The sequence below is a fragment of the Gobio gobio genome (assembly GCF_949357685.1).
Source record: "Gobio gobio genome assembly, chromosome: 16".
In the NCBI taxonomy this organism is placed as follows: Eukaryota; Metazoa; Chordata; class Actinopteri; order Cypriniformes; family Gobionidae; genus Gobio; species Gobio gobio.
Window position 1 is genome coordinate 23620980 of NC_137109.1, and position 212841 is coordinate 23833820.

General features: G+C 38.6%; 8 protein-coding genes across 11 annotated transcripts; 1 reads left to right on the top strand and 7 right to left on the bottom strand.

The window, feature by feature from the left end:
• Positions 1 to 5144: 5144 nt before the first annotated feature.
• On the top strand, positions 5145 to 53479 carry ppargc1b (peroxisome proliferator-activated receptor gamma, coactivator 1 beta). The gene is made up of 12 exons (XM_079839755.1): positions 5145 to 5535; positions 36418 to 36603; positions 38064 to 38258; positions 41216 to 41338; positions 44707 to 45634; positions 46322 to 46367; positions 46754 to 46818; positions 47183 to 47717; positions 48645 to 48720; positions 48858 to 48976; positions 49078 to 49208; positions 52059 to 53479. The coding sequence occupies exons 1-12, from the start codon at positions 5455 to 5457 to the stop codon at positions 52148 to 52150; spliced, it is 2577 nt and encodes an 858-aa protein (XP_079695881.1). The 5' UTR covers positions 5145 to 5454; the 3' UTR covers positions 52151 to 53479.
• Positions 53480 to 55416: 1937 nt separating this feature from the next.
• pde6a (phosphodiesterase 6A, cGMP-specific, rod, alpha) lies at positions 55417 to 81637 on the bottom strand. Its single transcript, XM_079839754.1, has 22 exons — positions 81035 to 81637; positions 76809 to 76961; positions 76433 to 76522; positions 76196 to 76336; positions 74653 to 74727; positions 74444 to 74508; positions 73202 to 73268; positions 72927 to 72974; positions 72616 to 72765; positions 71902 to 72045; positions 71615 to 71680; positions 71388 to 71534; positions 68514 to 68621; positions 66990 to 67099; positions 64766 to 64853; positions 64490 to 64590; positions 64040 to 64147; positions 63800 to 63863; positions 63123 to 63197; positions 62682 to 62765; positions 60135 to 60303; positions 55417 to 57122 (listed from the first exon to the last, which is right to left on the bottom strand). The coding sequence occupies exons 1-22, from the start codon at positions 81509 to 81511 to the stop codon at positions 57073 to 57075; spliced, it is 2580 nt and encodes an 859-aa protein (XP_079695880.1). The 5' UTR covers positions 81512 to 81637; the 3' UTR covers positions 55417 to 57072.
• Positions 81638 to 83513: 1876 nt separating this feature from the next.
• Positions 83514 to 88517, bottom strand: tmem216 (transmembrane protein 216). Its single transcript, XM_079839756.1, has 6 exons — positions 88506 to 88517; positions 87591 to 87604; positions 87417 to 87510; positions 86198 to 86290; positions 83833 to 84034; positions 83514 to 83632 (listed from the first exon to the last, which is right to left on the bottom strand). The coding sequence occupies exons 3-6, from the start codon at positions 87430 to 87432 to the stop codon at positions 83617 to 83619; spliced, it is 327 nt and encodes a 108-aa protein (XP_079695882.1). The 5' UTR covers positions 87433 to 87510; positions 87591 to 87604; positions 88506 to 88517; the 3' UTR covers positions 83514 to 83616.
• Positions 88518 to 88605: 88 nt separating this feature from the next.
• On the bottom strand, positions 88606 to 115523 carry LOC307140320 (uncharacterized protein). 2 transcript variants are annotated; one of them, XM_079839757.1, is made up of 29 exons: positions 115445 to 115523; positions 108714 to 110123; positions 106260 to 106321; positions 105777 to 105815; positions 105640 to 105689; positions 105447 to 105556; positions 105250 to 105360; positions 105002 to 105127; positions 103745 to 103861; positions 103525 to 103649; positions 101966 to 103349; positions 98631 to 98692; positions 98165 to 98203; positions 98023 to 98072; positions 97819 to 97931; positions 97622 to 97732; positions 97372 to 97497; positions 96418 to 97095; positions 94504 to 94582; positions 94328 to 94362; positions 94077 to 94208; positions 93847 to 93986; positions 93534 to 93720; positions 93277 to 93408; positions 93057 to 93187; positions 92388 to 92445; positions 90592 to 90730; positions 89364 to 89485; positions 88606 to 89242 (listed from the first exon to the last, which is right to left on the bottom strand). In XM_079839757.1, exons 2-29 carry the CDS (start codon positions 110028 to 110030, stop codon positions 89216 to 89218), a joined length of 5802 nt encoding a protein of 1933 aa, XP_079695883.1. In that variant the 5' UTR covers positions 110031 to 110123; positions 115445 to 115523; the 3' UTR covers positions 88606 to 89215. The 2 variants fall into 2 exon arrangements, with proteins under 2 accessions (XP_079695883.1, XP_079695884.1); XM_079839758.1 differs by lacking the exon at positions 108714 to 110123 and having other exon boundaries at positions 115445 to 115509.
• Positions 115524 to 118927: 3404 nt separating this feature from the next.
• Positions 118928 to 138453, bottom strand: matr3l1.1 (matrin 3-like 1.1). The gene is made up of 22 exons (XM_079839759.1): positions 138348 to 138453; positions 136241 to 137719; positions 134710 to 134771; positions 134245 to 134283; positions 134103 to 134152; positions 133910 to 134019; positions 133713 to 133823; positions 133407 to 133532; positions 128547 to 128663; positions 128310 to 128434; positions 127091 to 128168; positions 124193 to 124271; positions 123997 to 124031; positions 123771 to 123902; positions 123498 to 123637; positions 123185 to 123371; positions 122928 to 123059; positions 122708 to 122838; positions 122433 to 122490; positions 120930 to 121068; positions 119704 to 119825; positions 118928 to 119582 (listed from the first exon to the last, which is right to left on the bottom strand). Exons 2-22 carry the CDS (start codon positions 137501 to 137503, stop codon positions 119556 to 119558), a joined length of 4263 nt encoding a protein of 1420 aa, XP_079695885.1. The 5' UTR covers positions 137504 to 137719; positions 138348 to 138453; the 3' UTR covers positions 118928 to 119555.
• Positions 138454 to 141072: 2619 nt separating this feature from the next.
• On the bottom strand, positions 141073 to 163380 carry matr3l1.2 (matrin 3-like 1.2). 3 transcript variants are annotated; one of them, XM_079839081.1, is made up of 21 exons: positions 163283 to 163380; positions 157316 to 158212; positions 156810 to 156871; positions 156258 to 156296; positions 156047 to 156150; positions 155375 to 155433; positions 155116 to 155232; positions 154828 to 154953; positions 154588 to 154749; positions 154228 to 154352; positions 153577 to 154141; positions 152358 to 152478; positions 152145 to 152164; positions 150769 to 150891; positions 150399 to 150527; positions 149883 to 150005; positions 146856 to 146986; positions 146457 to 146754; positions 145404 to 145557; positions 144320 to 144435; positions 141073 to 141399 (listed from the first exon to the last, which is right to left on the bottom strand). In XM_079839081.1, exons 2-21 carry the CDS (start codon positions 158081 to 158083, stop codon positions 141346 to 141348), a joined length of 3396 nt encoding a protein of 1131 aa, XP_079695207.1. In that variant the 5' UTR covers positions 158084 to 158212; positions 163283 to 163380; the 3' UTR covers positions 141073 to 141345. The 3 variants fall into 3 exon arrangements, with proteins under 3 accessions (XP_079695207.1, XP_079695208.1, XP_079695209.1); XM_079839082.1 differs by having other exon boundaries at positions 145404 to 145554; positions 163283 to 163377; XM_079839083.1 differs by lacking the exon at positions 150769 to 150891.
• A 2204-nt stretch (positions 163381 to 165584) lies between these two features.
• LOC307139918 (uncharacterized protein) lies at positions 165585 to 187855 on the bottom strand. Its single transcript, XM_079839084.1, has 21 exons — positions 187727 to 187855; positions 180671 to 181483; positions 180135 to 180196; positions 179273 to 179311; positions 179083 to 179165; positions 178639 to 178697; positions 178368 to 178484; positions 178118 to 178243; positions 177865 to 178029; positions 175375 to 175499; positions 174574 to 175288; positions 172181 to 172301; positions 171029 to 171048; positions 170796 to 170918; positions 170387 to 170515; positions 170178 to 170300; positions 169959 to 170089; positions 169598 to 169862; positions 166511 to 166664; positions 166091 to 166206; positions 165585 to 165933 (listed from the first exon to the last, which is right to left on the bottom strand). The coding sequence occupies exons 2-21, from the start codon at positions 181352 to 181354 to the stop codon at positions 165880 to 165882; spliced, it is 3411 nt and encodes a 1136-aa protein (XP_079695210.1). The 5' UTR covers positions 181355 to 181483; positions 187727 to 187855; the 3' UTR covers positions 165585 to 165879.
• A 40-nt stretch (positions 187856 to 187895) lies between these two features.
• Positions 187896 to 199866, bottom strand: LOC307139919 (uncharacterized protein). Its single transcript, XM_079839085.1, has 3 exons — positions 199799 to 199866; positions 197078 to 197698; positions 187896 to 189945 (listed from the first exon to the last, which is right to left on the bottom strand). Exons 2-3 carry the CDS (start codon positions 197692 to 197694, stop codon positions 188289 to 188291), a joined length of 2274 nt encoding a protein of 757 aa, XP_079695211.1. The 5' UTR covers positions 197695 to 197698; positions 199799 to 199866; the 3' UTR covers positions 187896 to 188288.
• Between the last annotated feature and the right edge of the window lie 12975 nt (positions 199867 to 212841).

The following is a 212841-nucleotide window of genomic DNA, read 5'->3' on the forward strand; positions in this document are numbered from 1 at the left end:
TAGCTATCTGTTGTCAGGCTAAATGTCAGTGTCATTAGGCTACTCTAACGTTATTTTCATAAGGAAATAAAGTCTCTCACCTCAGAAAAATGAATCCTGTCCTGTCAGATGTTACTGTGCTTGCAGAGCACACTCTTCAATTCAAAATACCTCTTTATTGTCACTTCTTTTGTTATTTTCTATATTATTGATGACTGTGGTGGCTCATACCAACTTACTAAATGTATTGTATTAACAAATACTAGTTGGAACTATCATTTAATAGCCTGACCTTATACGGTTTATTCATCAGTGATATTCTTACATATGTTAAAGAGAGACAGTATTTGTGTACCTGCTATGACATCCATTTTTGAGAAATACATGATATGATGATGATATGATACATGATACATGATACATGATCAAACATGCTGCGTAACACAAGAATGAACCTCATTGGTTCTTGCTGAAGCTCAAACGTGCTGTGTAACACGAGAATGAATCTCATTGGTTCTTGCAGAAGCTCAAACATGCTGTGTAACACGAGAATGAACCTCATTGGTTCTTGCTGAAGCTCAAACGTGCTGTGTAACACGAGAATGAACCTCATTGGTTCTTGCTGAAGCTCAAACGTGCTGTGTAACACGAGAATGAACCTCATTGGTTGTTGTGGAAGCTCAAATGTGCTGCGTAACACGAGAATGAACCTCATTGGTTCTTGCTGAAGCTCAAACGTGCTGTGTAACACGAGAATGAACCTCATTGGTTGTTGTGGAAGCTCAAATGTGCTGCGTAACACACGAGAATGAACTACAAAAATCCGGCAGTGCGTGTTCAGTGCGTGCGTAGCCTACTCTTCTGATGACGAAATTTGCATCACGTACACTGTACGCGTGGGTCAGCGTAAAAAGTGAAGTACACAACTTCACTTCACAACTTCCTTAACACAAAAGAATAAAGTCTCATTGTTTCTTGAACGTCAAACAAAGATACATGGCAAAACAAATATTTTTACTGGTTGGTAAGTAGGATATAATTCTACACATTAAAATAATTCTCTATTTTTTGGTCTCTATATCACTGTACATGCAGTTGCGCACAAAGTATTTGACACTTTATATTAGCATGCATTCTCTATTCCTTATGTTTAAAATTAACTTTTAGGAGGAGGGGGGGGGGGGTGTTTGTGTAAGATCTGACAATTTTCCTTTCCACTTTCACCTGTCCAATCATCCTTGTCTTTGCATCTAACCAACATGGCAAGAGTAAGCATTATGCATAGTCAGGCGCCGGCAATGGAAAAAGGAGTCATGTGACAAGCATGCACGTGTTTGCTCTTGGAAGCAAGTCTCTGATGCAGCCTGCTTTACTCTACTCACCCTTCTCCTACTATGCACAGAGACAGGAGGAGCCCCAGCCAATCACAGCGTGTTCTGCCTTGCATGCTTTGCATATCTGTAGTGTCCCGGGTATTTCCTCCAATCACGACTTGGCTTTTTTTGAACTATGCCTTGTAGTTCAGATTGCTTGTAACCCTGCATAGAAAGTGGGGCACATTGTGATTTGGTTGTTCTGCGAGTTAGACTTCACCCTTCAGGATATAATGAAGTCCCATATTTATGTAGTTAAATGCTCCAGTAGTTTTAAAGCAGGATCATGCTCTACTGAGGTGCTGATAGCATAGCAATGCTCAAGGTTAGAGTGAACATTCCTCAGCAAAAGAAAAGAGAACATGCATAAGTAATATACAAAATCAACTGTGTAATATATATATATGATTATATAATTGGAGATTAAATTTCAAAAAGTTGAGGAACATTTTTTTTCCAGTATCTTATTGAAAAAATTGTAATAATTCAGTGCCAAATACAAGTTGCACCTTTTTTATTTTTTACTTTTAACGAAAAAGTCAATTGTATAGTATTGTTTGTCAACTCTGTTGACAAGTTAGACAATGTGTAGAAATAACATTGGTAACAGAGTTTGACAGTAACAGGATTGACAATTAAAAGATAAATAAAAACAAAAAACTTAGCATAAATGCTAAGAGCAAATGGCAAATCCTGATTAAAGGTGCGATAAATCAGTGATTAATTCGGTTTTCCTTTTGATATTGTGATAACAATTTTGACGTTTTACAAAATAATTCTTAGTGTAAGAACTTTTTAGATTCAAATATTTTCTTAGAGAGAGCACATACATTTCAGATCTTATCAGTGAGGGAAAGTGACACAATTTCCTGTATCTTACATGTGGGAGATAATTCCCCCATTTAAAGGCAAAGTATGGTATGGTATGGTAACATAATTTACACAAGATTTATGTACACACATTTTTATAAGATTAAAGTTATTTTTAAACAATTTAATGTTGTAGAATTCAGAAAATGTCTATGCTTTTATGAAAAAAAGAAATAGAGAGATAAGAAATATTACCAAAAGAAAAGTCAAATTAAATATTTTGATTACACAATGATACATGATGTAACAATAATTCGGACAACAATAAATCATGATTTTCAGCTATATAAGACACTTTTTACAGGAAAAAGTGGCCTGTATCATCTTGTGATCCATGACAATGCAAAATAATAACCATTTGAAAAAAGCTGAATTAAATTATGACTTTGGACAACAAATGTACATATATATGTACAATATAATATATATATGACATTATATAATATATGATTAAGTCATTTGAGTTCTATAGTTATATGTTGCCAAATATGTAAGGAAAAATCCAAGGCTAGCTGTGTATTAAATTATTTTAATGCACAACATGGAGGCAAAGAACCACCCGACGTGAAGTAGGGTGCTTCAATGAAAGCAGACCATTAATATAGAACGGTAATTAAATGGACTGGAATTAAATGGCTTTGATGCACTTCTTCCAGCCAATCCGAATCGAGTGTTCAGATAGACCATGGTATAATTTGAATATATTTCATATAAATAAATGGATAATGCATTGGATCTTCTGTAGCTGACACTAGTATGGAATTGATTCTATTGACAAGACTGGATAAACACTGCATTTTTTGTCTCTTTGCAGTGGTGTTTGGAGTGCAACATCATTTCAGCAGGATGTTTGCTGTGACACGTCTGACCAGCTGATGATCGTTCTCCACATAAGGTGTGAGTATGGCCTATTTGTTTACGAGGACACAACTGTTGAGATACTAAAATAGCTCAGTCGGAACAGAATTAAGAGAGTTTGATGTGTTGTCTTCAGAAATTACATGCTGTCGGGAAACATACTGACTTCAGTTGCCAGCATTTTCTTTTTCAAGGGTTTTCAAAGTATTTATTTGGATGAAAAAAAACGAACTTATCCCTGAAATGCAGATTTCAAGTAAATATGAATGGCATACGAAGGCCACTAAACACCGATGCAGCTAAAATTGAGTGTACAGTGTACAGAATATACTTCACAACGAACATCTAGTGCACGTATTAAGTAAATCAGTCTAATCTGGATTCCCCAGCAGGGCATTTCACAACTTTAGGACTCTGAAAGTGTTATTCTGAAATTGAACTCAAAGCTCCAATATGACGATCTTCATAAATTTGTTGCAACAGCCCTTGGTGTGCTCTTTGATTTATCTCCTCTCAGTACCCTGTCCATCCACACGGAAGCCCCCATTAAATCACCTTCCAGTCATAAAGCACAGTGAGAGATGTCTGCAGTATATGCATAGACTCTAACACCAGCACCTGCAACATAATGTCCCATTGAAACATGAAAAAATATTGTCATGCAAGCTTCAGCGTCGGAAAACAATGTGTGAATTCTATTGATTGCTGTCCTTGGACAACTACAGCTGAAGGCACAATGTAGTTGACCTCCATACATCAGGGCATAATCAATGAAATGATATGAGTGATGAAATGGACTCTTCTCTTGAATGATAACTCCAGCAGACAACAAACTCCTCCAGCCTGACAGCTGTCAGAGACCCCTTCCAGACGCTCAGGGCTGTCAAATCCCTCCCGTGACCTTTCACACTCTTCTGGAAGGTGGGCTTGTTGGCTTAAGTAACCATCTTGAAGGTCCACTCTAAATCCAGCCTTAAATGTCACTGAACGTTTGGTTTTTGTTGCATCTATTGCCTCATTTGTCACTGTTGCATTTGTTTGCTTTTTGGAAGAATTAGCACAACCTACGTTTTATCGATTTCTTTTTTATATATACACAGTGTGTTTTCAAACAGGCATGGTCGGAATCAAACTTTTGCTCTGACCTCAAACATTCAAAACAACATGTGTTTGGTCGATATAGCCGGCTAGTCAGCACACAGTTCAATAGACTGAAGGGGCCTTGGGGTAATTTCTGATTTGATTGAGAAGTTGTAATAGTCCTTCGAGGGCTTGTCAATTCAGATTTATTGGATTGCATGCCTTGTAAACAGTTTGTCTTAATATCTATAAGATTTATGTTAGATGTGAATCGTGTATATATATATATGGCAGTTGACTATATTCTAAGAGTGAAGATTTTCGATTCATGATAAAGTATTAAGGTTACTTGAAGCTACCAAAATCCAAATCATAGAGAAAGCCTGTGAGTGATTGTAGGATAACTGCACTTGACAAGAGCAGCCAATCAATGAGTCTACTGATTATGGGGTAATTACCCTAATTGTTTACATAGATTTGAATGCGTTACTCGGATATCAAACTTTATCACCATAAGCGTTGATTTGGGACCAAGTTTGCAGTTCATCTTCTTTTTATCTATAATATTCATTTCATTATTTTATTTATTGTAGTACCAGGGTCAAAGATAAGTGTCTCAGCATAAAAAGTCCAAAGACTTGTGCAGTTAAATAATAATAATAATAATAAATCATATATTTGCCAATATTTGCAGTGGACCCTGGCCAATTATATAATGCTAGTGTATGTAATGATTAATTCAATTTTAATGGTTAATGATGTAATTGTTAAATCAAACAAGCACTCTAAATACACCAAACAATTCAAATATTAAATATCTGTCTTTAGAATTTGGAGCTGATACAAATAGTTTTTCTGTTAACAGACCAACCAAGCATGACTATTGGCTGATGCTGAGGATTACATGAGGTCGTGGGATGCAACCACATTCTTTGGTGGGTTGTGATCGCTATATATGATATGCACAAAGCTGACATGGACTTTAGACAAAACAAACTAGCATCATAAATGAGTCATATACACTCTAATGTAGGCAGCAAAAACAGCTTGAGTTGCAGTTAGGAAAATGCATCCTGCTCCCAGTCCCTGCATCCTTCTTCAGACACCATCCTGTGTGTAACCCGCCTGCACCTTCAAATAATTCAAGTTTCAGCTGTTTTATTTAATCCAGCAATGATTAGGAAGCACTGAGGGACTTCAGCACACTGCCCTCAGTCGGTTAGAGATCCTCACTGCATGCGGGAAGAGCAGTATAGCAGCGCTCTCTGGCTCCTCTCATCTCATTCTCTAGAAGATGGCGGACTGCGCTTCACTGTTAGATGAGGAGCTCTCTTCATTCGTCTTCAATTACTTGACTGAAAACTCCGGAAGCCAGGTACGCCATGCACAATTTCTGATAGAACGGAATCGTGGCTCTTATTCCCCGGGTGATTTTTTGCATGTTACTGTCTGTGGCGCGATATACTTCCGTCATTTCATCGATGCTGTCAGAGCGTCTCAGCCGGCGTCTGGAGTCCCTGACGTCTGCGCTTCACGTGGAGTTCACAGGAAATATTCCTATATGCGAAAAGTGTCTTATAAGCGAATAATGTACAAATAATCGTTCTTTTCAAGTCTACTTTCGAGGATTAGCGATTAGGGGGAGGTTAAGACTTCATAAGTGTAATAGAACAAGTTCAAATGTGTTCGTCAGTTTGCCAAAAATCACACCAATTTCCCGGTATGTGTGTGTGAGTGTGTGACACGTGGGAGCTCTGGTGAACTAACTTACTAGACTTTAAAGTTTCTTGATGTGATCTCGTAGTTTTAATAACGAAAGCGCGTTGATTTGATTCCATAAGAGTTCATTGTAAGAGATGAAAAGTAGGCTAAACTGATCAGGATTGTTTATTTTCAGTCTTTTCTTTTGTCTATAATGCATCACATGCAATTTTGAGTCTATAGCTACTGCTAATATTAATACAGTTATTACAGGATAAAATTGGATAATTGCATGGTATGCACATCTGACCTGTTTAGCTTGAGCTGATTGTATAAAATCTATTATGCAGTAGCTTATGCAAGTATAAAGTTGAGAAACTAAAACGCAGCACTGTTATACAACATGTTTCCAAACAGCTGTGATATATAGGAGTATAGCTACTTGTATAATGTAGTGTAGAGATCGGAACTCTTTGCTTATTTGACAAACGTATTGTTTTCGTAAGCGTTTGCGTAACTGTTACAAAACAGGGCTTGATGCCATTTAGGTAAGCGCTAGTCAAACGATCCGTGCATCACGTGCCAGTAGCCTATGTGCTGTCGATATTAATAAATAAACGCTGTGCATTTTGCACTTTCGTGCTTGCCATGTCAAACAGGCTGTTGTCGCACTGCAAAGTGTTTATTTATATATACAATACACGTAGAATAGGGAGTTAGAATACAACGAATAGAATGCTTACTTTGATACTTTTACGTTATGTCACGGACATTATAGGCTACGCATGTTTAGACATGCATGATGCGCAGAATACATTCATTAATGCATCTTAAATTATGAACCTGAAAGTGGCACGTGCTGTTAACGTAGGCTGTGATATTCGTGTCGTGAATTAAATCGACTTGTGCCTGTTTACAAATCGAGATACTGTGTGTGTCAGGTGTTACTGAAAGGCGACGATCCCTTAAAACATTTGAACGCTGAGAGGAAGCGCTCGGTGGTGTTGTCCTTTGTCCTTGTGTCAGCGGGAATAGTGTAAGCGCTGTAAATGTGCTCATTTCGGATTATTGGGTTGAGCTCGCAGTCTGGTCAGTGTAATAGTACTCCATCCTCGTGACTGGAGTTACAGAACACAGTTACTGCAGTCATGTGCTCGCCGTCGTTAGACGTAGTAGAACGAGAGAGGGGCGGGACCACTGACGCGCGTCCACGACAGCCACACACTCCCTCCTCCGGGCGTGCATGTGACTGACTGACTTGACTGCTGCTGCTGCCGCTGCGCAAAGTGGAGCAGTTCAGATCACGACTAATAATTCACCATCCACTCTAGGAGGATCTGAGAAGAAGCGTTGGCTTGGCGCCTTTTTGATTTATAAACAGTATTTGTATTCATGCAGATATGTGATTTCATGCTGGAACGTCTAACTAAATTGGATTTAGGCTTTATTTTTAATCTTCAAAATTCTCTGTCCACTAGCCTACAATTTATTCCATCTTTTGAACTATGTGAAATACCTACTCCCATTGCTTCAAGTATGATTTATTTTGACATAAATTATTATAGGCTACATGCAATTTAGCTATCATCGAGTATTCCTCAGAGCCACATATTCATTTGCAATAATGACCAGTTGACCGTATGTTGTCATGCATATTACATAGCTCCTTAAAATATTGATTTGAAAATATTTATCATGTGATTTAAGATGAATATAAGATTAATATGAACCTATAAGTGAGGTTGCCGGCGACAACATTCAAATATGCACCCATATAGGCCTACAGTATATTGTAATAATATCACACAATATTGATAGTGTACTTTAAATGAATCCAAAAAAGTGCATTATCCAAGATTGAACATTATGATGATGCTGCTGCTGAAAATGGCCCAATATCAGCCGATTTATCGGCCTGGTAGATATGTAGGTCTATCATTGATGCTATGGGAAAAAAAAGACCTTCAGTGCATTCCAGTTTGTTTCTCCGCCTCACTGCATCTTTATGTTCTGCTGTTGACATTTACACATTCACTGCATAAAATCGGAACATTTTAAGGTTTTGAAATACATTATACTGCATCAGTTCTCAGGCAAGCTCGCAGTTGTCGTGATGTGCGGCACTGCAGTACTATGTGTTCAGCTTCCGTGATATGGGCTGAGTCACCTAACTTGACAGAGTCAGGCAAATGTATTTACACCATGAAATGACTACCCCCACTCACCAGCTTGTGTCAGTCAGCTGTGCCTCCCCTCATTTCCACTCATAATTATATGCTCATTTGAAATCATAAATATGCAGGGGTTGACATGGTCTTTACAGTGAGTTTAGACAATTGGCTCTTTGTCTGCTTGTTTACTGAAGAATTTTCTCTATCATTTGCCTTATCGCTGTGAAGTAGAACCATAAAATCAAATCAACGGCAATGCAATGATGTTTCAGATGTTCTGGTTGGAGTTTGCTGGTTCGAATTCACTTGACATCTGATTTGAAGAAACTGCACATTTTTAGTCTATTCATTTGAAATCCACTGAGAGAGAGTACAATGAGATACCATAAAACATCACATGAATATAATTTGATTTGGTTTTCACAGAAAGGCTTTAGCTCTGAATGTGGCTCAATAAATTGGCTGCAGTCTCTAGATCGTCAGTTTATGTTTTGCTCTTTTCAATTACTTTACAGAGCTGTCTGTTGCCTTGCTCAGGGCACACTTGTATTTATTAGTAGGGCTGTTTCCTCTCTTGAAGCCCCAGAGGTCCTTCATCTGACTCCTCCATCTCTCTTTGGGGACGTGAGGAAGTCTGGGAATGCTCTGTAACAGATCAATGTCAATTTTGGACTGAAAGGGTATAGACTGTGGAAACACGGGTCCTTGATATCAATGATGTACCCATACTACTAATCCATCATCAGCTAAGAGCTCAACTGGCATCAAAGGTTAAAAACCCTTTCATTGAGTTGTCTGGTAATATGGGACCAAGGATAGGATGTATTGAGAATGCTATTTTCCGGAACTATAGGCCTCAGTCTGCTGTAACATTAACTCTCTTTTATAGATTATCCGGAGGACGATCTATAGATGTACAATCACTTTAGTGTGTTCTGTAAATAACGCTTGTGTCCATTACGTTAGCATTTATTTACACCGTGCGTTCTGCTGTAATGCTTGTTTAAAGTGCCCCTATTATGCACCTGATTTTGTTTTGAAGGTCTCCAACAACAGGTTTACATGCATTAAAGGTCAAAAAACTGTTTAATTGTCTCATAATATACATTACGCATCACCACATTTCTCAAACGACTTTACGGATGGATCAGTCTCTCTAAATCCCTTTTTTCCATGAGCCTACTCTGCTCTGATTTGCCAGACGGCCCAGTCTGTTGCAATTGGTCTACCGCGTACAGCGCATGCCCATTATCATAACTGAACTTCAGCTCGGGAGGCTTCTTCAGTCCTCAGCGATTGTACATACTGTAAAGACAGTAACGATGACGTCGATTTTACCATATCCATCCAAGCGCGAAGAACTAGTTATTCAACCCGAACCTCCATCACAAGGACGATATGAGCAGGACATTTCTCAGTGATACGCTACTCATTATGAGCTAAATTATGAGATGTTGCAACTGTAAATCCTCACCATCAGGATTAACAAGTGTACGTCCATCAACAAACGCATGTTTATATTTCTAATTTATTGCGGTGCACATGCAGGAACTGTTTAAATAATGGTGCATATGTTAGCCGAGCACTAATTTGATCTAAATTGTGTCCTAATTTGATTCTGACAGTAATAACATGGGTTAGCCAGAAACGTAAATAATATAAAACACAAAACTACGTATTTTGAACATCCGGTAGAAAATATGTACATCAGTAATTATTCATACTTACAGGTTGTGATTCTGAGAAGCAAGTTGGTCCAAATAAACTGGGTACTGACCCATCTTTCCAGAGCAAGCGTTTTGCGAATTCCATGTTTATCTCCGATATTTGAGACCAGTCATCAGTAAAATGATGTTTGAGGGCGGGTCAAGTTGACAACGTACAACAAAGGCGGACATTATGCAAATGTATTTTCTAGTGATGTAGAACCGTCACGCATTAGGATTCGAAATACAAATGACTCGATTTGGCGGTTCAGAGTCGATTCTTTCTTTTGGGAGACAATAACTTTATTTATCATGCACTTTCGACTTTACAGCTTTGCAGACCATTTACATTCACAAACAGCTACATTACACACTGCATGAAAGGGAGTAGGGACTATTAGAAAAAACATAATAGGGGCACTTTAAAGGGTTAGTTCTCTCAGAAAATCCCCCATGTTGTTCCAAACCTTGGGTGCGCTTCCCAAAAACACTGTTAGCCAACTATGGTAGCAAGTTCCGTCGTTATCAACATAGTTACATTTACATTTATGCATTTTGCAGACGCTTTTATCCAAATCGACTTGCATTGCATTCAAGGTACACATTTTTTTACATTTAGTCATTTCTTGCTTTCCCTGGGAATCGAACCCACGACCTTAGCTAGCACCACGCTCTACTGTTTGAGCTACAGGAAAGCTAGTTTAATGAATCTGTGTTTCCCGAAACCATAGTTCCAACAAACATTGCAACAGCATTGCAAAGTTGTATGGTCTGAAAAGTCGTCTTAATGGCATAGTTTCATGTTTGCATGACTTGTGGGCTCAATAAATCCTTAGCTTGAGCAAAATAAGCAAGCTGACATTCATTACAATCTCTATATTTTATTTCAAATATATACATTGTCATTTACGTCTTTTAGTTTGTGAAGAGATTGCAGTTTTTGAATAGTGTGCATGTGTGTACATACTCTAGTACATAAGAACGAGCCTATGATTGAATCTGGAAAAAAGCAAAATAACTGAGAAAAAAATGAGAATTAGTCCTCAGATGCAATGTCCGGCAATTTAGCAAAAAAATCTGGCATTCATTAAAGGGGTGGTAAACCACGATTTCACTATTCTAACTTTAGCTAGCGTGTAATGTTGCTGCTTGAGCATAAACAACATCTGCAAAGTTACAACATTCAAAGTTTAAAGCAAAGGGAGATATTTGCTTTTAAAGAAATCCATTTCTAAGAACTACAGCAAACGGCCAGTAGGCGACTACACACATTCCTCCAGGGTTGGTGACATCACCAGGCTCAATATTTACATAAACCCCTCCTCCGAGAATATTAAATAGGGGGGTTGGGGGCGCCATTTTGTATCACGGCGCTGTTGTGGTATAGTTAGACTGGAGTGTTGTTGCCGCGATGCCGAGGAAACGCTGTTATATTCATCCGGATTGCAGGTCTGGGGTACTTGCTTTGTTCAGCCTTCATAGGGACAGGGGTGCGTTGCAGAGCGTTTAACATACAGCATGTTATATGCACGTGTGTATGAGACAGAAGGGAACAGGCGCGTGCGGTGCTCCCGCAGCACATCTCACGGAGGAAAACTTCCATCTTCGCGAGTTCAATGCCGGATTTGCACAACGTCAGCTGCATAAGACAAACACTGCCAGTGTGTGAATGCACGACGCGCGCGGGGCTCCCTCCCGCAGCACATTTCACGGAGGAAAACTTTCACAATGTTCGCGAGTTCAATACAGGATATGCACAACGGCTTGTCCTGAAAGCTGGATTTACAAACAGAAGCTGTTTACGGGCCACAACCTGTAAGTCTGATTTATTTTTCATCGATGTGTTTTCCTGTAATAGGTTAATTGTACGTTGTAGCAAGGAAGTAAACAGATGACAACACTGTTCTGCAAACCAGTCTGTTAAATGCTCATTCATACTTAACGTTATCTGACGAACACCTAACGTTACAAACACTAACGTTAAAATCTCAACAGCGAACTTGGCATTAGTGTAAATTATTCTTTGATTAGAGCTTTTATGTGTTGTTTATCTACAGGCTTGCTAAACATGGTTCTGTGTGTGATTTGGCTAACTTACTAGTAAAGCCAGTGTTTAGTGTGTTGGGTTAATAGTTCTTGTGACAGATATTTGGCTATAATCGTTCTAAAAATACAAAAGTAACAGTGCCATTCAGTAGCGATCACTATAGATCCGCAGTCTTTACTCTTGAGGACTGAACAGGTTCTGCTCGATCATCTTCACTAAAATGTTCTGGGTCTGATTCGGGCTCAGATTGGTGTGGTTTTATTGATGCCATCGTTTCTAATACTGACCAAAGCACAGTCTACCGGTGAAGGGAAGGGGCGTGACGTTTCCGACAAACGTGCACTGCGGTTAGCGAATCACAACACACTGGGCCAGCTAACCAATCTGAGCCCACTGCGTATTTTTGAGGGACTGGCTTCATGCAACCCGGAAAGCATCAGACCGTTTTACAAGGAGGGACAGAGCAGTGTAGAATAAAGGTCAAATATATGAAAAATAATGATTTTTTTTTTTTTAAACGAAGCATGAACACGTTACAGTGCACCCCACAAACACAATCAAGCCTTCAAAAGAATGTGTTTTACCACCCCTTTAAATTAGTTACAATAAATCATTACTACACCACCTTCCTGACATTATTAATCAACGTGGTTGAACTACAAATTTGCGAAAATACAGTTTCGGGAACAGTCGTGACTAGCAAGTTCATGTTTTTTCAACAATGCATCATACTTTGGTTGTTAAGCTGTGAGTTAAGTCGTTGTACGGTTTCTTCTGTGTAACACAAAAGGAGAAATTTTGAACAATGTGCTGGTAACTCATTTCCATGTATGGGTCCTGGAGTTTTCATTACACATCATTGACCCAGTTCCTGGTCTTTTAGATGTGATGATTGAGTAACTGCCTGAGTTAAGAGGTTTTTGTTGTGTCATAACGAAGTTGCATGTTGGAATGATAAATGTTAGTTCTAGAAGAGAATGCTGTGCAACAGGACTTTAAGGGTGCGTTCACACTCGTCATGTTTGGTTTGATTAAAACAAACCCTGGTGCGATTGCTCGGTTAGTGCGGTTAATTTGAACATATGTGAACGCTGCCATACGAACCCTGGTGCGCACCAAACAAGCGGACCAAGACCGCTAAAAAGATGGGTCTTGGTCCGCTTCCAAACGAACTCCGGTGCGGTTCGATTGATATATGAACGCAACACGACCCAAAGACATGTAAACGAACCAAAAACAGGACGTGCTGTCACAAGATGCCGCTACAAGTCATCCTATTTGACGACGCGGAAAGATAGGTGTAACCAAAATGAGTAGAGGGCGGGGAGCAACGAGGAGGTAACGTAAAGTGCCTCATCAATATATGCAGATCTTCGTTTCTACATACAACGAAGGAAATCCTGGTGCTGTTTTGAAAGTTTTGAACATTTTATGAGCTCTTCGTGAGTTCTCAGCTGGTAAAAATAAAACCATATGTACACGCATAAAATGATCGCGTTTAATCCAGCACACAGCATTGTTTTGAATGTTCGGGTAAGCAAGCTCCGTCGCGAAATATACGTCATAAAAGCCAACCAATCAGGTTGTGACCGTATCCCTATGCCTTTGGTTTGGTAACTTTAGGTTCGCTGTTAAAAATGCCAGTGTGAACGCTAAGCGGACCAGGACTATATGTTTTGTTTTAGTTTTTTGGTCTGGACTAAACGAACCGAACTACAAGTGTGAACGCACCGCACCCTAAGACAAACTCATTGTGATTGGCAGTGTTGCGTGAATGAGCATTTGACAACAGTGTTTAAAGAGTCTCACATGGCTTTTAAAAGATTAAAAGCCATGTTTGTTATTACAAAAAAAATATTTCCTTCAGTTATAAGATAGTAAAACTCATTCACACCACGAACAGCAACTGTAAAGATAACTATAGCGATAACTGTTTTAGCGTTTACGCCAAGGGACAATATTATTTTGCTTATTGTAAGCACACTGCAGTTAAACTTATTTGCTGTCATTGTTTTTATAAATCATCAGGTAGAAAAATTATCCTGAAATCGATTCCAACTCTGTGTTATCGTTATAACTGTGGTGTGGACTTCTCAATTCCTGGAATAGAGAAATTTAGGTTTGAAACAACTTAGGCGAACTGTCCTTTTTGTTATGGAGGCGGCCATTTAGTTTTATGCTGTGGTTTCTGAGTCCACTGTTATTGGATATGGTATCCTGGAGAAATGCTTCATGCCAGCATTATCATTTTGCTGTTGTTTTATATTAAGGCATTAATGTTGCACACCCGTATTAAAGCTCAGGTGTCCTAAATCAACCTCAGCTGAAAAAATAAGTGGATGCAACCTTTGTATTCTGGGACATAAGGTTATATCTTAATCTCTGAATCACTCACGTGGCACAGTAGAACTTGATATGGTTGTTTGGTCTCAATTAAAGTGGTATAAATCAATGCATGAGTTTAGTAGGGCAACTGCAGGAACCATTTGCATGGTTGCAGGTTAACCTGTATTTGCAAGCTAAACAAAGTTGCAGGTGTGTTATTCTAATATCGAATCACCCCCCACCTGAACACTGTGAAAATAAAAGCGCAGAAAGCTCTTTGTGTTAGATTCAGCCTCTCCTCTGGCGAGTACATTTGAGGATTATATAACGCACACAGTGTACTTTAGATCAAATGTGCCTGACTATAAAATTCTGGAAGTTCTTTATTATATGGTCCTTGTAGATGATCGTGTAGATGATACACACATCCTAATTGGGAGTGATTTGGCAAAAAAATGACATTTTTCAGCCTTTCGACGATATTTGATAACTCCATTTTTATGTATTCTCGGAAAATGCTCTGAAATTGCTTTAATTTTTTTTTCGTTTTTTTTTAGGGTGATCAAATGAGTTTTGAATCAGTTCATAGTTTGATCCACTAAAATAATTAATCCTGAACTAATTTCTGAAATTTCAGATTATGCAAGAAGAGAGTTTCTTGTCATTTTCAGCCACATTATTGTTCTCTTAAGTGCTTTGTCTTATATCAGACACAGCAGTGAAAGCAGGTGAGGGTAAGGAAATTTCCGCATGTTTTGAATGAGAAGGGAGCGTACCAGGCTTACCATAGCAACATTACATCAGGGGAGGGCAAGCTCAGACTGGCAGGGACTCAGAGTGGGCAAATGAGAACATGTAAAGCATCTTAAAATGCAAGTCTATGGCGTAACAACAGGTACATTGATCATACAAACATAGACCTGCTATAGGTGTGTCCTAGCTTCCTCCAACCTATGTATTTTAAATATGACATATACTCTGTTTCTTCATGTAATTTTTCAAAGTACATTTTTTGACTTATTATTGTTTGACTTATTTGGTGTACACTAATTGGTGTTCCTGTTAATTAAAATATGATAATAAATAAGACCTGTTACTAAGCAGCACCTAATGACAAGTAAACAAAAGAATAAGCTGGATTATAGTAAGCCAGAAGAAAACTAGTGCTCAACCTATATATTTTAAAGGTTAAAGGCTATTTTCAGTTTAGATGCTCATATTGTAGATTTTGCAGGGCTTGAAACACCTTAAAAGTATCATAAACATGGTCCATACTGTATATGACTTGTGTTATATAGTCAAACCAACATTTTCATTTACACTTCAAAAATAGACCCAAGAATTTTACAAGCAGAACTGATCCATTTCCTGGTCGGTTAAGTGTTACTGTGCTGATTGAGCAACTGAGTTGTGAGACTGTCTGAGTTTAGGTGATTTTGCTTTGTCATACTGTAGTTACATGTTTCAGGGAATGTTACAGCAGTTTTTTTTTTTTTCAAGAAGAGAATCTTGCACAACAGGACTGTAAGACAAACTCGTCATGAATTGCAGTGTTTCTGTGTTGTGCGTGAATAAGTACGGTAGGCTATTTGACATAACAGCAATTCAAAAATAACTATGTTTGGTATAACAAGATGTTTCATTACGCTGTACGAGATGTCTGAGGAGACTATTGGCTCCTATGACAACAGCGACGATACACAGTGTTCCTCCACAGAATGTTCTGGCTCGGGACAGTAACCAAACCAAAAGAGGCCGTTCATCGACTCTCTGACTCTCTTCTTATTTCAGCGAGCACCTGACTCTCTTACCCTCTTGAAAACCCCATCAGAAAACCAGAGTTTCTCCAGCATATCCAAGCGTGCACTCTGTGAATATGACCTAATTCGATAATGAACCTTTGATTTGGCAAGCTTTGCCGACATTTGACTGCTGTTCTGGATATTGTCAGTCTTGGGCAATTTCAGCTGGCTGTGTTAGTAGTTTGCTCTTGGATGGAATGACCTTTATACACTGTCCATTTCATTCACCTTTCCATTCTTGCTCTGCAAACTGAACTGGATCTTGAACCGTCTCTTGAAACATCTCTAAATCTTGTTCTGATGGCGCAGTAATTTTTAGCACTCCTCCCTGTTGTTTCATTGTAGTAAAAGAACCTGTACTCAGCCTCCGCCACATTCCAGTTCGTATTGAACGTGTCAAACGTGTGTACAACGACTGTTTTGAAACACTAGCATTCCTTTCACTAGTGAAGACCTGCAAATGACTGGGTTGTAGACACTCCCAAATAGGTGTCCAAAATGTCTAAATAAGGAAGGAGTGTTATGATGTAATCTGGGAAATATATGTGGAAGTAGGATTATTTTTGTCTTATATTCCAGTTATATAAATATCAAAAAATTCTTAAAACAAGACAAATTTACTTGAGAAATAACTGTGCATGAGATATTAAAACTTTTCAGAGAATGTATCTTTAATACGAGTGTATTACTGTCTTTTTTTTTCATTTATTTTAAGTGAAAAATATGGCAGATATGTGATGATGTCTTAATATTTGATACAGTGTTGCTTCTCAAGTAAAGTTAACTTATTATAATTTTTCAAACAATTTTTACTGGGAAACAAATCAATACTTTGGTATAATGTTACTAAATGATTACCCCATTTACATTTATATTGTACTTTAAGGAAGTTAGTATTACTATAGTACTGTCTAAAACATATTGTCAATTAGATTAGTGATAGAATGGCTGATTTTTAGAGGCCTTAAATATTGACTTGCAGCATGGATCTCTGATATGAATTATAAATTCACTCACTATATCCACAGTAATACTGTGATTGTCTAAGCAAAAGTGCAGTATCCATCTGTGGCTTAGGCAACCTGTCTCATACAGAGTGAGCTAAACTGTCTAAGACAAGCTCTGGATACAGTAGTTGTTTATTGCCACAGGACAAATTTCAGCAATCACTAGAGAAAATTCCAGAGTCAGTTTTATTCTATGTCAAGCACTTGAATTCTACCCACTATACAGAATGTGTTTTCTCCCTCTTCCATTAGCCCTTTCATGTACTTTTGCAGAACTCTATGTGCTTTTCAGAGTCTCCCCTGATGCGGCGCAGCTGTGTGTGACCCTATTTCTAGACTCTATGCCTGGACGAAAGCAGGAGTAATCTCAATGGGTTACATTAGCATTTTCATTACAGTCATTTGAATATTTGCTTTGACTTTATGATATCACTGCACCAGATGTATCTGTAGGATTTGTTTGGAAGACATCTAGCAGGATCTAGCCTCTACAGGAGATCAAACCCATGTTCGGGGTGTGCAATATTGACAAAAAAATTATATCTCAATATTTTCAAGAATTTTTATATCGATAATGATAATTTGACAATATTTTGTTGAGTGTTATTGTGCAGGTTTAGGACTGCCGTGGACGGCTGACTCCTAAAGTTTTGATATTCTTCATATTCTGTGCAGAGGTCAGTTCTCAACAGTGACAGTGGAATTTTCTTTTCCAATAAATTGATCAAAGTCTGTTTAATGCAGCTCAGAAGCGACATGAATGCATTTAACCTACAGTTACATAAATGTTTTGATGTTTAAACATAAAACGTTGAATATTGATATTTGAAATTATTTGAGTCATTGAATCATTCATTCAACCGATTTGTTTAAAAAGTTGATTCATTCAGTAACGAAACAACACTGTGGTTTGCTTCGAGACGCAAAACAGTCAATGTGTTATTTTGTTTTGAACTATTTACGTTGCGAGTGAGGGATATTCTCGATAATGTCAGATCGCATACCCTTAAACCCATGTCATTTTAGGCCCTAGGTGTGAAATATCAGGTGTAAACCAGACCTAAATCCATAAATATGAAGTTTACATGTCATATTTTCACATTATGGATGAAGTAGAAGTCTCAGTTCTTCTCAGAAAGAATCCCTCAAGGGGAAGACAAACATTGCTGGAGGTTCATTGAGGAAGTTAACCTGCCCGTGATGGGTTATTGATTTCTTTGAATGTATTTCCCTCAGGTTATTTCACCCAAAGAAAACAGTTCACCAGACAGTCTTTTTGTGACAGATCTCTAGAAATGCGTTTTCTTCTTCTCTTATGTACTTTAAGTCTTCTATGGAAGCTTGTTTCCACCACGGAATAAAACATTTTTAAAGATAATTGTGACTTTTTATCTCGCAATTTTGACTTTTTTCTTGCGAGTTATAGGCCCGGTTTCACAGACAGGGCTTAGACTAAGCCAGGATTAGGCCTTAGTTCAATTAGGACATTTAAGTAACTTTTATAAACGTGCCCAAGAAAAAAACATTACTGGTGTGCATCTTTAGACAAAACAATGCCACTGACACATTTTAAGATTTGTCAGTGCAAGATTCTTTCAGTTAAAATAGCTCAAACATGCATTTTAGTCTAGGATTAGTTTAAGCATTGTCTGTGAAACCGGGGGAAAAAGTCAGAATTCCTTCTACTATTATGTACGTTCAGTCTTCTAGGGAAGCTTGTTAAAAACAGCTAAGCTGTTGAAAACTTTCTGCGGATTTCAGTCACATTCATGTTTTTCTCATAATCAAACTACATTACATCTCAGATTTTAAAGAAAAACTTCCAGTCAAATTCCCAGCTTAAAAGCGGAAATCCGAGTTCTTAAATGCCCACTGTTTCTGGCTGCCAACATGATGGCGTACAAAAGGCCAGTCACATGACACGGGACAGTTGCCAACTGGTGGTAGCTCATGTAATACTGCCTACTTAGAAGTCAGGTCATGGAGGGGTTGTAGTGATGGTCTTTCATGTGAAGTGTATGGCTTTATTTTGCTAGCGTCACAACAGAATTCTTTTGTCTTTTGCTCTTGGAGTGAACAGAATGTTTTTTGGGGGCGTCTCTTATGGAAGAGTCATTAACGATGGGTGAGGCACACTAGAGTGTTTGTTTCTTCAAGTTTGGACAAAGCTTTAATAAAGCTCGGATTGTTGGGGACCTGGAGTTGTTTTCGTTCTTGCCTTTACAGAGCTGTCAAACGTCAGGCCCACACATCAACACTGGATGTCTTTACAGGCTTAAAGACAATACTAAAATAATTCTAATGAGTTTCTGTTTAAAACATGCAAGTATAAAAGTGTAGGTCTAATTGCATAGGCAGGAAGTGTCTGTGTGCAAATGAATGCTAAAAATGCCACACAATTTTTTTTTTTTCAATTGCAGAGCTCCTGACATGTATAAGTGCATCCTACAATTCCCGACGCCCACTAATTCACAATGACAGAAAGCCTAAAGATATAAACTCCCACTCGCTTCCACAAATACATCAAGTTGCTCTTAAGGTGACACAGAGCCTTCCCGATTTAAGCGGCACCTTTCGGTGGAGCATCCGTGGCGCTGGAGGGGCTGTTTTGCTTTCATTACAGTGTATAATATGTATTAATATGTAAAGCCTTATGCAGGGGTTTGGTGTCAGACAATGCTTTTCTTGCATTAAGAGCACATAGGGATCAGAGAATAGACATATAGAGTTCACTGCTATCAGTGGAAGGTGCCTGAGGGAGCCATTAGTAGAATGGCTTGGCTGTTAGTGCCAGAGAATATGCGCCCCAGAGGTCCACCTCGGTTGGGCCCAACCAGAACGTGGGTTATAAACAGAGGACGACTAGTCTGTGTGGTGATGATAGGATCTACGTCTGGGTGTGGTAATCTGCTGATGAGTGGGGTGATATAGTAAAGAGGTCTTGGAGATGAATTACTCACAGGCCATTCCTACTAGCATGGCACAAAGTCCCATAGGGCTTTCACAACACGGCACTGCTTTGCAACCGCTCTTATCTCTTATATGGACACGGAAAAGAGTTAATATTGTTACTACATATTCAAACACTAGCTGTGAGCAGTAAACAGAGTAGAATAGATGCTAGGTGAGACTTTATATAAAGAAAGAAACACGGTTATGGAAGTTGGAAAATTCTATTTTCTTGGGTCATTTAGACGATGACGCTCACTGGTGCTCTAATTACCCCAGTGTAAGCAGGCGACAGATGATTTAGGCTTGTGTGGGGGGAAAAAAACACCCACTGGATGTCCGGTCAGGTGAACATGAGGACAGTCAGTCATTAGATGGAAGGGATGCACCTCACAGCCATCTTGTATTATTTACTGCGAGCTTTAGGGGCGTCTGCAGCTTTCGTTGCAAAGCCTGATCCAGTTTTAACCTGCCTGTCAGAGATTTACTGCTGAGCTCTTCAAAATGACAGAGTTTTACACAGTTTAATGGTTATAAGAAGTGGGTGATGGACATTTCCCTTTCTCTCCAGGGTCAGGTTTTTTCAAGGCCAAATTATCATCATTTTTCAGATGCGAGCTTGGAATAAAAAAGGGACGTCACTGAATGAGGGGGGCAGATCCATCAAAAAGAACAGGTGTTTCATAGCCCTTAGACTTTTGTCTGGCAGATTATATTTACATGTGTTATGGCTCCCTATAGCAGAATGTAATCTGTCGTGATTGAATTTGAAGGCGCGGATTGGGACAACAGAGCAGGGAATTGGTTGTTTGTGGAAACTCAAAAGACCGTCCCCTTTGATCAGACAGCTGTGAAGTTCAAAGTACCCCTGCTCGTACGGAAGAGCACATGTGCTTTTGCACACGATTAGATAGCAGATGCATCGATAGAACATAACGCTTATCGTCAGCATCTGTTTTTCAAGCCCATTGACGCAATGTTTCTTAGATTTCACCTTGTCCCGTGAGACAAATGCTCTTTGTCTCTATTTGAGCACTTATTCCTAATATGGTACTGTGTGAACTCCAAAGTCATGTGCACAGCGACCACACAAATCAGTGACATTGCTGTTTCAACAGGACTGTTTGACTGTATAAACAAGTTTTCAGGACTGATCTCTTCCCCTCAGGCATTTTCCCCTACTTCTAACACTAACTTAATAGATAGTTTGCTTTTGCAGACAGAAGTGTATTTTTACTAGATTCATGATTGTACTTAACCTTTAGCCTCTTGTAGTAATGGCTTAATAGGAATTTAAAAAAACTATTTGTGAGTCATTTTGCACCTGTTCAGAGAGGATAACGACACTGAAGAGGCCAAGTTAGGCAAAGACTAGTGTAATACCTAGTGCTTCTAACCCTGTGAACTGCCAGAGCTTAACCACTAAGCACTGGTTATCTCCTCATATTTGGTTAATCTTCCTTTACAACATCTATTTTAGTTGATTCTTCTTGACCCCTTGCCCACTTTGCAAAGTAAGCCAAATAAGCATGCTTATATCCATCTGCTTTGTTTTTATACATTGCATTGCATTCTATGCTGCGTTCACTTTGCTACTCTGAAAATACTCCTTGGTGGAAGTGTCGTCTGAGGTAAACATGGGTTAGGCAGCCCTCCTCCCCATCCCTTCACCCAGGCGTCTGTGGTGCTGCAAGCCTTAGGGAGCGCATCTCTCGGCATCTCTTGGTAATGAAAAGCACCCAAATGTCAGTCGCAGCCACTGAAAATAAACGAATGCGGGTCGATCGCCATCGAGAATGGCACAACGGCCACCTGAAACAGGCAGATTGTCAACCGCCGTGCTTCATTTCATCCGTTATCACTTAGATACAGACACCACAAGCTGTGGCCAGGAATCATTGTGGCTGGGCTGGGTCTTAGGGTTGTAAATCAAGCCTTGAGTGTGTAAATTATGTGTGAATTTGTTTACATGTTGACCACATCCCCTGACCATTGAGGGTCTTACGGCGAGCAGGCTGAGGGCTGTAAGTGTGGGCTGTATTGTGGGCAGGTGGTGATTTACCAGGTTGAGATGATGAGTGCAGTACTAGCAGAGGTGAGTAATGACCTGGCGTCTCGGTGATGATGTGTCACAGAGGCATTCCTCAAGTTGTGTTTGGCTCCCAAGGACATCTCTGCTGATTGTGCTGGCAGAAGCCCAACTAGACGTCGGCAAGTAGAGGGGGGCTTGTGTTTGAGGGCTTGTCATTTGAGCACATTTTCAATTGAAACTGTGCGCAGTTTCAAGCTCAAATGACACAACAACACATTGTGACTCATGTTTGTGCCCAGCTCGCATTTAAATAAAGTAAAATAGTGAAAAGATTCAACATTGTTGTTTATAGAAAACTCTGAGAAGTTCCCACACAGTGTAGCTCCAGATAAAAAAAAAAAAAAAACTGGTTCAAAGGTGCTAGAATCTCCCAAAATGGCAGTTACAGGTTGTGAAGGATTAGCTATGAGTCTACCATAGTGTGTGAGTGACAGGATTCATTGAGTACAGGGAGTGTGAGTGTGGGGCTGTGGGCAGCGTCATAGTTTCTGTTGCGTGTCAACGGACTAGACCTTGACAGGCATAAATAGCATATGCTCAGGAGGAAAGAACAGCATATGTTATGACCTCGTGGCATTCATTAAACATTGTAGCCTCTGGATTTATTGCACACAAAGTATTTAACGCTTTTGCTTTTTGTCTGTTTATATGTGCAAGTCTTACATCTAGGGTTTGGAAACTATTATTCTTATGCAAAGTTTAACATAAAAAGATACAATGCATTTGTCCTCTGAGTCTGATGTGAATGGAACACACTGTGAGATTACGTGCAGTTACTAACGTGTTCATATAACAATGTGTTCTTAAGGATACACATTATGCGTTTTGTTAGCAGTGTTTTATAAAAAAATTTTTTAAATTAAATTTAAAAAAAGTTTCACACATTTTTTTTGTATAGCATTGTTGTAATAAATAATTTAGGCCAGTTATTGGATTGTATTTAAAAAGACTTTATTAAACAAACTTTTACATTTCACAGAATAGTTAATGGAACCGTGAAGGAACTGAAATAATTAAGAGGAATCTAAACCGGTTCCTATCCCTACTTTTGTGTCTTGTGTTACAGTCTGTGTTATCTGCATCATGAGCCTAAAAGCCAGCCTTGTATTGTTAAAAAAAACTGCTGACTTGTTTCAGAATTATTGCTTCCTGAGTTTGAAGATATGGATACGATAGTGGCCAAAGGTCCTTGAGATAACAGGAACAAGGGTTAGAAAGTGAAAGCAAATGAATACTCTGTGCTAACTATGCTGATATTTTGCAATTTTAAAAGTTGTGAATCTCCTGAGATGACTGTTGACAGGGCCATCACTTAACTGAGTGGGAACTGATGAAGTAATGAAGATCACCAGTGGCTTTGTAAAGGAAGGGGTCGTATGGCTGCAAGGGGATAGCGGCAGGCCTCAGATGTCTGGAAGCGCACTTTGTTTAATTAAATGCGTCTATAATGAAATGACCATTCAGCATTACAACTGTGATGGGTGTTCAAACCAACACAGAGGATATATTGAGTAATTTGATCATAGCTTAATGTTTTATGCAGTTCATATTTCTACATTTCAGTCATTTATGGTTACGGTAATTATAGAGTCATTTGGTACATTACCAGCTGCTCTAAGGCATATTCTGGCCTTATGTTCTGTTTTCTTCTATTAAGGGCTCTCCATCCATTTCATTGTCCAATTAACATCATTTTTCAGGTGTAACAATGTGTTAATATTCATTAAGCGACTTCCAATGGTGTAATTGAAAATCATGATAGAGGGCGAGATTAAAGAATGGCATCAACAATGGATTTGTTTTGGCTTATATCCAGAGAAACTACAAGTAGAAGAGGAGATGACGTGTTTGTGAGATCCTCATAAAAGGAATCTGGGCCATACATGTGTAATAGGTCTTGGTAGACTTGGTAGAAGAGAAACACTTTCTGAAGGCCTTATACCAGATGGCGGAAGTACAGGTAATGCAGATCTGGCTGCCGCAAGACAGAGCACATAGTGTCCTTGCACAGAGTTTGACCGCGTTGCTTTGCGAGCATCAGCAGAATTTTGGTAGGTGATGTCCCGCTTTGGGCTAGGTGCCCAAAAGGGAATCTGGAGTCACTTCAGGTGACAGCTGTCAGACTGCTATATCAGCTCACAGACTACTGTTGTGATGCAGAAGAATGAAAAGGGTTGGAGATGCTGGGGGGAGAGCAAGAGCAGTGAGCTGTGAAAGAACAAACGTGATGCACCTTGTAATGGTGCCGAGATATAGTGAGAGGCTGAGAAGTCGAGGAGAAAATTGTCCATAGAAAGCATACAGCTTTTGCTTTGGCCTACTTGCTTCGCTGTTTGCTGATGCTCTGATCTCTGTTTCCTTTTAGCATTTGCTCTTTTACCAATTCCCTATGCCCCTCACTCCCTTGTACCTCTGCTTCACGCAGCTCTCACTTCAGTCACGTGTACGTGGGTCGGCTAAGGACATGAGCGCCTCTAGTCTTTCATTCTCTTACACTGAGACCAAAGCAGCTGAATTGAGGGGTCTGGTAATGCAAAGGCAGGAACTGACCACTAAAGGAATTAATCAGTCATTCTACAAATCAGTTGGTCAGATGGCAGTGGAAGGACTTGTATGCCTGTAGTCACGTCCTCCATCTGTGACAGAAAAGCTGCAGATAAATGGCCCGAACCTTGACGAATAGAGTTTCACTTAGTCAGCATGTACTCGACAGCACTCAAATGATGTGAAGTGTGAACCTGTGTGACATAACCTTTATTTTTCATGAAACAGACCTTGCACTTTTGAAATAGGTAGGAAGACTATTTTCATATGTAAAAGCCAATTCCAATGTCTGTTGTGAATTGAATGCTGAAGGACTGAATGGATTGAGATTAATCACCTTCAAGAACCATTGTGGATTTGTTTGTAAATCTGTTACCAGGCTTGGCCTTGTCCCACTTCAGTTTCTCAGCAACAAGTTTAGGCATCAGTAGTTAAACACACCAAACCTCATTGAATTACTTTGAGACAATGAATGGGTCAGAGCATTTTGGCACGATCAACAAATCTCATAGTCAGTCCCTTATCACACTACAACACGGCAAATCCATCCAAACTGAAAAGCTACCAAGGAAGTTCAAAGACTACAGTCAAAGCCAATTAAACGTTTTTCCTTTTTCACTTGGTGGCCTTTGAGTGCTTGCTCCCTGACTTCACTGATGTTAGATCCTCAAAGAAGAACAAGTTCCCTGTGTGCTTTCATGTTCCTTATCACAGCAGCACAACAAAAGCTATGGAGGATTCTGGGGGAGAAAGTGAGGCCATGGATTACACAGTACAAACTAGCCTGTGCTGAATTAAAGCTCTTTGTTTTCCATTTGAGAGCCCAGTCGGAGATCAGCTGAGCATTAGGAGCTATTAAAGGCTTTTATTATGTGGCTCAAGTGGTGCACAATACATTGAAGACTGTGCTGTTTGAAATAAAACTTGCATTCAGTGGCTGCTCTTCTAGTCTTTATTATTAATGGGTACTGCTAGAGGAGGAAATCACATTAATCTGATACTGCCAAGGCTGGACTTTAAGATGTGGTTGGTGGGGTTTTGCGCTTGAAGTCAGGTATTGTTACTCTAATACTGGATTTTTTCTCCATTCCATGCCAACAGATTTGGAGAGATCTTTTACTCATGTAGTCCCAAGCTAGAGATCCTGATATTTGCACCAATAAGTCCTGACCTTATCCAGGAGGAATGCTGAGACTAACACTGCGGGTTGTCAAGGGATATGGAGTACAAATCCGATGTACTCACACTCACACTGAGGAAAGAGTGCAGGTGGCAGACCGGCAGTCTGGCTTCAGAATGATACCTGGCAGCTTTTGATAGACTAACAAACACCTAAAGCACGTAACACATAAATCAGAGACTACTCATTAACTGTGTTGTTGATATGTCTACCCAAAAGATTTGGGTTTTCTGATTTGAAACAAATCTGGTCACTAAAGGATCGGATTGGAAACAAGGAAGATAATATAAACTACATGATGCTACATAAATGTCCCTAGAAATGTGGTGGAAGGGTTTGTCTTGGTGGGCTGCCAAAATGAGAATTAAAAACAATTTGTCAAAAGGAACAATTTATTCACTTGGAATTAGTGTGGCTTTGAACAGTCAGGGTTGAGTGCACATAGTGTAAATGCAATGAGGGGGCCTCAGACCTTGTGCTACTCACATAGCCGCTCTTCTAAATAATGAGTTTCAAGGAAGGAAAGGAAACAATATTGATACACTTCATATACAGGACACACGATCGACAAAAAAACAAAAAAAACTTATTTTTTTAGGAACGTCATAGTATATTGCGTCATAGTATATTGCTATAGGCTTGCCTGCAGTTATAGAGGAAGAAATTTTTTGGAATTTTAGCTGTCACAAACATTCCATACCCGTTTAGAAATGCTTCCGTAACTCAGGACAGAAAACAATGAAGGAGATGAAATGTCTCCCTTGAACCTCTCCAGGTCAGAACTGTCAGGTAAAGAGGCTTAATTGTAAATTAATGGTTCTTTGTGTCCTGGGTTCAGAAAGCCTTTGGGAAACCGATTAACCTTGCACCACCAAAAGGGGTGTGGATAGGGAAATTGCACTGCAGCCAATCTTTCACAACCTTGAGTACCCCTCTGTTTGGGGGATGAGCCTAGCACATGTTATGCTGGTGTAATGTCCTTGACATGAAATATCCTTCACATTATCACAGAGGGAAATTGAAGTGGAAGAATCATCCAACAATAATTATCCTTTATAACCTTAATACATAAAGGTCCAAATGCAGCATGTTGTGACTGACAAACTTTTCCACCAGTTAAAAGCCAGGAATGCTGTGAGCATCACTATCGGTTAGTGGGCTAGTGGTAAGCTCTGTTAATCTTTTTCATCACTATTTAATATTTGCTCAGATTCTGAGACAACCAGCACATAAAGGCCGGGAGACAACACTTAGCTTACAATTCATGTCGGAACATCGCACAGTAACAAACTCTGCTTGCTGCTAAAGCAATGGCTTAAAGATGAGGGCTAGCAGATGGCTTTGCCTTCTGTTTGAGCATTAGAAATTCAGGGTGAGTCATCTTCCCGCTTCAGAGCTCACCCAGAAAGCCAGCGCAGAGATGTCCTGTGGACCACTCAAGATTTGCCTGAAGACCACATGCAGCAGTGCTGACTCAAGTCAGCGGCGAGTGCTTGGGGAGAAGGTTAAGCAAGCTAAACTGCCTCATTGGATCGAAAAGTAAGAGCATACATGCAGTTGCCAGACAGGTTGATGAACAGTATGGATTAACTTTTCTCAAAGGTCTCTTGTTGATGGCACAGCAGTTATATTTTGCCTGTCTACGGCAAGGGTAGCCATATCATCCATAAGAATTTAGCTAATCAAGTTGTTCAGGATTACTTGAAAATAACAGGCATGTGTGTTGGAGCAGATTTGGAACTGACGTTTACAGGAAGGTAGCCCTCCAGCAATTGTCTACGTCCTGTTTTGCAAAGCTCCATCTTTTTCCTATTTAAAGTCTAGATGCAGATGAAAATATGAATTACAGCATGGTATCTTGTTCAGGCAGTTGTGTTTGTTTATTTACATTCTCATCAAGACATGACCATCTTTTTGACTTGAATAGCCAAAACATAGTTTTCCATCATTTAAAGGTCATAAGTTGACTATATAACTAGATCTGTTTGAATTTTGTATGACCACTCACATCAGGGCAGTGCCGCATAGATGTGTGTGCAACTTGAACAGTTGTCTGAGAACTGTCCTTTCAACCATTGGATGCAAGAAGCAAAGGTCATCTCTGCATTTCGGTCTATTATTGGATTTCAAAACAAACCCTGTGCTTGCTGAGTGACCCCCTAAAATAGAGATGGGAATATTCTTTACCTTGATTTCTTGGCCAGAGGCAAGAGAAACTGGAGAACAAGATTAATAGTGGTAGCCATGACATTCTGCACGATAGTGTTTTTAGTACCAATGTTCTTAGCCTTGTTCTTTTGTCCCCTTTGAATAACCACCATGCTGTGCTTAGCCTGGTGGAATTCAGAAACTAATGTTTAACTCTCTTGCCTTTTTTCACTTCACTACATTGGAACATTCTCCTTAGGGACAGCTGGAGAGCAACCACTGGACCACTGCAGTGGGAATGTTTTTCCCATATTTAGTCTTGGAGATGCACACTCAGTTATTGGTGCAGTCGAAGGAAGAATTGGTGGTCCTTTATTTGAGGCAAAGTCCTACAGCAGAGTGGCACTTACTATGAGCCATGGTTCTCTCCTTGACACTGCATGCAGGTTTATGTGCAAGCTCTGAAATAGATACCAGGCAACTAAATAAAACTGCTATAAAGTGTTCCCCATCATGTCAAGGCACATGTTGTCTACATGGTTATGTGGAGGGACTGTTTACAAAGGACTTAGGTGTTTTGACTGGCCCCTAGTGGTGGCTGTGAGCTGTTACTGTTTGACCCAGACTCATGACCTTCGCAACAGATGGAAACAAGGGACTTGTAATCCTATTACGCCAATCTCACTGCAAAACACCTATCAATGCAGGATGCATTATCTATATTGTGTACGGTCACTGCATAACTGCATGAAATGCTGCAGTAGTGTGTGCAATAAGGCTTTTCCACTGTGATTCCCAAATAAGGGTTGGTGTTTTCTGGAGCAAACCTGTCTAGGAACACAGTGGAATATGAAACATGCATCACGGAGAATAATGCCAAGGACATCACAGCCTCAGGTTAACCTCATTCCAGGCTTGCAGGGAATGGTCACTCTACCTGCCCTCATGCTCAAGCAGAGTGAGCAAGAAAAGCATTTTGATTTAATTACAGCCATGCACGTCTACTAAGAGCTCAGACACTGACTGCTCCCAGTGAATTAGAAACAAGTTGGGTTGATGCCATCTTCCTCAGGCATCATGATCTGTCTGTGGCCACCCAAGTCTGAAAAGACTAATTTTGCATTTCCGTCTCCCTGCATCTTATTCTTCCCTCTTTTAACTTTCTCTCTCAGGTGTAATTGAACATATTCCCTTCATCTCGTCTGTGTCAGCTGGACAGATTGAACACATTAGACACAATGAGAGCGGCTCTACCCGTAATCCAATGAGAGCATTTTGCCTTGTTTTACTTTCACATCTTTATCAAACTCAGCTGGTAATTTGTAATCAAGGTGAGTCTGATATTTCTCTCTGGCTGTTTAAATTACCTAAGATACTGCTGCCTGGTTTCTGCCTGGAAACAGTGCTTGTATTGTCCTGCAGCCCCCCTCACCCACAGTCGTGACTGCAGGTAAAATTACCTCAGTCTGAGGAGCGGCGGACCCCCGTTGGAGATAATAAGGGGTTGCTCACCTACAGTCTTGTGACAAAGTCTCTGCATTGCGTTGTGCAGGAAAATGTGACACCCCCAGTCAACAACCTTATACAAGGCTCTGAAACCCGAGACTAGTGCTCTCATTGTGTCAGTGAAATGGATCCAGGTTAGAAGCAGAGGAGAGAATTGCTGACTACCTTTTGGATCTCCTGATAATTTCTCAGTTATGTTTTTTTTTTGTACTGCAGGCATGCATTGACTTCTAATGTATGCGCTGGTGCCTATATTTACATCAGTGCTGGGTATACTTTCATGTTTGCTGTGGTATGCATATTGAACTGTGGGTGACCTTGAGAGCTTTGGTTTCACAGTGACTGAACGTCAGATATTTAAGCTGGAGATTATGTCCTTATTAGCAGCCGTAGTTAAGACAATAATATTATGTGTATGTATGCAGTTTAATGTAAAATTATTATATGTATAATTCTATAACATGAATAAAGGCTGAGATGTGGATTTTAAGGCATGTGTTACAGTATATTAGCAGTACAAGAGTTTTTGGTAGCGCATTATAAATAGTTTGTATAATATAAGCAATACCTGTAAAACTTACTTTTGCCTTTCTCAGTGTTCACCACAGCTATAAACAAGCATGCATTTTGGATATCATTTTGGAGTTTTGGGATTTTGTTTCTGCATCTTGGCCTAAGGTTAAGACTTGACAATTACTCAACTACTTTTTTTTTTATTTATAAATATGTACTTTTGCACATCCCTAATCTATTTTTTGATTACAGGACTAGAGAACAGATTCATTACTTGAACACTGACAGACACTGAGACACAACGATGATCTGACATGATAAGAATAGCAAATTTCCGGAGCATGAGAGTAGCTGCAAATGAATAACAGTTGCTGTGATTTTCTATTAAGTGCTCAAGCATCCCTGTACCCCCTCCCCATGGTCGCCCACTCTCTGAGATGACTTTATGGAAGAACGAATGCTGGCAGCAGCCTGTCCTATTAGGATCGTCTTCTAACCAAAACACCTATTTTTAGATCAGTGGGCTTGAATGAATTAGACATCAGCGCTGATATTAAGGCAGAAAATGCCAATAAGTTATGCACTTATGACCCCTTTACCAACAAGCAAACACATTCTTTCTCACCATTTCCCCACATACATAAATGTAGTGCCATTTTCCAGCCATATGATTGGTCTGGTGCAGCATTACCATATTTAATGTCTTAAAAGAGGCATATAAAGAGTGCTATGAATATTATGTTATCCCTCACGGACCGAACTCTTAAGATCACTGCTGTAGTTTCTGTCTGGAAATATTCCTTAGAAAGATGAAACACACGTTACATTTCAGACTTACAGAGGTAACACTGATCTTGACCAACTTTATAAACTGTGTGCCAGTGACCCTATGAAATATTTCTAAAGAATGGGGGGGGGATTCGTACTGCAGCCAAAAATCCCTCTTTCTTGTGGCATTTTTTATTTTAAATTAATGCGATGTTTAGCCTCTCCTAACTTTTAACTTCTAACTAGGTCCCTTATTACACCTCTAAATCTTATTAAGGACTTACAAACATGCCTTTAGTGTCTATGGATTATCAAGTGATGTCAGTTAAGAATAATCAGGCTGAAATAATGACCGTCATGCTTTAGACATCACATGTGACCGAAAATGAAGAACGTAAAAAGATCAAAGGATATAAACTTTTTCCATTTCCCATGAGAATCTAAAGTCACAACTCAACTGGCAGTCTATCAAAGTCCTGTTTCTAAGCACAGAATCCACTTTCTAATCAGATCTCATTACTGTTCTACCTGGCTGAAGGTGGGGTTGTATTCGAGGGCACCAGCTCTCAGACATTTTACATAATAGCATCTCACTCGGACCAGTACAATGTCCTTGGTTTGCGCTTGATACCTGTCTCAGCCTAGAAGATGTAGACTGAGTTTGACGGCTAATCTGAAAACAATTAAGTAGGATTAAAATTGGGCTCAATGGCTGTTGAGTTGCCTCTCAGAAAACTTCCAGTACACAGCTTCAGACTTGTCAAAGTTAATGTTGAAATTTTTTTTAGAGAATAACAGCTCAAGTTGAAAGATATACAGCGAGTGTTGATGCATATGTCCTGCGGATGTCTCCTATGAAAGTAGGCAGTTAATATTTAGGAGCTGGATTTGAGAATATCTGATCATTCAGAAGGGGAAATTAGAAGTAGAATCTAAACGGCCATAAATTGTCTAAATCCAAATCTAATACTGTCAGTCCAATTGACTCAATGAGTTTAAGAGTGATAACATGGTGAAATGGTGGTAAAATGAGGCGTAAATTGAATTTTTGTCATTTTTGATTACATCGAGCAATGTCTCAACATTTGGTTACAAAACTTTGACTATAGGAAGCCTTGAGAGAGAGTGTGAGGAAATTTACTACATGGGAAATGTTAGCAAAGGTCTGAAGGATGTATGGGTTCAATAAGCACTAAATTTAAAGGGTTAGGCTGGTTTCAGAACAGACAAGATAAAGGTTGCCTGGTGGGATAGCAAGGTTGTGTACACTGCAGACAGTTAATTCCTAGATGGATAGAAAAGAAAGGTTCCAGCCAGACCTGAGACTTGGCCAATGAGGTGTCATGAATCTGCCTTTTATCGGTCTCATTCAACTGTACACGAGTGGCCCAGATCTTCCTTTAACTGCCCTACTTCTATCGGTCCGCTGTTAATTTGGTTTTGCAGTAAGGGCCTTGGCGGAAATCTCCTCTAAAGACTATATGTGAGGAGCTAATTTAATCGCTCCTGTTTCAGTTTAGCCACCAATTTGGGGTTTCGTTTAGGAGAGTTGTGGTCTAACATCTTTATTTAATTTACCGTCATGTGAGCGAAGGTCAAACAGTCAGTGAGGATGTTTAAGGCGACAAGATGTATTGTGCACCTCGTGAACCCTTTGCTTCTGGAGAAATGGTGCTGCAAAATCCTTCCTGTTTGAGGCCGGCCAGCTACTACACCCAAGTTTTTTATGGATTGAGTCTTGAAGGAATCCATTTAACAGCCCAAGCAGGATGTGTCTCAAAGGGCCGCATGTGTGCATGTCTGTGTCTTTGTTTCTGGGGAGGAAGGCTTAGGAGAGAGCCACTAGTTCCATCTGCATTTGGCATGGGCAGCATTTAAAGCCTGGCCCGTCACAAGCAGCTTGTGTAAGAGCCAGTCATGAGACTGAGGATAACAGCTATATATAACACATCTTAGATAGCAGTCGGCTCAGAGGGGACAGGGCACCCAGATAAGAGCCTATTAGCTCGTAAATGCAAGGAATGAATGAGTAACCTGCAGCTTTACTAGAATAGCGGTGTAACTGAATTGAGCTCGGATCAATCAGTCAATCAGTCTGTTTATCTATCCATCCATAACCGAAATCCCAGATAACCAGTTCGGTCTCAGATGCTGTATGTGATTGCCCTGCAAGAGGAAATGACAAACAAACTAAAGGTCACACTTTGTGTCTTTTCTTTTTTCTTACATACTTTGCCTCTAATTATCCTTAAATGTATTCATAAAATTCCCCAGATACCTTGAGAAGATGCCCAGGGACTGACAGTACACTGTCAACAGTGGGTCAACCTTGTATGGTTGTGTTTTGAAGATCAAGTACTCCTGCACCACATGGCTAGAGTCGCTTTTTGTAACATGCAGGGGGTTGCAGTCAACCTATATGCTGGTACGTGCTTGTTTTCGAGTGTGTGCCCTTGGACTCGGGCTTGCTATGCATACTCTTATACGTCAGATATATACGCAAATCTCCCCTCGCTGCCTGATTTTTATGTGTAATGACCTTTCTTGTTATTAGAGATTTTTTAAAAGGAAAATGAATGGAAAGGTCATTCTTGACTACACAGTTCACTGATTAGTCCTTACCGCTTTTGCCTTGAGTAGGTCAGCTACGCTCATTAACTTTTGCTCATTTAATAGCATCAGTCCAGCACTAACTGGTGGTACATATCTTTTTTTTGTGCATTGAAAATTTGACTGCATTTTGTCGCCTCATAATAGCATGATCATGCAGAGAGGTCTGGGTACAGCCGACTCTGTTAATGGGGTGAACTGGTGGTTTTATCAGCGTGTGAGTTATGCAGACGATTCCAGCACGTGTGAACAGCACCTCTGCTGCTCTTTTTCATGGAACATGTGCATCCGATAAGAAGTCACATATGCTGCTTCTCTGGATCTTCAGCAGCCGTGGCTCTGTTTGCATTTGCATAGGGATGGGAAATATGACCCAGATTTTTCTGGTATAAATATCACAATATGTGTAATTTTATATCACTGTAACACTACATACAATATAGTTTGCATACTTGAAATCGAAATATATATATATATTGATATGTAATGTATATATTGATGGTCACATGGATATACTGACAGTATAACCGGAATAGCAAAGTCACTTCTGTTTAATGGTATATAAGCCATACCGTTGCAGCATTCACACTCGCGTTTGTGACCTTAAACCTTCAGAGCCCAAGGTGGTTTTTATTGATTGATATTGAGACTCTCCATAACACAGAAAAAGAGAGCAAGAGAGAATAAAAAGGTTGGGGAAAAAAGATTGATTAGCTGGAGCTCTCGTGCTTCTGGGGAGGGGGTCTCAAAGGACGGAGATGAGTCAGTGGCATGTGAGGGGGATGCGAAGAGAGTGCTAAGTGTGTGTGTGTGTGTGTGTGTGTGTTTGCATATTCTGTGTGCGTGTTGGATGATGGGCGAACACCTTCATCATTACACTTGCATTCATACACACATGCGTGCACATGCACAACACCTTCAGGGCATCTCAAGTAGTCCCTTTAAAATGCTGCAGGTAGGAAGGGATTTCCTGTCTTTTCATTCGTCGCATTTGCAGAAGCCTTACTGCTGTGATTCATTTTGACATTGATTCAAACATGCATTAGTTTCATAACCGCATCTCACTGTATTATTAGAGACAGACTAATAATAGGCTTGATGATATTCAAACTTTTCTGCTAATCCAATCAGGTTTCTAAATACAAAAATTAAAATAAATGTGTGACCATTTAGATTGCTAAACAACTTATAATAGCCTATTATTATTATTATTATTATTATTATACACAATCAAAAGTTTGCGCTCAGACAGATTGAATTATTACTTTTGTTCAGCAAGGACACATTAAATTGCTTGAAAGTGAAGGTAAAGACATTTATAGTGTTACAAAAGATTTATATTTTAAATGCATGCTGTTATTTAGTAAGAAATGCAAGAGGTCCTTTTAAAAAAAGGGTTATAAAAGGGTTATCAGCGCATTAGAATGAATTCTGAAGGATCATGTGACACTGAAGACTGGAGTAATGATGCTGAAAATTGAGGTTTACTATCACAGGAATAAATTACATTTTAAAATATATTCAAATAGAAAGCAGTTATTTAAAATTTTAATAATATTTCACAATATTACTGTTTTTACTGTATTTTTGATCACATCAATGCAGATTTTGTGAGCGTAAGAGTCTATTATCCATATTTTATAAATTGAATACAATTAAAATAAAATGCTATTAAAATAAAAAAGATTAAAATCAATTTAGCATACGATTTATAAATCGCTTAAACTCATAACTCATCGGTGTATGTATTGGTATCATTCTCTTGTCTCATTGTTTTCAACCAGATTTCATCTGAAGAATTTTTCAACAATAGCTTAGTGAAGCAGATTAAAATGCTGCAGATATAATAAGATTGGGCTAAAACGGTGCAGATGTATGTGCTACAGTATGTGACCTCATTTCATCAGCGCTCAGCAGCTGGTAATAGGTGCTTTAGAGAAATCTTTGCTGTTTGATTCCATTTGATTTACTGCATTTTAAAACAACATTTTGGCGAACAGTCATAAATGGTGCCCTGTAAGTTGCCTGTGTATTGTGCATTGCACCCGCTTGACCAGGCCTAGTGTAAGAAAATAAAAGGGAACTGAATAAGTGCATTAGTGCAATCATCAGCTTTGTGAAACAGAGAGGGGAGAATTTGTGCAAGCGGTCATCAAAAATGCATCGCAGCGGCCCTGTAGAATATTCATGCTACGGCCTCCTGTAAACCGAGGCTGCATCACACCAGGTGTCCTCCAGGTATCCTCTCTACAAACAGACAGAAACTAGCCAAATGATCCGGGTGCAAAATGCAAAGCTCCATCGCTCGCATGGAGATATTAAGGCATGTGTGGTTTTCTGCTGTACCCCTGGGGTTTAGACCACTTCCCTTCTCACAGTACTTATTGACACAGACACACACATACACACGCACAGTTTTTTCTCACTCACACACACATTTTCTCTCTCTTCGCACATGTTGAGAATGTGAAAAACTGCATATATATTTAAAATCAACTAGCCTGTACGTTGCCTGAACAACTGGTCAACTAATCTGTTTTAAATAAGCCCTATAATTAAACTGGTTTGGGTTCACCTGACCCCAGTCTGAAGCATGTTCAAAAGCGATTCGACGGAGCGCAGCATCATGGAACAGAAAGCAGGGGTCTTGAGAAAAGTGATTTCTAAACTATTTTTAGCATGAAACACTCACAAAACCGTGCCTGGCTATAGCAGCTCTGCTTTAAAGGCACAACTCCTGCGAGAGGGTTTTTACCGTGAAAGCGTTTTGACAGCTAAAGTCAGCTGGTTAAATAAAGCGAATCAAAACTAAAACCGACAAATACCCCATCTAAAACCAGTCTGTTGTTGGGTGACCATTGTGACATTCCTAACCTATGCACCATATATCTTAGCAGTTCCCTCTCACAGCAAACCCAAAAACCCATAGCTGTGGTTTTTAAATCAAGAATGTGCAACCATTACTAAACCAAGGGTCAGCTTTTCGTCTACTTTCAACTCTCAGTTCATTAGTCGTGATGAAGTTGTGCTGAGGGTTAGTACTAATTCAGATGACTGTTACGAGCTGGATCTCCACAGTCACGGCATGTCTATTGATTTCCCAGTGTTTACAGCAGAGTGCATTCTTTTTAGATGTCCTCTGATGTTGGCCTTTTGACATATAATTTTTTCATTTTTTTCATTCTCAGTATGGGGAAGAGGAGGTCTGCTCAGACCGCCTGGATGCTGACTTCCCTGACTTTGACCTCTCACAGCTGGACGCCAGTGATTTTGACTCAGTGAACTGCCTCAGTGAGCTGCATTGGTGCAACGAGCACTCAGATCACTCCCCTGCATCCATACAGTACAGTGCTGGAGACCCAGAGCTATTTGAGGTGGGAGCCATCATCTGTACTTCGTTTACTGTGCACATATAGATTGTTCTGATATAGTTGATTATACATAAAGTCAGGGGTTATTAAAAATCCAGTTCGCTCTATGTATTTCTGTCCTCTGATTGGTTTTAGATCCTCAGTAGGTCCCTGTCCCAAATGGTGCACTTGATGTTGCAGTCTCATGGACTTTGTGTGTTCAATACCCAACAAACCATTCAGAATTTCAAGTTTGGACTTGAAGGATTGAGGGTGCAATTTGGGAAAGGTCCTAAATGTTTAATTCACCCAAAAATGAAAATTCATCTCATCATATACTCACCCTCATGTTGTTCCAAATTGAGAAGACTTTTGTTCATCTTCAAAACACAAATCAATATATTTGAGATATTTTCTCATCATTTTTGTCCATCAAAGTCCACACAACCAAAACCTTCTTGCTTCAAAAAGTTCAAAAAGACATCGTTCAAGTAATCCATTAAATTGAGCAATTAAATCCAAGGCTTCAGAAGAGACACAGTTGCTTTATATGGAGGCTTTTATTCACATATAAACATCTAGGATCTAGGTACATGCATAGATCAGAGTTAGACATGTTCCTGGGTTATCATATTTTGTTGATCCTGGAACAAATGTAATCCAAACCCCTAAATCTTATCCCTAAAATCAGAGGGAAATGATAGGTCAATAACACTGGTGTAGAAGCACCTAACCCGGATTGTAAGCCTAAACTTAACATAAAATGTAAACTTGTCCCTCAAATCTGATTGGTTTATTAAAATGTTGTTTCAGTAACATGTTGCAATTGGTGAAGTCAGCCAACTCGCCTTGCTAGACACGAGAACATACCTCATTGCTTCTCAGGTGTCAAGCAAGCAGGTTGAGCTTCTATTTGCCATATTTAATGTGCTCCGTGTACAGTTTGCCTTTTACTTTTACAATGTCTTGTTGATATGTACCCCCAATGTACTTTTTGATATGTGAGAGTTTTGTTTGCATAGAACTTCAATTAATGTAAAAAAAAAAAAAGAGAATATTTAAAATATCTTCATTTGTGTTTCGAAGATCAAGGATGAGTAAATTATGACAGAATCATATTTTTTTGGGGGTGAATTAATCCTTTAAAGCCTAGTTTAGTCAACTTTTTACTGAATGACAATGTTGTAAGATTAAAACTCACTGCTAGTCATAACCACAGCATAGTGGTTAATGCAAATATACATTGTGATGATATTTTGAGCAATGGTGCTCATGTCGGTGTTGCAGGTTCGAGTCTAGCCTGCAACGTGTCCCAATCCTGAGTTTCCCCTATTTTATGAATAAACTCTACTGTTTCTGTCTTATACATAGGTTTTAAAAAAGACATGCACTAGACATGTTGCAAGTTTTATACATGTAGGTTCTCCTTATCTATGCTATGCTTATGCTATGCATTTGCCTTAATTTCTTTCTTCTTGTTTCAGGAAGAAAATGCGGCACTGCTTGCTGCCCTCACAGACAGCCTGGACGGCATTGTTGAGGACGGAGTCGGGGGTCTGTCTGTGTTCCCTTCCCTAGGGGACGACCCCGAGGAGGGCGAGGAGGAGGAAGATGACCTCCCTTTGGACAGTGAGCACCTCCCTGGCTCACTGAGCCCAGAGACAGAAGAACCATCTCTAGTAAGAACCCTTCCTTCCTGTTTAAGGTGGATTTGGATGGGCCTCTGACTACCCCACAGCATGGGTATGATAGGCAACACAGGTCTGAATTTTTCTCATTTTGGGCTTTTTGTTTCTTTTTAAGCAACCAATCTAACAAAGAATCCTCTTCACAGGCAGGGATGTGGAATGTGGACACAGTTTATATAGACTTTTTGGCTTTGACTTTTTTCTGGCCTTTCATTTTCCCACACATCCCACTCCTCTTATCTTCCTATCAGCCTTATAAGAAAGTACTGTGGTGGTACCATGGTACAGTGATGGTATCAGGTGGCACTATTTATATATACACACACACACACAAACCAAGGATGCATTAAATTGATCTAAGGTGATAGTAGACATTTATAATGTAACAAAAGATTTCTATTTTAAATAGTCCTGAAAAAGATGTAAAATGTATCACAGTTTCTACAAAAATATTGTGTTCTGTTTTCAACATTGATAATAATAATAAATGTTTCTTGAGCATCAAATCAGCAAATTAGAATGATTTCTGAAGGATCATGTGACAATGACGATTGGAGTAACGGAGTAAGGATTAATGATGATTCTTCTTTCACGATATCAAGTCTTGGTGAGCATAAGAGATCTTTTAAAAACATGATTTGTTTTTTTTTTACCAAAACTGTTATTAACAGTAGTGTACTTCAGCGAATCCCATGGCATTACCATCATGATAGTGTACAAAAAACATGGCAATACCATGGTACTTTTTTAGAGGAATGCTTATATCTACTTCCCAGATCTTGGAATCCTTCAGGAGACAAAATGGACCTCTACAGCAGCACTCTTTCCTCCATTTTCCCACCTTTCGTGAGAGGACCCTTCTCTCTCTCTCTCTCTCTCTCTCTCTCTCTCTCTCTCTCTCTCTCTCTCTCTCTCTCTCTCTCTCTCTCTCTCTCTCTCTCTCTCTCTCTCTCGAGGACCCTTCTCTCTCTCTCTCTCTCTCTCTCTCTCTCTCTCTCTCTCTCTCTCTCTCTCTCTCTCTCTCTCTCTCTCTCTCTCTCTCTCTCTCTCTCTCTCTCTCTCATCTCTTTCTTAAGACACCACTTCCTGGAATAAGATGCTATGTTGTTATCTGTCCCTCTCAGCTCACAAACCCCAACTATTTAATCTGTGTACGTTGTGAAACCAGTTATAACAGTTATTACCCGTTGGACTGCTTTTCTTTTCTTTTCTATTCTATTCTATTCTCTCTCTCCCCCTCCCTCTCTTTTCCCTGCTTTTCCTGTAATACTGAACAGTTGGTTGGCATGGCTTGTATTGTAATGTAGCTGTTTTTCCAGTTTGTCATGTGCGTTTTGTGATTTTTACCATAGAGATTGGTAATACTTACAGTAATGACTGTCTTATATTTCACTCAATGCCTTTCACAATCCACATTGTTCTAGGATCACTTTGTTTGGCGCCCACGAAAGGGCACCATCTGATTACTGAGATAATCATTGCCTCTTTTTGGACTTGTTATAGAGTTACCAAATAAGGCTGTGTAGGACCAAATTATATAAGAGATGTCTGAAGGAGGGACAAATTGTTCCTAAATTGAGGGAAATTATGTACATTTATCTGGGAATAAGACTAGTACTTTTATTGTGCTGCTAGAACGAAAAATATCACAAGCCTAATACAACCTGCTGCTTAAAAGTTTGAGGTCATTAAGATTTTTATCTATTTAAAAAAAAAAATCAAGACTTATTTAGCAAGGGTGCATGAAATTTATCAAACTTTTATTTCAAATATTATTATAAAATAAAAAATAAAAAAAAATATACATTTCTTGAGCAGAAAATCATATTAGAATGATTTCTGAAGGATCATGTGACACTGAAGACTGGGGTAACGATGCTGAAAATACAGCTTTGACATAACATGAATAAATAACATTTTAAAATATATTCAAATAGAAAACAGTGGTTTTAATTTTTAATAATATTTGACAGTAATACTGATGTGTTTTTGATCACATAAATGCAACCTTGTTGAGCATAAGATTCTTTTTTTTTTAAAAACATAAAAAAAGCTTATCGACGATAATGATTTTTAACGATATAAAAAAATATAATTAAACCAAGAGGTATTGGTATGTTAACTAATGTATTACAACAAGGTTCAATTTGCTAACATTATTTAAAGTTACAAAATATTGTAAAGTTCTTGTCTTTTTTACAACCTTTCCAGACCTTTCTAGCATTCTCATTTAAAAAGTGCCTGAAATTTGCAAGTCTAGACAGATGCATTTCCATGTTAGATGATTTGGAAACAATGGAATTGTTCCAGTGTAGTTTAGCTTCCTCCTGAAAGTCTCAAAGTTTAGTCTGGGTAATAGTGTCTTACCCAAGAGCTGATAGCCCCCTCTGCTGGCAATGGTCACAGTTACACCTCAACCCCTAAATGAGGCCAGTCTGTGTGCGAAACAAGGGGTGCATTGAAGCACCAGGAACAGGGACAGTGGAGCACATGTTTTCATGGCATAGATGGCCGTTGCATGCCAAAACGGTTTGGTGCACAGAAGCTGAAACCCTCAGCGCCCCTTCGGTTTCCTCAATGGACACTGAGAGGCATGGACAGACCTGCCAAGTTGGCACATTAACAATCGCTTAAGGGACTCAACCACACAGTGCTGCTTCTTCTTACTTTGCTTTCTCTGGTTGTGCTGGTCATTTAGGTCTGGCAGACTTCCATGTCAGATTTTCTTAAATATCCAGTATTGTCTTGTTCTTTCAGTGGCTAGAGCACAGAACTGCTTTAAATGTTATGCGTGAGCTTTCGGTGTTGTGTTTGAGCACTGAAAGACAAAATGCAAACCTTTCTTGATAAGCAGACACATCAGAGATTGATTCTATTTGTAGTAGCTGTGTTTTAAATGCATCGTGTGCCATCAAATTGTAATCCCTCACCTCTCATTCCCTCCACAGCTCAAAAAGCTCCTGTTGTCGCCCCCTAATGTGCCTGCGGGCCTCGAGTCGCACAAAGACGGCAGCGTGCATCGCCATAGCAGCAGGAACCAGCACGTCAAGCCCGTGAGGCCTGTGCTGAAGGTAAGAGGAAGTTCCTGCCACTGTGATTGCAGCATAAACTCAAAACATGTAGAAAAAAAAGAATACCACTCACTACCTGGTTACGCTGTGGCGTATTCCCACCGCAATGCTAATACCTAATTAGCTCATGCTAGCCTTTAGAAAACACACTGAGGATTTGCGCTTCAAAGTTCTAAAGCATGTGAAGCCTGTGGTTCCTCATTCACTCCCTCCGCGTTGGCACATTGCACCATGGCTAAGGCCGCTGTCGCATTTGAGTTGAGTGCAGCCATCTGTCATGCCAAAGCCACAGCCTCTACTCAGCCTAAAGGGCAATGTTCACTGAGTTTGAGATTACTTAAAAAGAACAGGCAGTAGTTCCTCAGATACCAAGAGAATATCTTGCAACTAACCTTGGCACATTTGTCACAGTAACCTTAGAGCAAAATACACTCTGAAATAGTCTCTAGGGGTTTCAGCTGCCCTGCGTGGCTTGCATGTTTGGTGCTTTCATAAGGGTGTTACAAAAGATAGCTTGCTACATTCCACATAGATGAGCAAATGCCTATCACTATAATGGTTTTGATTTAGTACTTCTGTCATTACAGTGCTAAAACTGTTTTGGTACATGTGGCTTATTTAATTTAAGCTTATTTTATTTTATAACTGCAAAATAAATAAATGTAAATGTGTAAAACAAATTAAATTTGTTGTTGTTTTAACTCTTTCCCCGCTAGCATTTTTGGCCTTTTTTTTTTACACAAAAATGGTCATGGCCCCCAGAATATTTTGTTGTATGAGTATCTAAACATGTAATATATCAAAAGAAAGAACAGAGCCTCTGCTTTTAAACAAAAGTTTTAATTTAGCTTCATTGATTCTTTTTTTATCAACTCATTAAATGTGAAGTTTCATTTAAAAAAGCAACATTTTGGGCAAAAAGCTGAGAAAATGGCGTTATTGTGAAGACTACATCAAGATTGGATTTAAAAACGATGAACAAACCATAGATGGAGTGGATTGAGTCCATCAACACCCTCAAAGCTTCACAGTCCTATAACATTTAATTCAGTGACGTTAGGCAGTTTTATGCTGTTTAATGTTGATGATTGCGTTATTTTATATGCATCTGCTTACATATGCTATTACTTGTTTCTGCTTCTTTGTATGTGTTTTGAATCTTTGGAGATTCTATAATCTTTCAGAAGATGTGTAATAACGCCCTACCATATAACAGTGAAAACACGGAAAGCCGGAAATTCAGTGGTGGGGAAAGAGTTATTAATTGATACCGTGGTGAAAAGTATTGGCAGTGACATGAATTTTGTGTTTTGCAAAGTTTACTGCTTCAGTATTTGTAGAATATTTTTTCATGTTTCTATGGTATACTGGAAGGCAATGATAAGCGTTTCATAAATTTAAAGGCTTTTATTGGCAAAAACATGCAATATATGCAAAGAGTCTTAATATTTACAGTGTTGAGCCGCCTTCTTCATAACCTCTGCAATTTGCTCTGGCTTGCTGGATAACTGCTTGTTGGCCAAATCCTGACTTATAGCGATCCATTATTGCTTTATTAGTGCTCGGATCACAATTTGTGGGCTTCTGTTCGTCCACTCGCAATCCTCAAATTTCTTTTGAGGATTGACCACAGCTTCTCTATGGGATTAAGATCCAGGGTGTTGCCTGGCCACAGATCCAAAATTTCAATGTAATGATCTCCAAGCCACTTCATTGTCTCTCTTGCCTTGTGACATGGTGCTCCATCATGCTGCACGGATAATCACCAAATTGCTCCTGGATCGTTGGGAGAAGTTTCTCCTGCAGGACGTTTTGATACCATTTTTTATTCATGGCAGTGTTTCTGGGCAGAATTGAAAGTTGAAATTGTTGGATGAAAAGCAACCCCAAACATGGATGGTCTTTACATGATTTGGATACTTGGACTTGATTTGGACTCATGGTAGCGTTCACCCTTTATTCTCCAGACAATCGAATTTCCAGATGTCCCAAACAGTTGGAAGGGGGCTTCATCAGAAAATAACTTTGCACCAGTCATCTGCTGTCCAATCCTTGTTCTTCCTTCAGAATTTAATGATGTTTTTCTTGGAAAGAAATAGCTTATTTGCTGTCCTTCTGTACACTAGGCCACTGTCCAAAAGTCTTCTCCTCACTGTGCATGCAGATGCACTCACACCCTTCTGCTGCCAATATTGAGCAAGCTCTGCACTGGTGGCAACATGATTCCATAGACGACTCCTCAGGAGGATACTGTCCTGACGCTTGCTGGACAATTCCTCACTACAGTTGAACCGCTTTCCTTGTAGTTCTTGATGATCCTGTGATGATCAGGTGCAATATTCTTTGTAGCAATTTCCTTGTATGTGAGGCCATTTTGATGTAAAGCAATGATGGCTGCACGTCTTTGGAGTTAACCATTGCTAACACAAGAACACAATGATTGTTTTTATAGCAGTCTGCTCTTATTATCCAATCAGAATGAAAGAGGGATTTCACCTGACTAGTACTTGTCCACACTTTCCCCAAGGATTTCAGATAATGCCATCTGTGTGGGTATAACATGGGGTATACCTGAACCAAACATACCGTGCACACACACAAAATAAAATATAAATAGTACAAAATTATAATGTATGTAAAAAAAAAAAAAAGATTTATATACTGACGGTCAAAAGTTTGGGGTCAGTAAGATGGTAATTAAGTTTTTGCAAAGAAATCTCTTGTGCTCACCAAGGCTGCATTTATTTGATTAAAAATACAGTAAAACAGTAATATTGTGAAATATTATGATCATTTAAAAGAAACGTTTCCTATTTTGATATATTTTAAAATATAATTTATTACTGTGAATTCAAAGCTGAATTTTCAGCTGAATGAAAAGTGTCACATGATCCTTCAGAGATCATTGTAACATGATGATTTGCTGCTTAACCTGTTAGCAACAAAAAAAAAAATCTTATTATTATCATTGTAGAAAACAGTTGTGCTGCTTAATATATTTGTGGAAACCATGATACATTTTTCTTTGAATTTTTGATGAATATAAAGTTCAAAAGAACAGCATTTATTTCATATATCAATCTTCTGTAATATCAAAAATGTCTTTAGTCTTAATTTTAATCAATGTAATTTCTTTATTGAAGAATATTATCCTTTATTGCTGTCGATGGCCTTTCATAAAAGTAGTAATCCCCTGAGGCTGTGTATAAAAGTGATTTTACCACTCTGCATCACACAGTTCAAAACAGAATCTCTCAAGCATAATAAAATCCTGTAATGGACATCCTCTTGAGGCTTTTTGCTTTATTATATTTCTTTTGTATTTGATATTAAACGGTTAAATTAAATGTCTCCTTCTCTCTCCACAGAAGGACAAATCAAGCACACAGGAGCGTAAGCCACGACCAGTGAGGCCCACCGGTCGTCTTTGCACTGAACTGCACCGCCACCTCACCACCGAACGGGATGCAGAGGACACGCCTTCCGCTGACACTGAGGAAGAGGAAGAGGAGGATGAAGAGGACAGTGACTCGGAGGAGGAAGAAGAGGAGTCATCCAGCAGCGAGGGTGAGAGCATGGTGTGCGTCGAGCCAGCAAAGCCTCAGTTCTCCTCAGAGAAGGAATTGCACTCTGTAGTGGAGCTCATCAAATACATGCACACGTACTGCCTGCCGATACGCAAACAGGCCAGCTGGGATCGCAAAGAGCGCGAGGCTTTGGCGCGAAAGACCAAGCCTGAGAGCTCGCAGGTCCCCCGTGGCCTTCCTCAGAACTCTCAGAAACCGGCCCCCCAGACCAGCAGCGGGACCCGGCCGAGGGTGCCCTTCGCTCGCCGCAGGGAAATCAAAGCCCACTCCCTGCTCAAGGAGCTGTTAGTGGCAGTCAGTTCCTTTGACGTAAGCAAGCCTTACAGAATGCACAGCCCCCCTTACATCCACTGCAGAGGGGCTGCGACTCGGCCCGGCGCTGGCGTTTCTTCCTCCCCTGCACGTCTGCCCAAAGCGGAAGCTAAAGACTCAGACTTTGAGAGCTTGCAAAAGGCCGTAAAACGCCCCAAAAGCCCAGAGCCAGAGGAAGGCTCCTTTTCAGTTAGGCGTTCTCGCCGGCTAGCCTCCTTTCCCAGCCGATTCGCTAAGAAAATCCGTGAGAACTGTGGGCGGATGGAGCCCATTGCCGGGCAATCCAGGGAAGAGGAGAATGTGGTCAAACATCCTCCCACTGAGCCTCCTTCTGATAGCAACCAGAAGACCAACTCCCACAAGGCCTCTGAAGCCCACAACCCATGCTACAGGGACGGTAAGACATTAGTCACCATCAAACATACATGGGAAAAATACTCCTTAAACTATAGGTTCACATGAAAAGTCACTTTTTGCCTCTGAATCTTTTAATCAATTTAAAAAAAAATCTACTTTTTTATAAACTTGCTGAATTAAAATGTTATAAAATATCAATTTAAATTCGATATTTATCTGTCTTGAGAATGAAATTAAAAAAAAGTGACTAAATGGCTGAGAAAAGAAAATATTTAAATATACATAAATATTACAATGTTAATATATTTTGTCACTTGCTTGAAAAATAATAAAATCAAATATATATATATATATATATATATATATATATATATATATATATATATATATATATATATATATATATATATATATATATATATATATATATATATATAATGTTAGTTAAGTCAGTATAACACCCTAAAAACCTTGATATATTTGAAAAGAAAAATATGGTATGATTTTTCCTTTATCTTTTTTAAGTCCTCAAAGAATGTTTTTGATCTGTAGTTCTTTAGAAAACTATCTATTTACTTGTGCTTTAAAGAACCCAGAAACCAAACACTTATCTGAAAAACCTATAATGTACCATCAAGCACGTTTTTAATCTTCAGAGAGCCAGTTCAGGAACTCTTCTGTGTGTGCTGATCTCTTACAATGACACTGTCTGTTGTTCTGATTGCAGAGAAACGATCCTGCCTCTGTCTGCCGCTGGCATCCAAATCCAATGGGTATGTGTTCCATTCATACCTAATCTATTCTAGAGCCCTGGAACACGTCCAGGCCTAAAGTTTAAGACCACCATTGGACTCCGTCCATCTTTAAAATTGCCTAGAGGAGGCTTGTAGAGTCGCTGTTTTTACATAACAAAACACTCAGTCTCTCGCAGTAAAACTTTTATATAAATAGCCCAGAGGTTCTTCTACCAATTACAGTCATTTGTTGTTCTATGCATATACATAGCTCAGACGCGGTGTGAAGTAAAACAACCCAGATCAATCAAACCCTGCTACAAATATAAACCTCTAAAGCAGTAAATCTGATGCATTGTCCTTTTTCTTGTCCATGTACGAGTTTAATAGATTCTGTATTCTCTTTTGCATATTTTCCTGATCAGAGACATGCAGTATGCCCACAAGCCCTTTGAGCAGACTCTGTGTGTGGAACTGTGTGGCACAGCAGGTAATATTACGCACTTAGTCAGGGGTATTTTTATAAGTTTGCCATTTTTGGCATTGTGTGAGCAATTAGCACTTGATTCACTTCATATGTTCTCACACATGCAAGTAGCTTGCCAGTATTTGCACAGGATTTTGGACGTGTCTAAATTAGGCTAGTGGATGTCCACTGCAAATAATTATTGATTCAAGTTCATTTGTCATTATTATATATCACACATTTAATATTATGTATGACTCTTTTTGTAAGGTTCATTAATTATGTTCATTGTGCACTGTGACTAATAACAGAATGTTTGATATTCTAGTGCATTCGGTTGTGGCGCTCACGTGCGTGTTACAGTGATTAATGAGCGTGTGTTTTCCAGGCCTGACTCCCCCCACCACACCCCCTCATAAACCAGTGGAGGATGAGCTCTTCAAACCAGACGGAAAAGCTGAGCTCACCACCAAGAGCTCGTGCCTGGCGCGGGCACACATACGCAAGGTCCCAGAGCAGACAGAACTGTACGCCCATCTGCGCAAGATGGGCCAAACGGGCGACACAGACTCTATGGGTGGGACGCAACGTGCGTACGGGGACCACGATTACTGCCTATTGGGCCTGGGAGAGAGTCGCAAGAGAACGGTGGCGGCACTCAGCTCTCAGTGCCATGTGGAATTGGCGGAGGAGGATGATGAGATGGATGTGAAGAACGGGGAGATTGAGGGACAGGAGGAGAGGCTCCTAACGAAGGTCCTTGAGTACCAGCAAAGGACTGAGGACGATTTGACCACTTTGTCCATGTCCAGTCCAGAGCAGACCGGTGAGCCCTCACCTGTCCGTTCTCCCACCCCAGAGCTGGACGCCCAGTCCCCAGTTTCCTGTTCACCCCCCTCACCCAGCTGCAAACTTCCCTTCAGGTACTGAATTGATACGTTTTTCTATTGCTGTGTTTTGTTGAACTCGGAAATTTCTGACTTCCCGATTTCGAAAAGTACAAAGTTTAAATGCGCGTGTCACACAAACATGGCAGCACTCAGGGAAATAAAATGCCTTGCTGAAGGTGCGTTCATGCTATGTCAGATTTATAATAATTATCAGATTACAATTTCTAAAAAGCACTAACATCCATGTAGAACTCATAATTTTCTGAGAGTTTCGACTTCTGTTGCAACGTCATGAAACACTCAAAATGGCAGAGACTTCATCAGTAAAATGTAAGCTGTTATGTAGTAATAATTTAATAATTCCCATAATCGACTTTTGTAAGTGTATTAATAATGCAAGATTTATCTGAAAATAACCAAAAGACACAATACAGTTGAATGTAGCTAGCACAGTGTTGGATAACTGATGACTAATGTTAAATCAACTTTTATCAATAAGCATTTATTTATTAATAAGATATTTGCATAAAGGCGGCTACTTGTTTCAAGGTCCGTTCACAGCAAGGACGATAACAATAACTATAACGTTTTTAATAATTATAATTTCTAAATTGAGAAAAGGCAACTCCACATCACAGCCATAGCGATGACAACACAGTGGAACAATATCGAAAATCACTTTCAGTTGCAGAACATTATTTATCCTTAGCCAAGACTATTTGTTGACTGTCGTACAACTGCTATGCTAATGTTAGCATTTGCATTTGTTTCTTTATATGCCATAATTTGAGTGTCAGGGAATGAAACACCTTTATGTTTGGAAGTCATGGGGGAGGAATATCCTACTGTACATCAAATGGAGCACAAATCCCAGTGCCGCTCTGCTATTAGCAAGATGCTAACTTTTTTTCCCATTTATTAGCCATTTTGAATAACTCAGCCCTGTTATTCCTCTTTCAGCGATGAGAGCTCAGAGACATGCCACGAAGCAACTGAAAAAAGGAGCAAGACAAAGTGTGGACAAGAGAATGATGTGGTAGGTTGTGTTTACAAACCGATTTTAGTAGTTGCAGCACTAACCTTATTATCAAAGGCATAGATGCATTTGATGTCTTGTTCGTTTTCTTTTAAGTGGTGTGGAGCGTATTTGTTCTAATCACTGTGCATTTTCAGAACAAGTGCCAAGTGATCTACATTCACAACCTTCCAAGCAGTGTCACTCAGTCCATGCTGCGTAAGCGCTTCGAGGCCTTCGGCCGTCCAGAGGACTGTAAAGTGGTCATCAAAAACGAGTAGGTTCCATTTCCATCTAGTTGCCTGACCTTATCATGCCCTCAGCAGTGAGTGGGAGAATAGAGTACTGAAGTTTGTCTGTGTTTGTGTGCCTGTGTAGGGAGCGTTGTGGAGTGATCACACTGAGGCCCACTCAGAATGGCCAGACCTCACGGCACAGGTGGGACTCGCTTGGTCCGAGCGGAGGGAACAGCAGCCGGCGGTTCGGCAGGAAGCGTTACATAGATCTGGGTAAGAGAACAGAGAGCTTTCTGTCTCTTTGATGTTTTCTTTGCATCAGATGTCTGGTGCTCTGTTCTGAATCAGAGGAAGGTGTCTTCTCATTTCTAAGCTAATAAACGGCCTAATTCAACTTCATTTGCATTTAAATAGGAAAAAAAGACTTTGTGATTCTTGGTTGACCCACTTGAAAAAGCAGGGTGCCGTTTTAATTATAGTCAGGCCAGTACACTGCAGTGCTTTGCTATTAAATCAAGTTGAGGGACTAAACAATGTGTGAAGTCAGTTCTAGACAATGATAATGAAAAAGCAGCTTGCTTTAAGCATTTTAAATTGAACTCATTGTCCAATCTAATGTGCTGAGTCATATTATACCTAGCCTATATCAATGTTTGGTAGATAGATAGATAGATAGATAGATAGATAGATAGATAGATAGATAGATAGATAGATAGATAGATAGATAGATAGATAGATAGATAGATAGATAGATAGATAGATAGATAGATAGATAGATAGATAGATAGATAGATAGATAGATCAATCTGTCACTTTAAGGGTATATTAGGCTGCTCTCACTTTAAGGGTATATTAGGCTGTTGTCACTTGTCACTTTAAAGGTATATTAGGCTGCTGTCACTTCAAGGGTATATTAGGCTGCTGTCACTTTTCACTTTAAAGCTACACTGTGTAACTTTTTTAGTTTATTCTTAGCTAAAAACACTTAGTTCTTTCAAAAATATATGTGCTCATTAATATATATTTACTTCTTTCAAGTAATAAAGTATTCTCGTAAGTTTATAATATGCCATTGAAAATACATACGGGTGAGGGGTTCGAATGCCGGTCGCCATGTTGCCCCTCCATCTTGAAAGTACATTAGCCAAAGAGGGACATACCCGTAAAATTCAAGCTTCGCGTTTTAACACTCGATGGCACCGTGTCGAATGTGGACGAGGTCGAACTGGAAGCCATGTTAATCTTGGACTAAATCGGCCACCGTAGGAGTTAAAAACGAAATCGGAATTGAGAGGAACAGAAACTAATATTCACTGGATGGTCATATACCTTTTCACCGCTAGATGGGGGAAAATATCACACAGTGTAGCTTTAAGGGCATATTAGGCTGCTGTCACTTGTCACTTTAAAGGTATATTAGGCTGCTGTCACTTTAAGGGTATATTTGGCTGCTGTCACTTTAAGAGTATATTAGGCAGCTGTCACTTTAAGGGTATATTAGGCTGATGTCACTTTAAGGGTATATTTGGCTGCTGTCACTTTAAGGGTATATTTGGCTGCTGTCACTTTAAGGGTATATTAGGCAGTAAGGGTATATTAGGCTGCTGTCACTTTAATGCTGCGTTCACACCAAACGCGAATAGAGCGTCAAAATCTAGTTTCACGCATGAACATTTTGAATGCATTCGCGCGTCCACAGCGAGTTGGAAATCGAAGTGCTGGAAGCGAAATTGACGCGCATTCAAAGCACTCCAGGAGAAATATGTCATAAAACACCACTCTGCCTCTTTTCATTTTCATTAAACATATATATTAAGCATTAATAGCCACACAAATGTGGTCCAGGCAACTCCTACATTATCTTCACTGCATGTATATTTAAATATCCTTAAAATCTAAAGTTATGAAACTTCTCTTTACCCTCAGTCAAATCGATTTGGCAGACAACAAATTATAGATTCATGAGAGCAAAGATCGCCCGTTAGATCTACACAAGACGAACCACTACAGAGACATCAGAGCCAGCGGCAGACGCCAGAAGGACTGGCCGAGGAAAGGCTGTTCTCGGCGGGGTTATTAGCGGTGATTGCCCGGTGATTGCCTGGATCTCACAACTCCAAAAACACAAAATAATTTTTTTAAATAGGCGCTCTCTTTATAAATAAACCACAGATTTGAGCTTTAAACAACTACATTCTCACCTGAAAAAGTCTTAAAACTAAATTTTTGTGACACAATAGTTCTATTTTTAAATGATGCAGGGTTTCTCATCACGTCACTTTACCACGTGACCGCAGCGAGCAGGCTCCTGATTGGTTAACGCGGCGCGAATTGACGCCAACGTTCAACTTTTTCAACTCGGGCGTCAGACGCGAATTCGCGAACTGGACGCGCGAATGAGGTGGATTCGCGTCCTTCGCGCCGAGCGAAACGCGCCATTCCGTGCCGCGGGACCTCCAGACGCGCGTCAACGCGCCTTTACATTGACTTAACATTGAAATCACTCACGCCAGATGCTCTATTCGCGTTTGGTGTGAACGCAGCATAAGGGTATATTAGGCTGCTGTCACTTTAAGGGTATATTAGGCTGCTGTCACTTTAAGTGTATATTAGGCTGCTGTCACTTTAAGGGTAGATTAGGCTGCTGTCACTTTAAGTGTATATTAGGCTGCTGTCACTTTAAGGGTAGATTAGGCTTCTATCACTTTAAGTGTATATTAGGATGCTATCACTTTAAGGGTAGATTAGGCTGCTGTCACTTTAAGGGTATATTAGGCTGCTGTCACTTTAAGGGTATATTAGGCTGCTGTCACTTTAAGTGTATATTAGGCTGCTGTCACTTTAAGGGTAGATTAGGCTTCTATCACTTTAAGTGTATATTAGGATGCTATCACTTTAAGGGTAGATTAGGCTGCTGTCACTTTAAGGGTATATTAGGCTGCTGTCACTTACTAATATATTATATTATATAATATTACTGTCAATTACTACACTGGTATATATACTAAACTACACTATATATATATATAGTATATATTTTTTATTTGACCAAATATAATTTTAATTGAATATTAGCCGTTTTCTTGAGGATTTCAAACTAACTGCAAGTGTTTTGCTGTTCAGATGAGGCGGGTCCAGGTCCGGTGAAGAGCAAGTATGACGCACTGGACTTTGACGCTCTGCTGAAAGAGGCCCAGAGAAGCCTGCATCGCTGACACGCCTTACCACGCCTCCAGCGTCATGCCCTGTCCGAGACTCACCTCAGAACCTCAACCAAGGCACTTCTTCATGTTTACATTTTGAACATTGGAATAAAAAAATAGACCTTGTCACTTCTAACTGAGGATCGGAGGACATTGGGGTGGGAGGATTACAAATGAACAGAAACAGCTCTGAGACACCGTGTGTGTTTGATGCCATTCATGACGTCGCGAGCGGCTCGAGCTTCGTAGCAAACCGCACTCTTTTCCATTGGTTGTTGTGACGTGTGTGTGCTTTTTTTTTTTTTTTGTACCCCTTTTGTCCTCTCTTCATAGACCTGCAAGGTGCTTTCACCATTTTGTCGTACAAATATATAAACAATAACTGCTTTGTATTAGCAAAACTTTGTGGATGTTCAACTCTCTGTGTGTGTGTGCGTGCGTGCGTGCGTGTTACGATGAAAAGTGGATTGAAAAAAATGACAAACAAAAAAAATCCTACAAGGTAGAGTTTACAAATCAAAAAGTCAAGAAAAAAGTAGTCTTTTTGTAATTTTAGTGCTTCCTTGATTTCATCTATGCACTCAAACGAGGTAGTGCTTCTTTAGTCTGGCCTCTACCCTCCTCTGATGTGGAAGGGGCTTTTGCTGCTGGAGTCCAAACCCCACCTTGTCCTTTTTTTTATGTTAAAATACGTTCAATCCTGGCTTAAAATGAAGAGAATCAAGTAAACACAAAAAAAGTGTATCAAAATATCGCTCTGTTTGTTTGAGCAGCCAATGGTGTGAGTTTGGGGGGGGGGCAATCGATTTGACAGACCAATTGGAAACCGGTTATTACTCTTCTTACCAGTTTCTATTGCTGATTTAGTCGCTAGAATGCGGCACAATTTGGTTTTTGAATACACAAAACTCCAAATCTGACAGAGAGGTTTTGATTGTTTTTCGAGAAATGGAATGTACCCATCACAAATGCGATTGTAACGCCCATCTTTAAAAGTACAAAAGTTATGTGCTTGGACTCTCCCAGTAGCATAGCCCTGACCGGCATCCAGGCGGTTGGCTCATAGGAGCGCTCCTGTCATCAGTTGAGAGAAGGGTGGCGGTAAACGAGGAAGATCTTTCCAGAGCTCAATCTCATTAGAGATACGGTCGTATCTCTGCTTTGTTTACATGTCACTCTCTCATACTCTTTCTCTCTCTAAGCTCAAACACTCTTTTTTTACTCTCTCCTTTCTGACAGGGGAAGATCTGCGGGTTTTTTCTAGCTCTTACCTTGTGGCTACTTCTCTATTTGTCCTTTGTGTGTGTGTGTTTTTTGAAGTCTAAATGTGTACCGGTGTATATCTGCGTGTTGTCCGTGTCTTTTATGGGGTCTAGGGATGGGTCTGTCCCTTATTATATGCTGGGACCCGTTGCTTTTATTCTGCAGGGTCTCCTCGAACCCTCGGCCTGTGGATCTAGTGCAGTTGTGAGCCAGTGCGCGCATGTACAGTATGTGCGTGCTGGTTTAGGGAGGGCCGTCTGCCTCTCCCCTTTATCCCGAAACACACCCCCCAAACCTGAATGTTTACATGACTGAATTCTCTTTCGACTTTTACTAGAGCGCACACTAAGTACAGAACGCCTTATTCAGTGTTAAAGTACCCTATCAGGACGTTCCCTTTTACGGTACTGAGCTGTTACTCGGACACGGCCTCTGAATATTACAGACCAGTTTGCCCAATAAGATCTTGAGAAAACAAACTGAATGAGTGTTTGTGCTTAGTATGTATACTACTAAACAAGTGAGAGATGTGCTGGTTTACATGATTATATATATAAATAGAAAACAAGTATATAATGTGTGTATATAGCACTGTGTCTTGTGTAAACATGAGATGTATAGTTACGTGCTGTACAGCGATGTGATAACGTGGTGGGTCTGATTGGTTGTTGGGAAACCCGATGATGCAGCGTTAAGCAATACAGGGAGATCCAGAAGGGAATGGCTTCATAAGTCAGTTGTATAAAGTGTCCCTTTAGAAATGGTTCTTTTGAATTACTTTCATATGTTTTTCTTTTTATGCAATCGAGATGCAATATCGCTAAGAGAGCCTTTCTCATTGAAGAGTTTGGTTGTTTTAGGGTTATAGGGGAAATCGGATCTTGTACTGTATGTTGTAGACGGCTCAGATTGTTCAAAAAGAAGGTCGACGTTTAGGGACTTATATTGAGGAAAATACACAGACAGCCCAATCTCACAAGGAGAGCCTTAAACCTTAGGGGAAAACAAAGCTATCAGTCCTGTCTGATCTCCTTTACAATCCAGTGTGTTTTCTTTACTCAAGTAAGTAAACTTTTTCAATACAGCCATATTATAAAAGGTATATACATATATATAATTATATATACATATATATATATTTGTGTGTTTGTGTAGATAAATATATAGATGATATAATTTGTTATAGACCATTTTATTCAGTGTTTCAGAACACTTCAATACATTTCAGCACTGTCAATCTAGAATGTACAGATCCAAATAAAAAATAATAATAAAAAATATAAAAAATTAAATAAAAAAAAAAAACTTCCAAAGGGAACCTTCTTCAATGCAATACATTTTTCCAGCCCTCATTTTAGCAATCGCTAGACAAGTTGACCAAAAAGTACATTTGATGTTTGGATACAGGAGGTGCTGTATCACATCAAATCCATTTCATGAATGTCATGATCGTTTGACTTGGCCCTGTGAGAGAGAGAGAGTGTGTGTGTGTGTGTGTGTGTGTGTGTGTGTATGTGTGTGCGCGCATGTGATTTCTTCCTTTACTTTGTTTTTTTTTAATCCAAACAAAACGTCACTTTTAATTCACTACATCTATGGCCCTGTAATTTGTTGTTCACATAGTACACGCTCTTGCGAGATTGGAGAGAATTTTCCAATTGACTCGACAGTGACTATATTCGGGGAAAGTTTATATTGTCTGTGTTAAATTTTGGACATTTTTCTTTTAATCAAGAAGTGGATCTAGCGTTTGTGTCATTAGCATCGGTTAATGAATCACACATCCATGTCGCAATGTTTTGCTGCTTCAAGACTTCTGTCTTTTGTGGAAAATAAATTTGAGTCAAAAGGGCATATATTTTTTTTTCATTGTATTGTTTTTTTGTGACTATTTACATCTAATGACTATCAAATTCGCTCTGATTTTCCTTTTTTAACGTAGTTTTTGGTAAATACTGCTAGTAAGATTTTATATTTTTACATATATTTGTTTCTTTTTGAGTTTTTTTTTATTTATATTGGATGTCTTGAAATGGTGTTGGTATTTTCAACTTTTTTTTTTTCTCTCGGTATTGTGTGATTTTCATTCATCTTGAGAATGTGGAGACAAATGCATTTCAGTATTTTTAAATTGTTAAAATCTAGTTTCCTAGATCAAATCTATATAGTGGAATTATTTGATGTCATAAATTATATTTTAATTCATGTAAATAGTTTTAAAAAAGCAGATGATGGCTTCCTTTTAAACTGAACACATTTCTCTTCCGAGATTGTTTACATTATTAAACTGTAGAAAGAAACTGATCCTCATATACTGTAAAAAATAGTACATATATTCATTGTTTTGCCTCCAAAAAAATAAAATCCATAATGAACAACATTCAACTTTGTAATTCATTCATGTACTGCATTAATATCCGTGTAGTATTTAAGCCAGAAAATAAACATTGGCTGCTGCAGTAAACCGCAATAATACCTTCCACAGAAACGAACACTATTCCTAAAACGAGTGCTGAATAGCAACTTGAAAAAGCAGCAGCACCCCCCCCCCCCCCCATGTTCCAATGACATTACGCATTGTACAAACAGAACAGCTCAGCTGGAAACAGTCTCGATTGGTTACTGCATTGAAATGGCAGCCAATGGCAAACGGCTTTCTGTGTTGTATCCATGCAGACTGCCTAGAATTTTGGATTGTGAAGCTAATTGTGTCGCTTCCTTTCACTGAGGGTATGTAGCAGAACATGCTGAATGAGACCACTGTTAATGCAGCCATTCGCAGAGCTGGTGGCAATTTGCCGCTCTGCTGGTTTGTGATTCAGATGTCAGAATAATCATTCCCTACGGCATTGTGTGTGCGTGTATGAGGGGGATGCATATCTATCTGAAAAGGCGTGTGTATTTGCTGTCACGTCAGAGTTTATTTTTGGCTTTTGCAGCAGTTGCAGATTTTCTTGACTCCACCTCTTTGCCGTGGGAGTGAGGTAAATGTAGCAGAAGACGTGACATCATAGTCATTGACGTGCGTCTGTGACATGACGTAAATGCTAGCATTGAGTCCGCCTCTATTTGCTGTCCTGCCAATGGGCTCTCAGCCTTCCCAGTCAGTTAGGCCAACGCCCCCTAGGTGTTATCCAATGCTTTTGTAAGACTGTTATGTATGTCCCAGTGGGACAGTTAGTACTAGCGTGCACACACACACACACACACACACACACAAGTGCAACCAAGCATACTGCATCCTAGGGGCAGAAGTCTTATTTTGCACAGCAACACAGTTACAAAGCTTTTAAAAAAAAAAAAACGAGGCTAGGCTCAATTCCTAATTTGGTCTTTTATTTATACAGTTCTACATATAAATAGGCCTATTGACAATTAAAATACAAATTTAATGTCTTTCCAAGTGTATTCACAATTCACATCGTACTCTCTAAAATGTTATTTAGTACGTAAGAATTCTGTTCTGTACAGTTTCAGCCAATATTCACTAAAGACTTAAGAAATATTGCAATATTCTGTTGCTTACACTAAAGGGTTTTCTTTACCTTTAAGCTCAAGACTAGTGTAAATAATTGACAAAGGACATCCTGCAGAGAGAAACAATAAAAGAGGCCCAAATTATGGGTACATTGTCATACATTCTTATTGTCTGTTTTTGCGCAGTTTGACGTCTAGGAAATTACACAGGTCTTGGACTGAGATGAGGATTGGCCTGCGCTTCCTGTGAGGAAAGAGAATGTGGATATGGAAAAGCAGAAAAATAACAATTGGCAGTTGTTTGTAAAAATGAATCCTTAAGTGAACAGTTTGCACTTCTTTTTTTTTTTCAAAAAGGTTACATCAAACCCATATAAAGTGTTTTTTTAATACAAAAGGAGAAATTTGGAAGAATGTTCATGTTGGGTTTTTTCCTTACGTTAAAAGCAAAAAGACAACAAAAGCAACAAAAAAGTAGTCCATATAAAGTCATATGATATCTTTGTGGGAAAAATAAATAAAAAACTACCTTCAAAATTAAAATTTCCTGATAATTTACTCACCCCCACCATATAGTGGATTTCAATGGGGTACAATGCTGCTTCAAAGAGCTCTACATGATCCCAGCCGAGGAATAAGGGTCTTATCTTGCGAAACAATTGGTCATTTTCTTAAAAAATATACAAAATATATATACTTTTTGACCACAAATGCTCTTCTTGCTCTGCGATGGGCCATGCATTACATCATCACATTGCAAAGGTCACGTGGAAGTAACGCGGTAGGGCAAAAAGCTCCATCTCATTTTCTCCTCCAACTTCAAAATCATTCGACGTCGTTGCTTTTTTGTGAAGGGTGTTTGACTTACAGTCCCAATTCGCATACTATCCGTCCTAAATAGTATGTCCCAAATCATATGTTGAAAAGGATAGTCTACTATTTCCGGTTAGAATTCAAAGTGCACATCGACACAAGTCTGATGGCTAATATTGCCCACAACCCATTGCGAGTTGGACAAGGATTCGATTAGAACTACAAACGTGGATAAAAAGTGTTAAAAAACTACAAACATGACAGATGTGCGAGTCTGATGGTTAAATGTGCACTATGTAAAAAAAATTCAGTAAAATATCCAAAAGAACACTAGGCCAGTGTTATATATTTTGTTCAGTTGAGTACTTACAATATCCCAAATGTTTCCAACAATTTGTATTTAATCAAGGAACCGGACGTGTGAGGGAGTCGCCTGTCGATTGTGTCATATCTGTTTTAGAGCCCTGCACGGGCCTCAAAACTAGGCCCTAGCCCGGCCCTGGCCCGAGACGCTGAGGCCCTAGCCCGGCCCGTGTCCGACAGCTCATCAAAATTATCAGCCCGAGTCCGACTGGAGCCCGTGTTTTTTTTATCCTCCCTATTACACATTAGTTGCAGCCATTAAAACAGTTTTGTTTTTAATGTCAAAGTAGTTATATTTCGTTTTGTTTCTTTATTAAGTTAATTTAGACAAATGTTTGAAGCATTTTGTTGCTTGTTAAATTAAAGTTTTTGTTCTTTAAAGTGACGACCAAGCGGCCAGCGGCCGACAGTGAGTTAACCCAACGCTTTAGCCTCTCAAATCAACACTTGACTTGTCTTGCTTATAAAATCCATATAAAACACTTAAAGCATCGTTTAAACGTTTAGCCTACAATCACCACCATCACAGTAAATAGGCATTTTTGACAAGATGAGGCAGGCAGATCGCAACGGCGCGCTAACGAAGCGGGCTACACAATCTAAACAAATAATACATTTTAAAAAAACATGCTGGTTGTCTTACCTACCTACCGAAATTAATATAAATCTGATCTTCAATTCCCGTGCTATATGCACATTTAACGGAGTTCATGTCAACGAAAGCAACCGATATGAGCATTTTATTCATCAGCTCATTTCAACATCAAAGACCGCATTATGAGAACGAGCGACCTAAACACTGGTAAGAGCCTTTAGTCTAATTAGTTTTAATGAAGATTGTTGTGTTTTTGAGCATCTAAGACTTAGCTTATTTTCAGTTTCACTTGCGGCAGTTTGCGTGTTGGCTTGTTTTACTCATTTGCGGCGATGCGTGTTGCGTAGCGCTGTCCTCTAAACACTGTGCGAGTCGGTCTTGACAGTTGCGGACTCGCGATATCATGGTCATGTTGTTTCCACCAGCGCAGCATATCTCATTGTTTCTTTTAATTATTGAATATCTAAAATATAAAATGAAGGAGAAGCCTAAAAAGGCCAGAAGCCCGGCCCGCGTTTGAGGTATGACGGGAAAATTGGCCCGAAGCCCGGCCCTAGGGGTGTAAAAAAAGTCGGGGCCCGTCGGGCTCGGGCAGATATGCAGGGCTCTAATCTGTTTAACCCTCGGTTTCCGGTTTTATTTTGCAGAAACGCTTTACTCTCACTGCAGTGTGCAACAAGTGTCATAGCAGCTGCCAAGCAAACGCACAGAGTAACGTCATAACATCATTTTCAACACACTCAAATGTATCTAATATGATAAACAGAGCAGCGTTACCTCATACTCATGACCGGAATAGCGGAAGTGGCGCTGGCGACTGTGTCATAATAAAAGTTTCACTGCTCGCGAGGCATGTGTTGCCTTCATCTTATTAACAATCGCTCCAGTGGCCTTTTTCAGCTCCCACAACACTCTGTCCTGCTCTGCTTCATACTACAGTATCGTTAATAATTGCATCCATGAACGTGATTTCTGCCCGATTCTTATTGGGGCAATCCAACGCTTCACACAATACAAAGTCAATGGAGACGGTTTGATTGTTTCCCCCCCCGGTGGGCGTGGTCTTCAGATTATGACGCGTGTCGCTCTTTATGTGGAGAAAAATCCTGGAATGTTTCCTCAAAAACCTTCATTTCTTTTTGACATGACATGAACATCTTGAATGATGTGGGGGTGAGTACATTATCAGGAAATTTTAATTCTGAAGTCAAGTGAACTAATCCTTTAAGTCATTATTCACTAAAAATCTTGCATTCCGCAGTAGACGTATGGACTTTTCTGATTCTATTGCATCCTTTTGTGCTCACTTTATGTAACCGATCAGTGTAGACATTTTTTAAAACATCATCTTTTATGTTCCACAGAAGGAACAAAAAAATACCGGGTTGAAAATTAGCTAATTTACATAATGCATTTAAATGAGCAAAAAGGAAAAGTTCATCCCAAAATGACTAACTGTGAGACACGGTTTGAGTCACTATTTACCTTGTTTGGCAGCTGATGCGGCAGCAGCTTCTTCCTCTTTAGCTTTCTTGGCCTCTTCCAGCTTTGCTATCTTGGCCTCGTGTATTTCCTTCAGAGCGTTCCACTCCTTCCTGTTGTTCAGCAGACGATCTAGCATGGGCGTGATCTGCACGTGGAAGCGAGAGAACTCCTGCAACCGGGATGAGACATGAGTAAAGGGGGAATATTGGAGGTGGGTAGAAATGCCGATTAATAAAGAAACTTCTAGGTCATACAAGATCTTGTTATCCTAACAATCCATTTCATAAAAAAAACTTTAAATGCACATTTTATGATATGGATAGTTAGGAATGTTTATTTTTAGGTGAATTATCCATTTAACTTCCTTTCACACACCAACAATAACATGGTAATGAAGCACTGTCATATGTAGATGAGATGTTTTGGATATATATTGATCATTGCAAAATATCTGTCTAACAGGTAGAAAAAATACAGAAATTGAATAAAGTTATAAAACAGTCTTCACTGCATAAATGATAAATTAAATATAGAATATCTCCTTATTAAAGCTACAATTTTCTCTATTACCTTTGTTCTGTGATTAACATTATTGACATCATTAGTGGCTGCTGTTCCTTTAAGATCAGCCGCTGCCGATCATTATTTGGATCAGAGCCTCTCATTTTCTCCACAACTCTTTTAAGTTCATTTAAGACGTTATTTAACTCATTTAGAATACTCGATTTAGAATACTCGACAAAATGGGCATTCTGGCATAATTCTGTGTGTTATTGTTCGTTCAAATGCGAAAGAGAACTCGATTCTGGAACGCGTCTTTCAGTCAGGGCACTGATCAGGGAGTCGGCCACATTCATGTACAAGTCACGATATACTGGAATGGTTTAAAAGCATTTGCATGAAGAGCGTGAATGTAATGCAAGCCAGGGGATGATAGAAAAAACGGATGCTGCGTTAATTGCATTAAATATTTTTAACGCGTTAAACTAAAAAAATATATTATTTTGACAGCACTATATATATATATATATATATATATATATATATATATATATATATATATATATATATATATATATATATATATATATATATATATATATATATATATATATACACACACACTAAATTAAAACTGCCAGTAGGGGGCAACACGTCCTTGTCTTAAACATTTGAGTGAATGATTCAATGACTCATTCATTTTCAAAAACGCAGACTGATTCAGTAACAAAATCCCGCTGTGTGCTGCTCAAAGATGGTCAACGGTTATGCAGTGGCTTTGTCTGGAACTATTTTCATTGGCATCCTTGATGACGGGCAGTTTAATTATTAGAAAAATAATGCAAAAATAAGGTGGCTGCACCTCGGGTGTGCATTATTTTTAGAATAATTCAACCGGCCATAGTAAATTATTTTGCTTATACTATGGTTACCACGCCTCAAAACACTGTTCAGATGATTTATTTCAAGACATTTGTCAGGTTTTGTCCTTAAAACGCTCTTGTGTGCAGGAATAATTTCTTGCGTATCTAAACCCAAGCCTCAGTTGCTAATTCCAAAACCTCATTTTAGAACTAGTAACGGAGGCTTGAGCCGTAGCAGACCAATGCAGTTATAAATGCAGTGAGTTATTAGAGCGAGAGAGAGAGCGAATGTGAATTACCTCAGTCTGTGCGTCTCTCTCAACAGTGTTCGGCAGCAGCGTCTACCAATACGAAACTGTAAGAACAGCGCCTTTATTACCTCGCTAGTGAGAAATGACGCTTTTAAGTTGCTAAACTATTTTACTGATAAAATCGTCAGAGCAGTGTTGACAGCACGTTTCAGCAGTGTGTGTCCGGAGCGTATGTGTGTGACATCGAGTGGGAGATCAGAGAGAGCAGGAGAAAGAGTATGTGCTTTCCGTACACAACTAAACGTAATTTTGTGGCGAAAGTTTTTAGTTTTTATCCTATTTTTTTACTATATTTATTTGCTTGTTCAGTGTTATTGTGGGTTTTGGTTCTTTTGCTGTTGTCGGCTCTCGACCGTAAGGACCATTAAAATAACTGAAAACATTTGGTGGAGTGATATGGAACTGTAATGCGGTCAAGGCCTGCCTGGAACTACTTTTGCCATGCGTTTCCCTGAAAATAATTGCACACCTTAGAAACTTCTAACCAATCAGATTCAAGCATTCAACTGCCTGTAGTATAAAATAAGCTATATCACACAGTGAAACACTGTCAAGACACATTTTTGTTATTAACTAACATTTATAAAGGATTTGAATCTGTAGAAGATATGTAAAGCAACCCCCCCCCCCCCATACTTCTGTGACTCTTTACTTTACAATCTCTAATTCCAGCAGGCCTGCATTCTGACGCTCACAGTCAATAATAGTCAAGTTTACAGACATCTGATCAAGACCATCACTGTGCATTTATGCTGATGATTATGTATCTGTTTCCTGATGGACTCTCGTCTGGATCCTGTGAACATTTAGAAGTGTAGATCAATGAATTCCCATATGTCGTTTTGTTTACTAATCGAAATGGAGGACCTCACCTTATAAACGAAAGCACAGACGAAATCAATAAAACCACACTGCAGTTTGGGAAGATCTTCCGCTTTGTTCCGGTCCATCATGGGCTGTAGATAAAACAGCATGTGCTTAATTCTATATCAAAATGAAACCCCACAAAATATCGATGCAAACTGAATACATAGCGGTGGTGAAGAGCCATTCGACTAAAGTAGAAAGTTCAACTGCACTTTTTCAAAAGTTGACATTAAATTCCTACATTTCCAATCACAGCTAAAGAAAACGGGGAGTTTGGGAGCGGTCTGTTTGACTGGGCCATTGTGACCGCTCTTTCTGATTCACTGCACCGCATAATAGGCAGTACATCACGACATAACCCATGGGAACTTTTCATTCTTATTCCTTTTCTCTCAGACCCCCCCCCCCCCAACACCTCCCCCCCTTCATTCCAGGCGCTCTCTCACAATGGGCTGCTGCTCCAGCACTGTCCTCTCCAGATCACCCTGCTCCCAGAATTCTGCAGCAACAGACAACGCCACCTGGAGGACAGAGTGCAAGTAGCCACGGTCAAAATTAAGCTTAGATTTATGGTCATTGTAGATGCATTTGGAGAGAAGCAAATATGGATTTTATGTGTAAAATATATTAACTGTGCATTAGAGACCATTAATGACTTGAAGAAGAAGTAGAAATCGCTCCATAACCATTTCCACTGAGACAGACCTGGCACACGTCCCATTTGCAACTATGAAATCTGGCTTTATCATCATTGTTTTTGGATCTACTTCATGAATATAATAATGGCATTACCAAAACAAAAAAAAAAACATCTAAAAGAAGCAATGTTCATTTTTAAAAAATGCATGACATCCAGCACAATATAATCTCACGCATGTGAGATGATCTACAGTGCCGTCAGCTACGAAATGCATATAATAATGTGTTAAACAATGAATGTAAACAACCCATCCATGGATACATTATCATATGAATGGGGTTTCAGACTCATTATGCCGGCTGAGAGCCCAGCGATTTCATTTTCCAATGCAGTCACACCCTTGGCTGCCCTACATGTTTGAATACATTGCTGTAGTATCAGGCCTTGCATGTGACATTGCATTATGCATTAGGAATATCTAACCTTGCTCTGAATCTCCCATGGCTTGGCAATGGCTGACAAATCACAGGCAGTCATCATCATAGCCCTGCGGTGAGGAAAACCAAAATACCACGCTGTGAAGTCATATTTATGAACCCTAAATGGCACCAAATTCAAGCTGCTGCATATTTTCTTTTGCAAGTATATAAATCAGCTTTTTTGCCAAACAGATATTACGGCTGATATTAGTGTTTTAACACGTTATTTTCTTACAGCACTTACATGACAATCTCTTTCCGAGTCGTTTCTAACATCATGTATTGGGTCCAATCGTTCCAGCTCTCGTAGGTCTTGGACTGATCCACAATCTTCTGAAACATGGTCCTTTTCCTGTGGAGGCGTATCATGATTAAATTCATGTTAATCTCTGCTCTGACAGCCTCTAACTGCAAGACAAAAGGCGCGTTCACACAAAGGACGATAACTATATCAGTGTCCACACCAACGCACGATATCGTTCTGTTTATTCTAAGCGCAGGCTACAGTTATGGCGTCTGTCACTTTAAATGCTCAAGCTCTTTAAAGCAGGATGGATTCTGATCGGCTGTCAATGTTTTTATTTTTGGAACTATATATTTATCGTAATAATTAAAGTCATTGGTGTGAACAGGCCTTAACCCTGAATAAATAATCCCAAGTATATCCCACAGGGCTGAAAAATACATTTCCTACTTGAAATACAAGGCCAAGTCAGTTGCGATGATAGCTATGTCCATCAAATGGATGACGGTTTCGTGCTGTCTTCGGCTCAGATTCTGGTAGATATTCAAGGCCTTGGAAAACAAATGATTTCAGTGAAGAAACTGCTGGCTGTGAGTGAGGAGGCAGTTATTTATGGGGCTCATAAACTACATGTACATTCTCAATGGTCTGTAGAGTTCAAAATTGTAATGATAACTGAAGCATTCTGAAAAAATGCATAGTAATGTAATTAATTTTGAGCATTACCTCATCTCTAAGCAGAGTTTTTCCAAAGTCCAGATGGTGTCTCTCGAGAATGGAGGAACCATGCAGCTTTGCCAGTGGATTCCCAGACCTGGCAAAATCATCACAGAAAATGATTCTCAAAACACAGAGGGTCACAGACTTCCAATAAAACTGAATGTAAAGAAGCATAATGCCATCTGATATATCAGTATGCAAAATTTAACATGTTCAATTTAAATGTTGCCTTTTGACAAAAATTTATTTTTTATTGCATTAAAAATGTATCTTTGACCACTGAATTACATGATTATTGTAGGTATTAGGGATGCACCAAAATGAAAATTCTTGGCTGACATCGAAAATTCAGGATTTTTTTTTAAATTAATTTCTTATTTTAAATGAGTTTTTTCTGTATAATTGTATTTATATTAGGCCACATCCACACAAAGCAAGAATCTTCCCTATCCAATCTTTTTTTTTTCTTCGTCTCGAAAAAGATCTACGTACACACGAAACCACTGAAACCGACTCAAAACGATGTAGTATACAAGCCAGACCAGTATGTGGCGCTGTAATTCTGCCACAGAGATACGCTAAAAACAGAGAAGAAGACTTGGAGCATGCGCATGCGGTGTCTGACTAGGGTCAAGACCATAGACTGTCAAAAAAATATGGACGTAGTGTCCGTGACGTCACCCGTAGGTTTCCGAAGAGCAGTTTTGAAGCCTAAAAGTCCGCCGTTGCCATCTTGGCAGCGTGTCATCGCGCGTCACTCCCAGATAACTGAAAATGGGCAAAGAGGCGGGACTGGTTGGAGCTTAGGTGACCACCATGCCCACCTAGCTCGATCATAGCGGCAAGCCATCTGTCACTCAGATGGCCACGCCTTTAATTAAACAGATTAATATAATATAACCTTAATATAATTAATATAACCTTAATATAATTTAAACAGATGAGTTATAAAAAAATTAATCCCCCCTCACAGTTGTCATGAAGGGCAAAATTAGCTATATAGACCAAAAGCACAATTTGTAACAGGCTGAAAACATGTTTTTTTCTGCTGTAGGGGCATTTTAACATGGGGCTCAATGAGATTCTGCTCTCTTTTGGAGCCTGTCTCTAGCGGCCAGTCGATGAACTGCAGTTTAAGTCACTTCCGTATTGGTTTCAAGAGAGACCGCGGGAGGTTGCCGCTTGGTTGAGATGTGGGGTCATGACATCATCGTTTCACAAAGTAAAAACGAAAACGCAAGGATGCCATTTTGAGATTTATCCACTCTGGGACCCGGTTTCAAAATATAACAGTTTCAGCCTCCCAAAACACAGAATCAGTCTGGACGAAATACTTATACGATACAAATTATTTTTTGTATACAGCTAAACACGTCTCTGTGTGTACAGGGCCTTAAATTCAATCATTTTATTGAATCTGAATTTAAAAATGTATGGCAATAAAATAAAATAACCACACTTTTATTTAAAGTAACAAAAATTGGACAGAAAATATATTAAAATAATATTAAATAACAATATATTATTCTCCTTTCAGTTTTATCCAACAGAATCAGATTTAACAGATTTATTTGACCAATTATCAAAATAAAGTAGGCTATAGTCCTACAAAGCTATTATTATCAGAGCATGTGAGCAGACCTTAGGTTGGAGTGGATGATTGGAGGGTAGTGTCATTTTACCAGCGCTATCCAGCACGGCTATACCACTCCATGTTACATCACAGTAGGGCTATAGCAAACAGAAACAAGTCTACTAGAGAAATTTCATGTCGGAAAATTATTTGAGCAGATTTTGCTCTTCCAGTGAGCGTGAGTCACCGTGAGCGCACACACACGGAGTGGAACATTGAGCAGAGCAAACTGGGTGCCGGTACAGACGTACCTCTTAGTCGCTTCAAAGTTATGCAACTTCAGAAGCGGTGCTGGTTGCAAAGTTACAAAAATTGCTGCGAGAAAGTGAAACCTGAGCGCTGAACACTGAGGGGTGGGCGGCTTTTATTTTCGGCTTATAATTTGGCCTTTTCTGTCTAGCAGACGTTGTTAAGTCTTTTTTTAAATGTAGTCATGTCTTATCCTGCATAGATACACCATGTGACCCATGAGTCATGACTGCCACTGGTGTCCCCTCAAAAAATAGGTGATTTAAAAGAGAGCATTTCTGAACATTGTAATACATACACATTATCTTTGATAAGAGCAGTGGTACGTTGACAGTAATGAGTACATACTTCATCTGGTAGAGATTGTTAGTGCCGCGGTGGTCAATATCATGACAGAGCCCAGCGGTCACCATCGCCATCGCCTCCAGGTCCGTATAGTAGCGCTTCAGGTCACCTGTCTGAGAAACATGAGAACCAGTTTAATGGGCTTGAAGGTGGAGCCTCCATAAGACACATCCCCTACTCTTGTAGAGCAAGAAGCTGACTAGTGAGGGCTCATTAGGCTCAGTGAAGCATGGGAGTAGTGCTGAGAAAGGCTCATTAGCAGCCTGGCCTGCGTTTCTTCCAGCGCTCCAACACTCCATCCTTCCTGACTTGCGGCCAGCTCACTGTGATTACACATGACTTAACCAGGAGCAGGTTTACACTTGGATGATTAATTAGATGGGGCCGTCTGTCATTTCAGTGGTAATGGTTTCGAGGTGGGCCGTATCATTAAACATATTGCCACGATTCCAGCACCCACCAAACAGAGGGGCAAATTTATCAAATGCTTAGGTACAAGTATAACAGGACTGGTTTGTTGGTTGAGAAAAGTACATGTATTCATAGCTAGCCTTTATTAAGCAAGATGAACCCTTATAACTGAGGTGAGCACAGATTTTTTTGGGGACTGAGATGAGATTTTTAGGGCCCTCTTAGCTCACTTTAAAATAAAAAATTCCTGATAATTTACTCACCACCATCTCATCCAAGATGTTCATGTCTTTCTTTCTTCAGTCAAAAAGAAATTAAGTTTTTTGAGGAAAACATTCCAGGATTTTTCTCCTCGTTATGGTTTTCATTTGCAACCAATGGGTTGAAGATCCAAATCAATGCAGTTTCAAAGGGCTTCAGAGGCTCTATATGATCCCAGCTGAGGAACAGGGTCTTATCTAGCGAAACCATCGGTCATTTTCCAAAAAAATAAAAATGTATATACTTTTTTACCTCAGATGCGGGACTTCGGTGTTCTGCTTTTGCATGACGTATGACGCCATCACGGCGGAAAGGTCACACACGGGACGTACGTGGAAGTACCGACCCAGTGTTAAAACGAACGTGCAAAGTCAAACGCCTTTTACAAAAATAAAGGTAAAACAACAATGTCGGACAATTTTAAAGTTGGAGGAGAACATGAGATGGAGTTTTTTGGCACTGGATTGGTACTTCCATTTACACCATGATTGAGCTTTCTGACGTGGCGACGTCATACGCCGTGAAGAAGAACAACACAGAAGTCGCGTGTTTGATGTTAAAAAGTATATAAATTATACATTTTTTTAGGAAAGATAAGATATTCCTCGGCTGGGATCGTGCAGAGCCCTCTGAAGCCCTTTGAAACGGCATTGATTTGGACCTTCAACCCGTTGGTTGCAATTGAAAGGAGAAAAATCCTGGAATGTTTTCCTCAAAAAACTTAATTTGTTTTCGACTAAAGAAAGAAAGACATCTTGGATGAGATGGGGGTGAGTAAATTATCAGGAATTTTTCATTTTTAAGTGAGCTAATCCTTTAATAAGAAATTTTGATTCTGTGAGAGTTTTCTCTTACCATGAGCAGTGTAAACATGGTCTGGCCAACATTGAAGCCATGCCTCCAGTTGTGGTAGGTGATCTTCCTGTAACCTTTACTGACTGAGTACACAAAGCGCACCAGGGTCTAGAGAGAAAGCATTGTCAGCGTTCAGTCACAAGGCACTGGAAATATTGTATTTACAATTTGTAATGAGGTATCGTAAAGACAGCGCATTGGAACTCAGTATCTCTTCAACGACTTGTAGCAGCAATAGTTGGGTACTCTCTTGGGTCTACATACAAGACAATGATGATAACATTAAATATTAAACTTTGGTGCATATCTCGCCCTGCAACATTTGTGTTGTGGACATAATATCTCGTTTTGCAAATGATACAAATCTGTCGAAGGAGAGACCCAAGCCATATCTAGAGACCAGGGGCTTGATTCACAAAAATCTTCTTAAATAAGAAGTTACAACAATTCTAAAGATAAATTCTGAGAAGTTCGTAAGTACAATTCTTGAAATATTTCTAAGAAGTTCTCAAATATTTTATTATCTGGTTTGTTTTTCTTAGAAAATAGAAAATGACAAGACTTTAGTAGTGTTACCTGTTATACGGTGGTTCTTACTATGTAAAAACACCTCAAAGGCCATCTTTTTGCGCTGCCTGCAGATTAGTGTAAAACCATACCAATAAGCTGGCACAATATTTTCGTTGTGACTAGCCACTAGACTTACTTGATGGGAGTTCAGCACTCGGGAAACACTTTGTTTTAATGTGGAATGTATTTCAAAGTTATTTTCGGTCTTTAAATGGAGTTATCCATTGCATTTTTGGTGACACTTTACAATAAGGTTTCATTAGTTAACATTATTTAATGTATTAACTAACATGAACTAACCATGAGCAATACATTCGTTACTGTATTTGTTCATCTTTGTTAATGTTAGTTAAAATGCAGCTGTTCATGGTTTGTTCATGTTAGTTCACAGTGCATTAACTAATGTTAACAAGATTTTAATAATGTATTAGTAAATGCTGAAATTAACATTAACAAAGATAAATAAATGCTTTATAAGTGCAGTTCATTATTAGTTCATATTAACTAATGTAATTAGCTAATGTTAACTAATGAAACCTTATTGTAAAGTGTTACCGCGTTTATTTGTGCCTCAGAGTTGTTACTGAGTTTCGAAGTGAATAATAATTTTTTACATTATCGATCATTCGTGACACTTCAGATTACTTGTGCACATCCCTAGTAATTATTATATTAAATGTAGCTAACGTTATGTTGCAATGCTTAACCCTAAAATGTTTTTTGTATCCTGGGGGAAACAAACATTTGAGAGGCTGTGGGGAGAGGCAGTGAACGTATAGGAAAATGTTGAAAGGGTGTTTGTTGTGAATATTTATATTTGGTGACTTTGTTCATACATTCTTTGTTTCGGTCATGCTTTATGCATTGAACTTTTGAAGCATTTAAAAACAACATGGCCACCTGTAGTGGGAAATCTACTCTCCTTCAGATAAAAGTTGATATATTTCACATTTACAATATTTGGAGGGGACTTACATGTTTAAAAAGTTTTTGTTAACTGTTAGTTTATTACGTTGAAACTTGATAAATTACATTTTTGCATTTTTCATAATCTGTCTGTAAATTTTTGTATCTCAGGGGATACGTCACCCTTTTAGGGGTATACAAAAATAGACTGTGGTCTATAGATTGTATATTTTGTGACCTTTTTTAGTAAATCAATTCAATACTTAATACTCTTAAATGAAAGTTTATATTCAGTCATTTATACATTTATCTAGCTACATTGAACAGTTTTATCCAACAATACATGGATTTTATATTTTTCAGGCAATTTGTGTCAACACTTTCTATGGCAGAACGAAGGGACTATGTCAGGCATTAGTTTTTCCACATGGGTCTTTGGGCCCCCCTCCTCAGACCCCCCTCCAATGAAGCTATGGGCCCTCCAACTTAAAAAAAAAAAAAAAAATTGTATATGATGGTGTATAAATAAACTTGTATGTGTGTGTGTGTGTGTGTGTGTGTGTGTGTGTATATATATGCATATGTTTTTTGTGGAGTATCATATTTCATACATCAGGCTTTTATAGCTCATATATGCAATTCAATGATAATGGAGAGATGGAAAATAAATGCTGCCCAAAAGCCTGTTGTGTAATATGTACATTAACATGAAATAATAATAAAAAAAAAATATATATATATATTTATTATAAATATATATATAAATATTTTATATTTTTAAATGTTATATGAATAATCAAATAAACCCAAGCTGCTTCAGTCCAGTAAATATTAATCTTACATTAATTTGACAAAAATCATTAAAGATTTCACAGCGAAAAAGACTTCACTTATGTACAAAAAAAGTATGTACTATCAATCAGAGAATTTTGTACAACTTTTTTCAGCAAAGTTTTGGTCGTGTTGATAATTTTTTAGGCCCTAGAAATTTGAATAATAAATATGATACAGTAGGCTAATATATTCATAAATAGGCATTATTTTACTTTAATTTATGGGAGAATAAATGTTTTAAAAATGTGTCTAAAATCTTTTAACAAGTATTGCCAAACAAGCATTCTGTTTTCAATTAATTTATACCCACAAAGGGGTGACATATCCTGGGAGATAAAAACATTAAAATAAAAAATAATAGTCATGTTTTTAAAATTTTGTATTATATGTATCCTGATGTAAAAATGCAATAAATACATTTTCTGATGTCTATGTTTATGGTCTTGCCCTTTTTAGGGTTAATATTGAAACAACCCAATGAATTTGTTAAACATTTTACCTTTGGGGATTAAGACAGCTGGAAATTATTCTAACTTTAATATGTTGCCTGACACCATCACTCACCTCACGTGGAATATGAAACTTGTCTACCACACCCAGCTCATAGTACATCTTGATGCCACACTTCACTAGGTCCAGCTCAGTGAACTCAAAGTCACAGAAGTGAAACTCAAAGATCTCCGTCTTCGCTGAGTCTAGTAGCTTTTCACCCTGTAGAAAACAACAGCATGAAGACGCACAGCTATAAAACAACAAGACTTTAAACCAAGTATGATTGCTTTGTGTTTTACCAGAATTTCCTCCAGCTCATCCTCTTCACATTCATCAGGCTCTTTCCCGTACACCTCACGTGTGTTCTGAACAAAAAAGTTTCACACTGCTGATATTCCAAGATTCTTCTTCTATGTTCATAAAACCATTTTTTATCAATCAGTGTCATCCATGACAGCACTGATCCTCCACATGTTCATAGTGTACAAATAGGATGTCCTGCTATTACCAGCATTATCAATGTATTGTAATTTATTTTGATGAGTGCATACTAGGGACTTAGCCCTTACAAGTTGGAGAAACCCACCAAGACATTCTGAATCTCATCCTTTCTGCACTTGACATGGTACATGACCATGTCCTGAAAGATGTCCTTGCGATTTTCCAGCTTGTTCATCTTGTCGTAAGTGTCTGTATTCAGCACTGACCAGCCCAGGAACTGAGTGAGTGACTGAAATAGATACAGGGTTTAGATTAACATTTACATTCAGGCTCACGTTTAGGTTCAGATTCACATTCAGGTTTAGACTCAAATTTACATTCAGGCTCACATTTACCATAGGCTGAGATTCAGGTTCAGATTCATATTTACATTCAGGTTCACATTTAGCATATGTTGAAATTCTGGTTCAGATTCAAATTCCGTTTTGGATTCACATTGAGATAAAGTTACAAGAGTCTGAATCAGAGTGAAATCTGACAAGACGTTTAGAAGCATAATCATTAATCTGAAAACTACACATGCCCACAAAGAATGGTTCAATATAACTAATATAAAATGTTTTCTGCAAACTGTAGTTCTAAGATAAAACAGAGACATGAAGTAATTTTTGTAGTCTTTAGAGCTCTGGTTTAACAATTTAGTTGAATCCAACCAACCTGAACATAACAGACTGAGAATGTGGTAAACTTTCAAAAGGGCAAAACACACTGTGAATGAATAATGCAGAGTCTGCTGATTCATCCATTACTGTATATTTAGCTATGACACACTACTGGTCTATACTGTGGCCTCAAATACCTCCATTAGTGTTTCGTCCTGTTCATCAAAAGGCTTTCCATCTTTCCTGTTATAGAATGTGGCCACGCCAACAATTTCCTCTTTCTTGTTCACGATGGGCAAAGAGAGCACATTCTTTATTGTCCATCCAGAGTCATCCAGAGGTTCTTTCTGGCAGGACAAAAGTAAACTTTAATCCAAAAATATTTCAGGAACATTTTTAGTTTAGTAGATATACAAAAAGGCAAGATATACAGCTTTTGGAACATTGTTCATTTAATTTAATTGATTATGTAGGGCTTTCACAGAAGCATAAGTTAAGGTGAGCTCACTTGAAATTCAAAGAACTCGTCTTGAGCGGCGTTCATGATATTACAGATCTGTAAGACAGAGTGAAGGGAAAGCAGCAGTCACGCTCACTGAGAAGGGGTATTGCTTGCTGATTAATTACTGTTCACAAAATTACAATTATCCATCATTTCAGTGTGGGAGCACATTCTATTCCCCCTCACTGTGCACATGACAGGAGCATTATAAACCATAATAGCTTTCAACTTGTCTGACTACTGTGGCGTCAGTGGAGGAGGATGGAGGTCTAGACTCTCACCAGGCCGTTCTCTGCAACGTAGGTGGGAAGCCCACTTACTAATGCCCAGTGGTCAGGAGTAGGGTTACTGTAACGACAATGAATATGCATCTGACCAGAACAACACAGAGCTTTACTTTAATAAACCCCATCTTTTATTTTCTAGGTAGTCAAGAGAAATCAAAAATATACACCACTGTTCAAAGGTTTGGGGTCTGTAAGATTTTGAAAGATGATAATTCTATTGTGAAATATTATTACAATTTAAAATAAGTGTTTTCTATTTGAATATTTTTTTAAATGTAATCTATTTTTGTGATGACAAAGCTGAATTTTCGTCACCAGTCTTCGGTGTCACTAGCCTGGCTCCGCCCTCCTACGTACTTATGCTCAATTTTCATTTTCCTTCAGTACTCCGTCTGGGAATGCGGTATATTCTCTGGTTTTCTCCGGTCAAATTTTAACCGGTCCAATCAGCGAACAGAGGGAGTGGCTGGAAACGATGACACTGATGTCGTGCGTTAGCTTGAGACGGTTTAAGATGACATGCGTCACGACCAAACGTTAGCGATTGGTTATGGCGGATCCAGAGTGGCTCTGGGCAGACCCAAAAGTTTTAAACTTCAACAGAGTACCCGCCTTCAAGGAAGTTAACGCTTGTCAATGGAGAGTGGCCAGACTCTCTGTACAAATGAAATGTACGAGAGTCTGGTAGCACCAGGCTACAGTCTCACATGATCCTTCAGAAATCATTCCAATATGCTGATTTGTCTGTGTTAAAAACAGTTTTGCTGCTTAGAAACCGTGATACTTTTTTACAGGCTTCTTTGATGAAATGTAGTTCAAAAGAACAATTTATTTGAAATAGATGTTTTTGTAATATTATAAATGTTTTTAGTGTCACTTTTGATCAATTGAATGCATCCTAACTGAATTGAAGTATTAACTTCTTTTTCGTCAAAAAAAAAAAATATATATTTTTTTTAATGGTAGTGTATATGTGCTAAAAAAATATAACAATGAGTTCTCTCAAAAAACATGAATTGCTTAGACCTGGCAACCTTGCAAACACCCATAACTCTCTGGCCCACCTTGCATTATGGAGCTGGAGCCAGGCATGCTATTTCTTGATATGTTTATAAGGTACAACATTTACAATGCATGTAATGTGGAATGATGCATGATAAAGCATGCAGGCTTAATTAAATGCCAAGAGGTAGCACATCCTCAAATTTAACAGGCAATAAAAATTTATTAACTTACGGAATTACTTTGATGTCCTCCTTTCCATGCAATATGTAATCAATCAATTTGTAGAAAATCACTTCCTGAAGGAGAATTAATAACATAAGTCAAACACAACAGACGTGACAGCAAGTAAGAACTTGTGACGATTCATTCAGGGAAGTTTTGTGTTTCTCTGACATGATTAACTAAATACACGTTTCCTGTTTATGCAGTGTATCACTCACTCTGCCATCAGGTGTCTTTGGTCCGCTATATGGGGGCACCTCTCCCATTAGTACGGGCCAAAGATCAAAGAACTCCTACAAGCAAAAGAAATAACAAAAATGTAATATTTCAATACACTTCAACTGGCAAATATAAATGCAATTAAATACTCAAATTTACAGTCCCACTTTATATTAAGTGTCTTTAACTACAATGTATTAACATGTAAATTAATAATTTGATACATGCACTTCATGCGTACATGTATGTTTTTACATTGTACATACATACATACATACACACACATATATATATATATATATATATATATATATATATATATATATATATATATATATATATATATCATTTTTATTTTATTTTTTTTAAATACCGGCATGTAATTACATCTATAATTACACTGTTGACCCTTCCCTTGCCCCTTAACCCATCCTTAAACCTAACCATACCACTAAACCTGTCGCTATCCTTACCCGATAAGTGGTAACACTTAATTTTAGTCATTGTTTCATGTGTTACATGCAGTTCAGGGCTTGACATTAATGCCTTGTCCGCTTGTCCGGGACAAGTGGATTTTTTGAAGGGGCAAGTGAAAGACAATTTTACTTGCCCGACCGGACAAGTAGCCTGATTAAAATTTCAATAACAAAAAATAACTAGAGAGTCACCAAAACGCGAGAATGATTCTGCATTCATTTAGTGTAAGTGGCGATTAATAATGAATAATAATATAATATTTAATGTACTGACAGTAACAAAGTTGCGTTGTAGAGGCTTGCGCAGCCTCATGAGGAGAAATCGCAACAAATGAGCGCAGCTCATACAAAGAAACTCAGTTAACTTACTGTGGTAAAAATATTCAAAGCAATCTCATAACATTTTTTAATGCAGTTTTAATGATAATTTTTCAGTGTAAATTGTTTAATTTGATTGGTAACAGCCCTTTAGTGTCTAATTATTCTAATTGAATTTATTGATCAAATTTAAGAATTTAATGAAAGATTAAGCATATACAGTAGTTAAAAAAAATATATATTTTATATTTCATTTAATTTTATTATACCTTTATAAAGGTAAATAAATATGCAGATTTAAATATGTCAAAACTGACTGAACACTGATGCATCAGAATAAATTAACTTGTGCATGTCTGGAAAAAAAATAGGATTTTTTTGTTGTAAACAATTTATTCTGAAGCATCAGTGTTCAGTCAGCTTTGACATTTAAATCTACATTTTTTTGTACCTTTATAAAGCACATGAAAAGGCGAACCCTGCAGTTACTATAGTAATAACTATAAATTATGCATAATTACATGCAACTAACCCTAAACCAAAGCCTAATGCTAACCCTATAGTAAGTGCATGAAGTTACTTAATATATTACTATTTAAATGTATAATTACAGTGACACCATATATGTCAGTGACAACTAATATAAAGTGTGACCCAAACTATTAACAAATAGTTGCACATTCAAGTGACAAATCCAGCTGCAGAGTTCATGCAAGATAAGTAAATAAATAGATAAATAAACAATCACTTTAGTTTTGGTCATGTCGAGGAGGCCCACAGAGTAGCGGTCACAGTTGAGGAAGGCTCGGACTGTATAGAGGGCCTTGTGAAACTGTCTCTCAATGTCAGTCAACTCCTCAAACACTTTGCTGGCAGACCAGAGCAACACCTTCAATGAAGATATGAGGGAAAATGACAAAAGATCTTGGCAGTGTTTATTGGTAATTGACTTACATTTCAAAGCTCAATCTCATAGAAATCCTACCTGTCCCCTTCTGGTTTCACAGTTGTGCAGGTAGCTCAGGTGAAACACTCGAAGCACAAGATTGGCAAAGTTGAGATATTTCTTCAGCGTCTACGAGACACAGAGTTCGATTTACTTCAATAGAGCATATAATCTGTTCTGTAGAAGTCAGTTTAATTAAAGTGCTTTTACTGTATTAATATTCACTGAAACTTCTCATATTACATTCACTGGGGATTTGAAATTAAAAATATGTGTGGCGAGAACGATGCATGTAATTAATCTTTTCTGCATTGTTTACATTTCAAATTGGCATCCTGACCAAGACTCTGGCTTATTGTCGAGTATAAACACAAAGCTCTGTAGTATTACGGAGGATGATATAAGTGAATACTACCTCTTCATCCTGAGTAGTGAAATGGGGCGCACCAATCTTGTTGACCGCCATCATGACAGCCACCATGTCTTTGCCGTTCATTATGGGAGTCGCGAGCACATTCTTGGTCTCGTACTCTGTCAGGACGTCTACAAAGTCACTGAAGTGGCTGTCCTGGAGAGTGAAGCACATTTATTTATGGTGAGAATAGTGTTAAGCTAAAACATCACTTATGCACACAATTCAATAATTGCATTTAGCTTTGAATAAAAGTTTTGAGGATTTATTGCTGAGTTACAATGTAAAATGGTAAAACACTTTACAATAATACAAATGCATTAACATTGATTACATATCAATATGAAACATATTTGTTACAGTATTTTAAATGTTAATAAAACTACAACTGTTCATTGTTAGTTTAACCTCAGGTGCATTCAATAATATTAACAGATACAACTTTTGTATTAGTAAATGTTGAAATTAACATTAACTAAATGGGTAACACTTTACAATAAGGTTTCATTACTTAACATTAGTTAACTATTTCAGTTAACATGAAGATTAACACTTTAGATTAGCATCCAATTCTCACTATTAACTATGACTTTTGCCTCAATAAACCCATAATCACTGTTTATCAATAGTTAGTAAGGTCGTTTTTGTAGCATTTAGGTTTAGGAATTAAGGATATAGAATAAGGTCATGCATTAATATGTGCTATTAAAAGTACTAATAGTCAGCAAACGTCCTAGTAATATGCATAGTTAATAGTGAGAATTGGACCCTAAATTAAAGTGTTATCGAATTTTCAAAACTTAATTTCAACATTTTCAAATAAATTATGAAGGTCAAATGTTGTATTTGTTAACATTAGATAATGCACTGTGAACAAACATGAACAAACAATGAACATCTGGAATTATATTAACTAACATTAACAAAGATTCACAAATAATGTAAGAAATATCCTGCTCATTGTTAGTTTGTTAGTTAACAAATGAGACCTTATTGTAAAGTGCTACAACTAAAGGTTTTAGAAGTATTTTTCAATGTTAGTTCAAGTTAACAATATAGTTAACTGATGTTAACAAATGGAACCTTATTGTGATTTTTAAAAAAAAAAGTTTTTTTACTCAGTATTTTTGTCTTGGTTTCCAATAAAAATTATCTACACATTCTTAAGTCAAGATAACACTACTTAAGAAGCAGTTTGACTAATATTAAGTTTTATTAAATTAAGTGATCTTATGCTTAAAACAAGAAAAAAATACACAGATCAGGCATAACATTATGACCAATGAATAACAGATTATCTCTTCATCACAGCACCTGTTAGTGGGTGGGATATATTAGGCAGCAAGTGAACATTCTGCCCTCAAAGTTGATGTGTTAGAAGCTGGAAAAAATTATCAAGCGTAAGGATTTGAGCAAGTTTGACAAGGGCCAAATTGTGATGGTTAGACGACTGGGTCAGAGCATCTCCAAAACTGCGGCTCTTGTGGGGTGTTCCCAGGTCTACAGTGGTCAGTATCTATCAAAAGTGATCCAAGGAAGGAACAGTGGTGAACCGGCGACAGGGTCATTGGCGGCCAAGGCTCATTGATGCACGTGGAGAGCGAAGGCTGGCCCGTGTGGTCCGATCAAATAGATGAGCTACTGTAGCTCAAATTGTTCAAGAAGTTAATGCTGGTTCTGATAGAAAGGTGTCAGAATACACAGTGCATCGTAGCAACCAGACCAGTCAGGGTGCCCATGCTGACCCCTGTCCATCGGCGAAAGCGCCAACAGTGGGCATGTGAGCATCAGAACTGGACCACGGACCAATGGAAGAAGGTGGCCTGGTCTGATGAATCATGTTTTCTTTTAAATCACGTGGATGGCTGGGTACGTGCGTGTCGATTACCTGGGTAACACATGGCACCAGGATGCACTATGGGAAAAAGGCAAGTCGGCAGAGGTAGTGTGATGCTTTGGACAATGTTCTGCAGGGAAACCTTGGGTCCTGCCATCCATGTGGATGTTACTTTGACACGTACCACCTACCTAAGCATTGTTGCAGACCATGTGCACCCTTTCATGGAAACGGTATTCCCTGGTGGCTGTGGCCTCTTTCAGCAGGATAATGCGCCCTGCCACGAAGCAAAAATGGTTCAGGAATGGTTTGAGGAGCACAACAACCAGTTTGAGGTGATGACTTTGCCTCCAAATTCCCCAGATCTCAATCCAATCGAGCATCTGTGGGATGTGCTGAACAAACAAGTCCGATCCAAGGAGGCCCTACCTCGCAACTTACAGGACTTAAAGGATCTGCCGCTAACATCTTGGTGCCAGATACCTCAGCACACCTTCTAGTGGAGTCCATGCCTCGATGGGTCAGACTCAGGGCTGTTTTGGCAGCAAAAGGGAGACCAACACAATATTAGGAAGGTGGTCATAATGCTACGCCTGATCAGTGTATATACAATGTGGTCAGATTATATATACCGGTATAAACACACAACATATACAATGTGGTCAGAAAAATAATCTTAATTAACAGGGAAAAAAGATTATTTTTCTGACCATAGTGGCAGATATTTGTTTTTGTAGTAAGCAATATATATATATATATATATATATATATATATATATATATATAAGAAAAAAGAATAAGAACAATTTAGATATTTGTACTGGAAAACAAGACAAAAATAATAGATACGAAATATTTGCTGTATATTTAATGAAATGTATTTAAATATTTGGTAACACTTTTAAACTAACCCTAAACTATACCCTAATCCTATAGTAAGTACGTAATGTTAATTAATATTGCTCAGTTTTTGCATGCATATTTACACACCTAACATAAAGTGAAACCATTTTTACCACTATGGGCCAATATCAGACAAAAAATATAATTCTGGATAATATTTGAATAACTGATATTAATAACTGAAAGCATATGGTGTTCATTTGCTTTCAGGTTCCTTTGAAACATAAAATTCTCAAAAATTCGGTTCAACATAAACAATAGAAAGGGAATGTAAAATGTAGAGTCCAGGTAAGCAGTGATATTCTGCTGACTTGTGGAACATGGCGTTAGGCACTGACCTTTAGATTTAATCCAGGATCGCTCTAATTCAACTCAGATTAAAGACTTTTATCCCCTCCAGACCCGGTAACACAACACACAGGGGAAGAGCGCTGACTTGCTCTAATCTACCAGCACTAGCCTTGCATATTAATAACTGAGCAACAGTGCCATTCTCAAAATGTACAAAATCACACAGTCCAATTTGTTTTGTTTATAAAGAGGGCAACACTTTTCGCATATGTGCTTGCTTACAAATATCAGCACATCTGTGGACGTTTGTGGTTGCTCATCAGTCTGGCAGACATCTTAAAACTGAGATAGGATGCTGTCGCCACCTTGAGGGTTTCAAATAGGCTCACTTGGTATTTCAGTCACATAACACCTTTGTCAAAGACTGAGAAACCCAATTTTTTTAAGCGATTATGAGCAGCACAGAGGAAAGTATATTGCTGTCTGAGAAGCAGTGAAGCACACTGTGTGTGCCAAAGAAAAATGGTTAGTAATTTATAATCAAAGAGAGAGGGAGATTTCATGGCTGTCTCTGCACAACACATTCAGCCATACATATCTGTCTGAGCAACATCATCTCCTGCACATTTCTCAAGTTTATCAGTCAAAACAGCAATGGGCCCTTGTAATTAGCATAAAATCCTATTTTAGAGATAGAGAATGTTTGTTAGCCCGTTAAAAAAAAAAAATCCTTTTAATGCCAGAAATCCATTTTATTTGAACTGTCGGTTCTAACATAATTCAATAAAAACAGGTAGGACGAAACTATAATTGATTCTGCTAATAAAAATCAATTTTTGAATAGTCACACAGTCATTAACTTATATTATGGTCTGTCTGACCATAATGATTTTGAATCAAGTATGACTATAAAATTTTAGCGTTGCACTGCTCTCTACAGGTGATAATGTGAAATGCACTTTCATATCAATAACTCACAGAACCAAGATCAGTTAACAATGGTATCTTTGTTTCTCATTATGGCTAGTTATCTGCCACAAAATAAAAAGATAATTGACTCTTTTTCCTCAATTCTGTTATTGTGAGTTCAAATATCGCAGTTCTGACATTTTTTTCCCTCAGAATTGTGAGTTTGTATCTCACAAATCTGAGAAAAACAGTCGTAATTGTGAGATAAAACAAGCTTCCATAATCCTACCTGTTTGACATCAGGTATATTGACGGTCTTCTTGGCAGTGGCCACATGGCCCACAATGCCTGTGTCCAGCGGGTACACAATCTCACTGTCCGGTGGCACCAGACACTCCTCCATTGTGGCATCTTTATGGACATTGAAGATTCGCGTGGCCAGTTCAGCTATGCCGTTCCTCTGGCGGTACATGAAGAGACTCATGCGGTCTGCTCGTATTATGAAGGTGAGATGCCGCATGAGGTTGAACACGGCCCTCTCCATCTGCAGGTTTTCCTGCATGTCCCGCACCATATCGAAAATGATCTCGCACTCCTCAATAGAGCTCAGCTCATGGTAAGAGCTGACGTCCACTTGTGTTTTCTTGGTGGTCGATAGAAGGTCGGAGATGACCTTCGCCCGGAACCTGGTGTCATAGTACTGCTTGGCAAATGTTGGATTGCTGTCCAAAAACTTCTCAGCCACATCTTTGTCCACTGCAGCCATTTTATTTTAGCTGTCAGTGAAGTATTACCCTTTTCTATATAGCGTTATGGTTGTCCTATGAACCCTGGCAGCAGGACGCTGAGAAACCCTCGGGATTACTGGAGATTGTTTTAAAGAAGCATCTACGTGCGCTCATAATCCTGTCCAATTGTAATTAGGATTATGACATTCACCTGACAGCAGTCAGAGCCAGTATGCATAAACATTTGTTGACATTTAGAGCATCTGGAAAACGAGTACCTTATTTTTTTATATTGAGGTTGTATAGAGACACCAAGACTGTCTTTCAGTAAAGTACAAGAGGGTCTACATAAGTTGTATCTATAAATTCCCTTGTTTGAGGTGTACCAAAAAGCTTACATGAATAAATGTTGGTAATACGCATGTAAAAATGAGCTGTTATTGCCAGATCTCGATCAACGAAAATCACATTCGATACAAAACTAACTAGACTAAGTCAAATGACAAAAAGAGTCAGAAAACTATTTTCTTAGTATTTTCTTTTCTACTTAAACTATTTTCCTAGTATTTCATTTTCTCCACAGGGAAATTAATTTTTTACAAAAACTTAAAATCTGTTAAAGACAGACCTGCTGTAAGCAGAATGTATGTGTATACATTTCTAATCAATTTGCATGATTTCAACTTGCTTATACAAAAGTTTTTGATCAGTAAGATTTTTAATGTTTTTAGAAGAAGTCTCTTCTGCTCACCAAGGCTGCATTTATTTAATTAAAAATACAAAAATATATATATATTGTGAAATATTATTAAAATGTAAAATAACTGTTTTCTATTTGAATATATTTTAAAAAGTCATTTATCCCTGTGATCAAAGCTGAATTTTCAGCATCATTACTCCAGTCTTCATTGTCACGTGATCCTTCAGAAATCATTCTAATATTCTGATTTGCTGCTCAAGAAACATTTATGATTATTATCACTGTTGAAAACAGTTGTGTAAAACATTTTTTTTAGGATTCTTTGACGAATAGAAAGTAATGATGCTGAAAATAAGCTTTGCATCACAGGAATAAATGACATTTTAAAATATATTCTAATAGAAAACAGTTATTTTACATTTTAAGAATATTTCACAATATTGCTGTTTTTTTGTTTTGTTTGTTGTTGTATTTTTAATAAAAGAAATGTAGCCTTGGTGAGCATAAGAGACTTCTTCTAAAAACATTAGAAATCTTACCGATCAAAAACTTTTGAATGGCAGTGTATTTACTTATGATACTTTTATTATCTATTTATAATTATATTATACTTAGGCCTATATTTTATTTATAATTGGCTACTAAAATGTATTATATTATACTTATTTTTAATTCTTAATTTAAAAAATACTTTCAGCATACATTGAAATTGACGTCTGCCATGGTGTTTTTTATTTGTCCTCTCTGATCTGAGTATTTTAGTGTGTCCTAAGCCGCTGCGCTGTACGGTATAAAGGTGAAGCATGCAGTTTCTGCCACACTAGTGGCACCTAGCGGAATTACAAATATACAGCACATTTCGCAAACGGCCATTTCGCACGTCACACCTCCCTCAACATCACAAATACACCTCATACGGGTGCTTGTGAAGGCATGTCTCAACAGGTAAAGGTAGGCTACTTTCAATAAAAGGTCAAATATATTAGGAATACTTTTAGCTGTGTTGGTATGTGTCATGAGAGTAAGCAACTGAGTAGCTAACTAACATTGTCTAGGGTGAACGCGAGCGTCTCGCTTATTATAAACCCATCCTGGCACATTTTTTGACATGACGCGCATACCCAGTTACTACATATATATATATATATATATATGTATGTGTGTGTGTGTGTGCAGTAAATGTAAATGTATGACGACAATTGTTTCTCTCTACCATTTAATAATGCAATTTACATTTACATAAAAATTTCAGTGAACTGAAATTTGTTTTTATAACATCTCAAGTTCTACATAATTAAGGTGCTTCATATAAATTTTTAGAAAAAGTGTATATATGAAATGTCTTATGAAACATACATGTTTTGACATCTGTCAGCCTGAAAGACTGCATCCTATTCTCTTCAGTGTTTTCATTTCATCCTGACATCAAAAAAGCAGATGGACTTAATAAATGTTGGCCCTGAAAGAGAGTGAAAAAATTAAGTATAAATATCTAGTATTTAAAAAAAACATGTCAGTTACCGAATACCTTGAGAATTATGTTCCAAAAAAATTGCATATCTATTATATTCCACATATATGTCTCTTTATAATGTGTATGTCTCTTGACAACTATGGGATAAATATGATGTAAAATATACAAAATACAAAAACAGTCACCTTGAAAAAACAGAGATCGTCATCACTCCCAGAACCAGCTCAAAGCCGTAAAAGCAGAGCAGTACAGCATTGAGTACAAACTCAAGCCGTAAAACAAAGGTCTGAAGTAGCAGGTAGTAGACGCTCAGCACTGCACAGGGCACCAGAACACCAACACTCACACACAGAGCCAGAGAGCGCTGACACAGGTTCCCCTTCCAGCCTGAAAGTCATATTTCACACACCATTATTTCATTTGCTACATGGATCAATGCACTTTCACCAATACAAAGTGTACACAGCAAAAAGGGTAATCAATCTTTGTTATCAAGCTGTTATGACAATCATCCACTCATCGCCAAAGCAAGGATTGTGCTCCATTCAGAGCTGAGCAGAGAATGTCTTCAAAAATGAATTTAAGCTGATGCTGCAAACAGAATGTAGTTTTAAAATAATTCCCATTTTCATATGAATTCTTACTGTATTGCTGTTATTTGTATTTCATTCATATGTTTCATTACAGTTAATGTACATTTATTTTGATGGAAAAACACTTTTACAATTTTCCAGAATCCAATCATTTACCCCAATGTCTTCAAAATAATAGTATAAATCTGAACTAACTGAACTGAACTGAATTTAGTTTTCACTCCCACTTTTTACTTGTTGGATTTGAGATTTGAATTTAAATGCCAGGAAGAGGACTTTATTGTAATATAATAGTCACACAACAGAGGAATTAGTCTTACAAAAGTTTTGCAAAATAATAAGTTATATTACTATTTTTAACTAATTATTGCTATGTATGCCTTGACTAATTAGAAATACACAACCATTCAAAAGTTTGTATATGTAAATATATATTATTATTATTAATTAATTTTTATGCCATCTTATCTTTGGCCTATTATGCCCACAGGTATCATAATCAAATCACTGAGGGTGCTCTATTAAAGTGCAGATGGAGGCTAAGCAACGGCTCCACCACAGCAGTGAGTGTAAAGTGAGACATTTAAGATTATTCAGAATTTCAAAAATATTTTGCAACAAATATATTTTTCTATTAATCTATTAGTCTGCCTTTACATTGCTTTAATGCAGTACTATATTACTATGTCACTTCCGAAACTTTGCAGCGTGCAATTGCCATTAATCCTTTTTGCAACATGAAAAACAATAGTTTTATTCAATGGATTATCCTTAGACTGTATACTCGAAAGCGAGCCAAGACCGCGCCATTTACGATCAATAAATGCTGTTGCTAAGTCAGTTCATCGCGATCTCACAAAGTTCAATGAAGCTGCTAACAATGCACAATAAATATCTTACTTACATCGATTCGCATCTACACTTTGTTTGTTTATGAGAGGTTTTGCGAGCCTGTCACCGCTGCAGAAACACGGTGTAAATGGATACATTTGACGTTCTACAGACACAAATGTGTGCTGGAGCATTTGCCAATATATAATTACAGTATCAACTGAGGGTGCTCTTGCTTGCATTTGAGGGTGCTTAGACAGTGTCTGCAAACGGCCATTTTTGCGTCTTTCTTGGACACTTTAATGCTTCCACGTGTTTCCTCTCTCACACGCGCTGGTTGCTACATTTTATCACGTCATCAAAAACGTCTTTGTTCGGTTAAATTTATTATTCTAAATTATAATTTCAGTTGTCGAACATTCGATGCATACATCCCTAGTCTTTTATGCTCACCAAAGCGATTTTTTTTTTTACATTTTTAAATATAGTAAAAACAGTAATTTGTGAAATATTATTACAATTCAAAATAACCTCTATTAATATATTTTATTTAAAAATGAATGAATTTTTTAAAATATATTTGCATTGAAAACAGTTGTTCTGCTCAATATATTTGTGATACTTTTTTCAGTTCAAAAGAACAGCACTTATTTGAAAAATAAATGTTTTGTAACAATGTAAACATCTTTACTGTCACCTTTTATCAATTTAATGCATCCTTACTGAATAAAAGTATTAATTTATTTCCTCAAAACTTTTGAACAGTAGTGTGTCTAATCAGTTAATTAGAGTAAAACTGTATTGTACATATAAAGGAATAAACAAACAATTAGTGAAAATGAATAGTGCAATTATTAATATTATTATTTTGCAAAACTTTTATAAGACCTCTGTTGTGTGACTGTACTTTATTTCTTTGAATGGCAATACACTAAATTGCTCTTCATGGCATTTCAATTCAAATCTCAACTCCAATGAATAAAACGGGAGGCAACTGTTAAATTCATTTGCCCAACCCTGCTCCCCAAGGAGGATAATTTCAGTCTTCTGTTTGAGATAAGAGTCAATTCTACACCTGCTACTTGTAGAACGCACAGAACATTAAATAGCATTGTATCACGCTGACCATAGAAGAGTCTGAGGGTTTCAAGGCCCAAGAAGAGGAGCAGCAGGACAACATCCAATATCAGGTTGGCTGGGGAGTAAGGAAGTATCACCCCTACAAAAGCCAGAGCAAACAGTGATTACATGGCATATACACACGCACGCACGCACGCACGCACGCACGCACACACACACACACACACACACACACACACACACACACACACAAACACTACCAGTCAAAAGTTTGGAATCATTAAGATTTTTTTTAAATGTTTTTCTTCAAGGCTGCATTTATGTTATTAGAAATATAAAAAATAAACAAAATACTTCTTCAGTGTCATGTGATCCATCAGAAATCATTCTAATATTCTGATTTGCTGCTCAGAAACATTTATGATTATTATCAATGTTGAAAACAGTTGTGTAAAAAATTTTTTTGGGATTCTTTGATGAATAGAAAGTTCAAAATAACTGTATTTATCTAAAATAGAAAAAAATTGTTCACAAATGATTTCAACATTGATAATAATAATAGGCCTACATTTTTCTTGAGCAGCAAATGACACTGAAGACTGGAGTAATGATGCTGAAGATTCAGCTTTGAATAACATAAATAATTAAAATATATTCAAATAGAAAAAAAGTTTTTAAATTGTACAAATATTTCACAATAATACTGTTTTTGCTGTATTTTTAATCAAATAAATGCAGCCTTGGTGAGCAGAAGAGACTTCTTCCCATTAAAAAATCTTAATTATCCCAGACTTTTGACTTATATATATATATATATATATTAGGGCTGTCAAAAGATTAATCGCGATTAATCGCATCCAAAATAAAAGTTTGTGTTTACATAATATATGTGTGTGTACTCTGTTAATTATTATTTATATATAAATACACACACAAGCATGTATATATTTAAGAAAAAAATATTATTTTTATATATAAAACATTTATATTTATATATATTATAGATTATATACATGTATATACAGTATATACATGCAAATATTTCTTAAATATATACATGAATGTGTGTGTATTTATATATAAATAATTAACAGAGTAGACACACATATATTATGTAAACACAACATTTTTTGGATGCGATTAATCTTTTGACAGCCCTAATATATATATATATATATATATATATATATATATATATATATATATATATATATATATATATATATATATAGATCTTTAGACACTTTAATGACTTCATACACCACCTTTATAGATAAACATAAGAATCTCAGCGACGAAGAATGCTGAAAAATACCAGCCGTTCAAATGAAACAGGATCTGCAGTGGTGTGGAGCACAACTGAGAGACTTTGTTAAGAAGCAATATAAACAGAATACACAAAGATAGATATGTAAACTGTGAAAGACCTGAAAGGATACAACAGGTTGTCTTCCTGCAAAAGTAAAAATGACTGAATTAATGAACACTGTAGGTCTTAAAATAGAGGAGGGAATGGAGATGGTTGTAACTTTTTCTATCTGGGTGTTTTGGTCCTAAATCTCACAAATATGATCACTATAAATATTTAAAGATCTGTGTCATTAGTAAACTTTAAGAAATTACGTTGAAATACCTGAACATACGTTTAATCTATAACACCCTTAAAAAGTTGGTTATTAATATTTTTACGATTTTAAAATTTGGTTACACTTTATTTTAAGGTGTCATTGCTACAGTGTAATTATATTTAAGTACTGAGTAATATTAATTGTCCACATGTACTTACTATAGGTTTAGGGTAGGACTGGTTGAGTTAGTTGCATGTAATCATGCCTATTTTACTGTTATTAGTATGGTAAGTAACGTTACATGTAACAAGGACACTGTATAATAAAGCGTAACCAAAATGTTTTATGTTTGTCAATATTTTTTACTAGCGAAAAGACGATGCCTTTGAAATGCTGCTCAGACAGCAATCTTTTAATGCAACTTCTAGTGTCTATCAGACAGTAGCGATACAAATACCTAAAGAACAAAGTCGATATGTGTACTAACGACGAGCTTGACCGTTTTGTGCCTCAAGCGGCAACAACTAGCAACCGATGTAACAATCATCCCCGATCTAGCATATCTATTAGATTAAATGTTCAGTTTATAAGAAATGTGAATGGCTAACATTAGCTAGACGATGTCTCCTCTCCATCCTAATCAAATGGTGATTATTAGACTGCTTATTACAAAATGTTATTTGGTTTCACTAAAGACACATGCTCAATTCACAATAAAACGTAAATACGTGACATTGAGCTAAAATCAACTCGATACAATCAAATCCCACATCAGCTCCTGCTTACCGTGTGCGGCCATGTTGGATCGCCATGGAAACGGCTTACTGTGGGCGGAGACGAACCCCATCCGTCCAATCAAAACCCGCATCAAGAAAACAAGCGCGCGTGACAGCTGGACATGTCTTTATTTGAGCAGAATCGATTTGACTGTTTTACTTATAAGTTTATCATAAGTGTATACAGTACACGTCAATAAAGTACATGCCTTTTAATAACAACATGGCTGTTTTTTTGTATCTTACTAGATAAAACCATTAATGAAACAAAACAAAAAAACAACACAGACAGTGAAATAAAAAAATTGTATTGGAACTCAATCATTTACCACATATAGGGAAAATTATGTTATTTAAAGGGATAGTTCTCCCAAAAATAAAAATGATGTCATCTTTTACTCACCCCCAATTTGTTCCAATTGAGTTTCTATCTTCTGTTGGTAACCAGAGAGTTGACGGCATCCATTGAATTCCATAGTATGTTTTTTATTCCTATATGGAAGTCAATGGCTACCGTCAACTGTCTGGTTACCAACATTCTTCACAATATTTAGTTTTAGTTCAACAGAAGAAACTCACACAGGTTTGTAAAAAAACATAAGGGTTTGTAAATGACATAATTTAATTTTTTTGGGTGAACTATCCCTTTAACTGGAGTATATCATCATCATGAATGTCTATGAAGGATTTCTGGATTGGCTTGATTCTTGACATGGTTTATTATGAACCGTTTCGCTCCTTGTGCTCCTAAGAGAAAGAGAATAAGAACATTTGTAAGTCCTGAAGGTTTCGTTTCACCACATTACAGATAAAATATAAAATCTGATACACATGCAAACAGACATATAGATATGCAAAATAATTATGCCTTCAGCTTTTGATGATGCAAGGGGGTCCTGCAGTGGTCATTCTTGGCCTCTTCCTCACTGGCATAGATGGCATTACATAAGCTACAGAAGTAACCCACCACAGGTCGGACAAACTCGGCCCCTGTTGGTAAAGTGCAATAGATTAGTTGTGCAGAGGCAGAGCTGGATTGAGCATATAATAAAAGCAGCAAGGCATTCATGGCTGTGCAATATGAAGGACACACATTTCATTTAAAGGAATGGTTTACCCCAAAAATTAAATTATCCCATAATTTACTCACTCTCAAGCCATACTAGGCCTGTATGACTTTCTTCTTTCAGCCAAACACAATCGGAGTTATATTAAATATCCTGGCTCTTCCCAGCTTTGTAATGGCAATGAATAGTGCTTGAGTTTGTGAAGCTCAAAAAATAATAACACATATGACTACAGTGTGCTAATGAATGCATTATGAAGCGAAGCAATGGGTTTTTGTAAGAAAAAGATCCACATTTAAAACTTTAAAACTATAATCACTGTCTTCAGGCAACAGCCATACGCACTTTCACAAGAGAGTCAAGTTCTGGTGGGGAAGGGTGACCTCTGACCTAACGTATGATCATGTGTTCATGTGGTTTGGCAATTTTCTTTAAAACTTCTCGTTTTAGACTTCAAATTCATGAGCGTTTTGCTCTTTTCTCTGCGTTCATCAATTCTCACCTAAGCTTACGCTACTCCTACATCAGGCATTGGGTCAGAGGTCACTCCTCCACCGGAACTCGACTCACGTCCGGCCGTTGATTATAGTTTAAGCCAGTGATTATAGTTTATTAAGTTATAAGAAGGCCTTTATCAATACCGTGGAGTCGTATGGATTAATTTTATGATGGATGCACTTTTTGGAGCTTTAAAAACTCAATGGCAAAGCTTGGAAGAGCCAGGATATTTTTAAATATAACTCTGATTGTGCTCGGCTGAAATAAGAAAGTCATATACACAGAGGATGGCGTGAGGGTGAGTAAATTACAGGATCATTTTCATTTTTTGGTGATCTATTCCTTTAAATGTGTTGAAGCTCTATAAATACTTCCATGAGCATGCATTTCCATGAGCAGAACAGCTTCAGGTCTGGAAATCACAATTTTAAGATGTAAAATTCCAGGTTTTCAATAAGCATTGGAACACTCTTTCAGGGTTGGGCTTGAAACAGCAGCTTCTAAAGAGTGTGCTGTGAAACATGCTCTTACCCACTGGATCCATCATCGGTGTTTGTGCCTCTAACACACTGTCAGAATTTTCCACCTCCATTCCATTTCCACCATCAACGTCAGAAACCTGCTTCTCATCTTCCTTTGAGTCGACATCCTGATTATCACTCCAGAACTCCTAAAAGCAGCATAATTCATCATTAAACACACAGTATCAGCAGGTATACTGCAGAGCAGCAGCTGAAAGCTTACAAAACAGAGATTTGACAATTTTCAAAGCCAGGTGTTTAAATTGTACAATAATACAGTGACAATAATTGACCTCCACATTCACTGATCAGAGAAACTTTTTTTGAGGTAAGGTTTACAAGACAGCAATGTACTAAAAATGGAAAAGTTTTTTCTTTGCTTTTTTCACGTACAGACAACATTGTCAAAATTATTCCAGTTGGCTTTGTTGGTACCAAGATGCTGATCATCAGCTTTCTCTGTCAACTCAGGCTTTGATCCTGAGTGGAGCGCATGCACATGAAAGTGTGACATCAGCAGTAAACAGCCAATCACATGCCTTTCAACACAGAGAAAGTGTGAGTCACTTCTCGCGAGAGAGCCAAAGCTAGAGACTCGAAGGTCACATTTTTAAAGCTTTATTATTCTACAGTTTACTATTTCTACATATTATCTGTATATATTAATATTCATTTAAACTAAATGCTTAATCATTTATAAACTAAAATTGCTTATGTGTAATGGATTAAGGGTATATATATACACAGTGGGGAGAACAAGTATTTGATACACTGCCGATTTTGCAGGTTTGCCCACTTACAAAGCATGTAGAAGTCTGTAATTTTTATCATTGGTCTTGGCCATTGTGGAGAGGTTGGAGTCTGTTTGATTGAGTGTGTAGACAGCTGTCTTTTATACAGGAAACGAGTTCAAACAGGTGCAGTTAATACAGGTAATAAGTGGAGAACAGGATGGCTTCTTAAAGAAAAACGAACAGGTCTGTGAGAACCGGAATTCTTACTGGTTAGTAGGTGATCAAATACTTATGTCATGCAATAAAATGCAAATTAATTATTTAAAAATCATACAATGTGATTTTCTGGATTTTTGATTCCGTCTCTCACAGTTCAAGTGTACCTATGATAAAAATTACAGACCTCTACATGCTTTGTAAGTAGGGAAACCTGCAAAAACGGCAGTGTATCAAATACTTGTTCTCCCCGCTGTGTATATATATATCATTATATAAATCAATGAAAAATCATATAAAAATATTATATTAAGTAATAATCATTAAAGTCAGACAATATATATTTATCATATAATGACCTTTAATTTGGAGTAGAAACAAGGGAAGTGACTTTATTGCATCAGAGGTGTGTCACTTTGCTCACAGCTGATTGGTCCAATTTCAGTTTGAGAGCTCTTATGCAGAACATAACCTGCTCCGGAGCAGATTAGCTGTGGAGCTTAAGTTAACTATGATGAGGAACACAGCTAAAAGCCAAGCCACTTTCATGGTAGCTAAAACCCAAGATTGGTGCAATATAAACTGAAATTGACCTGGCTTGCCAGCAAAACTGGCTTCATGGTACAGGCCCATGATGTCACTGTTTTATCAAATTCGTGTTTTTGTAGTTTATACAGAGACAATAACAGTAATGGTTTTCAAAAACTTGCACTTTAAAACCCAATTTCAAAAGCTTGGTTTTTCAGACCACCAAAATGCTGTTGGTGTGCAGATGAATGGCCGAAGCGCATAAAAGCGTTTCCGTTTTTAGTTGAAAACAGTGTTGTGTAAACGGCCCCTTGGATTCATTCTTTACCTTCTCCAAGTCAGTAGATGTTTGTATAGAACCATCACTAGGTCCATGTAGAAAGTACCTAGCAAACAACACAAAACAGAAAGAAGCAAATTCAGTGTAGCAAGGCAATGATTGTTTTCAGAATTTTACACGTCTTTTTAATGGAAAAAACAGAAATGTTTAAAAACAGAATGTAATAGAATATAATAGCATCAAATCAAGCGTTTTTCCAGTTTTCAATCAGAAGAACAGTAACATGTGACTTAATTTTTCCTGTGATTGTAAGAGACTTTTACATCACATTACAAATTATAATTCAAATAATATCCCATTACAGTTACCGTCATAAAAAAAATCATTACCCAAATACCCGTTAGGTGTAGGATTTAATTAAACATGGTGATTTTAAAATCTAAATTTAACATCCAACAAATATTTAATTAGAATAAATATTTTTAGTTACTGAACTTTCTTTTTCTGTTGCACTCCAACAGTTTTTTTCCAAGTGTTTTTCATTGTTGTAAAGTGACATGACTTGACTAATTGATAATTTAATTAATTGCTGACTATAATAATTTTTTGCAACCCTGACTCTTGGGAAACGATTCTCCATATGGGCTCAAAGTTCTGAATGTGCAGTTTTAGTAACAAACTAATGTACATAAATTCAATTCAATTCGATACCAATACCTTTTATTTAAATGGGCATGTTTGGTAGACACTGAAACCTTGGGATGTTTTCCAGCGACTGTAATTTTATTCATATTGGCCGCAGATACAACCTTCTCGGCATCACAGGCATTTTTCATTTCAATCAGTCCCTGGGGAAAAAAAAGACAGAATTGTAAGATTTCATTGATGAAACCACTAAATATGTCTGAAATATATATGGCAGTTATTATTTACTAACTGTTCGATGGAGGCGAAACACCCAATGACGTTTTACTTCCCCATATGGCTCTGCGATGCTCAGAAAATCTGTATCAGTATATTCATCAGGCATTGGAAGATTTCTGATCCGGAGAACTCTGCCATACACTTCCTGAAGTATTGGAAAAACAATGATAATGCAATGCTTACACATGTTTTGTGGCCTCCAGAAAAAGACAATTATATTATATTAGAGATTTATTTTGGACCCCATGTTAAATTATTTCTTAATTTTACCTCCTCATCACTAGACAGTTGCATGATTGCATCTGTGTTGGTTTCCTTCTGAGCCTCAGCAGCTTCTTCAGAGGTCTCCATCTCGGCCATCACTACTGTACTCTCCTCACTAGACCCCAATGAGCATGACGGCTCCTCAATTTTCTCTTCAACATGTTCCTGACCTTCCGCTCTCCCAGAGTCAACACTTTTCCCGAAACAGAATCAAACATCGTCTGTTGTGTTTCTCATATGACTGGGCACATCAAAACACCCAAGCACAATATAGCAATAGGAAAAGGATTTTATTTGAGAAATTTCAAATGAGTTTTACCCTTCATTCACTCGGCTGTACGTCTTTGACACAGTTATCCTCAAGATTTTGCCACCTAGTCTAATGCGCTGCCTTTTAGACTCAGCCTCAAGTTTTGCAGCAGCATCAGCATCCACCATCTCAATTAATGCCTTCTCCACCTGTTATGAAAACATTATTAAAACACTATACTCATGAACACTGTATATTATTTTTAATTTGGCAAGACTTCAAAGATTGTATAATTTTACCTTTCGATTGGAGCGAACCAAACAGCAGTCTGCCACATCTCCGTATTTTTCCCCAATTTTCAGCAAATCTTTTTCACTGTATTTTTTTGCCACTGGAAAACCTGCCACCTCAAGAACTTTGCCATACTTTTCCTAAAGAAATTAAGTAAATTATATAATACTCAAAATCAATTTGGGTAATTAATGGAAGACATCATAATTTTTGTTCCATACACAAATCACAAACACTTTTGAAGGGAAAACAGACTAACCTCAGTGATTGAAGCGGAGATCTCCATTTCATCACCTAAAACAGAATGAGCACACTTAATAAAGTGAATAAAGAAAAATGATACACAATTCTTTTGTAAAGCTGATTTAGGTAAACATACAGCAAAAGTGTATTGCTTTTATGATTGAATTTTGAATAACTGTGCAACATAAATACCTTGTTCTGTTAACACTTTCTCCTTAAATTCATCTGAGGTGGGCAAGTTTTCTAGATTCCCTGGGAAATCTGTTGCCTTCTACACAAACAGAAAAAGACAGATTTGTTTCTTTATATTTTTAAATATAGAATGCAACATTAATGAGTGTATGACCGGGGTCGGCACCAGAGAGCACAAAGTGAGAGGGCATGTAGAATTTTTTTTTGGGGGAGGCGCATCTTGGGGGTGACCGTTGGGGGGCTTGGGTGGTATTTATATTGAAAAAGAATAACGGCCAGTTTCTGAATATTGATTGATCTGAATTATGTAGACTACTAGTGTAGATAATGCAAGTTTCAAAAACGGGTGCAACGAATAAAATGGGATAAAAACAAACACGAAACTTGTAGTTTTGTACACTGGTAATTTTATATATACAATTTAATAACATAGTTTTTTTATATATGAATGGGGTGTCCGTCAACACCGTCGAAAGCTCCGTAAAAAAAGCCCATTAGAAGCGCTGTATTATATAGGTTACTAAAAAAATACAATACACAAATAACATTTTAAGTTCCATTTCTGAACAAATTAAGTAGTAATTGATGCCATATACACAAGCCTGATTTTTGTTTTAGCCTAATTGTCAGAAAAAGAAATTCACAAACATGATGCTTAGCTTACATTTATAATTTAATGAAAACATAATTCAATAATAAATAATAATACCTATATGCAGTTTATGTAATGTAATTTAATTTTAAATGAGGAAAATAAAGTGGATTGAATCCAAGGAGCTCTAAAATCATTTTTTAATAGTTGTTAAAAGACGGCATCAGCAACTGAAGACACGCCGCACACACTCCTGCTGACGGCTCTGTTGCTGTAGCCCAGTGGTTTTCAAACTTTTTAAGCGCAAATTTTTTTTTCCTTTTTAAATTGACGACCCAAAGGCCTACAGTATATGCAACCATTTAGCCTACATGCAATCAAGTCAAGCCAAGCATAAGAATACTAATATATAACCGTTAACCAACAGTAAGAATTTTTAACAGATTAATAGCCTACTATCACTTGCTGCAAGATTAAAAAACACTCTAGACATAGGCTATTTTGAGTTTTTGAGAGAGAGAAAAAACCCCACATTTTATTCATAAATGTTATAATGCACAGACATTAGGCTATAAACACTATTTACCTAGCTATTTTAGTTCCCCTTCACCCCAAAACAAATCCTTTAAATTGATGTGTATTCAGAACAGAACAAGAATGAAGAAATTAAAGTATCTAAACAGGCAAAAACAAATGCATTTAAACCGAACCTTAAAGTAACGGCACAATTCGGCACAAATCCAAATGTTTCCATATTCGCTATGTATTTGAATGCTAAACTATTATTTATTATGTAAACTAGGTGTTGTACTTCACACGCTTTCCAATATCGATGGGAAAAAAATCATCATGAAGAAAAATGTGCCACAGTGGGCTGTCGCTCACGCTGAATGGCACGGATTGTACTACGGACTATTTAAATTGAGCAGTGTAACTTTTTATATGTAGGGTTGACTGTATATTTTATTTTGATAATGAATAGGCTGCAATGTCAAGTTTGCAATGCTAGAATATGTTGTGTGTGCTTGAGGCGCCAGTGCGATCATCGATCAGAGGTGAGGGGGCACACAGACAAGGTGGCCAGGCCGGGCTCCCCCATGGCACCGACGCTGTGTCTCTCAGCCAACCGAAATACTTCAACTGTCTACATCTCTATTCACTCAAAAGGGAGATCAGGAAATGATGCAAGCAAAACTTTTGTTGCCTGAATGAGCTTCACAGCTGCTAGGCCATGACAATTTTATGATGTCTCCCTAGCTGCTAACATTCAATCATAACTTCAAAATGTACTGTATGTAACTGTTACTCTCAGTTGTGTTTACCTCTTCCATTTCCACGGTTTCATCTTTCTGCTCTCCTTGTTGAAGCTCTTTTTGCTCTCCTTGTTGAAGGTCTTTCTGCTCTGCTTGTTGAAGCTCCTTCTGCTCTACTCGTTGAAGGTCTTTTTGCTCTCCACGTTGAAGGTCTTTTTGCTCTCCAAATTGAAGGTCTTTCTGCTCTCCTTGGTGAAGGTCTTTTTGCTCTCCACGTTGAACGTCTTTTTGCTCTGCTTGTTGAAGCTCTTTCTGCTCTCCTTGTTGAAGCTCCTTCTGCTCTACTCGTTGAAGGTCTTTTTGCTCTCCACGTTGAATATCTTTTTGCTCTCCTTGTTGAAGCTCTTTTTGCTCTCCTTGTTGAAGGTCTTTCTGCTCTCCTTGTTGAAGCTCCTTCTGCTCTACTCGTTGAAGATCTTTTTGCTCTCCACGTTGAAGCTTTTTCTGCTCTGCTTGTTGAAGCTTTTTCTGCTCTGCTTGTTGAAGCTCTTTCTGCTCTGCTTGTTGAAGCTCTTTCTGCTCTGCTTGAAGCTCTTTCTTCTCTCCTTGTTGAAGCTCTTTCTGCTCTCCTTGTTGAAGCTCCTGTGCTTCCCTACAATCACTTGATCTATCTGAAGTTGTAGCAGTTGGTACAGACTCTGATGTCTCTGACTGTACTTTTGATGTGTCCATGTCTGAAGGTTTAGTCTGATCATTTGATATTAGCATATTAAAAAAAAATCAACATTAGCAATATAACAGCCAATTGCTTAAATTAGGAAACAACAAGTTGTCTTTCTAACATCACATTTAATATTTTCTCATACTGTATGAATGGGTTTTACAAAATATGTATCTGTATTTATTTTTTAGGAAGAGGGTACTCATATTTGGTGGCCCTGACATCAAAAGTCCTGGTCTACAGCACCTTCAGTCTTTCCCCAGATAAGCATTTAACATAAAATTAAAATGATAATTTCTCACCTGTAAGAAACTGAATGCTGCAGACAAAGAAAATTGTATAGTTTCTCCTCTGATCGACAAGGGGTTGTGTACAAAATATTTTACTATATCCTCTGCCTGGCCTGCTGTTCCCATCTCCACAAAAGCCTACAAATATATTTATTGACAAAAAATTACAAGCACAGTTATTAAAGCCCATTTATGCATTAAACAGTCTCATATACATTTGTTAAAGGCGTTAAATATAAATGTAAAAAAAAAAATGCCATACCAATTTAGTAAACATGATAACTTTGACAATCGCCCCAAACTGGCCAAGCAATTTTTTCAGGTAAGCTTCGTCCACTTCATCCACTTCGAATATTACACACACCACTTTGCACTGTATTCAAATATTGTCAAATTATGTCTGAACATTATAACATTTACAGCAGCATGTGAAACAGAACATCAAAAACAAAAACCCACCTTTGTTGTGGCTTGAGTTTGATTCAGGTTTTTAATGCTTGATGATTCACTTTTACTACTCGATGCTATAATTTTGCTGCCAGACGATCCATTTCTACTGCTTGAGGTTCCACCTGAATTTTTTTTTTAAAAATTAAGCATAATCCAAATAAAAGATCATATCTGAAAGATGATCAAATGTCTATGGAGGGGAAAAGGCTTTACCTTGTTCCTGTGTTGTTCTGGACTTTGAACTCTCAGAAGCGGGCTCATTTCTGTTAAGGTGTATACGTTTAGCATGTAAACCATCAAAAATCTGTAAATGTGCATTGTTTATGAAAGATATAATGGGGGAATAATGAACTACCTTCGAGCAGATTGGATTGTCTGATCCCACTCTGGATATCTAATGGAAAATTATAATTGTGTAAAACATTTATTTACATTTGAACATTTTGGCAGTTTCTTTTATCCAAAGGTTTTAATACATTCAAAGTTTGCATTATTTCAGTTTGTAAAAGGAACTGAACCAATGACATTGCAGTTGTTACCATCATGCTCTACTAGTGGAGCTACAGGAACTTTAACTTGGTATACAAAGATACCACATTATAAAACAAGATATAAATACAAAATATTATTACTCCTTTATAAAATGTTGCAAAGAATTGCACATCCTTTGTTTGTACATCGACATGTTTCATGTTAAATTGTAACCGTCCTCACTCCACATATGGTTTCTTAAAACACTTGATATTTTGTGTTGGCCAAAAATTAATATCTAGTGACAACATGACTGCACAAGAATTTTTGAACAAAGTTTAAGAACTTACTTTTCCACAAGACTGAGTTGACTATTAGCATGTTGGGGTCCATTTACATGCACAGACCAGTCCTAAAACACAAGTAACATCTCTCAATATTCAATCAAATGCACCATAATTTATAATATGACAATCAAAGTAAATGTATAGTCTGTCCATACAGATTATGGATATCAATTTTAAATGAAAGCATTTACAAAAGTCATGCATACTGTTGAGCTGATTTCACAATGATAAATCACAAGCCCTCCAACTGAATATTCGATCAAATTCAATTTCAGATTTTACATTTTGTAAAAATTATTCATTATTCATTATATTTAATAAATAATCCAGCCAACTCACTCTCCCAACAAAGGTTTGTGAACCATCCCCAAAACTACAACTTAACATCACTACTGCAGCTAACACCAGGGCTGCGTTCCACTCCACTTTTAGACACGCACTTGCAAACTTCCCAAAGCACTTCCCCTCGGGGGAATCCCCACCGCCATTTTGAAGTGTGTTCCACTTTGTGAAGTGGATGAGGGAAGTTTATATGGACAGACCCTCGCTCCCTCTGTCAAAATCTTCCCAGAGGAAGATCTACTTCATATGTACACTTCAGGCAGCTTCATATACCACAATGCAACACAAATGTGACGTCACCGCATATCACGTTTAATTTACCCCACCACAAACAACTCTATGATATTTTAATTATTTTTAAAAACATTTAAAACAACCAAAACACACCTATATACAAATAGGATGCTGCATTAAACAATTTCGTAAAGGAAAAAATAAATCAATCAATCAACTCCATAGTGGATTCCAAGTGATCAAGGGCTTAGGACGTTCCAGTTCAATCCCTTGCAAAGTTTCCGCCAGTAGTGGGCACTCATGCAACGTAAGCAATGACACACATCCGAGTAAACGAGATGGAGGGAAGTTAGAAAGTGAAGGGCATAATAAAAACAAACTGGAATGCTGTACAGGCCTCTGGTTACAGGACACATGGAGACTGATAAGGTTTATGACCAAAAGGAATTTGCAGAAAGTTGACACTCAATTAATTATTTTTGAAAAGGACAAAAAAAAACATTTTAAACCCATATAGCCTATATATAAGCACTTAAGAAATAGACACTGAACAAAATTATAAACGCAACACTTTCGTTTTTACCCCCATTTTAAATGAGCTGAACTCAAAGATCTAAGACTTTTTCTATGTACACAAAAGGCCTATTTCTCTCAAATATTGTTCACAAATCTGTCTAAATCTGTGTTAGTGAGCACTTCTCCTTTGCCGAGATAATCCATCCACCTCACAGATGTGGCATATTAAGATGCTGATTAGACAGCATGATTAGTGCACAGGTGTGCCTTAGGCTGGCCACAATAAAAGGCCACTCTAAAATGTGCAGTTTTATTACACAGCACAATGCCACAGACGTCGCAAGTTTTGAGGGAGCGTGCAATTGGCATGCTGACTGCAGGAATGTCCACCAGAGCTGTTGCCCGTGAATTGAATGTTCATTTCTATACCATAAGCCGTCTCCAAAGGCGTTTCAGAGAATTTGGCAATACATCCAACTGGCCTCACAACCGCAGACCACGTGTAACCAAACCAGCCCAGGACCTCCACATCCAGCATCTTCACCTCCAAGATCGTCTGAGACCAGCCACCCGGACAGCTGCTGCAACATTCGGTTTGCATAATCAAACAATTTCTGCACAAACGGTCAGAAACCATCTCAGGGAAGCTCATCTGCATGCTCGTCGTCCTCATCGGGGTCTCGACCTCACTGCAGTTCTTCTTCGTAAACAACTTGAGTGGGCAAATGATCACATTTGATGGCGTCTGGCACTTTGGAGAGGTGTTCTCTTCACCGATGAATCCCGGTTTTCAATGTAGAGGGCAGATGGCAGACAGCGTATATGGCGTCATGTGGGTGAGTGGTTTGCTCATGTCAACGTTGTGGATTGAGTGGCCCATGGTGCCGGTGGGGTTATGGTATGGGCAGGCGTATATTATGGACAAAACAAACACAGGTGCATTTTATTGATGGCATTTTGAATGCACAGAGATACCGTGGCGAGATCATGAGGCCCATTGTTGTGCCATTCTTTCACGACCATCACCTCATGTTGCAGCATGATAATGCACGGACCCATGTTGCAAGGATCTGTACACAATTCCTTGAAGCTGAAAACATCCCAGTTCTTGCATGGCCAGCATACTCACCGGACACGTCACCCATTGAGTATGTTTGGGATGCTCTGGAATGGCGTATGCGAAAGCGTGTTCCAGTTCCTGCCAGAATCCAACAACTTCGCACATCAATGAATGGACCAACATTCCACAGGCCACAATCAACAACCAACAACCTGATCAACTCTATGTGAAGGAGATGTGTTGCACTGCGTGAGGCAAATGGTGGTCACACCAGATACTGACTGGTTTTCGGACCCCTCGGACCGCGTTTATAATTTTGTTCAGTGTATAAACATATCCATCTCATGATTTTTCTTTTATAGGGTTTGGTCTATGTATTAATTCAATCTTGGTTGGATTTATGTTTCAGAATTGCATACTATGGTTAACTAAAATCATGTGTATGGCATGTTTAGTCTCTACTAACTCCAAATGTTGTTCCCCATTTGTTAATTTACATTACATTTTGCTAACTCAGTGCCATATTAGTATTATAAGATTCTTGAAGTTTCTTCTCTTTAGCACCCAATCAAATTACATATTCAAATGCCCTTCTAGAAGACAAAGGATCGTAAAACTTTCCCTCCGAAAGCCTAAGTACAATTGGCTCACTGACCCCTAGGAGGAGAGGCTATCCTCAGAGGTAAAAAAGGCCCCCTGCACAGATCTAGTTCTTCTCTCTTGCACTTACGACCGACACACAGCATCTGCAGGCTGCAACCTGGCCAATCCTAACCATTCAAGTTCATCATATCTTCTTCAGTAAAAGCAGAAGTAATCGATTGCAACTTCAATACCATCGGACCGAACTATCAATACTTTCTCTTGCAACTGTATATCCAGACACTTTTCAACCGCTCAGGCAAATGCAAGTAATGTACGATATACAAAATTGCTGTAAAGTTAGTTAAAGCTGTGAACCTCTTTGTTCAAACAAAGGAGCTTGCAGTCATAACTGATGGCGGTGCCGCCGCTCCCACCACGTGCTGCGCATAGGGCACAAAGTGCTAAGTGGGGCACCACAAGAAAAAGCTCTCTCTACAAGAAGTAGAGAGAAAGCGATGGCAATGACAATTTTATGATTTGTCTCCCTAGCTGCTAAAATTCAAATGTTTTGTATGTTACTGTTACTCTCAGTTGTGTTTACCTCTTCCATTTCCACGGTTTCATCTTTTTGCTCTCCTTGATGAAGCTCTTTCTGCTTTCTTTGTTGAAGGTCTTTTTGCTCTCCATGTTGAAGTTCCTTTTGCTCTCCTTCTTGAAGCTCTTTCTGCTCTCCTTCTTGAAGCTCTTTCTGCTCTCCTTCTTGAAGCTCTTTCTGCTCTCCTTCTAGAAGCGCTTTCTGCTCTCCTTCTTGAAGCTCTTTCTGCTCTCCTTCTTGAAGCTCTTTCTGCTCTCCTTGTTGAAGCTCTTTCTGCTCTCCCTGTTGAAGCTCTTTCTGCTCTCCCTGTTGAAGCTCTTTCTGCTCTCCTTGTTGAAGCTCTTTCTGCTCTCCCAGTTGAAGCTCTTTCTGCTCTCCTTGTTGAAGCTCTTTCTGCTCTCCTTGTTGAAGCTCTTTCTGCTCTCCCTGTTGAAGCTCTTTCTGCTCTCCCTGTTGAAGCTCTTTCTGCTCTCCTTGTTGAAGCTCTTTCTGCTCTCCTTGTTGAAGGTCTTTCTGCTCTGCTTGTTGAAGCTCTTTCTGCTCTCCTTGTTGAAGCTCTTTCTGCTCTCCTTGTTGAAGGTCTTTCTGCTCTGCTTGTTGAAGGTCTTTCTGCTCTGCTTGTTGAAGGTCTTTCTGCTCTGCTTGATGAAGCTCTTTCTGCTCTCCTTGTTGAAGCTCTTTCTGTTCTCCTTGTTGAAGCTCTTTCTGCTCTACTTGTTGAAGCTCTTTCTGCTCTCTTTGTTGAAGCTCTTTCTGCTCTCCTTGTTGAAGCTCCTGTGCTTCCCTACAATCACTTGATCTATCTGAAGTTGTAGCAGTTGGTACACACTCTGATGTCTCTGACTGTACTTTCGATGTGTCCATGTCTGAAAGTTTAGTCTGATCACTTGACTCTTTCACAGTCTGAACATCTTCAAGTGTGTCCTTTTCTGTCGGAGCATCTGCGATTTCATATTCCTCATCATCTAGCTCCTCATCTACTGTGAACTCATCTTCCGAATTCAGTTCTTCACCATCATCTGCTATAACTGCCACTCCTTCAAGATCACTATCATCCCCCATGATGTCAGATTGATTCTGGTCTTCTTCAATCATCTCCTCCACACTCTCTTCTATTTTTGTTTTCTGGTCTTTTAAAGGAGAGGTTCTTTTGGAATGGGATTTAGATGAGCTGTCCTGTCTAGAGTTCTCCTTGGTTTTCTCCCGAGAGCGTCGACTTTCTTCTCGATTCTTTGAGTCTTGACTCCTGCGAGACCTGGACCTCTCTTCAGAGGCTCTTCGCTTTGGGCTGGGAGAGTCTCTTCGGGAACTACGGGATCTCCTTTTGGGGCTGCTATTTCTCCTCCTCCTGCTACTATAAGGTACTGGTGATTTTTCTTTGTCAACATCACTGGACCATGAAGTGAAATATCAACATGTTTTCGTCATTTTAGAAGCAGAATGGAAAATAATTTTAGAAGCAGAATGGAAAATAAATTACATCAAAAGAAGTGTATAATATCACTACTGTCCAAATGCAAAAAAAAGAAAGAAAAGGTGTCTACAAGTCAGCAAAACGGGTTTACCTAAGCATCTGGTACTCAGGTGAGAAGCAAACGTTAATGGTTTTTCCTTTTAATTTGAGAGAATTGGTTGAATAGTGCTCCACCAATTTGTTGGCCTCTTCCACATTGGCCATCTCCACATATCCCTGTACAAATACACGATACACAGTCTTTACACAATATAGATAACTGAAGACACAGAACAAGTTAATAGAAATAGTTGCACAATGAGTTTGGCTACCCGGCTTGGCAGAAACAGTGAATGTTTTACTGATCCGAAACGCTTAGCAATGGCCGTCAACTCAGAGCTTATGCCATCTCCAGAAGGTAATGGTGAAAAGCTCACAAAAAGAGAACTCTGTGAAACATAAAGGAAATAATTCAATCAGCATTAATGGCAAATCTCTAAACTAACACAAACCAAATGGATGCAAGTCACATGGAAAAATCCCTGATACCTTCCAGATATAACTGAATTAAGGCCCGGGTATACTTCGGCCGTCCGCGTTCGTGCACCGCCCGCATGACGTAATTTTCGTCACTCGGAGGGCTCGCGGCCGCCCGCACACCCCGTCCGCGCGCAGCCCAAATTTTGTGACCGCGCGGACGGTCCGCGTGCAACAGCGCATGCGCCAGCAGTACAGAAAAGTCCACTAGGTGGCAATAAACACAGTATTGAGGACAGTGTTCAGCCGTCGAAGAAGAGTGTGCAAAGACCGGTTTAAAAACAACACGCTTGAGAAAAAAAAGAGAGAATTTTTGATTCTTCAGTGTTTCTTCCAAACTATGTAGCAATGGTGGATGCACTACAGTTCTTCTCCGATCATGCCCAGCGAATGTCCCGTTGATGACAGGACTCAGTGCTGCCCTCCGATGTCTGGTGGAGCATAGACCCTTTTTTACTGCGCATGTGTCGAACGCGATCCTCGCGCGCATCCGTTGTGTAGTATACTTTGAAAGACGCGCGGACAGGGCTGCGCGCGTGACGCGTCCGGGCGCGGTAAGTTAAGTATACCCGGGCCTTTAGGTGTCCTAGACTGGGCAGTAAAAAGCTGAATGCATTAAGTGGATAAATCAACTTAAAATCACCATATTCAGCTTCATATGCAGTTAAAATTGTCATGTGCTATTTTGCTTATGAAGCCTTTGACAGCACAGGGGAATCATCGTTGCACTCCTGCTCTATCTCAAACTACAACAGTATTTTTATACGATGGAGTTTTTGGTAAATGAGGCCGTGTTTAACTCAGTGGCTAGCCTGGTGGAATTTCTAAATGGCTCAAAATGTGATGAAACTTAATGCCAATTATTTTATTCTTTAATAAATTATTTTAGTATTTGTACAATTACAATATGATATGTAGCTGTATTTATATTTTAGGAAGAAGAGGGTACTCTTTGGTGGCCCTGACATCAAAAGTCTTGGTCTACAGTACCTTCAATCTTTCACCAGATAAGCATTTAACATAAAATTATATACCTGTAAGAAATTTCTCACCTGTAAGAAACTGAATGCTGCAGACAGAGAAAAATGTATAATTTCTCCTCTGACCCGCAAGGGGTTGTGTACGAAATATTTTACTATATCCTCTGCCTGGCCTTCGGTTCCCATGTCCACAAAAGCCTACAAAAATATTTATTGACAAAAAAATTACAAGCACAATTATTAAAGCCCATTTAAGCATTAAACAGATTCATATACATTTGTTAAATGAATTAAATATTAATGTAAAAAAAAAGCCATACCAATTTAGGAAACATGATAATTCGGACGATCACCCCAAACTGGCCAAGCAATTTTTTCAGGTAAGCTTCGTCCACTTCATCCACTTCGAACTTTACACACACCACTTTGCACTGTATTCAAATATTGTCAAATTGTGTCTGAACATTATAACATTTACAGCAGCATGTGAAACAGAACATCAAAAACAAAAACCCACCTTAGTTGTGGCTTGAGTTTGATTCAGGTTTTTACTGCTTGCTTTAATTTTACTGCTCGATGCTCCCATTTTGTTGCCAGACGATACATTTCTACTGCTTGAGGTTCCACCTGAAAAAATGTCAAAACACAAACTAAATATGAGAACTTATCTTAAAGATGATAAAGTGTCTATGGAGGGGAAAAGGCTTTACCTCGTTCCTGTGTTGTTCTGGACTTTGAACTCTCAGAAGCGGGCTCATTTCTGTTAAAGCGTATACGTTTAGCATGTAAACCATCAAAAATCTTTAAATGTGCATACGAAATATATAATGGGGGAATAATGAACTACCTTCGAGCAGATTGGATTGTCTGATCCCACTCTGGATATCTAATGGAAAAGGATAATTGTGTAAAACATTTATTTACATATGAACATTTTGGCAGTTTCTTTTATCCAAAGGTTTCAATACATTCAAAGTTTGCATTATTTCAGTTTGTAAGTGGAACTGAACCAATGACATTGCAGTTTTTACCATCATGCTCTACTAGTGGAGCTACAGGAACATTAACTTGGTACACAAAGAAGTTATACCACGTTATAAAACAAGATATAAATACAAAATACAAAATATTATTACTCCTTTATAAAATGTTGCAAATAATTGCACATCCTTTGTTTGTACATTGACTTATGTTTCATGTTAAATTGTTACCGTCCTAACTCCACATATGTGTTTCTTAAACCACTCAACATTTTGTGTTGGTCAGAAATGAGTATCTATCGACAACATGACTGTACAAGAGTTTCGGAACAGATTTGAAGATAACTTACTTTTCCACAAGACTAAGTTGACTATTAGCATGTTGGGGTCCTTTTACATGCACAGACCAGTCCTAAAACACAAGTAACATCTCTCAATATTCAATCATACTCACCATAATTTATAATGTCAATTTATAATTTTATAGTAAATTTATAGTCTGTGTCCATACGGATTATAGATATCAATTCTAAATGAAAGCATTTACAAAAGTCATGCATACTGTTGTGCTGATTTCACTGTGATAAATCACAAGCCATCCAACTCAATATTCTATCAAATTCAATCACAGATTTTAAATTTTGGATGTTCAATTTTGGATGTTCTATTTCTAAACAGAATAAGTCAAACAAAAGCATAATGACCAGTAAATCAATTATCTATGCTGCGTCCCAATTCACCTATTTATTCTATGACCTAAAAGTATGTACTCTTTTTTTGAAGAAAAAGTACATACTTTTGAGTCTGTAGCAAAAGAGTAGACAGGCTTTGGGACACACTATCATGTCACTCAATTGCGTCTTTTCTCTCTGTCGCATCCTGTCACCGTAAGCTGGCCTGTCAATCATCTTGTCACAGTTAAAATCCTCCACATTACCATTTTATTTAATTTCCTACCGTATCAAAGAGAAATGCAGTAGCACATTTATCTGCATCCACTGGTCTTTCATGCGAAGACCAGTGGCGGAGTCAGAGGGGTGGTCCAGGGTGGCACTGACATCTGACTGGCGACCCTGGGTGCCACCCCAAAATTTTGATCGCTATTTCCATTTCACATCCTATTGAAAGAAGCATGTAGCCTATTTTGACGTGCGGCGGCGCAGCACATTGTTCATGTAGTAACGTTGAATATTAAGATAATATTAACGTTAGTTTCCAACCAGATGATTAATAGGCCTAATAAAAGGGGTTGCGCATAAGCACAGAGTTGTTCATAATCCTGCACCGCCATTCATAGTTTTCTATTAAACAACAATTTGTTTAAAACGTTGTTAATGTGTAATGACTTCACCCTAGGCTGGAAGAGTGTGTATAGACTTTTTGAAGTATTTTTCTTTCTGTGTAAAGTCTGTGTTTATGGAAAGATATATAGTTTGCGCTTTTTTGTTTTACAGCAAAACACATCGATATCACTTTTCTCATTCTTTAAGTGAACCTTTTTGCCTGTATGGTTAGATTTACTGTTTTGCATTGCCACCATGAACATGAGAACGCAACACGTCTGGTGCGCAGCATATGGCACTTCATCAATAGCGCGAACACAGAGAGCAGGTCTTGCACTTGAATGGATAAATGAGCATAAAGGTATGCCTTTAGCAAAAATGTAGCAAAAATATGTTTATCATAGTAAACACAGTCAGCTATGTATTAACCTAATTTAAGCAGTTGACATGTGAAATTGGATGCATGTCTATTTCTTTTTTGGCCTTAAAGTGACCGCACCTTCAGTCTGTCAAGTTAATCAAAGAACAAAAGAAAAAAATAACACCCACTGATCTTTACTGAATAACTTTTGTAGCTAGTTTTAACATGCATTAAACTATATTTAATTCATACAGCAAAGATTATGCAATGTTATTTTATTTTATTTTAAATGCATGTACTAGCCTACTTGTAGTTTTTGCTGTGGAATATCCGTTGGAATCAAGTAGTTAAATTTCTACAATTTTAGTTGCTTTTTTATTAGAATACAATGTTACATTGGTCAAAACAACGAAAACAAATAAGTATTACACATGATATTCTTTCACGCTCTATGGACCCCCTTAAGTAGCCTTGGCCACCCCATGTATAAAAGTCTAGTTCTGCCACTGGCGGAGACTCTCCTCATAGTAATGCTATATGTAAAGATTTTATTTAAAAATAAATATTTTCCTGGATCTGACCCAGGCCCACTCGTAGCTACGCTATAGTGTTTGGGAAACACATTCTAATCTCACATACTATTTAGGATGGATAGTATGGACATTGGGACGCAGGGCTAGTCCTTATTCTGTGAAGATTTTCCATTCCACCAGATTTCTAAAATCTAAATCCTGCAGGTGCATACAAGTATCAAGATGCGTCACACCCAGTGACATCAAACTCCATTGGTTCTTGCATGTCTCGTGACCAGTCGTGATACAGCAAATTCGCATATATGTGAAGCGGAAATGAGATTTGAGGACAATGGCAGAGGGCAATTTTAGTCTAGGTATCAAAAGGCTTCTGAAGATTTGGCATACAGCGTGCTAGGTGACTGTTTTTATATTACTTTTGTCTTCTTGTTTGGTACAACATGAGGTTGAATAAATGACAATTTTCATTTTGGATTAAACTATGCCTTTAATGCATTACTACCTAAATGGATAATAAACATGCTACTTGCACTTACCTCATATGCCCTGGTACGCTCGTGTATTTTGCCTGAAATTGTCAGGTAAATAGCTGGTAATGTAGAATCTGAGAACAAAAAGACTACTTACCTTGTTAGAGAGGACAGTGATTTCGCAGAGTACGCATGCATAGGGAAACACTGGTGGAGTTTTTCCATGGAAATCTGATGCCTCCTTCCTTGTAGGAACTATATGAATCACCGGTTTCCTCCGTTGACCGGCATCTCTGTTGGACAGGCGTGAGGGTGGAGCAAGGTCTCTGATGGACAGTAGCGAGGGTAGACCAACGTCTCTGCTGGACAAGAACGAAGGTGGGCCGATGTCTCTGCTGGACAGGTTTGAGGGTGGAACGATGTCTCTTCTGGACATGAGTGAGTGTGAACCGATGCCTTGGCTGGACAAAACTGAAGGTGAGCCGACATCTCTGCTGGACAGGAGTGACGGAAGACCAACGTCCCTGCTTGACAGGTGTGAGGACTGACTGAAGCCTCTACTGAATAGGTATGAGGACTGACTGACGTCTCTGCTAGAGTGATGTGAGGATTGACTGATGTCTCTACTGGACAGATGTGAAGATTGAATGATGTCTCTGCTGGACAGATGTGAGGACTGACTGATATCTCTGCCAGGGTGATGTAAGGATTGACTGATGCCCCTACCGGACAGATGTGAGGATTGACTGTTGCCCCTACTGGATATATTTGAGGATTGACTGATGCCCCTACTGGACAGATGTAAGGATTGACTGATGCCCCTACTGGACATATTTGAGTCTCTGCTGTAGTTACCATAAGACTGTGGGACAACTGACGTTTTCGACACATTATCAAAATAAGACTTTTTGTCTTTCAGATGGTTGTACTCAACCACATAGTTTGGCTCTGAATTGGTGTACGTGCGTGTTTGAAAGCTTGTTTGTTGGACATTTCCCCAGCGGTCATCCCAGGTTGGAGCTTGCTCTCGATTAAGGGAATCCGACTGATGCACGGGCAAATCCAATGGATACTCAACCGACTGAGTGTGGCTCCTATCACCCAAGGAACAAGTTGATGTACTTGCTTGGAGTGAACTGGACCTAGACGAAGAAGTTCTAGACATTTTCTTCTTTTTGATCTCTGCAAGAAGTTCAGGAAGAGCATCGGCTGTGATGAGATGCTCAGGAAGCTCGGCCAGAGTTTTAAGGTCTTCAGTATCCAGTCCACAGCTATGCAGAAAGGACAAAGCCTTACCAGGTTGGAAGATCGACATTTCTGATGAGGATAGAGATGTCTGCTCTGAAGATGTGTTCCTAATTCTTGACATGTAAGCATTAGAATCCCGGGGATTAATTCGTTCCGAGTCTTTGTACTTGTCATTGTTTGCGCTGAAATCATCTGGTGGGTTTCGATATGGATGATTGTAAGACATGTCTTAAAGTCAAAGTTCCAAGTGGTCAAACGAGTGTAGGACCTTTCAGGCACTGCCAAAAAAGCAGCTCTTGCGGTGCTGGCTGCTGCTCACCTGTTAAAAAGATGTTAATAAGGAGAATTTCCTTACATTGATATTAAAATATTGTAGAGGTCAGCTTCAGGTGGAATATCTGCCGGTAAATCCAATGAGGTGAGTGACTTTTATCAGTCTTACCTTGATCATCAATCATTCACTTTGCGGATGTCACTGGCTTTGCTTTATAAAACGATACTCGGGAACGAGTATTGCTTCGCTAGACGCAATGAGGAAACTCGTTTTCTCTGAAGTATTGAAGCCTTTTATTAAAAATGAAGTGCAACTGCACGGCCATCACAAAGCAGAGCTCTGCACGTGCTGATTGGCTAGGCTGTGGGAACTGCATGAACCTATGGCGATGCGGTGTATCTGTGCGAACCTGAGAACCGTGGATAGGTCCGAGGGTATGGTAGGGGTACGAGGCGGGTTGAGCCTCCTGGCCCCTTTGAAGAAGCGAACAACCAGGTTGTTCCTGCCTAGTGACTGGCCATTCACAGGAGCGTGATGTGCTGCTATGGACACCACGTAAACCTTGAGCGTGGAAGGGGTGCAAACCGTGTCCATTAGCTCTTGTAGGAAGGAAAGCACCAGTGGTACTTCACATGAAGTAGGGTCTTGGTTCCAAACTGAGCACCAGTTGGAGAACACAGACCACTAAAGGGCATAGAGGCATCTCGTGGACGGACTGAATGGGAGGATGGTATACTGGTAAGCCACCCCCTCAAACACGAAACTCAAGAACGGTCTTGATGGGGGGCTATTTGGATATGAAAACAATCCCCTGGGCGTATTTGCGAGAGGATTTGTTTGTAAGTTAGCCTCTTGAAAGGCTGTTTCATAAGCGCCTTGTTCAGATGTCTAAGATCCAGGATGGGCCTGAGACCGCCATTATTCTTGTGCATGAGGAAGTAGCAGCTGTAGAAGCCTGACTCGCTGTAGGAAGGGAGAACTGTTGCGACAGCTCCTTTTTCCAATAAGCTCATTACTTTGGTGCAGAGGACGCGTGCCATGGTGCTCCTTACCGATGTATTGACCACACCATTGAGCTGCGTGGACCATTTATCAGCTTGGAGCAATATTATAGCGAGCTCATACACGGGCCGATCTCGATCATGCAACAACGTTACTACACAGCGCTGGGAGATCCAGTGAGAAAGCGTTTGAATTCACCACAGAATTAATAACATCGCTACTGCCAGATCTAGTGGAAGCGTTCGGTGCAGAATTCTCTGTTACAAGCCACAGATAGATGTTTCAGGAGAAACATTGTTGCATGAACGAAGTCCAGGGGTTTCAGTCCACAAATCATAAACAGTCACCATGGATTTAATGCAGTAACACCACATGGTATTGTGGAAGAGATAGCTGTGATTGTGACTAAATTGTGACTAAATTACCTAGAAAACAAGTAAAGAGCGCTCCTTTTATCATCACTGAAGCTGTCGGTCAGTTCAGTGTGATACTAAGAACAATGGTAACCTATATTCAATAAGAGCAGAATATTTACATTTTCCCTATAAAAAATAGTTTTTTTGCACCTATTTTAATTATTACTGTTGTTAATAAAAGTAAAATGTATCTGCATATCAATTCATAAACCTTTGAATAGTTCTGAACCGCTCATCAAGCACCGCGCTGAGCCACTCCACCCTGCCCACCCCCACAAGTAAATTCTCAACCTATGGGAAACAATGTTTACAAACAGTATGTATCTGGATTCCGATATGATAAGAATTGGGCCCGGTGGAAAGCGATCACGGATGCAGTGGCAATATATATTGCAAAAGATATGGTGCCCATATATACTGTGGAATAGCCGGGATTTATTAACATGCTGAAAGTTTTGGACCCCAGTAGGGCTGTGCGATATTGAAGAAAAATGCGATATGCAATACCTTGTTAAATAATACGATATTCGATATGCTATACGATATTGCTTTAAGTGTGTAAAATCCATTTAAATTATATTTAAAAAAAATTTTTTTTTTTTTTTTTTTTTTTTTAAGAATGATACCATTTATGTTTTTGGGAAAAAACATTCATCATAGTAAAAGAAAGCATCGCTACAACTTCTGAAAGTGACCAGCAGTGTTTTAGCAAAAATGAATGTCACAAATCTTACAATATAATTTTAACATCAATGTAAACAAACAAAAAATGTAATGCCAATATTTAAATACCAAAAATGTTTGACTTGGTAATATATAATTATGTCAACCTAAAACTTAACATCAAGAACATCCAGGTAAAAAAAGACCTGAACTAGGGGTGGACGATTATTTTTATTTATCTTTATTAAAAATAAGAACTAAAAACAGTAGCCTTCACATTAAATAAATATACACTGATACATAATAAAGCTACAAAGGTTATTCAGCCAAGAGCACCGAGTGATTTTCTCTTTTTCTTTTGTTGTTTGACAGACAGCGGCAGGCTTACTGTATTGGCAGGCTGTCACATTAAGACCTAATGCACAGATCCTATTGACACGCATTTGGTTTCTTTCCCCAACTGATATCGTTCACTTAAAGCATAACTGACTGTGTTTACAATACTCATTAAGACAGCCATTTTGACATAACTGTGTGTGTATTTGACAGTTTGAGTGTGTAACAAGACAAGAAACAGAACTGAAGGGATCACACACTCAGAGAGGCGGCTTGTGCGCACATTTCGGTGTGTGTGTGTGTCAGACAGCAGACAGCGCGAGACTACAAGGAGTTGTTTTTGCAAGTTATTGTTTAATTACTCTTTTTAATGTCAAGCAAGTCACATAAGTAACAGTCGTGTGCCCAGTTTATTCTCTGCTATATGCGTCAACCTAAAACGTACACTTTTCACAATGTTGAAGTAGCCTGTGTTCATTCAGATATTTCGTGCCGTTGCTATATGCACATCGTGCTATGTACATTTGCAATATTTCAATATATTGCCCAATGTGGGAAGAGGAAAAGTGCTCTTTTGTTGAGTGTTTTTGCGTTTTATTTTGTTCGCTACAACAGCGGATGACTGCAAGTGTGCATGAACTTGAATGGGCCCATTGTTTGCAATCAGAACATTTTCTAACAGCCAGAACTGAAAATAGTGTTGGGAGAGACACACGCCTCTTTGGAAGGGTGGTCCAGCCGCAGCGGGACTTAACCCTCTCCTCTTCGTTTCTGGCAGATCAGGAAGGCTACCGAAGCTCAGGGCTGAGTGATCGTTGGCGCTGGTTTGGCTGGCTGCTGAGTCGACGTGGCTTTTGGGCGACTTGGAGCAGCAGCACTGAAACGTTTAGGCAGGAAATGGCACATTGCTTGCAAGGACTTCTGTGCCTCAATGAAGTGCAACGCGAAGCCATTAACCACGGGGCCAAAGAGACCAGTGGTGGAGACTGGGGAGTCGAGGAAGGCAGTCTTGTCTACGCCCTTAATATCCATAAGATTGAGGCACAATTGGCACTCAAGCACCACTAGGCTGGCCATGGCTTTCCCTATAGCCTGAACGGGGGTTTTCGTGGAGCGCAGGGCGAGGTCGGTGGCGCTGCATAGGTCACGAAAGGCGGCTGGGTCTGGTCTAGACTCATCCATGGACCGGAGAAGTTTGGCCTGAAACACCTGAAGAACTACCATGGTGTAAAAGGCGGAGACAGCTGGGCCAGCGGAGGCGTAGACTCAGATGGTGAGAGCTGAAGTGGCCCTGCATGGTTTGGATGGGTGGACCACTTTGACCTTCCATCCAATGGTGGTGGGCAAAGGTCTGCAGCCACAGCTTCCTCCAGAGGGGGCAGATTTTCAACCTTTTTCCTCTGCGCCATCGATGGTAGTGAGGGCGGCAGAGGCGGAAGTGCGGAGGCAGGCCGAGTAGGGGGCGTGCCGTGACTTTGTTAGCTCGTCGTGCACCGCTTGAAAAAATGACACGGGTCGCTGGCGAGCCTGACAAGAACCACTCATCAAAAAGGCTTTGTGTGGGATCTTCTGGTGGAGAGTGGAGACCAGTCGAGGCAGAGCTCTTCGACAGAAAGGACAGAACAGTTTTTTGCTCGTAGACAGCAAATGACATACTGTTATCATGAAGGTCCTCTTTGGATCCTCCGAACGAGACAAAGCCGCTCGCTTCACACGAGGGGCGCTGGTCTGCGTGGGCGAAGAGCACCGGAGAAATCTCTCTGCGTGGAGAGAGTAAGGGACATGGGGTCTGCGTCTGCAGACCTGCTCAATCATATCCGATCACTCAGTCCTTGCCATTTCATCCTCCAAGGTTGCTTGGAGAAGAGAAACGGGAGGGCGTGAGGGGCGGAGTCGCTCTGAAAAGAAAGCTATCTGCGAGCGGAGAGAAGAGAGCGGCATAATCTCGCAGTGAGAGCAGCTGGTCTCGGTGAGCGCGGATTCTGCATGGGATTCCCCAGACAGGAAACGCGCTCACGTCCTCATCAGAAGGATGCAGAGGGGCCCTACATGCACAATCGTGGCACGAACGAGCCGCCTATATAGGCAGAGCTCTGTTCCCATTCCCAGCTCTGTGCTCTATTTGGCAGGACGCACCACGATTGGTTCGCGCAGATAACCTGCATCACCATAGGTTCATGCAGTTCCCACATCCAGCCAATCAGCGCGTGCAGAGCTCTGTACTGTGACGGCTGTGCAGTTGCACTACATTTTTAATAAAAGGCTTCAATATAACAGAGAAAAGGAGTTTCCCCATAACGTCTAGCAATGCAATACCAGTGAACCATTTTCAAAAGGGAACCTCAGCTGTATCAAGCCAGTAATATTATGACAAATAGTAGTGGTACATCAACAAATTGATAGCAGACATATGTCCATAAACTTTTCTTAGTTTATTAATATTTTAGGTTAAATTGTATACATATAAGGGAAAGCAACTTTATTTTAACACACACACAACTTTTAATCACGTTTGCTTTCATTTCAACGTGATTTTTAGTTTACAAAGTATCCTACTTTTCTGTAGTCTCCCCACAGTTTTTGATCACTTCTGCTTTCATTTCAACAGGATCTTTACAAAGCACTTTCAAGTCTCCTAATTAATATGAAGTCACAATAAAAGGTTTTAAAACAGCGTTTATTAAAATGGTAAATTATTAAATAACAAGTAAATGATTGCATGTCACAGCTGGAGATTTTAAACTACCCTGTGATGGAATCTGTTTTTCCAACATAAAGGTAAAGCACAATTTGGGATTGTTGGGAATTAATGGTGAATCGTTTGCGTTTGGGCCTGATCGATGCTAATCGCCATATTTCCGCTAATGCAATGGCAATATATGAAGCATCATCACATTACAGATATTACGTAGGAACTTATACTTTAGTTTTAGCCATTATTAAACTCACCTACACAAGCAGGAATGAAGGATCACTGAAGATCTGTAAAGCAGCAGTTCTTCTTCTTCTTTTTCGAAATTGGCAGCTTATTGGTGCATTACCGCCACCTTCTGCTCCGTAGTCTTTCCACACTAACAACACTCACATTTTCCCATTCACTCATAAACACACATGCAACCAAAAAAAACCTTTTCCTTAAATTATATTTAATTATCCAAAATACTTATCTTAACACAGATGTTGTTTATTACATTTTATTCAGAAATAACATGTAAACAATTGCTTTAAAAAAACAAAGCTGTGATAACTTGGCATTCAGCACTAATGTAATGAAATGTCTGACAATATTTACCTATTTAAATTGGTTATGTTGCAGTAAAAATAACTGTACAAGCTAAAGTAATGCAGAGAAAATTGTGGCTGCCATGGTAAAAGTAGATAATGTCCATTGTTTTTTTATTTACTTTCTCAAATTCCCTGTAAATATTTGAGGTTTTCCATATAGACAGAGATAATGATTGATATACATGGAGAACCAAGTCCAGAAACGACTATTTTCTGGACATTTAGTGTTGCTGTTTTACAAAACCTTGAAGTATAGCCTACCATTATTGTCAAATGGTGGCAAATAAAATGTACAGACACATTTCTTTTTTGTTTACAAAATTATTTGATTGCTTTAAGTTACCCACGTGTTCTGGACAAGACTTAAGTTCAGGATTAAGTAATTAGGCCACTTGTTTCAAGCTTTAGGTGGTGTTGGTGAAGTGTCCTTTTCTCCAGTCTTGACAATAATCTTCAGTCTCTTCATCTTCAGCTTCCTGGTCAAAGGAAAGCAAAGTCAAGTAGTGGATAAATCTTTGTCTACTGCTTGAGGAACCTGTCTGGGCTAAATTCACCCTCAGTCTCCTAAAACAAACCATATGCCGTTTGACAAAATAATATATAGTGCATACTGTCATACTCCGTCACCGCAGTGTAATAGTTTCTGTAAATAGTTGTGGGATAATTTAGGTAGCCTATCAAAATTAATTCCGAACTTCCCAGTGGTAAACACGACATGCGTTCATATGCAATTTTTTCAGAGTAAACTCGTATTTACGATAAAACTGTTGGGGTAACCCAGGACCCAGGACCAGTAGTGAAAAATGAAGACGAAGAGAGAGGAGTTAAATTAATTAAAGAGAAATTTACTGAAGAATAGTTTGCAGTTTCATCAGCAGAAGCCAGCTTCGTCTCACAAGGAGTTCGTAGGCCACGCTCCCTCTACCAGCCTACCCGACTCCGTCTATCGTATATACAATTTCTGAACAGTTATACTGTTTTCAAGGTCTAGCCACGTCATTACTGCAAGTTGAATGATTCTGATTGGCTCAGAGAAAATGCACAGCCACTGTAAATTTCCACACAAGGATAGATAGCAGAGCATATCACTAAACTAGGTAGACTAGTTGTCGCCCCATCACTAGAATTAGATCATTGTTGACCTCGGAGGTTGCAGAAAGGCGTCTTCAGGTCTGGTGTTGTGTGCAGAAAATGTCCATCTTCAATATTGGGCCTGCACAGATCATGCAACGCACACACACAAAAGCACCCTAGCATAACAGTTCTCCCAAGGTTGGAGAGTCTTAACTATCAACAAAACACTTCACCAAAACATGCTGATACTATGTGCTTCTCTCTCAGTGAGAGGTACAGACAGGCCAATTCTTTAGTGTTTCAGTAAAAGGAAATATAAAATAAAAGTCCATATTTCATCTCTGGAAGCAGTCACCACTCAGAGACCAAATACTAACTTTAGAAAATATAAAGGAATAAACAATCATTGGTCCTCTTGATTTAAGCAAACTCATAACTGTAAAGAATCATTAAAATCATAATAATTACATTGGGGGATGAATATTGATTGAGGCTTTGATTATGAATTTAAGTAGGATATATATATATATATATATATATATATATATATATATATATATATATATATATATATATATACACACTCACCTAAAGGATTATTAGGAACACCTGTTCAATTTCTCATTAATGCAATTATCTAATCAACCAATCACATGGCAGTTGCTTCAATGCATTTAGGGGTGTGGTCCTGGTCAAGACAATCTCCTGAACTCCAAACTGAATGTCAGAATGGGAAAGAAAGGTGATTTAAGCAATTTTGAGCGTGGCATGGTTGTTGGTGCCAGACGGGCCGGTCTGAGTATTTCACAATCTGCTCAGTTACTGGGATTTTCACGCACAACCATTTCTAGGGTTTACAAAGTATGGTGTGAAAAGGGAAAAACATCCAGTATGCGGCAGTCCTGTGGGCGAAAATGCCTTGTTGATGCTAGAGGTCAGAGGAGAATGGGCCGACTGATTCAAGCTGATAGAAGAGCAACTTTGACTGAAATAACCACTCGTTACAACCGAGGTATGCAGCAAAGCATTTGTGAAGCCACAACATGCACAACCTTGAGGCGGATGGGCTACAACAGCAGAAGACCCCACCGGGTACCAATCATCTCCACTACAAATAGGAAAAAGAGGCTACAATTTGCACAAGCTCACCAAAATTGGACAGTTGAAGACTGGAAAAATGTTGCCTGGTCTGATGAGTCTCGATTTCTGTTGAGACATTCAGATGGTAGAGTCAGAATTTGGCATAAACAGAATGAGAACATGGATCCATCATGCCTTGTTACCACTAAGCAGGCTGCTGGTGGTGGTGTAATGGTGTGGGGGATGTTTTCTTGGCACACTTTAGGCCCCTTAGTGCCAATTGGGCATCGTTTAAATGCCACGGCCTACCTGAGCATTGTTTCTGACCATGTCCATCCCTTTATGACCACCATGTACCCATCCTCTGATGGCTACTTCCGGCAGGATAATGCACCATGTCACAAAGCTCGAATCATTTCAAATTGGTTTCTTGAACATGACAATGAGTTCACTGAACTAAAATGGCCCCCACAGTCACCAGATCTCAACCCAATAGAGCATCTTTGGGATGTGGTGGAACGGGAGCTTCGTGCCCTGGATGTGCATCCCACAAATCTCCATCAACTGCAAGATGCTATCCTATCAATATGGGCCAACATTTCTAAAGAATGCTTTCAGCACCTTGTTGAATTAATGCCACGTAGAATTAAGGCAGTTCTGAAGATGAAAGGGGGTCAAACACAGTATTTGTATAGTGTTCCTAATAATCCTTTAGGTGTGTATGTATGTATGTATGTATGTATGTGTGTATACACACATACATTATATATATATATATATATATATATATATACACACACACATACATACATAATTATATTGAAGCGGCGGTAGATTCCCGAATCTTTCTATATATCTATATATATATATAATCATAGTTTGTGGTTGTGGTAAAAAAATTTTTTTAAACAACCCAACACACCTATATGCATATAGAATGCAGCATTAAACAATTTCGTAAGGGAAAATAAATAAATAAATAATCAACTCAATAGAAAACAAGCACGTGTGACAGCTGGACATGTCTTTATTTGAGCAGAATCGATTTTACTGTTTTACTTATAAGTTTATCATAAGTGTATACAGTACACTGCAATAAAGTACATGCCTTTTAATAACATGAGGACTGTTTTTTGTAGATTACTAGATAAAATCATCAATGAAAGAAAAACACAAAACAGTTAAATAAAAAAATTTTTGTATTGGAACTCTAAATCATTTAACACATATAAAGAAAATTATGTGATTTAAAGGGATAGTTCCCCCAAAAATAAAAATGATGTCTTTTACTCACCCCCAATTTGTTCCAGCCCTGTATGAGTTTCTTTCTTCTTCTGTTGGTAACCAGACAGTTGACGGCATCCATTGAATTATATAGTATGTTTTTTATTCCTATATGGAAGTCAATGGCTACCGTCAACTGTCTGGTTACCAACATTCTTCACAATATTTATTTTTAGTTCAACAGAAGAAAAACTCATACAGATTTGAAACAACATAAGGGTTTGTAAATGACAGAATTTTCATTTATTTGGGTGAACTATCCCTTTAACTGGAGTATGATATCATCATGAATGTCTATGAAGGATTTCTGGATTGGCTTGATTCTTGACATGGTTTATTATGAACCGTTTCGCTCCTTGTGCTCCTAAGAGAAAGAGAATAAGAACATATGTAAGTCCTGATGGTTTCGTTTCACCACATTACAGATAAAATATAAAATCTGATACACATGCAAACAGACATATAGATATGCAAAATAATTATGCCTTCAGCTTTTGATGGTGCAAGGGGGTCCTGCAGTGGTCATTCTTGGCCTCTTCCTCACTGGCATAGATGGCATTGCATAAGCTACAGAAGTAACCCACCACAGGTCGGACAAACTCGGCCCCTGTTGGTAAAGTGCAATAGATTAGTTGTGCAGAGGCAGAGCTGGATTGAGCATATAATAAAAGCAGCAAGGCATTCATGGCTGTGCAATATGAAGGACACACATTTCATTCAAAAGAGTAGTTCACCCAAAAATAAAATCATCCCATAATTTACTCACTCTCAAGCCATACTAGGCCTGTATGACTTTCTTCTTTCAGCCAAACACAATCGGAGTTATATTAAATATCCTGGCTCTTCCCAGCTTTGTAATGGCAATGAATAGTGCTCGAGTTTGTGAAGCTCAAAAAATAATAACACTATAACTACAGTGTGCTAATGAATGCATTATGAAGCGAAGCAATGGGTTTTTGTAAGAAAAAGATCCACATTTAAAACTTTAAAACTATAATCACTGTCTTCAGGCAACAGCCATACGCGCTTTCACAAGAGAGTCAAGTTCTGGTGGGGAAGGGTGACCTCTGACCTAACGTATGATCATGTGTTCATGTGGTTTAGCAATTTTCTTTAAAACTTCTCGTTTTAGACTTCAAATTCATGAGCGTTTTGCTCTTTTCTCTGCGTTCATCAATTCTCACCTAAGCTTACGCTACTCCTACATCAGGCATTGGGTCAGAGGTCACTCCTCCACCGGAACTCGACTCACGTCCGGCCGTTGATTATAGTTTAAGCCAGTGATTATAGTTTATTAAGTTATAAGAAGGCCTTTATCAATACCGTGGAGTCGTATGGATTAATTTTATGATGGATGCACTTTTTGGAGCTTTAAAAACTCAATGGCAAAGCTTGGAAGAGCCAGGATATTTTTAAATATAACTCTGATTGTGCTCGGCTGAAATAAGAAAGTCATATACACAGAGGATGGCGTGAGGGTGAGTAAATTACAGGATCATTTTCATTTTTTGGTGATCTATTCCTTTAAATGTGTTGAAGCTCTATAAATACTTCCATGAGCATGCATTTCCATGAGCAGAACAGCTTCAGGTCTGGAAATCACAATTTTAAGATGTAAAATTCCAGGTTTTCAATAACCATTGGAACACTCTTTCAGGGTTGGGCCTGTAACAGCAGCTTCTAAAGAGTGTGCTGTGAAACATGCTCTTACCCACTGGATCCATCATCGGTGTTTGTGCCTCTAACACACTGTCAGAATTTTCCACCTCCATTCCATTTCCACCATCAACGTCAGAAACCTGCTTCTCATCTTCCTTTGAGTCGACATCCTGATTATCACTCCAGAACTCCTAAAAGCAGCATAATTCATCATTAAACACACAGTATCAGCAGGTATACTGCAGAGCAGCAGCTGAAAGCTTACAAAACAGATTTGACCATTTTCAAAGCCAGGTGTTTAAATTGTACAATAATACAGTGACAATAATCGACCTCCACATTCACTAATCAGAAAACCTGACTTGAGGTAAGGTTTACAAAACAGCAATGTACTAAAAATAGAAAAGGCTTTCCTTTGCTTTTTCACGTACAGACAACATTGTCAAAATGATTCCCATTCACACGGATCTGTAGCCTGGATGCCAGCCGAACTTAGCCCCGCCCACAACATTTTTACTCGGGCAGTTCGATCTGGACTTGATCGGTAGAGAAGTAATTATGCCCGAACAGAAACTGTTCGGACCAATGAAATTGTCAGGGCGGGCTTTAGACGATGATTAACCATTCACGCCATCAAAGGCCCTTGGATTGGATTTGTTCTAATCCTAAACGGAGAACTTGTTCGTATGCGCATTCACCTTTACTATTTCTCTCAGAAATGATGATCGTGTTGGTAAGTACTCTGTGTATCCTTAAATTCAGTTTTTACAACACCGGCAAAGATCGTTTACACTCATCTTTTTCTTCTAACGTAACTTATTCCAGCGTGCGTCACCGGGTTGCCAAGTTTTTACAACAAAACTCGCCCAATTGCTAACTATCCTCAAAACAAGCCCAATAAGCTTTCCTGGGGGGGGTTCTCCGGAAAAAAAGGCATTTGGGGGGTAAAATGTGTATTATTTTGGCAGCTAAAAATCGCATTCCTGGGTCTGTATATCACATAATTGGGGTCGCTTCAACCCCGCGGAGTTGGCAACACAGTGCAGTTGAGTTCTGTTGACATTTGACAACTAACGTTATGCGTCGCTCCGTTGCTCTGATTGGTTGTAGGTCTATTCAATTGAGGTCTTTCCTGGTTCGGTTGAAACACGCCGCATAATCACAGCCCAACGGAGCAGTATCAGACTCATATTCTGACTAGAATTGAGTATGACGACGTCAGGCTAACTGATCTGTGAAAACGACTAGAAACGTTGTATTGTGCTGCAAATCAAGTAGTTGGCGAAGTCACTTTGCAAAGAAACACAATGTGCCTATCGACTGAACGTGTAATACAATTGACATCACTGTTTTATTACTTCGTGTTTTTGTAGTTTACGCAGTCACAGTAACGGTTTTCAAAAAAGTGCACTTTAAACCCCAATTTCAAACGCTTGCATTTTCAGGCCACCAAAACGCTGTTGGTGTGCAGATGAATGGCCGAAGCGCATAAAAGCGTTTACGTTTTTAGTTGAAAACAGTGTTGTGTAAACGGCCCCTTGGATTCATCCTTTACCTTCTCCAAGTCAGTAGATGTTTGTATAGAACCATCACTAGGTCCATGTAGAAAGTACCTAGCAAACAACACAAAACAGAAAGAAGCAAATTCAGTGTAGCAAGGCAATGATAGTTTTCAGAATTTTACACATCTTTTTAATGGAAAAAAACTGAAATGTTTAAAAACAGAATGTAATAGTATATAATAGCATCAAATCAGGGCTCAAAGTTCTGAATGTGCAGTTTTAGTAACAAACTAATGTACATAAATTAAATTCTATTCGATACCAATACCTTTTATTTAAATGGGCATGTTTGGTAGACACTGAAACCTTGGGATGTTTTCCAGCGACTGTAATTTTATTCATATTGGCCGCAGATACAACCTTCTCGGCATCACAGGCATTTTTCATTTCAATCAGTCCCTGGGGAATAAAAATACAGAATTGTAAGATTTCATTGATGAAACCACTAAATATGTCTGAAATATATATGGCAGTTATTATTTACTAACTGTTCGATGGAGGCGAAACATCCAATGACGTTTTACTTCCCCATATGGCTCTGCGATGCTCAGAAAATCTGTATCAGTATATTCATCAGCCATTGGAAGATTTCTGATCCGGAGAACTCTGCCATACACTTCCTGAAGTATTGGAAAAACAAGGATAATGCAATGCTTACACATGTTTTGTGGCCTCCAGAAAAAGACAATTATATTATATTAGTGATTTATTTTGGACCCCATGTTAAATTATTTATTGATTTTACCTCCTCATCACTAGACAGTTGCATGATTGCATCTGTGTTGGTTTCCTTCTGAGCCTCAGCAGCTTCTTCAGAGGTCTCCATCTCGGCCATCACTACTGTACTCTCCTCACTGCATGCCAATGAGCATGACGGCTCCTCAATTTTCTCTTCAACATGTTCCTGACCTTCCACTCTCCCAGAGTCAACACTTTTCCCGAAACAGAATCAAACATTGTCTGTTGTGTTTCTCATATGACTGGGCACATCAAAACACCCAAGCAGAATATAGCAATAGGAAAAGGATTTTATTTGAGAAATTTCAAATGAGTTTTACCCTTCATTCACTCGGCTGTACGTCTTTGACACAGTTATCCTCAAGATTTTGCCACCTAGTCTAATGCGCTGCCTTTTAGACTCAGCTTCAAGTTTTGCAGCAGCATCAGCATCCACCATCTCAATTAATGCCTTCTCCACCTGTAATGAAAACATTATTAAAACCGCTGAATTTCTACATATATCATGCAGACAAATCATACAATCACATATCATGAACACTTGAGTATATTATTTTTAATTTGGCAATACTTCAAAGATTGTATAATTTTACCTTTCGATTGGAGCGAACCAAACAGCAGTCTGCCACATCTCCGTATTTTTCCCCAATTTTCAGCAAATCTTTTTTACTGAATTTTTTAGCCACTGGAAAACCTGCCACCTCAAGAACTTTGCCATACTTTCCCTAAAGAAATGAAGTAAATTATACAAAACTCAAAATCATAATTTTTGTTCCATACACACAATCACAAACACTTTTGAAGGGAAAACAGACTAACCTCAGTGATTGAAGCGGAGATCTCCATTTCATCACCTAAAACAGAATGAGCACACTTCCTCAATTATCTATGAAATCTCCAAAATGAATAAAGAAAAATGACACAAAATTCTTTTGTAAAGCTGATTTAGGTAAACATACAGCAAAAGTGTATTGCTTTTATGATTGAATTTTGAATAACTGTGCAATATAAATACCTTGTTCTGTCAACACTTCCTCCTTAAATTCATCTGAGGTGGGCAAGTTTTCTAGATTCTCAGGGAAATCTGTTGTCTTCTACACAAACAGAAACATGTTTCTTTATATTTTTAAATATACTTTAGAATGCAACCGTGTATCACCAGGGTCGGCGCCAGATCACACATTGAAGACAAAAAAAAAAAACAACGGACGTTTTCTGAATATTGATTGATCTAAATTATGTAGACTCTGTAGATAATGCAAGTTTCAGAAATGGGTGCAAGAAATGAAACGGGAAAAAACAAACACAAAACTTAAACTAATAAAATAATATAGCCTATATAAAGTTTTTTATGTACAACCCCAAATCAGAAAAAGTTGGGACAGTATGGAAAACGCAAATAAAGTAAATTAAGAAATCACTTCTTTTTTTTGACTTGCATTTCATTGCAGACAATATGAACACAAAATATTTCATGTTTTGTCTGGTCAACTTCATGTCATTTGTAGATATGCATCCTTTCCTGTCATTCAGACCTGCAACACATTTAAAAAAAAGTTGGGACAGGAGCAATTTAGGGCTAGTAATGAGTTAAAATGGTTAAATAATGATGTGATTTGAAACAGGTGATGTCAACAGGTGATTGTAATTATGATTTGGTACAAAAGCAGCATCCAAGAAAGGTCTAATCCTTTAGGAGCAAAGATGGGCAGAGGATCGCCAGTTTGCCAACAAATACGTGAGAAAATTATTGAAATGTTTAAAAACAATGTTCCTCAAAGAAAGATAGGAAGAGATTTGGATATTTCACATTCAACAGTGCATAACATAATTAAAAGATTCAAGGAATCTGGAGGAATTTCAGTGCGTAAAGGACAAGGGTGCAAGCCTAAGCTGAACAACCGTAATCTCCGATCCCTCAGGTGGCACTGCATCAAGAATCATCATCTATAAGTGATATCACCACATGGGCTCAGGACTACTTTGGAAAACCTTTGTTAAGTACCAGAATACGTAGTTACATCCACAAATGCCAGTTAAAACTGTACTGTGCCAAAAGGAAGCCCTATGTTAACAGTGTCCAGAAGCGCAGTCGACTTCTCTGGGCTCGGAGGCATCTGGGATGGACCATCACACAGTGGAAAAGTGTACTGTGGTCAGTATTTCAGTATATCAGTATTTCAGGTATTTTTTGGGAGGAATGGACGCCGTGTGCTCCGGACCAAAGAAGAAAAGGATCATCCAGACTGTTACCAGCAACAAGTCCAAAAGCCAGGGTCTGTCATGGTATGGGGTTGTGTCAGTGCCCTTGGCAAAGGTAACTTGCACTTCTGTGAAGGCACCATTAATGCTGAAAAGTACATAGAGATTTTGGAGCATAATATGCTGCCTTCAAGGAGACATCTTTTCCAGGGACGTCCATGCATATTTCAACAAGACAATGCAAAACCACATTCTGCACACATTACAAAGTCCTGGCTGCGGAGGAAGAGGGTACAGGTACTTGACTGGCCTGCCTGCAGTCCCGACCTGTCTCCAATAGAGAATGTGTGGCGCATTTTGAAGCGCAAAATGCGACAACGAAGACCCCGTACTGTTGCCCACCTTAAGACTTGTTTGCAGGAAGAATGGGACAAAATTACACCTGAAACACTTCATCACTTGGTCTCTTCAGTCCCTAAATGTCTTTTAAGTGTTGTGAAAAGGAATGGCAACATTACAAAGTGGTAAAAGCTTTACTGTCCCAACTTTTTTTGAAATGTGTTGCAGGTCTGAATGACAGGAAAGGATGCATATTTACAAATTACATGAAGTTGACCAGACAAAACATGAAATATTTTGTGTTCATCTTGTCTTCAATGAAATACAAGTCAAAGTAAATTTAGAAATCACTTCTTTTTTTTTTATTTGTGTTTTCCATACTGTCCCAACTTTTTCTGATTTGAGGTTGTAATGTATAAAGTGGATTGAATGCAATGAGCTCTAAAAGATTTTAGATTTTTAAGTTATTAGAATTTATTGTTAAAGTTAGTCAAGTTAAAGGCGGCATCCTCAATTGAAGGAACACCGCCCACACTCCTGCTGACGGCTCTGTTGCTGTAGCCCAGTGGTTTTCAAACTTTAAGCGCAACCCTTTTTTTCTTTTTAAATTGACGTGACCCAAAGGCCTACAGTATATACAACCATTTAGCCTACATGTAATCAAGTCAAGCCAAGCATAAGAATACTAATATACAAATATATAAGTCACGTATAAGTCGCATTTTATTACATCTAGAAATAATACCGGCTACATAAAGCGAAATGTTATAATGCACAAACATTAGGCTATAAACACTATTTATCCATCTATTTTAGTTCCCCTTCACCACAAAATAAATCCTTTAAATTTAACCGTATTCAGAACAGGACAAGAATGAAGTATTCCATATTCGTTATGCATTTCAATGCTAAACTATTATTTATTATGTAAACTAGGCTTTGTACTTCACGCACGTTCCAATTTCGACGTGGGGGGGAACGAGCAAAAATGTGCCACAGTGGGCCGTTTCTCACGCTGAATGGCACAGATTGTACTATGGACTATTTAAATTGAGCAGTGTAACTTTTTATATGTTGGGTTGACAGTATATTTTATTTTGATAATGAATAATTGTGCCTGAGGCGCCGGCGCGATCATTGATTGGCGCCGACGCTGTGTCTCTCAGCCAACCGAAATTCTTCCAGCTGTCTACATTTCTATTCACTCAAAAGGGAGATCAGGAAATGCTGCAAGCAGAACTTGTGTCGCCTGAATGAGCTTCACAGCTGCAAGGCCATGACAATTTTATGATTTGTCTCCCTAGCTGCTAACATTCAATCATAACTTCAAAATGTATTGTATGCAACTTTAACTCTTAGTTGTGTTGTTTACCTCTTCCATTTCCACAGTTTCATCTTTTTGCTCTCCTTGTTGAAGCTCTTCTTGCTTAAACTCTTTCTGCGTTCCTTGCTGAATCTCATTCTGCTCTCCAAGTTGAAGCTCTTTTTTCTCTCCATGTTGAAGCTCTTTTTTCTCTCCATGTTGAAGCTCTTTCTGCTCTCCTTGAAGCTCTTCTTGCTGAATTTCTTTCTGCTCTCCACGTTGAAGGTCTTTTTTCTCTCCAAGTTGAAGCTCTTTCAGCTCTCCTTGTTGAAGCTCTTTCTGCTCTCCTTGTTGAAGCTCTTTCTGCTCTCCTTGTTGAAGCTCTTTCTGCTCTCCTTGTTGAAGCTCTTTCTGCTCTCCTTGTTGAAGCTCTTTCTGCTCTCCTTGTTGAAGCTCTTTCTGTTCTCCTTGTTGAAGCTCTTTCTGCTCTCCTTGTTGAAGCTCTTTCTGCTCTCCTTGTTGAAGCTCTTTCTGCTCTCCTTGTTGAAGCTCCTGTGCTTCCCTACAATCACTTGATCTATCTGAAGTTGTAGCAGTTGGTACACACTCTGATGTCTCTGACTGTACTTTCGATGTGTCCATGTCTGAAGGTTTAGTCTGATCAGTCTGGACATCTTCGAGTGTGTCTTCTGTCGGAGCATCTGCAATTTCATATTCCTCATCATCTACCTCCTCATCTACTGTGAGCTCATCTTCCGAATTCAGTTCTTCACCATCATCTGCTATAACTTCCACTCCTTCAAGATCACTATCATCCCCCATGATGTCAGATTGATTCTGGTCTTCTTCAACCATCTCCTCCACACTCTCTTCTGTTTTTATTTTCTGGTCTTTTAAAGGAGAGGTTCTTTTGGAATGGGATTTGGAACGGTCCCGTCTAGAGCTCTCCTTGTTTTTCTCCCGAGAGCGTCGACTTTCTTCTCGATTCTTTGAGTCTTGACTCCTGCGAGACCTGGACCTCTCTTCAGAGGCTCTTCGCTTGGGGCTGGGAGAGTGTCTTCGGGAACTACGGGATCTCCTTTTGGGGCTGCTATTTCTCCTCCTCCTGCTGCTATAAGGTACTGGTGATTTTTCTTTGTCAACATCACTGGACCATGAAGTGAAATATCAAACATGTTATCATTTTAGAAGCAGAATGGGAAAATAAATTACATTTAATGAAGTGTATATCACCACTACTGTAGCAATGTCCAAATGCAAAAAGTCCAAGTCAGCAAAACGGGTTTACCTAAGTGTCTGGTACTCAGCTGAGAAGCAAACGTTAATGGTTTTTCCTTTTAATTTGAGAGAATTGGTTGAATAGTGCTCCACCAATTTGTTGGCCTCTTCCACATTGGTCATCTCCACATATCCCTGTACAAATACACGATACACAGTCTTTACACGATATAGATAACTGAAGACACAGAACATGGCATAAGAATAAGTGAATAAAAAATATTTCCATAATAATGAGTTTGGCTACCCGGCTTGGCAGAAACAGTGAATGTTTTACTGTTCCGAAACGCTTGGCAATGGCCGTCAACTCAGAGCTTATGCCATCTCCAGAAGGTAATGGTGAAAAGCTCACAACAAGAGAACTCTGTGAAACAAAGTAAATCATTCAATCAGCATTAATGGCAAATCTCTAAAATAACAAACCAAATGGATGCAAGTCACATGGAAAAATCCCTGATACCTTCCAGATATAACTGAATCAGGTGCTCTAGACTGGGAAGCAAAAAGCTGAATGTATTAAGTGGAGTTTTTTTCCTAGAACGTTCGATTTTGACATCTTAATTTCAAAAGGCTATATCTTAAAAGTGATAAAAGATAGAGACTTTCTGTAAATTAGAGAAATATTAAGGATGACCCAAAGTTTATGTAGGGATTACATTTTCCCATCTAACTAGCATATTATGACCTCATATGGTGGTGGTCACCTTGGATTATAGAATTTTCATGAAAAGTCACATGTTTAAATGATAAAATGCAGCACTTCTTTCCCCCCAAAATGTCCCTCACCTCCTGTATGCTATATTCCACAATACTGAATGCTCAGGTAAATAGTAAACAAACTGTGTAAATCATTACTAATAAATGGTAGAAACAAACCAAATGCATGTAACGGTTGGCCTTTTGCTGTAGAGACTTTCCATTTACTACATACAGTAGGCACTCTGATTCCATGTATGGGGCACATATATATTATTCATATGACACACAAACACAAGTAGACAAGACCTGTTTAGCTCAAAAGCTTACTCGCCACGGCAAGGCAGAGATCATGAGTGAGATGAGACAAGACGAGAGACAGACGTGCGCGCGCAGAGTGTGCACAGTTCGGACTACTGTCATTGTCATTGCGACTCCCCATCCTGCCTCCACGTTGCCCCCTAACTGTATTTGCAATACACGAGCCGTGGTTCAGGTGCGCGAGACAAACGCTGCAGTGTGAATGCACAACGCGCGGCTCCTGCTCTCCATACACACCACTCCTGCCCTGCCTGCCTGTGCGGTGTGAAGCCGGCGTAACACGCCTGCTAACTTCGCGATGAACACTCCGACCCTGGGAAACACCACTGTGTTCCCACCACTGACATTGGGCAAAGGACCATCTACATTGGGCAAAGGATTCACCGTTTGTGCTTGGTGTAGGGCTACAGTTTCACTTTCAGAATCACGTCATCTTCTGAAGGCAGATATTCCCCTTCAGAATCAGGGTCCGCGAATAAAAGACCCAACACTCCATTGCGGGTAAGCTTTATTGATGCCATTAGAAAATAATAATCTACTGCAAATACTCGCTGACTAGGGTTGGGCGATGTCCCCTAAATTGGCAGTTGACGATGTTTACAGTAAAACATTGTGATGGTCGATGATATCGTCGTTTGGGGGGGGGGGGGGTAATTATGTAAATAGGTAGATAATATACTATATCTCTTTACATAAATACTATTTTCTACTTAAAACTATAATTTCGTTATTTTTACTAACCCAAATAATGAATCATCCGTTAGGTTGCACGTGAGGGGAAAAAAATAGGTTTCTTCCACTTAAGAGTTGAGCTCTTTTTAAAAAAAAAATATATATCTCTTTACATAAATACTATTTTCTACTCTTAAAAAAATAATTTCGTTATTTTACTAACCCAGTGTTTTGTATGTGAATGCTGTTGCAACTTGCACGTGAATATTACCACAGGAGTGAAGCACAAAGCTTTTAGCCTAGAAAGGAAATAATGGTCAGATAGCACTTTTTCATTCTGCTTTGCAATCTGGATCTGGGGCCTCATTTATAAACGTTGCGTACGCACAAAAGAAGGCGTACGCCGCTCTCTACGCAATAATTGGTATTTATAAAAAGCAAACTTGACGGGAAAATGTGCGGTCTTTCACGCAAGCTCTGACCCAGGCGTACGCACAAAAACGGGTGAAATGAGAAATGGCGACACCGTCGGCAGATGGAAGAAACACGTGAAAGTGTGTGAAACTGTAGACCGTTGTGTAAAAGAAATGGCTATGCCTCTCATAAATAACATGAAGACTTCACAAAGCAAGTCTTACAATGAACAGCCTACACGAACACCCGTTTGATCGATCTGCAGTGTAAAACAAACAAAATCAAACGAAAATTACAACATAAATGCAAATTAACACATATTTGCAAAAAGAAAAGTGAAATATGTTCTGCAATAATATTGGCATGTTATGCATTGCAATTCATCCTCATAAATATGGTAAACAACGAAATAGCTAATGTACAAAACTGATATTCTCGTCAAGTGTCCGTCTGGCAGATCAGATAGATGCAATTAGACAGATAGATAGATAATTAGGGAGATATATAGATAAATAGATAGATGTATTAATTGTCCACTGGGGAAAGTTGTTTTCATAGTAAAATTTCTTCATCAGCTACGTTCATGGTATTCATGCATATGCCTTTAGTTTTATTTTTGATAAAATGACGTATGTCTCAACCATTCAGAAAGCTGCAAGACATTACATTTGCACGGAACTATTTCCCATTTCCACGTAGATTATAACCGACATCTGTAGCTTGTCAGATTCAATTAAATGGATGGAAATAAAATGCCCATCTCAATGCGTAATGACGCACAATGGCTGATCTTGTGCTCTAGAAGATGTGGCGAATGGAAGGATTCGGAGTGAAGGCATCTTCAGACAGCAAGAGGACACACTCTGGCGATGGAGCACTAGACGCTTTTTTGCCTCGACTTTGATGTCCGACCATTTCTTTTTTATTTCGGCGATAGTCCGAGGTTGTGAGGCTACAGCATTTACGGCGTCTGCAACCTTTTGCCACTCAAGTGTCTTTTTGGCATTAGTAATGCCCACACTGTGCCCTCCAAACAACACTTTTCTTCTCTTTTCAACCTCGCCAACGATAACTTCTACCTCACATTGAGTGAAGTTACGTTTTTTTTTTTATTTCCTCTCTGTGTTTGCCATGATTTCGCAACATATGAATATTAACTTTTGGGCGTTTCACGGACTATTTATGGGCAACTATGGGCGTGACATGAAGCCGCAAAAGCTGCGCTACATTTAGAATTGATTGTGATTTATTAAGGGAAAACTGCGTAGGATGTGCGTGCGCACGGTTTTATAAATCCGAATATTTCTGTGCGTACGCACGTCCTATGTTTCATCCGTACGCCAATTCTGACGCAAATCCTACGCAAAGTTTTATAAATGAGGCCCCTGGTCACTCGATTTTCCGTGAATTTTAACAATAGGCCCAGTCCATTTTATCCCAATGGACATGGACATCTCGTTTCTTTTCATAAATCTTCACTCACGTCGCCATTTTCGCAGGGGATTATATCGTTTCTTCCTTTCGTTTGCTTATAATTAAGTCTATTAACTATTCACATCCTTTACTGTGGTAAAGTATAAAAAACACTCTAGGACGAATACCTGTTTACTTCAAATTGTATTTAACACAGTTTGTTCTTGTTATTAAACTTGGTTAGGCGCGTCAAGAATAGCGGTCTATTTGAATAGCACATTTCACACACACGCCGCGGTGATTTTAGTTTTGTTTTCTCTGGCAGTGAATAAATCAAACATTGCCTAAATGTCTTGCCCTTGTGGAAGATAAAATCCACTCTTCAGATCTTTTATAACAAGTGTTGCCTTGCAACATCAGGAGAACACATGAAGAAGAAGATATTCGAGAAGTTGTCTATCCAGCTTGTGTCCCACATTCCTCTCAAAGCGCAGAGTGGTATATGACGCATCGAAATAGTATGAATAAAATATTTGTCTAACTAATATTTAATTTTCTTATATTCTTGAGGTAACGATTATTTACTGAAAATCGTTTAAATGTTTTATAGGCTGTGTTGTTTCACTGACGGAAGTGCTAAAATAAACACGCATACATATGGATGTTTCAGCCTCAAATTATTTCAAAATGTAGGCTATATATCTGGCATAGACTACAGTATTTAAAATAGCATATATGCAGTAGTTACATTCTCAATTTAATTTACAGAGCAATTCCTGCTAAGTTTTTAGTTTAACTAATACTATAGAAGAGGATTAGTGTGTGTCGCACTCGCAACGGGGGCGTGGCATCACGATGGTCGCGCTCCATCATGATGTCGGTCAGCCATCACGATGGACGATGATATCGTCCATCGGCACAACCCTATCGCTGACGTTGACAATATTGCTCTGATAATATGGCTCACTTGCACACTAGCTCCGCATTTGTTCGCACTGATTCAATGCGCTCTTGCTCATCATTTTGTATAGAAGCATGACGTTTTTGACGAAGTATGACATGTCTGCCATCTAGTGGAGGGGAGATCGAACGAAATTTGACACCCTATTTGACAAAATCGGCCGTTTTATTCAGTGCCGCATCTTGTCGCGTAAACTCGACCATGGCGCCTAGAGGGTTAAAATTGTCATGTGCTATTTTGCTTATGAAGCCTTTGGCACCAATCATCTTTGCACTCCTGCTCCATCTCAAACTACAACAGTATTTTTATATGATGGGGTTTTTGGAAAATAAGGCCGTGTTGAACTCAGTGGCTAGCCTGGTGGAATTTCCAAATGGCTCAAAATGTGATGAAACTTAATGACAATTCTTTAGTAAATGATTTTAGGATTTGTAAAATGACAATATAACAGCTAAATTAATTTAGGGAAAACCAATCATACTGTATGAATGGGTTTATTTATTGTAGCTGTATTTATATTTTAGGAAGAGGGAACTCATATTTAGTGGCCCTATCAAAAGTCCTGGTCTACAGCACCTTCAGTCTTTCACCAGATAAGCATTTAACAAAATTTAAATGATAATTTCTCACCTGTAAGAAACTGAATGCTGCAGACAAAGAAATTTGTATATTTTCTCCTCTGATCGACAAGGGGTTGTGTAGGAAATATTTTACTATATCCTCTGCCTGGCCTGCTGTTCCCATCTCCACAAAAGCCTACAAAAATATGCATTGACAAAAAAATTACAAGAACAGTTATTAAAGCCCATTTAATTATTAAACAGTTTCATATAAATTTGTTAAATGAGATGTATATATATATATATATATATATATATATATATATATATATATATATATATATATATATAAATGTAAAAAAAAAAAATGCCATACCAATTTAGGAAACATGATAATTTTGACAATCGCCCCAAACTGGCCAAGCAATTTTTTCAGGTAAGCTTCGTCCACTTCATCCACTTCGAACTTTACACACACCACTTTGCACTGTATTCAAATATTGTCAAATGATGTCTGAATATTATAACATTTACAGCAGCATGTGAAACAGAACACCAAAAACAAAAACCCACCTTCGTTGTGGCTTGAGTTTGATTCAGGTTTTTACTGCTTGCTTTAATTTTACTGCTCGATGCTCCCATTTTGTTGCCAGACGATACATTTCTACTGCTTGAGGTTCCACCTGAAAAAATGTCAAAACACAAACTAAATATGAGAACTTATCTTAAAGATGATAAAGTGTCTATGGAGGGGAAAAGGCTTTACCTCGTTCCTGTGTTGTTCTGGACTTTGAACTCTCAGAAGCGGGCTCATTTCTGTTAAAGTGTATACGTTTAGCATGTAAACCATCAAAAATCTGTAAATGTGCATTGTTTACGAAATATATAATGGGGGAATAATGAACTACCTTCGAGCAGATTGAATTGTCTGATCCCACTCTGGATATCTAATGGAAAAGGATAATTGTGTAAAACATTTATTTACATGTGAACATTTTGGCAGTTTCTTTGATCCAAAGGTTTCAATACATTCAAAGTTTGCATTATTTCAGTTTGTAAGTGGAACTGAACCAATGACATTGCAGTTTTTACCATCATGCTCTACTAGTGGAGCTACAGGAACTTTAACTTGTTTTATAATGTGGTATAACCTATTTGTGTACCAAGATATACATACAAAATTGTATTACTCCTTTATAAAATGTTGCAAAGAATTGCACCTCCTTTGTTTGAACATTGACTTATGTTTCATGTTAAATTGTTATCGTCCGAACTCCAAAATATGTGTGTCTTAAACCACTCAACACTTTGTGTTGGTCAGAAATGAATATCTAGTGACAACATGACTTTCAGAACAAAGTTGAAGAACTTACTTTTCCACAAGACTGAGTTGACTATTAGCATGTTGGGGTCCTTTTACATGCACAGACCAGTCCTAAAACACAAGTAACATCTCTCAATATTCAATCAAACTCACCATAATTTATAATGTGACAATCAAAGTAAATTTATAGTCGGTGTCCATACGGATTATGGATATTAATTCTAAATTAAAGCATTTACAAAGTCATGGATACTGTTGTGTTGATTTCACCGTGATAAATCACAAGCCCTCCAACTGAATATTCGATCAAATTCAATCACAGATTTTACATTTTGGATGTTCTATTTCTTAACAGAATAAGTCAAACAAAAGCATAACGACCAGTCAATCAATTATCTATGCTGCCTCCCAATTCACAAACTTATACTACACCCTAAAAATATGTACTCTTTTTGTGAAGAAAAAGTACATACTTTTGAGTGTGTAGCAAAAGAGTATACACGGTTTGGGACACACTATCATGTCATACAATTGCATCTTTGCTCTCTGTCACATCCTGTCACCGTAAACCGCCAATCATCTTGTCACAGTTAAAATCCTCCACATTTAATTTAATTTCCTACCATATCAGAGAGGAATACAGTAGCACGTTGATCTGCATTCACGCAGAGACTCTCCTCATATTAATGCACAATGAAGCATTTAAAAGTTAACGGCCAAACAGATCTTTATAGAAGTCCACATTGTTATTGGAGATGAAATATAACATGGAAAACATTACATAAATATTTTTTATCAGGTTAAACTGATTATAGGCCTCTCCCTGTTGGTTGTGCATATCTGCCATGTTTTGTAGTTTTTAAACACTTTTTACTCGTTTGTAGTTCTGAACTGAATCCTCCTCCAAAGCGCAATGTGTTGTGGGCAATATTAGCCTTTATAGTGTGCACAGACCCACACTTTGAAAATCTACCAGAAATAGTAGACCATCCAGGGACTTTTGACATACTCTTTTCAACATACTACACTTTGGGTCACACTTATTCTAATCTCACATACATTTAGGATGGATAGTATGGACGTTGGGACGCAGGGCTAGTCCTTATTCAGTGAAAATGTTCCATTCCACCATATTTCTAAAATCTCATTCCTGCAGGTGCATACAAGTATCAAGATGCGTCACACCCAGTGACATCAAACTCCATTGGTTCTTGCATGTCTCGTGACCAGTCGAGATTCACATATATGCGAATTTGCTGTAAGCGGACATGAGATTTGAGGACAATGGCAGAGGGCGATTTTAGTCTAGGTATCAAAAGGCTTCTGAAGATTTGGCATACAGCGTGCGAGGTGACTGTTTTTATATTTTTTTTGTCTTCATGTTTGGTACAACATGAGGTTGAATAAATGACAATTTTCATTTTGGATTAAACTATGCCTTTAATGCATTACTACCTAAATGGATAATAAACATGCTACTTGGACTTACCTCATATGCCCTGGTACGCTCGTGTATTTTGCCTGAAATTGTCAGGTAAATAGCTGGTAATGTAGAATCTGAGAACAAAAAGACTACTTACCTTGTTAGAGAGGACAGTGATTTCGCAGAGTACGCATGCATAGGGAAACACTGGTGGAGTTTTCCCATGGAAATCTGACGCCTCCTTCCTTGTAGGAACTATATGAATCACCGGTTTCCTCCGTTGACCGGCATCTCTGCTGGACAGGCGTGAGGGTGGAGCAAGGTCTCTGATGGACAGTAGCGAGGGTAGACCAACGTCTCTGCTGGACAAGAACGAAGGTGGGCCGATGTCTCTGCTGGACAGGTTTGAGGGTGGAACGATGTCTCTTCTGGACATGAGTGAGTGTGAACCGATGCCTCGGCTGGACAAAACTGAGGGTGGGCCGACATCTCTGCTGGACAGGAGTGACGGAAGACCAACGTCCCTGCTTGACAGGTGTGAGGACTGACTGAAGTCTCTACTCGACAGATGTGAGGACTGACTGACGTCTCTGCCAGAGCGATGTGAGGATTGACTGATGCCCCTACTGGACAGATGTGAGGATTGACTGATGTCTCTACTGGACAGATGTGAGGATTGACTGATGTCTCTACTGGACAGATGTGAGGACTGACTGACATCTCTGCCAGAGCGATGTGAGGATTGACTGATGTCTCTGCTGTAGTTACCATAAGACTGTGGGACAACTGACGTTTTCTGCCTTGATGGTTCTGTGGCCAAAGAAGACGGATTATCAAAATAAGACTTTTTGTCTTTCAGATGGTTGTACTCAACCACATAGTTTGGCTCTGAATTGGTGTACGTGCGTGTTTGAGAGCTTGTTTGTTGAACATTTCCCCAGCGGTCATCCCAGGTTGGAGCTTGCTCTCGATTAAGGGAATACGACTGATGCACGGGCAAATCCAATGGATACTCAACCGACTGAGTGTGGCTCCTATCACCCCAGGAACGAGTTGATGTACTGGCTTGGAGTGCACTGGACCTAGACGAAGAAGTTCTAGACATTTTCTTCTTTTTGATCTCTGCAAGAAGTTCAGGAAGCGCATCGGCTGTGATGAGATGCTCAGGAAGCTCGGCCAGAGTTTTAAGGTCTTCAGTATCCAGTCCACAGCTATGCAGAAAGGACAAAGCATTACCAGGTGGGAATGTCGACATTTCTGATGAGGATATCTGACGAGATGTCTGCTCTGAAGATGTGTTCCTAATTCTTGACATGTAAGCATTAGAATCCCGGGGATGAATTCGTTCCGAGTCTTTGTACTTGTCATTGTTTGCGCTGAAATCATCTGGTGGGTTTCGATATGGATGATTGTAAGACATGTCTCAAAGTCAAAGTTTCAAGCGGTCAAATGAGAGTAGGACCTTTCAGGCACTGCCAAAAAAGCAGCTCTTGCGGTGCTGGCTGCTGCTCACCTGTTAAAAAGATGTTAATAAGGAGAATCTCCTTACGTTGATATTAAAATATTGTAGAGGTCAGCTCCAGGTGGAAGATCTGCCGGTCAATCCAGTGAGGTGCGTCACCTGTATCAGCCTTACCTTGAGATGAAAAATCAAATCATTCACTGGATGTCACTGGATTTGCTTTATAAAACTTCAGATGTACCAAGCCAGTAATATATATGACAACTAGTAAAGTAAATAAACTTGGTACATCAATAAACTGATAGCTGGAATGTCCATGAACTTTTCTTAGATCATCAATATTTAGGTTAAACTGTATAAATGTATAAGGGAAAGCAACTTTACTGGATATTGTTACGTTTCCCCACACCCACAACTTTTAATCACTTCTGCTTTCGTTTCAACATGATTTTTACAAAGCACTTTCATGTAGTCTCCTTATTAATATGAAGTCACAATAAAGGTATTAAACGGCGTTTATGAAAATTGTAAATTTTTGAACAAGAAGAAAAAGATTGCATGTTACAGCTGGAGATTTTATATAAACTACTTCATCCGGGGATGGAATTTGTTATTCCAACATAAAAGTAAAGAACAATTTGGGATTGTTTTGCATGAATGGTGAATCGTTTGCGTTTGGGCCTGATCGATGCTAAGCGCCATATTTCCGCTAATGCAATGGCAATATATGACGCATCACCAAATTACAGATAGTATTACGTAGAAACTAATAATTTAGTTTTAGCCATTAATATGAACTCACCTACACAAGCAGTAATAAAGGATCACTGAAGATATGTAAAGCAGCAGTTCTGATGAAGGCTGTTCTCTTTCTTGTCTCGGTTTTTTTTATTTTAGACCGGAAACGCGATATTTTAAAATAAAAGTCACCACAGACGCGTTTATTACATTTTATTATATATCTGTAATACAATTGCTTCAATTGCTCATTCAGCATGAATGAAATTTTTGACATTATTTACCTATTTTAATTGATGTTGCAGTAGTAAAAATAACTGTACTAACTAAAGAAATTCAGAAAAAACTGTGGCTGCCATGGTAAAATTATATACCCCATTGTTTTTTTACTTTCCCAAAATCCAAAAAGCCCTGTTTATATTTCAGGTCTTATATATCGACCAGAGACAGAGATACTGACATACATGGAGAACCATAACTGACTATTTTCTGGATATTAAGTATTTATATTTAGTGCTGCTTTTTTTTTTTTTTTTTAAAGCCTTGGAGTATACCATTATTGTCAAATGGTAAAGTAAAAATTAAAAAATCTACAAAAACTTTTCTTTTTTTCCCCAATTATTTGATTCCTTTAAGTTACCCTTATGTTCTGGACAAGACTGATTAATTACATTATAACAATGAAGTAATTAGGCCACATGTAACTCCTTTCACAAAATACAAAAAAGACAGAAAAAGATTGTAAACAGAGCTGCAAGTTCAATAAAAGAAGAGAATAACAGTAGCAGCAATTAAGGCGTAAAATGTGCGAAACTTTACATTTAAATCGCTATGACATAGCTAGAAGTTGCTTATGAATGCACCAGACTTTATTAGTACATTCAAATAAGCAATACCTCAGTCTAATCATGTTTTAGAAGGAAAAGAAGAAGAAAAAAACAGCATAATGGACATATGAAGAGAAGATCCAGCATTAGTGGTTTCTTTGTCCCATTGCTCTGTGATTTGGCTTCCTCCCTTTCCAAATATTCAGATGAAAGAAAAACAGAACATTTGTTCCAGAAACATACTGTACAATAACAGTCACTGTTAGTGACGCAAATCCTCTCATTATAACAACAAAGTGTAGACGTCATGTTAATATTCATTGTGAAATGTAATCACAGTTTTGATCTAGTTTTGAGAGCACAGAACTCAGTGAGCTTTTGCTAAATGACGTGATTCACACGTGATTATAAAGGGAGTATTTGCTTGATTATTTTTTTACTGAATTGTTTGAACAATATTAATGGCATGTCTTTTTTTCAATCAAGTAGAGGAAGAAAGTATGGAATCACTCAATGTTGAAGAAAAAAATATGGAATCATCTTGTAATTTCCATTTCTAAAACAAATACCAGGACAAGTCTAAATAATTTGTCAGCAGTTAAAAGGGACACCTTACCGAGCTGTTGGACTTGGCTAATTGAAAGGAAACATGGCCCCAACAAGAGAGTTGTCAGTTGAAACAATGGAAAGGATTATCAAGGATTATCAGCAAGAAATTTCAACGCAGAGTGTGGCCAAAGAAGTTGGTTGCTCCCAGTCAGCTGTGTCTAAAATTTGGTGAAAGTATAAAATAAATGGGAAGGTTTTAAAAGGGAAACTAACATACTTTTAGACCAAGGAAGACGTCAAAGCGCAAGGATAGAAAAACAAATGGGCGGAAACAGGAGTCAATGTTTGTGACAGAACTTAAGAAACCGGCTGAATGAAATGGGATTTACCTATAGAAAAGCCAAACGAAAACCAGCACTAGCACCAAAACAGAAGAAAACAAGGTTACAGTGGGCTAAGGAGAAGCAATCATGGAGTGTGGATGATTGGATGAAAGTGATATTCAGTGATGAATCACGAATCTGCATTGGTCAAAGAGATGATGCTGGAACTTTTGTCTGGCGCCGTTTTAATGAAACATATAAAGATGACTGCCTGAAGAAAACAACATTTCCAAACTCATTTATGATATGGGGTTGCATGACTGGTAAAGGACCAGGGGAGATGGCAATCATTACCTCAACAGTCAATGCACAGGTGTACATTGAAATGTTGGACACTTTTCTCATTCCATCCATAGAAAATGGCTTTGGTGATGGTGAAGTCATTTTTCAGGATGACAATGCATCTTGTCTCAGAGCAAGAGTGTTAAAGCTTTTCTTCAGGAACGGCATATCAACTCAATGACATGTCCAGCAAACAGTCCGGATTTCAATTCAATTGAAAATGTATGGTGAAAAAAAAAAAAAACCTGGTCCATGAGGCTCCATCATGCAAAGCTGATCTGTCAACTGCTATTTGAGAAAGTTGGAACCAGATTGATGGGGAATATTATTTTTCATAAGTGAGGTCCATGCCTCAAAGGATTCAGGCTGTCATAAAAGCCAGAGGAGGAGCAACAAAGTACTAATTGTGATTTTATTTCCTCAACATTGAGTGATTCCATACTTTTTTCAGGATAATTTAGAGGGAATCTGTGAAAAGGTAGCCTCTCTCCAGGACCAACTTTTGCGACCCCTGGTCTATAGAACAGTACATATAACCAATTCTTTAGAAAAAACCCCCTCCATGGTGGGTCGCAAGTTATCAAGGGTTTAGGGCATTTCAATTTAAACCCAATGTACGATGTCATATGCAGTTTGACTAAAACTCTGGGTAAGGCTGATAAAGTACATCAAGCAAAGGGGGCAATAATAAACCAATTTCACAGAACACAAATTAAATATACAAATGATTAAAAACAGTCAGGCGGAGTATGAGGAATGCTGAAAGTTTAATAAAACAAAAAAACAAAAACAGTAATAGAAGCAATTAAAGCATAAAATGCGTTAAACTTCACACCTAAATCGCTATGGATGTGCTTATGAATGCACCAGCTTTCATTACTATATTAAAAGATGCAATACCTCAGTCTAACAATTTTTTAGAAAATGTTTTTTTAACATACTGAAAAAAAGAGCTGAACACAAGAAAACACAAACACAGGGACATTATGATCATATTAACAGATGTTCCAGCGTCAATGGTTCATTTCTTTGACCCGTTATTCTGTGCTTTGGCTTTCTCCTTTTCCAAATGTTTCTGTTAAGAAATAAAGAACATTTGTTTCAAGAACATATTGAACAACAAAAATGGCAAAGAAATAATGCTAATATTTGCTAATAAAAAAAGTTCTAAGTGAATATGCCCCAATACAAAACATGGTAACGCTTTACTTGAAGGGGTGTGCATAAGACTGACATGACACGTCATGAATATGAAGGAGTTTGTATGCATGTTTATGACAACTGTCATTAAGTGTCATTCGCTCAGTTATGTCATTTTTAATGCAAAGATGACATTATTTGAGAGATCTTCGTTATGACAACATGACAAACCAATACATCATAACCTGACAGTGTCTTTGTCATGACAACTTGACATTACCAAGACAACATAACCCGTCATAAATCTGTCAGCAGATTAATTAACAAACACTCAGATACGACTTAGCTTTATGGGTTAACATTACATTAAACTGTCATGTGGCTGGTTTTGACGTTGGCAGTCATGAGGCCATTATAATGTCATAAAAAAAAATTGGACATTGAATTTGTCATTAAAATGTCATTAAGTGTCAATACTCTGTCAAATTATTTTATAATAGTGTCATGAATATTTTTCTTTCCTTGTCATTGAAAACTCACCTCAAAATTATAGAGTGGCACCACTGGTAAGGTGTACGCCATTATGGTGGTGTCTAAGCTAGACTTATCCATGATGTAAAAAAGCATTTCAAGAAAATATAAATGTGTGGGATGCTGTAATTAACTGTTTTTGCAGTGATATGGACCAAATGCTGCATGGCTTAACCCACCATTGTGCTGTTTTCATTTAATTTTGGGTGAATCAGTCTCCAAATGCAATTAAATATAATTTTATCCATTTTAATTATTATTGGATGATTGATTTTATTTCTCGAACACCTATTCATATTTTTAAGACATTTGAAATGGTCTATTTTCTGACCTTCTGTTGGAGCTGGTGGAGGAAACCTTTTTTTTAAAAACATGAACTGAAAAATATTCATGACGCTATTATAAAATAATTTGACAGAGTATTAACACTTAATGATAAATTCAACTTGTACCACTGAAAAAAAAAATCACCACATTATAATGGCCTCAGTCAACATCAAAACCAACTTCATGACAGTTTAATGTTAACCCTATAAAGCCAAGTAGTTTCTTAAATTTGATAATTAATCTGCTATGTCATGTTTATGAAAGATTTATGACAGGTTATGTTGTCTTGGTAATGTCAAGTTGTCATGACAAAGACACTGACAGGTTATGATGTCATTATGACAACATAACAAACCAATACATTTCAAATAATGTCATCTTTGCATTAAAAATGACATAATTGAGCGAATGACACTTGTCATAAACATGCATACAAACTCCTTCATATTCATGACGTGTCATGTCATGATTATGAAAGCGTCATGTCAGTCTAATGCACACCCCTCCAAGTAAAGTGTTACCCAAAACTTAAACCTGGGGCCGTATGTATAAAGCCGCTCAAAGAAAAATTCAAGTCTTAAGTTTGTCAAAATTCTAAGAATGAGGTAATTTTACTCTTATTCCTAGACTTAAGAATAAGTGTGATTCATAAAGGGTCCTAAGTGTTAAGACTAGGCCTCAGCTCCTACATTATTTAAGAGAGCTGGAGAGGTATCCTAACCTAGTTAGGAGTAACAAGATGGCAGCAGAGAGGGGGAGACACGCACTTTCCAACAAAGATATGTATTGGAGTTAAATGATGACCGGGATTTGACAAAATGATAAAAGTTTGATCAAGATTTTCTTTTGTAACTGACCTGGCAAGAAATTGTACTTCTCCCACTGTAATTCTGCCACAGAAAAACACTAAAAACGGAGAAGACTTGGAGCATACGCACGCAGTGTCTGACTAGGGTCAAGACGTGGGGTGATGACATTTCACAAAATATACAGATTGGCTCTACACATGAAAACGCAAAGGTGTCATTTTCAGGCTCCCAAAACACAGGATCTGTCTGGATGAAACAGCAATACGATACATTTTTATGTATACAGCTAAACACCTCTCTGTGTCTAAGTGAAGGTATATCTGACCAAATTGTTTCGCAAAAAAGGCAAATGCAGCTACAGGTTTTTAGAAAACTCAAAATATACATTTACTGCAATTAGTTATTAATATTTCATTGGTCCTCTTGTTTTTGAATGCGTTCATAATTTCTTTGTATGACAGCCTGGCCAGAAATGATGTCCGCACAATTTGGCATGTTTCATTGTGTCATCACAAATAAAACTATTGACTTCAGTCATCACTACGCAATATTCTTGCAAAATCTTCCGACACATTTTTAATAATATTAGAATAAATGGTCAATAAGTCAAATATCCTATGTCAGAAATCCCTTTTGGCCACTACTGTATGGCAGATTGTTGACTTTACAACTGATCTTCAAATCATGCTGCAAAATCAAGCCACATTTATGAGGATTTCAGGCTTCCCTGGAGTAGTTGGAGCCATTGATGGAACTTGCATCATTGCTCCAACTGTAAATGATGATCAATAGAAAAGGATTCAACAGCATTAATACTAATTTGAGATCATTTTGCACATTGTAAAGCAATTAAAAAAAAAAAAAGTTAATATTAAAGTCAATCTTAATGAAATTGTTTTATTATAATTACATTAAATGATTGGTGTCACGCTGCTCTGACTTAACCCTTGCAGGCTCACTGGGTTGACATCACTGTAGTATTTAGTTTGCAACACTTATAAATGTAAATGTCGCCTACTCTTAGACAAGTCCTGCTTTTTACTAAGATTTTTTTGACACTTAAGTCAAAGATTAAGATTATTATTAAGAGCATTTCTGAGAAGTTTTATACATACGGCCCCAGATCTCAATCCTGTTCTGACAATGTGATCAAGGACAGACGAGATGTGGGGGGTGGGGAGAAATCACCTTAAGTTTATCGTAGTGTGCTTGACTACTGCAGTGAATTTTCTTAGCAGTGTCCTCATTAGAGTAAAACAGGAAGCAGATTCTGCAGTAGTACCCCATCTTCACAAACTCCACACCTGAAACAGGACAAATGGGATTCATTGATGAGACTTCTTACACGCAATCTATCATGATTATATTGCAGTAGTGACAATGCAGTATTTTCTACAGTGCATAATTTTTTTTATAACACATTTATGGTTTGATTTAAAAGCATTTTACAGCAAGCCAAAGTGATTTAGTGCCGTATCTGTCCAAGAAGCTACAAAACAACAACAACAACAAAAAAAGGTAAAAGGTCCTTGCACACCAAGTCTGAATTTTTAGAATGCATTTTTTATTCGCCATCCTAAAAATGTGTCACGCACAGAAACCTTGCACACGGAGTCCGACGCGTATTAATTCATCCATTGAGAAAAAATTTGCTAAATACAAAATGGAGTCCTCAAGCAGTGAGGATGATATAGTTGTCCTCTCTCTTCTTAAAAAGAGAAAAAGAAAGGAAATATTGGGGCCATCCAATCCTAAAATTGCGTAGAGAGGAAGGAGAGTTCCACCTCCTTATCAAGGAGCTGCGGGATTATCCAGAGCGATTCAAAGTTTACTTCAGGTTGTCAGTGGCTCAAGTTTGATGCTTTGCTAGCAATACTGGAGCCACATATTAAAAAAGACGACCATCAATTTCCACAAACCAGTTGATCCTGAACAGAGACTGGCAGTATGTCTAAGGTATGGACACAACCAAACTGTGGCATCGGAAAGGTGCGTGCCATTCTGGATTTTGGCATTCGCTTGTACGGTGGCTCTGAAATCGTCAAAACACCTCTCAAAATGCTTGCTACGGATTTGGAAAATTTAGAAAATTGACGGACGAATATTTCGGAGGCAGCGTGTAAACGTGATTGACAACGTGAGGTCGTATTTATTTTTTAACATGCGAAAATGTCAGACTCTGTGCAAGGACCTTAAGCTGTGAAGCAGACCAAAATAATAGCTTGGTTATGTCAAACTTCTTATTTCTTGTCAAAAAACAAAGCCATCTTACCCACTGGGACATTAGGATCATATGGCTCTAGAGTAGAATGGCTAGTTTCAGGCTTTATTTCAGACGGTGCTGCATTGGTTTTCTCCTCAGTCGTCTTCACACTCTTCTCCGATTCAACAGGGGGAGAAGCAACAGTTTCTTCATCTTCTGCCTCCTGGTCAAAGGAAAGCAGTGGTTAAATTAAGTAGATCCTTTTAGCAGTGAGAATTTTTTTTTACAATCTTTGTCTCTAATATATTTTTTCATATCCTTGTCTTTGTTTTTTATATTGCCCGTGCATGAATTTCCTGGCTTCCGCGGCAGATCAGACTATAAATAAACGTGTAATCGCTTACTTTAATGTCCTCTGTGTTTAATTCCGTATGCTGCATGACATCTTTTCAGCGTTCTTATGCACATGCGGGTCAGTACAGGACCATGATCTGTTCGTACTAGAATCTGATATTGGCCACATTTAAAACAATGTGAACAGCTATACGGATCTGAGCAATAAATTAAGCACTAAGGCTCGCAGTGTGAACGTAGCCTCCTAAAAACAACCTAATATGTCGTTTGGCAAGTTGTAAACAGATATAATGCACAACGTCATAATGTAACAAGTGACAGTTCTAAAACACTCTAAAACACTAGATTCTATAGAATATCTAATTAATTTATAAGTTTCTCCCATGAAGTTTCTCCAACACGTTCCTCTCGATCTGTGGTAGTGCAAACATTTGTGGCAGAGATCACTGGAGCAGCCAACTTTTCATGCCCTTATACCTGTATCTAGACAACTTTCTTTTCTACTGAAGATAAAGAAGACTAAATATTATTTTGTGTTTGGAAAAACATAAGGGTGAGTAAATGATGATAGACTTTCATATTTCAGGGAATGGGAATTTTTTTTTTTTTTCAAACTAATTCTTAGAATCATCAGTCGTTTCGCAAGATACTGATGATATTTAGGGAATAGTGTTGTTTTGAAACAAACCAATGTTGCTAAAAACACTACTGTAAGCATGCTACCCATATCAAATTCATTATATGAACAAAAATAATGAAGTCACTCACAGGTTCAGTCTCCACATTCTGGAGCTCTGATGTGGCTTTGCTTTGTTCCACCTCTGGCTCTATATTTTCCTCAGGAACAGTTTCTCCTGAAACATTTTGGCTTTCCTTCTCTTCCTGACTCTCCATCTCCTTAGCTTTATCAGTGACAGGCTCTTCCACTTTGATCTTCTTGACAGAAGGTTCTTCCTCTTTTTTGTCCTTACTTCTTCCAGAGGAGTTCCTCTGGGCCTCATCCTCTCCAGATCGTTCTCTCTTGAGTGGCCGTTTATCCTCGGTCTCTGGGTTTGGAGGTCTTTGTCTGTAAGATTATCTTGGTCAAACAGATGTCATGTAACATTCTTTGGAATGTCTTTTTTTTTTTTCCTATACAAAAAAAAATAATTGGTATGTCCAACTGACCCACGTTTGAGCTGCTTATATTTCCTGCTCACGTAGACAACCAGTCGTTTGCCTTCAAATTTAGGTCGATTTTCTTTGTAGGCCTCTGCCATTCTCTCAGCATCTTCCCCTCTTTCCATCTCAATGAAGCACTGAACAAACACAAATACAATTTATTTTGTCCTTGTAAATGCAATAGAAACTGTTTTTATTAGGGACACACCAATACCAGTTTCGGGGCCGCTGCTGCACTTGTGTACTCATACTCATTAAAATGCTCCGATACCAACAGCCGACACCACAAAGCGTGTACAGTACAGTGCTCAATACAAGGAAACAGACAGAGCAGAATGGATATACCAGAGAAGAATGTCTATGAAGTAAATGTATCAAATTAATAAAATGTTAAACAAATTAAATAACTTCTGAAGGGGTGGATTCTGGAATCCACAGCCACTTCTATATATCCTTTTGAGTGATTTATAATCAAGTTAAAGCTGCTGTCCGTAACTTTTTTTGTGTTCAAGATTTACAAAAATGATATGAGAATGTACAACATGAATCCATTTTCCAAACCGTGTTTTTTTTCTTACCCTGAATCATTATGGTACACTTATAATAAGTGTTTATATTGGGACTATTTCAGATTGGTCTGGTAGGAACCGCTGCGGAGGAGCACAGTCCCCGCGTGACTCGCCATAGACATAAACAGAGAGAAGTAGCTCTTCTTCCACAAGACGCATGCAGTTCTGTTTATTAACCGCTAGAGCGCAAACAGTTACGGAGTGCAGCTTTAATCTAACAATCTTTATCCTGTATATTAAAAGATTTTAATGACTTCAAGCTTATAAGATTTACGCAGTTATTATATAATTATGTGTCCGTTTAATGGAACCTGCTCTCTCCATGCATTTACTTTTCTATATTTAAATGCAAGAGAATAATGGGGAATATTGTCTGTCATACAGACAATGACTGCAAAAGCATGTGAGTTGCAAAAATGCAAAGTGAGCAGAGGATGATTGGATGTTCAGAATGAGTGTTTCAATTTATGAGAAAATATTTGAACAAAGTCTCAAGTATGTTTTCTATGTGATGAGCATATCAGTACCGTAACGTAAATAACTAAAATTATCTAGGATCTCCAAGTTCTAAATGTTTGGTTTTTTGATAGTCAAAGTCTACATGGCAAATATTAAACTGCCAGTGTAACAGAGGCAAAGTCTTAAGCTGGGCTAGAGTTAAAAGACAGCATATTTGAAACCATGTTAAAAGTTTATGAAAATGCAGTGTACCAGTCCTGAATGCCTTAGAGCCTCTCTCTCTCTCATTCAAAGTCATTTGATAAGCATTTATAAAGGCATTTTGCCGTTATAAGAGCAGTTGGTACTTAATGGTTTCAAAAGTACAACTCAATGCCTTTAATGAGGTCTTCAAATACAGAACTTAAGTAATAGGTAACATTTAACTACTTTATTCTCTGCCCATTCATTTTTTTGTCTCATCTTAAGTCTCCACCATGATACAGGACCGATGGCTCCGGTTACAGATGTAGCAGAACACTACACCAAATGGACGGGTGTTATAACTAAATTCACTGAGTATAATCTCAGCATTGTTATGTAGAAGCTTTGAAGATGTCTAATGGATTTAGTGATTAAATACTGCTGTAATTAACCGGTCTCCCTGTTTTAACACTATTAGGCAGTCCAAAAGGCTCTGGTGGCTCTTGAATGCTTCCATAAGCTCCAGAAAACACCTAATTTGGTTGAAGAAAACGGTCAAAGAGCTTGTATGGAAAAGAGCAGTTACCAGTGTGCATGAGGTGCACAACATTTAAACATTGATCAAACATTTAAACATTGATCAAAGGTTATATATTGTAATGAATGTAATATTACATTGTCTAATTTACAGTCTTATGAGGCTGTTGAAAAGACCATTTGCGCAGAAAGAGAGACTGCTAGAGTGGAGGCAGGGATGGTACTCTGTAAAAAGCAATCACAACTTTTCTATAAACAAATTTAATATTAAACAGACATGCTATGGAACTGGATGGGGGCGGGAATATTATCACGATACTTAAGCCATGATATATATATAACATATAACATATTAATAACATAATTTTGTATGTGCTAGTTTAGGGTACTTTTCTGTCCCGATTGTTTGTATATCGTGTCACTAACCTCTGGAATGAGTGTTTTATCATTACATATGGGTTAAATGAAATGAAAAACTTTACAGAAGCCGATATTTCAGAGTGAATCTGATGAAAAGGCGATTCAGAACATACGTTTTAATTGGATTGGTTATCCAGCTCTGACTGCTACTGGTAATTATGACTACTTGATTTGAATTACTCTCTGGATTAGTATGTTTTAGTTTATGTATATTGGAATTGTAAATTTGAAAACCCATGTGTAAAATCAACTGAGGGTCTAAATTTAAATGTGATCCAAAATAGTAAACGTAAATAGATGGAAGAGAAAACACGTTTACTTCATTTGTATTTTATATTGAATTTGTGCTATTTTAAATGTAATTATTTGTTCATATTTTATTACTGTTTACTTGTCTTTAATAACGTTATAAATGTACATTATAGTACAGCTATTAGTTTTTGCTGTACTATACAAACTGTAATGGCAGGGAAATTTCACAATTCTCTATCTAAAAATTAACCACTGACCCAACCAGGCCAGTTAAAAATATCCTTTGCATTGAGCCCTGCTGAACGCAGCTCTAAATATGCTCTATGCTATAAAATCAAAGATAATATATGATAGAGCAATAGAACGAACAATGAAAGTAACAGAAGCTTATTACAATGCATTTGATAATATAATTAGGTATAATTAAGCATGAAAATAACTGAAGGAAATGTGTATATATATGATTCTCATTCCTTTTGTTTCTCTACATTATATATTTATAAAAATTACAAATGCAATGAAAATACAGGTATCGGTAAGTACCAAAAATTTAAGTAACGGTATCGGACTCTTTCTGAACAAAAATTGGTGCATCCCTAGTTTTTATAATTACCTCATTGCGCAATGGATTCAGAAAATATCTTCTGATGTCTCCAAATGGTTCTGCGATTTTCAGAAGGGATGCATCTGAGCCTTTGAAGGGTGGAACATTACCAATGTAGATGACTTTGCCGCTCTGTAGATGTTGAACAAATATAGGTATTAGATTCAGCTTCTTTTAGATTCACACATTTTATTCATGGTGAGTTAAGTCTTTGTTTGTTTATTACATTTTAACACCATGTTAGCATCAAGGCATTTATATTTACATGGAAAACACAAGGTCAATATCACACTCCATAAAATATAAAATTATATAAAACATTTCAACTTGACATAAATCTAAAATACACTTAGGTGACGTTCCAAAATATTCCATTTAAACATGTTCCTGAATGCAAATATTTTCTAGCATAAAAATGTGTCCCACAGAATATGTTTAACTGTCAAAGAAACTTGACATGAGACACATAAAGGAGGAACTTCTCCCATCAATAGAAACCCATGTGAAATTAAGTGCAAGTCTTACCTGGATGGTTGCATAGGTGTGTGAATGAAAAACCTTCACAGGTTTTCCACACACAGATGGCAAGACATTTCCACTGTAGAAATTAACCATTGCTCTTGCCTCTTGTTCATCGGAGAACTCCAGAAAGGCCTAACACAGAACACAACCACAACACACATATAAACAAAAAGCTCTGGGAATTTCTGATTTACAAATGACAAATGGTAATATAGACACAACTGGACAAATGGCAATAAATTAAATGCAGATTATCAATGGATAATAAACATTTATACATGCATTAATAAATGGTCTAGCATCAGAAATCTGTGTGAATAGCTACAGTAAAGCGACCTGAACTACCAAGAACACAATATCTGAGAGCGGTTACCTCAGGCCTCACGTCTAAGACCAGGTGCCGCACCACTTTACCAAATGGCTTGGCAAGATTAAGGACTTCATCTAGATAACCGTAGCCACGTTTAAATCCAACGACATTCACAACTCTCAATCCCTATAATTCCAAAACACACATTAATATTTAATACAATCAATAAAATCAATGCATAGGGTTGGGTACGGAAACCTGATGCCTATATAAACCGAAATTAGAATGCAGATTTCGGTGCCACTTAAATTCAAATGTACTTTCGCGCTGTGGCTGGCGCCGAGCCTGAAACAGACTTGCTCAGCATGTCACATCACAACTATTTAGTGTCTTCAACAACATAATGTTTGTTTTAGGTTTAAGACATTTAAAAGCACATAAGTACTAGGAAAAAATACATTTATAGTTTAAGGGGGTCCTGAACTGGCTTTAAAAAAAAAAAAGTATGCTGTTGTCTGAGGTCAACTTGTGACGTTCGCGTGGTTTTTACATTTAAAAACATCATAATGAATAAGTAATTTTTCTATAAATAAATCTATTTTCTAGCCTGGTTTTGAGGCTCTCTCAAGAAATGCTCAGCTTTTATGACCGTGCAGCACTGAGGACTTGGAAGTAAACGCCCACGGCTAAGATTGGATAAGATTTGCATATTTAATGAGCTTCAGCTCCTCTGTGGTTACAGGATATTCTTATATTACTATGACCTTTATATATCAAAAGCTCAAGGGAAAGTTTATTTCTCAATTCATGACCACTTTAAATACACACTGATGATATGTGTACACAATTGAAAATCAGAATATCAGATAGTTAAGGACATAGTAAACAACGCTTGTGAATATTTTGAAACTAAATAAAAGCGATCTGTCTTACAGCACTATTGTGACCGTGGTATCACGTGAAAGTCGCCATGGAAATAATAAGGAGGTGTGTTCTAAAATATGTATCCAGAGAAGGCAATATGGTGATATTTCTGCAAAAGAATTGCTGAAACTAAGCTGGTTTGTAGCATACCAAGAATACTGACATTAAAATTGTTAAATTAGGTAGTTGTAGTTGGGTTAGGTGGCTTAGGTTTTATTGTGAATGTTTTGTTGTGTTTTGTATTTATTTACATTTATATATTTAAGTATACTTTAAACTTTAAATTGTTCAATTTAAAGATTTTGTTATTTTAAAAAATTCCAATTAAAAACCCCCGTCGTTTTGTGGCTTCTGTCTTTTTCTTTTTTCTAAGTTTAGGCAACCAATGATCAGGCATCGGTACTGTTTTAACCGAATCCCAGAAAAAAAAACCCAGACGATACCCAACCCTACACAGGCATTAGTTGCAAATTATTTCAATACATTTTAAAGTGGCTAAGAAATAAGTGACTTACTCCATTATCCTTGGAGCTTCCTGAAAAAAATGAAATAAGGCATTATTAAATGGGCTGACTTTGGGTAAAAAAAAAAAAAAAAAGCCAGTGAGCAGTGACATTGTAGTTATCATCAACGATATAAATATAACCTTTTATTATTATTTAACACTTGTCAGCTCAATCCAAACAACGATCACTCCTAAAGCCATTGACATTGCTCAAGGCCATTACCTGATGTGTATGTAGCTTTGGACTTTGAGTCTTGTCTCTCGCCGTCCTCGTCCTCCGCTAGCTCATCAAGAGTAACAAACTCATCCATGTTCTCAGGAAAATCAGTTTCAGTTTGACTGTCCTGGAAGCAGATACAGATAGTCAACAGATCTGCAGGTAATAGTGAACAAGCAATTAGAAAATAGTGAACAAGCAATTTATAGGAGTATTAAGAAGTAGCTCCAAAGAGGACAAAAGAGCACCAGAAAAGTGGTCCATACAATTGTACAGCTTCAGAAGATTTCAAAACTCGACATTTGAAATGTTGTTACCCAAGAGTCATAACTCAAAGTAGCATAGGAACGGAGTAAAACAAGGTAACATATACGTGAAAGTAACACACGTTTTTTTTTTTACTTGAAATTTACTTGGGGAAAAACTGATGGGACTTTAAAATGTTAAAGGCCTGAAAATATCCTTTTTTTAAAGTATTATTTAAATGTTAACAAACCTACACTGTGGAAAACGTTAAATGGTTTATCGTGTTTTTTATAGACAGACGAACACTTCAGCTCTCCAGACTGCCATCACTTCCCGTAGGTGAGGTCAAAATTCCGTCCGGATCATAGATATGTGTACGTAGATTCCTCATTCGAGCGATCCACATATGCATATGTATATATCTATGACCCGGCCGGAATTTTGACCTCACTCACAGGAAGTGATGGCAGTCTGCAGAGCTGAAGCGTTCGTCTGATATGAGGTGATATATTTGCATAAATACCGTTCGGTTTCTCTCAGATAAACATCAAATTTTCATTTTTGGGTGAACTATCCCTCTAAATCTGCATTAAGCTGCGTAAGAGATACACTGTTCTCCAAGCAGCAGTCTGTGTGCGCACTCCGGACAAGTAAAGTGAAATTTGAGCTATGGGTTGACACAGTTAAATGCTCAGGAAAATGTGTCACAATGCCCAGCTTGGTGAGTACTCGTTAAACAACATCAGTTGTGTTTTAAGTCAGGGTTGTCAAACATACACAATGGTGTTCAATCAGTATGACCTGTTATAGAGCAAATAAACAACAAATAAATTTGCTTTAAAATATATATATATATATTACGGCATCCAGTAATCAGTGATTGGCCAATACTGCTTCCAGTGATCTGTAATCAGAGCACCCTTAGAAAGGATTGAGCAGTGACATTTCAGATGATTTGCTAATGTGCAAAATGTCCCACCTGCTCTTCATTGTCTTCTTCAGCACCCTCATCTTCAGGTTGGTCATCATTCTGTCCCTCAAGATCTTCAGGAAGCTCCTCTGCGTTCTCCTGCACAGTCTCAGATGTCACGGGTTCCTCCTGCTGAGTCTCTTCCTGTTTTTCAGCAGAGGCTTTTTGGTTCTCCGTGGTCTCTTCGCTGGAAGCATCTCTGGCTTGCTGTGCTTCAGGGCCCTCCTCATCCTCTATGTTGGTGTCATCAATATCTGGTGCTTGTTCACTGGTTTGCTCTGGATCACATGATACGTCAACATCATCTGCAGAGGGATCTTCATCAAAACCCTCTTCGTCTCCATCACGTGCTTCCATTACATCAGCTTCATCTCCTGACCCGTGGCCCAGGGCCTCTGCTTCCTCAGGCTTTGGTTCCTCTTCTTTCTCATCCGAGCTCTCTCTGGCTTTGGAAGTAGAGGACCTTTGATTCTTTGATGAAGGTTTATCACCAGCTCTGCTGGTGGTGCTGCTGCTACCGCTGCTCCTACGGGTTGGTTCTTCCCTTCCTTGGTCGCCCTTTCCCGGTGGGACCCTGGAATATCAGCAGGTATAGCACATTTGATTTTGTTTTCTTTCAAAAGATATCATTGGTTTCTCTGGATAGAAAAGACAACTTACGTTAGAGTCTTATACTTTGTGCAGATGTTCAGTCGAATGGATCTTCCATTGATAGTCAAAGGATTGACAGTGTAGTACTTCACCAACATCTCTGCATCCTCAGCATTGCCCATTTGAACAAATGCCTGTTTTAAAAAAGGTCAAAGTGGGGGGGAAATTATCAGAACAGAGCTCTTTGGGTCAAAATGACGATTCTTTGATGAAGTGTAATTTTTTATTATTATTGAGCCATTAAAAATGCTGATGAATTAGCTGTATTAACCAGCCCTTAAAGAGATCCATGAAACAGGACATAATTCAAAAAAAAATTTGTATTGGAAGTGAATGCATGTTCTGGAAATTGCTGCACATGTAACTTGCCTCATCATTTAGAAATAGATGTTTCTCAACAGTGCCAAATCTACGAGATATTGTGAGGAGCTCCATTTTCTTGTCACTTCCTCGTGGTAAATTGGAGAAAAACACCACCTGGCTGACTCCTCTCTTCACAGGCCTAGGGTCTCTGCCTGGCCTTCCACTTTTCTGTATTAAGCAATTAAGTTGAATTGAGCTGATGAACACACATATATACATATATATATATTTTTTTTTTTATCGTACCTCAATTGCCATCAGTTCCTTTGACAAATAAATGTGTATCTCTTTCCCATGCAAAATGGCTGGTTTACGCTGGTAATAATTAGCCATGGCCAAAGCCTCCTCATGAGTCTGCAGCTCCAGGAAAGCCTTTGAGAGAGAAAGAGAGAGAGAGAGAGAGAGAGAGAGAGAGAGAGAGAGAACGATTTACTCAGAATTTATACCAATTATGGGCATTTTTATTACAAATTTAGGAAACATTACATTGTCATGACCATCTTGAATGACTGCTAACACATGTACACGTATTACCTTGTTCTTCAGTATTAGATGCTCACAGATGGTGCCAAAGGGTTTTGCCAAGGCAAACAGGCTGTTTGTTGACATCGGTTTTCTTTCGTATTTTGCCACGACCACCCTACTTCTTATCTAAAATAAAAATATTCATGAGTGAAAGCAACAAGATATCCATCCACTCAAACATAAGATCCCATACTGATTATATAAAATGTACCAATATTTTAATTGCGGGTGCCAATTTGAAAACAGATAGCTTTCAGATCATTATTACCTTGGGTGCCGCTGAATATGACGTCATTTTACTTGTCATTCCCACACTGGAATCAGACCCTAAAAAAGTTCATTATTATAGTCATTATTCAACTATATTTAGTTCAATGTTAAAACGGATAGTTCACTCAAAAATTAAAATTCTGTCATTTACTCACCCTCAGGTTGTTCCAAACCTGTATGAATTTCTTTCTTCAGCTGAACACAAAGGAAGATATTTGGAAGAATGCTTGTAACCAAGCAGATCTAGGCAGCCACTGACTACCATAATGGGGGAAAAATACTATGGTAGTCAATGGCTGCCTAGATCTGCTTGGTTACAAACATTCTTTCAGTACATTCTTCTGAGTAAATGACAGAATTGTCTTTTTTTCAGGTGAACTATCCCTTTAATTCAAATGAGTTAAATAACAGTGCCAAAGTTGCCAAAAAAATTCACATTTGACTATTATTTATTGCTTTCGGGGTAAAACTTATTTTACAGAGTAAAATGTTAACTTTGTGCCCCTTTAACCAAAGAATTGACCTAGTCACTAGTGAAACCCACAGGAAGACAAATGCATTCCAGACTGCTCTAAACAAGACAGAGTTCAGCAGTTTCATGAAAGTGGATTACACAAGATCAACTTGTAGAAAGATAGCAGACCGGACTACATCCTCTCAAATGTATTACCCCAGCTAGAGCTCATCCCCGTTCTCTGTAGACCACCACCAATTGGAGCTGCTCCCAGCAATCCATCCGAACGACTCTTTGTGTCCAGGGAAAGGGATGTCGACCTGAGAGGAATTCGTTTTTAATGTGCTTTTCAATACAGATGCTTGTAAAAAGGAGGATGTATTATACTTATGAAAGCGCAGTGTTTTAAAAATAAATAGTAACATACATGCGACTGGAGGGCATTTGAGGATCCCAGTCCGGGTACCTATAAAACAACAGGAAGGAGTTTTCAGTTGTTTTTACATTACAGAGATCTAAATGACACTTGAACGAAAAATTCAATTTCCGCAAGACTGTGGCAGCACAAATTAGCAACCATGTTAGTCAAATGTTCTTTATTTTTGCTTTTCAACTGAACCTTCATGTTAGAAATTAGATTAAACACTGCATCTAAACACCTGAATGGCTCATTAATAGATTAATTAGCTTAATGGACCTTTTTCACATTTCTTGGTCTTCAGAAGCGGAAGTTGTCAGTTGCGTAAACTTATAGTGGTGAATGGGAGATGACAGCAATACAAATCTTTGTATTCCCATTTGTTCCAATAGCAAAAGATAACAATCCATGATAGCATTTCCAAGACTTTCAAAATACTGAGAAAGCCACTATGAATTCTGAGGGTTGAACTTTGTATAATTTCTTTTAAAAGGGAAAGTTCAGTTTAGGCTTGTTTCTAAATGACTCCGTTCATCAGTTTTCACAAAGCATTCCACTTACATTTGCAGGAGTTGTTTGCGGTTTTCGGAGTGACGAATCCCAGTCGTGTGTTGAGTCCATTCCTTTACAAAAACACAGGGAAGGTTGAAAAATTATCCTTAATATGTTTATTAAAAAAAGGCCTGTATGTAACAGTAATTAGCTGTGAAATCTAAGTAATTCAAGGCCTTGACATACTGGATCAGAGCTAACCTGAAAGCTACCCTTTCTGGCTATGAATGCAATCTACAAATGAGTACAGTAATGGATATGAAATGAGTTCTATAAACTAACTGTCCTAACTGGACAATCATAAAGAACAAGACAGAAATACAGCTAACAAGTGTATACTACAGGTGTCCAATGAGATTTAGGGCCATTTTCTCTTACACAAATTTGATACTGAGCAAAACTAAGAGGTGCTGATTTAAATGGACAAATGATGTTTAAAGAGGGTCTTCTGAACAAGTAGGACTCAAGAAGAGGAATTGTGTGTGTGCAGGAGGCAAGCAGCATGAATTACTCACCATGACAGAGTGAACATCAAAATCACAAAGGGCGCACACATGGGGAAACATGAGGGGCATGACTCCCAAGAAATCTTGCACTTTTCTCTGAGACGGGGAGCCCATTCTTCTCTGCATGAACATGTCGTCAGATGCTGAAGATGTTGACATGCCAAGACTGCGGTAGGAGTCACGGGAAAGCTCAGAATATTGACGGTCTCTGCCACTACCGCTCCTGTAATCTAACATGTCGTACCCTCGACCAGACGTTTCTTGCATGGAAGTATAACCAAAGTCACCTTGTGAGCGGCTTTGAGCCTGCCCACTGGAACGGTCCAACCTTCCACCCTGCACGTCGCCCCAATCATCTCGGCCACCTCTGTATGAAGTCTCTGAAGAAAGAGTAGGCAGGTCGCTAGCAATGCGGCGACCGGTTTCCATCTTGCGGTTCTTAAGTTGCATGATAAGATGGGGCAGGGTCTCCACGCTGATGTTCTCCTCTGGAACCTGCGCCAGTGCGTCCAGATCAGTCGGTGACAGACCTAGGCTGGCGAACAGTTTCATGGTATTGCTAATGTGGCTGCCCGCTCGGCGGTGGAGATGAGAGTCGTGGTCTTTTCCCTCCCCTCCACCCAGACCAGACATGCCACTATGTGACTGGGAAGATGAGCTGTAGGGGTCCGAGTGAGTGTCACCCATACTAAAGTTCAAAGTCTCAGCGGCAGCCAAAAGTCCACGGCCAACAGCAAAGCCTTTCTGAGCATCAGCACTGGTCAATTTCTGGGACATGGCTTTGAAATGATGGCACTTTGGACGAGTGGAAAAAGAGGAACAAAGCGAATCAAAAAGTTCCCAAAAAGACAATCCGTCAATTTAAGCCTGGACCGAGAAAAGAAGCTCCTCCAGAATGAAACAGGTCTGCAGAAACACAATGGAGCAATGATTTCTAGCATGCTCACGAAATGGTTAGCAGTGGCATTGGAAAGCAAGACAGTGAGCTCCACAAATCCATACAATGCAAGTAACAGAAGTCAAAATTATTTACAATGACAGAGGTACAAATGGACAGATTGGTACACTGACCAAATAGACCATAAAATGAAGATTTACAAGTACCATGGAGAGCAATAAGTATAATTTAATGGGAAAGTTCAATAGTGCTTTGAAGGGAAAAAAAGAGACTGAATCAAATTTAGATCCTTAAATGTGTATGGGAAAGAGGGAAAAGAATTGCAGTTTCTTGGTCAGGAGAGAACCAAAGAGAGATAGTGGTTCATGCCTTTAAGTTGTACTGTATTACCAAAAACTACAAAACTGAAATCAATGAACAAATAATTAAGCAAAAAAAAACTAATCAACTTTAACTCTTAACTGGCATCAAGACGTCTTGACAACAGACAAGCCAATAGTCAGGCTCAAGTGAAACAAGGGTACAAAGAGAGCACAGGGTTAACTGAACAAGATTTGTATCTTCATCCAAAGAAAACTAATTTTACACACATTAACTGTGACTTGAATCTGTGGTGGTCATGAGAAAAGACTATATAAAAATGGTCAAAAATAGAAAAAAAATAGACATAATGGTCTCACTTATTTTTACAATTTTATTCCGAAGGAAACAAATGTTGCGAAAGATGTCATCGCCGTTATTGGATAATATTGTTATGGGGAAGCTGAAATGACAAAGAAAAGTATATAAAAAGGCTACTAAGCAGCCAAAACACATACAGAAAAAAAACAGACCAATTTAAAAGGTTGTTTATCAAATAATGAAAAAAAAAAAAAACCTGAACCATTTAAAATAGAGAAAGCATACATTTTAATAGTAGGCACTATATTGGTGGAAAATATAATTAAAAGCACCAAATTACTAAGAACATAATTTAAAGCTGCAGCCCATAACTTTTTTTCTTTGGTTAAAAATGATCCAAAATCAATTTGAGCAAATACATAACCAGCCAGTGTTCAAAACTACATCCTTACCTTGCCCAATTCACATCGGTAAGCTTGTAGCAATTTGTTATATTTTGAGTGGTAAAATTCGAGCATGTCTTTGCATCATTACGTCACGTCTGTATACATAAAGGAGGAGTCCGGCTAGTTGTAGAATTGCATATGAGGATGCTGCAGGTGGCAGATCATTTATAGCCATTTCTCACAGCAGCTGGAATAATAAAACTCTTTTTGATGGAGGATTGTAATCCAGAAAGCACCAAACGACAATCAGTGACAACTGGAGATTCACCCGTAGTCAAAAGCAAAAGTTTAGCCTCAGAGGTGGTGAGTAACGAAGTAAAAATACTTTGGTACTTTACTTGCGTATTTTTTTTCGGGGATCTGTACTTTACTTGAGTACGTTTTATTTGCATCTACTTTCACTCTTACTCCACTACAATATTAAAGACAAAGTTTACTTTTCCGATACATTTCCCCATGCCTGCTCCAAGTATTTATTACACTTGCTTTCCAAACCAAAGAAAAAAAAGAATGTGTGGGCTCTTTGCTAGCATGCGCTCAGGAAGATGACCACAGAAACAGGTGAAGGGGCAGCTCTCACTGCCAGCAATGATCCTGAGATTCCCGACAGGGATCACCCATGGCCATATCTCAAGGATATGTTCGAATTCAATGAAGTCAAGGGAGATTCTTATCAGCTGGAATGTCTTCTTTGCCTGCCACGAGTGAATGAAATTTCAGCATTCAAAACTTCACCCTCAAATCTGAGAAAACATATTGAGGTGAGTTGACGTTAATGTTGTTACTCTAGTTAGCCAAGTGATTTCCTATTGAAACGTGCCTTGTAAACAGCTAGCTTACATTAGTCAAGTTAGCTAACGCATATTGATAGCTAACGGTGGCAGACTTGGGGTTGTGTGTGATTAAACTGTGAGCTGGACGCAGGAGAATCAAGCTAGTAAGCTGGTTCTCCCTGCATGCTGCAATCGGTCATGGATGATCTAGTCGGGGCTAGACTTGGAAAAGCTGACTAATCACTAATGCACCGTTCATTAATTCATGCCTAAACTAATGCACAAATAATCATGAGTTAATGTATGACTCATGAAGAACTAAACCATTTATTAATGATAACTACATCAGCAACTAATGGAGATTATATATGATTAATAGATTAAGTAATATATGAATTGCTATTAATTAATTATGACCGTGTATTAATTCCCTAATAACATTATATTATAATGTAAATGAATGCGTTAATTACCACAATGGGTCAAAGCCATGCATTTCAACTTCCAGTTTTCTGCTTTATTCATTAGCAAACGATTTGCAAGGGTATCGTTATGTCATGACTTTACATTGATGCATTTAGCAGATGCTTTTATCCAAACTTTACTTGTTGAGGCACATGACTATTAACTAATTGTTAAGTAATGTGTCATTGTGGTTATGGCTTTTGAATTAGTTAGTATTTTGCACATCTTCTGTTCTATGCAGCTAATGTTATGGAACATGTCTATTGCAAGTTCAACCCCTATACTTCATTAAGGTGCTTCATTGTCTCTTATGATCGCAAATCTAACAAATTCTTAATTGCAGTATCTAATCTGTTTTGTTAAATTAAAGCCTTGCATATCACTCCCAAAACAATTGATCTGCTTAATTATTAATATTTACAGTTAATTTGAATATTTACCTTTTACTTTTGGTACTTGAGTACGTTTTAAATTGGATACTTTTGTACTTTTACTCAAGTGATGTTTGAATGGAGGACTTTCTACTTTTACTGGAGTCATAATTTATTTAGGTATATACTTTTACTTTTAGAGTATAACTTTCGAGTACTTTTACCACCCCTGATTAGACTGTACAGAAATTGAAATCTACAGGTAACGCCAATACACACTAAATACAAGCAGTTACAGAATGCTAGAATGTTGTTAACATTAACAATTTGAGAACAAAATATAACAATAATTTGCACGGTTTGATGTGATCAAGAGATCATAAGATTTATATGGTAGCACAATTTATTGTAATGCTTTTTTCCCTCAGTTGGTCAGAAAAAAAGTAGCAAACATGTTACTTGTTCAGATGACATTTTGCGGGGAAAATTCTTCTTTTGGTCATACTCCAATACATATAATCTGTGTTTCCGAAGTACAGTATCCATACAGGTGCTGTGAATGAATGACAGCCACACAACTCCTCAAAACATTAGATTAATCCGCGCTGAGGAGCCGTGCCGATGCACAACTCACGTAAAGATGATGATTCCGCTAATAACTGCAATTGCAAATTTCAAACAGAGATGGCGACAAAGTGGCAAAACTTACAGACTGCAGCTTTAACATGCCTTTAAAACCAACTCAACATGTTTTTTCTCCTAATTATAAAAAGCAATACAGTTTCAGCCATATTTCAGTGCATAGCCCCCACTGGAAATTGTTATTTTTGTTGCAGAACAAGGTCTCCATCTTCGAGTTGAAGAACATCAAATACAGTTAAAGAGTTTTTCTTTTTTTTAAAATCTCTAAAAGGAAAAAGGGTTCTGGAACCAAGGCTGCTGAAAAACAAACGTGAAAAGTGGAAAGAGTTCATTGTACAAGCGGGTCTGCATGTGGTCTCAGTCATCAAGCCCACAGACTGTTGGCTAAACTTCTGACACAAAAAAGGGAAACACTTTGGGAGTTTCTAAGTCGTCATCTGATTGGTTGAATTCAACAGGATTTCCAGGAGACTTGTGTCACGCTCTTTAATGGTCTGCCTGGAAACAAAGCCATTGTGACGCCAAAAGAAAGAAGAAAGCCTTCATGTTTACAACTGTGACAATGAGTGTTTATCAGGATCAACTAAACGCTGGATTTTCAAGAGTATGTGAAGTTCGCTTTAAAAGACGTCCAAGAGTTTTGGAGGATTTAGTTGAAAAGAAAAAAGAGATATTTTAACTTGTTTGCCAATGGGATAAGGGAAGAGTATTATTTTCCAAGCCCGATTTGAAATTCAGATGATTGTTTGCTTACATGTCAGTCAGACGGCCTCTTGGCTGGTCTTTGGCCAATGAAAGCTGCTACGAATAACAGAACATCTGTTGTCCGTCTGAACTAGCTTACATGTATCCTTAGGTTTAAAACAAATTGAAGACAAGACCAGAAAGGATGGTGGACGAGTATAGACACTTTGATGCAAGGCATTAAAGTAACTACAGCAGATAAGATTTGAATGTTTTGGAGAGTTTTGTTTTAAGAGTTTTCTGTATGTTGGAATATGTGCATATGTTTACTTAGGTGGCATGTACATGAATGTAAAGATATCTGTGCATGTGTGTACATGAGTATAAATATAGTCAATAACGGCAGAAGGAACACGATTTTTTGGTTTGCATAAGGAAAATACGAAGGATATTGAGATTCGAACTCTGTTCAATATATCTGTATATTTCTTCAATAAAAAAAATGCGCAATTATAAATATTAATAGAAATCTAAACAAAGTATGTTTTAGTTTACCATAAAAAATAAATAATACAAAAAAGATTTGAATGCGTTTTGGCATAACTCGCAGACTGATTAAGTCAGATCGAAATGATATGCATTAGTACAGAAAATATATCGGGAAAGAGCAAGTCAGAGCTTACAACTTATGCAGAAACATGAATTTAGCACACTATAAAAGCAAAAGTGTAGATATGGCAATGGCACTACTAACTTATCCAGAAATTACTACGGAACTGCAGAAATTATAATAGACAGGAACCATTCCAAATGCTTAAGAAATATCCCACATATAGCATAAACACTACGGTTTTTAACAGCTATTAAGAAAATAGCTGCGTAAAACGCAATGCATGGCCGAAGTTTGAAGATAAAAACTAATAAGAAAAGGCCGCGGAACTAATGTGCACAACAAGGCCTCAACAGCAACCGTTATCTAATATATACAATTCTGCAGCTCGGGTTTATTATAGTTTGTACTTAGAACAAGAGATATATCATTATATCTTTATCGAGTGCCATGAACCGCTACTTACATTTTTCTTCTTTTTTTCCCGAACCTTCGGGTTGAATTCCTTTACGCCGCACGAAGAGAAACGTGACCAGCCGCTCGAGCAACAGCGACAACGTCGAGGAGGAAACGATTACGAACTAGGATTTCACTTCCGAGGTGAATTTCAAAATAAAAGCACTAATAATACATCCTCCTGGAACCCACGGATAGACTTTTATTATATTTTAGTGAATTTCTCTGACAACATCTGGATGTCCTGTAAAGAGCACATTCGGGGCTTTTCAGAGATACCAAATTGCCTCTGCTTGGACTTTAAAAATGACTGACATTAATTTAGTGATCAAACACGCTTATGATAATATTTAAGTTATTTAAATCTAACACATTTTTGAATCGTTTGTCATAAATCAAACACTCAGGAAAATGTTCAGGGGTTTCAAATCAGAAGGACTTTGCTACGGAACAGGGAATTGATTTCATGTCCACTTATTAAGCATTTGATAAAGGGAATGCAATTATATTTAAATATTCCTATGAAATATTAGATATTATGAAAATGTTGCAAACTATTAGTCCCATTATGACACGTTAGAACACATTAATATGCAAATTAGATACAATATATAGATAGATACATTGTTTATAATGGGAAAATAGTTACTGTCGTAGGCGTGGTTCTCTGAAACATTGAGTGGAGAGAACCACCTATGGGAAGGGTACCTGACCTCTGCAGAAGCATGCAGCCAATGCCGGTAAGGCCCCACCCCCTTACCTGAGGGCATACATGCCAAGTCCTGCATGCGCTGCTCTTCTCCAGTAAGTATGGTGCTTCTTCTGCGCCAAGCGGGGCAAAGCTGGTGGATCTCTCCATTAGTAACCTATAATTGTTCTCTTTCATCATCTCATGTTCAAGATCCACCTATTGAAGAGACATGGACAGCTCCCCTATTGCCTAATACACTCACAGTGAGGTACTGCAAGGCCAGAAAAAGGACGGTCACCCCAAGGAGGCGGTGCCTGACACGTCCCATAATCGTGCATCTGACAACCCCGACGCACACACATAACTGCTGTGCACAGGCAGGACATGAAACAGGAATGAACTATGGAGACATTTATCATAATCACAACAGGAACTCAAACCACTGCCTTAAACTCGCTAGCAGAAAGGCAGCGTGAACAGAAGTTGCCCAGAACTCAACATGTGACATCAGCTTCTCATTCTCTATTGAGAATAAAGTATAGGTTATAAAGTATTAAAGTATAGGTGAAAATGTATAATTCATGTTTGTGTGATGTTTTTATATTGTAGAACAGAATAGTGTCGTCCTCTCCACGCACCTTCCAGAAGAACAACCATCTCTGCAGCACTCCCCCAATCAACACCTGTATGGTAAAGTGGCCAGATGGAAGCCCCTCCTCAGCAAAAGGCACCTCTCAGACCACGAGAAACAATATTCACTGGTCTGATGAAACAAAGATTGAACTTTGGCCTGAATGGCAAGCGTCATGTCTGGAGGATACCAGGCACCGCTCATCACCTGGCCAATTCCATCCCTACAGAGAAGCATGCTGGTGGCAGCATCATGCTGTGGGGATGTTTTTCAGCGGCAAGAACTGGGAGACTAGTCAGGATCGAGGGAAAGATGAATGCAGCCATGTACAGAGACATCCTTGATGAAAACCTGCTCCAGAGCGCTCTGGACCTCAATCTGGGGTAAAGGTTCCTCTTCCAACAGGACACCGACCCTAAACACACAGCCAAGATAACAAAGGAGTGGCTACGGGACAACTCTTTGAATATTCTTCTTGAGTACGGTAAGCGCAGACTTGAACCCGATTGAACATCTCTGGAGAGATCTAAAAATGGCTGTGCACTGACGCTCCCCCTCCAACCTGATGGAGCTTGAGTGGTCCTGCAAAGAAGAATGGGAGAAACTGCCCAAAAACAGGTGTGCCAAGCTTGCAGCATCATACTCAAAAAGACTCGAGACTGTAATCGGTGCCAAATGTGCTTCAACAAAGTATTGAGCAAAGGCTGTGTGAATATTTATATACATGTGATCACCCCCATTTTTTCTATTTTTATTTTTTAATAAATGTTCAATGATTTCAAACAAACTTCTTTCAACGTTGTCATTATGGGGTATTGGTTGCAGAATTGAGGGGAAAGAAATCGATTTAGAAAAAACTCAAATTTATGCAGTTTTACTGTAAAATGCTGGGTAAGACTGATTAATTACATTAAACAAAGGGGGCAATAAACAACTCATTTCGCAGAACACAAATTAAATGTAAAAATTATTAAAAACAGTCAGGCGGAGTATGAGGAATGCTGAAAGTTTAATAAAAGAAAGGGAAACAAACAAATCAAAAACAGTAGTAGTAGAAATTAAAGCATAAAATGTGTTAAACTTCAAATCTAAATCGCTATGACCGAACAGCTAGGATGTGCTTATGAATGCACCAGCTTTCATTACTATATTAAAAGAAGCAATACCTCAGTCTTATCATTTTTTGGAAAAAAAATTTAACATACTGAACAAAAGAGCTGAACACAAGAAAACACAAACACAGGGACATTATGATCATATTAACAGATGTTCCAGCGTCAATGGTTCATTTCTTTGACGCGTTATTCTGTGCTTTGGCTTTCTCCTTTTCCAAATGTTTCTGTTAAGAAATAAAGAACATTTGTATCAAAAACAATATAACAAAAACAAAAATGTCAATGTAATAATGCTAATATATTTCCTGATAAAAAAAAAAAAGTTCTGACAAATCCTGTTCTAACAATGTGATCAAGGACAAATGGGGGAGGGGTTGTCACCTTAAGTTTATCGTAGTGTGCTTGACTACGGCAGTGAATTTTCTTAGCAGTGTCCTCATTAGAGTAAAATAGTAAGCAGACTCTGCAGTAGTACCCCATCTTCACAAACTCCACACCTGAAACAGGACAAATGAGATTCATTGATGAGACTTCTTACACGCAATCTATCATGATTATATTGCACTAGTGACAATGAAAATAATAATGCATGAAATATTTCCTACAGTGCATCGCTTTTTATAACATTTATGGTTTGATTTAAAAGCAGTTTCTAGCAAGCCAAACAGATTTAGAGCCATATCTGTCCAAGAAGCTGAAAAAAAAATTCACATAAAACTGAGTAAGCTGTGAAGCAGACTAAATTAATAGCTTGGTTAGGCCAAACTTCTAATTTTTTGGCAAAAAACAAAGCCATCTTACCCACTGGGACATTAGGATCATATGGCTCTAGAGTAGAATGGCTAGTTTCAGGCTTTATTTCAGACGGTGCTGTATTGGTTTTCTCCTCAGTCGTCTTCACACTCTTCTCCGATTCAACAGGAGGAGAAGCAACAGTTTCTTCATCTTCTGCCTCCTGGTCAAAGGAAAGCAGTTGTTAAATCAAGTAGATCCTGTTAGCAGTGAGAAAGCATTTCATACAAATTTACAAACTTTGTCTACCGCTCGGGGAACCTGTCTGGGCTGAATTCACGGTCACTGTCATAATGTAACGAGAGTGACATAGTTCTAAAACATTCCACCTTGAAGACTCCACAGAATATAAAATTAATTTAAAAGTTTGCATCTCCCATGAAGTTTATCCATCGCATTCCTCTCGCTGTGGTTCGCAGCACGGAAGCTCAATTGTAGCTCGAACATGTCGCAAATCACAATTTTAATAATCACCTAAAAGGGCGAAGCGAAAGTTTACTTGTTCATTGTTTGCTGTTGTTGAGTGCATTGGAATAACAGTCTGTAAACTCAGACTGGAACTCAGCCTTATTATTATTATTATTATTCACTCACATATTCTGTACTATCTTCGTCACTTCTTTGTGTCATCCATTTTACACACGAGAGCTCCCTCTAGCGGCTACTATAGAACACCATACCCCTTTCTCTTAAGAACAAACATACCAATACTATTACTATTGTACAGTTGCTATTTTTCTTTTTAGCCTTTTGATAATAGTAATGCAAGTTCTAAACACTTGATGCGGAACACAATATTCACAGAACAGCTACAATGGTTCAATGGTTACTGCATAGACACATAAGGTCTACTTAGTAATGAACTGAGTCACATTTCACATCACATAACTCATGCGGTACATGCCTATAACCCCTCCCGTTCACTTGACTCGTCTGTTCCACTTGGAGCGAGTGAAGGTGCCAGGTGAGATATGAGCATCGTCCATCTGACAGTTTATATGTGTACAATCTTTTCCTACCCACAACCTTTAGGTGTTTTCCAAATTTAGACTGGGTCTTTGGCACAATTCCTGGTCTCTTTACACGGACATAGGATCCACACTTAAAGGTCCTCACAATATAGCACCCACACTAAATTGAGACTGTATCAGAACTGCGTCCTTTACACTCTACTTTACGGCTCTGAATGTTGAAGAATGACAGAAAACGACCTTACCAAACTGTCAACCTTCGAAATGAAGAACATCTAGAGAATCCTACAAATCTTTTGGCCCAAAACCATCTCTAACCAACAACTAATCGTCCAGTGCAAGCAAGAAAGTATGGACATCATCATCATGAGAAGACGATGGAAATGGATTAGGCATGTCATCCGGAGGGAACAAGATGCCAACACCTAGGAGGTGCCAACACCCCTCTTCTGGACACCAAAGTGTAAACGACAGAGAGGAAGACCCAAGAACACTTGGCGTCAAACAGCGGAAGCAGAACTGAAGGCCCTGAACCACACATGGGGTACCATCCAGAAGCTGGCCCAAAACAGACAGGAGTGGTAAGAAATCAGGTCTTTCCCAAACTACTACATTTACATTTATGCATTTGGCAGACGCTTTTATCCAAAGCGACTTACAGTGCACTTATTACAGAGACAATCCCCCTGGAGCAACGTGGAGTAAAGTGCCTTGCTCAAGGACACACTGGTGGTGACCGCTGGGATAGAACCAGCAACCTTCTGCATATCAGTTCAGTGGTTTAACCCACTGGACAACCCCCGCTCCACTCTACTAAACACAGCAGACAAGACAAGTCATTCTTAAGAAAGGAAGATGTGTTGTGTGCCTTAACTTGAACTCTGTGTACAAGTCCATATTCACCTTGTATTGTTTTGGTAACTCTTACCATTACCCATGAATTTCTAGGTGCTGATTAGTCTACAATCAATAAAATATCTCCAGGATTATAGTTTCAGGATATCTTCATCCATTTTAGATGTCTTTGAAGGTCTGGTAAATATTCTTTAAATCCATCTCTTCCAAAAGAGGTTTCTTTTTTTATGGATTATACACTACCATACACCTCCATGGTTGGCACTGGGAATCCAGAACATTTGGCACAATCTAGATAGAATATGGTTGCGTCCACCATGTTTCTTTTTGGAGTTCTTGCAGAATCAGCTCTGATATTCTCTAATTCCTTTGGTAAGATGGCTGGATGATTAGCTTCCAATGGCAAGTATAAACAATAATCTTCTGCCAAAACGGATAATTCCATTTTAAGACATTACTAGACATAGCATGCATGCAGAACATATCAAACTAGTGAAAGATTCTGGAATCTACCGCTGCTTCATAATTATGTATGTATATATGCATGTATGTATGCATGTATGTATATGTAAGTATAATATTGATGTATGCATAATCAAAGCCTCAATCAATATTCATCCTCCTATTTAATTATTATGACTTTAATGATTCTTTCCCGTTTTGATTTTGATTAATCAATAGGACCCATTATTGTTTCTTCCTTTATATTTTCTAAAGTTTGTATTTGGTCTCTGAGTGGTGACTGAGGGTCTGTCCTGGTGGTGTGAGATGTTTCGCAAAAACACTTGATTTCAGAACATGTTGTCGTGTGTTTGGATTTTGGAGGCATCACACACCTCCAACTCAACAGGAATGCAGTAACAGTGATTACTCATTTAGCCCGGCTTCCAGAGATGAAATGTGGATTTGTCTTTCATTTTATATTTCCTTTTTTTGCTTTATGTATTTCAGGTAAGTCTTAACAGTATTGAATAATCGAATTGAATAATCAAATGTAAAATAACTGCATAGCCTTCATTGTATAAATTAAATATAAGTAATCTTTGTTGCAAATGATAAACCTTCACTCGTTGATGGATAAACTTGCAATTAATCCATGAAATCACATGTGTTCTGAATCACATGCGCAGGGTCTGGTCTGTACTGACCGCGGATCATCTACGAACCCTACTTGACATTGTGACTATTGCGGATACACACATCACAATGTCGATGCTGAAACGATAGATCGTGCAGCAAAAACAAAAACAAAAATAATGAAGTCACTCACAGGTATGGTCTTCACTTTCTGGAGCTCTGATGCGTCTTCGCTTTGGTTCTCCTCTGGCTCTCCTCTGTCTGATGAATAGTTTAGCCTTTCCTTCTCTTCCTGACTCTCCATCTCCTCAGCTCTATCATCCACTTTGATCTTCTTGACAGAAGGTTCTTCCCCTTTTTTGTCCTTACTTCTTCCAGAGGAGTTCCTCTGGGCCTCATCCTCTTCAGAGTGCTCTCTCTTGAGTGGCCGTTTATCCTCTAGGGTTGGAGGTCTTTGTCTGAGAGAAGATTATATTGTCAAACAGATGTCATGTAACATTCTTTGGAAAGCCTTTTTTCCAAGAGAAAAAAAAATCTTAAAATGTCCAACTGACCCACGTTTGAGGTACTTAAATTTCCTGCTCACACAGACATCTAGACGTTTGCCTTCAAATTTAGGTCCCTTTTCCTTGTAGGTCTCTGCCATTCTCTCAGCATCTTCCCCTCTTTCCATCTCAATGTAGCACTGAGCAAACATACAAATATCATAAACACTATATCATTTATTATGCCCTTGTAAATCTGTCAAAAAACAGTGCTATTTTTACAGTTACCTCATTGCGTATTCGACTCAGATAATATTTCCTGATTTTTCCAAATGGTTCTGCGATTTTCAGAAGTGATGCATCTGAGCCTTTGAAGGGTGGAACCTTACCAACGTAGATGACTTTGCCGCTCTGTAGATGCACAAGTATAGACGTTGCATTACGCTTCTTTTAGAATCACACTTTATATATGGTGAGTTAATAAGCCCAAGTCTTACCTGGATGGTTGCATAGGTGTGTGAATGATAAACTCTTACAGGTTTTCCACACACAGTTGGTAAGGCATTCCTGGTGTAGAAACTAACCATTGCTCTTGCCTCTTGTTCTCTGGAGAATTGCAGAAAGGCCTAACACAGAACACAACCACAATACATTTAGGGGGGGTTCATACACTTCAGGCCCTTTCTGAGAATTTCTGATTTACAACTGACAGAATGCCACGAAAACATGTTCCCTCCAGCCAAATGGCAAAAAATTCGTAAACTCAGCTTGCCAATGGATAAAAAACATTTATACATACATAATTAAATTATCTAGCATCAGAAATCTGTGTGGATGCTACAGTAAAGCTGCTGTGAGTGAAGCAGCCTGAACTAGCAAGAACATTGAATATCTGAGAGCGGTTACCTCAGGCCTCACTTCCAAGACCAGGTGCCGCTCCACTTTACCAAATGGCTTGGCAAGAGCAAGGATTCTATCTAGATAACCATAGCCACGTTTAAATCCGACGACATTCACAACTCTAAATCCCTACAATTAGAAAAAACACATTAATATTTAATACAATCAATAAATCAATGCACACTGCACAGATATTGGTTGTAAACCATTTTAAAGAGCCCAAGAATTTATAGACTTACTCCACTATCCTTGGAGCTTCCTGAAACATACAAAATGAAGTAAGGCATTATTTTAATGGACTGACTTCATCACCATGCTTAATCAATAGATATTTACACTATCGTTCAAAAGTTTGGGGTCAGTACAATTTGTCAGTGTTTTTGACAGAAGTCTCTTATGCTCACCAAGGCTGCATTTATTCAATCAAAAATACAGTTAAAACTGTAATAGTCTAAAATGCACTGCCAAAAAAAAAAAGTTGTTTGGATTTATATAGGCAAATGCTTAAGAGTCTATGATATGATTATTATTGCATTGATAATTATGTTTCTAACATGTTATATGTTTAGCAACAGTTCTTTTAAACCTAATTGATGGAGTGTGTAGCTTTTCATTTCTTAAACAACCGTGTAGGAAGACACATGGCCATATTCCAGGATGACAATGTCAAGATTCATCAGGATCAAACTGTGTGTCAATCCAAATGCTTGACCAAAAGTTGATGCACCTCTTTATGGAAATAAATGTTGTGATGTTATTTCCATCAAGAAGTGCATACATTTTTGGTTCAAATCAATACAATCATAGACTCTTAAGCATTTGTCTATTTAAATTCAAACAGGCAGTATACATTACAATTTAAAATAGAAGTTCTCTCTTTTAAATGCAATTTATTCCTGTGATGAAGCTGAATTTTCAGCATCACTATTCCAGTCTTCATTTCAGTGTCACATGATTCTTCAGAAATCATTCTAATATGCTGATTTACTGCTCAAGAAACATTTCCTATCATCAGAGCCGAAAACAAACATTTATTGTCATGATTCTTTGATAAATAGAATGTTTAAAAGACCAGCATTTATTTGAAATTATTATTTTTTTTTATTTCAGAAGTCTTTACTGTCACTTTAATAGAATAAAAGCATTAATTTCTTAAAAAAACCCAAACGTTTAAATTTTAACATATAACATATGGCAATACAAACATTTGATTAAAAGTTTCATCCTCTGTTCTAGTTACAGTTAAAGATATCACAACCAGAGAGCATTGTAGTATTCATCGACAATATGACTGTAAACTTATTATTATTTAACACTGTTGACTCAATCCAAAGAAGAGAGCCTTGTCATGAATCACTGCTAAAGCCATTGACATTCCTCAAGGCCATTACCTGATGTGTATGTAGCTTCGGACTCTGAGTCTTGTCTCTCGCTGTCCTCGTCCTCCGCTAGCTCATCAAGAGTAACAAAGTCATCCATGTTCTCAGGAAAATCAGTTTCAGTTTGACTGTCCTGGAAGCAGATACAGATAGTCAACAGAACTACAAGTCAAAATGGTGAACTTAGAGGAATATCTCTAAAGACGTCAAAAGAGCACCAGAAAAGTGGTCCATATACTATTGTACAGCTTCAGAAGTCCTGGATTATAGCGGTTTAGGGATATAAATACGAGTATTGTATAAATGGTAAAAATTCTAAAGTAAAAAAACGTAATTCTAAGTTACCGTTCCACGTATTATATATTCATTTAGCAGACGCTTTTATCCAAAGCGACTTACATTTGAGGAATATGACAAGCGATTTATTTAAAGAGGCAAAACACAAGTTTTGTATCAAGTGTTATTAATACAAAGTTTCAGCCATCCTTCAGGATAATACTAGCTAGAGAGGGATTAAGAAATAGTGAGAGTATAGGAGAAGGAATAGTGAAACAGATTCAGCAGGCTGCAGTTAAGTGCTCACAGAGGGAGTTCAGCCGTGTATTGAAAATTGGCACAGTGAACGAAGGAACAGTGCACGAAAACGTTCTTGAGTGATTTTGTGCCTCTCTGTGATGGTACCACGTAACACTGCTCGCTAACATATGGTAAATGGTTTCTCTTATGTTATTAATGGTTTATCATGTAATTTTACTGTAAAATACTGTAAATTTTTTATAGTAAAAACAATGAATTGTTGCATAATTTATTCTGAAAACCAGGAAAAGGACATGTCCCTATGTGAAATTAAGGATTGGTATATTAACATTATTCACTTAAATGTAATATATGTTGGGATGTTGTAAAATCAGGGTTCCTACACAATTTTCATTTCAAAATTCCATACTTTTCCAGACTCGAATTTCCAGACTTCCTACAGATTTTTCCGACCATATTTAACTTGTTCGGATAAAATGTTTTCAAATTCAACTGCTAACAAGTGTTACAGTCTAAAGATTTAGTATTGGCGTTTTTGCCTTTTATTAGGATAGGAAAGTAGCTAGACAGGAAGTAAGGAGGGAGAGAGAGGGGGGCGGGATTGGGAAAAGTCCATGAGGCAGGACTCGAACTCGGGTCTCCAGAAGCACAACAGCACTACATGGCGACGCAGTTACCCACAATGCTATCGGCACGACAAGTATGTTACATTCTGAGTCAAAACCTCTATGTAGGCTATCTAATATCTAGAAATCCTATATTAAAATTGTGCCTTTTGTGACCTTAACGATCAAAATGCTAAATCAGTCACAATTTTTTAAAGGGTTATTAATTTACCCAAAAATTAAATTTCTATCATAATTTACTTACCCTCATGTCATTCTAAACTAATAAGACTTTTGTTAATCTTGGAAATCTTGGACACATGAAGATATTTAAAGGATTAGTTCACCTCAAAATGAAAATGTCCTAATCATTTACTCACCCCAATGCCATCCAAAATGGCAACCAACTCAGTTGGTTGCTCAAAAACTTAATTTATATTTCACTGAAGAAAGTAAGTCATGGATATCTTGGATGGCATTGAGGTGAGTAAATGATTAGGACATTTTTATTTTGGGGTGAACAAGTCCTTTAATAAAGGGACTGAAATCTCTCAGATTAAAAATATAAAAAATGTTAATATAATAAAGTCTTATGTTTTTGAAAGACATGGGGGTAAATAAAATGACAAATTTTCATTTTGGGTGTACTATTCCTTTAAGAACTCCACTATCGACTCTGTTTTATCCTCAAACCCAATTTGCTTTCTCAAACTACAAAGTGCTGTGTTAACCACTGTTGAACTGAGAAAAGGAAGGAACACACAGGTCTGACCTTTACTGCCATAGCTAGGCTACAAGTTTTTCATTCATTGAAAAAACGATTGTGTATATATTTATTATATACATTTAGAAATTCTTAATTTTATATTTAGAAAATGAAATAGGGACAATAGTCTGGAAACATAAATATTTTTCCATACTCTGATTTATTTTTTCCATACTTTTCCAGACCTGGAAATTACTCAAATCAAATTCCATACTTTTCCAAACCCCGTAGGAACCCTGTAAAATATACATGCACGATGCAGCAATATGCCATCCTGTAAAATCAGTAAAACCTTTTTTGGTTACAATTTAACATGAATTTTTTTTTTTACATTGTACTTTTGTGTTTTTTGTCCTTTTTAGAGCTTGATAACCTCTGGTAACTGTATGCTTTTATTGTGTGGAGAAGATCTGCATGCACATTCTTCAAAATATCTCCCGTGTTCATGATTGCACAGTGGCATTTCAAATGATGTGCTAATGTGCAAAAGCTCCTACCTGCTCTTCATTGTCTTCTTCAGCACCCTCATCTTCAGGTTGGTCACCATTCTGATCCTCAATGTCTTTAGGAAGCTCTTCTGTGTTCTCCTGCTCTTTAGGAAGCTCCTCTGTGTTCTCCTGCTCTTTAGGAAACTCCTCTGTGTTCTCCTGCTCTTTAGGAAGCTCTTCTGTGTTCTCCTGCTCTTCAGGAAGCTCCTCTGTGTTCTCCTGCTCTTCAGGAAGCTCCTCTGTGTTCTCCTGCTCTTCAGGAAGCTCCTCTGTGTTCTCCTGCTCAGTCTCAGATGTCACGGGTTCCTCCAGCTGAGTCTCTTCCTGTTTTTCAGCAGAGTCTTTTTGGTTCTCTGTGGTCTCTTTTTTTGCTTCAGGGCCCTCCTCATCCTCTATGTTGGTGTCATCAATATCTGGTGCTTGTTCACTGGTTTGCTCTGGATCACATGATACATCAACATCATCTGCAGAGGGATCTTCATCAGAACCCTCTTCGTCTCCATCACGTGCTTCCATTACATCAGCTTCATCTCCTGACCCGTGGCCCAGGGCCTCTGCTTCCTCAGGCTTTGGTTCCTCTTCTTTCTCATCCGAGCTCTCTCTGGCTTTGGAAGTAGAGGACCTTTGATTCTTTGATGAAGGTTTATCACCAGCTCTGCTGGTGGCACCTCTGCTACTCCTGCTACTCTTTCTCTTACGTGTTGGTTCTTCCCTTTCTTGGACCCTGATGTATCAACATAAATAGCACATTTGGTTTAGCTTTTTGTCTAAATATATCAATGGTTTCTCTGGATAGAAAAGACAACTTACGTTAGGGTCTTATACTTTGTGCAGATGTTCAGTCGAATGGATCTTCCTTTGATAGTCAAAGGATTGACAGAATAGTACTTCACCAACAGCTCTGCATCCTCAGCACTGCTCATTTGAATATATGCCTGTTTTAAAACAGTCAAAGTGGAGAAAAAAAAAAGAGAACTGAGAGCCATGTCAAATATCGGCAATATATTTGAGTCATCTGTAGACTGTGTAATTAGTTGTGATTAGTTTTGCAATCCCTCCATTTTCTGCAATTTTCAAGTATTGAAAATACGTTTTCGAGATTACTAAAATAAAGATGTTAATAGCATCCCAACTAGAGTTGGTAAATTGACCAGTTTCAATGAATCAGTTCAACATTCTAACTTGTTAGCATCATCAAAGTAAAAAAAAAAGTCAGCATGACAACTGCAAACATTTTTTAAATACATAGATGATTACAGCCATTTATTATAATATACGGTCATATTGGCACGTTAATAAATTATATTCTTCTCCAAACAAACAGCAGTGAACAAAACAGGATGTAAAATGCCTGGATTACAATTAACTAAATGTTTACTGTATTTTACATGATTTCTGTAGCTTAAACAGTAGTGTGGGTCACTAACACCACCAAGGTCATGGGTTTTATTCCCATGGAAAACATGATCAGATAAACTGTATGCAACGAAAGTCATTTGGGATAAAAGTGTCTGCAAAATGCATAAATGTCATGTTAAAGGGGTGGTAAACCACGATTTCACTATTCTAACTTTAGCTAGCGTGTAATGTTGCTGCTTGAGCATAAACAACATCTGCAAAGTTACAACGTTCAAAGTTTAAAGCAAAGGGAGATATTTGCTTCTAAAGAAATCAGTTTCTAAGAACTACAGCAAACGGCCAGCAGGCGACTACAGACATTCCTCCAGGGTTGGTGACATCACCAGGCTCAATATTTACATAAACCCCTCCTCCGAGAATATTAAATAAGGGGGGGTGAGGCCATTTTGTATCGCGGCGCTGTTGTGGTATAGTTAGGCTGGAGTGTTGTTGCCGCGATGCCAAGGAAACGCTGTTATTTTCATCCGGATTTCAGGTCTGGGGTACTTGCTCTGTTCAGCCTTCATAGGGACGGGGGTGCGTTGCAGAGCGTTTAACATACAGCATGTTATATGCACGTGTGTATGAGTCAGCGGGGAACAGGCGCGCGCGGGGCTCCCTGCAGCAAATCTCACGGAGGAAAACTTCCACAATGTTCGTGAGTTCAATGCCGGATTTGTATAACATCAGCTGCGTGAAAAAAACACTGCCAGTGTGTGGATGCACGACGCGCGCGCTGCACATTTCACGAAGGAAAACGTCCACAATGTTCGCGAGTTCAATTCAGGAATCACACAACGGCTTGTCCTGAAAGCTGGATTTACAAACAGAAGCTGTTTACGGGCCACAACCTGTAAGTCTGATTTCTATTTCATCGATGTGTTTTCCTGTAATAGGTTGTAGCAAGGAAGTAAACAGATGACAACGCTGTTCTGCAAACCAGTCTGTTAAATGCTCATTCATACTTAACGTTATCCGACGAACACCTAACATTACAAACACTAACGTTAAAATCTCAACAGCGAACTTGGCATTAGTGTAAATGATTCTTTGATTAGAGCTTTTATGTATTGTTTATCTACAGGCTTGCTAAACATGGTTCTGTGTGTGATTTGGCTAACTTACTATATAAAGCCAGTGTTTAGTGTTCGTTTTGGGTTAGTTCTTGCGACAGATATTCGGCTATAATCGTTCTAAAAATACAAAAGTAACAGTGCCATTCAGTAGCGATCACTATAGATCCGCAGTCTTTACTCTCGAGGACTGAACAGGTTCTGCTCGATCATCTTCATTCAAATGTTCTGGGTCTGATTCGGGCTCAGATTGGTATGGTTTTATTGAAAACATTGTTTCTAATAATGTTACTGCCAAAGCACAGTCTACCGGTAAAGGTAAGGGGCGTGACGTTTCCGACAAACGTGCACTAGGCGGTTAGCGAATCACAACACACTAGGCCAGCTAACCAATCTGAGCCCACTGCGTATTTTTGAGGGACTGGCTTCATACAACCCGGAAAGCATCAGACCGTTTTACAAGGAGGGACAGAGCAGTGTAGAATAAAGGTCAAATATATGAAAAATAAGGCAATTTTTTTAAAACGAAGCATGAACACGTTACAGTGCACCCCAGAAACACAATCGAGCCTTCAAAAGAATGTGTTTTACCACCCCTTTAAACAACTTGAAATGAAGTTTGACTCTGTGGGTCAAAATTGTGGTTCCTTTGATATAAAAATAAAGTGCAGATTATTAAAAAAAATACAAATACAAAAATGACCTTAATCAAGAGTATATATTTTTTATTACGGAGATAATAAAAACTATAATAATAAAAAGAGATCCATGAAACAGGACAAATTTTATATGAACATATGTTCTGGAAATTGCTGCAAATGTAACTTACCTCTTTATGTAGGAATAAATGTTTCTCTACAGTGCCAAATCTACGAGCTATTTTAAGGAGTTCCAGTTTCCTGTCACTGTCCCGTGCCAAATTATAGAAAAACACCACCTGGCTGGCCTCTTTTTCCTCTTTGGCACTAGTGTCTCTGCCCGACCTTCCACTTTTCTGCATTGATAAAGCAAATAAGCTGAATTGATCTGATTGCTTGATTTGCTTCACTTTTTTCTACACTTAAAGAAAAAAACCATCTTACCTCAATTGCCATCAGTTCCTTTGACAAATAAAGTTGTATCTCTTTCCCATGCAAAATGGCTGGTTTACGCTGGTAATGCTTAGCCATGGCCAAAGCCTCCTCATGAGTCTGCAGCTCCAGGAAAGCCTTTGAAAAATACAACAAACAATGAATAAATAAAACCTAATGGCAGGATTTACTCAATATATACCAATTATGGGCATTTATATTCCAAATTGGGAATGACTGCTCATACATGTACAGGTATTACCTTGTTCTTCAGTATTAGATGCTCACAGATGGTGCCAAAGGGTTTTGCTAAGGCAAACAGGGTTTTTGATAACTTCGGTTTCCTTTCGTATTTTAACACGACCACCCTACTTTTTATCTAGAAAAAAATAAAATAATAATACATTTATGAGTGCAAGCACCAAGATATCCATCCACTCAAACATAAGATCCCATACTGAAAAGAAAATCCTACATTTTATATCAGTATAAAATATTTGAATAAAAACAGATAACTTTCAGTGCATTAGTACCTTGGGTGCCGCTGAATATGGTGTCCTTTTACTTTTCATTCCCACACTGGAATCAGAACCTAAACAAGTTGTTTAAAAATCATGTGACTTATTTAAATTAGCCAATGCAAAATCAAGTGAAGTCAAGTGAATCACATTTATTTATACAAGTATTTGTTAGCACAGTACACCTTTAAAGATTAAATAAACTAATTAGGATACTGATATGACTGGAATCTTCATAATAAACTTATTGATTTAGGGGTAAAACTTTCACAGAGTAAAATGCTACTTTGTGCCCCTTTAACCAAAGAATTGACCTAGTCACTAGTGAAACTCACAGGAAGACAAATGCATTCCAGACTGCTCTAAACAAGAGTTCAGCAGTTTCATGAAAGTGGATTACACAAGATCAACTTGTAGAAAGATAGCAGACCGGACTACATCCTCTCAAAGATTTATTACCCCAGCTAGAGCTCATCCCTGCTCTGTGTAGACCACCACCAATTGGAGCTCCTCCCAGCAATTCATCCGAACGGGATGTCGACCTGAGAGGAATTCATTTTTAATGTGCTTTTCTATACAGATGCTTGAAAAAACAGGATGTATTATACTTATGAAAGCAGTGTTAAAAAAAAAAAATCTAGAAACATACATGCGACTAGAGGGCATGTGAGGATCCCAGTCCGGGTACCTATAAAACAACAGGAAGGAGTTTTCAGTTGCTTTTAAATTACAGAGACTTTAATGCTGAATACTTAAATGACAAATTCAATTTTTAAAAGCCCCTTTCACACAGTGTGTTGATCCCATAAAATTGCTAGAGTGACGTCTGTGTGAACGCAAACACATCCTGGGATTGATCTTGGGATGGAGACCTAGTAACATTGCCGAGATCAGTCCCGGAACGTGCCCCGTGTGAACAAATTGCATGATCAATGCTGTAAGGAGTGTGTCTAAGTGATGACGCTGAAGCAGAGATTGTTTGCCAGCATAGTGGAAAGGTACGCACAAAAATACAGGGACATATTATAGATGTATTTTCTGGAATCTCTGTGTGAAAGGGGCTAAAGACTGTAACAGCACAAATTAGCAACCATGTCTAGAGATCCTACATGGTCACTTTTTAATCCACGAAGATTTAAAAAGTTTTAAAAACTCTCATAAAGTATAATTATCTGTGAGGTTTAAGTAAATCAAATTAGTCAATGTTCTTCATTTTTGCTTTTCAACCTAACCTTCATGTTAGAAATACATTTTTGTAATTTACTGCCAAGGTAATAGGCCTATACCACAAATTATTGCATTATAAATATGTATTAATAAAAAATTAAAAAATAAAATAAGAAACTACTAGATTTGCGATGTTGATAACCATTGAAATGCATCATTGGTGTATGTGAAAAGGGTCCATTAAACCACTATGAACTCTAAGGTTTTTTTTTATTTTTTAAAGGGGTTGACTATTAGAGGGTTTTGAACAACAGTTCATCAGTTTTCACAAAGCACAAACTTACATTTGCAGGAGTTGTTTGCGGTTTTCAGAGTGACGAATCCCAGTCGTGTGTTGATTCCATTCCTTTACAAACACAGGGAAGGGTAAAAAAAATCTTCTTAAATAAAAAATAAAACAAAAAAACACACAAACATCACCTGTATCATGTAACATTAACTAGCTGTTAAATCTAAAGTAATCTAAGTAATTCAAAGCCTTGACATACTGGATCAGAGCTAACCTGACAAGCTACCCTACCTGGCTATGAATGCAATCTACAAATGAGTACAGTAATGGATCTGAAATGAGTTCTATAAACTAACTGTCCTAACTGGACAATCATAAAGAACAAGACAGAAATACAGCTAACAAGTGTATACTACAGGTGTCCAATGAGATTTAGGGCCATTTTCTCTTGCACAAAATTTGATACTGAGCAAAACTAAGAGGTGCTGATTTAAATGGATTCAAATGATGTTTAAAGAGGGTCTTCTTCGACAGGCAGGACTCAAGAAGAGGAATTGTGTGTGCAGGAGGCAAGCGCCTTATATTACTCACCATGACAGAGAGCACATCAAAATCACAAAGGGCGCACACATGGGGAAACATGAGGGGCATGACTCCCAAGAAATCCTGCACTTTTCTCTGAGACGGGGAGCCCATTCTTCTCTGCATGAACATGTCGTCAGATGCTGATGACGTTGACATGCCAAAGCTGCGGTAGGAGTCACGGGAAAGCTCAGAATAATGACGGTCTCTGCCACTACCGCTCCTGTAATCTAACATGTCGTACCCTCGACCAGACGTTTCTTGCATGGAAGTATAACCAAAGTCACCTTGTGAGCGGCTTTGAGCCTGCCCACTGGAACAGTCCAATCTTCCATCCTGCGCATCACCCCAGCTGGCGTCCATCTTGCGTTTCTTAAGCAGCAGGAGAAGACGGGGCAAAGTCTCCATGCATATTTTCTCCTCTGGAACCTGCGCCAGTGCTTCCAGATCAGTCGGTGACAGACCTAGGCTGGCAAACAGTTTAAGGGTATTAATGTTGCTGCCCGCTCGGCGGTACAGCTGAGGGTCGTGGTCTTTTCCCTCCTCTCCACCCAGACCAGACCGGGAAGATGAGCTGTAGGGGTCCGAGTGAGTCTCACCCATATTAAAGTTCAAAGTCTCATCGGCAGCCAAAAGCTTACGGCCAACAGCAAAGCCTTCCTGAGCATCAGGACTAGTCCGTTTCTCGGACATGGCTTTGAAATGATGGCGCTCTGGGCGAGTGGAAAAAGAGGAACCAAGCGAATCAAAAAGTCCCCAAAAAGACAATCCGTCAATTTAAGCCTGGACCGAGAAAAGAAGCTCCTCCAGAATGAAACAGGTCTGCAGAAACACAATGGAGCAATGATTTCTAGCATGCTCACGAAATGGTTAGCAGTGGAAAGCTCCACAAATCCATACAATGCAAGTAACAGAAGTCAAAATAATTTACAATGACAGAGGTACAAATGGACAGATTGGTACACTGACCAAATAGACCATAAAATTAAGATTTACAAGTACCATGGAGAGCAATATGTGTATTTTAATGGGAGAGTTCAATAGAGCTTTAAAGGGAAAAGAGTCTCAATCAATTTTAGAACTTTAAATGTGCGGAGAAGACAGGGAAAGGTTCGCGGTTTCTTGGTCAGGAGAAGTATCGTTCATGACTCTAAGTCATACTATATGACTAGTGATTAATTTGTAATTGTGACATGGTCTGTCTGAATACTCGATTCTGATTGGCTGGAAGGCGTGCAATAAAATCATTTAATGCACAGGTAGTTCCAAGTCAGTTGAATCACCGTTCTATATTAATGCGCATTGAAGTGCCGCACACATATGCCTACATCACACGCATAAAGCTGCCCCGCGACTTTTAATCATAAAATAGCTAAGCTACTGGATCACTATTCACTACATTATTTTTTAGCAGTGATGGGGTTACATCGCTATTTTTAAGTAATAAACGCACATATTCGTTGTTAAGAGAAACGCTGAACAGACACAGGTACGAATATCTCTCTCTCTCTCTTTCTTTTGATTGAAAATTAAATGCTATAATTCATTCATTCAATTAAATGTAATCTTACGCACTACTTTATCTCTGTGTCTGATTCAAAGCAAGCAGATCTCACAAGCCATAACTGAATGTTTCAACTGCAAACATCAATAACAGCAGTTGGCAATGTTGGCAAATGACCATGGCATAAGTGGGATAATCCACAGCTAGCTGTGCATTAAAGGATTTTATACTACGGGGCCGTTGAATGCTTGAATCTGATTGGCTGATGAACGTTCTGACGTGTGCAATTATTTTCTGGGCAACGCTCAGCGAACGTAGTTCCAGGCAGCTCTCTTGACCGCATTACAGTTCCATATCACTTTGCATAGTTAACTGTAATAACGTATATTACAGGACTAAAAAAAACAACATAACAGACAATTAGAACTTTCATCAGCTAATCAGATTCAATCATTCAGCGGCCCAGTGGTATAAAGTGTAGCAACTTAAAGGCTACACATGACATTTTTTCACTAGCGAGGTAATAACAACGCTGTTTAAAGATGCACAGAGGTAGCCTAATTCACACAAGCTCTCTCTCTCTCTCTTTCTCTCTCTCTCTGTCACTCTCTTTTTAACAACTTCATTAATAACTGCAGTAGAATGCTATCAACGGCTCAAGCCTCCGTTACCAGCTTTAAAATGACGTTTCGGAACTAGCAAAAGAGCCGTTGGATGAGACGCGGAAGAAATAGTCCTACTCACAATAGCGATTTAAGTACAAAAACCGGACAAATCCCTTTAAAATTTAAATATATAATCGGATCGATGTCTTGAGGTGTGGTAACCGTAGTATAAGCGGAATAATTGACTCCAGGCCGTTGAATTATAAGAAAAATAATGCACAACTTATTTTTATTACAATAAATAATCAGGTATACACACTTTACGTTTTACTGCGTGCAAAACAATAAGCACAAACCAATGAGAGTGATTTTGAACTTAAGAAAGCTGTTAAAAAAAATATACATTACCAAAACATTACCTCCAAATACATACATACACAGAAATAAAGCTACTCAATCTTAGCTCTTAAAGGGTTAGTTCACCCCAAAATGAAAATGTCGTTCCAGACCTGTAACACCTTTGTTCATTGAATTTATTGTCATGGAGTAATTATTGACAATTTTTATTTTTGGGTGAACTAACCCTTTAACTGCAAACATAAAAGGACGAGGCAAAAGGGAAAAACGGGGCATGCCTGGTCCCACGCACTGGTCTCAAGTTTCTCATGGAGGGGTTTTGGAAGCATAAAAGGAGGAGCGATGATAGACAAGTATAAGAGAGGACCAGGCCTGGACTTTTTACACGTTGTGTTTTATGTTTTATCATGCTTGTGCGGCAGTCGCCCGCTTTAACTTTCATTTTGTTGTTTGTTTTATTTTGTGATCATTAGTGTGTTGAACGATCGCCGGTTCCCACCTCCTCCTTTCCTGATCCTTTTACAGCGTTACATTGCTGCCGAACATGGACGAAGGAGGGACAAGCTGTCAGAGAGCCCTCGCTGCTGAGAGGGATAGCAGTGCTGAGGGGGTCGGGAAGCACGAAGGTGCCACTGGTGATGCGTGAGCGATGGAAGACCAGGTGGGACGGAGAGCTGGCTGCCGTGCTCGTCGCTCCTGTTCGCTGAGGCCGGAGCCTGCTGCCGTCCGGCATGTTTGGGGAGGAGCAGGGAACAGGGGACTTACTGCTGGCTGCCCTCAACCAAAAGAGCCAACGCCTTCTGCCAGGGGGCGGAGGAGGATCGAGCCGTCCACCTAGGAGCATCCAGTACTATCGCAAGGCACTGCGAGTGAGTGGGCTGCTGTGACATGTCTTGTGGTACTCGCCGGCCTGTGAGGGCTGATGGGGGTACGTGTCAAACAGGACAAGGCTAAGAGCCGTGCACCTGCACGCCGCACCGGTCTCGAGTTTCACAGAGGAGCTTTGGAAGCATAAAAGGAGGAGTGACGACCTTGAAGGACGAGAGAGGACCAGGCCTGGACTTTTACGTTGTGTTTTTTTTTATTTGTGTTGCGGCAGTCGCCAGTGAAGGGCTGCTGCTTTTACTTTCGTTTTGTTGTTTATTTTGTGATTATTAAAGTGTGATGAACGTTCGCCGGTTCCCGCCTCCTCCTTCCCTGATCCTTTTACAGTGTTGCAACGTACACCAGAGTTGTATGCATAGCCTTTCAAATGCAGGCGATCGACCCATGAACATTATGACCACTTGCACTCATTCCCTTTAGCTTCTTTGTAGGCCTGACTTATCTGTTGTGAAGATATTTACACATCTTTATTATAGGCTAGAGTTGAACAAATGCGGGTACTTTCTAACAACTCGAACAAACGTCCATCCACATAGACATTTATTGTTGTAGCATTCACATGTTCCTGTTGCTGAACTCGGAACCACATAGTAGGGCTGGAACTAATGATCATTTTTTCAATCAATTAATCTATGTTATTTTTTGGATTAATCTAATAATCTTTTAATAACTATTAAAAGTCAACCCCGCATTCTATTCTTAGTTTAGGGTTCAGTACTTGCTTAACTAGTTGCATATTAGCATGCATATTAATAGGAGAATGGCTGTTTGTTCAAGCATATATTAATGCCCTATTCTACATCCCTTTTCAGTCTCATCGTTGAGGTAGGAGAGCCACAGGACGTTCTCTTTAGATGCTCCTGAATAGAAGTTCTGTTGCTGTGGTAAGCCTATGCCATTTCAGTTTTACAGAGCGTGCAGAGCACTATTTTATCAATGTCTATGTCACTATGTCTCTGTTAAAAAAAAATTCCCACACTTTAGATCGGGCTCAATATTTGTATTAACACCTTCACCATCATTAGCCCTACATACTAGTGTACTACTCTTACTATTTCTGCCATTCAAATATATGGTCAAATTAGCATGAGTTGTATATAACATGCGTTTCCGAATCCAGCATCTCTCTTCCATTTATTCAGTTTTTTCTTTGACTACCAATTTACAACAAATTAGTGCAAAACAATTCAATGTGTGACCTGTAGTTAGTATATGCCTTAAATAGTGAAGTATTTTAATTGATGGTATATGCTTTTGTTAAAACCAGCAGCCTGCATTATCTACAGATTTCTTTTTTTTAATAGTGTGATTCCTGCTGAAAAACCACATTACCCATAATTCTGCAAAGAAATCTCCTTATTATCGTAAATACTAGATTCCTAGTTGGACATGAATTGGAGAGAAAATTAAGTTGTACTTCAAATGAAACAAGACACTAACACTATTTTTCATGTTTAATACAGTAAAGCTGCTTAATTTTAAGCAATCTACTGTATAAAGTGACAAAATATTAATGTTTTTATGTGTTCATCAAATGTCTGTGAAATTTGTTCAGTTTGTGTCAATGGCAGCTACAGAAAGTGGATGATGGGTGGGCTAAAATAATTCGCATCACACCATGTTTTTCAGCTGGATTAAATGGAGAAAAAAAAAAAAAAACTACTGGCAACGATGAAACTTGCGACCATAGTTTGCTTTGGGAAATGCACCCCAGATTGACAGCTTTTCCATGTCCGACCCATTGAAATACATAATTTTTTTTATAATACATTTCTCTTGATGCATCACAATTCTTGAATTACTTTAAAAAGATGAAAATTCTGTCATTAATTACTCACCCTCAAGTCGTTCCCAAAACGCAAGACCTTCGCTCATCTTCGGAACAAAATTTCTGATATTTTTGATGAAATGCCCGAGAGACAATGTCATTGTAACTTTCAAGGCCCAGAAAGACATAGTTAAAATAGTCCATGTGACTCCAGCGGTTCAACCTTAAATGTTATGAAGTGACAAGAATACTTTTTGTGTGCAAAAAAAAAAAAATCCACAATTCCTTTTTGTCTCCTACGCTGTTGACGTAGTGCACACACTGCACTGCTTCATAATTCGACGTCAGAACCCCGTCGCTCACTATTGGCCGACGCTGTTGATGAGAGTACCACGACACATGCATGTGATGCTGATGCAGGAGCTAGCCAATGATGACGATCTGCCGTAGTACCTCGTCGCTTCATAACATTAAGGTTGAACCACTGGAGTCACATGGACTATTTTAACTGTCTTTCTGTGCCTTGAAAGTTACAATGACATTGCTGTACATGGATGGTTCAGAAACCTGTTGGATTTCATCAAAAATATCTTCATTTGCGTTCCGAAGATGAACGAAGGTTAGTCAAATAATGACAGAATTTTCATTTTTGGGTGAACTAACCCTGATTTGTTTTGATCATAGTTAGCTAACTGAATCACCTAGCTGAATTTTCAGCAGTGATTACTCCAGTTCAATATTGCAGTATTTATTCATTCAATTATTTATAAATTCATGTTTGTGTGTGCCCTTGTAATTTTTTTAATAAAAATAATGTCCCCTCCCTCTTGCAATCTCATCTCTGATTTATTTACTAGAGCTGTCGCTCACATAAAAATCACAGCAACAGCATTTCCTTATTCTAAAGGAATTGGTTTAACAGGCATATTAATCATCTTATGAATATGTTTGAGAATTGTGGAAATATTTTAACTTATGAACAATTCATGCCAAGTTGCGAACCCAGTTTGTGCATCTTAGGGGAATTCTGTTGTTAAAACTATTTCTCCTACTCTGGTTCAGCTTGTTAGAAGTCCTATTCAATATAACTAAACAATAATGACAAACCCAAAATTAATATTAAAAGGCATTGAATTGATTGATAAAAAAAAATGCAATAAACATAATTGTACTATTTTTCAAAAACAAAATAAATATTATTACGGTATATTATGTAACGTTAAACAATGTTAACAAAGGTCATGAATACATCGTTAATTTATTTATACTCCTGGCAAAATCTTATATACATAAACAAAAGTATGTAAATTCACCCCCAAGCTTTAAGGTGTTTATAGTGGAATTTGACTCTTTCAGGTCTTCTCTGAAATTATACCAACAACAAAAAATTGTCATCAACATGCTTAAAATATTATGATATAATTTCCGGATCCCCAGCAGCCAGTTAATGCCACACATTGTCTTGTACTACTGTACGTTATGCTGTTTGTTACTTGTTCTATCTTCAGTAAAAAAAAAAAAATTAAAAGTCAGTTTTGGAGCATTCTGTAAGGAGATTAACGTTAAATGCAAACTAAAAACAACCAGAAAAGGATGGTGGAAGGACATAACACGACGGTTTAACAGCTTTAAATAATGCAAGTGTCCGCTGAGCGTGATACGAGGTTAACTGATGCTATGATAACATTCTCAGCTTACATTAATCGCAGATTGGTGGAATTTTATTTAGGCGAACGTTTATGACGCACATTCTTAACTCTAAGTAAATAGTCACGTTTAACACAACACATGGACGAAGTCTGATGATAAAAACTAGGAAAGAGAAGGCAAGCCTGGGGCCTAAATGTGAACGACAATGCTCGGGTTGATTGTACTCTGTAACGTACTTAAAACAAAAGTGCTATAGTATTATATCTGTTATTCTAATGCAGTGTGTTGCTACTTACATTTTTGCTTCTTCCCGTTCCCAAACCTCGGGCTGAAATCCTTTACGCCGCACGAAATCAAACGCAATCAACCGCTCTGTCAACAGATCACGAGAAGGAAGAAACGACTACGAAACAGCATTTCACTTCCGAGGTGAATTTCAAAATAAAAGCACTAATAATAATATAGGATTTAGATTTTTAATAGGTGCTAACACGATTACTAGTCGAATAGTATGAATAAATAATATTATTTTGTAATTACTTTGCAATATATATTTAACATTTTGAAGTCACAGTTTGAAGTAACATTCTTCTCTGGCTAACTTGAGGGAGCGGCGCCCAGCGCCCCCTATTGACCAGCCGTCACAAACAGAAGTATCCAAGCATTAACGGACGTTAGTCAGATTCGTTTAATTTGAAACAAATGAAAACAAGGCTGCTGTGACACAGTCCATTCAATGGGTCATACTGTCTTAGAAGCTGATAACTAATTTTCACAGGACAAGTGTTTTATTTTAACACCTCTAGTCTGATCATTTTTTTCTTGTTCTGAAATCCTGCTCGGTTTCCATGCTTCAGTTTACTGATCATCACCATCTACATCATAAGCCCACTCATATATCCCATCCTCGCCTGCACAAGACTCATGGTAGCAGGCCTTACAGTTGCTGCATCTGATCCATGCTTCGGAAGCTTTTGGATCCTCACCTGCGCCGTGTTTTATGAAGCAACCCCTGCATTTGTAGGAGGTCGTTTTCAAGTTTTTTTGTTTTAAATGTTCATTATAAAGAAGGTGTTCTGCGTTTCTGTGGAAATGTGCTATTGTCTTGGCTCTGGGTGTCTTTATACCCCTGTTACATTTTTGTATGACCACAAAGTCTTTGAATGGTGCCACTTCAACAACTGAAGGCTCATCAGAGCTTTCCGTGCTGCAATGTGCAGCGTCTTCAGTGAGCGGCGTTTTACTTTCCAAACGGTACAGGATGGCAGGAGGAGGTTCATGCTCAATGGAGGCCAGCTTATTTATTGGGAACATCCCTGTTGTCCTGAATCCATCCTGGGCTCTATCCACAGTGGCAGTTGTCTTCCACGCTTCCGTGAAAACAGAACAATAATGTGCTTTGGGCAGCTTCAAGCCTGCGTACTGCTGATTCCACTTGCGACTCACTTCACACCAGTTGTGTTTAAGGCTCCCAAACAGAGCTCTGTTTGCCGGTTGCAGTGCAGGATAGCATATGACTTCAACGTTGTTCTGGTTCATGAGATCAAAAAAGCAGAGGTTGAATATGTGGCTGCTTTGGCCATCGAGGAGCAGAAGGTGGGCTCTGGCGTCATCTTTTGGGAGCTGTGCCACAAACATTTCACCCCATTCAACAAACAGCTCTGCTGTTATCCAGCCATTATTCGACGCTCTCACACAAACGTTTTCCAGGGATTTGTTCAATGGCTCACTTCCCACCCTATTTTCTTTAAAAATGATAAGCGGAGGAGCAAATGTACCACTGGCATTGAATGCTGCTAGTAATGTGGAGGCAGTTTCCTCTTCCTCCTCAGCTCTGATCTGAAAGCAGGGCTCTTCACCTTCTCTGACATATTGCTGAGAGAAGTCATCGTCTTGTAGTCCTGATAAATCACACTTCCAAATATGTGAGGGGACATCTTTAATTCCCAAGGTATCAAGGGTGATTTCGTACACTCTGAACCATTTTCCCAGCTCCTCTTCATTCATCCTTTCAGCCGGTGATATGGCCCCTGGTTTCGTTATTTTCAGCCCTGGGTTTCGCTTTATAAAGCCCTCGTACCAGGAATATCCCGCCTTTTGCTTCTCTTCTGAAAACCCTCGGATGCCATTTATCTTGGCAAACTCAAAGGCAAAAGCCTGAACGTTAGTCCTCCTCAACGGGAAGCCTCTCTGTGAAAGCAATGTGAGAAGACGCACTAACTCCTGCTCAGATTCAACAGGGATGAATGGCTTTCTTCCAGACGCATGCTCAGATCCCTCAACAAGCCCTTTCACGCGTCTTTGAAGGGTTGTTTTCGGCACGTTCCACTTCCTTGCGAGCAGTCGAATAGCAGGTCTCCCTGACGCAACTTGCTCTTTATATTCATCTATCGCTGCTTTCATTTGGTCCTCTCTCCACTGATTCATCTTCAGCCCTTTTCTTCCTTTAAGCGCTCTTTTATCTTGCCGTTTTCTCTGCAGTTTTCCTGACTGCATTGGGTTAGGTGCCATTTTTCTATGAAAAGATAAAAGTCAGAATGTTGTTGAATTAGGTCTAATATTCCTGCCCCACTACAATTACAATATTCATTAGCGCATTATATATATATATATATATATATATATATATATATATATATATATATATATATATATATATACACACACACACATACATACATACATATACATACCAGGGGTGTAACGGTACACAAAACTGATGGTTCGGTACATACCTCGGTTTTGAAGTCACGGTTCGGTGCAGCAGTTTTACAAAATTGCTTTTTATTTATTTTTATTAAACAGTGGTTTACTGAAAAAAAGTGTGTCCTTAAATTAATTAGATTATAAAGTTTATTGAAGAAATTGCTGTAAACTATATAGGGAGCCCTTACTTGCACATTAATATTAAAGGTTAACAACAGAGCCCAAACTATTAGCCTAAATTCAGTTGTTATTTATTTTTAGGTATAATAATCAACACTCAAATAACAGTACGCAAACATGTAAACTTCACATAAGGCAGTTTTTGCAATAACTTCTAAATCTAATTATAAAATAGTTTTTTCTTCAATTCGTTATTGAAATATAATCATTTATACAAAGTGTCTGTCATTTTCATGACAGGATTATTTAAACATAGCTACATTAAATAATCAGGACATCACTAACAGGTTAAGTAGAATATAGTGAATATATAGGCTAATATAGTGCATATATTTAGTTAAAGAGTTGATTTCGCTAGTGAATAAAATTCTGTGGACACTGAATGTCTGCCTGAGGTAAATGTGATTGACATCTTTCCGCCGTTGAAACACTGATTGAGCGATTACACCACATATGATATGTGACAGTAAGTTGTAATGTATCCTCAACATACCTTCAGATGTTCATTCGTGTTTATTCTTTAGGAAGAGATGATCGATCGCATTTATAGATGATCACATTCACTCGTGGCCGCTTGAACTGACACGCCTATACAGTGATCAGTCACGTCACATTAAAGAGCGTCAAAACGGCATTTATCGTTTGAATTTCGTGCTGGACTGAAAATGGACTGAATACTTAATATATTCGTGTGGGAACTCGGATTGAAGTGTGTTCGCACTTAAAACAAACCGACTGTTAACTTTTAAAAATTGCCTTCGGAAACCGTTCGGTACACACGTGCACCGAACCGAAAGCCCTGTACCGAAACGGTTAGGTACGAATACGTGTACTGTTACACCCCTAATATATACAGATCAAGCATAGCATTATGGCCATTGACAGGTGAAGTGAATAACACTTGATTATCTCTGCATCACGCCACCTGTTAGTGGGTGGGATATATTAGGCAGCAAGTGAACATTTTGTCATCTAATTTGATGTGTTAGAGGCAGGAAAAATGCATCTCCAAAACTGCAGCTCTTGTGGGGTGTTCCCGGTCTGCAGTGGTCAGTATCTATCAAAAGTGGTCCAAGAAAGGAACAGTGGTGAACCAACGACAGGGTCATGGCCAGCCAAGGCTCATTGATGCACATGGCGAGCGAAGGCTACTGTAGCTCAAATCGCTCAAGAAGTTAATGCTGGTTCTGATAGAAAGGTGTCAGAATACACAGTGCATCACAGTTTGTTGCGCATGGGGCTGCCTAGCCACAGACCAGTCAGGGTGCCCATGCTGACCCCGTCCACCGCTGAAAGCGCCAACAGTGGGCACGTGAGCATCAGAAGAAGGTGGCCTGGTCTGATGAATCACGTTTTCTTTTACATCAAGTGGATGGCCGGGTGCGTGTACGTTGCTTACCTGGGGAACACATGGCACTAGGATGCACTATGGGAAGAAGCCAAGCTGGCAGAGGCAGTCTGATAATTTGGACCATGTTCTGCTTGGAAACCTAGGGTCCTGCCATCCATGTGGATGTTACTTTGACACTTATCACCTTCATAAGCATTGTTGCAAACCGTGTACACCCCTTAATGGAAACGGTCCCTGGTGGCTGTGGTCTCTTTCAGCAGGATAATGTGCCCTGCCACAAAGAAAAAAATGGTACAGGAATGGTTTGAGGAGCACGAGTTTGAGGTGTTGACTTGGTCTCCTAATTCCCCAGATCTCAATCCAATTGAGCATCTGTGGGATGTGCTGAACAAACAAGACCGATCCTAGGAGACCCCACCTTGCAACTTACAGGACTTAAAGGATCTGCTGCTAACATCATGGTGTCAGATAAAACAGCACACCTTCAGGGGTCTAGTGGAGTCCATGCCTCGACGGGTCAGGGCTCTTTTGCAGCAAAAGGGGGACCAACACAATATTAGGTCATAATGTTATGCCTGATCGGTGTATATATCTATAGTCCACAGCATAAATGAGTACACCCTTTCTGAACAAATACAAAATATGTATTTTCATAATGATCATCTGATCTTTTGTGCTAAGAAATAAGTCTCCTGACAGTTCTCTCACAAGTGCTTCCATTGTTGTCAGCATTAAGTCTCGAATGACTCAGTGGGCTATATAACACTTTTAATTGTCAATAAAGGACTTCACTTTAAAGGGGTGATGAATTGAGAATTCAACTTTCCCTTGAGCTTTTGATATATAAAAGGTCATGGTAATATAAGAATATCCTTTAAGTTTCAGAGCTGAAAACTTCCTTGTTAGTCAAAGAAAAGCTTTTATTGACACCAGGCCCAGCAAACGATCAATCTCAGAATGTGCCCGGCTATGACGTGAGAGTGTAGTGAAGCACCACCTCAACAGAAGAAGAACAACGCCCGATTCTGTAGCCCCGCCCACCGACTCGTACCACTAACATGACAACTAAGAGCAGCATAGAGCTAAACGGCATCGAATTTCTAAGCAGTAAACATACCGCATAAGCTTCATTCGGATTCCAATATTATGCATGGATGAACTTTATTGAATATCCAGCTCACGTGGGGAAGACGTTGTGCGTATGTTCATTTAACCATGGATTCGTTTGTAAACAAGACACTGGATTTGCAGACAGGATGAGATTACATGAACGAATTAAGCAACACACTAAAGGCCTGTACACAACGGGACGAATATCGCGCGCGCTTATCGCCAGCGTTTTTCGTGCCGTTTTTCGGCGCGTCTTGAGTGTTCACACCCAAGCGATTTTCACTGGCGCTGCGCCGAGTGAACGTGCACATTCAGTCGATGCGCTCCCGGTACACAAGATGGTGCTGCGGCACTTTAAGCCTCTGACACTCGCTTGTCACACAGAAGGAGAAGAGAGACAGTATTTACGTGCTTGCCAAAACCATAGACATATTATGTATATGGACAAAACCATTCACACACACTCTTTGCTAACTGGCAAGCAGCATTAGCTGTTCATCTTCTTCTTTGTCTACTTACTACTTCTTCGTCGTATCAATGTGTGCTCGGCAAGACCGCTTTGTGCTCGAGCGCCACCAAGTCGTGTTTTACTGTCACTTCAGCAGCTCCAGGCACGTGAACAAAAGCGCCGATCTCATTGGTCGGACAGTTTTTTACGCGCCGCGTCAAAATAAAAAAACGAACCCGAGGCGTTTTTTTAAAAATGACGCTTTTACGCCTGGCGTTTTGCGCATCGGTGTGAACACTCACATTGGCGCCCATTGTTTAGTCCCGAGGCGTTAAACGTCGGCGATAAACGCGTGCGAAAATCGTCCCGGTGTGAACAGGCCTTAATGTTAGTAAAAAAAAAATTTTTTATATGTGATGGTATTGCATTGTTACAGATCGTTTGATATCTATGGATTATGTGTACGTGTCTAACAGAACATACCTTAGCACGCTGTCACAGGCTGGAGAATACTTTATTTGTGGTGTTCTTGGTTCATTACTGTCTTGATGTGCGTTGTTCACTCTCTTGACTCGATATTTGAAGGGCGCATGTGTGTGTGTGTGTATACGGTTCACGGTTATATTCATCAATCGGGCGGGCCAAGTAACGTTAATAAACAAATATCAAAAATACCAATCAATCGCGGGTGGATGAGAGATGAATCATTGTGTTTGTTTGATAAAGACAATTTGCGAGCCCTGGCTGTGGGCTGGGCCATTCATTCCGGTTGCCGTTTGCCACATGCTGTCACTGACAGGGGGAGCAGAAGCTCATTAAATATGTAAATCTTATCAAATACCAGCCGTGGACATTAACTTCCAAGTCTTCAGTGTGGCACGCCCATCAAAACTGAGCGTGCAGGAGAGAGCCTCAAAATCAGGGCAGAAAATAGCCTATTACTTATTCATCATGATGTTTTTGAATGTAAAAATGACAAACTCACTCTACAAACGCAACCGAACGCAACATTTCCTCTTCTCCACGTGGGAGAGCAACAAGACCACGCCCCATTTTATGCGTATTCTTGTGGGCGGAGGTTAGTCAACAACCTGTTCTACTGACGTCATTAAAGCAGGATGTGCAGGGATGTAGTCCAAACCGGCCGTTCGCTGTAGGCTTTGAAAGGGAACTTCTGTTAAATAAAATATCTCGCTTGGCATTGAACTTTGAGCTTTATAATTTTACAGGTATTATTTATGCTCTAACAGCAACATTACACACTAACTAAAGTTTGAAAAATGGGATCACGAAGAACAGGACCTTTAATGTTACATTTATCATGTGAACTACTTAGCCTTACATGTTATATGCATGCGCGTTTGAGACAGAGGGTAACACGGTCGCATTTGCAGCAGATGCTGCCCATCATAAATCAAAGCACGACACAGACACGGGTCGGAGGAGAAGACCGGAAAATGTGACAGAATGGACAATATTCATCTGTATTTGCAATATACGAGCGGCACGAGCCGGCGGTTCAGCTGCGCAAGACTAAAGGCCTGTTCACACCGGGACGATTTTCGCACGCGTTTATCGCCGACGTTTAACGCCTCGGGACTAAACAATGGGCGCCAATGTGAGTGTTCACACCGACGCGCAAAACGGCAGGCGTAAAAGCGTCATTTTTAAAAAAACGCCTCGGGTTCGTTTTTTTATTTTGACGCGGCGCGTAAAAAACTGTCCAACCAATGAGATCGGCGCTCTTGTTCACGTGCCTGGAGCTGCTGAAGTGACAGTAAAACATGACTTGGTGGCGCTCAAGCACAAAACGGTTTTGCCGAGCACACATTGATACGACGAAGAAGTAGTAAGTAGACAAAGAAGAAGATGGGCTGCTAATGCTGCTTGCCAGTTAGCAACAAGTGTGTGAATGATTTTGCCATAGACATAATATATCTGTGGTTTTGGCAAGCACGTAAATACTGTCTCTCCTTTTCTTCTGTGTGACAAGCGAGTGTCAGAAGCTTAAAGTGCCACAGCACCACCTTGTGTACCGGGAGCGCATCTACTGAACGTGCACGTTCACTCGGCGCATCGCCAGTGGAAATCGCTTGGGTGTGAACACTCAAGACGCGCCGAAAAACGTCACGAAAAACGCTGGCGATAAGCGCGTGCGATATTCGTCCCGGTGTGTACAGGCCTTAATGCTGCCAGTGTGTGAATGCGCCCGCTCTCCATACGCACTGCTTGTGCGAGCGGTGTGAAGCCAGCGTTACGACTCCAACTCCGGGCAGCCTTCCTTATCTCTCCCACTTGCCATTTCTACATGTGACGTGACCTGCAGCACTCCACTTTTACTGTATGTCCACACATATTCTTATTTTGCGCGAAAAGGACACCCGCTGCTGTCTGAGGTAACATACGGGCATGAGGCTACATTGCGCATGCGTCGAACCGTGCCCCGCACACGTCCGAACCGAGACAAGCGAACCGAACAGTTCGGATGTTTTTCATGTACCGTGCCACCCCTAATATATATATATATATTAGGGCTGAACGATATATCGTTATCGTATCTATATCTAGATATGAACTTTCAAGATATTACTATCGAAAAAAGCAACAATATAGACGATATAGATTTCCCCTCTCCGCACTCGCCCTGCATACAACTCTGGCAGTCACAACAAACATCAGTTTTACGAGTGCCCTTGAATGCACCGCTAAAGCCAGCGCGCGCGCACAGGGACTTGAGAGTGGGAGGGGGCGTTTCCACGGTGACACGTCATTGCTTGTCACGTGACACACTTCAGCAGCAACAGCACTGAATGATTGATGATCTGCTTTTGTCATTTTTTCCTATTTTATTCAGAATATTCACAAATGTGTTAGCTATGGCATGAAATATCTGATATTCCGATTGTCAAATACATGCAAGTGGAAGTATATTGTTGTTTAAACACCTTTATAACGATCGCGTTAGTTGAGCTGTATGCGCGATGGGCGCCGCCGTGTAATGGTGCCTTCACGTGCTCTCGGAATTATCGTAAATACGAGTTTCCTAGGTAAACATTGCACATGAACGCCCTCACATTTTGAAACTTGAATGCAATGCGCTAGTAATCACGATTTCAGAAGTCGGAATCATCCAATTTCCGATAGCACGTGAAGGCAGCATTAGTTTGTGCCGCAGACGCAGTTCAGAGAATCGGATCTGTTGGATTTACAACCTCTATGTTTACAACACGTGAATTCATCCACTTCTCCCGAAATACTTAAGAGTAAGTGGCTGGTGAACTGGGAATAGAATAGAGTAAACATTGAAGTTACTTACAATGTGTATCTGATATGAATAAAACGTGAATTATAATGGAAAGGATTATTATTACCTCTTCCATAGACATCAGTGTGTATTTTACAAACTCTAAATGTATTGTTTTTTTTAGTACTTATGTGAATTTATATGTTTGAAACCTAAAATAAACAGTATGTGGTTGAAAACACTGAAAAGTTGTGATATATGACAGCTCTGAGCGCGCCTGTCTCTGTTGATCATGTGATGCACTTGATCATCCGCTCCAGGACCAGCCTAGACTGTTTACACCTGTGTGATCGTACGTGCCAAAGGCTTAAAAACAATACATTTTCTGACACAAATTTTTGAAATGTAGGCTTAAATCAAACACATTTTAATTCAGATTCTGGTTTTCACCGAACACGTAGTCATATCGTATTGTATCGATATCGAGATATCTGGCATGAAAATCGAGATATGAAATTTTGTCCATATCGTTCAGCCCTAATATATATATATGTGTGTGTGTGTTTTCTAAACAATTTATATCTAGCCATTTAGATGTGTAACCGAACCGTGAGAAGTCGTCGTCTTGTAGTCCTGATAAATCCCACTTCCAAATATCTGAGGGGACATCTTTAATTCCCAAAGCATCTCTGAACCATTTTCCCAGCTCCTCTTCATTCATCCTTTCAGCCGGTGATATGGCCCCTGGTTTCGTTATTTTCAGCCCTGGGTTTCGCTTTATAAAGCCCTCATACCAGGAATATCCCGCTTTTTGCTTGTCTTCTGAAAGCCATTGAATGCCATTTATCTTGGCAAACTCAAAGGCAATAGCCTGAACGTTAGTCTTCCTCAACGGTAAGCCTCTCTGTGAAAGCAATGTGAGAAGACGCACTAACTCCTGCTCAGATTCAACAGGGATGAATGGCTTTCTTCCAGACGCATGCTCAGATCCCTCAACAAGCCCTTTCACGCGTCTTTGAAGGGTTGTTTTCGGCACGTTCCACTTCCTTGCGAGCGGTCGAAGAGCAGGTCTCCCTGACGCGACTTGCTCTTTATATTCATCTATAGCTGCTTTCATTTGGTCCTCTCTCCACTGATTAATCTTCAGCCCTTTTCTTCCTTCAAGTGCTCTTTTATCTTGCCGTTTTCTCTGCAGTTTTCCTGACTGCTCAGGGTTAGGTGCCATTTTTCTATGAAAAGATAAAAGTCAGAATGTTGTTGAATTAGGTCTTATATTCTGGTCTAATAACTGTAACAGTTATTTCTTGTTCTCGATTCTGATTGGCTAAGAGCTATGCAATATTCTCCCAGTATCAGCACTCTAACCGTTTCACAGTTTGTATCACTACGCTTGCAACATTTCTGGCGAATCATGGCGGGCGAGCAAACCTCCATAATTTTACAAATACTACAGTTATTGTCTCATGGAATGTAGTTGTAAGAGTTTTTTTAATGTGAGAATGTAGTTATCTAGACCTCAAATATGTGACTCATATATAAACATAGCGCCTGTTTTACAATTTGTTTAAAAGCTTTCGCAGATGTGAGATCCATGCTGTCAGAGAACAGCTTCATCTCGGCCAGTCCTTCAGGAATTTGCCACTGGCTCTTATGCAGTGTTGCCACAGTTACTTTGAAAAAGTAATCGGATTACTGATTACTCCTTTAAAAAGTAACTTAGTTACTTTACAGATTACTTGATTAAAAAAGCAACTAAGTTAGATTTCAAGTTAGATTTTTTATTAGTTACATTCAGCAGTTGCCGCCAACACCCCTGCCGCCTCAACATAGAAATGACAACCGTTTTTGCCAACACTCACTTTATTGGAAGTGCATTTTTAACAGTAACGTCAACAATGTATCTCCTGACATTTTAAATTGAAATTAAAAAATATTTCCTGGAAAAAAAAAAGTTTTAATAAAAAATGTAATAAAGAGACGCAAGAAGAAAGCAAATATGTATATTTTTACTAAGGAAAATGACTAAAATAGTAACTTGGATAAATAACTTTAATCTGATTACTGGTTTGGAAATCATAACACGTTAGATTACTCGTTACTGGAAAAAAGTAGTCATATTAGAGTAACGCGTTACCAAGTAACTAAAGGGCTACTAAGTAACGCGTTACTGGCATCACTGCTCTTATGTAAATTGTGGTTAAACATGAGATACATTTGGGGTATATCAAACGGGCAATCTTTGGTCTTATTAATCTATTACTTGTTCCAGAGCAAACCGATATGTTTACGTTGCTAAGAGTGGTTGCTTAGGGTGCTGTGCAGTGATACATGCTGCGTCCCAGTTCGCCTACTTATACTACGACATAAAAGTATTTGTGAAGAAAAAGTACATACCGGCTGACCGCCGGAAGCTAATTATTTTAGTCTATAAAGTTTTAAATATGGATATTCTTACACAAACGCACCACTTCGCTTCAGAAGGCGATAATAACTGTGGAGCAGTTAGTGATGGATAGATGCACTTTTAGGGACACAACAATTCACTGCCATTATAAAGCTTGTAAGAGCCAGGACATTTTTTATTTAACTTATATGACATTCTTCTTTCAGATGAATAAAATTAAAGTTATACATAGGATGACTTGAGGGTGAGTAAATACAATTTTTATTTTTGGGTGAACTAACCCTTTAACCTGTTAATGTGTTGATTATTTAATATATGTTTAAATAAATCGGTCATGAAAATGACAGACACTGTAAATGATTATATTACAACAACGAATTGGAGTAAAAACATGCATTTTATAATTATATTTATAAGTTAATGCAAAAACTGCCTTATGTGTAGTTCACATGTTTGCATAATTTGTTTCTTTGAGTGTTGATTATTATATTTAAAAATAAACAGCAATTGAATTAGCTAGTGTTGTCATTTGTCACTCATCCAACAGCCTCCAGATAAAGTTGATCTTTAGAAGATCAAATTCAAACTTCAGAAACAGAAATCATATTAGCATCCACCTAGCATAGCTAATTTACAGTGGGACTATTAGAAAACATCAGGCTTAGGACATGATCCATGACATAATAGGTAATGTATGATGATGAACGATCATCTTTCATCAGAATAGATTTGAAGTGTCCAACGTTAATAGACAGCTACCGTCCCACTTTACCCAACACCTTAAGCTAAGCTAAATGGGTCACAACTAAACATCCTTACAAATAATAATATGCAATTTTTGGATCATTATTTTAAAAGAAACAGTATAATATTTTATGGATTATAGCTATTTTCATAAAAATTGTATGCAGAGCATTTGTCTTACCATGTGCTTGTTGCGAGCGATCGGTTGTGTGTGTGTGTGTGTGTGTGTGTTGCAGCTGGACCACGCCCATCACAGTGATGTCAGGCAAATGGTAATTATTAATGACTGTTCAAACATGATTGGCTCCTGATGTTTAAAGAGCACCCCAGCATGACCTATGAATGAACATGACCCACTTTACCTGATGTCACGCTTTTTCTTTTCTTCCACTCGAAATATATTTGGTTTTCTGCAGTCACTACAAACCGACCTGCATTCAAGGCAGGTTATGAAATATACCCTCATTAACAAGGTTTCAAAATCAGAGGATGGAAAGGCCATACAGAAGGGTTCTAAATGGCAATCAATTTACAGGCCCTGACATTTCTATTACATTTACCAGATACATTTTATTCAAAGTATTTCATACCCAACTGCATGGACAATCCCATTAGAACAGCCTGTGCATTATTACAGGTACAATGATGTAAAAGGATGTAATTCAATCTAAAGAACAATTTTGTTAACTAAAACGAAAACGAAAACAGAAATTAATATTATATAAATAATAGTAAAATTACACTGGGTTAGGAGGATTAGCATTTCTTTGATCCTCACATACATTTCAAATACTATATTAAACATTATAAGGGTTACATTCTATACACTAAATATCACTGACAGTGTTAAAAAAATATAGCTTACTGTTCCTTGAACTTTGCCTGCATGTGCTTTTTTTAAATTAAACATTTCACTAACGCTGACCTTTTACTCTACTTTGAACTTTGTATACTCTGCTGACCTTTTGCATTATTGACCTAAACTGTAAGGATAAGTGAATTGCCATAATGTCAGACAATACAATGTCTAAAGTACAAGCCAGTGTGACATGTATATCAATGAGATAATTACTGATGCATGTGTAAGACAAGGCATCCTTTAGATAATAGCAAAATAGCACTTTAGATTTGTGTAAAGTGTAAAATAAATGGAGAAGTTTCACTCCCAAGATGCTTATTATTAGGGGTTAGAAAGCAACTAAGTTAATCTTGTGATCATCTGAGATGTAAACATGTCTGTAATATGAAAATAAAAACTACTTTAAACTACTTTAAAAACCTGTTAATTGGTTAACCATAAGTTAGCCTATCATGCACACATGTACACACTAAGAAAATATATTTATTTATTTGAAATTATGTTTTATTTTGATAATCTGTCATGTTACTTAAAAAGCTTATTTTACTGAATTTGAAGTCATCATGTAGCTTGAACCAGCAGAGGGCAGAGTAGCACTTAATAATGTCGCGGTCAGATGAAATTCAGTTCGGTTTTGAGAATACTTTTAAATTTGCCAGTCTTTGTCAAGATATGCAGCTCTGCTACAGTAATGTAGTCTACATAATAACAGCTAATGCTACAAAATGTAAACATACATTTGACATACAAGTACCAGTTCTTCTCATCAGGACTTTTGTGAGGAAAAAAAAAATCAGGTGAAGAGGGCTAAACGAGTAGCCTACATCCTTCACCCCATCTATTTCTGCAGATCTGGGACATGCATCATCTCCTTGCCTTCTTTATAAATTAATTTAGTTTATCTGATTGCATGTTTATATGCATATTTATAGTGTTGTAGTACTCAAGACCGGTCCATTTTTTTAAATGTCTTGGTCTTGTCTTGGTCCCAGTCAGAATTAGAGAATGTCATAAAAATTAAAACAAATGCTCACAAAATTCAAGATATTTTTGCAAAAAAGCACTTGTATGAGATCTGGATATGTATGCATTTGTAATTTACCAATTCAGATGCATCTTCGATGCAACAATGAATGTTGTTGTTAATGATTTTATTTGATTGCGATATAGTGTCTTATTCTAATTACATTTGATTAAAAATACACAGATCAGGCATAACATTATGACCTAATATTGTGTTGGTCTCCCTTTTGCTGCCAAAACACCCCTGACCCGTCGAGGAATGGAGTCCACTAAGGTGTGCTGTGGTTTCTGGCACCAAGAGGTTAGCAGCAGATCCTTTAAGTCCTGTAAGTTACGAAGTGGGGCCTCCATGGATTGGGCTTGTTTGTTCAGCACATCCCACAGATGCTCGATTGGATTGAGACAGGGCGCATTATCCTGCTGAAAGAGGCCACAGCCACCTGGGAATATCGTTTCTATGAAGGGTGGTGTACATTTTTTGCAACAATGCTTAGGTAGGTGGTACGTGTCAAAGCAACATCCACATGGATGGTACAAAGTATTGCTACTGACCTATAAAGCCCTAAATGGTTTAGCTCCAGTTTATTTAACAGATCTTCTATCGCCCTACAAACCATTGCGCTCTTTAAGATCACTAAACTCGAGGCTTCTGGTCATTCCTAGGATATCTAAGTCCACTAAAGGAGGGAGGGCATTTTCACATTTAGCTCCTAAACTCTGGAATAGTCTTCCTGATATTGTTAGAGGTTAAGACTCGCTGTCCCAGTTTAAAACTAGATTAAAGACGCATCTCTTTAGCCAAGCATTCACATTATAATTACCTTTTATACTACAGTTAAATCGGATCAAAAGCATTCATATTCTGAACAGCAGCTATGCTAATTATTTCCCATCTGCTTTTCTGTTGTTATCTCGGGACACTAGTCCCGAGGTAAATAGTTCATCAGCTCCAGTTTGTATCCAGCCTCTCATGGAGACTTCAGATGCCCCAACACCTGTGATGAGATGACTCGACGCCTGTGAAGAGACTGTGTGTATTGTGAAAAGCGCTATACAAATATTTGAATTGAATCGAATTGAATGGATGGCAGGACCCAAGGTTCCCCAGCAGAACATTGCCCAAAGCATCACGGTGCCTCCGCCAGCTTGGCTTCTTCCCATAGTGCATCCTGGTGCCATGTGTTCCCCAGGTAAGCGACGTACACGCACCTGGCCATCCACGTGATGTAGTCAGGGAGCCAATTCTGAAAAGGGCTTCCGTTAAGACTTTTGCGGACATGTTTTGGTACAAGCTGTCACCCTATTTTTTTAGTTAGAAGACACCCATAGGGGAGATATTAGGGTGGTTGTCAAGCTGAAATTTTTTTTCTTTGACTTGTACAAGCAATTTCAGGCCAATTGGTTGGTTTCCTGCTCAACTCAACATGCCAACGATAAATGTTGAATATCTCCACAACCACAAGGACCATATACATAAAAATGGTATCAAATGAAAGCCAACACAGGGATGTCTGCTGAATGAACATTTATTGTACAGTGTAAGAGACAACAGAACTAGAACATGAAAAAAACAATCTCCGCCTAAAGAGAGCCAGTTTTCAAAGTGAATATCAGCTTGGAAACATAACATAGTATCCCAAAACCTCTATCAATAGTACCCCTATCTATGGGAATGAGTCAAGCCAAGTTTAAAGCTTGTAGGGAGAGACAGTGCAATTCTGCACAAGTTATAATACTTTAATGTCTAAGCGGAAATGTAGAACTGGAGATGGTGGTCTATGGTGCTATTTGACTTCATTAATGTACCAGGATGTAACACAAATTATATTTAATTGACATCTCACTATAGTTATTAATTCCATACTAACATAACTGCTCTCTCACTTCTTTGGGGTTAGGGGTTAGTAACTAGTTAGTAGTAATAACTATGTAATAGTCATATGGCAAAGGTATGTTTTTCTCCATCAAAGCAGTGGCACTCAGGTAGGCAGCCAACAGAAGGCACCCAGGGACCATGTCCATGTGCTCAGTCTGAGTCCGGGACAAGCATTCCATCCTTCATGTGCCAACCACAACTGGTTGGTGAGGGCAACTGTGGATGGGTCTCTAGTGACTGTTTCCAAACCTTTGTTTGATAGTGGGCCCTCATGAGGTGCAGATACAAGGCATCCTGAGTTGGTGGTAAAGTACATTTACATTTATTTACATTTATGCATTTAGCAGACGCTTTTATCCAAAGCGACTTACAACTTGGGGGTACATGAAGCGATAGGTCATGAAGAATCGAGAAGCGCAATAAGAGCCTGAAATCCTGAGACCGTGTACATTGCTCAGTGTAGCACAGGCTAGAGTGGGGAGGGAAGAAGGAAGAGAAAGAGGAAAGTGTTTTGTTTTTTTATGAGGTTAAGTGCTCACGGAAGAGCTGAGTTTTAAGTTGACTTTTGAATGATGTCAATGATTCTGCGTTTCGGATGGCGTTGGGAAGATCGTTCCGCCAGCTGGGAACGTTGAATGAAAATGTTCTGGAAAGGGATTTTTCCCCCTCTGTGATGGGACCACAAGCCGTCGTTCCTTTGCTGAGCGAAGGCTTCTGGTGGGGGTGTGGAGTTGCAGAATCGAGTCAAAGTAAGCAGGAGCTGAGCTCGTGGTGGCTCTGTAGGCAAGGGTCAGCGCCTTAAACTTGATGCGAGCAGCGAGTGGTAGCCAGTGCAGAGAGATGAAGAGTGGTGTGACGTGGGTCCTTTTGGGCTCATTGAAGACCAGACGTGCTGCTGCATTCTGGATCATTCGAAGTGTTTGGATCTCACAAGAGGGGAGTCCAGCCAGAAGCGCATTGCAGTAGTTAAGTCTAGAAATAACCAGGGCCTGGACAAGAAGCTGTGTTGCGTGTTCTGTTAGGAACGGTCTGATCTTCCTGATGTTGTGGAGCACAAACCGGCATGAGCGAGCTGTATTAGAAATGTGTTCTCTGAAGGACAGCTGGTCATCAAATGTTACTCCAAGATTTGGTATCCACATTGGCTTTCACTTTCCAAAACAGGGCACAGCGAACATCATAGATTGAAGTGCTGGTTGTTTTAGGATCATACAGTTTGCAGACAAACTGTTCTGCTGAGGATAGAATCGCTGGACTTGGTACTTCATCCTCACCAAAGTTGTGGAGAAGATGAGGGCACTGCTGAAACACTTTCCACGCCGTCCTTTTTCCTATTCCAGTGAACTGACTGGTAGTGTCACATCCAGTGTTGGCATGAAATGTTATCTCATGTTATCTCATCTAAAGTCAAAGAAATGGTTCACTACACTAGTCTAATTGGTTTCTGAGTGGATCACTACAATGTCCTCTGACATAAGCTGAGGGCTTTTAGCTAGCAGACTGTAAAATAGGCTGCTGTGCAGCAAATCAATTATAAACAATATTTCCATTACACATTTGCACAAAACATAGTTGACCTATTAGTAAGTAAGCTAGTAATTATGAAAGTAAATTAGCCTAGCTATCTGTCTGGGAAGTATAGCTAGTTTGAAAACAGTTTAGCTTACCTGTTTCTGGCAACATTCGATGTTAGAATGGTTGAATATAGAGGTAAATGTTTGTGTAGACAAATAGACCAAGTTAATTTGTTGTGTGATTGTGGGATTTACTCCATTAGAAAGTTTTGTTCAGACTGTTGACACCTGCTGTCATCATCTTCTCTGGATCTGCTGCCTCATGTCAAATCACAGCTGTGCTGACACAACAGTGCCCCTTGTGGTGTGATACTCTTGTGGTATTTATTGATTATTATTTTTTAATGATCATGCTTGCACATAAATTGGATTATATTGCACATTTGCCCAAAATTACAGTAGGTAACAGAAAATGGAAGCACTTTGGGGGGAAAAAAATACGCTTTTACCACTTTTAAGATTATAGTGTTAAAATGGACACAAAAAAAAAATCTAAGCTGACAACCTGGCTAGAACACATGTTGAGGGGTTAAATATTAATACTGAATAGGTTGTATGCTTGTACCAAAAAGTGTCCGACAAAGTTTTAATATCAGTTTTGGCCTCCTGACTAATGTAAAAGAAAATGTGATTCATCAGACCAGGCCACCTTCTTCCATTGCTCCTTGGTCCATTTCTGATGCTCATGTGCCCACTGTTGGCACTTTCAGCGGTGGACAGGGGTCAGCATGGCCACCCTGACTGCATGGTTTGCAGCTATGCAGCCCCATATGCAACAAACTGTGATTAACTGTGTATTCTGACACCTTTCTATCAGGACCAGCACCATAATTATGTGCTTCTCTAAGACTCTTAAATTCTTAGATTTGTTCCCTCCAGTCTTGAACATTTGATTACATCCCTGCTTTGATCTTTATTACCCAGCAGCCTGAAGGACTCATCTGCTCTATGTTACTTAACTCTCTCTCATTTAAAATCAATTAAATAAATAAACACTGTATATTAGGTTAGAAATCAGCGTGAGAAAAGCTTTGAAAGCCACTTCCCACGAGAAGACAACTGCAAAATTAATGGTTTACATTTCACATTTCAGGGATATTTCGGGATAAACATGAAGCTTTTTCACTTTTTCTCTCCCATTTTCGTTCTCACAGTTTGCTTATCCACCTTTTGAATTTTGAGGTGACCCTTCCGGTTTTGGTGAACTTCCATTCAAAGAGACTGAAACGAATCATTTCAAAATATAAGCTTGCACTACAAATGATCATAATCCGTCAGTTCGACTAAATGAGCTGTGAATTTTCCTTTCGTCATGAGAATATTTGTGGTATTACAAGAATATCTATGAAGAGAGAGCTCTTTTCAGTCGCTGCTTTGTTTTCTTCCTGATTATTTTCAGTTTTAAAAGCGTATTATTGCATTACATTTAACTGATTGTTTACAGTTTAACGGAATTTTACACCCATAATTTGCGCAAAGCGTCATGGGGCGTTGGAAAAAGGTGGATTGCTTATGGGCACAGTTAAGATGTTCACTTGTTTGTGAACAGGATTCCCCGCACCGAAAGTGTGCTGTATGAGCTGATGTCATTCCAGTGATTGATTTGGCCTTGGCAGACAGAAAAAAAGCACCATTTGATGTATCAAACAGCTGCCCCATAAAAAAAGACAAAAGCGTGATATGAAGAAAAACTGCTGTGTGTCACAGACTCTGAAAGCATTTCAAGCTCAGGTCAAAGTTATAAACCTTCAAGAGGATAACAACCGCCTATTCAGTTTCCATTGTCTGTGTGCCTCGCTGCGAAGCCTTCTAAGTTACTCTTCCTGGAAAAATACCACATTTATCCAAAAAGGACTGAAAAGAGCACGACATCTCATACAATACTCATGCGAAAAGTCCACCCGACTCATTACAAGTCGAGAACAAAGGGCAAATGGCATGCGGTCTGTCTAAAACAAGGCTAACTACCTGACAATTCCTCGTAAATAATCTCATTACAGGGCTTCTCAACACACCTCAGTCTACCTCCCGTGACTTTTTCAACTCTTCAGTCAGTGCAAGACGTCAGATTGAAGACTCAGGCTTAAGGCCTAAATTTCTCCCCACATTTAAAGGTTAGATTCATTATTAGCATCCCACGAGGGACGTGAAAGCTTCAAATATGCAAAAAAGGCCAACACGAATTAGCAGAGGTCCCACAAGCACATTAAGCGGGAGGAAAATAAGCAAAATAACCTCATAGCTAAGTTGCATTAAAAATTAAAGAGCTGAAAAGCAAACGGAGAGCTTCACACGGAATTGCTAGCCTGTGTGTTTGAGTGCTAATTGCTATGTTCGATTTCCCACCGGCTGGCCGGCCGGCGCTCCGCTTAGACTTTGATTAAGCGAGAGCTCACCAAGCACAAAGGCCATTATCACACTTGACATTTGAGTTGTGTAAATGAAGCATTTCGAGAATTTCACCTAAAAACGCCAAAGTCTGTTCTCCAGGGCTGATGAGGGAGCACTTAACTCAGCAAGTCGCTCCAAAATGCAATCAGGGGAAAAGACATTCCTCAGCCCTTCAGATAACTCCCTCAGTACGGCTCCTGTGATCAACCGCAAAGCCGAAATGGGGTCTCGGGTCACACGGATTCAGTGGCGATGGCCGTGAGGATGTTTTCAGATCATGCTCGAGTTAGCGTCTCGACTGCGTCATTATTTCCTCGTCAAAGTCTGAGAAAAGTTCAAAAAGCTTCTTCCATCCAATTTAAATTTGACAGCACACCTACTTGGAAACGTTGACGCGTGCTCTTAAAAATACCCATAGACGCCACAATGTCAAGGTGAGAGTTCAGTGAACGGGACTCGGGAGGGCACGGGGAGAGCTTTTAAAGCAGTTTATGGTCCATCACATTGGTGAAGGGAAATGAGCTCTGGCATCGGTAAAGGTGAGTGCGGAGCTGCACGCTCTGCTGGGAGTAAACCTGAGCAGTCTGTACCTCATTACTGCAGGGCTCACTGCCAGTCTGTTGTTTTTCACACTGATGAATAATTAAACGCTGGGCTTCCATCTCTCAACAAGAAAGGTACATAGGTGGAGAATGTAAGCATCTTCATTAAGGGCTATGATAGACAGACGGAATGAGAATGTTAGAGAGAACACAACACACACGAGGATTAATAACATCTCGTAGTCTTTAATTATCCTTTTTTTAGAGCTGTCACATAGCAACAGAAAAAGTAATACACGTAGCTCCCTGAAAGAGAAGCCTTACATGAAAATATCAATCTTAGATCCACCAAAATAAATACTGAGTTTACAAAAGTTCTACAACTTGTTGGGAGATTTACAACACATTCATGCTTAGCACTTCTGCCTTCAGGGCTCTGAGGTGTTCGATTACGCTTCATATGTGCAGGGAATTCTTTCCGGTGAAATCCTGATGGCAACGACTACCCTGAAGCCCTTGAAGGTCCTGGGAGATTTCTGAATGTTATTTCCGTCATATATCTGACACAAATCTTTTGGCCCGCTCTTTTAGAAGCAATAACTCATGGCTCATATAGTAGTGTTTTTGGTTCTGTCATGGTTATGGAGGATCATTATTTCCCCAAATCCTTATCCATCGGTGCTCAAACTTTTTCAGCTCACAGTCATGGTTCCAAAGCTTCAACCATTACCAAATCTCCATCTTTAAACAACATAATGACATCCAAAGAAAGGAAATTGTGCAAGCTGTTCACTGCTGTCAGCAACAAAAAATGCTTATCGTCAAATAACGGCAAAGTACCTTTGACTCAAAGGGTGCTACATAATTGAAAGTGTACTAATGAAATGAAAGCAATAATTTGGACTTTATAACTCAAAGCCCTGCAGTTGATTGTACATCATAACCTCTACCACTACCAGCATTTATTGGTGTTAACTTGCACAGTTTCACTGCGAATCACAATGCTCAGTACATCCATAAAATGGCTGTGAAGGCACGACCATGTACATATTTTATTATAAAAAAACAAGTAGCCATAGCATACAGCTTATCTGGACATTGCTTCGAATGACACGGTAGATTCATGGTCAGCATTTGCAGATACACCAGGAAGAAGAAACGCGTTCGACTAAAGCATTTAAAGGAACTCACGGAACACTATCAAATCTTTTGCATAAAAATATATTCCTATGTACAGTAAAATCAAACTAAACTCTACCTTTAGAAATTAAATATCACTTGATAAAAACATGAGAAGATGAGAAAAAGCTAAAGTGGGGATTCCCTCGAAGCTAGGTAATGCATCTCTTATCGCATTCAAACCATCGCATTCTTCCGCTGGTTGCCAAATCTTATTTGTTCCTGCACCACGTCACCATGCCGCGTTTATGAAAACTGATCACGAAAGTCAAATTCGTTCATCGACTTTCAACATATTAGTGACCAGAATACTGAATGACTTGTGGATGAAATAATCTTCGTATTATAAAAGTGCTACAAGTGCTTTATTTGCAGGAGAGGTCGTCATTTTAAAAATAAACAGGAAAAACTGATGCAAGAGGACAGTGCTGAGCTGTACATGTATGATATTTTTAGTGTTGTACATGTTATACTGCTGTGTCACTGTCTGTACATCCCTGCAAAATAGCAAATAAAACAAAACCTGCTTTTCTGATGAAACTGGCTGACACATAAAAGTAATTATTAAAAAATATTTACATCTTTTAGATCAATTCAAATAATTGGTGTTCCCAAAGCCGGTAATTCCTTTTAGGAGGAGGCACGGTTCAGCACAGACTGGCAAATGCTGAAATGAGGGATGGAGATTGTTCTGGGTCAGTTCTGCTATATCGAGGCTCTCCTAGGAGCATGTTTGATGTTTATTGGGCTCCTCAGCTCTGGAAGAAAGCTTTATTATGGCACATCACTGCTTTGGAAGGTTTTAGTTATAAATGTCAAGGAACAAATATTCATCTGCTGTTTTTACCATGAAATTTGTTTTATCAAGATAAAAAAAAGCTGCATTTACTCTCCTGATGCCTGAAGCATTCACATGACATATTCTTAAAGGGATAATTCACCCAAAAATGTCATTTACTTACCCTCATCTCGCTCCACAGCTTACAAATAAACATAAATTTCTGGGCCCAGGTAACACGGAGAACAATTAAACATTGTTCAGTTACATATACTACTGACATTGTACCGATAAAAAGTGGGTTGAAAATCAGCCAAGATACACTCTAAGTCCATACAGGTTAAGCCTGTATGGACTTAAAGGGCCCTATCTTGCACCCAGCGCAATTGACTTTGTACACCGACGCATGTGTCATTCCTATTTTGCACCCGCGCAAAGCGCGCTTTTCCCTCCACAGAAGCACGTCGCTAAACTAGTGAATGAACTTGCGCTACCTGGGCGGTTCAGCGCAAAAAAGGAGGCGTGTTCCGGCGCAAACAATCCCTGATGCTATTTTGCTGTTCCATTAAACAATTGCGCCACTGACCAGAAAAAACCTAGTCTAAAGTCAGTGGCGCGTTGCGCGTTGTTCATTATGCTATTTTAAGGGCGCATGCTTGACCATAATGTATAGCGTGCACAACGCGCATACACTTTGCTCATGTAATCTACACAGATGCAACAGTTATTTTTGCAAATCATAAATTGTTACACTAAAAAAATATTAACACATGAGATGACGGAAATCATTGTGGTGTGCCACGAAGATGTGAAAAAATAGGCATAAATCTAGCTTACAAATGATTCAGGCTAATTGTAATAATTAAGGATAAGACCTGTTTGCCCAATAGTGGCAAGACATATGTATATAAGGACATCTGACAAATTGGTTTGTCCGTCAAGAACCAGGAAAAAAAATCGACTGAAAAACTGAAAAAACTGAAAGAAAAAAAAGACTGTGAAATCACCTTTACCATAATGTACAACATGACAACTTCACTTCTCTGTTTTTCACTGCTCTTACAAGAACATCAGTCTCCTCGGCTGTGAACCGCTCCTGGCGTGCGCCTGGTAAATACGCCATAATAATAGCAATCCATAATGGAACTTGCGCACCTGCTTTTAAAGGGAATGTTGGATGACGCTCGGATTGGTTTATTCACGTTACGCCCAAACCACACCTATGAATAATGAAGCTACTTCAGACCAACCCATTTTAGATTTGCGCCGGGCGCAAGAGCCATTTATCCCGCCGGGAAAATAGCAACAGCGCCGAGACCCGCCCACAAAGTTACTTGCGCTTCGCGTTTTGACACTTGCGTTTCAGATCGTTAAAATAGGGCCCAGAGTGTATCTTCGCTGATTTTTGTTGATTTTCAGTAGTATATGTAACTGAACAATGTTTACTTGTTCTCCGTCTTACCTAGGCAGAGAAATTCACATTTATTTGTAAGCAAAGCTTTGTCAGATGACGAGACTTTTGAGAAAACTACAGATTATACTTCCGCATTTTTGTATCCCCGCTCAAAGACAGTTGGACTGACTGAGGGTTATTAACAACAGTTATTGTAAGGGTATTGTTTTATCACTGAAAATTGTATCATACTTTGTCTAGCATTCTGGTAAAGAACACTATGGCAACAGCTTTATTACCTGTATACACAACGGTGTCTATGTTCATTGTCAACCAGTTTGAAATGTTCAGTTTGAAAACTGAAAATTCAGATTTTCCGTCGTGCGTTTGGTCCGTATTTACGATTCTTCGCAAAACACTGGATCCTTCACTGGAAAGCAAAAGTAACTCACTCGCGCTAAATGTTTACTTTTTGAATTATTTCACCCGGGAACAATACAATTCAACACCATTATGACTAAAAGTTTGCTAAGAAGTATTTCCTACTAAAGCAAGGTGGTATTTGACTCTGGAAAGTGACGGCCTTGGACGGCAACAGTGCATTATGGGTGTTGAAGTTTTCCTATTAGCAAAAGGGAAGAAAACAGCCCTGTTTCAGCCAAGTTTTATGCCCATTTTGCCAGAAGTGAATCCCCCCTTTCATTTCTTCTGTGGAACATGAAAGGATAATATTACCTCTTATTTCCATTAAAATATTTTGCAGGCAAAAAAGCTAGTCTATTGTCAATAGTGTAGAGATGTATAAAGCACAACTCACACAGAAGTCCCTTTCAAACCAAGTAGCTTTCTGTTGGTCAGCGCGTCGAATTTGCGACTGTTGCGAAATCTGCCTGCGGAATCTTTCACGCTCATGCGGATTTCTCGATCGCATTGATTCCTTTCGAAACTACTGGAAAATTGTCTGAACAACGGTTAATGTTACTGAACCTTAAGTTGTTTTTCTTGTTGAATTACTGCTGTTTTGCATCACTGACATCCTTTTGTGTTCCACTCAAAATAGAAGCTCATACGGTGTGAAATAACTTGAGGGTGAATAATTAATGAAAGTGAATTTCCACTTTTTGGGCGAGCTATCCCTTTAAGATATTTTGCATAAACAACTTCAGGCCATTTCCTTTCTTAAAACCATTTCAGCCTTGCAGCAACCGGTGGTCATCTTCGTCTAAGACTAAAATAGTTGAAGACACGGTCTCTGGGAGAACTGGCCCTGGTTGCTGTCACCAAAGGTTTTGTTTGGAGTGGCCTGACACGTTCTCAGTAACAGGCAGAGTCAGCAGGCATCATGTAGTTTTAACACTCTCAGAAAAACACTGCGCTGTGTATGCCAGTGAATCATGTTAGAGGAGATCCTCGTAACGGAAATCATCCTGGAAATGGATGCATTTAGTGATGCATGCGAAGCACAGAGCTGACCTGACTGAGAACGGTCACCCGTGGATCTGAGACAACTGTGTATTCAGAGAGGTTTACTAAAAGCCAAATAACATGAAAAAGCTAAGAGCACAACTTTGTCTGTGACCAGTACATTTCATCCCCCAAAGAGCTTTAG

What these genes read in the sequence shown, in the direction of transcription:
- LOC307140320 (XM_079839757.1), bottom strand. Translation starts at nt 110,030, where the DNA reads ATGTCTTACAATCATCCATATCGAAACCCACCAGATGATTTCAGCGCA. An exon ending in CCTGAGTACCAGATGCTTAG is followed by an intron (nt 103,350 to 103,524) that starts GTAAACCCGTTT and finishes TTCATGGTCCAG; the next exon opens with TGATGTTGACAAAGAAAAAT. An exon ending in TACAGCCGAGTGAATGAAGG is followed by an intron (nt 93,721 to 93,846) that starts GTAAAACTCATT and finishes TTTCGGGAAAAG; the next exon opens with TGTTGACTCTGGGAGAGCGG.
- LOC307139918 (XM_079839084.1), bottom strand. Translation starts at nt 181,354, where the DNA reads ATGTCCGAGAAACGGACTAGTCCTGATGCTCAGGAAGGCTTTGCTGTT. An exon ending in CATATTCAGCGGCACCCAAG is followed by an intron (nt 178,485 to 178,638) that starts GTACTAATGCAC and finishes ATTTTTTTCTAG; the next exon opens with ATAAAAAGTAGGGTGGTCGT. An exon ending in ATTTATTCCTACATAAAGAG is followed by an intron (nt 175,500 to 177,864) that starts GTAAGTTACATT and finishes GTTTTAAAACAG; the next exon opens with GCATATATTCAAATGAGCAG.
- matr3l1.1 (XM_079839759.1), bottom strand. Translation starts at nt 137,503, where the DNA reads ATGTCTTACAATCATCCATATCGAAACCCACCAGATGATTTCAGCGCA. An exon ending in ACAATTCAATCTGCTCGAAG is followed by an intron (nt 134,153 to 134,244) that starts GTAGTTCATTAT and finishes ACACTTTAACAG; the next exon opens with AAATGAGCCCGCTTCTGAGA. An exon ending in AAACTCAAGCCACAACGAAG is followed by an intron (nt 133,824 to 133,909) that starts GTGGGTTTTTGT and finishes ATTTGAATACAG; the next exon opens with TGCAAAGTGGTGTGTGTAAA.
- pde6a (XM_079839754.1), bottom strand. Translation starts at nt 81,511, where the DNA reads ATGGCTGCAGTGGACAAAGATGTGGCTGAGAAGTTTTTGGACAGCAAT. An exon ending in ATGAGATTCAGAATGTCTTG is followed by an intron (nt 71,681 to 71,901) that starts GTGGGTTTCTCC and finishes TTTTTTGTTCAG; the next exon opens with AACACACGTGAGGTGTACGG. An exon ending in AGTTTCATATTCCACGTGAG is followed by an intron (nt 68,622 to 71,387) that starts GTGAGTGATGGT and finishes CTTTCTCTCTAG; the next exon opens with ACCCTGGTGCGCTTTGTGTA.
- ppargc1b (XM_079839755.1), top strand. Translation starts at nt 5,455, where the DNA reads ATGGCGGACTGCGCTTCACTGTTAGATGAGGAGCTCTCTTCATTCGTC. An exon ending in CTGGCATCCAAATCCAATGG is followed by an intron (nt 46,368 to 46,753) that starts GTATGTGTTCCA and finishes TTTCCTGATCAG; the next exon opens with AGACATGCAGTATGCCCACA. An exon ending in GGAACTGTGTGGCACAGCAG is followed by an intron (nt 46,819 to 47,182) that starts GTAATATTACGC and finishes TGTGTTTTCCAG; the next exon opens with GCCTGACTCCCCCCACCACA.
- matr3l1.2 (XM_079839081.1), bottom strand. Translation starts at nt 158,083, where the DNA reads ATGTCCCAGAAATTGACCAGTGCTGATGCTCAGAAAGGCTTTGCTGTT. An exon ending in CGCAAACAACTCCTGCAAAT is followed by an intron (nt 156,297 to 156,809) that starts GTAAGTGGAATG and finishes GTTGTTTTATAG; the next exon opens with GTACCCGGACTGGGATCCTC. An exon ending in TGATCCTAATGTCCCAGTGG is followed by an intron (nt 144,436 to 145,403) that starts GTAAGATGGCTT and finishes GTCCTGTTTCAG; the next exon opens with GTGTGGAGTTTGTGAAGATG.
- LOC307139919 (XM_079839085.1), bottom strand. Translation starts at nt 197,694, where the DNA reads ATGGCACCTAACCCTGAGCAGTCAGGAAAACTGCAGAGAAAACGGCAA. An exon ending in CAAGACGACGACTTCTCACG is followed by an intron (nt 189,946 to 197,077) that starts GTTCGGTTACAC and finishes ATCTTTTCATAG; the next exon opens with AAAAATGGCACCTAACCCAA.
- tmem216 (XM_079839756.1), bottom strand. An exon ending in AACCCTCAGACTCTTCTATG is followed by an intron (nt 84,035 to 86,197) that starts GTCAGCGTGATA and finishes TATGACTTTCAG; the next exon opens with GCTGGAAGGGGAACCTGTGT.